The sequence below is a fragment of the Eschrichtius robustus genome, chromosome X, assembly GCF_028021215.1.
Source record: "Eschrichtius robustus isolate mEscRob2 chromosome X, mEscRob2.pri, whole genome shotgun sequence".
Taxonomy (NCBI): domain Eukaryota; kingdom Metazoa; phylum Chordata; class Mammalia; order Artiodactyla; family Eschrichtiidae; genus Eschrichtius; species Eschrichtius robustus.
Genome location: NC_090845.1, coordinates 66,021,859 through 66,304,469, shown reverse-complemented (window position 1 = coordinate 66,304,469; position 282,611 = coordinate 66,021,859). Strand labels below are relative to the sequence as shown.

The window sequence follows — 282,611 nt, the reverse complement described above, 5'->3', positions numbered from 1 at the left end:
ACTGAACATCAATGACAAGGAGACAATCTTGAAATCAGGAAGAGAAAAACCACATGTCACGTAGAAGGGTACCCCAGTAATATTAACAGCAGACTTCTCAGTAGAAGCAATGAAGGCCAGAAGGCAGTGGGATAACATATTCAAAGTGCTCCCCAAGAGGGGGGAGTGTCCAAGATGGCAGAGTAGGAAGACCCTTAGCTCACCTCCTCCCGTGGGCACAGCAAAATTATAACTACTTACAGAACAACTATTGATGAGAAAAACTGGAAGGCTAGCAGAAAATATCTTCTACAAGATATAAAGAAGAAACTACAACTAGAGAGGTAGGAGGGGTGGAGACGTGGTATAATCAGGACCCATACCCCCATGTGGGTGACCCATAAACAGGAGGATAATTACAACTGCAGAGGTTCTCCCTAAGAAGCAAGTGGTCTGGGCCCCAAAGCAGGCTCCCCAGCCTGGGGATCCTGCAACAGGAAGATGAGCCCCCAGAATGTTTGGCTTTGAAGGTGAGTGGGGCTTACTTTCAGGAGAGCCAGATGGCTGTGGGCTATTCTTAAAGGGGGCACACAAAATTTCACCCACTCTGGGGCCCAGGGCAGAAGCAGTAATTTGAAAGGGTCCTGGGTCAGAACACCTGCTGATCTTGGAAAGCCTCCTGGAGAAGCAGGAAGCAACTGTAGCTCACCCTGGGGACATAGACACCAGTGGCAGCCATTTTGGGGAGCTCATTCTGCCACGTGGACACTGGTGCTGGCAAGTGCCATTTTGGAATACTCTCCCTAGCTTATTAACACCAAGACCCAGCCCTTCCTACCAGCCTGTTATCACCAGTACTAGGATGCCTCAGACCAAGCAACTAAAGGCCTGCTGCCTTAAGAACCCCTGAATGCATAGTTGATCTGGAACCTGGTGCCACACACCAGTGTGCCAGCACTAGCCCCAGGACTACTAGGGACCTGCAGCCAGGGACCCTGGGACCTGGCTCCATCCACCAGTGGGTAGGCACCAGCCCTAGGACCACCTGACCTCTGACCCTGCCCACCAGCAGGCTGAAACACCAACTCCAGGACCCACAGGACCCTGAAGACAGAGACCCTGGGGAGCCAGCTCTACCCACCAGTGAGCTGGCATTAGCCCTGGGACACCCCTGGGCCTTGGCCCCACCCACCAGTGTGCCAACACCAGCTCCAAGAACCTCGGGCCCTACAGCAAGAGACCCCAGGACCTGGCTCAGCCCATTAATGGTCCAACACTAGCCCCAGGATCCGGCCTCACACACCAAGGGGTGGACATCAGCCCTACGATCCCCAGGACCCAGCATACCCACCAGCAGGCTGGCACCAGCTCTGAGACACCTTAGGCCCCTCAGCCAGCCAACCTTGAGTCTGGCCCCACCCACCAGCGGTTCGACACCATTTTCAGGGCACCCTGGACCCCACAGCCATATGTGTCAAGAAATGGCCCTGCCCACCAGAGGGACAACAACAGCTCCAGAACCCCCAGGGCCCTGCAACCAGCGACCTAGGAACCCAGCTTTGCCCACCAGTGGGCCAGCACTTGCCCTAGGACCCCCCAGGGCCCCACCACAAGCACCCTTATGACCTGGCCCCATCTACCAGGGCCAGCAACCTCCACACAAGGCAGGGTCTGGCAACAAACCTGAGTGGTTGCCAGCCACACCTACCAGACCACCCACAGTAGTCAGCCCACTACAACACAAGGACTCGTGCAGCCCAAATAAGGGGCACCCCTAGAACATGTAGCTCTGGTAACCAGAAGGGAGTGCACTACTGGGACACATAGGATGTCTCCTACAAAAGGCCAGTTCTCCAAGACTGGGAAACATAACCAACCTACCAGATACATAGAAATAAAAACAGCAAATTAGGCAAAATGAGGCAACAGAGGAATATGTTCAAAATGAAGGAACAAAATAAAACCTCAAAAGAACTAAGTGAAGTGGAGATAGGCAACCTTCTCAATAGAGTTCAAGGTAATGATCATAAAGTTGTTCAAAGAACACAGGAGAAGATTGGATGAACAGAGTGAGAGGTTAGAAGTTTTTTTAAAAAGAGAAAATATAAAGAAGAGCTAAACAGATGAAGAATACAATAAATGAAATGAAAAATATACTAGAAAGAATCAACAATAGAGTCAGTGATACAGAGGAAGGGATCAGAAAGCTGGAAGACAGAGTAGTGGAAATCACTGAAGTTGAACAGAAAAAAGAGAAAATAATAAAAAAAGGAATGAGGACATTTTAAGATACCTCTGGCACAACAAAGCATACTAACATTCACATTACAGGGTCCCAGAAGGAGAAGACAGACAGAAAGGGGCAGAGAACACATTTGAAGACATAATAGCTAAAAAAATTCCCTAACATGGGAAAGGAAACAGTCACCCAAGTCCAGGAAGCTCAGAGAGTCCCAGGCAGGATAAACCCAAGGAGGAATACACCAAGACACATTGTAATCAAAAGGACCCAAATTAAAGATAAAGAGAGAATATTAAAAGCAGCAAGGGAAAAAGCAACAAGTTGCATACAAGGGAACTCCCATAAGGCTATCAACAGAAAGGACTTTTCAGCAGAAATTCTACAGGCCAGAAGGAAGTGGCACAATATAATTAAAGGGATAAAAGGGGAAAACCTACAACCAATAATACTCTGCTTGACAAGGCTTTCATTCAGATTTTATGGAGAGATCAAAATTTTATAGACAAGCAAAAGCTAAAAGAGTTCAGCACCACCGAACCAGCTTTACAACAAATGTCAACAGGACTTCTCTAAACGAAAAAGAAAAGGCCACAACTAGAAACATGAAAATGATGAAAGGAAAAATCTCACTGGTAAAGGCAAATATATAGTAAAGGTAGTAAATCAGCAGTGTATAAAGCTAGTAGAAAAGTTAAAAGACAACAGTAGTAAAATCATCTGTATCCTCAATGAGTAATTAAGTGATACACAAAACAAAAAGATGTAAAATATGATGTCAAAAACAGTAATCGTCAGTGGGAGGAGTAAAAATGCAAGGTTGTTAAAATGCATTTGAACTTAAGAGATCAGCAACTTAAAATAATTTTATATATAATATATATATATATATGGCTACATACAGTGTGGGGAATATAGTCAATAACTATGTAATATCTTTGTAATGGTGACATAGCATAATAGACATCATGGTGATCAGTTTGAAATGTATAGAGATATCAAATCACTATGTTGTGTAACAGGAACTAACATAGTGTTGTAGGTCAATTACACTTCAAAAATAAACCAAATTCATTGAAAAAGTGATCATATTTGTGGTTACTAGAGGGGGTTGGGGGGAGGGGGAACTGGATAAAGGTGGTCAAAAGGTACAAACTTCCAGTTATAAGATTCCAGTACTAGGGATTTAATGTGCAACATGATAAATATAATTAACACTACTCTATTTTATATATGAAAGTTATTAAAAGAGTAAATCCTAAGAGTTCTCATAATAGGAAAATTTTTTCCTATTTTCTTATTTTGTATCTGCATGAGATGATGAATATTCACTAAACTTATTGTGATAATAATTTCATGAAGCATGTAAGTCAAATCATTATGCTGTACACCTTAAACTTATACAGTGCTGTAGGTCAATTATATCTCAATAAAACTGAAAGAAAAATTAAAATAAACAAAAGAGGATTCTTTAAAAACAAAGTGCTCAAAGAAATAAAACTGTTTAAACAATAATCCTATATCCAGCAAGACTATTGTTCAAAAATGAAGAGGAAATACTTACCCAGAAAAAGAAAAATTGAGAGAATTCATTGCTAGAAGACACACCATGCAAGAAATGATAAAGGAAGTTCTTATAGCTGAAAGCTAGCGATCCCCAGATGGTAATTCGCATCCACAAGTACAAACAAAAAGCACCAGTAAGGTAATTATGCAATTATAATATGTATTATTAATGCATTTTTTCCTTTCTTTTCTTAATGAACTTAATAAGCAATTGTATAAAATAATATGCACATTCCCACCAACAGAGCACAAGGGTTCCAATTTCTTCACATCCTCACCAACATTTGCTATCTTTTGTCTTTTTGATAATAGCCATCCTAACTAGTATATGGTGATATCTCATTGTGGTTTTGGTTTGCATTTCTCTGGTGATTAGTGATGTTGAGCACCTTTTTATATACCTGTTGGCCATTTGTATATTTCTTTGGAGAAATGTCTGTTCAAGTCCTTTGCCTATTTTTAAATCAGGTTTGTTTGTTTGTTTTGCTATTGAGTTGCAGGATCCAGGAATCTCACTCTTGGGTATATATCCAAAAGAATTGAAATCAGGATCTCAAAAAGGTATCTGCACTCCCATTGTTATTGCAGCACTATTCAAAATAACCAAGATTTGGAAACAACCCAAATGTCCATTGACAGACAAATGGATAAAGAAAATGTGATATATACATACAATGGTATATTATTCAGCCTTTAAAAAGAAGGAAATCCTACCATTTGTTGCAACATGGATGGACAAGGAAAACATTTTGCTAAGTGAAATAAGTCATTCACAGAAGCACAAATACTGCATGATTCAACTTACATGAGGTATTTTAAATAGTCAAACTAATAGAAGTGGAGATTAGAATGGTGATTTCCAGGGGATGAGAGGAGAAGGAAATGGGCAGCTGTTCAATAGGTATAAATTTACAGTTATACAAGATGAAAAAGTTCTAACTGGGGTTCCCCGGGCGAGTGCAGGTGCACTGGTGTGCAGTCCCGGGTCCTGGGCCCTCTGGTGTATGCTGAGTCTCAGGGTGGGCTGTGGGCTCAGGGGGTCTTAAGGCAACAGGCCTGCTGGTGAGTCGGGCTGTGTGTCTGCCTGGCTAGTTGCTTGGTTTAATACATCTCATTACTGGTGCTGAAAGTCTGATGGGCGGGGCCAGGTCCCAGCGCTAATAAGCTAGAGGGAGGATTCCAAAATGGCATTTGCCAGTACCAGCGTCCTCTTGGTGGAATGAGCTCCCCAAAATGGCTGCCTCCAGTGTCTATGTCCTCAGCATGAGCTCCAGTTTCTTCTTGCCTCTTTGGGAAGCTCTCCAAGATTAGCAGGTGGGTCTGACCCAGGCTCCTTTCAAATTACTGCTTATACCCTGGGTCCTGGAACATGTGAGATTTTCTGTGCACCCTTTAGGAGTGGAATCTCTAGTTCCCACAGCCCTCTGGCTCTCCCAAAATAAGCCCTGCTGGCCTTCAAAGCAAAACATCTGGGGACTCATCTTCCCAGTGCAGGACCCCCAGGCTGGGAAGCCCGATGTGGGGCTGGGGCCACTTGCTCCTTGGAGAGAACCTCTGCAATTGTAATTATTCTCTTGTTTGTGGGTTACCCACCTGGGGGTATGGGTCTTGACTATACCACCCCTCCTACCCATCTCATTGTGGTTCCTTCTTTATATCTTTATTTGTAGAAGGTCTTTTCTGCTAGTGGTCTTTCTCATCAGTAGTTTCTCGGTATGGATAAACAACAAGGTCCTACTGTATAGCACAGGGAATAATATTCAATACCCTGTCATAAACCATAATGGAAAAGAATATGGAAAAGAATATACATATATATATGTATAACTGAATCACTTTGCTGTACACCAGAAACTAACACAACATTGTAAATCAACTATACTTCAATAAAAAATAAATTTAAAAAAATAGTTGCTCTGTAAATAGTTGTAATTTTGGTGTGCCCATGGGAGGAGGTGAATTCAAGGTCTTCCTACTCCACCATCTTGGACACTCCCTGAGAATTGACCTTTTTATCATTATGTATGCCCCCTTTCGCTGATACTTTTCATTGCTCTGAGGTCTGCTCTGTCTGAAGTTAATATAGCGACTCCTGCTTTCTTTTGATTAGTGTTAACATGGTATATCTTTCTCCATCCATTTACTTTTAAGCTATGTGTGTCTTTATACTTAAACTGGGTTTCTTGTGAATAGTATATAGTTGGGTCTTGTTTTTTGTTCCACTCTGACAGTTTCTATCTTTTAATTGGTGTATTTACACCATTGATGTTTAAAGTGATTATTGATATAGTTGGATTAATATTTACCATATTTGTTATTGTTTTCTATTTTTTCCCTTGTTCTTTTTTTCCCATTTTTGTCTTTCAAACTTTTTCTGAATTTTTTGGTTTTAATTGAGCATTTTATATGAATCTACTTTCTCTCCTTTCTTAGCCTACCAGTTATACTAATTTTTAGATTTTTTTAACCTTTTTTAGTGCTTGCCCTACAAATTGCAATAAACATTTACAGCTAATCCAAGGTCACTTTCAAATGACACTGTATTGGCATATGGGATCTTCATTGCCACCCAGGATCTTTGTTGTGGCATGCAGGCTCTTAGTTACGGCATGTGGGATCTAGTTCCCTGACCAGGGATGGAACAGACCCCCTGCATTGGGAGCGTGGAGTCTTAACCACTGGACCACCAGGGAAGTCCCTATATATATATATTTTTTTTAATATTCATTTATTTCTTTTTGGCTGTGTCAGGTCTTAGTTGTGGCATGCAGGATCTTTCATTGCAGCACGTGAGCTCTTTGTTGCAGCGCACAGGCTTCTCTCTAGTTGTGGTGCAGCACAGGCTCAGTATAGTTGCAGTGCATGGGCTCTCTAGTTGTGATGTGCAGGCTCCAGAGCACATGGGCTCTGTAGTTGTGGCACACGGGCTCACTAGTTGTGGCTCGCAGGCTTAGTTACCTCACGGCATGTGGGATCTTAGTTCCCCGACCAGGGATTGAACCCACATCCCCTGCATTGTAAGGTGGATTCTCAACCACTGGACCACCAGGCAAGTCCCTATATATATATATATTTTAACATCTTTATTGGAGTATAATTGCTTTACAATGGTGTGTTAGTTTCTGCTTTATAACAAAGTGAATCAGCTATACATATACATATATCCCCATATCTCTTCCCTCTTGCATCTCCCTCCCTCCAACCCTCCCTATCCCACCCCTCTAGGTGGTCACAAAGCACGGAGCTGATCTCCCTGTGCTATGCGGCTGCTTCCCACTGGCTATCTATTTTACGTTTGGTAGTGTATATGTGTCCATTTTTAATTGAAGCATAGTTGATTTACAATGTTGTGTTAGTTTCAGGTGTACAGCACAGATTATAAAACTGAATCACTGTGCTGTACACCTGAAACTAACACAGTGTTGTTACTCATTAACATATATATATGTATATATATTCTTTTTCAGATTCTTTTCCCTTATAGGTTATTACAAAATATTGAGTATAGTTCCCTGTGCTATACAGTAGGTCCTTATTGGTTATCTGTTTTATATATAATAGTGTGTATATGTTAATCCCAACCTCCTAATTTATATCCCCCCTTTCCCCTTTGGTAACCATTAGTTTGTTTTCTATGTCTGTGGGTCTATTTCTGTTTTGTAAATAAGTTCATTTGTCTCTTTTTTTTAGATTTCACATATAAGTGATATTGTATGATATTTGTCTTTCTCTGCCTGGCTTCCTTCACTTAGTATGATCATCTCTAGGTCCATCCATGTCACTGCAAATGGCATTATTTCATTCTTTTTTACAGCTGAGTAATATTCCATTGTATATGTACACCACATCTTCTTTATCCATTCATCTGTTGATGGACATTTAGGTTGCTTCCATGTCTTTATTTCTCCTTCACTTTTGAAGAATAATTTCACTGGGTGAAGAATTCTCGATTGGTGGGGGGTTTTCTCAATACTTTATTTCACTCCACTCTCTTCTTGCTTGGTGGTTTCTGAGGAGAAGTTGAATGTAATTCTTATCTTTGCTTCTCTATAATTAAAGTGTTTTCCTCTGGCATCTTTCAAGATTTTTTCTTTATCTTTGATTTTCTGCAGTTTTAATAAGATATGTTTAGGAGTAATTCTTTTGGCATTTATCCTGCCTGGAATTCTCTGATTTTGCTGGATCTGTGGTTTGGTGTCTGATATTAATTTGGGGAAATTCTCAGTCATTATAGTTGTGAATATTCTATTCCTTTCTCTCTTTTTTCTCCTTCTGGTATTCCCATTATGTGGATGTTACACCTTTTGTAGTTGTCCCACAGTTCATAGATATTCTGTTCTACTTTTTTGTTTTTTTTTTTTTTCTCTTCACTTTTCAGTTTTGGAAGTTTCTGTTGACATAATCTCAAGCTCAGAGATTCTTTCCTCAGCCATACTCAGGCTACTAATGAGCCCATCAAAGGCACTCTTCATTTCTGTTACAGTGTTTTTGATTTCTAGCATTTTTCTAGTTCTTTTCTAGAATTTACATCTCTCTGCTTACATTGCCCATGTTCTTGCATGCTGTCGACTTCACTCATTAGAGCCCTTAGCATACTTATAGTTGTTTTAAATTCCTGGTTTGGTAATTTCAACATCCCTGCCGTATCTGAGTCTGGTTCGACACTTGCTCTGTCTCTTCAAACTGTGGGGGTTTTACCTTTTATTATGCCTTGTAATTTTTTCTTGATAGACAAACATGATGTAGTGGGTAAAAGAAACTGCTATAAATAAGCTGTTAGTAATGTGGTGTGAGGTGTAGGGGGAGAGGAAGCATCTATAGTCATATGATTAGGTCTCAGTCATTTAGTGAACCTGTGCCTGTGGACTGTTAACTTCACAAGTGCTTCTCAGTCCTCTTCCCCTTAGGTGGGACAGGATAGCTAAAGTAGACTGGAGTTGTGTATTTCCCTTCCCCCACATGGAAGGCTAGAGAGGGCTAAAGTTGGGTATTTTCTCTCCCTCAGGTCAGTTAGTGTCTGAAAAAGCCTTACTAGTTTAGGATATGGTTAAAAAAAAATGTTTCTCTTGAGGGCAGACTTTGTTAAGAAGAACAGAATGCTCTGGCATATTTTTAAATGTTTACCTTTTCCCTCCCCCTGCTGGAATTATGAGGGGATTTTTCTCCAATATTCATTTTGAGGACTTGGTTTGGCTTTTGGAGGTAAAACTCACAAAAGCATCCCCCCCCCACCCTATGGCTGTGTCTCCCTGGAGTTTTTAACTATCAGACTTATCCACATTGAGCCTCCAACAATTCATCAATTATAGTTCAGGTTTTCCTACCTCAGCACTGGTTCTTGTGTAGGTTTCTGCTCATGGGTTTCTGCTCTGGTTAAGTTGTGATTCTTTGGATTTGCTGCTCCATCTCTCCAATTTGGTGGGCAGTGGTTTGCCCTGTGACTTCACTTCTCTAAAGTATCTAAGAAGACTTGTTGAATTTTCAGTTTATTCAGCTTTTTACTTGTTTTTAGGATGGAGTGACTACTTCCAAGTTCCTTACATGCCGGACTGGAAATTGCTAGTTCTATCTCTTTGTATTTTAATCATTTCCCTAAGGATTATAATATCTAACTTTACATAGTCAAATTGAGTTAATATTTAACCACTTCTAGTAAAATGTAGAACACTTGCAGCCATATGTCCCTTCATCCACCTATTACTGACCTTTTAAAAAATATATAGTTGTCATATGTCTGACATCATTATACATCGAAAACCCCATAAAATAAGTATGGCTTTCAACATCATATGTATTTTTTAAATCTTAAAAGGAAAAGATAGTTTTAATATTTACTTAGATATTTATTACTTTGCTCTTCCTTGATGCCTTAGAACAAAATCCCTTTGGTATCATTCATATCCCTTTAACCCAAGTATCTTCATTAGCATTTTTGGTAACAGGTCTGTTATCAATGATTTCTCTTAGTTATTCTTCCCCTGAGAATTTCTTTATTTTACCTTCATTTCTGAGTATCTTCCCTGGATATGGAATTCTGTATTGACAGCTCTTTTCTTTCAGCACTTTAAAAATATTGTTCCACTCTCTTGTGGCCCCTATGAAAAGCCCAGTTATTCAAACCATGGTTCCACTGCATCTAATGTGTCCTTTTTAACTAGCTGCTTTCCATATCTTTTTATATGTGGTTTTCACTAGTTTGATTATGATGTGGACATGGTTTTCTTTGAGTTTATCCTGTTTAGAGTTTTTTGAGCTTCTTGAATCTATAGATATACTCACCAAATTCACGGAGTTTTCAGCCATAATCTCTTCGTACATTTTTTTCTCTGCTTCCTTACTCCTCACCTCACAGACCCAAAGGCATGGATATTAAACTTTTTATATGTCTTATAGATCCCTAAGCCTTCATTTTTTCCCAAAAATATCCTCTTTTCTTCACATTGGTTAATTTCTTTTGATCCAAATTCAAGACCATTGACTCTCTACTCTGTCATTTCCATTCTGCTAATGAGTCCACCTAGTGAGTTCTTTTTTCAGATACTATATTTTTCAGTTCTAAAATTTACATTTGGTTATTATTTTATAATTTCCATTTCTCTGCCAAGAATGTGTGTTTACCTTTATCTCACGGAGTATAGTTAAAATATCTGCTTTAAGGTCTTTGTCTGATTATTCCAGCATTTTGGTCATCTCAGGATTGGCATTATTGGATTATCGTTTATGTTGAAAGTTGGTTATGTTTTCCTGGTTTTTTATGTTGCATAATTTTGGATTATATCTTGAACTTTTTAATATTACGTTGTATAAACTCTGTATTATGTTTTAATCCTCTGGAGATTGTTGTTCTTCTTGCTGTTCTTTTATAGACAATCAACCCAGTTATGTTCAAACTCCAAGTTCTGTCTTGCATTCTATGAGCATGGATCTAATCTCAGTTCAATTGTCAAGGCCTTTCCTATGTTACTTTGGTTCTGTCTCGTGCATGTATCACTCAGGGGTTAGTATGAGACTTGGACCATGGTTTAAAACTATTCTATTTTCAAGGCTTTTGTTAAGCTGCTTTGGTTCTGTCCCAATTATGTGCAGTTTAACAGTAAGCCCAAGATTACACAGGTTTCTGTACAGAATTAAAGGATTCTCATCTTTTGTTTTTCCCTTCTCAGAATCTCAACTCTTCCAGGCCCACAAGGTCCCTTTTTTCAATTTCCTCTGACCCAAAATATGGGCTTTTAATTGAGATTTTAGCTGTGCATGCCACTGCTCTGTCATGCATCTCCTTGACTTTGGTTTACTTTTGTTTTCTTTTCAGAGTTCTTGGATAGTTGATTTATGCATTCATCCCGAAGTTTTAGTTGTAATCAGGTAAAGAATTATGCTGCCTATTATACCCTGCCATGCTAGATGAAGAATTCCTGAATGACCTTTTAAATCACTTAACCTCTCTGAGACTTCATTTCATTATCTGTAGAATGTGAATAATAATCCTTGTTCTATTATTTTCACAATTGTTGGAATGGTAAGGCGAGCTAATGTATATGAAGGGATGATTATATATTAAACTTTTTCCCACTGACATGCATGGTTCCCACTCAGTATCGCTGCTAAGTAATGGGAAAATTTTCTGAAAAAAATAATTTTTAACTTTTTATTTGAAAATAATTTTATACTTCTAGAAAAGTTGCAAGAATAGTACAAGGAGCTCACATATATCCTTCACCAGGTTCCTCCAACATTAATAATCTACATAACCAGATCACAATTATCAAAATCAGGAAATTAATAGTTAATTTGATGCTATTAACCGAATTACAGATGTTATAACAATTTCTTTGGTATAACATTTTTTTTCTTTGAATGTCCTTTTTCTGTTCTAGTATCTAAGTCAAGGTCCCACATTGCATTTAATTGTTGATACTCCTTAGTCTGCTACAATCTGCAGCAGTTCCTTTCATGACCTTGACACTTTTCATGAGTACTTGTCAATTGTTTCATAGAATGTCTCTCAATTTGAGCATATCTGATATTTTCTTTCGATTAGAACAAAGTTATAGATTTTTGGCAAGTATACCACAGAAGTGATGTTATGCATCGTATCACATCATATCCACATGAAGTTGGCACATTTTATTTGCTGGGGATGTTACCCTTGATCTCTTGGTAAAGATGATATCTACTGGGTTTCTCCACTGAAAATGTACTAATTTTCCCCATAGAAATAAATATAAGTGGTATGTATATTGTATAGATACCTTGAGACTATGCAAATATCCTATTTTTCTTCAGACTTTCACCTGCTAATTTTAGCATGCATCAATGTGTCTTGTCTACAACAATTATTACTGTGATGTTTGTCTAATCGTGATTTTCTATTTTTCTTATTTCTTCTACATTTATTAATTGGAATTCTTCTGTAAGGAGGAGCTCTCCCCGTCTCCCACTTATTTATTTGTTTGATTATTCAATTGTTTATTTATATCAGTATGGATACATTAATATCTATTTTATGGATTAATAATTCAATATTATCATTATTTATTTTGTTGCTCAAATGGTTCTACCTTTGGCCTTAAGAACTCCTTCATGTTGGCTTCTTGTCCCTTCAATAGGCCCCCATTCTATTTCAATATGTCCTTATTTTCCGGTACCCAAAGTGTGCTAGGCTTATCTTATACTTCTGCTGCTCCGATCCTGGAATCAACCACTTCCTTAAGAAGTCCAGTTCCTTCTTTGGGAGACTGTTATTTAGAAAGCAAGATTTGGGCTCTAGGTGTGCTTGCTGCTAATGGAATTTCATTACTGCTGGGCCCTCTCAGTGGACAGAGCTAGGAAATATATGTATGTATACTAATACACGCATCTATATTTATTTCTGCATTTAGCTATCTATCTATTATCTTTAAAAACTTGGGTTCATACTGACATCTCTGATTCCAATCCAACATATTTTGTTCATTCTAACCTCCCCTCTATCTATATTTGTAACTGCTTCTTCTGGCTGTAAGAAATCTAACTATAATTATCTCTCCCCTGTGAGAAACAAATTTACAAAGTAGGTTATAATATTTGTATATAATTCTTTTTGTCTTTAGCCTTACAGCATCTAGTCAAAATGCTGTTTTCCAAAGTTACTTGCTGTATTAGTTTCCTAGGGCTGCTGTAACGAAGTACAAAAAACTGTGTGGCTTAAAATAGAAATTTACTGTTTCACAGTTCTAGAGGCTAGAAGTCCAAAATCAAGGTGTCATCAGAGTTGGTTCCTTCTCAGGGGTGTGAAGTAGAATCTGTTCCATAGCTTTCTCCTAGCTTCTGATGGTTTGCTAGCAATCTTTGGCTTTTAGATGCATCACTCCAATCTCTACCTTTATCTTCACATGGTGTTCTTCCTTTGCATTTATCTCTTCATATTGTCTTCATCTGCGCATATGTCTCTATGTCCAAGTTGCCCCTTTTTATAAGGACATCAGTCATATTGGATTAGAACCCAACAGAATGACCTCATTTTAATCTGATTACCTGTTTAAAGGTCCTGTTTCCAAATAAAGTCACATTCTAAGATACTGGGTGTTAGTGCTTCAACATATCTTTTTGGAGAGACACAATTCAATCCATAATACTTAGTTATTTTCTTCCCCACCTGCTTCAGTTATATTGTGACTATATCATGCATTTTAATATAGTCATGTACACTTGTTATTGTTTTTATTCAATATTTATTTATTTATTTTTGAGCTATGTGAAACATTCCTATGGTACCAAGAGTCAAAGTTATATAAAAGGCATACTCAGATAAGGGTCACTCCTCCCTCATCCTTACTACCTTATTCCCATTTCCCCATTCTGTTCCCCCCTTTCACAACCACCCCATGTAAGTAACCCCATTTAGTTTCTGGATTATTCTTCCTGTATTTCTTTTGCACAGGTGAGCAAATACACATTGATTTTCTTATATTTCCTTTCACATAGGGTAATATACTATAGATACTCTTTTATACATTGCTTTATTCACTTAACAGTATGTCTTGGAAATCATGCCAAGTCAGTTCATAGCTTTCTCATACTTTTTTACAGCTACATAGTATTTGTAACAAGACAGACTCTGAAGGTACTCCATGATCTCTGCCTCCTAATGCTCATGTCCTTGTGTAATTCTCTTCTCTTGAATGTGGACATGATTTATGACTTGCCTCTAGCCAATAGAATATGGCAAAGGTGACAGGATGTTACTTCCATGATTATGTTGAATAAGATTGTAACATCTGTCTTTCTAGAAGACTGTATTGAGTCTCTCCCTTGTTGGCTTTAATGAGGGAAGCCACCATATGGAGAGGTCCACAAGGCAAGGAACTGTGGGAAGCCTCTAGTTGCTGAGGACAATTTCCAGTTGACAGCTAGCAAATAGGTGAATCTCTCAGTCTAACAATCTACAAGGAACTGAATTCTGCCGACAACCATATAAGCTTGGAAGTGAATCTTTCCCCAGTTTAGCCTCAAGTAAGTCCCAGCACTGGCCAACACTTTGATTGCATCTTGTAAGAGTCTCTGAAGCAGAAGACCTAGCTAAAACATGCCAGGATTGCTGACCCAGAGAAACTTTGAAATAATAAACATGTGGTTTTAAAGCCACTAAATTTGGTAATTTATTTCACTGAAATATATAACTAATGTGATTCTTCATTGTTTAGATATACCATAGTTTATTTGACCACTCTCCTATGTGTGAACATTTAGGTTGTTTCCCAGTATTTTGCAATTGCAAAAAAAGTGTTGCAATAAACAATCTTGCACATACGTATTTTCATGTTGTTGGAGGTGTATCTTCAGATTAGATTCCTAGAAATAGGGTTGCTCAGTCAAAATAAAAGTGCATGTATGGTTTTGTTAGATATTGTGTCAGATTTCATTCTAGAAGAGTTGTACAGTTAGAATTCCCACCAATGATATATCAGAATATCTGTTTTCCCACAACCTAACAAACAGAATGTGTTGTCATACGTTTTATTTTTTATACATGTATTTATTTTATTTATTTATTTTTGGTTGTTTTGGGTCTTCGTTGCTGCATGCGGGCTTTCTCTAGTTTCGTCGAGTGGGGCTGCTCTTCCTTCCGGTGTGGGGGCTTCTCACTGCAGTGGCTTCTCTTGCTGCAGAGCACGGGCTGTAGGCACGCAGGCTTCAGTAGTTGTGGCTCACGGGCTCTAGAGCGCAGGCTCAGTAGTCGTGGCGCACGGGCTTAGTTGCTCCGCGGCATGTGGGATCTTCCTGGACCAGGGCTCAAACCCGTGTCCCCTGCATTGCCAGGCAGATTCTTAACCACTGAACCACCAGGGAAGCCCCTGTCATACTTTTTAATTTTTGCCAATCTGAGAGTTGAAAAATGTATCTCAATGTGGTTTTAGTTTGATTTTATCCAATTATGAGTGATTTTATTTTCCCCTTAGGTTTGAAAGCCATTTTAATTTTTTTTTTTGGCCACGCTGCCTGGCTTGTGGGGTCTTAGTTCCCCCACCAGGGATGGAACCAGGGTCCCCTACAGTGGAAGCACTGAGTCCTAACCACTGGACAGCCAGGGAATTCCCCATTTTAATTTTTCTTTGGGGATGGATAGATAGTATTGGGGGAACTCAGAGAATGAATCTATTCTATATGTAAGGATCTTCAGAGCTCAAGATGAGGTTCAAGAATTATATTCAAGGTACCAAAGGTTTTGAATAAAGCTTATTGAATAAAAGATCCGTGTGAATGAGTTGGTTAGTTACTAAACTCTAAAATTTTATCTGAGGACGCTTGTTGTTATTCACATTGAAATGAAGTGAGAAGAATGTCTTCAGAAAGCATGCTAACTGGAAGTGGCATAGTAGTGGAAGGAACAACGGTTTTGGAGTTAATAAGATCTGATTTTTATTCCTGGATCTGTTTTCATACTAGGAAAATGAACTTGGGGAATTTACCAGACCTCTCTGTGGTTTGGTTTTTTTCATCTGTAAAAACAGAAATAATAATACCCACTTCTGGTGGTTGTTGTGAAGGTTAAATATGATAGTGTATGTATAGTTCCTAGCATATGGAAGCCTCTTCATAAATATAAGTTATATTTCCTCCATTCCCTTTCCCTTATCCCTCTCACCAAGCAAGGAGAAAGATACCAAGAATAAAAATCACAAAAATAAGTAATAAAATAATGACCCATATTTTGGGCCTTTAGAAACCATCTCATGAATTTATCCCAAAACTCAAAGTTGAACACAGAAGTGATATTCTTGGTATTCCAACCCTTTACTCTCTGCTACTCCAAACCTTCTCTCTGAACTTCTTCAGCACTTACAACCTATGCTACAAACTCAAGCGCTTAATGATTTTTACCCAATGTGTTCAATAAGAGTTTGTTGAGCACCTACTGCTTTGCTGGGTTCATTACCATTGTCACACCCTACACAATGTCAAAGCATGAAAGGACTTTAGACATGACCTGGGTGAACCTCATCCTTTTACAGACTTCGCATGCTGGCTCCTCTAACCCTGTGTGATGCACGTGCTTATTTTTCTCAGCTCTTATGCTTTTTAAAATTCATGCTTAACTACTGTGGGAGAAAATAAATGTAAAATATTTAATTAAATCATGCTTACAGATTTTTTTCTTACATTCCAATTTATGCTTTTGGTATTTTTGATCTTTAAAAATTAAATGGCCTTTCCCTGAAAGCCAAAGCAATCTTGAGAGAAAGGAACAAGGCTGGAGGCATCATGCTCCCTGATTTCAAACTATATTACAAAAAACAGACACACAGATCAATAGAATAGAATAGATAGCCCAGAAATAAACCCATGCATATATGGTCAATTAATTTACAACACAGGAGCCAGGAATATACAATGGAGGAAGGACAGTCTCTAAAATAAATGATGTTGTAAAAACTGGACAGCCACATGCAAAATAATGAAACTGGACCATTATTTTACCCAAACACAAAAGTTAACTCAAAATAGATTAAAGACTTGAATGTAAGATCTGAAACCATAAAACTCCTAGAAGAAAACATAGGTGGTAAGCTCCTTGACATAGGTCTTGGTGATGAATTTTTGGATTTGACACCAAAAGCATCAGTCTTAGCAATAGTATTTTGAATCTGTGTCCTCAGACAAAGCAACAAACGCAAAAATAAACAAGTGGGACTACATCAAACTAAAAAGCTTCTGCACAGCAAAGGAAACCACCAACAAAATGAAAAGGCAACTTACTGAATGGGAGAAAATATTGCAAATCATATATCTGATAAGGGGTTAATATCCAAAATATGTAAAGAACTCATACAACTTAATAGCAAAACCCCACAAACAATCCGATTAAACAATGGACAGAGGCTCTGAATAGATATTTTCTAAAGAAGACATACAAATGACCAAGGGGTAGATAAAAAGTTGCTCAATATCACTAATAATCAGGGAAATGCAAACCAAAACCACAATGAGATATCACCTCACACATTTGAGAATGACTATTATCAAAAAGACGAGAAATGGCAAGTGTTGGCAAGAATGTGGAGAATAGGGAACTCTTGTGCACTGTGGGTAGAACTATAAACTGGTTTAGCCACTATGGAAAACACTATGGAGATGCCTCAAAAAATTAAAAATAAAATTACCATATGATCCAGCAATTCCATTTCGGGGTATTTACCCAAAGAAAATGAAAACACAAACTCGAAAAGATATATGCACCCCTATGTTCACTACAGCATTATTTATAACAGCCAAAATGTAGAAAAAAAACTAAGTGTCCATCAACAGATGAATGGATAAAGAAAATGTGATATATATATGTATATATATGCATATATACACACACACACACACACACAATGGAATGTTATTCAGCCATTAAAAGAATGCATGCGTACAATGAAAGGTTATTCAGCCATAAAAAAGAATGAAATCTTGCCATTTATGACAACATGGATGGATCTTGAGAGCATTATGCTAAGTGTAATAAGTCAGACAGGGAAAGACAAATACTGTTACAATCTTACTTAAATGTAGAATCTTAAAAAAATCAAACAAGCTCATAGATACAGAGAACACATTGGTGGTTGCCAGAGGCAGTGGGTGGGGGGTGAGCAAAATGGGTGAAAGGAGTCAAAAGGTATAAACTTCCAGTTATAAAATAAATAAGTCATGGGATGTAATGTACATCATGGTAACAGTGGTTAATAATACTGTTGCGTATTTGAAAGTTGCTAAGAGAGTAAATCTTAAAAGTTCTCATGTCAAGCAAAGAATTCTGTAACTATGTATGGTGAAAGATGTTAACTAGACTTACTGGGGTGACTATTTCACAATACATACAAATATCGAATCATTATGTTGTACATATGAAGCCAATATAATGTATGTCAACCATATCTCAATTAAAAATTAAATGGTCTTTGATAATGGATCTATCTTTTTTTTTTTTCTAACTTCATTTCATCTTTAATCTTCAGAGGTGCTACCACATGACTAATGTTGTCTCCTTTTTCCTTAGAACTGTTTTGTAAATTTTTATTTAAGAAGACTTGTCCTGCTGTATAGCACAGGGAACTCCACTTCGCTATACAGTAGAAACTAACACATCATTGTGAAACAACTTTACCCCAATTTAAAAATATATATATCTTAAAAAAAAAAAGACTTGTTAGCTCCTCATTCACTAATGAATGCAGTCCTTTTTTTTTTTTAAACATCTTTATTGAAGTATAATTGCCTTACAATGGTGTGTTAGCTTCTGCTCTATAACAAAGTGAATCAGTTATACATATACAATATGTTCCCATTTCTCTTCCCTCTTGCATCTCCCTCCCTCCCACCCTCCCCATCCCACCCCTCTAGGTGGTCACAAAGCACCGAGCTGATCTCCCTGTGCTATGCGGCTGCTTCCCACTAGCTATCTATTTGACATTTGGTAGTGTATATATGTCAATGCCACTCTCTCACTTTGTCTCAGCTTACCCTTCCCCCTCTCCGTGTCCTCTAGTCCATTCTCTACATCTACGTCTTTATTCCTGTCCTGCCCCTAGGTTCTTCAGACCTTTTTTTTTTTTTTTTTACATTCCATATATATGTGTTAGCATGCGATATTTGTTTTTCTCTTTCTGACTTACTTCACTCTGTATGACAGATTCTAGGTCCATCCACCTCACTACAAATACCTCAGTTTTGTTTCTTTTTATGGCTGAGTAATATTCCACTGTATATATGTGCCACGTCTTCTTTCTCCATTCATCTATTGATGGACACTTAGGTTGCTTCCATGTCCTGGATATTGTAAATAGTGCTGCAGTGAACATTGTGGTACATGACTCTTTTTGAATTACGGTTTTTTCAGGGTATATGCCCAGTAGTGGGATTGCTGGATCATATGGTAGTTGTATTTTTAGTTTTTTCAGGAGCCTCCATACTGTTCTACGTAGCGGCTGTATCAATATACATTCCCACCAACAGTGCAAGAGGGTTCCCTTTTCTCCACACCCTCTCCAGCATTTATTGTTTGTAGATTTTTTGATGATGGCCATTCTGACCAGTGTGCGGTGATAACTCATTGTAGTTTTGATTTGCATTTCTCTAATGATAACTGATGTTGAGCATCATTTAATGTGTTTGTTGGCAATCTGTATATCTTCTTTGGTGAAATGTCTATGTAGGTCTTCTGCCCATTTGTGGATTGGGTTTGTTTTTTTGATATTGAGCTGCATGAGCTGCTTGTATGTTTTGGAGATAAATCCTTTGTCAGTTGCTTCATTTGCAAATATTTTCTCCCATTCTGAGGGTTGTCTTTTCATCTTATTTATGGTTTTCTTTGCTGTGCAAAACCATTTAAGTTTCATGAGGTCCCATTTGTTTATTTTTGTTTTTATTTCCCTTTCTCCAGGAGGTGGGTCAAAAAGGCTCTTGCTGTGATTTATGTCATAGAGTCTTCTGCCTATGTTCTCCTCTAAGAGTTTTTGGCCTTACAGTTAGGTCTTTAATCCATTCTGAGTTTATTTTTGTGTATGGTTTTAGGGAGTGTTCTAATTTCATTCCTTTACATGTAGCTGTGCAGTTTTCCCAGCACCACTTATTGAAGAGGCTGTCTTTTCTCCAGTGTATATTCTTGTTGCTTTATCAAAAATAAGGGGACCATGGGGCTTCCCTGGTGGCGCAGTGGTTGAGAATCTGCCTGCCAATGCAGGGGACACGGGTTCGAGCCCTGGTCTGGGAAGATCCCACATGCCACGGAGCAACTGGGCCCGTGAGCCACAATTACTGAGCCTGCGCATCTGGAGCCTGTGCTCCGCAACAAGAGAGGCCGCGATGGTGAGAGGCCCGCGCACCGCGATGAAGAGTGGTCCCCACTTGCCGCAACTAGAGAAAGCCCTCACACAGAAACGAAGACTCAACACAGTCATAAATAAATAAATAAATAAATAAAACAACGTGAATTTCTTAAAAAAAAATAAATAAATAAGGGGACCATATGTGCGTGGGTTTATCTCTGGAGTTTCTATTCTGCTCCATTGATCTATATTTCTGTTTTTGTGCCAGTACCATACTGCCTTGATTACTGTAGCTTTGTAGTATAGTCTGAAGTCCAGGAGCCTGATTCCTCCAGCTCCGTTTTTCTTTCTCAAGATTGCTTTGGCTATTTGGGGTCTTTTCTGTTTCCATACAAATTGTGAAATTTTTGTTGTAGTTCTGTGAAAACTGCCAGTGGTAGTTTGATAAGGATTGCATTGAATCTGTAGATTGCTTTGGGTAGTATAGTCATTTTCACAATGTTGATTCTTCCAGTCAAGAACATGGTATATCTCTCCATCTGTTTGTATCATTTTAATTTCTTTCATCAGTGTCTTATAGTTTTCTGCATACAGGTCTTTTGTCTCCTTAGGTAGGTTTATTGCTAGGTATTTTATTCTTTTTGTTGCAATGGTAAATGGGACTGTTTCCTTAATTTCACTTTCAGATTTTTCATCATTAGTGTATAGGAATGCAAGAGATTTCTGTGCATTAACTTTGTATCCTGCTACTTTACCAAATTCATTGATTAGCTCCAGTAGTTTTCTGGTACCATCTTTAGGATTCTCTATGTATGGTATCATGTCATCTGCAAACAGTGACAGCTTTACTTCTTTTCTGATTTGGATTCCTTTTTCATCTCTGATTGCTGTGGCTAAAACTTCCAAAACTATGTTGAATAATAGTGGTGAGAGTGGGCAACCTTGTCTTGTTCCTGATCTTAGTGAAAATGGTTTCTGTTTTGCACCATTGAGAACGATGTTGGCTGTCGGTTTGTCACATATGGCCTTTATTATGTTGAGGTAAGTTCCCTCTATGTCTACATTCTGCAGAGTTTTTATTATAAATGGGATTTGAATTTTGTTGAAAGCTTTTTCTGCATCTATTGAGATGATCATATGGTTTTTATCCTTCAGTGTGTTAATATGGTGTGTCCCATTGATTGATTTGTGTATATTGAAGAATCCTTGCATTCGTGGGATAAACCCCACTTGCTCATGGTGTATGATCCTTTTAATGTGCTGTTAGATTCTGTTTGCTAGTATTTTGTTGAGGATTTTTATCTATGTTCATCCATGATTTTGGCCTGTAGTTTCCTTTTTTTGTGACCTCTCTGTCTGGTTTTGATATCAGGGTGATGGTGGCCTCATAGAATGAGTTTGGGAGTGTTCCTCCCTCTGCCATATTTTGGAAGAGTTTGAGAAAGATAAATGTTAGCTGTTCTCTAAATGTTTGATAGAATTCACCTGTGAATCCATCTGGTCCTGGGCTTTTGTTTGTTGGAAGATTTTTAATCACAGTCTCAATTTCAGTGTTTGTGATTGGTCTGTTTATATTTTCTTTTTCTTCCTGGTTCAGTCTCAGAAGGTTGTGCTTTTCTAAGAATTTCTCCATTTCTTCCAGGTTGTCCATTTTATTTGCATACAGTTGCTTGTAGCAATCTCTCATTACCCTTTGTATTTCTGAAGTGTCAGTTGTTACCTCTACTTTTTCATTTCTAATTCTCTTGATTTGAGTCTTCTCCCTTTTTTTTCTTGATGAGTCTGGCTAATGGCTTATCAATTTTGTTTAACTTCTCAAAGAACCAGCTTTTAGTTTTATTGATCTTTGCTGTCATTTCCTTCATTTCTTTTTCATTTATTTCTGATATGACCTTTATGATTTCTTTCCTTCTGCTATCTTTGGGGTTTTTTTGTTCTTCTTTCTCTAATTGCTTTAGGTGTAAGGTTAGGTTGTTTATTTGAGATGTTTCTTGTTTCTTGAGGCAGGATTGTATTGCTATAAACTTTCCTCTTAGTACTGCTTTTGCTGCATCCCATAGGTTTTGGGTCATCATGTTTTCATTGTCATTTGTTCCTAGGTATATTTTTGATTTCCTGTTTGATTTCTTCAGTGATCTCTTGGTTATTTAGTAATGTATTGTTTAGCCTCCATGTGTTTTATGTATTATACGTTTTTTTCCCTGTAATTTATTTTGAATCTCATAGTGTTGTGGTCAGAAAAGATGCTCGGTATGATTTCAATTTTCTTAAATTTACCAAGGCTTGATTTGGAACCCACGATGTGATCTCTACTGGAGAATGTTCCATGTGCACTTGAGAAGAAAGTGTAACCTGCTGTTTTCGGATGGAATGTCCTATAAATATCAATGAAATCTCTCTGGTCTATTGTGTCATTTAAAGGTTGTGTTTCTTTATCAATTTTCTGTCTGGATGATCTGTCCATTGGTGTTAATGTCACCCACTATTATTGTGTTACTGTCGATTTCCTCTTTTATAGCTGTTAGCATTTGCCTTATGTATTGAGGTGCTCCTATGTTGGGTGCATATATATTTATAATTGTTATATCTTCTTCTGGGATTGATCCCTTGATCATTATGCAGTGTCCTTCCTTGTCTCTTGTAACATTCTTTGTTTTAAAGTCTATTTTATCTGGTAGGAGTATTGCTACTCCAGCTTTCTTTTGATTTCCAGTTTCATGGAATATCTTTTCCCATCCCCTCACTTTCAGTCTGTATGTGTCCCTAGGTCTGAAGTGGGTCTCTTGTAGACAGCATATATATGGGTCTTGTTTTTGTGTCCATTCAGCGAGCCTGTGTCTTTTGGTTGGAGCATTTAATCCATTCACATGTAAGGTAATTATCAATATGTATGTTCCTATTACCATTTTCTTAATTTTTATGGGTTTGTTTTTGTAGGTCCTTTTCTTCTCTTATGTTTCCCACTTAGAGAAGTTCCTTTAGCATTTGTTGTAGAGCTGGTTTGGTGGTGCTGAATTCTCTTCACTTTTGCTTGTCTGTAAAACTTTTGATTTCTCCATCGAATCTGAATGAGATCCTTGCCTGGTAGATTAATCTTGGTTGTAGGTTCTTCCCTTTCATCACTTTAAATATATTATGCTGCTCCCTTTTGGCTTGTAGAGTTTCTGCTGAGAAATCAGCTGTTTACCTTACAGGAGTTCCCTTGTGTGTTATTTGTCATTTTTCCCTTGTTGCTTTTAGTAATTTTTCTTTGTCTTTAATTTTTGTCAGTTTGATTATTATGTGTCTTGGCATGTTTCTCTTTGGGTTTATCCTGCCTGGGACTCTCTGCACTTTCTGGACTTGGGTGGCTATTTTCTTTCCCATGTTAGGGAAGTTTTCAACTATAATCTCTTCAAATATTTTCTCAGGTCCTTTCTCTCTCTCTTCTCCTTCTGTGACCCCTATAATGTGAATGTTGGTGCACTTAATGTTGTCCCAGAGGTTTCTTAGGCTGTCTTCATTTATTTTCATTCTTTTTTCTTTACTCTGTCCCGTAATAGTGAATTCCACCATTCTGTCTTCCAGGTCACTTATCCGTTCTTCTGCCTCAGTTATTCTGCTCTTGATTCCTTCTAGTGTATTTTTCATTTCAGTTATTGTATTGTTCATCTCTGTTTGTTTGTTCTTGAATTCTTCTAGGTGTTTGTTCTTTAAATCTTCTAGGTCTTTGTTAAACATTTCTTGCATCTTCTCAATCTTTCCTCCATTCTTTTTCTGGGGTCCTGGATCATCCCACTATCATTATTCTGAATTTTTTTTGGAAGGTTGCTTATCTCCACCTCATTTAATTGTTTTTGTGCGGTTTTATCTTGTTCATTTATCTGGGACAGAGTTCTCTGCCTTTTTATTTTGTCTGTCTTTCTGTGAATGTGGTTTTCGTTCCACAGGCTGCAGGATTGTACTTCTTCTTGCTTCTGCTGTCTGCCCTCTGGTGGATGAAGTTATCTAGGAGGCTTGTGCAAGCTTCCTGATGGGAGGGAATGGTGGTGGGTAGAGCTGGGTGTTGCTCTGGTGGGCAGAGCTCAGTAAAACTCTAATCTGCTTGTCTGCTGATGGGTGGGGCTGAGTCCCCTCCCTGTTGGTTGTTCCGCCTGATGTGAGCCAGCACTGGAGGCTACAGGATCTTTGGCAGGGCTAATGGTGGACTCTGGGAGGACTCATGCCAAAGAGTACTTCCCAGAACTTCTGCTACCGGTGCCATTGTCCCCACAGCAAGCCACAGCCACCCCCTGCCGCTGCAGGAGACCCTCCAACACTAGCAGGCAAGTCTGGTTCAGTCTCCTATGGGGTCACTGCTCCTTTCCCTGGGTCTTAATGTGCACACTACTTTGTGTGTGCCCTCCAACTGTGGAGTCTCTGTTTCCCCCAGTCCTGTCGAAGTCCATCTCACTGCAGTTTCTCGTTTGTCTTTGGATGTGGGATATCTTTCTTTGGTGAGTTCCAGTGTTTTCCTGTCCGTGGTTGTTCAGCAGTTAGCTGTGATTCTGGTGCTCTCTCAAGAGGGAGTGAGCACACGTCCTACTCCACCATCTTGGACCAATCTCTCCTATTTCTTCTTATAAGATATCAAATTTATATTATAAATATTACTTGACAGATTGTAAGACTACATTTAAGTATACCTAGGTATACTTGGACACATAACTCATAAATCCATATGATTTTCTGAGCTATGGTACCAGACTGAATCTTCCAAGGTGGCTTCAAACTGAGGAGAACCCTCTTCCTCAATTCTTCCAGTTCCAGACAGGCAGCCACAAAGCAATACTAGAACCTTTTAAGACTGTATTTATGGACTGGGGTTCCAGATGACCTGTTGGGCATGATTGCATTGACAAATATAAATACTTGTTGTGAACTATTTATATTGTGACACTGCCTTTTGCAATCCCTTGACCCATGAGCTGATAATCAGGTTTTTAGGGAACAGTGTAGAAGAAAGCCCTTATTTTAAGTTACTACAAAGCCAAAGTTTTAAGAAGAACAAACAAAGCAGCAGTGGTTCCTATTTTGATGCTACTGTTGTTTTTAAAGATATTGAAATTACTTATATATGTAATATACTCCAAGGCATTTTTTACATCTAATGTTTTGAAACTTAACAAGTAAATAAATGCCATTGAAATTCAGAATTTTCTAGTATCTAAAACAGAGGGATAAAGTGGTATTGCTTCACTGGCTCATTGTGATAAAGGGGAACCACTTTATTGTATGCAAATAATCCAGAAATCATTGAGAACGTATTGAATGGGGGTATTGCTACACTTTCTTTAGTCACTGTTGAGTATTATAACATTTCTGACAGTCAAATATAAAAGCAAATTGTTGAGCTTCATGATTGACTTACATATTTTTTAATTTTACATTGAATGACATTTTGTGAAAACCACAACCCCAAGCAACTATAAACTTCAGCAAGGTCTTTTTTTGTCTGAACCTGAAAAGGCAGCCACATCTTCTGCTCAATAAAGCAACATAGACCAAAGAAATAAATTTGCAACCCATCTTATATGGAGAAAAATAAAATGCTGTATGTCTCTTGACTGTCTGCCAGAGTCATAAATGTTGGAAGCATTTGAAGCCTTCAAAAGTGGCAACCAGCATCAAATTGTTTTTTACTGCATGCTTCCTCACTCTAAGGCAGAATGAAACAATAAGCTACCATTTGCCATTAAGTATAAGGCTGCAATCATGCACATTTTTCTATATAATGTCTCTGTAATAATCATTGCCCTGTAATTCTGAGTGTATTAAGACAGACACAAAGTTGGGAAGATGTGACAGGCAAAATTCACTCTGCAGGCGTGAGAGTTGTCGTGGGTTTCTGCATGTAAGGCTGAAAGCAGAAATTGGACCTCTGAGATGTTTACCTTCATTGGTGCCTAGATATGGACAGAATGAAAAGCATATGGTCTCACAATCAAAATGTATGAACCGACCACATAAATCAATCAGTTAAGTAATTATTAAACACCCTATATGTGTTTAGTCTTGTGCTAGGCTCTGTCTTTGGGAGATGCAGAAAAACAATGTACTTCCTGCCATAAAATATTTACATTATTGGACATAATGGTCACAGGAATGAAATAAGAGCAACTAGCATAAGATAAAGGATTAAAACTGTGTAATACGGATTATATTGAGCAATACTAGTCCAAAGAACAGAGAGATCAATGGAGTCTTGAACTGGACTGGATAAGCTCTTAAGACCAGGAAGAGAGTGGAGGAGAGAACATTCCAGGCAAAGAAAATAGAATGGATGGACATAAGAAGAAAATAATAAATTAATGGGACTGACAGAATGCAAAAAGACTGAAAACTAAGTAGAGAGATCATGTAAGGCAATGGTTCTCAAAGAGTGGTCCCCAAACCAGCAGCATCAGCATCTCCTGGGAACTTGTTAGAAATGCAAATATTGAGCCCTACTCAGACTTACTTAATCAGAAACTCTAGGGGTGGGGCCCCCCAAAATCTGCATATTAACAAGCCATCCCAGTGATTTTGACATGCTCAAGTTTGAGAACCATTGATGTAGAGGAATAAAGAATCATTGATGTTGAAAAATGGAGAGAAATAAGATTGTAAGGTAGAATAGGTGCCTTGAAAGCCAGGCAGATGGTTGTTTCACTTGATGTAGTAGGAAATGAGTTACTGGGTGTTCTGAAAAAAGGAAGTGAGAATGATTATTGTGGCAGTGATGGACCAAAGAGGTGAAAGTCAGAAGGAGGCTGTTGTAGTAATCCAAACATAAGATGATGAGGGTCTAGCCTTAGTTAGAGGCATCAGAAATGGAGAGAAATAACAGTAATAATGATAATAATAACCATTTACTAAGAACTTATATGCCAGGTATATGCTGAGCACTTTACACGTGTTAATTTATTTAAGCACCTTAAAAATCTTATGAGATTAGTACCATTCTTATTCCTACTTCAGAGATAAGGAGGCTAGAAAACGGAGAGATTCTGGGTCTGAGGGTAAAAATGTAGTGATTAGGCTTTAAGATAAGGCTTGGTATTTGAGCCTGGGAACTCTTCTGATCTATTTTTTGTCCTAAACTCTTTACCACATCCTCCTCCTGTTTTCGTGTACATAACTCTTCTCACCACCACCACCCCAATTTCTGAGCTCTGGGGAAATATAGATAGCTAATAAATGTAAGATTGTCAGCCTCTTTAGTAACCAGGGAAATGGGAATTTAAAACAAAATATTTTGTAAAGCTTTTAAAAAGGGAGAAATATGGCTGAACACTTCCTAATTCAGTTCACTTTTGTTTGATTCAAAATATTAATATAGCATATAATTATCTCTCTGGATACATCTCAATATGTAAATGATTCAAAACTCATATATTTTTAACATGCTAACAAAAACACCAGGGTTTCAGAATATAAAAATAGCATAATGGGTAGGGGGTATGCAAAACCACCCTCAGGTTTAAGTGATTAGCTAGAAGGACTCAAGACTCAAAATATAATCGTATTCATGGCTGAGATTTATCACAGTAAAATCATAAAAAACAAAATCAGCAAAGGGGGAAAGTGCATGGGGCAAAATCCAGAGGAAACCAGGCACAAACTTCCAAGAGTTCTGTCTAAGTGGAGTCACACAGGAGGTGCTTGATTCCCCTAGGATTGAATGTGACAACACATGTGAGGTATCTACCATGGAAACTCATTAAAGATTTAGTGCCACAGTTTTCTGTTGGGGCTGGTCATGTAGTCACCCACTGTCTAGCGTGTACGAAGATTTCCCACCTCCAGAAGGAAAGCACGATTCAGCCCATTGTACAGTTTGGGCACAATAAGCCACCCTTATCAGTTACCAATAAGCCACCCTTATCAGTTATCAGGAGTAGTGGGAACCCTGCCAAAATCCAAGTTCCCAGACACAAGCCAAGGTCCAATCTTGCAACTAGGCTTTTCTAAAGATAGCAGTCTCAGGCCTGCTATGTCAACTCTTTCCTCCACAGACGGTATACTGAAATCGCAAAAATAGCTTTTGGACAAAGTTATTTGTTTGCTTTTTCATTCGATAAAAGATTCCATGATTCAATTCTCTTTCCAAGGACCATTCTATATTTTTATAATACTATAGCTAACACTAATAAACAGGATTATTTCATTAGATTATTTCATTATCTGAAGCATAGAATGAAATGATTAAAAATCAATTTCAAGACTACTCAACAGGAAAATGCTTTCTCCATTTTCATGCTCTGATTGACCACAGTTTTGAGTACCCAGCTGATAATACACATAATATTCGTGACACTCTTGCTTTCATTGTAAAGCATAATGTTAACCTTCCAGATTGGTGCATTTTCATGATCTTGTTATTTTATATGTAAATCTCTGGATTTCAATTCACATATATTTCAAGTACTTCTCTGCCGTTGCACAAATCTCCTATGAGCACAGAGCTGATGAATTTTTACAGATATGATTATTCTACTTATGCTGCTAAGCCATTTCATGTATCTGTTAGCAAAACTGTCTAAAACATGAGCAGCTCAATAAGGGCCTTGTTGGTAACCTCAGGAAATACAGAGAACTTAGAGATTTAAGAAAAGAATGGGAGAGATTTTCTTTATCCTCCAGAAACACAGTTTTTATTTCTCTTTATTCTAGGATTGAAATACTTAAACGTCAACCTTAGATAGTGATGAAAAGGTATTTTTCTTTGGCCTTTCTTAGATGGAGTTGTAGAAAATGCACAAAAAGAAATAATAAAAAACATTCTGTGAAAATTTTTAATCCTCTTACATTCAAAGCAAAAAAGAAACTTTACCAGAAAAATTGTCAGCTGTGTTAACAAATTGGAACTTGGGTTTTAAAAATTGTTTTCATTAAATATTGAATAGTTACATGAGGGGTTTTAAAATAAAATATATGTAAGAAAGAAAGAATCACATACCCCTCAAATACCCTCATTTTCTCTACCCACTTTAAAACTCAGGAGTCTCTGACAGATTTCATTCCCTTCTTCCCTCAGAGGTAACCAATAGCCTGAACTTTGTGCTTATCATTTCCTTGCTTTCCTTTATGTTTTTCCCCACATATATAGTATACTTAAAGCATACATTGTTTGTTTTCACATGTTTACAAACTTTATATAAATGGAATCATGGTGTAGATATTTTGGGAGAGCTGCTTTTCTTGCTCAATATCATGCTCCTAAGATTTATTTGTATTGTTTCTTGTAACTGTAGTTCATTCATTTTCACTGCTGAAAAATATTCCAATCTATGAATACATTTTTATATTCAGTCCTTCAGTGAACAGTTGAGTTTTTTAAAAGTTTTAGCTTTTACAAATAGTGATGTTCCATTTCTCTTAGTACATATGTCCAAGAGTTTCTCTGGGGAATCGATTTCAAACTTTTCTGACTATGTGGTGGACAAACTCTAGGATAGCCCACCCATGGTCTCCACCTGCTGATTTTCAGACGTTTGTGTAGTCCCCTTCACTTGAGTGTGGACGGGATCTGTGATTTGCTTTTAATCAATAGAGTACAGCAAAGGTCATGGGATGAATGTCATTACCTATGTAAAATTGTAGCACTTATCTTGCTGGAGTCTCTACTGCTTTGAGGAAGCAAGTGGCCATGTTGCTGACTCCCACACAGCAAGGAACTGAGGGTGGCCTTTATGGGGTAAGAGTGATCTCTGGACTACAGTTAACAAGAAACAGAAGCCATCAGTCCTTCAGCTGTAAGAAAGTAATTCTGACAACAACCTGGGTGAACTTGAGAATGGATCCTACCCCAGTTCAGCCTCAGATGAAACTGCAGCCCTAGCCAATGCTTTGAGTGCAGCCTTTTGAGACCCTAAGAATAGGACCTAACTGAGCTATACCTGGACTTCTGATCCACAGAAACTATAAAATAATAAATGTGTGTTTTGTTTTAAGCCACTAAGTTTGTGGTACTTTTTAGATAGCAATAGAAAACTAATACAGACTGCAACCCACAACAGGAAATACATTTTAACCAAGTACAAACACACACACACACACACACACATGCACGTGCCCAAGTATCCGATGTATCCAATCATCTTAGGTTATCTTATCCCTACCCCAAGCTTTTTAAAAATTCTAATTGTCACACTTGTATACATTTTTCTGGTTCCTTTTCATTCGAGCTCTGATTTCTGTAGGGTGACCTTTGTCCCTTGGCGTCAAGGGTTTGAAAAACTACAGCCCAAATGGCAGTGCCTTTCCCTCTCAAACATCAGACCCACCCTGAGAGTCTTTCTCTCCAAAGTCCTTTTCTAAACACGACCTGAGCTACTGGCATGAAAGAAGCATTCCAAATTGGCTTCAGGACAAATCATGAATGAGGGATCCTTTTAGTTTCTTCTCACCTCCTCTTTCTACCCACCCTCCCCCCCAGTGCTAACTAACCAGGCGATTTTTCTAGGTCCAAATGCAGGAAGGGAGGGTCTTGCTGAAAGCCCTTCTCTGGAGAAGAGACCCCACCCACCCCCACCCCCGATCCAGGGACTCTGGACAGACGTACTGGATGCTAAGTAACCAAGTATAGGGTTGCTTTGTCTCCTTTTTTTTCCTTGCAAACTCTAAGCTCATTCCCAGGAATCTCCAAAACCTCTGGGGTCTCCAGTCACTGTCTACTCTGCTTTTTGGAAATCCTCTACACCAGCCTCCTCTGCCTCTTAAGCCCAGGGTTCCAGCAAACATCCCAGAGATGGCTGGCCCACCCGCCATGTCTGGAGTTGCCATAAACTTGGTTGACAACCTTGCCCAGGAGACGCCCATCTGTGAGAAAGATGCTTGGGAAGTTCACAAGGCAGCCTGTGATTGCTGAGAGGTGCTGGGGCTGAGTTTCCTAATGGATCTATGCCCAGCAGTGGACTTCCCAAGAGGTGAAAGTCTCTCTTGATATATCCATTCTTTGTAAATGGTGTCAAAACATGCCTCCCTTCTCCCTCACCACCCCTCCTGCAGTCTCTGTTTGTCTCTCCAGCTCTTCTTCCTCCCTTATCTCCCTTCACCATCTCTTTCCTCTCTTGGCGGTGGCAGGAGGGAGACCAGTCCTGTATCTCCAGGTTAAGACAAATGCCTGGGCCCTGGAGAGGGGTTGTGGTTCAGCACCATGGACAGTGACCACGGGCCCTCTCCCTCCTTGAGTCCTGTTGGCTGAGCTTTGGCTACTGGATAGGCAGTTGTTGGAGCCTGTCGCCCGGGCAACCTTGTGCATCTGGAAACCTCATACATCTGTGTCTGGAGGTTTGGTCCTGCTCGATCATAGTTTGTATTCACTTCATTCCCTGAGTTTGGGGGTCAATCCATTCTCTCTGGCCATTTGGGGATTTAATCATTTCAGGAACTGCTTCAGTTGCTTTTTCTTTCTTATTATTTAAAGATCCACTTCAGGGGCTTCCCTGGTGGTGCAGAGGTTAAGAATCTGCCTGCCAATGAAGGGGACACGGGTTCGAGCCCTGGTCTGGGAAGATCCCACATGCCACAGAGCAACTAAGCCCATGCACCACAACCAATGAGCCTGCGCTCTAGAGCCCATAAGCCACAAGCACTGAGCCCACATGCCACAACTACTGAAGCCCGTGTGCCTAGAGCCCGTGCTCCACAACAAGAGAAGCCACCGCAATGAGAAGCCCATGCACTGCAACGAAGAGTAGCCCCTGCTTGCCACAGCTAGAGAAAGCCCGTGCACAGCAATGAAGACTCAATGTAGCCAAAAATAAATAAATAAAAAAAATTTTATAAAATAAATAAATAAAGATCCAGTTCACATTTTATTTCAGTTTTGATGTAGTGGCTTTCCAGGTCAATAGGTCCCCATTTAAAAGAAGACCCTGACTTCTTTTCTTGGCTACTGTCTTTCTCAAGGTGGGAAGGGTCCCTTGGTACCATCTTAGGCAGTAGGAAGTGACCTGCTCTATTCAGTCAGTACATTGATACTCACCATGCAAAACTCTCAGTATTGAATTAGTCATGTTTCAGCCCAGGTATACCCAACAGGAAAGAAAACAACATGAAAACACACACACACACACACACACACACACACACACACACACACACACACACACACACATACACACATTACATAACTGAATCAAAAGTTTCACTAAACCATACTAATAGTTTCTACCTCTAATGCACTCTTTTTTCTATACTATTCACATTCATTTTTTGTAACATCTTTATTGGAGTATAATTGCTTTCCAATGGTGTGTTAGTTTCTGCTTTATAACAAAGTGAATCAGTTATACAGATACATATGTTCCCATATCTCTTCCCTCTTGCATCTCCCTCCCTCCCACCCTCCCTATCCCACCCCTCTAGGTGGTCTCAAAGCACCGAGCTGATCTGCCTGTGCTATGTGGCTGCTTCCCACTAGCTATCTATTTTACATGTGGTAGTGTATGTATGTCCATGCCACTCTCTCACTTTGTCCCAGCTTACCATTCCCGCTCCCCATATCCACAAGTCCATTCTCTAATAGGTCTGTGTCTTTATTACTGTTTTGCCCCTAGGTTCTTCATGACGTTATTTTTTTTCCTTAGATTCCATATATACGTGTTAGCATATGGTATTTGTTTTTCTCTTTATGACTTATTTCACGCTATATGACAGATTCTAGGTCCATCCAAATCACTACAAATAACTCAATTTTGTTACTTTTTATGGCTGAGTAATATTGCATTGTATATATGTGCCACATCTTCTTTATCCGTTCATCTGTCAATGGACACTTCCATGTCCTGGCTATTGTAAATAGAGCTGCAATGAACATTTTGGTGCATGACTCTTTTTGAATTATGGTTTTCTCAGGGTATATGCCCAGTAGTGGGATTGCTGGGTCATATGGTAGTTCTATTTTTAGTTTTTTAAGGAACCTCCATACTGTTCTCCATAGTGGCTGTATCAATTTACATTCCCACCAACAGTGCAAGGGGGTTCCCTTTTCTCCACACCCTCTCCAGCATTTATTCTTTGTAGATTTTTGGATGATGGCCATTCTGACCCGTGTGAGATGATATCTCATTGTAGTTTTGATTTGTATTTCTCTAATGATTAATGATGTTGAGCATCCTTTCATGTGTTTGTTGGCAATCTTATATCTTCTTTGGAGAAATATCTATTTAGGTCTTCTGCCCATTTTTGGATTGGGTTGTTTGCTTACTTGATATTGAGCTGCTTGTAAATTTTGGAGATTAATCCTTTGTCAGTTGCCTCATTTGCAAATATTTTCTCCGATTCTGAGGGTTGTCTTTTGGTCTTGTTTATGGTTTCCTTTGCTGTGCAAAAGCTTTTAAGTTTCATTAGGTCCCATTTGTTTATTTTTGTTTTTATTTCCATTTCTCTAGGAGGTGGGTGAAAAAGGATCTTGCTGTGATTTATGTCATAGAGTGTTCTGCCTATGTTTTCCTCTAAGAGTTTGATAGTGTCTGGCCTTACATTTAGGTCTTTAATCCATTTTGAATTTATTTTTGTGTGTGGTGTTAGGGAGTGTTCCAATTTCATTCTTTTACATGTAGCTGTCCAGTTTTCCCAGCACCACTTATTGAAGAGGCTGTCTTTTCTCCACTGTATATTCTTGCCTCCTTTATCAAATATAAGGTGAACATATGTGCGTGGGTTTATCTCTGGGCTTTCTATCCTTTTCCATTGATCCATATTTCTGGTTTTTTGCCAGTACCATACTGTCTTGATTACTGTAGCTTTGTAGTATAGTCTGAAGCCAGGGAGCCTGATTCCTCCAGCTCCATTTTTCTTTCTCAACATTGCTTTGGCTATTCGGGGTCTTTTGTGTTTCCATACAAATTGTGAAATTTTTTGTTCTAGTTCTGTGAAAAATTCCAGTGGTAGTTTGATAGGGATTGCATTGAATCTGTAAATTGCTTTGGGTAGTATAGTCATTTTCACAATGTTGATTCTTCCAATCCAAGAACATGGTATATCTCTCCATCTATTTGTATCATCTTTACTTTCTTTCATCAGTGTCTTATAATTTTCTGCATACAGGTCTTTTGTCTTCTTAGGTAGGTTTATTCCTGGATATTTTAGTATTTTTGTTGCAGTGGTAAATGAGAGTGTTTCCTTAATTTCACTTTCAGATTTTTCATCATTAGTATATAGGAATGCTAGAGATTTCTGTGCATTAATTTTCTATCCTGCTACTTTACCAAACTCATAGATTAGCTCTAGTAGTTTTCTGGTAGCATCTTTAGGATTCTCTATGTATAGTATCATTGTCATCTGCAAACAGTGACGGCTTTACTTCTTCTTTTCCAATTTGGATTCCTTTTATTTCTTTTTCTTCTCTGATGGCTGTGGCTAACACTTCCAAAAGTATGTTGAATAATAGTGGTGAGAGTGGGCAACCTTGTCTTGTTCCTGATCTTAGTGGAAATGGTTTCTGTTTTGCACCATTGAGAACGATGTTGGCTGTCGGTTTGTCACATATGGCCTTTATTATGTTGAGGTAAGTTCCCTCTATGTCTACATTCTGCAGAGTTTTTATTATAAATGGGATTTGAATTTTGTTGAAAGCTTTTTCTGCATCTATTGAGATGATCATATGGTTTTTTTCCTTCAGTGTGTTAATATGGTGTATCCCATTGATTGATTTGTGTATATTGAAGAATCCTTGCATTCGTGGGATAAACCCCACTTGCTCATGGTGTATGATCCTTTTACTGTGCTGTTAGATTCTGTTTGCTAGTATTTTGTTGAGGATTTTTATCTATGTTCATCCATGATTTTGGCCTGTAGTTTCCTTTTTTTGTGACCTCTCTGTCTGGTTTTGATATCAGGGTGATGGTGGCCTCATAGAATGAGTTTGGGAGTGTTCCTCCCTCTGCCATATTTTGGAAGAGTTTGAGAAAGATAAATGTTAGCTGTTATCTAAATGTTTGACAGAATTAGCCTGTGAAGCCATCTGGTCCTGGGCTTTTGTTTGTTTGAAGATTTTTAATCACAGTTTCAATTTCAGTGCTTGTGATTGGACTGTTCATATTTTCTATTTCTTCCTGGTTCAGTCTCATAAGGTTATGTATTTCTAAGAATTTGTCCTTTTCTTCCAGGTTGTCCATTTTATTGGCATAGAGTTGCTTGTAATAATCTCTCATGATCCTTTGTATCTGCAGTGTCAGTTGTTACTTCTCCTCTTTCATCTCTAATTCTATTGATTTGAGTCTTCTCCCTTACTTTCTTGATTTGTCTGGCTAATGCTTTATCAATTTTGTGTATCTTTTCAAAGAACCACCTTTTAGTTTTATTGATCTTTGCTATCGTTTCCTTCATTTCTTTTTCATTTATTTCTTATCTGATCTTTATGATTTCTTTCCTTCTGCTAACTGGGTTTTTTTTTTCACACACACACACTGTATTTTATTTTTACAAGAGATAAATAGACTGACACCAAGCATTGTACATGGATGACCACAACAAAAGCAACAATGATTGCAATTACCAAACATGAAACACACTCATACTATGCCATAATATTGACATTCAGTCCAGTAATCCTCCACTGTAACAGCTCCTTTACTTTGCAGTGAAAATTGATTTGTATATTCTTTGCCTCTGAGTCCTTGTGGGATTTTTTTTTAATTCAGTCAGAAAGTCACAAAAATTATACTCATCCTCATCAGTTCACTCAGTCCCATGTAATTAATATTTTTTTTCATCTTGATCTTTTGTTAGCACTTTTATGAGTTCATCAGTTTATCATTAGAGTTCTGAAAATGCTTATTCATTCAGTTCAGCAGTACAGTCAGTTACCAGAAACCTGTACTTCTCAGAGTCTTTTCCATGAATTTCTTGAAGATGAAACCCTTTTATAGGCACATATTTGCAAAATCATCAGAGTACACCCAGAACTGTCTGTAAATGTCAAAAAACTTAAAAATGTCCACGGTTAAAGATTTGATGAAAGTTCATAATAATGCAGTTGACAAGAAAATTAGTTATTTCTGAGATATACATTTTAAAGTAATAACTAGGATCATTACGTATAACATTATACCAGAACATATAAGATTTTTAGAAATTTCATGTAATGTCTGAAACATTTATATTAACATATTTCCATACAAATAACCCAATGAAAGTTTAGTATTAGTTGTTTTGTTTGTTTTTTTATACTGCAGGTTCTTATTAGGCATCAATTTTATACACATCAGTGTATACATGTCAATCCCAATCGCCCAATTCAGCACCCCACCATCCCCACCCCACCGTAGATTTCCCCCCTTGGTGTCCATATGTCCATTCTCTACATCTGTGTCTCAACTTCTGCCCTGCAAACTGGCTCATCTGTACCATTTTTCTAGGTTCCACATACATGCATTAATATATGATATTTGTTTTTCTCTTTCTGTCTTACTTCATTCTGTATGACAGTCTCTAGATCCATCCACGTCTCAAAAAATGACTCAATTTCATTCCTTTTTATGGCTGAGTAATATTCCATTGTATATATGTACAACTTCTTTATCCATTCGTCTGTTGATGGGCATTTAGGTTGCTTCCATGACCTGGCTATTGTCAATAGTGCTGCAGTGAACATTCGGTTGCATGTGTCTTTTTGAATTACGGTTTTCTCTGGGTATATGCCCAGTAGTGGGATTGCTGAGTCATATGGTAATTCTATTTTTAGTTTTTTAAGGAACCTCCGTATTGTTCTCCATAGTGGCTGTATCAATTTACATTCCCACCAACAGTGCAAGAGGGTTCCCTTTTCTCCACACCCTCTCCAGCATTTGTTGTTTGTAGATTTTCTGATGATGCCCATTCTAACAGGAGTGAGGTGATACCTCATTGTAGTTTTGATTTGCATTTCCCTAATAATTAGTGATGTTGAGCATCTTTTCATGTGCTTCGTGGCCGTCTGTATGTTTTCTTTGGAGAAATGTCTATTTAGGTCTTCTGCCCATTTTTGGATTGGGGTGTTTGTTTCTTTAATATTGAGCTGAATGAGCTGTTTATATATTTTGGAGATTAATCCTTTGTCCGTTGATTCATTTGCAAATATTTTCTCTCATTCTGAGGGTTGTCTTTTTGTCTTGTTTATGGTTTCCTTTGCTGTGCAAAAGCTTTGAAGTTTCATTAGGTCCCACTTGTTTATTTTTGTTTTTATTTCCATTACTCTAGGAGGTGGATCAAAAAAGATCTTGCTGTGATTTATGTCAAAGAGTGTTCTTCCTATGTTTTCCTCTAAGAGTTTTATAGTGTCCAGTCTTATATTTAGGTCTCTAATCCATTTTGAGTTTATTTTTGTGTATGGTGTTAGGGAGTATTCTAATTTCATTCTTTTACATGTAGCTGTCCAGTTTTCCCAGCACCACTTATTGAAGAGACTGTCTTTTCTCCATTGTATATCTTTGCCTCCTTTGTCATAGATTAGTTGACCATAGGTGCGTGGGTTTATCTCTGGGCTTTCTATCCTTTTCCATTGATCCATATTTCTGTTTTTGTGCCAGTACCATATTGTCTTGATTACTGTACTTTGTAGTATAGTCTGAAGTCAGGGAGTCTGATTCCTCCAGCTCCATTTTTTTCCCTCAAGACTGCTTTGGCTATTCGGGGTCTTTTGTGTCTCCATACAAATTTTAAGATGATTTGTTCTAGCTCCGTAAAAACTGCCATTGGTAATTTGATAGGGATTGCATTGAATCTGTAGATTGCTTTGGGTAGTATACTCATTTTCACAATGTTGATTCTTCCAATCCAAGAACATGGTATATCTCTCCATCTGTTGGTATCATCTTTAATTTCTTTCATCAGTGTCTTATAGTTTTCTGCATACAGGTCTTTTGTCTCCCTAGGTAGGTTTATTCCTAGGTATTTTATTCTTTTTGTTGCAATGGTAAATGGGAGTGTTTCCATAATTTCTCTTTCAGATTTTTCATCATTAGTGTATAGGAATGCAAGAGATTTCTGTGCATTCATTTTGTATCCTGCAACTTTACCATGTTCATTAATTAGCTCTAGCAGTTTTCTGGTGGCAGTTTTAGGATTCTCTATGTATAGTATCATGTCATCCGCAAACAGTGACAGTTTTACTTCTTCTTTTCCAATTTGTATTCCTTTTATTTCTTTTTCTTCTCTGATTGCCGTGGCTAGGACTTCCAGAACTATGTTGAATAATAGTGGTGAGAGTGGACATCCTTGTCTCGTTCCTGATCTTAGACGAAATGCTTTCAGTTTTTCACCATTGAGAATGATGTTTGCTGTGGGTTTGTCATATATGGCCTTTATTATGTTGATGTAGGTTCCCTCTATGCCCACTTTCTGGAGAGTTTTTATCAGAAATGGGTGTTGAATTTTGTCAAAAGCTTTTTCTGCATCTATTGAGATGATCATATGGTTTTTATTCTTCAATTTGTTAATATGGTGTATCACATTGATTGATTTGCGTATCTTGAAGAATCCTTGCATCCCTGGGATAAATCCCACTTGATCGTGGTGTATGATCCTTTTAATGTGTTGTTGGATTCTGTTTGCTAGTATTTTGTTGAGGATTTTTGCATCTATATTCATCTGTGATATTGGTCTGTAATTTTCTTTTTTTGTAGTGTCTTTGTCTGGTTTTGGTATCAGGGTGATGGTGGCCTCATAGAATGAGTTTGGGAGTGTTCCTACCTCTGCAATTTTTTGGAAGAGTTTGAAAAGGATGGGTGTTAGCTCTTCTCTAAATGTTTGATAGAATTCACCTGTGAAGCCATCTGGTCCAAGACTTTTGTTTGTTGGAAGATTTTTAATCACAGTTTCAATTTCATTACTTGTGATTGGTCTGTTCATATTTTCTGTTTCTTCCTGGTTCAGTCTTGGAAGGTTGTACCTTTCTAAGAATTTGTCCATTTCTTCCAGGTTGTCCATTTTATTGGCATAAAGTTGCTTGTAGTAGTCTCTTAGGATGCTTTGTATTTCTGCGGTGTCTGTTGTAACTTCTCCTTTTTCATTTCTGATTTTATTGATTTGAGTCCTCTCCCTCTTTTTCTTGATGAGTCTGGCTAATGGCTTATCAATTTTGTTTATCTTCTCAAAAAACCAACTTTTAGTTTTATTGATCTTTGCTATTGTTTTCTTTGTTTCTATTTCATTTATTTCTGCTCTGATCTTTATGATTTCTTTCCTTCTGCTAACTTTGGGTTTTGTTTGTTCTCCTTTCTCTAGTTTCTTTAGGTGTAAGTTTAGATTGTTTACTTGAGATTTTTCTTGTTTCTTTAGGTAGGCTTGTATAGCTATAAACTTCCCTCTTAGAACTGCTTTTGCTGCATCCCATAGGTTTTGGGTCGTCGTGTTTTCGTTGTCATTTGTCTCTCGGTATTTTTTTATTTCCTCTTTGATTTCTTCAGTGATCTCTTGGTTATTTAGTAACGTATTGTTTAGCCTCCATGTGTTTGTCTTTTTTACGTTTTTTTCCCTGTAATTCATTTCTAATCTCATAGCGTTGTGGTCAGAAAAGATGCTTGGTATGATTTCAATTTTCTTAAATTTACTGAGGCTTCATTTGTGACCCAAGATGTGATCTATCCTGGAGAATGTTCCGTGCGCACTTGAGAAGAACGTGTAATGTGCTGTTTTTGGATGGAATGTCCTATATATATCAATTAAATCTATCTGGTCTATTGTGTCATTTAAAGCTTCTGTTTCCTTATTTATTTTCATTTTGGATGATCTGTCCAGTGGTGTAAGTGAGGTGTTAAAGTCCCCCACTATGATTGTGTTACTGTCGATTTCCTCTTTTATAGCTGTTAGCAGTTGCCTTATGTATTGAGGTGCTGCTATGTTGGGTGCATATATATTTATAATTGTTATATCTTCTTCTTGGATTGATCCCTGGATCATTATGTAGTGTCCTTCCTTGTCTCTTGTAACATTCTTTATTTTAAAGTCTATTTTATCTGATATGAGTATAGCTACTCCAGCTTTCTTTTGATTTCCATTTGCATGGAATATCTTTTTCCATCCCCTCACTTTCAGTCTGTATGTGTCCCTAGGTCTAAAGTGGGTCTCTTGTAGACAGCATATATATGGGTCTTGTTTTTGTATCCATTCAGCCAGTCTATGTCTTTTGGTTGGGGCATTTAATCCATTCACGTTTAAGGTAATTATTGATATGTATGTTCCTATGACCATTTTCTTAATTGTTTTGGGTTTGTTTTTGTAGGTCCTTTTCTTCTCTTGTGTTTCCCACTTAGAGAAGTTCCTTTAGCATTTGTTGTAGAGCTGGTTTGGTGGTGCTGAATTCTCGTAGGTTTGCTTGTCTGTAAAGCTTTTGATTTCTCCATCAAATCTAAATGAGATCCTTGCCAGGTAGAGTAATCTTGGTTGTAGGTTCTTCCCTTTCATCACTTTAAGTATATCATGCCACTCCCTTCTGGCTTGCAGAGTTTCTGCTGAGAAATCAGCTGTTAACCTTATGGGAGTTCCCTTGTATGTTATTTGTCGTTTTTCCCTTGCTGCTTTCAATAATTTTTCTTTGTCTTTAATTTTTGCCACTTTGATTACTATGTGTCTCGGCGTGTTTCTCCTTGGGTCTATTCTGTATGGGACTCTCTGCGCTTCCTGGACCTGGGTGGCTATTTCGTTTCCCATGTTAGGGAAGTTTTCGACTATAATCTCTTCAAATATTTTCTCTGTTCCTTTCTCTCTCTCTTCTCCTTCTGGGACCCCTATAATGCGAATGTTGTTGCGTTTAATGTTGTCCCAGAGGTCTCTTAGGCTGTCTTCATTTCTTTTCATTCTTTTTTCTTTAGTCTGTTCCGCAGCAGTGAATTCCACCATTCTGTCTTCCAGGTCACTTATCCGTTCTTCTGCCTCAGTTATTCTGCTATTGATTCCTTCTAGTGTAGTTTTCATTTCAGTTATTGTATTGGTCATCTCTGTTTGTTTGTTCTTTAATTCTTCTAGGTCTTTGTTAATCATTTCTTGCATCTTCTTAATCTTTGCCTCCATTCTTATTCCGAGGTCCTGGATCATCTTCACTATCATTATTCTGAATTCTTTTTCTGGAAGGTTGCCTATCTCCACTTCATTTAGTTGTTTTTCTTGGGTTTTTTCTTGTTCCTTCATCTGGTACATAGCCCTCTGCCTTTTCATCTTGTCTATCTTTCTGTAACTGTGGTTTTTGGTCCACAGGCTGCAGGATTGTTGTTTTTCTTGCTTCTGCTGTCTGCCCTCTGGTGGTTGAGGCTATCTAAGAGGCTTGATGGGAGGTTCTGGTGGTGGGTAGAGCTGACTGTTGCTGTGGCAGTCAGAGCTCAGTAAAACCTTAATCCACTTGACTGTTGATGGGTGGGGCTGGGTTCTCTCCCTGTTGCTGTGGCGGTCAGAGCTCAGTAAAACCTTAATCCACTTGACTGTTGATGGGTGGGGCTGGATTCCCTCCCTGTTGGTTGTTTTGCCTGAGGCAACCCAACACTGGAGCCTACCCGTGCTCTTTGGTGGGGTTAATGGCAGACTCTGGGAGGGCTCACGCCAAGGAGAACTTCCCAGAACCTCTGCTGCCAGTGTCCTTATCCCCACGGTGAAACAGAGCCACCACCTGCCTCTGCAGGAGACCCCCCAACACCAGCAGGTAGGTCTGGTTCAGTCTCCCCCAGGGTCACTGCTCCTTCCCCTGGGTCCCGATGCACACATTACTTTGTGTGTGCCCTCCAAGAGTGGGGTCTCTGTTTCCCCCAGTCCTGTCAAAGTCCTGCAATGAATTCCCACTAGGCTTCAAAGTCTCATTCTCTAGGAATTCCTCCTCCCGTTGCCAGACCCCCAGGTTGGGAAGCCTGACGTGGGGCTCAGAACCTTCACTCCAGTGGGTGGACTTCTGTGGTTTAAATGTTCGCCAGTCTGTGAGTCACCCACCCAGCAGTTATGGGATTTGATTTTACTCTGATTGCGCCCCTCCTACCGTCTCACTGTGGCTTCTCCTCTGTCCTTGGACGTGGGGTATCCTCCTTGGTGAAGTCCAGGGTCTTCCTGTCAATGATTGTCCAGCAGCCAGTTGTGATTCTGGTGCTCTCGCAAGAGGGAGTGAGAGCACGTCCTTCTACTCCGCCATCTTGGTTAATCCTCCTAACTGGGTTTTTTTTTGTTCTTCTTTCTCTAATTGCTTTAGGTGTAAGGATAGGTTGTTTATTTGAGATGTTTCTTGCTTCTTAAGGTAGGATTGTATTGCTATAAATTTCCCTCTTAGAACTGCTTTTCCTGCATCCCAAAGTTTTGGGTCGTTGTGTTTTCATTGTCATTTGTTTCTCGGTAGTTTTTGATTTCCTCTTTGATTTATTCAGTGATCTCTTGGTTATTAAGTAGTGTATTGTTTAGCCTCCATGTGTTTGTATTTTTTACAGATTTTTTCCTGTTATTGATATCTAGTCTCATAGCGTTGTGGTCGGAAAAGATACTTGATAGAATTTCAATTTTCTTAAATTTACCAAGCCTTGATTTGTGACCCAAGATATGATCTATCCTGGAGAATGTTCCATGAGCACTTGAGAAGGAAGTGTATTCTGTTGTTTTTGGATAGAATGTCCTATAAATATTAATTAAGTCCATCTTGTTTAATGTATCATTTAAAGCTTATGTTTCCTTGTTTATTTTCATTTTGGATGATCTGTCCATTGGTGAAAGTGGGGTGTTAAAGGCCCCTACTATGATTGTGTTACTGTCAATTTCCCCTTTTATGGTTGTTAGCATTCACCTTATGTATTGAGGTGCTCCTATGTTGGGTGCATAAATATTTACAATTGTTATATCTTCTTCTTGGATCGATCCCTTGAACATTATGTAGTGTCCTTCTTTGTCTCTTGTAATAGTCTTTATTTTAAAGTCTATTTTGTCTAATATGAGAATTGCTACTCCAGCTTTCTTTTGATTTCCATTTGCATGGAATATCTTTTTCCATCCCCTCACTTTCAGTCTGTATGTGTCCCTAGGTCTGGAGCGGGTCTCTTGTAGACAGCATATGTACGGGTCTTGTTTTTGTATCCATTCAGCCAGTGTATGTCTTTTGGTTGGAGCATTTAATCCATTTACATTTAAGGTAATTATTGATATGTATGTTCCTATTATCATTTTCTTAATTTTTCTGGGTTTGTTATTGTAGGTCTTTTCCTTGTCTTGTGTTTCCTGCCTAGAGAAGTTCCTTTAGCATTTGTTGTGAAGCTGGTTTGGTGGTGTTGAATTCTCTTAGCTTTTGCTTGTCTGTAAATGTTTTAATTTCTCTGTCAAATCTGAATGAGATCCTTGCTGGGTAGAGCAATCTTGGTTGTAGGTTTTTCTCCTTCATCACTTTAAATATGTCCTGCCACTCCCTTCTGGCTTGCAGAGTTTCTGCTGAAAGATCAGCTGTTAACCTTATGGGGATTCCCTTGTGTGTTATTTGTTGTTTTTCCCTTGCTGCTTTAAAATTTTTTTCTTTTTATTAATTTATGATAGTTTGATTAATATGTGTCTTGGCATGTTTCTCCTTGGATTTATCCTGTTTGGGACTCTCTGTGCTTCCTGAACTTGATTAACGATTTCTTTTCCCATATTAGGGAAGTTTCAACTATAATCTCTTCAAATATTTTCTCAGTCCCTTTCTTTTTCTCTTCTTCTTCTGGGACCCCTATAATTCAAATGTTGGTGCGTTTAATGTTGTCCCAGAGGTCTCTGAGACTGTCCTCAATTCTTTTCTTTCTTTTTTCTTTATCCTGCTCTGCAGTAGTTATTTCCACTATTTTATCTTCCAGGTCACTTATCCGTTCTTCTGCCTCAGTTATTTTGCTATTGATCCATTCTAGAGAATTTTTAATTTCATTTATTGTGTTGTTCATCACTGTTTGTTTGCTCTTTAGTTCTTCTATGTCCTTGTTAAACCTTTCTTGTATTTTCTTTAGTCTATTTCCAAGATTTTGGGTCATCTTTACTATCATTATTCTGAATTCTTTTTCAGGTAGCCTGCCTATTTCCTCTTCATTTGTTAGGTCTGGTGGGTTTTTGCCTTGCTCCTTCATCTGCTGTGTGCTTTTCTGTCTTCTCATTTTGCTTAACTTACTGTGTTTGGGGTCTCCTTGTCGCAGGCTGCAGGTTCGTAGTTCCCGTTGTTTTTGGTGTCTGTCCCCAGTGGCTAAGGTTGGTTCAGTAGGTTGGGTTGGCTTCCTGGTGGAGGGGACTAGTGCCTGTGCTCTGGTGGATGAGGCTGGATCTTTTCTTTCTGGTGGGCAGGTCCACGTCTGGTGGTGTGTTTTGGGGTGTCTGTGTCCTTATTATGATTTTAGCCAGCCTCTCTGCTAATGGATGGGGTTGTGTTCCTGTCTTGCTAGTTGTTTGGCATAGGATTTCCAGCACTGTAGCTTGCTGGTCATTGAGTGAAGCCGGGTCTTGGCGTTGAGATGGAGATCTCTGGGAGATTTTTGCCGTTTGATATTACGTGGAGCTCGGAGGTCTCTTGTGGACCAGTGTCCTGAACTTGGCTCTCCCACCTCAGAGGCACAGCCCTGATGCCTGGCTGGAGCACCAAGAGCCTTTCTTCCACACGGCTCAGAATAAAAAGGAGAAAAAATAGAAAGAAAGAAAGCAAGAAGACAAAATAAAATAAAGTAAAATAAAATAAAATAAAATAACGTTATTAAAATAAAAAATAAATATTAAGAAAAAATTTTGAAAAATAATAAGCAACCAAAAATAAATGGACAGACAGAACCCTAGGACAAATGGTAAAAGTAAAGCTATAAAGACAAATCACACACAGAAGCATACACATACACACTCACAAAAAGAGAAAAAGGGGAAAAAAATATATGTATATATTTGCTCCCAAAGTCCACCTCTTCAATTTGGGATGATTCATTGTCTATTCAGGTATTCCACAGATGCAGGGTACATCAAGTTGATTGTGGAGATTTAATCCTCTGCTCCTGAGGCTGATGGGAGAAATTTCCCTTTCTCTTCTTTGTTCGTACAGCTCCCGGGGTTCATTTTTGGATTTGGACCCGCCTCTGCATGTAGGTCGCCTGAGGGCGTCTGTTCTTCGCTCAGACAGGACGGGGTTAAAGGAGCAGCTGATTCGGGGCTCTGGGTCACTCAGGCTGGGGGGAGAGAGGGGTACGGATGCAGGGCAAGCCTGCGGCAGCAGAGACCAGCATGACGTTGCAACAGCCCGAGGCGCACCGTGTGTTCTCCCTGGGGAAGTTGTCCCTGGATCACGGGACCCTGGCAGTGGTGGGCTGCACCGGCTCCCAGGAGGGGCGGTGTGGATAGTGACCTGTGCTTGCGCACAGGCTTCTTGGTGGTGGCAGCAGCAGCCTTAGCATCTCATGCCCGTCTCTGTGGTCCGCGCTGATAGCCATGGCTCGCGCCCGTCTCTGGAGTTCCTTTAAGGAGCGCTCTTAATCCCCTCTCCTCGCGCACCAGGAAACAAAGAGGGAAGAAAAAGTCTCTTGCCTCTTCGGCAGGTCCAGACTTTTTCCTGGGCTCCCTCCCGGCTAGCTGTGGTGCACTAACCCCTTCAGGCTGTGTTCACGCAGCGAACCCCAGTCCTCTCCCTGGGATCCGACCAAAGCCTGAGCCTCAGCTCCCAGCCCCCGCCTGCCCCAGAGGGTGAGCAGATAAGCCTCTCGGGCTGGTGAGTGCTGGTCGGCACCCATCCTCTGTGCAGGAATCTCTCCGCTTTGCCCTCCACACCCCTGTTGCTGCACTCTCCTCCGTGGCTCCGAAGCTGCCCCCCTTTGCCCCCCGCAGTCTCCACCCGTGAAGGGGCTTCCTAGTGTGTGGAAACCTTTCCTCCTCCACAGCTCCCTCCCACTGGTGCAGGTCCCGTCCCTATTCTTTTGTCTCTGTTTTTTCTTTTGCCCTACCCATGTACGTGGGGAGTTTCTTGCCTTTTGGGAGGTCTGAGGTCTTCTGCCAGTGTTCAGTAGGTGTTCTGTAGGAGTTGTTCCACATGTAGATGTACTTCTGATGTATTTGTGGAGAGGAAGGTGATCTCCGTGTCTTACTCTTCCACCATCTTGAAGCTCCTCTCCACATTCATTTTTAAATGCTGCTTGTGACCCATAAAATTAATTTTGTGAGTCACTAATGTTTGTGATCCATGAGTTGAAAACATTCCTGTAGAATTTTACCAAAAGATAAAATTGCTAGGTCATAGTGTTTGTACATTTTCAACTGTATTGGGTAATGCCCAATTCTCTTCTGAAATGATTGTGCCAATTTACACCCCCTTCAACAGTGTAAAAGTCTTCCTGTTAGTATACATCTTTATTCCCAACACTTGATATAAGATTTCCCCATCTTTGCCAATCTAGCAACTGTAACATGGTATCTTATTGTATTTTAACTTGAATTTCTGTCATTATTAATGAGGTTGAGCATCTTTTCATATGCTTGTTAGTAATTCTTGTTTCCTCTACTGTAAGAGACTATTCAGATTTTTTAAACCAATTTCTCTCATTGAGTTTTAAAAGTTCATTTATTTTGGACACCTTCCTTGTCAGTTATATGTGTTGCATATATGTTTCCACAGTTCATGGCTTCTGCTTTTTTTTTTCGTTATGTTTTTTCCCCTTTTAAATGAAGATCGCATCTTCATTTTAATGTTACCACATTTTTCATTCTTTTCAATTATGTCTTGTACTTTTGGTATTTGTTTGATGAATCCTTTTCTACCACAAGGTCACAAAAATTTTCTCCTATATCATATTTTAAAACATTTATAATTCTGCCTTTCCCTAGTAGGTTTCTAAATCATTTAAATATAATTTTGGTTTGTGGTATGAGGCCGGTGGTCTAATTTCATTTTATTCCATCTGGATAACCATTTATCCCAGAATTATATATTGAAAAGTCTATCTTTCACTGATCTACAATGGCAGTTCTATCATAAATTAAGTTTTCATATGTGTATAGGTCTGTTTATTGACCCACTATTTTGTTCCATGGGTAAATTTATGCCTATCCTGGACCAATACTACAACATATGGATTAGTATAGCTTTATAATTCTTAATATATGATAAAGAAAGACTCTCCACCTTGTTCTTGAAAAGTGTCTTAGCTACTCTTAGTCTTTTGCATCCATGTTCATCAGAGATATTGGCCTGTAATTATTTTATTCTCATGGTGTCCTTTTTTGGCTTTGCTTTCAGAGTAATGTTGGCCTCATAAAATGCGTTTGGAAGTGTTTCCTCCTGTTCAGTTTTATGGAAGAGTTTGAGAAGGATTGTCATTGATCCTTCTTTAAATGTTTGGTAATATTCACCAGTGAAGCCATCTGGCCCTTGACTTCTGGTTGTTAGAAGGTTTTCGATTACTGATTTAATCTCATCCTAGTAATCATTCTGTTCAGATTCTCTATTTCTTCATTATTCAGTCTTTGTAGGGTGGGTTTACAGGAATTTATCCATTCCTTCTAGATTTTCCAATTTGTTGGTGTCCAATTGTTGATCGTGGTTTCTTATGATCCTTTGTAGTCTGTAGTAACAGTTGTTATGTCTCCTCTGAGAGGGTGGCTCTGGTGCCCGAGACACAGACACGTGCAGAACAGCAGTGAAGCTGCTGTCTGGTGCATGGTCACACATGGAGAAGCCTTGGCTCTGGGGTTCAGGTTGTACATGGGGTTGGGTGGGGCTGGCAGCCCTGGTCCCGGGATAGTGTGACAACTCTTTCTCAGGGGAATGCAGCAGTGTCTTCCTCTCCAGGGGGTCCATGGCATCACTGGTTGAGCTTTTACCTCAGTGGCAAAAGCTGCTGGTGTCCTCCATGGAGCCAGCTGCTGGGGTCTGCACTGACACACAATATGGGGTCCTCTACTATGAAAGCCACAGGCTACCCGTGGCTGTCATGGGACTGTTGAGGCCCTTAGTGGCAAAGGCTGTCAGGGGCTTCTGCAGAGCAGGCCACTGGGGACCACATTGGCCCACGCTGTATGACTGATACTGATAGCCAAAGCCTTTTTTCTGTGTTCCTAGCCCTCTTCAGACATTTCAGCTAAGCTGATCTCCCCAACAATCTTTTCCATGCAGTTATTCTATTATTCCACTGTGTTGTTGTAGTAGGCTCTTTTTTCCATAGCCTTATTGAGATATTAATTGACATGTAACATTGTGTTAGTTTAAGCTGCACAATGTGATATGATACATGTATATATTGCAAAGATATACATTTACCACAATAAGTTTAGTTAACGCATCCTTCACCTCACATAATTACCATGTTGTTGTTGTTGTTATAGTGAGAACATTAAAGCTCTATTCTCATAGCAACTTACAAGTGTACAGTACAGCATTGTTAACTATACTCACCAAGTTGTACACTGGATCCTTGGAACTTACTCATCTTATAATTGAAGGTTTGTACACTTTTACCAATATCTACCTATTTTTCCCACCCCTCAGCCCCTGGCAAGCACCATTCTACTCTCTGTTTCCATGAGTTTGATGTTTTTAGAGTCCACGTATAAGTGAGATCATACAGTATTTGTCTTTCTCTGTCTGACTTATTTCAGTTAATATTATGCACTCAAGGTCCATCCATGTTGTTGCAAATGACAGGATTTTTTCTTTTTTAAGGCTGAATAATATTCCATAGTATATACATACCACATTTTCTTTATCCATTCATCCATTGACAGAGACTTAGGTTGTTTCCATGCCTTGGCTATTGTGAATAATGCTACAATGAACATGGGAGTTCAGATACCTCTCTGAGATAGCAATTTCATCTCCTTCAGATACATACCCAGAAGTAGGATTGCTCGATCATATGGCAGCTGTACTGTTATTTTTTGGAGGAAGCTCCATTCTGTTTTCCATAGTGGCTTTACCAAATGTTGTCTAATTATTGATCTTTGTGGAGGAACAGAGGCTGGAGTCTCCTACTCTGTCATCTTGGTGACATCACTATTCTTGCTTTTGGTTCTTAAATTGGATTCTTGAGCCTTCTCAAAACTATTTTTGTTCATGGATAGCTGTCTTTGTTTTTGGAGGGGGACAAAGGCTGGTAGCTCCTACTCTGTCATCTTACTGTTGTTAATCCCCCTCATTATTGTTTGAAATATTCTTCTGTTCCTCTCTTTTTCTTCTCATTCTGGTATTCCCATTATGCATGTATATAATCTTTTGTAGGTGTCCCACAGTTCTTGGATATTCTGTTCTGGGTTTTTTTTCAGCCTTTTTTTCTGTTTGCCTTTCAATTTTGGAGGTTTATACTGAGATATCCTCAACCTTAGAGATTCTTTCCCCAGCCATATCCAGTCTACTACTGAGTCAATTAAAGACATTCATTCCTGTTATGGTGTTCTGACCTATAGGATTTCTTTTCAGTTCTTTCTTAGAATTTCCATCTCTCTGTTTACGTTGCCCATCTGTTCTTGCATGCTGTCTCCTTTGTCCATTAGAGCCCTTAACATATTAATCATAGTTGTTTTAAGTTCCCAGTCTGATAATTCCACCATCCCTGCCATATCTGAATCTGGTTCAGATGCTTGGTTTTTCTCATCAAACTGTATTTTTACCTTTTAGAATGACTGGTAATATTTTTTAATAGTTGGACATGACATATTGAATAAGAGGAACTGCTGTAAATAGACCTTTAATAACATGGTAGTGATATGTGAGGGTGGGGGAAGCATTCTATAGTCCTATAATTAGATGCCAGTCTTTTAGTGAGCCTGTGCCTCTGGACTGTTAACTTCACACCTGCTTCTTGTACCCCTCCTTTAGGCGGGACAGTACGTCTACAGTGGGCTGGAATTGTGTATTTCCCTTGCCCCATGTGGAAGCGTTTGGGTTACTTCCCTTCCTCTAGATCAGTTAGGCTCTGATAAATCCCAACAGGTTGGGATCTCGTTAAACAGTACAGACCTTATTAAGAAGAACAGAATGCTCTTGCACGTTTCAAAATGGTTCCTTTTCCTCTTCCCCTGCTGGAAGCAAAAACGGATTTTTTCCTATATTCACTATGAGAACCTAATAGAATTCCAGGAAGTAAAACTGACAGATATGTGAAGGGCCCCCAGTGACTGAGTCCCCCTGGAGTTTTTATCTCTCAAACTTGCCACACCATTCCTCCAGCAATTCTTCAAGTTAAGTTCAATTTTCCCTACTCTGGCACAGATTCTCACAGAGATTTCTGCCCACGCGGTTTTGCTCTGGTAAGTTGTGATTTGCTGTATTTATCTGTTAGTCTCTCCAATTTTGGAGGCTGTAGTATGCCCTCTGACCTCACTTCTCTCATGGATCTAAGAAGAGTTATTGAATTTACAAATGGTATATCCAGTAATAGGTTCATATCCAAAACATACAAAGAACTCATACAACTCAACATCAAAAAAACAAATAACCTGATTAAAATATAGGCAGAGGACCTGAATAGGCATTTTTCTCAAGAAGACACAAAGATGACCAACAGGCACATAAAAGATGCTCAACATCAGTAATCATCAGGGAAATGCAAATCAAAGCCGCAATGAGATATCACCTCACACCTGTCAGATTTGCTATTACCAAAAAGACAACAAATAACAGGTGTTGGCAAGGATGTGGAAAAAGGGAAACCTCGTGCACTATTGGTGGGAAGGTAAACTGGTGCACCAGCTATGGAAAACATTATGGGGATTCCTCAAAAAATTAAAAATAAAACTGTCATATGACCCAGCAATTCCACTCCTGGGTATTTATCCAAAGAAAATGAAAACACTAATTAGAACGTACATATGCATCCCTATGTTTATTGCAGCATTATTTACAATAGCCAAGATATGGAAGTAACCTAAGTGCCCATCAATAGATGAATGGATAAAGAAGATGCATGTACATACACACACACACACACACACAATGTTATATTATTCAGCCATAAAAAAAATGAAATCTTTCCATTTGTGACAACATGGATGGACCTAGAGGGTTTTATGCTAAGTGAAATAAGTCAGACACAGAAAGAGAAATGCTGTATGATTTCACTTAGATGTGGATCTAAAAAACAAAACAAATGAACAAACATAACAAGACAGAAACAGAGTTATAGATACAGAAAATAGACTGGTGATTGCCTGTGGAGAGGGGAATGAAGGAAGAGAGAAATACGTGAAGGGGATTAAGAGGTACAAACTTTCAGTTTCAAAATAAATGTCACTGGTATGAAATGTACAGTGTGGGGAAAATAGTCAAAAAACTATGTAATATCTTTGTATGGTGACATAACTAGAATTATCGTGGTGATCATTTTGAAATATATAGAGATGCCAAATCACTCTGTTGTGTAACAGGAACTAACATAGTGGTGTAGGTCAATTGTACTTCAAAAACAAACTAACTCATAGAAAAAGAGATTAGCTTTGTGGTTACCAAAGGAGGGGGGTGGAGGGAGGGGGAATTGGCAGTCAAAAGGTACAAACTTCCAGTTATAAGGTAAATAAGTACTACAGATGTGATATACAACATGATAAATACAATTAACACTGCTGTGTGTTATATATGAAAGTTGTTAAGAAAGTAAATCCTGAGTACTCATCATAAGGAAAAAATTTTAAATTTCTTTAACTTTGCATCTATATCAGATGATGGATATTTACTAAAGTTATTGTGATAATCATTTAATGATATATATAAGTCAAATCATTATGCTGTACACCTTATACAGTGCTTTATGTCAATTATATCTCAATAAAACTGGAAGGAAAAAAATGTCCTTCACTTGTATATCTCCCTCAGCAACAGCAATTTGGCATCCATCTATGGACAAAAGTACCTTTGTGGGAGCTGTGGGATCCAGCACCTGGTGCCTAAGGGCCCAGGAGAAATATTGCCCACTCATATGTCACATAATAGCCATACAGTCCTTGGTCCCAGCTGTGGACCCTGAAATGCACCATGAACTAACTCCAGCCCCTCTAGGCCATTGTCTGGGAGCCCCTGGAGCACAAGCAATCAAAGAAAAGATAGATGAATTGAGCTTTATCAAAATTAAAAAGTTTTGTGCTTTAAATGACACTATAAAGCATGTGAAAAGACAGCCCACAGAATGGGATAAAAATCTTTGCAAATCATATATTTGAGAAGGGTCTACTATACAGAATATATAAAGAACTACAACTCAACAACAAAAAGACAAACAACCAATAAAAATGGCCAAAGATTCTCAACAGATGTTTCTTCAAAGAAGACATACAAATGGGCAATTAAGCACATGAATAGATTCTCAACGTTAGTATGAGGAAAATGCAAATCAAAACCACAATGAGATGTCAATTCATACACACTAGGCTGGCTATAAAGAAAAATAATAGACAATAACATATATTGTTTAGGATGTGGAGAAATTGGGGCCCTCCTCCATTATGGATGAGAATATAAAGTTGTTCAGCCACTGTGGAAAACAGTGTCTCAAAAAGTTAGCCATATTCTCACAGAACTAGAACAAATAATTTTAAGATTTGTATGGAAACACAAAAGACCCCAAATAGCCAAAGCAATCTTAAGAAGAACAGAGTTGGAGGAATCATGCTCCCTGACTTCAGACTATACTACAAAGCTACAGTAATCAAAACAGTATGGTACTGGCACAAAAATAGAAATACAGACCAATGGAACAGGATAGAAAGCCCAGAAATAAACCCACACACTTACGGTCAATTAATCTACGACAAAGGAGGCAAGAATATACAATGGAGAAAAGACAGTCTCTTCAATAAGTGGTACTGGGGAAACTGGAGAGCTACATTTGAAAGAATGAAATTAGAAATTCTCTAATACAATATACAAAAATAAACTCAAAATGAATTAAAGACCTAAACGTAAGACTGGATACTATAAAACTCCTAGAGGAAAACATAGGCAGGACACTCTTTGATATAAATCAAAGCAATATTTTTTTTGGATCCATCTCCGAAAGTAAAGGAAATAAAAGCAAAAATAAACAAATGGGGCTGGAGATTCAAGATGGCGGAGGAGTAGGTGGACATGAAGTTCATCTCTCTCCATGGATGCATCAGGAATACATCTATAAATGCAACAATTCTCACAGAACACTGGCTGAAAACTAGCGGAAGACCTTGGACACTGGAAAGGACTATAAAGATCCCTGCATAACTGGGTAGGATGGAAAAAAAAAGAAGGGAGAAGGAGGAGGAGAGAAAGCGGGATGGGACCTGCACCCTGGGGTGGGGGAACTGAAGCAGAGGAATGGTTCCTGAATTCAGGGGAACCCCCTCTCCGACAGGGAAACTCTCTCTCTGACGGGGAAATCGATTGGGACAGAAGGGAAGCATTTGAGGCTGTCAGAAGAGGGTGAAGTGGCTGATCTGTGGCAGATGGGACAGACTAAGAAATACACAGATGGTCCATACCACAGCCCTACATGCCCCAGACTGGGATGTGTGTTCACAGGTGTGCAAGGGGGCTGGGAGCTGGTGCGTGGGGATTGGAGAACAGGCTCAGAGTGAGAACTGCTGTTGGCTGTGGGGAGACGAACTGAGGAGATGAGAGGGAGGAATCTCCAGCAGGGAATGCCTATGGAGGAAGACTGGACTGCCATGGAAGCAGGGCACTATTGCTAGGTAACAAGCAGGGGGAAGAGCTGCTATTGTAACCTCTCTCTCCCCACATGCTGGCGCCTGCCGACAACAGTAAAAGAAGCCCCCTCAGGGCTGGCTCTTGCACGCTGGCTGCAGGGCAATAAAAAAAGAGCCCTCTCAGGGCTGGCCCTCATACGCCTGCTGCTGAGTGCCAGAAAAACCCCGGCCAGGGCTGGCCATCACATGCCTTACACCAGGCGCCAGAAAAGGCCCTCACTAGGGCCATATCTCTTGCACCTGTGGCCACCAGCATCCCTGTGCATTTGGCGCTGCCAGGGCTCCTGCAATCCAAGCAGTCATACCACCTCTGTGCCCTGTTCTCACAGGGGCAGACCCAAGAGCTCCAAGGCAGCCTCAGGACCAGATTCCTGTGGGTGGACCACATGCAGAGATGGGGATTAAACCAAAGCTGAACCCCAGGGATGAGGTGACTAAGGAAGAAGATAAAAAATCTTTCCATCAGCTATACAAGCTGCAGATGAAATCCCTGTGATCAGCTAGGTAGACCCTGCATCTATGGAATATCTGAGTAGACAATGAGTGTTCCCACAAATGAAAACGGTCTAGGTCTGGCAGCTGCGGACTTTGGGGTCAAGCACATGCAGGAATTAGGCCAGATCAGAGTCTGAGTGGTCCCCACAGGGCCGACAGCAGGTCTAAAGACCAGCCCAGAGGCAGAGGAGAGCCTCTTGGGGAGGCGGAGGTAGGCTGTGGCTCACGGCGTGTGCAAGGACACTTACAGCAGAGACCCCAGGGAAACATAATTATTACTATTAATTTTATTAAGTTTTGATTCATACTGTTGTTGGTTCTAGCTTTTTTTTAGTTTCTTTTTTCTTTCTTTTGTTTGTTTGTTCATTGTTTTAGTTTTTTTTTTTTTTAATTTAGTCTTTTGGGATCTCCATGTTTTATAACATATTTTTAGGGTTTTTTTATACATTTCTATTTTTACTTTGCTTTTCTGTTGTTCTGTATTCTTTTCCCGTATTTTTTCCTTCTCCTTTTTCTTTAATATATTTTTCTATTTTTAAATATATTTCCATTTCTACTTTGCTTTTCTGTTATCCTGTGTTTTTTCCCTTTTTATTTTATTTTATTTTATTATTATTATTATTGTACTCATTTTTATAGCTTGCTCTGTTTCCTTGCTTTATTCTTCAGTTGGCACACTGCTTTGGTTGTGTTTTTAGGTTATGTGTTTTTGTTAGTTTGAATGCTAATTGTTTGATTTCGTTTTTGAGCTATTCTATTGTCTGGTAGTTCTCTTGCTTTTTGTTTTATTTGGCTCTGTTTTTGTTTCTTTTATGTGTGTGTGTGTTTCCTTGTTTCTGTTTTTGTTTGTTTGATTTTGTTTTTACCATTTCTCTGGGGTTTTGTTTGTCTTTTTTTCCCCCTTTTCTTTTATTTTTCTTTAATATATTTTCTATTTTTTAACATATTTCTGTTTCTTCATTGCTTTTCTGTTGCTCTGTCTTCTTTCCCCTCTTTTTTTTTTGGATTCCTTTCTTTCCTTGCTTCATTCTTCAGTTGGCACTCTGCTTTGGTTTTGTTTTTGGGTTTTGGGTTTTTGTCAGCTTTCTTGTTAATTGTTTAATTTCGTTCTGGGGTTCTTTTGTTTGTCTGGTTGTTCTCTTGCTTTTTGATTTATTTGCTTCTGTTTTTGTTTCTTTTGTGTATGTGCGTGTTTCCTTGTTTCTGATTCTGTTTGTTTGATTTTACTTTTTACCATTTGCCTGGGGTTTTGTTAGTCTTTTTTTCCTTTCTTTGTTTTAAATCCCCTTTATTGCTGGGAAAAGCAACTTGCGGGGTCTTGGTCCCTCAACCAGAAGTCACGCCTGAGGCTCTGGGGTGGGAGCACCGAGTCCAGGATGCTGGAGCACTAGAGGATTCCCGTACCCAGGGAAGATTAATCGCCAAGAGCTCACACAACGGCCTCCATCTGAATCCAAGACCCAGCTCCACCCAACTGCCAACAGCTCCCAGTGCTGGATGCCTCACACCAAACAACAAACAAGACAGGAACACAAACCCACCCATCAGCACACAGACTACCTAAAGTCATACTAACCTCACAGACACCCCAAAACACACCATCTGACATGGCCCTGCTGATCAGAGGGAAAAGACTCAGCTCCACCCACCAGAACTCAGGCACCAGTCCCTCCCATTGAGAAGCCTACACAAGACACTGGACCAATACCACCACTGGGAGCAGAGAACAGAAGCAAGAAACTATGACCCTGCAGCCTAGGGAAAGGAGACCTCAAATACTGTAAACTGGAAAAAAGAAGAAGACAGAGAAATATCTTACAGGCAAAGGAGCAAGATAAAACCCCACAAGACCAAATATATAAAGAGGAAATAGGCAAACTACCTGAAAAAGAATTCAGAGAAATGATAGTAAAAATGATCCAATATCTTGGAAATAACATAGAGAAAAGACAAGAAATGTTTAACATGGACCTAGAAGAAGTAAAGAGCACACAAACAGTAATGAACAACACAATAACTGAAATTAAAAATACTCTAGAAGGAATCAATAACAGAATAATTGAGGCAGAATAATGGATAAGTGAGCTGGTAGAATGTTAGAAATAACTGCCATAGAGCAGAATAAAGAAAAGAGGTTGAAAAGAATGGAGGACAGTCTCAGAGACCTCTGCAACGTTAAGCGCGCCAACATTCGAAATATAGGCATCCCAGAAGAAGAATTAAAAAAGAAAGGGTCTGAGAAAATATTTGAAGAGATTATAGTAGAAAACTTCCCCAACATGGGAAAGGAAATAGTCAACCAAGTCCAGGAAACACAGAGAGTCCCATACAGGATAAACCCAAGGAGAAACACTCCGAGACACATATTAATCAAACTAACAAAAATTAAACACAAAGAAAAAACATTAAAAGGAGCATAGAAAAAGCAACAAATAATATATAAGGGAATCCCCATAAGGTTAACAGCTGATCTTTCAGCAGAAACTCTACAGGCCAGAAGGGAGTGGCAAGATATATTTAAAGTGATGAAAGGGAAAAACCTACAATGAAGATTACTCTACCCATCAAGGATCTCATTCAGATTTGATGGAGAAATTAAAACGTTTACAGACAAGCAAAAGCTAAGAGAATTCAGCACCACCAAACCAGCTTTACAACAAATGCTAAAGGAATTTCTCTAGGCGGGAAAAATAAGAGAAGGAAAAGACTTACAAAAACAAACCCAAAACAATTAAGAAAAGTGTAATAGGAACATACATATCAATAATTACCTTAAATGTAAATGGTTTAAATGCTCCAACCAAAGGACACAGACGGCTGAATGGATACAAAAAGAAGACCCATATATATGCTGTCGACAAGAGACCCACTTCAGACCTAGGGGCACATACAGACTGAAAGTGAGGAGATGGAAAAAGATATTCCATGCAAATGGAAATCAAAAGAAAGCAGGAGTAGCAATACTCATATAGACAAAATAGACTTTAAATTAAGACTATTACAAGAGACAAGGAAGGACACTACATAATGATCAAGGGATAGATCCAAGAAGAAGATATAACAATTGTAAATATCTATGCACCCAGTATAGGAGCACCTCAATACATAAAGCAAATGATAAGAGCCATAAAAAGGAAAATCAATAGTAACACAATAATAGTAGGCGACTTCAACACCCCACTTACACCAATGGACAGATCATCCGAACAGAAAATAAATAAGGAAACACAAGCTTTAAATGACACTTTAGACCGGATGACCTTAATTGATATTTATAGGACATTCCATCCAAAAACAACAGAATACACTTTCTTCTCAAGTGCACATGGAACATTCTCCAGGATAGATCACATCTTGGGTCACAAATCAAGCCTTGGTAAACTTAAGAAAATTGAAATCATATCAAGACTTGTTTCCAACCACAATACTATGTGAGTAGATATAAGTTACAGGAAAAAAAAACTGTAAAAAATGGAGATACATGGAGGCTAAACAATATGCTACTAAACACCTAAGAGATCACTGAAGAAATTAAAGAGGAAATCAAAAAATACCTAGAAACAAATGACAATGAATACATGACCCAAAACCTATGGGATGCAGCAAAAGCAGTTCTAAGAGGGAACTTTATAGCAATACAATCCTACCTCAAGAAACAAGAAACATCTCAAATAAACAACCTAACCTTACACCTAAAGCAACTAGAGAAAGAAGAACAACAACCAAAAAAAAAACACCCAAATTTAGCAGAAAGAAAGAAATCATAAAGATCAGATCAGAAATAAATGAAAAAGAAATGAAGGAAACAATAGCACAGCTCAATCAAACTAAAAGCTGGTTCTTTGAGAAGATACACAAAATTGATAAACCATTAGCAAGACTCATCAAGAAAAAAAGGGAGAAGACTCAAATCAAGAGAATTAGAAATGAAAAAGGAGAAGTAACAACTGACACTGCAGAAATACAAAGGATCATGAGAGACTACTGCAAGCAACTATATGCCAATAAAATGGACAACCTTGAAGAAATGGACAAATTTTTAGAAAAGTACAACCTTCCACGACGGAACCAGGAAGAATTAGAAAACATGGACAGACCAATCACAAGCAGTGAAATTGAAACTGTGATTAAAAATCTTGCAGCAAACAAAAGTCCAGGATCAGATGGCTTCACAGGCGAATTCTATCAAACATTTAGAGAAGAGCTAACACCCATCCTTCCCAAACTCTTCGAGAAAATTGCAGAGGAAGGAACACTCCCCAACTCATTCTACAAGGCCACCATCACTCTGATACCAAACCAGACAAAGATACTACAAGAAAAGAAAATTACAGACCAGTATCACTGGTGAATATATGCAAAAATCCTCAACAAAATACTAGCAAACAGAATCCAACAACATATTAAAAGGATCTTACACCATGATCAAGTGGGATTCATCCCAGGGATGCAAGGGTTCTTCAATAAACGCAAATCAATCAATGTGATACACCATATTAAAAAACTGAAGAATAAAAACCATATAATCATCTCAATAGATGCAGAAAAAGCTTTTGACAAAATTCAACACCCATTTATGATAAAAACTCTCCAGAAAGTGGGCATAGAGGTAACATACCTCAATATAATAAAGGCCATATATGACACACCCACAGGAAACATCATTCTCAATGGTGAAAAACTGAAAGCATTTCCTCTAAGATCAGGAAGGAGACAAGGATGTCCACTCTCGCCACTATCATTCAACATAGTTCTGGAAGTCCTAGCCACGGCAATCAGAGAAGAAAAAGAAATAAAAGGAATACAAATTGGAAAAGAAGAAGTAAAGCTGTTACTGTTTGCAGATGGCATGATACTATACATAGAGAATCCTAAAGATGCTACCAGAAAACTACTAGAGCTAATCAATGAGTTTGGTAAAGGAGCAGGATACAAAATGAATGCACAGAAATCTCTTGCATTCCTATACACTAACAGTGAAAGATCAGAAAAAGAAATTAAGGAAACAATCCCATTTACCATTGCAACAAAAAGAATAAAATACCTAGGAATAAACCTACCTAAGGAGGCAAAAGCCCTGTACTCAGAAAACTATAAGATATTGATGAGAGAAATGAAAGATGATGCAAACAAATGGAAAGAAATACTATGTTCTTGGATCGGGAGAGTCAATATTGGGAAAATGTCTATACTACCCAAAGCATTCTACAGATTCAATGCAATCCCTTTCAAATTACCAATGGCATTTTTCACAGAACTAGAACAAAATATTTCACAATTTGTATGGAAACACAAAAGACCCCGAATAGCCAAAGCAATCTTGAGAAAGAAAAACAGAGCGGGAGGAATCAGGCTCCCTGACTTCAGACTATACTACAAAGCTACAGTAATCAAGACAGTATGGTACTGGCACAAAAACAGAAAGATAGATCAATGGTACAGGATAGAAAGCCCAGAGATAAATCCATGCACTTACGGTCAATTAATCTACAACAAAGGAGGCAAGAATATACGATGGAGAAAAGACAGCCTCTTCAATAAGTGGAGCTGTGAAAACTGGACAGCTACATGTAAAAGAATGAAATGAGAACACTTCCTAACACCATACACAAAAATAAACTCAAAATGGACTAAAGACCTAAATGTAAGGTCAGACACTATAAAACTCTTAGAGGAAAACATAGACAGAACACTCTATGACATAAATCACAGCAAGATCCTTTTTGACCCACCTTCTAGAGTAATGGAAATGAAATAAAAAATAAACAAATGGGACCTAATGAAACTTAAAAGCCTTTGCACAGCAAACGAAACCATAAACAACATGAAAAGACAACCCTTAGAATGGGAGAAAATATTTGCAAATGAAGGAACTGACGTAGGATTAATCTCCAAAATATATAAGCAGCTCATGCAGCTTAATATCAATAAAACAAAGAACCCAATCCAAAAGTGGGTTGAAGACCTAAACAGACATTTCCCCAAAGAAGACATACAGATTGCCAACAAACACATGAAAGGATGCTCAACAACACTAATCATTAGAGAAATGCAAACCAAAACCACAGTGAGGTATTATCTCATAGTAGTCATAATGGTCATCATCAAAAAATCTACAAACAATAAGTGCTGGAGAGGGTGTGGAGAAAAGGGGACCCTCTTGCACTGTTGGTGGGAATGTAAATTGATACAGCCACTGTGGAGAACAGTATGGATGTTCCTTAAAAAACTAAAAATAGTACTACCATATGATCCAGCAATCCCACTGCTGGACATATATCTGGAGAGAACCATACTTTAAAAAAATATATGTTTCCCAATGTTCATAGCACTTTTTACAATAGCCAAAACATGGAGACAACCTAAATGTCCATCGACAGATGAATGGATAAAGAAGTACATATATACAATGGAATATTATTCAACCATAAAAAGGAATGAAATAATGCCATTTGCTGCAACGTGTATGGATTGGAGAGTGTTATACTAAGTGAAACAAGTCAGACAGAGAAAGGTAAATACTGTATAAAGTCGCTTATATGTGGAATCTAAAAAATACAACAAACTAGTGAATGTAACAAAAGAAGCAGACTCACAGATATAGAAAACGAACTAGTGGTTACCAGTGGGGAGTGGGGAGGGACAATATAGGGGTGGTGGATTGAGAGATACAAATTGTTGGGTGTAAGATAGGCTCAAGGATGTATTGTAGAACATGGGGAATTTGGCCAATATTTTGTAATAACTGTAAATGGAAAGTAACCTTTAAAATTTTATAAAAATAAAATAAATTTTAAATAAAATAAAAATAAATAAATGTGAAAAGGAAAAAAGTTAACCATAGAATTACCATATTATCCAGCAATTCCCCTCCTTGGTATAAATCCAAGATAAATGAAAACATATGGCCATACAAATACCCATACAGAAATTTTATATCACCATTATTCATAATATCCAAAAAGTGAAAACAACCCAAATGTCTATCAGCTGACGAAGGTATAAAGAAAATGTGGTATCTAAACAATGGAACATCTTTCAGCAATAAAATGGAATTAAGTACATGTTGCAACATGTATGAACCTTGAAAACATTATGCTAATGGAAATAAGCCAGATACATAAGGCTAAATATTGTATGATTCCATTCATATGAAATGTCTAGTTCAGGCAAGTCCACAGAGAGAGAAAGTAGATTAGTGGCTGCTAGAGGATGGGGAGAGGGAGGGTGCTTGGACTAACTGCTAATAGGTATGGGGTTTCTTTGAAGGGGGTGATGGAAAAGTTCTGGAATTAGATAGACATGATGGTTACAGTGAATATACTAAAAACCACCGAAGTGTATCCTTTAAAATGATGAATTGTGTCTTATGTGAAGTAGATCTCAATAAGAATAAACTGCTATAAGAAAAGAAAAACCTAGTATGTGTGAAACTCAGATTTCTTGCCTAGTATGAGGATTAATTTGTGGTGTGTAAAGACTCATTATTAGTTTACTTAGAAAATCTGTTTTACTATATCATGTCTACATTATTTCATTTCTTTCTTTTTTAATTATTTTTTTATTGGAGTATAGTTTATTTACAATGTTGTGTTAGTTTCTGCTGTACAACAAAGTGAGTCAGTTATACATATACGTATATCCACACTTTTTTATATTCTATTCCCATATAGGTCATTACAGAGTATTGAATAGAGTATTTTATTTATATATAAAATAATATATAGTAGTGTGTATATGTCAATCCCAATTTACCCCTGCCCCCTTTCCCCCTTGGTAACCATAAATTTGTTTTCTACATCTGTGTCTCTATTTCTGTTTTGTAAATAGGTTCATTTGTATCATTTTTTTAATATTCCACATATAAGCGATATCATGTGATGTTTGTCTTTGTCTGACGTACTTCACTCAGCATGACAATCTCTAGGTCCATCCTATTCCTGAAAATGGCCTTATTTTGTTCTTTTTTATGGCCCAGTAATATTCCATTGCATATATGTACCGCATCTTTTTTTTTATTGGAGTATAGTTGCTTTACAACATTGTGTTAGTTTACACTGTACAACAAAGTGAATGAGCTATACGTATACATATATCCCCTCCTTTTTGGATTTCCTTCTCATTTTGGTCACCACAGAGCACTGAGTAGAGTTCCCTGTGCTATACAGTAGGTTCTAATTACTTATCTATTTTATGCATAGCATCAATAGTGTATATACGTCAGGGCTTCCCTGGTGGCGCAGTGGTTGAGAATCTGCCCGCTAATGCAGGGGACATGGGTTCGAGCCCTGGTCTGGGAGGATCCCACATGCTGCGGAGCAACTAGGCCCGTGAGCCACAACTACTGAGCCTGCGCGTCTGGAGCCTGTGCTCCGCAACAAGAGAGGCCGCGATAGTGAAAGGCCCGTGCACTGCGATGAAGAGTGGCCCCCGCTTGCCACAACTAGAGAAAGCCTCTGCACAGAAACGAAGACCCAACACAGTCAAAAGTAAAAATAAATAAACAAATGTGGGGTTTAAAAAAAATAGTGTATATACGTCAATTCCAATCTCCCAATTCCTCCCACCCCCCCTTTCCCCTTGGTATCCATACGTTTGTTCTCTACATCTGTGTCTCTATTTCTGCTTTGTAAATAAGATCGTCTATACCAATTTTTTTCAGATTCCACATATATGCATTAATATACTATATTTGTTTTTCTCTTTCTGACTTACTTCACTCTGTATGGCAGTCTCTAGGTCCATACATGTCTCTACAAATGACCCAATTTCGTTCCCTTTTATGGCTGAGTAATATTCCATTGTATATATGTACCACAACTTCTTTATCCATTCGGCTGTTGATGGGCATTTAGGTTGCTTCCATGACCTGGCTATTGTAAATAGTGCTGCAATGAACATTCGGGTGCATGTGTCTTTTTGAATAACGGTTTTCTCTGGGTATATGCCCAGTAGTGGGATTGCTGGGTCATATGGTAGTTCTATTTTTAGTTTTTTAAGGAACCTCCATACTGTTCTCCATAGTGGCTGTATCAATATACATTCCCACCAACAGTGCAAGAGGGTTCCCTTTTCTCCACACCCTCTCCAGCACTTACTGTTTGTAGATTTTTTAAAATAAATTTATTTATTTATTTATTTTTGGCTATGTTGGGTCTTCATTGCTGCGTGTGGGCTTTCTCTAGTTGCGGTGAGTGGGAGCTACTCTTCGTTGCAGTGCGTGGGCTTCTCATTGCAGTGACTTGTCTTTGTTGCAGAGCACGGGCTCTAGGTGCGCGGGCTCAGTAGTTGTGGTACGCAGGCTTAGTTGCTTTGCGGCATGTGGGATCTTCCCGGACCAGGGCTCAAACCTGTGTCCCTTGCATTGGCAGGTGGATTCTTTACCACTGCACCAGCAGGGAAGTCCATGTTTGTAGGTTTTTTGATGATGGTCATTCCAACCAGTGTGAGGTGATACCTTATTGTAGTTTTGATTTGCATTTCTCTAATAATTAGTGATGTTGAACATCTTTTCATGTGCCTCTTGGCCAGTTGTATGTCTTTTTTTGGAGAAATGTCTATTTAGATCTTCTGTCCATTTTTTTTATTGGGTTGTTTGTTCTTTTGATATTGAGCTGTATGAGCTGTTTGGATCATTTCTTTCTTGATCATTAGAATTCTCCACAGACTTAATCCACCTGTCATGTCTAATCTCAGTAATGGTCACTTCATTTTCTCAAATTTGTTGTGTGTTATTTGAGTTAGGTGGTCTGTCTTTATGTTGTATTGAATAAAATCAGACATCTTCAATAGCTATGTATATGTTCCCTAGACAAGGCATTGTAGTAAGGATTTTGGGGGAACGTTTCTCAAGTGATATTTTGCTTTCATAATTACCAAATATTTTAAGAAGAAAAGCTTTTAAACAAGCCATGGAATTATTAAAATCCAAACTCGACATTATCAGTACCATCGCCAACATTTGAGGGGCTGTATCAGGCACTAAGGATTTTACTGTAGATTATATAACACTGAATTCAACCGCTTGGACACAACTTGCAACTAATGAATGTTGGGCCCTTTATATAGTGGCAGTTATGATATAGTAGCTCTTCATGATTTAAAATGCCAAGTAAAATGAATGAGTTGTTACCCTGACTTAAATGGAAAAGGTTATGATTGAAACTTTGCAATCTCATTTGTTTATGATTAAAGAGCTTTGAAATAGTCACTTTACTTCAGATGACAATTTCTATCTGTATTCTCTTCTAAGACCTCAAATTCAACATGTCCTAGACCACACTCGTTACCTTCTTCAATCCCACTCTTCATAATGCACCCCAAGACCTATAACTCTGTGTTCCTCCTTTTGTTTAAATGGACCGTCATCTTCCCAATCATCATGATTAGAAATCCTCTTGCTTTTTTAACAGTTCCTCTCTGAGCAGTCACCAAGGCTGTCCAATCTACTTCCACAATATTAAATCTGTCCCTTCTCACTTCCTCTGCCGCTACCTATTTCAGTCCCTCATCATCTTTCAACTAAACTATTGCCGTTGCCTACTAACTTGTTTCCTTGTCTAGTCTCTCTCCCTTCCAATCCATCCTTCTCACTGTTGCCAGTTGGCTTCCTAACACAAGTTGAATTATATTTAGTCCCCTCCTCAAATGGCCTCCAACTGCTCACAAAATAAATTCCAAAATCTTTAAGTTGTAGAGCCTAGTAGTTAAGAGCACAGGCCTGTGAATAAAGTAGATTTGGTTTTGAATCTTTTTGGACCATTTCCTTGTTGTTAAACCTGAAGATGTTTACTTAATGTCTCTGAACTTAAATTTTCTCACAAATGAAATGGGACTACGAGTTAGTACCTCTCCCATTAGAGTTGATGTGATGGCTGATGAAATCATACTATATGCTTAGTGTAACATAAGAGCTCAGTAAATGTTAGCTTTTATTAATATTGTTGTTAGACCTCTATGATCTTACCTGTCCTACTTCTATAACTTCATCTGCTACTACATTCCTCTGACTATATTGTAATACATAGTGTATACTCTCACCTGTGTTGGTTCATTAACCCGAAATACTCTCCCCTCCACCTTTGCTTCTACTGAAATTCTATCCTTCAAAACTCAGTTCAAATGTGTTTTATTGTGAGACATTTTCTCTTGTCCATGCCCCTTCTCAGTCAAAATTATTTTTTCCCTTTTTCACCAACATAATTTTCCTCGTGCTTCTATTTGGTAATTCTACTTTGCATTTGTTACTTGTTTACATTTCAATGTCCTTTGCTAGATTATGAGCTCCTTCAATTAAAGGACAAAGACCCATTTTTGTGGCATTTAATTTTTCATCTATTACAATGCTTTTATAATGCCACCGTGCTTTGTTATAGAAATGTTGAGTGAATTAAAGAACACATAATGTGCATTAAGGAAAAAAATGAGTATTTAGATTTCCCTGTTCTTTTCCTGTTGGAGCTGTATGCTATCTCATAATATCAGATGTTTAGAAAACCACTATGTGACACCATCAGCCAACCTCCAAGAGGAGTGTATTGCATAATTGCTAGGCATCAAGGTCACACATACAAAAAAAGAGTCTGGTATGGAAGGTCAAGGGGAAAAAATAAAGAATAACAAGGCAAACTTTGTTGCTGTAATAGTAAACAGAAGGAGGTAGGGAGAAAATGTGTGAAATATAGAGAAGGGAGTTGAAAGACAGAGTTTTAAAAAGTCATATTAATTTTAATTATAGCACATCATGAGGACAAAAGAGAAAAAAAAGATAAGAACCTCATTCTGGGCAAAATGGTTTTAAGGCTAAACTAGAGTGACTAACTATCCCACTTTGCCCAGGGCTGGCCTGGCTTTAGTATTGAAAGTCCCACAACCTAGGCAACTGTTGGTTTTGTTCAAACCAGGAGGTTGATCACCTTAGAACATCTATTGTTTTAATATCATAGTTAATATCAACATGAGCCCTTTATTGATTTGTTAGATTTATGTAGTTCTTGATGGAAATGACATTTTATTTCAGCTTTGGTTTACATATTGTTTATTCTTGTCCTTTCAGTTAAGGACCTAATCTTTACAGACCCAGAACCATTGTGCACCTGAAGACTTAGACAATTCCTCTTTCAATGCTAGTGGAAACAATCACTTGCATAGTAATATTTGAAAACTATCTTTGAAATTATAATATTAAATTTATATGCAAAGTTGAGCATAGCATTTAAAAACTATGCAGAAGTCAATTTACCATATTTTTTAACTATTTAACTAAAATATTACTTGAACCCCTATGATAGGTGAAATAGACATATATGGTCCAGGCCATGAATCTATTAAAGAGCAATTATAAAGTTGTATGCTAAAAGCTCTTCATATAATTTTAAGAGATTCAGTGTGGGAGAAGTTTTTGTAAAACATATAACCAATAAAGAACTTATAGCAGAATACCTAAACATGCTTACAAATAAAAAAATACATTAAAATGAGCAGGGGTCTTGAACAAACATTTCACAAAGGAGGGCATCCCAATTGCTGATAAAAATGAAAAAACACTCAACTTCATTGTCATAGGGAAAATGAAAATTACATAAAGAAAATATAAATCAAATTTATAATGATATCACTACACATCAACAGAATGTCTAAAATGAAAAATATGTACAATATTAAGTATTAGTGAAGATACATGACTCAGCAATTCTGCTTCTCAGTATATTCACAGCAGAAATACAAGCAAATATACACCAAAGGACATACATAAGAATGTTTATAGCAGCATTACTCATAACGACCCCAAACTGGAAACAATCCAAATACCCATCAACAAGAGAGTAGATGAACACATTGTGGCATATTCATAGAATGGAACACTATGCACTAATAAAAATAAATTATACAGCTACATGCAACATAAATGTATCTTGCAAACAAAATGTTGAGTAAAAATACCAATTGCAGAAAGTCACTATGTGATTCCATTAAATAAAATTGAAAACAAGGCAAAACTAACCAAAGTAAGGATTTATTAGTTTTCTTTTGAGGGGAAGGGAAGGTTTGTGATTGGGGGCTTCTAGGAATTTGGCAATGTTCTATTTCTTCACCTGAGTGGTAGCTACTTCCACTTTTAAAGGTATTCACCTTTAAAAGAATTCACAGAACTAGTCATTTACCTTTTGTACATTTTTATTTAAACTATTATTTTTCATAAAAAAAGAAAAAAAATAGGACTGGAAAGAAGGCTATTTGGTGAGTAGAGAATCTGAGCAGAGGAATTTGAATGGTCTTAAGGAATACAAACATCAGGATATCATAATCTCCCCAAATAGGGCTTCCGTGTTGGCACAGTGGTTAAGAATCTGCCTGCCAATGCAAGGGACACAGGTTCGAGCCCTGGTCCGGGAAGATCCCACATGCCGTGGAGCAACTAAGCCTGTGTGCCACAACTACTGAGCCTGCACTCTGGAGGCCACGTGCCACAACTACTGAGGCCCGCATGCCTAGAGCGCGTGCTCCGCAACAAGAGAAGCCACCACAATGAGAAGCCCGTGCACCACAATGAAGAGTAGTCCCCGCTCACCGCAACTAGAGAAAGCCCGCACTCAGCAACGAAGACCCAACACAGCCAAAAATAAATAAATAAAAAATTTAAAAACTTATTTAAAAAAATGATATCATAATCTCCCCAAATAAACAACCTAACTCTATGCCTTAAGGAATTGAAAAAAGAAGAACAAACGGAGCCCAAAGTTAGCAGAAGGAAGGAAATAATAAAGAAGATAGCAGAAATAATGAAATAGAGAACAGAAAAACAGTAGAAAAGCTTAACTTAAACTAAGAGTTTTTTCTTTGAAGAGATGAACAACATTGACAAACCCTTAGCTATACTAACCAAGGAAAAAAGAGAGAGGACCCAAATCAACGAAATTAAAAATGAAAAAGAAGACATTAGAACTGATACCACAGAAATCCAAGGGCTCATAAGAGGCTACTATGAACAATTATATGCCAACATACTGTACAATTTAGAAGAAATGGAAAATTCTTTACAACATACAATCTACCAAGACTGAAAAAGGAAGAAATAGAAAGTCAGAATAGACCAATTAATAGTAAGGAGATTGAATCAGTAATCAAAACTCTCTCAATGAAGTAAAGCCCATGACCAGATGGCTTCACTGGTGAATTTTACCAAATATTTAAACAATTAATACCAATACTTCTCAAACTATTCCAGAAAAATCAAAGAGGAGGGAACAATCCAGAACTCACTTTACAAGGCCAGCATTATCCTGATCCCAAAGCCAGAGAAGGACACTACTAGAAAAGAAAACTACAGACCAATATCCCTGATGAATATAGATGAAAAAGTTCTCAACAAAATTCAGCAGCACATTAAAAGGATCATTCATTATTATCAAGTGGGATTTATCTCTGGGATGCAAGGATGCAAAGATGCAAGGATGGTTCAACATACACAAATCAATCAATGTGATATATCACATTAATAAAATGAAAGTAAAGAATCATATGATCACCTCAGTAGGTTCAGCAAAACTCTGTGACAAAATTCAACATCTGTTCATGATAAAAACACTTAACAAGTTACTCATAAAAGGAACGGATCTCAATATAATAAAAGCCATATATAACAAGCCCACAGCTAACATCATACTCAATGGCAAAAGGTTGAAAGCTTTCCCTCTAAGATCAGGAACAATTCAAGGATGCCCACTCTCACCACTCCTATTCAACATAACACTGGAAGTCCTAGCTAGAGCAATCAGACAAGAAAAAGAAATAAAAGGCATAAGAATTGGAAAGGAAGAAGAAAAATTGTTTCTATTTGCAGATGACATGATTTTATATATAGAAAATCCTAAAGACTCAACCAAAAAGCTGTTAGAACTAATCAACAAATTCAATAAAGTTGCAGGATACAAAACTAACATACAAAAATCATTAGTGTTGAGCAGAAGCAAGAAGAACAACAATCCTGCAGCCTGTGGAACAACAATGACATTCACAGAAAGATAATCAAGATGAAAAGGTAGAGGGCTATGTACCAGATGAAGGAACAACATAAAACCCCAGAAAAACAACTAAATGAAGTGGAGACAGGCAACCTTCCAGAAAAAGAATTCAGAATAATGATAGTGAAGATGATCCAGGACCTCAGAAAAAGAATGGAGACAAAGATCGAGAAGACGCAAAAAATGTTTAACAAAGACCTAGAAGAATTAAAGAACAAACAAACAGAGGTGAACAATACAATAACTAAAATGAAAAATAAACCAGAAGGAATCAATAGCAGAATAACTGAGGCAGAAGAACGGATAAGTGACCTGGAAGACAGAATGGCAGCATTCACTGCTGCAGAAGAGAATAAAGAAAAAAGAATGAAAAGAAATGAAGACAACCTAAGAAACCTCTGGGACAACATTAAACGCAACAACATTCTCATCAGACGGGTCCCAGAAGGAGAAGAGAGAGAGAAAGGACCCGAGAAAATATTTGAAGAAATTATAGTCGAAAACTTCCCTAACATGGGAACGGAAATAGCCACCCAAGTCCAGGAAGTGCAGACAGTCCCATACAGTATAAACCCAAGGAGAAACACGCCAAGGCACATAGTAATCAATTGGCAAAAATTAAAGACAAAGAAAAATTATTGAAAGCAGCAAGGAAAAAACGACAAATAACATACAAGGGAACTCCCATAAGGTTAACAGCTGATTTCTCAGCAGAAACTCTACAAGCCAGAAGGGAGTGGCATGACATATTTAAAGTGATGAAAGGGAAGAACCTACAATGAAGATTACTCTACCCGGCAAGGATTTCATTCAGATTCTATGGAGAAATCAAAAGCTTTACAGACAAGCAAAAGATAACACAATTCAGCACCACCAAACCAGCTCTACAACAAATGCTATAGGAACTTCTCTAAGTGGGAAACACAAGAGAAGAAAAGGACCTACAAAACAAACCCAAAACAATGAAGAAAATTGTAATAGGAACATAATATCAATAATTACCTTAAACGTGAATGGATTAAACGCTCCAACCAAAAGACACAGGCTTGCTGAATGGACACAAAAACAAGACCCATATATATGCTGTCTACAAGAGACCCACTTCAGACCTAGGGACACATACAGACTGAAAGTGAGGGGATGGAAAAAGATGTTCCATGCAAATGGAAATCAAAAGAAAGCTGGAGTAGCAACACTCATATCAGATAAAATAGACTTTAAAATAAAGAATGTTACAAGAGCCAAGGAAGGATACTACATAATGATCAAGGGATCAATCCAAGAAGAAGATATAACAATTATAAATATCTAGGCACCCAACATAGGAGCACCTGAATACATAAGGCAACTGCTAACAGCTATAAAAGAGGAAATCAACAGTAACACAGTATTAGTGGGGGACTTTAACACCTCACTTACACCAATGGACAGATTATCCAAACAGAAAATTAATAAGGAAACACAAGCTTTAAATGACACAATAGACCAGATAGATTTAATTGATATTTGTAGAACATTCCATCCCAAAACAGCAGATTACATTTTCTTCTCAAGTGTGCATGGAACATTCTCCAGGATAGGTCACATCTTGGGTCCCAAATCAAGCCTCAGTAAATTTAAGAAAATTGAAATCATATCAAACATCTTTCCCGACCACAATGCTATGAGATTAGAAATCAGTTACAGGGAAAAAAATGTAAAAAACACAAACACATGGAGGCTAAACAATACGTTACTAAATAACCAAGAGATCACTGAAGAAATCAAAGGGAAATCAAAAAATATCTAGAGACAAATGGCAAAGAAAACACGACAATCCAAAACCTATAGGATGCATCAAAAGCAGTTCTAAGAGGGAAGTTTTTAGCAATACAATCCTACCTTAAGAAACAAGAAACATCTCAAATAAACAACCTAACCTTACACCTAAAGCAATTAGAGAAAAAGAACAAAAAAAAAAACCCAAAGTTAGCAGAAGGAAAGAAATCATAAAGATCAGAGCAGAAATAAATGAAATAGAAACAAAGAAAACAATAGCAAAGATCAATAAAACTAAAAGCTGGTTCTTTGAGAAGATAAATAAAATTTATAAACCATTAGCCAGACTCATCAAGAAAAAGAGGAAGAGGACTCAAATCAATAAAATTGGAAATGAAAAAGGAGAAGTTACAACAGACACCACAGAAATACAAAGCATCCTCAGAGACTACTACAAGCAATTCTCTGCCAATAAAATGGACAACTTGGAAGAACTGGACAAATTCTTAGACAGGTATAACCTTCCAAGACTGAACCAGGAAGAAATAGAAGACATGAACAGACCAATCACAAGCACTGAAATTGAAACTGTGATTAAAAATCTTCCAGCAAACAAAAGTCCAGGACCAGATGGCTTCACAGGTGAATTCTATCAAATATTTAGAGAAGAGCTAACACCCATCCTCCTCAAACTCTTCCAAAAATTTGCAGAGGAAGGAACACTCCCAAACTCATTCTATGAGGCCACCATCACCCTGATACCAAAACCAGACAAAGATACTACAAAAAAAGAAAATTACAGACTATTAAAGAAAAAAAATCATTAGTGTTTCAATACACTAACAATAAATTTTCTGAAAAAGAAATGAAAGAGATTCAATTTACAATAGCATGAAAAACAATAAAATACTTAGGAATAAATTTAACCAAAGAGGTGAAAGATGTCTACTCTCAAAACTACAAGACATTAATGAAAGAAATCCAAGAAGACATAAATAAATGGAAAAGTATACCAAGTTCAAGGATTAGAAGAATTAATATTGTTAAAATGTCAATACTACCAGAAGCCATCTGTAGATTCAATGCAATCCCTATCAAGTGTCCAGTGGCATTTTTCACAGAAATAGAAAAACTTTCCGAGAATTTATATGGAAACACAAAGGACCCCAGGTAGCCAAAGAAATGCTGAGAAAGAAGACCAAAGCAGGAGGTATCACACTTCTGATTTCAGGCTATCCTATGAAGCTACAGTAAATAAAATGGTATGGTAATGGCATAAAAACTAGACATATAGACCAATGGAACAGAACCGAGGACCCAAAACCTGAAGCCATGAAACTCCTAGAAGAAATCATAGGAAAAAATTATCCTTGACGTGAGTCCATCCATGTTGCTGCAAATGGCATTATTTCATTCATTTTTATGGTTGAGTAATATTCCATTGTACATATGTACCATATCTTCGTTATCCATTCCTCTGTCGATGGACATTTAGGTTGCTTCCATGTCTTGGCTATTGTAAATAGTGCTGCAATGAACGCTGGGGTGCATGTATCTTTTCAAATTATGATTTTCTCCAGATATATGCCTGGAGTGGGATTGCTGGATCATATGGCAGTTGTATTTTTTTAGTTTTTTAAGGAACCTCCATATTATTCTGCATAGTGGTTGTACCAGTTTACATTCTTACCAACAGTGTAAGAGGGAAGGAAACGACTTTAAAACTTTAGTTTTCCCCTTTAAATATGCAGGCTTCTTAGAATTTGCTTCTATAAATCACTGCATTTTGTGATCGCTTCACACGCACAAGATTTGACTGTGTATTGACTTAGAATTTGTCAATTGACAGCATTGACTTAGAATTTGAAAAAGGAAGAGCTATCTTTCATTTCTTAGCCAGTTGAATCTGTTTCTCTATGTATTGCTCAGAAACATTACATGATATATACTTGACAATGGAAGTATTGATAATTAGAACAATTTTTTCTTTTTAAGTCATTATAGCAAATGGAATCTGTGTTGAAAGTTCAACTGATTGGAACTGAGACCTTGGAAGGGGCGTAGGGAAACAGAAATAAGATTAAGGTAGGGCCAGTTAAAGAAATAGTATGAGTGTCATTTTGAATAATTTGAATTTAGTAGTGAGCAATATTGTGAGCTACTGATCAGGAAAATAAGGTTTAAAAAGTAAGATTCATCCATCAGTAACGTACAGGAACCATTAAATGGAGGGAAGTAATCATGGAAGGAATTTTTGAGACTAAGAAACTGTTTCTGAACCAAACTTGGATTTGCTTATCAGACATCAGCAAAGCCAATGTACTAACCCCAGGCTGTGGTGAAGGAAAGTACAGCATTTATTGCAAGGTGCCCAGTGTTGGGCCAAGCAAGGAAAATGGGCAGCTCATGCTCAGAAGACCCAAACTCCCCAATGGCTTTCAGGGAAGGGTTTTTAAAGACAGTGTGAGGGAGAGGGTTATGGGGTGCATGATCAGCTCATGTACATCCTTCTGATTGTTTAGTGGTGAGGTAACAGGGTGGTGTTTTGGGAGTTAACATCATCAACCTTCCAGTTCTATCCAGTCTGGGGTCTATGTACTTGTGGTCAGCATGCAGTTAAGTTCTTCCACCTGGTGGGGGTTTTAGTATCTGCAAAACAATTCAAGATTATGGCTCAGGATATTATCTACAGCCCTTGAGGAGGAACTAAAGGTCCTTGACTGTGTTTTATGGCTAAACTATTATTATTTTGTCTTGCTTGACTCTTCTCCCTTGTTTCTGCATTTTCTCACTTCTCTGATTAAATTTGCTCCTCGGAACTTGAGGAAAGCCTAGGAGGCTAAAGCTTTTCTACAAACAAGAGGCAGGGGACACAGGGTGGGGGCTGGTGTTGGGAGCGGGCTCTGTCCCTGGGAATGCCCTGAAGAGTCCTGTTCAGTTTCAAAACCACTGATATACCCTAACCCGAAATTAGAGGCATCATGCAGGAAGAACTGGTGTAATTTCATGATTTACTACACTGAGATGAGTAAGGTTGGGAATTGGGGAATGGGGGATAGTTTTTTCTCTTATTAAAATTTCCCCAGCCTCTAAATAGGACATCATGTTATCTTAAAACTTCTCATTAATATATACTTCATTATCTAGAGTTGCCATGCATATTAATAGGCATAAAAATTATTGGTATTAGGTTCTACTGGAAAGCAACAATGAATCTACTGGGTATAATTAATGTACCAGACTACAAATGACCTAAGGGACTGGTGAAATGCATTCAGTACCTTAGTTTGAATTCCACAAACTGCTGAAAGTCTGATTCCTCTTCCCAGTTCCCTTTGGCTTCATTGACCTTTACTATTATTTCCTTAATGAATTTCCTGAATTTGACTCACCATTTACCTCAAAATAGATTTGTAAATTAGAGCACTTGGGTGCAAGTTCTCCAGCAGCTGTGTTTGGACAAGTCAGCTCATCTATGAGCTCAAATTCTTCTTCGTTGTTGTGACGGTAAAATAAACTCAGGTGGACATATTCTGTAAATATGTCCATTTAGTATTTTTTATTTTTAATTGTAGCAGCAGAAGCTCAGAATTTTATTATTTTTAAATAATCATAGATATATTAGTTGTTTAATTTTTGTTATGGTAGCAGAAGATAATAATATTATTATTTTTAAATAATCATGGACAAGGCAAAAATTCAGATTCCTCAGATAAGTTAAGACTTGGTAAGTTCTCTGTAATGATTTATGATACTTTCTTAAACCATGTATTTGGTGTCACAAGTGATGAGACATTAGGATAATGATTTGAAAGTTCTCTTTTGATATGATCTTTCAAAATTTCTAAGAAAATCTCATTATGCTTGCCCTCCCTGCACCATTTTTATGAGTATGCCTCATGTCCACTGGGAATGCAGTTGAAGTTTAGATGACTTTACAGTGTGCTTTGTATCCTGTTTAAATGCTAAATTTAACATGTCTTTTATTGGTTATGGGCTCAGTTGATAATTTTTCACTTTGATCTTACTAATAATCTGTCTCCAGAATCACACTATAGAATGACTTATATTTTAGGAACTCTCCATAATATGAGAATACTTCCTTATTTTACATTATATTTCTTATTTTTAAAACAGAAAACAATATTAGAAAACTTAAAAAAATTTGACTAATCAAAAAATTGACCAACTAGCCGTTTCCACTTTTCAATTTTTCTCTACATGAATATACTACATCTACTATTTTTTATGTTTAGCCTTTCCCTTTAGCATTATATTGCAAGCATTTTAACATGTCATTGACATGCCTGTCAACTCTTTCCTCTGTGATTTCATCTGCTACTTCAAACCAGAGAATTGTAATCTCTGGATTCATCTTAGTTTCAACCAAATAAAATGTTGCCTCCAGTCCCTGTTCTCTTATCCTTTCCATGACCTTTGCTTTAAACATCATTTGTTGTAGATAGACCTCAAGGCAGATCTTACTTTTAAGCCTGCAGCCCTTATTTATCTCCTACCTATAAAAGGATCAGAAGAGGGGCAATGGTATTTTAATTTGTGAGGATTCATGAGTAAAGGTTAAAGAAATTGTGCCTATTTAGCTTTGAAACTGAATTAGCTTACTGGTATGGGTGAGAAGATTGAGGAATTTTAAATAAAAGACTTCAAGTAGATGAAAGGAGAGATAGTATTGAGCAACTGTTCTCCATTACTGTTAAGAGTAAAAGGAAATGTACATACGAGGGCAAGAAGGATTTAGCTCTGGAAATATAGAATTGAGACCCAGCTATAAGAATTATTATATTGAGTGCTATTATGAAGGCAGACAGAAAAAAGAATTAACTTGATTTGCCTTGATTGCAGAGTTACAGACTACATAATAATGATTTTTAAAAATTGTATAGCATTTTGCAATTTACAAAACAATTCCCCATAATTATATCATTTGATCCTCACAGCAACCTTGTAAAGTATGCGTTACATCCACTGAAGGATGAGAAAATTGGGTTTAAATTCCTGAATTTCAAAGAAGTTATCAAGTAGTACAACTTGATCTTTTATTAACAGCTTTATTGAGATATAATTCATATACCATCTAATTCCCCTTTATCAGGAATATAATTCAATAGCTTTTAGTTTATTCATAGAGTTGTGCAACCATCACCACAACCAATTTTAGAACATTTTATCATCCCAGAAAAAAAAACCCATACCCGTTAGAAGCCACTCCAGCACTTACCCCTAAACCCCATAGTCTTAGGCAACCACTAGTCTACATTCTGTCTCTGTAGATGTGCTTATTCTGGGAATGTCATATAAATAGAGCCATACAATATGTGGTGTTTTGAATTTTTTCACTTAGCATAATGTTTTCAAGGTCTATCCATGTTGTAACATATCAATACTTCATTCCTTTGTATGGTCAAATAATATTCCATTGTGTGATTATATCACACTTTGTTCATCCAGTCACTAGTTGATGAACAGTTGAGTTGTTTTCAGTTTTTGGCTATTATGAGTAATGCTGCTATGAACATTCATCTATATGTTTTTGTGCGGACATATGTATTCACTTACAACTTGATCTTGAACCTCAGTTTTTCATCATAGGCAAAGTTTAAAGATGGCCCCCAAGATTCTTGCCCCCTTGTGTACATGCCCTGTATAACCCCTTCCCGTTGAGTGTGGGAAGAATTGGTGAATATGATGGGCTATCACTCTCTTGATTTGGTTATGTTATATGGCAAAGGTGAAGGAATTTGCAGATGTAGTTAAGGTCCCTAATCAGTTGACTATAAGTTAATTAAAAGGGAGATTATTCAGACTGGGCCTCACATAATCAGGCAAGCCCTTTAAAAGGGGATTCAGGCCTTTCCTGAAAGAAAGAGTCAAAGTAAAATGGTGGTCAAATGGTACAAATTTCCAGTTATAAGATAAATAAGTCCTGGGGATGTAATATACACCATGGTGACTATATTTAACTATACTGTGTTGGATATTTATTTGGAAGTTACTAAGAGAGTAGATCTTTTTTTTTTTTTTCTGAAACATTTATATTAACATATTTCCATACATATTTCCATACAAATACAAAATAAGATTTTTAGAAATTTCATGTAATGTCTGAAACATTTATATTAACATATTTCCATACAAATAACCCAATGAAAGTTTAGTATTAGTTGTTTTGTTTGTTTTTTTATACTGCAGGTTCTTATTAGGCATCAATTTTATAAACATCAGTGTATACATGTCAATCCCAATTGCCCAATTCAGCACACCACCATCCCCACCCCACCGCAGTTTTCCCCCCTTGGTGTCCATATGTCCATTCTCTACATCTGTGTCTCAACTTCTGCCCTGCAAACTGGCTCATCTGTACCATTTTTCTAGGTTCCACATACATGCATTAATATACGATATTTTTCTCTTTCTGACTTACTTCACTCTGTATGACAGTCTCTAGATCCATCCACTTCTCAACAAATGACTCAATTTCGTTCCTTTTTATGGCTGAGTAATATTCCATTGTATATATGTACCACAACTTCTTTATCCATTCGGCTGTTGATGGGCATTTAGGTTGCTTCCATGACCTGGCTATTGTAAATAGTGCTGCAATGAACATTCGGGTGCATGTGTCTTTTTGAATTACGGTTTTCTCTGGGTATATGCCCAGTAGTGGGATTGCTGGGTCATATGCTAATTCTATTTTTAGTTTGTTAAGGAACCTCCATATTGTTCTCCATAGTGGCTGTATCAATTTACATTCCCACCAACAGTGCAAGAGGGTTCCCTTTTCTCCACACCCTCTCCAGCATTTGTTGTTTGTAGATTTTCTGATGATGCCCATTCTAACAGGAGTGAGGTGATACCTCATTGTAGTTTTGATTTGCATTTCTCTAATAATTAGTGATGCTGAGCATCTTTTCATGTGCTTCGTGGCCGTCTGTATGTCTTCTTTGGAGAAATGTCTATCTAGGTCTTCTGCCCATTTTTGGATTGGGGTGTTTGTTTCTTTAATATTGAGCTGAATGAGCTGTTTATATATTTTGGAGATTAATCCTTTGTCCGTTGATTCGTTTGCAAATATTTTCTCCCATTCTGAGGGTTGTCTTTTCGTCTTGTTTATGGTTTCCTTTGCTGTGCAAAAGCTTTGAAGTTTCATTAGGTCCCATTTGTTTATTTTTGTTTTTATTTCCATTACTCTAGGAGGTGGATCAAAAAAGATCTTGCTGTGATTTAGGTCAAAGAGTGTTCTTCCTATGTTTTCCTCTAAGAGTTTTATAGTGTCCAGTCTTATATTTAGGTCTCTAATCCATTTTGAGTTTATTTTTGTGTATGGTGTTAGGGAGTATTCTAATTTCATTCTTTTACATGTAGCTGTCCAGTTTTCCCAGCACCACTTATTGAAGAGACTGTCTTTTCTCCATTGTATATCTTTGCCTCCTTTGTCATAGATTAGTTGACCATAGGTGCGTGGGTTAATCTCTGGGCTTTCTATCTTGTTCCATTGATCAATGTTTCTGTTTTTGTGCCAGTACCATATTGTCTTGATTAATGTAGCTTTGTAGTATAGTCTGAAGTCAGGGAGTCTGATTCCTCCAGCTCCATTTTTTTGCCTCAAGACTGCTTTGGCTATTCGGGGTCTTTTGTGTCTCCATACAAATTGTGAAATTTTTTGTCCTAGTTCTGTGAAAAATGCCAGTGGTAGTTTGATAGGGATTGCATTGAATCTGTAGATTGCTTTGGGTAGTAGAGTCATTTTCACAATGTTGATTCTTCCAATCCAAGAACATGGTATATCTCTCCATCTGTTGGTATCATCTTTAATTTCTTTCATCAGTGTCTTATAGTTTTCTGCATACAGGTCTTTTGTCTCCCTAGGTAGGTTTATTCCTAGGTATTTTATTCTTTTTGTTGCAATGGTAAATGGGAGTGTTTCCATAATTTCTCTTTCAGATTTTTCATCATTAGTGTATAGGAATGCAAGAGATTTCTGTGCATTCATTTTGTATCCTGCAACTTTACCATATTCATTAATTAGCTCTAGCAGTTTTCTGGTGGCAGTTTTAGGATTCTCTATGTATAGTATCATGTCATCCGCAAACAGTGACAGTTTTACTTCTTCTTTTCCAATTTGTATTCCTTTTATTTCTTTTTCTTCTCTGATTGCCGTGGCTAGGACTTCCAGAACTATGTTGAATAATAGTGGTGAGAGTGGACATCCTTGTCTCGTTCCTGATCTTAGAGGAAATGCTTTCAGTTTTTCACCATTGAGAAAGATGTTTGCTGTGGGTTTGTCATATATGGCCTTTATTATGTTGAGGTAGGTTCACTCTATGCCCACTTTCTGGAGAGTTTTTATCAGAAATGGGTGTTGAATTTTGTCAAAAGCTTTTTCTGCATCTATTGAGATGATCATATGGTTTTTCTTCTTCAGTTTGTTAATATGGTGTATCACATTGATTGATTTGCGTATATTGAAGAATCCTTGCATCCCTGGGATAAATCCCACTTGATCGTGGTGTATGATCCTTTTAATGTGTTGTTGGATTCTGTTAGCTAGTATTTTGTTGAGAATTTTTGCATCTATATTCATCAGTGATATTGGTCTGTAATTTTCATTTTTTGTAGTGTCTTTGTCTGGTTTTGGTATCAGGGTGATGGTGGCCTCATAGAATGAGTTTGGGAGTGTTCCTTCCTCTGCAATTTTTTGGAAGAGTTTGAAAAGGATGGGTGTTAGCTCTTCTCTAAATGTTTGATAGAATTCACCTGTGAAGCCATCTGGTCCAAGACTTTTGTTTGTTGGAAGATTTTTAATCACAGTTTCAATTTCATTACTTGTGATTGGTCTGTTCATATTTTCTGTTTCTTCCTGGTTCAGTCTTGGAAGGTTGTACCTTTCTAAGAATTTGTCCATTTCTTCCAGGTTGTCCATTTTATTGGCATAAAGTTGCTTGTAGTAGTCTCTTAGGATGCTTTGTATTTCTGCGGTGTCTGTTGTAACTTCTCCTTTTTCATTTCTGATTTTATTGATTTGAGTCCTCTCCCTCTTTTTCTTGATGAGTCTGGCTAATGGCTTATCAATTTTGTTTATCTTCTCAAAGAACCAACTTTTAGTTTTATTGATCTTTGCTATTGTTTTCTTTGTTTCTATTTCATTTATTTCTGCTCTGATCTTTATGATTTCTTTCCTTCTGCTAACTTTGGGTTTTGTCTGTTCTCCTTTCTCTAGTTTCTTTAGGTGTAAGGTTAGATTGTTTACTTGAGATTTTTCTTGTTTCTTTAGGTAGGCTTGTATAGCTATAAACTTCCCTCTTAGAACTGCTTTCGCTGCATCCCATAGGTTTTGGGTCGTCGTGTTTTCATTGTCATTTGTCTCTAGGTATTTTTTTATTTCCTCTTTGATTTCTTCAGTGATCTCTTGGTTGTTTAGTAACGTATTGTTTAGCCTCCATGTGTTTGTCTTTTTTACGTTTTTTTCCCTGTAATTCATTTCTAATCTCATAGCGTTGTGGTCAGAAAAGATGCTTGATATGATTTCAATTTTCTTAAATTTACGGAGCCTTGATTTGTGACCCAAGATGTGATCTATACTGGAGAATGTTCCGTGCGCACTTGAGAAGAACGTGTAATGTGCTGTTTTTGGATGGAATGTCCTATATATATCAATTAAATCTATCTGGTCTATTGTGTCATTTAAAGCTTCTGTTTCCTTATTTATTTTCATTTTGGATGATCTGTCCATTGGTGTAAGTGAGGTGTTAAAGTCCCCCACTATGATTGTGTTACTGTCAATTTCCTCTTTTATAGCTGTTAGCAGTTGCCTTATGTATTGAGGTGCTCCTATGTTGGGTGCATATATATTTATAATTGTTATATCTTCTTCTTGGATTGATCCCTTGATCATTATGTAGTGTCCTTCCTTGGCTCTTGTAACATTCTTTATTTTAAAGTCTATTTTATCTGATATGAGTATAGCTACTCCAGCTTTCTTTTGATTTCCATGTGCATGGAATATCTTTTTCCATCCCCTCACTTTCAGTCTGTATGTGTCCCTAGGTCTAAAGTGGGTCTCTTGTAGACAGCATATATATGGGTCTTGTTTTTGTATCCATTCAGCCAGTCTATGTCTTTTGGTTGGGGCATTTAATCCATTCACGTTTAAGGTAATTATCGATATGTATGTTCCTATGACCATTTTCTTAATTGTTTTGGGTTTGTTTTTGTAGGTCCTTTTCTTCTCTTGTGTTTCCCACTTAGAGAAGTTCCTTTAGCATTTGTTGTAGAGCTGGTTTGGTGGTGCTGAATTCTCTTAGCTTTTGCTTGTCTGTAAAGCTTTTGATTTCTCCATCAAATCTAAATGAGATCCTTGCCGGGTAGAGTAATCTTGGTTGTAGGTTCCTCCCTTTCATCACTTTAAGTATATCATGCCACTCCCTTCTGGCTTGCAGAGTTTCTGCTGAGAAATCAGCTCTTAACCTTATGGGAGTCCCCTTTTATGTTATTTGTCATTTTTCCCTTGCTGCTTTCAATAATTTTTCTTTGTCTTTAATTTTTGCCACTTTGATTACTATGTGTCTCGGCGTGTTTCTCCTTGGGTTTATCCTGTATGGGACTCTCTGCACTTCCTGGACTTGGGTGGCTATTTCCTTTCCCATGTTAGGGAAGTTTTCGACTATAATCTCTTCAAATATTTTCTCTGGTCCTTTCTCTCTCTCTTCTCCTTCGGGGACCCCTATAATGCGAATGTTGTTGCGTTTAATGTTGTCCCAGAGGTCTCTTAGGCTGTCTTCATTTCTTTTCATTCTTTTTTCTTTAGTCTGTTCCACAGCAGTGAATTCCACCATTCTGTCTTCCAGGTCACTTATCCGTTCTTCTGCCTCAGTTATTCTGCTATTGATTCCTTCTAGTGTAGTTTTCATTTCAGTTATTGTATTGGTCATCTCTGTTTGTTTGTTCTTTAATTCTTCTAGGTCTTTGTTAATCATTTCTTGCATCTTCTCAATCTTTGCCTCCATTCTTATTCCGAGGTCCTGGATCATCTTCACTATCATTATTCTGAATTCTTTTTCTGGAAGGTTGCCTATCTCCACTTCATTTAGTTGTTTTTCTGGGGTTCTTTCTTGTTCCTTCATCTGGTACGTAGTCCTCTGCTTTTTCATCTTGTCTATCTTTCTGTAACTGTGGTTTTTGGTCCACAGGCTGCAGGATTGTAGTTTTTCTTGCTTCTGCTGTCTGCCCTCTGGTGGTTGAGGCTATCTAGGAGGCTTGATGGGAGGCCGTGCCTTTTTTTTTTTTATCATGTTTATTGGAGTACAATTGCTTTACAATGGTGTGTTAGTTTCTGCTTTATAACAAAGTGAATTAGTTATACATACACATATATCCCCATATCTCTTACCTCTTGCATCTCCCTCCCTCCCACCCTCCCTATCCCACCCCTGTAGGTGGTCACAAAGCACTGAACTGATCTCCCTGTGCTATGCGGCTGCTTCCCACTAGCTATCTATTTTACATTTGGTAGTGTATATATGTCCATGCCACTCTCTTGCTTTGTCCCAGCTTACCCTTCCCCCTCCCCATATCCTCAAGTCCATTCTCTAGTAGGTCTGCATCTTTATTCCCGTCCTGCCCCTAGGTTCTTCATGACCATTTCTTTTTCTTAGATTCCATATATATATGTGTTAGCATACGGTATTTGTTTTTCTCTTTCTGACTTACTTCACTCTGTATGACAGACTCTATGTCCATCCACCTCACTACAAATAACTCAATTTCGTTTCTTTTTATAGCTGAGTAACATTCCATTGTATATATGTGCCACATCTTCTTTATCCATTCATCTGTTGATGGACACTTAGGTTGCTTCCATGTCCTGAGTATTGTAAATAGAGCTGCAATGAACACTGTGGTACATGACTCTTTTTGAATTATGGTTTTCTCAGGGTATATGCCCAGTAGTGGGATTGCTGGGTCGTATGGTAGTTCTATTTTTAGTTTTTAAGGGAGCCTCCATACTGTTCGCCATAGTGGCTGTATCAATTTACATTCCCACCAACAGTGCAAGAGGGTTCCCTTTTCTCCACACCCTCTCCAGCATTTATTGTTTGTAGTTTTTTTGATAATGGCCATTCTGACCAGTGTGAGATGATGTCTCATTGTAGTTTTGATTTGCATTTCTCTAATGATTAATGATGTTGAGCATTCTTTCATGTGTTTGTTGGCAATCGCTGATGAACATAGATGCAAAAATCCTCAACAAAATACTGGCAAACAGAATCCAACAGCACATTAAAAGGATCATACACCATAATCAAGTGGGTTTTATCCCAGGAATGCAAGGATTCTTCAGTGTACACAAATCAATCAATGTGATACACCATATTAACAAATTGAAGTAGAAAAACCATATGATCATCTCAATAGATGCAGAGAAAGCTTTTGACAAAATTCAACACCCATTTATGATAAAAACCCTCCAGAAAGTACGCATAGAGGGAACTTACATCAACATAATAAAGGCCATATATGACAAACCCACAGCCAACACCATCCTCAACGGTGAAAAACTGAAACCATTTCCACTAAGATCAGGAACAAGACAAGGTTGACCACTCTCACCAGTATTATTCAACATAGTTTTGGAAGTGTTAGCCACAGTAATCAGAGAAGAAAAAGAAATAAAAGGAATCCAAATCGGAAAAGAAGAAATAAAGCTGTCACTGTTTGCAGATGACATGATACTATTCATAGAGAATCCTAAAGATGCTACCAGAAAACTACTAGAGCTAATCAATGAATTTGGTAAAGTAGAAGGATACAAAATTAATGCACAGAAATCTCTTGCATTCCTATACACTAATGATGAAAAATCTGAAAGTGAAATTAAGTAAACACTCCCGTTTACCATTGCAACGAAAAGAATAAAATATCTAGGAATAAACCTACCTAAGGAGACAAAAGACCTGTAGGCAGAAAATTATAAGACACTGATGAAAGAAATTAAAGATGATACAAATAGATGGAGAGATATACCATGTTCCTGGATTGGAAGAATCAACATTGTGAAAATGACTCTACTACCCAAAGCAATCTACAGATTCAATGCAATCCCTATCAAACTACCACTGGCATTTTTCACAGAACTAGAACAAAAAATCTCACAATTTGTATGGAAACACAAAAGACCCCGAATAGCCAAAGCAATGTTGAGAAAGAAAAACGGAGCTGGAGGAATCAGGCTCCCTGACTTCAGACTATACTACAAAGCTACAGTAATCAAGACAGTATGGTACTGGCACAAAAACAGAAATATAGATCAATGGAACAGGATAGAAAGCCCAGAGATAAACCCACGCACATATGGTCACCTTATCTTTGATAAAGGAGGCCAGAATATAGAGTGGAGAAAAGGGAGTAGATCTTAAAAGTTCTCATCAGAAGGAAAAAAATTAGTAACTATGTGGGGTGATGGATGCTAACTAAACTTAGTGTGGTAATCATTTCCAATATTTATATATATCAAATCATTTTGTTGTACACCTAAAACTAATACAATGTTATACACCAATTTAATCTCAATTAAAAATAAGCAAAAGAGATTCTCTTGCTGGCCCTGAAGAAGCAACCATGTTCATTTCCTATCAAGGGGGTCACCTGGAAAGTACCTGAGGATGCTTCTAGAAGCTGAGAGCAGCTCCCAGCCAACATCCAGCAAGAAAACAATGAATTCAGTCCGACAACTACGAGGAAGTGAGTTTTGCCGACAACCAGGGAGCTGGGAAGCGGTATCCCATACCTCAGGTGAGATTGCAGACCTGACTGACACCTTGATTTTATCTTGGTAACGCTCTGACCAGAAGATGCAGCTGATTTGTAGCAAGATTCCTGACCCACAGAAATTGTGAAATAGTAAATGTATGTTGTTTTAAGCTGCCAAGTTTGTGCTAATTTGTTGTGTAACAACAGGAAGTGAATACAATGTCATAGAGACCCTTTTTTTTATCATACCATCCAGTACTGCCTCCATGTACCTGTGTTCACTTCCTTCTCCATGATTATTAATACTGTGTCATAATTATTGCAGTTGCCTAGATAATAATAGATCTTTTAAAAATCCGATTTTGCTAGAAAGCCTCACTCAAAATAAGGAAAGTAATGATTTTCTGCTTAGCAAGAAATCACATAATCATGGGTTTTTATAGCCAGAGGAATCTTAAAGATGTTACATCAATAGTCTGAAAAGAATCTTCATCAGGCTCAGCCTAAAGATTGATGTCATACTCAAGCCTATTAACCCCTTTGTAACCTGCCTCATTAAAATAATTTCCCAGATAACCCTCTCTGATTTTTCTATTCTCATTTTCTCACTCCACTCTGCTGGCCTTTGGATCATCTTGTTGAAATCACCACTCTCTTTTAAGGGACAGTTTAAGGTGAAAACTGAAGTGAGCTCTGAAAGATTAAAAACATCATGCTGCATACAGCTTCATCATGGACCTACATGGCACACAGATAAGAAGACATGTTTTCACAGTTCACTGGCTCCTTCACATCAGAGTAAAACCATGGAGCTATGAAACAGCAAGTTAATTAGATTTTCAAGGAGCTTGAAATCATGGTATATCTAGCAACATTTCTAAGGGATCCACTTGATTACTTTCTGAGCAGTGGTATGCATAGTTCTCAGAAAGAGAATGATTCTTATTGTGCCATCTGCATGGAGTCCCACAGTCACAGGAAAATTTCCACAAGATCATTCTTTGCCAAGAAAAGCTTGGTTGCTGCTATACAACACACAGGATTGCCCACAGTATTAGGGAGTGAAAACAGCTTTGGTATGCTCCTTAAACTCTATGGGCCTTGTTGAGAAATACATGAGGAGGCATTACAGTTTAGGTTGACAGCACAGACTTTAGGGTCAGGGCTTAGGTTTAAGTTCTGGCTCTGCTGCTTAACAGGTAAGTACCCTTGGGCAAGTATAGATATAATTACTGCATAAACAAAGTGCTGTCATGTGATCTGTGTCTGCAACAGCTATTTATAGCGGCTTTTATGTGTGCTCCTCTGTCTCTCTAACTTACTTCCAACACTTATGTGTCAAGTTGCTGCAGGCCAATTTGGCCTGTTGCTTCAGTTCTCCCCCAGTACACAACTCTCATTATGCTTCATGTTCTATTTCTGGGTGCACTGGAAATTTTCTTTGGCTTATTTGGCTCATGTTTGACTCATTTTGGCTCATCATAGAGTAACTACTTTGTTATTCCAACGTTATTCACATTTCTTAATCAGAGGAGTTGACTTACAATGAGACTACTTTGGTAAAAATGCTTTGATTCCTGTCAAAGACCTCACAACTGTTGTTCCATGCCAATAATGCCTGTAGGTGATTCTAATGAAACTTCTCAAAACTCCTGAGAAATCATCTGTAGGGTCAGATGTTTCAGAATTCTGAGATGTTGCCTGATTTAAAATCTTATAATTCTATATGGCCGGTAGAGACTTTCAATTAAATCTTGTATTTGAGTGCGGGTAACACCTTTAGTGTAAAGAACAGTGGAATAGCAGCCAGAACACCATGGTTCTAGTTCTGACTCTGTCACCACATGGCCCTGGTCTTCTTTATCTTCTAGGAACAAGGAACACACCCAAAACGCTGTGATTAAGATCCAGCAAGATAATGTGTGTGAGTGTTTCCAAAAGTATAAAAATTTAAGATATTATTTTGTCACGTTATATCTGATAGTCTCTCACAAAATATATATTGTATAGGTTCCTACATTAAAAAAAATTTTTTTTGTCTGCACTGCGCAGCATTTGGGATCTTAATTCCCCGACCAGGAATTGAACCCGTGCCCCCTGAAGTGGAAGCATGGAGCCCTAACCACTGGACCGCCAGGGAACTCCCAGGTTCCTACATTAAAAAAAAATTAGAGCATTACTGGACAATAGTTTACCTGGGTAGAAAGATTCAGTGGCAATACTCAGCCCTAATAGAAATCATTGGTAGAGTCTAGGGTTTCTCTAGTGTAAAGTGTTGATAACACAGAATAGATGCTGAGTAAATATTTACTGATGATGATATAGGTAGGCATTAATGAAAGAGGCCATTATTGATTTGTCAACTAGACAATAATAAGCCAGAAGCATCCAATCAGTCACTAAAAGTTCTGTCAATCCTATCTCCATAATATCTCTGGAATTGATCTACTTCGATTGCTACTGCCAGGTTCAGGCCTTTATTTTATGACTATGGCATTAAATTCATGACTCCAATCTGAACTCCCTCCAGTCCAACCTTACTATTTAAGCCAGAGTGGTTTAATGAACATACAGATCTGATCATGTTACTTTCCTGATTAAAACCACTCACTAGGTACAGAATCAAGCATTAACTTCTTAAAATGAAATACAAGCTCCTTCACCATCAGGCCTCTGCTCACCCAGGCTCATCTCTTCTCTGCCATACACTCCCTAGACTCCTGAACCTGGAAGTGTTTTCTTTCGACTTCTTGCTGTTAAAAATGCCATTTCCTTCACATGGAATTCCCTTCAACTGGAAACTTTATTCTTCTGTAAATAATTCCTTTAAAGCATCCTCTTACCCTGGAAACCTGGGGTGTAATATGAATCCTGAAACAAAGTAAAGCTAACTGCATGGGCCATGCATATCCTTTGTCTTCATCAGACTTATCATTAGTCCATGGTGCATCTACATAAGGAGTTAATAATTATTTGCCTGTCTTGTGTTAAAGTTTGAGAACGCAGCAATGAATAGAAATTGCAAACGCATTACTGTCGCCAGGGCTTCAGGTTACATTTACACTTGGAAATGTAGTTTCCTAGATAACTGTAAACATATTTCAACATTATTTTGTTGGATGATAGTGGTGACAATTAAACATGGACTTCTCTGCATACATTTTCATTTTACCGTCCTTCAGCGAAATCTAGCTGTTTTGCAATAATTAGATGCTGCAGAAACCAAAGGGAAGAGGTAGAGAGGCAAATTAGTAGAGTAAAGGGTGTGTGTGTGTGTGTGTTTAAAACTCTTCCAAGAGCAAAAGACCAAAGGAAAACTCCAAAGTTTGTGCGAAAAAGAACAATCAGCCAAATGCAAGCACTTACAACACAGCAAGTGACTCTCACAGGCAGTGACTCTCACAGATGAAGCTTCCTTCCCGGGGAAATCAATATCTGTAGTTTAATCTGCCCTAAGCGTTAGTACACAGGAGAGTGATAAGAATATTCACAGGGAAAATGGAGAGAGTGGATTTTGGCACTGAGTTGGAGGCGGCAGGAGAAGAGTGAAATGACTGACAAGATAGGGTTGCCAGATTTAGCAAATGGAATATTTGGGACATAATTATACTAAGAAATGATTCATTGTTTATCTGAAATTCAAATTTAACTGCGCATCCTGTGTTTTACCTGACAAATCTAGGAAAAGAGAGAAAGACAATGTTACTCCGTTATTCCCTGCTGTGTAAAAAAGACACTCAAAGACCGGCCGTAGAAGAAAAAAAGCGGTTGCGCTAAAGCATCCGAATCTTCAGAGAGAAGCTGTTTCCGCTCTCCTCCAGGGAGGGAGGGGGGTGAGGAGGATTAAGGTAGCGAGTTCGGACCGCCAGCGTCCCACAATCCTCTGCTCTCGGTTCCTCTTCCCTCGCTCAAGATGGCGCTGCTCGCGATACCTTCCTGGCGCTGGGCAGCTGCGGCGGCTGCTTTCGAAAAGCGTTGTTGGCACGCCGTGATACCGATCCGGCCCCTAGTCTCTATCTGGAGCCCAGGTCCGCAATGGAGGTCACGTCAGCTCGGCGGCTCGGGAACTGCTGGAATCTCCCAGGTGAGATGCCGTTCAGTTGGAAGTGTAGCGTGAAGGACAAGGGGACCTATAGGGAAAAGGTTGCCCTTGTGTCTTCAGGGCAGAGCCAGTACAAAGAAGAAAGGTTGTCAGGGCTAACTTGGAGCAGCAGTAAGTGAAGGAAGTTAGGGTTGGAAATTTGAGGAAGGGGTGAAGAAAATCTTTGGGGTACAGTAAATGGGAACGGGACGGAAGGTTCCGGGCAGAGGGCACCTGGAGCGCTGGTGACTCTCGCAGGATTTACAGTTTTTTCTCTTAGTTTAAGAGGCAGAGTAGACACCATTCCCATACTGCTTACTTTTCTAAATGCAAGGAGAACTGGGCTACTTTCCAAAGTTAGTAATGGAATTTGGGACCAGTTTGCCAATGGTTAAGATTTTACTCAGTCAGAAGTAGCAATTTGGAGGGCATTGGAAGATAACAAGCTGCCTGTTAACAAGCGGCAAATTGAGTTAGCACCAGTTAGCTTCCTTGCTGACAGGGCTCCTTGATAGGCCCAAACCGTAATTATCTATGTCTCCAAAACATAGACCGCCCTAAATTCATATGTAAATACGATTATCCTTTGGTCTGAAAAACAGTATTCTTTTGTGTACACAGGTCACTTTGGAAGCCATAAGACTACTTATCTTTAATGAATGTAGCTATGGCTACAGTGCATCTTAATATTTGTGTTCATTATTATCTCTCACTTAAGAATAGTGTTTTATTGTTATTTGTATTCGTACTTCAGTATATCTTTTTATTGCCTATAATTGACAGAAAGCTTAATTGGCACCCCTTGTTCATCTGTATCGCTAAAGTGTTGTCAGCTTCGTATGAGAAACAGCCTTTTAAGTTTTGATTCTTTGTCAACAGATGTTTAATGTCTGCTATGTACATAGTGCTATGCTAGGTAATGGAGTACCAAGAGAAACACAGTAATATCTTCAAGCTGGACAATTTAGTTAATGAGATCGGATCTATGCATTACAAGAATAACTAAAAAACAACGTAGTAGATTAAATATCAAATGAATAGTATGAATAATAAGGGCTGTAGGCATCCAGAGGAAAGAGTGATAATTAAGAACTAGATTATAGAGAGGATCTCATGCTGGCAATAGAACTGGGGAGAACATTCCAAGCAGGGAGTATGACACTAGACATGTGGAATGCTGAAGGAATTATATCGATATGTTCATTCAGTAATTATTGAACATCTTTATATCAGTGAACAGTACAAAATATACACCCTGTCCTTAAAGGGTTTAAAATCTAGTAGGGGAAATAGATAAGTAAACAGGCAATTAATACAGTAGTGCAATGATGGGGAAGGTACAAAGTACTGGAAGAATATACATGAGAGGCATCAAGACTAATCTTAAGGTGGAGAAAATTGCCTTGAGTAACTGATATCTAAACCAAGACCTGAAAAATTAGAAGTTAGCTAAAGAGGGAATAGCATGTACAAAGGCCCACAGGTAAGAGAGAGCATGAAACTTCTGTAGAACTGCTTATAGTTTAGACTAGTGAGGATTTCATGATAGGAGATGGCAGATTAGGGTAGAGAAGCAAATCCAGATCCTTTTATTAAGGTTTTTTAAAAGCACTTTGTAGTTGAAATTTGTAACATGTGATCTCTTGGGAACCAGTCTTGTTCTCTAGTCCTCTAATAAGCCAGATGAAGTTAAAATAAAATTTGAAAGAAATCCAAAAAAGAGGGGATGTATGTATATGTATAGCTGATTCACTTTTCTACTGCTGTACAATAGAAACTAAAACAACACTGTAAAGCAACTATACTCCAGTAAAAATTAATTTAAAAAAAGATAAAATTTATAGGACTTTCAGGCTCGAAGAATGAGGGGGAAGGAGACGTCATGAGGAGATTCAGAGGAGGTGATGACAGTAACAAGTTAGCTTTCTCTCTTTACATGAACACTATCCCCACAATTTCCTTCACTCTCTCCTGTATATCCTGCCATTTCTTTGGTTACCATTTCTGAAGTATGAAAAACAAGGAAAAGATGTTACCTTTGTTTTCTACTTCTTAAAGACATGCAACTCTTGCCTCTGTTTTAAAAATGTTGATTTAACAGGGAGATGAAGGAATGATTATAAGGCTTTTAAAGTAGAACCTGGTACAACCTGAGGCAAATTTTCAGATTAATTAGTCACTTGTGGTTAAGATTACAAAATAAATATTGAATGCATACTTTTAGGACAATCATTAGTATTTATAGCATATTTTAGAGCTGAAAGGAGCCTTAGTGCAGTGTTATGAAATCACGTTAGTGGGTTGGATCAGCACTTTGTTTTAGATGAAATTTAGTAGAATAGGAAAGAAAATATCAAGGCTTTATATGTATTAAGGGAAGTATTGTTTTACGAATACATATATATACATTACCATGTGTATGTGGTTACTGGAATGCATTGTGAAATGTGTTTTTCACACAGGATTTTGCCCTAGAGCTATGCTGTACAATGTGGTAGTCACTAGCTTCCTGTGACTGTTTAAATTTACATTAAATTAAAAATTTAATTCCTCAGTTGCATTAGTCACATTTTAAGGGCTGAATAGCCATATAGATGTGGAACATTTCCATCATTGCAGAAATTTCTATTGAACACTACTACTTTAGAAAAGATCAGGGACTTCCCCGGTGGCACAGTGGTTAAGAATCCACCTGCCAATGCCGGGACACGGATTCCATCCCTGGTCCAGGAAGACCCCACATGCCATGGAGCAACTAAGCCCGTGCGCCACAACTACTGAGCCTGCACTCTAGAGCCCGCGAGCCACAACTACTGAAGCCTGCATGCCACAACTACTGAAGCCCGCCCGCCTAGAGCCCATGCTCCGCAACAAGAGAAGCCACCGCAGTGAGAAAGCCCACGCGCAGCAACAAAGACCCAAAGCAGCCAAAAATAAAAAAATAATAATAATAAATTAAAAAAAAATAAAGTACTCCACAAAGTATTTTTTTTAAAAAAAAGTAAAGATCGTATCCAGCCCTTCTAATTTTGTAGATGAGGAGACTAAGTTCTAGTATAGATAAATGACAGCCATTAAGGCCATTCATTTGTTTATTGCCTTCTGTGTGTTAGATATTTATATAAGGGTAATTAAGACTGTGACAGACCCTAATCACATAGTGAATGTTTGTTGAATTCTAAAGATACTTATCTAATAATTACTAGACCACTATTCATAGAGGGAAACACCTAAAACAGTTTTTTCTTAAAATGGGAAGATTTCATATAAGACATAAATTGTAATGATTATTATATAGTTGCCTCTCTACTACACTAATTAATATTGAAAGGACTTATGAATTTTGAATGATAGAATTTTGGATTTGTTTCATTAATATTGATATGGTAGAAACCGAGGCATCATATACTTAATCCATAGTGCCTTTTTTATCTATGTTTAACAAGTCCTTGACTCTTGATCCTGACACTGATCATATATTTTCTTCATTTTTTTAAATTAATTTTTATTGGAGTATAGTTGATTTACAATGTTGTGTTAGTTTCTGCTGTACAGCAAAGTGAGTCAGTTATACATATACTTATACATATATCCACTCTTTTTAGATTCTATTCCCATATAGGTCATTACAGAGTATTGAGTAGAGTTCCCTGTGCTATACAGTAGGTTCTTATTAGTTATCTATTTTATATATAGTAGTGTGTATTGTTAATCCCAACCTCCTAATTGATCCTTTCCCCCCCTTTCCTCTTTGGTAACCATAACTTTGTTTTCTATGTCTGTGGGTCTATTTCTGTTTTGTAAATAGGTTCATTTTTACCATTTTTTTAGATTCCACATATAAGCAATATCATATGATATTTGTCTTTCAACGTCTGACTTACTTCACTCAGTATGACAATCTCTAGGTCCATCCATGTTGCTGCAAATGGCATTATTTTGTTCTTTTCTTTGGCTGAGTAATATTCCATTGTGTATATGTACCACATCCTCTTTATCCATTCCTCCGTTGATGGACATTTAGGTTGCTTCCATGTCCTGGCTATTGTAAATAGTGCCACAATGAACATTGGGGTGCATGTATCCTTTTGAATTATGGTTTTCTCTGGATATATTCCCCGGAGTGGGATTGCTGGATCATATGGTAATTCTATTTTTAGTTTTTTAAGGAACCTCCATACTGTTCTCCATAGTGGCTATACCAACTTACATTCCCACCAACAGTGTAGGAGGGTTTCCATTTCTCTACACCCTCTCCAGCATTTATTGTTTGCAGATTTTTTGATGATGGCCATTCTGACTGGTGTGAGGTGATGCTGTGTAGTTTTGATTTACATTTCTCTAATAATTAGTGATGTCGAGCATCTTTTCATGTGCCTCTTGGCCATCTGTATGTCTTCTTTGGAGAAATGTCTATTTAGATCTTCTGCCCATTTTTTGATTGGGTTGTTAGGTTTTTTGATATTGAGCTGTATGAGCTGTTTGTATATTTTGGAGATTAATCCCTTGTCATTCACATTGTTGGCAAATATTTTCTCCCATTTTCTGGGTTGTCTTTTCGTCTTGTTTATGGTTTCCTTTGCTGTGCAAAAGCTTTTGTGTTTAATTAGGTCCCATTTGTTTATTTTTGTTTTTATTTTCATTACTCTCAGAGGTGGATCACAAAAGATCTTGCTGCGATTTATGTCAGAAAGTGTTCTGCCTATGTTTTCCTCTAAGAGTTTTATAGTATCTGGTCTTACATTTAGGTCTTTAATCCATTTTGAGTTTATTATTATTAATTTGAGTTTATTAAGAAAAATAGTTTTTCCTTAAAATGGGAGGATTTCATATGATAAGACCTAAATTGTAATGATTATTATACAATTGCCTCTCTACCACACTAATTAATATTAAAAGGACTTAATGAATTTTGAATGATAGAATTTTGGATTTATTTCATCAATATTTATATGGTAGAAACTGAGGCATCATATACTTGTTCCATAGTGCCTTTTTATCTATGTTTAATGAGTCCTCGACTCTTGATCGTGACACTGATCATATACTTTTTTCATTTGGTTTTTTTTTAAACATCTTTATTGAGATTAATTCACATATCATACAGTCACCCACTTAAAGTGTGGATTTAGTATATTCAGTGGATTTTAGTATATTCAGTGGTATATACCACCATCACCATAGTCAATTTTACATTTCCATTACCTCAAAAAGAAACCTGCTACCCTTTTGGCTATCACCCTCCTTCCCCCTCCCGCACCAGGCCTATGCAACCACTAATCTATGTTCAGTCTCTATAGATTTGTCCATTCTGGACATTTCACATAAATGGAATCATATAATATTTGGTCTTGAGACTGGCTTCTTTCACTTAGCATTGTTTTCAAGGTTCATGCATGTTATGGCATGCATTAAATACCTCATTCCTTTTTATGGCTGAATAATATTCGATGATATGGATGTAAAAGATTATGCGTTCATCAGTTGATAGACATTCAGGTTGTTTCCATCTTTTGGCTATTATGAATAATGCTGCTATAAACATTCATGTACAAGTTTTATATGGACATAAGTTTTCATTTCTCTTGGGTGTATACCTAAGAGTAGAATTGTTGTGTCATATGGTAATTCTGTTTAGTTCTTTAAGGAACTGCCAGACTGGTTTTCAAAGTGACTACAACATTTTACATTAGTATTAGAAGTGTACAGGGTTCCAGTTTCTCCATATCCTAGCTAATTGTTGTTATCTGACGTTTTTTAGTCTAGCCATCTTGGTGGGTGTGAAGTCATGTATCCTTGTGGTTTTGATTTGTATTTCCTTGATGACTAAAGATGTTGAGCATCTATCCATGTGCTTATTGCCCATTTGTATATATTCTTTGGAGAAATGTCAGTTCAGGTCCTTTGCCCAATTTTTAATTGGATTATTGGTCTTTTTATTATTGAGATATGAGTCTTTATTCTAGATTCAATTCCCTTATCAGATATATGATTTGCAAATATTTTCTCCCATTCTGTGGGTTGTCTTTTTCTTTCTTGATAGTGTCCTTTGAAGCACAAAAAATTTTCATTTTGTTGAAGTCAAATTTATTTTAATTTTTCTTTTGTTGGTCATACTTTTGGTGTTGTAGCTAAAAATCCATTGCCGTATCTAAGGTCATGAATATTTACCCTTATGTTTTCTTCTAAGAATTTTATAACTTAATTCTAGTGAGATATAGAAACATTACTTTTGCATAGTTCTAGTTCCTTACCCTGCTTTGTTGTTTTACTTTTATAGATATTACATCTATAAATGTTAAAATCCTAACAATACATTGTCATAATTATGACTTTATATAATTTTATGACTTTTAAAGAAGCTGAGAGAAGAAAGGAGGGTAAGTAAATATTTATGGCTTTTTTTATATTAACCTTCATATTTATCATTTCTGGTTCTCTTCATTTGTGCTCTTGTGTTTGAGTTACCATCTGGAGTCATTTCCTTATCCCAATATAGCTGTGCTCCCACCCATCTCCTTTGTGCTGTTATTGGCAAGTATAATGCATCTCTATATGTTATAGGCTTAATCATACATTATATAAATATTATTTTATACAATTGCTTTTGAAATTAGTACAAGGAAGAAAGTAGAAAAGTATGCATTTATACAGTCTTTTATAATAACACAATTACCTTTTCCTGTGCTCTTGTTTTTTTGTGTGTGTGGATTTGAATTACAGTCTGAGGTCACTTGCTTTCAGGCTAAAGAACTTACATTAGTATTTCTTGTAAGGTAGTTCGGCTAGTAACAGATTCTCTCAATTTTTGTTTGTCTGGGAATGTCTTTATTTTGCCTTTATTTTTGAACAACAGCTTTCCTGGATATAGGATTCTTCCTTGGCAGTTTTTTCTTTGAGCCCTTTGAATACAGTATCCTACTGCTTTACAGCCTATACTTGTTTCTGCTAAGGAGTTAGCTGTTAGTTTTATTGGGGTTCTCTTATTAGTGAGGAGTCTTTTTTCTCTTGTTACTTTCAAGATTTTCCCCTTGTTTTTGGCTTTCAGTATTTTTACTATAATGTGTCTGTGGATCTCTTTGCATGTTTCCTATTTGGAATTTGTTGAGCTTCCTGGATGTGTAAATTTTTGTTCTTTTTAATAAGCTTTGGAGGCTTTCAGCCATTATTTCATTGAGTAGTTTTTCTTCCCCTTTATCTCTCTCCTTTCTTTCTGGTACAGTCATTATACATATATTGGTGCACTTAATAATGTCCTACATTTCTCTGAGAATCTGTTTATTTTTTTTTCACTCTTTTTAAATCTCTGTTCTTCATATTGCATGATTTCTATTGCTCATCTTCAAGTTCATTAATTCTTTGTTCTCTCAGTTCACATCTACTGTTGAGCACCTCTACTTAATTTTTCATTTCAGTTATTGTAATTTTCAACTCTAGGATTTCCACTTGGTTCTTTTTTTATAATTCCTATACATATCAATACATTCCTACTGATACTATACCTGTGATGTGACATTGTCATCACACCTTCCTTTATTTATTATTTTTTTCTTGAATTTTTGAATTTTATTTTTTTATACAGCAGGTTATTATTAGTCATCCATTTTATACACATCAGTGTATACATGTCAATTCCAATTTCCCAGTTCATCACACCACCACCCCCACCAGCCGCTGCTTTCCCACCTTGGTGTCCATATGTTTGTTCTCTACGTCTGTGTCTCAATTTCTGCCCTGCAGACTGGTTCATCTGTACCATTTTTCTAGGTTCCACATATATGCGTTAATATGCGATATTTGTTTTTCTTTTTCTGACTTACTTCACTCTGTGTGAGAGTCTCTAGATTCATCCATGTCTCTACAAATGACCCAATTTCGTTCCTTTTTATGGCTGAGTAATATTCCATTGTATATATGTACCACATCTTCTTTATCCATTCCACTGTTGATGGGCATTTAGGTTGCTTCCATGACCTGGCCATTGTGAATAGTGCTGCAATGTACATTGGGGTGCATGTGTCTTTTTGAATTATGGTTTTCTCTGGGTATATGCCCAGTAGTGGGATTGCTGGGTCATATGGTAATTCTATTTTTAGATTTTTAAGGAACCTCCATACTGTTCATCATAGTGGCTGTATCAATTTACATTCCCAACAACAGTGCAAGAGGGTTCCCTTTTCTCCACATCCTCTCCAGCGTTTGTTGTTTGTAGGTTTTCTGATGATGCCCATTCTAACTGGTGTGAGGTGATACCTCATTGTAGTTTAGATTTGCATTTCTCTAATAATTAGTGATGTTGAGCAGCTTTTCATGTGCTTCTTGGCCATCTGTATGTTCTCTTTGGAGAAATGTCTATTTAGGTCTTCTGCCCATTTATTGATTGGGTTGGTTGTTTTTTTAACATTGAGCTGCATGAGCTGTTTATATATTTTGGAGATTGATCCTTTGTCCATTGATTTGTTTGCAAATATTTTTTTCCCATTCTGAGGGTTGTCTTTTCGTCTTGATTGCAGTTTCCTTTGCTTTGCAAAAACTTTTAAGTTTCATTAGGCCCCATTTGTTTATTTTTGTTTTTATGTCCATTACTCTAGGAGGTGGATCAAAAAAGATCTTGCTGTGATTTATGTCAAAGAGTGTTCTTCCTATGCTTTCCTCTGAGAGTTTTATAGTGTCCAGTCTTACATTTAGGTCTCTAATCCATTTTGAGTTTATTTTTCTGTGTGGTGTTAGGGAGTGTTCTAATTTCATTCTTTTACATGTAGCTGTCCAGTTTTCCCAGCACCACTTATTGAAGAGACTGTCTTTTCTCCATTGTATATCCTTGCCTCCTTTGTCATAGATTAGTTGACCATAGGTGCGTGGGTTTATCTCTGGGCTTTCTATCGTGTTCCATTGATCTATATTTCTGGTTTTGTGCCAGTACCATATTGTCTTGATTACTGTAGCTTTGTAGTATAGCCTGAAGTCAGGGAGTCTGATTCCTCCCGCTCCGTTTTTTTCCCTCAAGACTGCTTTGGCTATTCGGGGTCTTTTGTGTCTCCATACAAATTTTAAGATTGTTTTTTCTAGTTCTGTAAAAATGCCATTGGAAATTTGATAGGGATTGCATTGAATCTGTAGATTGCTTTGGGTAGTATAGTCATTTTCACGGTATTGATTCTTCCAATCCAAGAACATGGTATATCTCTCTATCTGTTGGTATCATCTTTAATTTCTTTCAACAGTGTCTTATAGTTTTCTGCATACAGGTCTTTTGTCTCCTTAGGTAGGTTTATTCCTAGGTACTTCATTCTTTTTGTTGCAGTGGTAAATGGGAATGTTTCCTTAATTTCTCTTTCAGATTTTTCATCATTAGTGTATAGGAATGCAAGAGATTTCTGTGCATTCATTTTGTATCCTGCAACTTTACCAAATTCATTGATTAGCTCTAGTAGTTTTCTGGTGGCGTCTTTAGGATTCTCTATGTATAGTATCATGTCATCTGCAGATAGTGACAGATTTACTTCTTCTTTTCAAATTTGTATTCCTTTTATTTCTTTTTCTTCTCTGATTGCCATGGCTAGGACTTTCAATCCTGTGTTGAGTAATAGTGGCGAGAGTGGACATCCTTGTCTCGTTCCTGATCTTAGAGGAAATGCTTTCAGATTTTCACCATTGAGAATGATGTTTGCTGTGGGTTTGTCATATATGGCCTTTATTATGTTGAGGTAGGTTCCCTTTATGCCCACTTTTTGGAGAGTTTTTATCATAAATGGGTGTTGAATTTTGTCAAAAGCTTTTTCTGCACCTATTGAGATGATCATATGGTTTTTATTCTTCAATTTGTTAATGTGGTGTATCACATTGATTGATTTGCGTATATTGAAGAATCCTTGCGTCCCTGGGATAAATCCCACTTGATCATGGTGTATGATCCTTTTAATGTGTTATTGGATTCTGTTTGCTACTATTTTGTTGAGGATTTTTGCATCTATATTCATCTGTGATATTGGTCTGTAATTTTCATTTTTTGTGGTATCTTTGGTTTTGGTATCAGGGTGATGGTGGCCTCATAGAATGAGTTTGGGAGTGTTCCTTCCTCTGCAATTTTTTGGAAGAGTTTGAGAAGGATGGGTGTTAGCTCTTGTCTAAATGTTTGATAGAATTCACCTGTGAAGCCATCTGGTCCTGGACTTTTGTTTGTTGGAAGAGTTTTAATAACAGTTTCAATTTCATTGTTTGTGATTGGTCTGTTCATATTTTCTGTTTCTTCCTGGTTCAGTCTTGGAAGGTTATACCTTCCTAAGAATTTGTCCATTTCTTCCAGGTTGTCCATTTTATTGGCATAGAGTTGCTTGTAGTAGTCTCTTAGGATGCTTTGTATTTCTGCGGTGTCTGTTGTAACTTCTCCTTTTTCATTTCTAATTTTATTGATTTGAGTCCTCTCCCTCTTTTTCTTGATGAGTCTGGCTAATGGTTTATCAATTTCGTTTATCTTCTCAAAGAACCAGCGTTTAGTTTTATTGATTTCTTCAGTAATCTCTTGGTTGTTTAGTAATGTTTAGCCTCCATGTGTTTGTGTTTTTTACTTTTTTTTCCCCTGTAATTGATTTCTAATCTCATAGTGTTGTGGTCAGAAAAGATGCTTGATATGATTTCAGTTTTCTTAAATTTACGGAGGCTTGATTTGTGACCCAAGATGTGATCTATCCTGGAGAATGTTCAGTGCACACTTGAGAAGAAAGTGTAATCTGTTTTTGGATGGAATGTCCTATAAATATCAATTAAATCTATCTGGTCTATTGTGTCATTTAAAGCTTCTGTTTCCTTATTTATTTTCATTTTGGATGATCTGTGCATTGGTGTAATTGAGGTGTTAAAGTTCCCCACTACTATTGTGTTACTGTCGATTTCCTCTTTTATAGCTGTTAGCAGTTTCCTTATGTATTGAGGTGCTGCTATGTTGGGTGCATATATATTTATAATTGTTATATCTTCTTCTTGGATTGATCCCCTGATCATTATGTAGTGTCCTTCCTTGTCTCTTGTAACATTCTTTATTTTAAAGTCTATTTTATCTGATATGAGTATAGCTACTCCAGCTTTCTTTTGATTTCCATGTGCATGGAATATCTTTTTCCATCCCCTCACTTTCAGTCTGTATGTGTCCCTAGGTCTGAAGTGGGTCTCTTGTAGACAGCATATATATGGGTCTTGTTTTTGTATCCATTCAGCAAGCCTGTGTGTTTTGGTTGGAGCATTTAATCCATTCACGTTTAAGGTAATTATCGATATGTATGTTCCTATGACCATTTTCTTAATTGTTTTGGGTTTGTTTTTGTAGGTCCTTTTCTTCTCTTGTGTTTCCCACTTAGAGAAGTTCCTTTAGCATTTGTTGTAGAGCTGGTTTGGTGGTGCTGAATTCTCTTAGCTTTTGCTTGTCCGTAAAGCTTTTGATTTCTCCATGGAATCTGAATGAGATCCTTTCCCGGTAGAGTAATCTTGGTTGTAGGTTCTTCCCTTTCATCGCTTTAAGTATATCATGCCACTCCCTTCTGGCTTGTAGAGTTTCTGCAGAGAAATCAGCTGTTAACCTTATGGGAGTTCCCTTGTACGTTATTTGTCATTTTTCTCTTGCTGCTTTCAATAATTTTTCTTTGTTTTTAATTTTTGCCAATTAATTACTATATGTCTCAGTGTGTTTCTCTTTGGGTTTATCCTCTATGGGACTCTCTGCACTTCCTGGGCTTGGGTGTCTATTTCCTTTCCCATGTTAGGGAAGTTTTCGACTATAATCTCTTCAAATATTTTCTCGGGTCTTTTCTCTGTCTCTTCTCCTTCTGGGACCCATATAATGCGAATGTTGTTGCATTTAATATTGTCCCAGAGGTCTCTTAGGCTGTCTTCATTTCTTTTCATTCTTTTTTCTTTATTCTGTTCTGCAGCAGTGAATTCCACCATTCTGTCTTCCAGGTCACTTATCTGTTCTTTTGCCTCAGTTATTCTGCTATTGATTCCTTGTAGTGCATTTTTCATTTCAGTTATTGTGTTGTTCAGTTCTGTTTGTTTGTTCTTTAATTCTTCTAGATCTTTGTTAAACATTTCTTGTATCTTCTCGATCTTTGCCTCCATTCTTTTCCGAGGTGCTGGATCATCTTCACTCTCATTATTCTGGATTCTTTTTCTGGAAGGTTGCGTATCTCCACTTCATTCAGTTGTTTTTCTGGGGTTTTATCTTGTTCCTTCATCTGGTACATAGCTGTCTGCCTTTTCATCTTGTCTGTCTTTCTGTGAATGTGGTTTTTGTTCCACAGGCTGCAGGATTGTAGTTCTTCTTGCTTCTACTGTCTGCCTTCTGGTGGATGAGGCTATCTATGAGGCTTGTGCAAGTTTCCTGATGGGAGGGACTGGTGGTGGGTAGACCTGGCTGTTGCTTTGGTGGGCAGAGCTCAGTAAAACTTTAATCCACTTGTCTGCTGATGGGTGGGGCTGGGTTCCCTCCCTGTTGGTTGTTTGGCCTGAGGCGACCCAACACTGGAGCCCGCCCTGGGCTCTTTGGTGGGGCCAATGGCAGACTCTGGGAGGGCTCACGCCAAGGAGGACTTCCCAGAACTTCTGCTGCCAGTGTCCTTGTCCTCACAGTGAGCCACAGCCACCCCCGCCTCTGCAGGAAACCCTCCAACACTAGCAGGTAGGTCGGGTTCAGTCTCCTGTGGGGTCACTGCTCCTCCCCCTGGGTCCCGATGCACACACTACTTTGTGTGTGCCCTGCAAGAGTGGAGTCCGTTTCCCCCAGTCCTGTCAAAGTCCTGCAATCAAATCCTGCTAGCCTTCGAAGTCTTATTCTCTAGGAATTCCTCCTCCCGTTGCTGGACCCCCAGGTTGGGAAGCCTGACGTGGGGCTCAGAACCTTCACTCCAGTGGAGGGACTTCTGTCGTATAAGTGTTTTCCAGTTTGTGAGTCACCCACCCAGCAGTTATGGGATTTGTTTTTATTGTGATTGCACCCCTTCTACTGTCTCATTGTGGCTTCTCCTTTGTCTTTGGATGTGGGGTGTCCTTTTTGGTGAGTTCCAGTGTCTTCCTGTTGATGATTGTTCAGCGGTTAGTTGTGATTCTGGTGTTCTTGCAAGAGGGAGTGAGAGCACGTCCTTCTTCTCTGCCATCTTGAACCAATCTTCCTTTATTTCTTTAACAGGGTTTGCTTTAGTCTTTGAACATATTTATAATGACAGGTTTGAAGGTATTTTCTCTTCAGTCTGACATCTGGTCAAAACCATAGGCAGTTTCTTTTGCCTGCTTTTTTCCTCAGTGTATAGGTTGTAGTTTCATGTTTCTTTGTGTGTCTTGCAATTTTTTTGAAACTGGACATTTTAGATAATGTAGTAACTCTTGGTACTGGTCCCCTCCCTCCCAGGGCTTATTAGTGTTATTTACTTGTTTGTTTGTTTATTTAGGAACTGGCTGGATTTTAGTGCTGTCTCTCTCCACCCTTCCCTTGCTCCCCACTTCACAGTGTTACTGCCTCTGATGTTGCCTCTTAAGCAGCATAGCCTTACCAGCATAGCTTTGCATATGCCCAGTCACCCTGAGAGGGCAGTGGTTTTGCTGAAGCTCTCTCTGTCTCTTTTCCAGTTATGCTCCAATTGTTGCTGGGAGATCAACACTGTTTTTTCCAACAGTGCCCTGGGGCAGAAATTGTTTCACCGACTAAAGCCATCAGATTGGGGTTCCTTTGAAGTGCAGGTTGTTGAGGTCAGTGTTTGAGGTTTTTTGCGACCCTAGGCAGTCTTCTCCTGTACATTTCCCTCCTTGGTTTTCTGGTTCTCTGGGGCAAACCAGCTGACCTACAGTTCAGCCTCTAGTTCAGCCTCTATGTCCAGTGATTCCACTAGTCTCCTCCTACTTGCCTTTCACCTCAACCTCTACTATATTTGAGAGTAGCCTTGGGCTTGAACTAATCCACGTCTAGTTGTATGAAGTCACTTCCTCTGGGAAGAGATTAGGAGCTATCTGCTTCAGGACCTTCTCTCTCCAGGCAAAATCTCCCAGCCACAGCTCTGGAGCTGGGCGTGGGGGACAGTGGTGGCTTCTCTCTGAGTGATAGCCCCACTTTAGGAGTTGAGCACTAGATGGAGTAGGGGGAGCAGTAGCCTCAGGTCTTTTTGCCTTACCTCTCTTGGTATGCAACTACCCTCTTATGAGTCAGGGCCAGGGTGACTGGAGCTTCAGTATTCTCAGTGGCATCACACCCAAGGTAGAGCCTCTGTCCCTCTAGTGGGGGTGTGTGGAAGAAGGGAGACCCTACCTGTTGGCCATGTTAGCCCAGAACTTAGCTTCAGCAACAGGTTGTTGGGGTGAAGGATGAGAAATGCTGATGTCCTGCCTTTCCCAGGAAGATAGTCTTTTGACTATAATCTCAGGGGGCAGAGGGAGCACTGTGCTCCTGGCTGCACCAATCTCAAGTGGAGTTTCCATATGGCTGAACTGGGAGTGGGGAGGCAGGGAGTGTGTCCTGGTTCAAACACCACAGACTCTTGCCGTTCTTACTGAGCTCTAATAGCTTTTCTTGAGTAAATGATATTTCATTTGCTATATGCCTCCAGGACCATTTCTAGGGACTTTAAATGGTAATACTTTATAAATTTCACCAGTTTTGTTGGGGAGTGAGTCTAAGGAGCTCCTTATGTTGTCATGTTAGAAGTGGAACTCTTTTCATTTGTTTTTGACAGGTTCATGTTCTTTGGCATATCGCATGCAGCAAAGCAGTCTGTCCTTTCTCTTTGGTTTGTAGGAGATATTACCAGTGAGGTACTTACCTTGTATGTTCCATTTAGTAGTTCTTTTGGATAGGTACTGTTTTGTTTTCATTTGTTGGCTCTGACATCATGGACAAAGGATGGGAACTTTAATTTCTTCCAGTAGTGTGTAAGTTCCCTCTTCCTGCCCTCCCACTGGTGACTAGCTGCTGATAATTAACAAAGTAGATAAAAGTTAAGAGACTTCTGGCCTTCATAATAACTGAAGTGGGAATATAATAACACTAGGGAAATAATCCTCCTACTCTGCTTTTTAGAGATCCTAAAGTTTTAAGATTTAAGTTTCATAACATAAGATGCATGTCAAGAAATTACAGTGAATACTGAGAAGACACAAAATGTAATAAGAAAGTGAAAAACAGAACTTAACAGGAAAAAATTAAGGATGTTTTCAAGTGGATTATTTTGCATGGAACTGAAGAGGGTGAGAGGTGATTCAGTTACATTTAAAGTATCTGAAGGATAATTAATTTTAAAAAAATTAAAAGCTGTCCTTCTAATAGTTCAGTGATACCTGAACGTACCTGGAATATTAGTTTATAATACAGAAATATAGACTTCAGTTGAAGGAAGAGGGATTTCATGTACATATTAGAAGAAATTTCTTAAATTAATAATCCTTTTATTGGGATAACAAAGCAACTTTTTAAATGACGTTCTAAGAGGCAGAAGAAATAACCATTAATCGTAACTTAAGTAGATATCTTCTTAAAGATAGAACTGACTTAAATTTATATTCTTCAGGATCACAGCTCACTTTATTTTTTTAACATTTTATTTATTTATGTATGTATTTATGTATTTATTTATTTTGGCTGTGCCAGGTCTTAGTTGCAGTGTGTGGGATCTTCATTGCGGTGTGTGAACTCTTAGTTGCGGCATGCGAACTCTTTAGTTGTGGCATGCATGCGGGATCTAGTTCCCCGACCAGGGATCGAACCCGGGCCCCCTTCATTGGGAGCGTGGAGTCTTACCCACTGGACCACCAGGCAAGTCCCCACAGCTCACTTTAAAGAGGATAATCTAGCAGAAAGAATATTGGTAAACCAACAATCAGAAGAGTTGGATTCTAGTTTTGGCTTTTGTGTTAGAAGACACTAGAACAAATCATTAGGCAATAATTTGCTATCGTTAGAAGAATATAAGCTATTAGGAAGCAGTCAGCTTGGTTTTGAGAAGAGTAAGACATACCAAACCAATTCAGTTCTTCATATAAGAGAGTGACAGTGTACTCAGAAGTACAGTTGATCTTGATTTCATTAAGGCTCAATTCCTGTCCCCTGTATCATTCTCTCTCAACAAGCCAGGAAGGAATGATATTGCATATATTAAGGAGTCTTGAGGTAGTAGTAAGTATAGCTTACTGGAGAAAATACAGACAATTTGAAGGATTTTGATTTCTAAATATTGAAGAGAATAAACAACTGGTGTACAAAGGACATAACATGGCGCAGTGGAATGAACGTTGGACCAGGACACCTGACCACTTGAGCTCTGTTTCTACTCTAATTATCTTGGACAGATCACTTGTTCCTTTGGACCTCAGTTTCTGTAAAATAAGATTCAGCTACTTGATCTTTAAGGTTTCTTCCACTTCTGTAGTTTCCTGACTTTGATCTGTTGGGACTAGCCCTTTGAATATATACTATTGGGTTGGCCAAAAAGTTCATTTGGGATTTTCCAGATGTTTCAAAAATGCTGAACGAACTTTTTGGCCAACCCAATACCTGTAGTTTGAGAGCCTAGTTTATTACTGGTAGTAGTTTGCCAGGAGCAACATAGGCTACATTTCAGTTCACATGAATTTTTTTAAAAATATTTATTTATTTATTTGGCTATACCAGGTCCCAGTTGCGACATGCGGGATCTTCAGTTGCAGCATGCAGGATCTTTAGTTGTAGCATGCAGGCTCCTAGCTGCAGCATGCAGGATCCAGTTTGCTGACCAGGGATCGAACCCGGGCCCCCTGCATTGGGAACGCAGAGTCTCAACCACTGGACCACCAGGGAAGTCCCCACATGACTTTTTAATGGAGCAAATTTGTATTGTCGTCTCTTCTCATACTACTTATTGATATTAGTGTAGGAGTAGAAGAACTGAGATTGATGGTGAGTTTAGTATTTGCTAGTGTTGGGGAGATGGAATTAGAGTGGAGGAAATGTAAGCTAGGTTCTAAAATCATCTAGGAAGGTAGAAAAGATTCTAAGGAGGTGGTGGAGAGTAGCGGCATTACTATAAACATTTTTATAAATTAAAGATGAAGCTTACATGGGCTATAAATGATAAGGAATGGAAATAAAAAGGTCTTAGAAACTTCTTACGTCTAAAGGTCTTCTGCCACTTGCAGAAGTGGCACTGGGGATTGAGAAGAGGAATTCAGAGGACCCTTCATTCAGAAATGGTTGAATAAATAACATTCTCTAAACCATTGACATATTGATTTGAATTGGTTATTAAGATTAATAGGAGGGGGAGAAAAGTTCATAATAGTGGTTCTAAACTTTCATTTAGAACAATAGGCCCTTTGAGAATCTGATAAAAGCTATGAACTTTCCCCCTAGAAAAATGCACATACACATATGCTTCATTTTGCATGCAATATCAGGGGTATCAGAGAATCCCCGATAAATATTGCAGGCTGGTGGGTTTCTAATGTAGTTTCTAAGTAGCCAGTGGCAGAGTAAAGGGCCCTTGTCACCGGGCAGTGGGGGTAGAAATGGAATGGAAACCTGTTTTGCTCTTACCAAACTTTTTATTAAATGCAAAATGCAGTAATACATCAATATTCAATGTTGTGATCTTAAAGTTGTTGGTTTTTCAAAGGAGTGTGTACTTTCCATGTTGTAAAATATACAATAGAGGCGAAATTGCCTGTTCTGTATGTGATTCTTATAGTTTTCCTTTTTAATTTTATTTATACATTTCTCTTTAATTGTATAAAATCACATCTAATAAACATGAGAAAAATACCCACAATCTCACCTCTTAAATAATTTTCCATTTTCCCCCTGAATTTCAGTTCTTATATGTACATAATTTTTACATTGCTGAGATAATTTTAAATCCTGTTTCTTTGCAGATGACATGATACTATACATAGAGAATCCTAAAGATGCTACCAGAAAACTTCTAGAGCTAATCAATGAATTTGGTAAAGTAGCAGGATACAAAATGAATGCACAGAAATGTCTTGCATTCCTATACACTAATGATGAAAAATCTGAAAGTGAAATTAAGAAAACACTCCCATTTACCATTGCAACAAAAAGAATAAAATATCTAGGAATAAACCTACCTAAGGAGACAAAAGACCTGTATGCAGAAAACTATAAGACACTGATGAAAGAAATTAAAGATGATACAAATAGATGGAGAGATATACCATGTTCTTGGATTGGAAGAATCAACATTGTGAAAATGACTCTACTACCCAAAGCAATTTACAGATTCAATGCAATCCCTATCAAACTACCACTGGCATTTTTCACAGAACTAGAACAAAAAATTTCACAATTTGCATGGAAACACAAAAGACCCCAAATAGCCAAAGCAATGTTGAGAAAGAAAAACGGAGCTGGAGGAATCAGGCTCCCTGACTTCAGACTATACTACAAAGCTACAGTAATCAAGACAGTATGTTACTGGCACAAAAACAGAAACATAGATCAATGGAACAGGATAGAAAGCCCAGAGATAAACCCACGCACATATGTTCACCTTATCTTTGATAAAGGAGGCAAGCATATACAGTGGAGAAAAGACAGCCTCTTCAATAAGTGGTGCTGGGAAAACTGGACAGGTACATGTAAAAGTATGAAATTAGAACACTCCCTAACATCATATACTTATAAGCATTCTTTTACTTAGTACTCAGTCTTTACCAAAATTAGGTCTTTTAATTATTTAATATTTTAGTAATTTTAATAGGTATATATTTAGCTGCCTGCAAAAGGACATTTTTGTTGTTTTGATATTTTCTTTCCGTTTTTAAAATCTCTCTCCCTAAAGTCCTCATTTGTGCTCTTGACACTCTTGTAAAGTTTGTCACTAGTGAGTAAATAAACTTTTCAGATCTTTTATTATGTCGTTTGATCTTTACAGTAGCCCTGTGAGGTAGGTGAACATTTCATTGTAGTAGCAATGGCCTATTCTGTCCTTTTCAGTCCCTCAACTTCTGCCCTTGTTTTAGGCCCTTGTAACTTTACGCATGACTTTTCTCACTGCCTCAGGCATTCACCCTTCCAACCCATCCCACACAAAACATCCAGATTATTCTTCCTAAAGCATAACTCTGATAAGTATGACTTTCCTGCTTGTGGACTTCAGTGGTCTCTACACCTTAGCCTGCTGTTCAAGGCCCTAAAGGATTTTCACTTAACTAGCTTGCTAGCCATATTATTAACTATTTCTCTATAAATACTCTGCCCCTTCAGCCACCCTGGATTGCTCCCTGTTCCTTGGACATTGTGCTTTTTTGTTTTTGTTTCTTCATTTATACCATACACTCTGTCTGAAATGTCCTCTCTCTAACTCCTTTCTGTTTTTCAAATCTTAGCTCAAGGGCCAATTTATGTCACAGAACTATTCCTTATAAGCTTATAAGACACTGATTTCTTCCTCCTCTGAATTCCTATAATACCTTTTTCTACAAGTACAGTTATCATGTGTCTTGTGGAGGAGGTAAGATTTTATGCACCTAAAAGGCAGATACATTCCAGTCATCTTTTTTATCTTGCACATAGCTGGGCATGGTATCTCACATGTAGCAGACACTCAGAAAATATTTATAAAATGAGTGATTAAACCCTATAATCAAATCAAAACAAAGTCTAACATAAGAATAAATAATGTTTGCTTTGGAACTATACATTTGCAATAGAAGGCTCACTTCTACGTAAAGTGTGTATTTCAGCAAAATCATAATCAGATTGTGGAATTATTAAACTTGAGGGTAACCTCTTAAGTTTGTCCATTGTATTTCTGTCACTAGGTGGTACTATGGTGGGTTAGTGTCACTGAATGTCAGGTTTTGCTCAGTAACCAAAGCATATATGCTTTTAAAATTTTTGAGTTACTTTATTAGTAGGCATCCTTTGCTTAAAATATGACTTATAAGATGGAGTTCTTTGAGGAATAAGATATATAAAATTTTAGTCCTTGTAGCAATTTTAACTGCAGGCTGTATTTTGGCTTATTTATTAGTTCTCTGATTAAGTTTTCTTTACCACATCCAGAGGTGAAAGAGATGTTAGAGTGGAGAAACTATATCCTAAGAGTGTAGTTTCTCAGATACTGATGTTTTAGGAGAGTAGGCTTTTAAACTGTTAACTTATCATGCTTTTCAAAGCATACTGGAAAAGAGAAGTTGAGGCTTCTATTTTGGTTTACTTATCAGATTATTTTTTACTGATCTTGAGTAACTTGTATTGACTTGTCATTGTAATATATTCGTGTTTTTAAGTGTGTGAATATTTGCCAAGTGTGAACTCTTTCTTCAACCATTCTTAACTATGGTGACTTAACAGCTGTTTGTATGTGTGTGTGTGTATTAGTTTGCTAGGGCTGCCATAACAAAGTACCATAGACTGGGTGGCTTAAACAACAGAAATTTATTTTCTCACAGTTCTGGAGGCTAGAAGTCTGAGATAAGGTGTTGGCAGGGTTGATTTCTTCTGAGACCTCTCTCCTTGGCTTGCAGATGGCTGTCTTCTCTGTCCTCACAAGGTCTTTTCTCTGTGCAAGTCTGTGTCATAATCTCTTCTTATAAGTATACCAGTCATATTAGATAGGTCCCACCCTAATGACCTCACTTAACCTTAATAAACATCTTTAAAGGCCCTATGTCCATATACAGTCACATTTGAGACACTGGGGGTTAGGACTTCAACATGAATTTGGAGGAGACACAATTCAGTCCATGACAGTGTGTGTGTATGTAAATACATAGAAAACTGGAAGCATATACTGCAAACACGCCTCTGGAGAGGGGATGGGTTGGGAGGCCAGAGGACAGTAAAAAGGAACTTTCACTTGTCATTCTAGTTTGGCATTGTTTGATATACTTGTTTTTATAATGAGAAAAATTTCATATTTAAGCTTTTCAGTTGGTGGTCTGATCTTTTTGAATAGGTTGTATTAATATGTTCATTTATTGAACTCTGGTTTGTTTTGTCTACTAGTAATGCATTTTAGCATTCTTGCATATGACTTAATGATTATTTTTTGTAACATAAAACAGTCTTTAACATGTTTAAGAAGCTTTCCTGGAAGTATTCTGCAGCTTTTAGGTTTAGCCAGTTTTGGTTATCATTTTACTGGGGAATTGGGGGATTTTTTGAAGATTGAGTCCCAGTATCTCCTCTTTATTTCAGTGGTTTCTTCAGTTTCTATGTAACATAGGTATTCTACATATTTGATGCTGCCTAATAAAGATCTATCCTCATGTTTCTTTTTTCAAAATCAAGTTCTTGTATTTACAAAAAATTTACCAAAACAGTACATACCAGCTACTGAAAGATTAGAAAACATTGAAAAGGAGAAAAGAACAAAAGGCAGTTATGCTCTAAAGCTTTTTGTCTTAATAAGTAAGTATAACCTATTTATTTATTCATTGGTTTTCACCAGGATCCGAATAAATAAATAAATAAAGGCTTCCTATTGCTTAGAGCTATACTTTCCAATACAGTAGACATTAGCCACATGTGGCTATTTAAATTTCAATTAAAATTAAATAAAATGTGAAACTTAGTAGCTTAGTCACACTAGACATATTTTAAGTGCTCAATAGCCACATGTGTCTAAGTGGCTATTGTATTTGACCACACAGATACAGAACATTTTCATAATCACAGAAAGTTCTACTGGACATGGCTGGCCTAGAATATAATTTTTAAGTAGGGATAATATTATCAAATTTGTTTTAGCAATATAATTCTGCCTGCAGTTTGAAGGATAGATTGGAAATAGACAGGGATTGGAGATAGGGACATCAGTTAGGAGGATATTGAAGTAATATAGAAGAGAAGTGATAAAGGCCTGCACTTCCTGTCATGAGGAAGTGTTGTCAGAATTTGTCACCAAGCAGTCTAATATCATGAAAAGATTTTGAAAGGTTTTGAAGCAGGAGAGTATTACTTTGTTTTAGCTACTTTATCTTAATCTCGGTGTTTTTAGGTTATAAAATGGACATTTGAATAAGACCAATCTTCCACTATTCTGGGGAGGATCAAGAGAATGACAGATATGAAAGCAGTTTGTGAATTGTAAAGTGCTTTAACTTTTGCCATTGCAATTTTGGTGTATGGTTCTGTAGTAAAACACCATTTTTGGTAATGGATTTTGTGGGGTTTGCCGACAGAGCTCATGTGGTTAGGCTACTATCGTTGTTTCTGTTTTGAATACTTCTCAAGCAGTCCAGTTACATCCTAGCTAATCAGTGACAGAACTGACGCTACAACCTAGGTCCTTTCACTCATCTCTTTCCCCTTCATCTTGCTAGCTCTACTTTTCCCAACTCTGATGAATTTTACTTCTTATTTAGGATCTTTTGTGCAACTACAATCTATTGCTTTGATGAATAGCTAGAGGAAATCTATTTGAATAAACCTATTGTAAAATTATCTTTTAAATGAATTCTTATATATTACTAGCTTAGAATATTATCATAGATACAAAAGTATCAAAATCATACTAGTCTTTCTAGAGTTTACCACTGCCTGTCACAGCTTTACATTTACAAAAAGAACATGCCACCATCTTCAGCCAGTCTTTTAACAAACATTTATTAGTTACCTGCCATTTGGCAGACACTGTACTAGGTACTGGGGCTACAACCATGAACAAGGCATAGCCTTTGCCCTCCAGGAAATCATGATTTAGAGGAGAAAACAGGTAACCAACTATTCAGAATAAGGTGTGGTAAGTGCTTTAGTAGATATGTGTACAGGGTTTTTGAGGAGAACCACCCTCAGTCTAGAGAGGTCATGGAAAACTTTACAAACAAAGAATTTATAGATGAGTATTGAAGGATGTGTAGGTAGATACTGGTCTGGTGGATGAATGAGAAAAGGGCATTTTAGGGCAGAATATATTAAATAACATGTGTTCTTTGGAAAAGCTGTAGTTTGGAGGGTGGATTGAAAGTGGACAAGACTGGAGGTAGGGAGACATTTGGTTTGGATGGAACATCAGAGAGTTTAATGGTAATATTGGTAAGAAGGGATGACAATCTCAACTAAGGCTATGACACTGATTATAGAGATATTTAGGAGGTAAAGTTGATAGGAGTTACTGAGTGGTTTGATAGAGGGTAAAGAAAAAATAAAGAGTGTAGTTCCTGGGTGTCTGGCTTAGGCAGCTGGGTGGATAGTGATGCTATTAACTAAGATGGGGAGGAACAAATTTGAGGAGTTGGAGAAGTTGGAGAAAATGGTGAGTTCAGCTTGGGATATGTGGAGTTTAAGCTATCTATGAGACATCATGATGAAAATGTCTAATGAACAGTTGTATGTATGGGGTAGGTACTCGAGAAAGAGATCTGGACTTGAGGTAAAGTTTGAGAATCATCGTGGAAGTAATTTTTTTTTTATAGTGGCCATGGATACCTTCTGGAGACTATTTAGAATGAGAAAAAAATAGAGGGCTAAGGAAGACACTCCTGAGACTGCCAAAATTTAAATGAAAGAATAGTCCAAGAAGGAGAATATGCAATGGCCAGAGAGGTTCAAGGAATAGGGATAGATAGATATCCTAGAAGCCAAGAGAGGAGAGGGTTTTAGAAAGGAAGGAATGGTTAATAGTATTATGCGACAGAGAGGGTATGTAAGATGAATACGCAAGATGTTATTGAATTTAGCAATTAGTTGCTCATTTAGTGTTCCTGATAAAAACAGAGTGGTGATATGGTGGTAGAAGCCATATTACAGTGTCTTAAGCAGTAAAACATTAAGCTGTGTCCTTTTCAGTGCATCATATCAGGGGGTACATAATGTTGATATGTCTTATTACTGGTGGTGTTAACCTCCATTGAATGGTTAAGGTGGTATCTACTGGGTTTCTCCAGTGAAAAATACTATTTTCTCCTTTGTAATTAAAAAACACCTCGAGGGAGATTCTTTGAGAATACGCAAATACCATGTTTCTCCTCAAATTTTCACCAGCTAATATTAGCATATCTACAACAGTTATTACTGTGGTGTTTGCCTAAATATGTTTTTTTGTTTCCCTCATTCTGCATTTGTTAATGGGACTTCTGTAAAGAAGAGCTGTTGCCTTCTCCCGCATTTATATTTTTACTTATTTATTTATATCAGGCTGAACTCATAGATGTTAATAAACTATATTCTATGGACTATCATCTAATACTCTCAATTTTTATTTTCTTGTTCTAGTTGTCCTAGCTCTGGGCCACTGGAAGCTCCTTTAGATTGGCTCTTGTGTCCTTTGGACATGCCCCCATCCTTTTTCAATACTTCCTTTCTTTTCTGGCACCACACAGTGTTCCAGGTTAGTCTTATATTTTCCCTGACCTGGCCTTGAAATCATCCCTTTCTACAAGGAACCCTGTGCCTTTTATTGGAAAATGGTATGTAGACATGAAGATCTAGATGCTAGATGACTGTACATTTTTTTAAAAAATTTATTTATTTATTTTTGGCTGTGTTGGGTCTTCGTTTCTGTGCGAGGGCTTTCTCTAGTTGCGGCAAGCGGGGGCCACTCTTCATTGCGGTGCGCGGGCCTTTCACTGTTGTGGCCTCTCTTGTTGCGGGGCACAGGCTCCAGACGCGCAGGCTCAGTAGTTGTGGCTCATGGGCCTAGTAGCTCCGCGGCATGTGGGATCTTCCCAGACCAGGGCTCGAACCCGTGTCCCCTGCATTGGCAGGCAGATTCTCAACCACTGCGCCACCAGGGAAGCCCCCTGTGCATTTTTAAAACATAATCAGTTCTAAGTTCTGGGGACTGCCAGTATCCACAAATAAATGTATTTACTGGCTTTGCTAAGAAAATTTAATAAGCTTTCATCTAGGAATGCTAATTTTACATAAGACCAGCGAGGCCATTTAATTGTGATTATTATTTTATTTGATAAACTGTATTTTCAGAAATGTGCATCCACCTTTTCATTTGTTACTTCTGATTAAATGCCCTTGATATAATTCTGTAATAGATTACTTATTAAAATTACTAGGTGAAATTTGTTTAATATGAAAATAATAGTTTTAAAGTCAACAATTCAGTGGCATTTAATATATTCACAGTGAAGTGCAGCCATCATTCCAAAGCATTTCCATTGCTCCAAAGTGAAACTCCTTATCTGTTAAGCAGTTTCTCCCCATTCCTACCTTCCCCCAGCCCCCATCAGTTTGCATCCTGTCTCTGTGGATTTATCTGTTCTAGATATTTCATATGAATGGGATAATACAACACATGACCTTTTGTGTCTGGCTTCTTTCACTTAGCATAATCTTTCCGAGGTTCATCTACACTGTAGAATGTATCAGTACTTCATCCCTTTAATGGTTGGATGTTATTTCTTTGTATATACATGTATATACCACAGTTTTTAATCCGTTCATCTGTTGAAGACCTTTGGGCTGTTTCTACCTATTGGCTATTGTGAATCTTGCTGTTAGAAACAAGCACGTACATGTAATATACTTGTTTGAGTACCTGTTTTCAATTTTTTTCTTTTTTTCCAGTTTTATTGAGATATGATTGACATATAACGTATTAATTTAAGGTGTACAACATAATTATTTGATATATGTGTATATTGTGAAATGATTACCACAATTAGTTAACATCCATCACCTCACATAGTTACAGTGTTTCTTTCTTGTGATGAGAACTTTCAAAATTACTCTCTAAGCAACTTTCAAATGTACACTTGACCCTTGAACAATGTGGGGGCTGGGGGTGCCAACTCTCTGCACAGTTCAAAATCTGCATATAACTTATAGTTGGACTTCTCTGTAGGCAGTTCCTCCATATCCACAGTTTGGCATCTGTGGATTCAACCAACTGCAGATTGTATGTATAGTACTGTAGTATTTACTGTTGAAAAAAATTCTCATATAAGTGGACCCTAACAATTCAAACCCTTGTTGTTCAAGTTAATACTGTAAAATACAGTATTATTATCTATAGTCACTATAGTGTAATTTTTGTTTCTTCCTGATCAGTCTTGGTAGATCTTATGTTTCTAGGAATTTATCCATTATTCTAGGTTGTCCAATTTGTTAGTCTCCTATGATCTTTTGTATTTCTGTGATATCAGTTGTAATGTCTCTTCTTTCATTTCTGATTTTATTTATTTGGGGTCTCTCTTTTTCTTGGCTAGTCTAGCTAAAGGTTTGTCACTTTTGTTTTGTCTTTTCAAAGAACCAACTTTTAGTTTTGTTAATCTTTCCTGTTCTCTTGCTCTCTATTTTTCCTCTCATCTGTATTATTTCCTTCCTTCTGCTAACTTTGGGCTTTGTTTTTATTTTTTTAGTTCCTTGAGGTGTAAAGTCAGGTTGTTTATTTCAAGTGTTTCTTTTTCCTCAATGTGTATTACTATAAATTTCCCTCTTAGAAGTACTTTTGCTGCAGCCCATAAGTTCTTAGAACTACTTTTGCTGCAGCCCATAAGTTCTAGTATGTTGTGTTTTCACTTTTGTCTCAAGGTATTTTTTAATTTCCCTTTTAATTTTTTTCTTTTGATCCATTGGTTGTTCAGGAATATTTTGTTTAATTTCCATGTATTTGTGAATTTTCCATTTGTCCTCTTGTTATTGATTTCTGGTTTCATACCATTGTGGTGTGAGAAGATACTTGGTATGATTTCAGTCTTCTTAAATCTCCTAAGACTAATTTTGTGGCCTAACATATGATCTATCCTAGAAAATGTTCTCTGTGCACTTGAGAAGAATGTCTATTCTGCTGCTGTTAGATGGAGTGTTCTAGTTATGTCTTTTAGGTCCATTGGGCCTATAGTGTTGTTCACATCTGCTATCGATTCTCTGTCTGGATGATGTACCTGTTATCAGGAGTAGGTATTAAAGTCCCCAACTATTGTTGTATTACTGTTTTATTTCTCCTTTTAGTTCTGCTAGTATTTGCTCTATATATTGAGGTGGTCCTGTTTTCAATTCTTTTGATTATATATCTAGGAGTGGAATTACAGGATCATATGGTAATTCTGTGTTTAACTTTTTTAGGATGTGCAAGACTGTTTTCCACAGCAGTGTTTAGTATTCCTACTAGCAGTGTATGAAGGTTCCAATTTCTTCATAGCCCTTCTAACATGTCTTATTTTCTGGTCTTTTTTTTCGGGGGGGGGGCATTTTTAATATAGCCATCCTAGTGAATGTGAAGTGGTACCATATTGTGGTTTTGATTTGCTTTTCCTTAATGACTAATGAGATTGAGAAACTCGTGTGTTTGTTGGCCACTAGTATATCTATTGCCAAGTCTGAGGTAATGAGGATTTCCCTCTATGTTTTCTTCTAAGAGTTTTACGGTTTTAGCTCTTCTTTTTGTATATGATTTGAGGTAGGGGTCCAGGATCATTCTTTTGAATGTGGATACCCAGTTGTTACTGTATCATTTGTTGAACAGACTTTTTTCCCCCATGGAATGGACTTGGCACCCTTGACAAAAATCAGTTGCCATCACTGTATGGGTTTATTTCTGGACTATGAATTCTATTCCACTAGTCTCTAAGTCTATCCTTATGTCAGTACTGCACTTTCAATTATTGTAGCTTTGCAGGTGGCATTGAAATCAGTAAGTATGTGTCCTCTAACTTCCCTCCTCCCCAAACCACCTTCTTTTTCTTTCCTAATTGCTCTGGTTAGAAGTTCCAGTACAGTATTGAGTAGCAGTAGTTAAAAGCTGTTGTCAATGTCTTAAGGGGAACACATTCAGTTTTTCACCACTGAGTATTATGTTAGCTGTGGTTTTTACGTGGTTTATCATGTTGAAGAAGTCTCCTTCTATTCCTAGTTCTCTGAGGGTTTTTATCACAAAAAGGTGTTGGGTTTGTCAAGTGCTTTTTCTGTATCAATTGAGATGATCAAGTGGTTTTTTTTCCTTTATTACTGTTGTGTATTATATTAATTGATTTTCTGATGTTGAACCACTGTGGCTTTCCTGGGGTAAATCCCACCTGATCATGGTATATAATCCTTTTAACATACTTCTTGATTCAGTTTGCTAGTATTTTGTCGAGAGTATTTACATCTATATTCATAAGGGATTTTGGTATTTAGTTTTCTTCTAATGTCTTTATCTTTGGTATCTGAGTAATGCTAGCCTTATAGAATGAGATAGGAAGTGTTCCTTCCCTTTCAATTTTTGGGGAAGAGTTTGAGAAAGATTTAAATTATTTCTTTTCAAAATGCTTGGTAGAAATCACCAGTGAAGCCATATGGTCTAGGACTTTGTTGGGAAGTTTTGTATTACTGATTCAATGTCTTTATTTGTTGTGGGTCTGTTCAGATTTTCTATGTCTTCGTGAAATAACTTACGTTTGGTAATTTTTATTATAATAAGAATTTGTCCTTATTATCTAGGTCATCTAATTTATTGCCATACAATTGTTTATCCTTGTTATTTCTGTAAGGCCTGTAGTAATGTTTCTCCTTTCATTTCTGATTTTAGTTATTTGTGTCTCTCTTTCTTTGTCATTCTAACTGAAAGTTTGTCAAGTTTGTTGGTGTTTTCAGAGAACCAACTTTTGGTTTTGTTGATTGCCGCTATTGTTCTTTTCTTCTCTATTTCATTTATCTCCACTCGAATTGTTATTATTTCCTTCTTTCTGGTATCTTTAGGTTTAGTTTACTCTTCTTTTTATAGTTACTTAAGATGTAAAGTTAGGTTATTTATTTGAGATCTTTGTTTATTTTTAATGTGGGTATTTAGTGCTGTAACTTTCTGAGCACTGTTTTCACTGCATCCTATACATTCTGTTTTTTTTTTTAATTTGGTTCTTTTTATTGTAGTTAAATATATGTAACATAAAATTTACCACTGTGACCATATTGAAGTGTACAGTTCTGTTGCATTAAGTATATTCACATTGTCATGCAGTGATTACCACCATGCATCTCCAGAACTTTTTCATCTTCCCCAACTGATACTCTGTACCCACTAACTACAAACTATCTCCCTATTCCCCCTCCTTTTCCTACCTCTGGCAACTACCATTCTACAGGCATACCTTGAAGATATTGCAGGTTTGGTTCCAGACCACCACAATAAAGCAAGTATCACAAAGCTAGTCACATGAATTTTTTGGCTTCTCAGTGCATATAAAAGTTATATTTACACTATACAGTAGTCTGTTAAATGTGCAATAGCATTATGTGTAAAAAACGTGTATGCCTTAATTAAAAAAATACTTTATTGCTCAAAAATCCTAACCATCATCTGAGCCTTCAGTGAGTCATAATCTTTTTGCTGGTGGAGAGTTTGAAATATTGTGAGAATTACCAAAATGTGACAGAGAGAAACGAAGTGAGCAAATGCTGTTGGAAAAATGGTGCTGATAGAGTTGCTCAATGCAGGATTGCCACAAACCTTCAGTTTGTTAAAAAAACAAAACAAAACAAAACAAAAACTCTTCTGTGAAGCTCAGTGAAACAACGTGTCTGTGCTTTCTGTCTCTGAATTTGACTACTCTAGGTACCTCATATAAGTAGAATCATACAGTATTTATATTGTCTTCTTGTGACTGGTATTTTTCACTTAGTATAATGTCTTTATGGTTTATCCATGTTGTAGCATGTGTCAGAATTTCCTTCCTGTTTAAGGCTGAATAACACTCCATTTTATGCATATACTACATTTTGTTAATCCATTCATCTGTTAGTGGACACTTGGGTTGCTTCCACCATTTGGCTATTGTGAATAATGCTGCCGTAAACATGGATGTACAAATGCCTGAGTCCCTGCTTTGAATTGTTTCAGTTATACACCCAGAAGTGGAACAGCTGGATTACATAGTAACCCTGTTCTTAGTTTTTTGAGGAACTGCCATAGCATTTTCTACAGTGACTGCACCATTTGGCACTCTCACCAACAATGCACAAGGATTCCAATTTCTCATTATCCTTCCAACTCTGGTTATTTTCTGTTTTGTTTGTTTGTTTTGTTTGTTTTTTGATGATAGCCACCCTAAGAGGTGTGAGGTGGTATCTCATTTTGATTTTCATTTACATTCCTCTCATATTTCATGATGTTGAGCATCTATTCATATGCTTATTGTCCATTATATATCTTCTTTGAAGAAATGTCTGTTGAAATCTTTTACTTAGTTTTTGATTGAGTTGTTTGGTTTTGTTGTTGTTGTTGCTAAGTTGTAGGAGTTCTTCATTCAGGATATTAATCCTTATCAGACATATGATTTACAAGTATTTTCTCAGTTTGTTGATTTTTTTTCTATTGTTTTTATTTATTTATTTGGCCACACTGCGTGGCTTGTGGTATCTTAGTTCCCCAACCAGGGATCAAACCCGGGTCCCTGGCAGTGAGAGCACCGAGTCCTAACCACTGGACCACCAGGGAATTCCCTCTATTGTTTTTATATTCTGTATTTGATTTATTTCTGCTCTAGTCTTTATTATTTCTTTCCTTGTGCTATTTTTGGGTTTAGTTTGTTCTTTGTCTACCCTTGAGGTGAAAAGTAAGGTTGTTTATTTGAGATTGTCTAAGTTCAGGCTGCTCCAATAAAATACCATAGATTGGTGGCTTATAAACAACAGAAACTTATTTTTCACACTTCGGAAGGCTGGGAAGTCTAAGATCAAGGTGCCAGCAAATTCAGGATCTGTTGAGGACCCACTTCCTGATTCATGGACAGCTGTCTTCTCACTGTATCCTTATATGGTGGATAGGCTGAGGGATTCCTCTGGGGTCTTTTTCATAAGGATACTAGTTCTATTAATGAGCACCTGTATCTGAGCAATCACCATATCAGTGTTTATTAATCCCGTCATATTAACTTTCATACTTTAATATTTTAAGTTGACACATATGATAGAAAAACTGAAGAGCAAGTGATTTTTTTTTTAGAGCTGGCGTGGTTTTTAAATGATTATTCAGAGCACATACTATCTTAATATACTTAATTTCATTACGTGGTCTAAAAACATGCATAATTATGTAATGTAGTTGTCTTTTAATAAGTTTACTTTCAATTTTGATTTATTACTGTTTGAAATTGCGTAAGAACTTCATTGTGAGATTTTTCACTTTATAAAATTTCTGTGAATCAAAGATTTCACTCATAGTCATATGGGAAGGCCAGATATTGTATTCTATCCAAATTTCATTTAAGTAAACTTTATTTACTTTTGGATGACATTTCAAATGGCTGTTAGCTAATGTTTTAATTGCCAGCAAAGGCAGTTGCTTTTTTAAGTACATGAAGTGATTACACATGAATCATAGATTCATCGGATGTTAGCATTCAAATAGCCTTTAGGGGTAATCTTCTCCATTTTGCGAATCTTACAAATGAGAAACTGAAGAATCATATGCCTGGTAGCATAAAGAGATAATGAATGAATCAGACTTAAAACCAGAATCTCTTAATTTCTAGAAGAATGTTTGTCTTACTACATCATTTTAGGATTTTTTGTTCAGTCAGCATACTTTTATTATGTGTTTAACACTTGCTCACCTCTTTTGGAGATTCTGATGTAAGGACTCCTGAGAGAGGAAAATCAAGAGAGAGAAACACAGGGATAGATAAAGCTATCATTTTCTCTTTTTTCCTGGGCTTCTCTGTCATCAGGACATTCAAAACCAGCTGAAGTATTTTTTTTTAATTGAAGTATAATTGGCATACAATATTATGCCAGTTTTTTTAAAAATTGAAGTATAATTGGCATACAATATTATATTAGTTTCAGATCTACATCATAGTGATTTGATTTATATACATTTTGAAATGGTCACCATGATAAATCTAGTTATCATCTCTCACCATACAGTTATTACACTATTATGGACTGTATTCCCTATGCTGTGTATTACATCCCCATAACTTATTTATTTTATAACTGGAAGTTTATACCTCTTAATAATCCTGTTCAAATATTTTACCCACCACCCAACCCCACTTTCCCCTGGCAAACACCAGTTTGTTTTCATGAATCTATGAGTATGTTTTTATTTTGTTCATTCACTTGTTTGTTTTTTAGATTTCACATATAAGTGAAATCATATGGTAGTTGTCTTTCTCTGACTTATTTCGCTTAGCATAATTCTGTCTAAGTCCAATCCATGTTGTCACAAATGGCAAGATTTCATTCTTCTTTTGTGGCTGAATAATATTTCGTTGTGTATATATATATAACACATTTTCTTTATTCGTTCTTCTATTGATGGATATTTAGGTTGTTTCCATATCTTGGCTATTGTAAATAATACTGCAATTAACATAGGGGTACTTATATCTTTTCTAAGTAGTGTTTTCTTTGGATAAATACCCAGGAGTGGAATTGCTGGATCATATGGTAGTTCTATTTTTAATTTTTTGAGGAACCCCCATACTGTTTTCTATAGTGGCTGTACCAATTTACATTCCCACCAATATTGCATGAGGGTTCCCTTTTCTCCCCATCCTTGCCAAAACTTGTTATTTTTTTGTCTTTTTGATAATAGCCATTCTGACGGGTATGAGACGATATTTCATTGTGGTTTTGATTTGCATTTCCCTGATAATTAGTGACGTCGAGAATCCTTTTTGTGCCTGTTGGCCATGTATATATCTTTGGAAAAATGTCTATTCATGTGTTCTGCTGATTTTTAAATTAAGTTGTTTGCTTTTTTGATATTAAGTTGTATAAGTTTTTCATGGATTTTGGATATTAACCCCTTATCAGATAAATGATTTGGAAATATCTTCTCCCATTCAGTAGGTTGCCTTTTTTTTTTTTATGGTTTCCTTTACTGTGCAAAAACTCTTTAGTTTGATGTAGTTCCATTTATTTAATTTTGCTTTTGTTGCCTTTGCCTGAGGAGATAAGACCAAAAAAATATTGCTAAGACCGATGTCAGAGAGCTTACTGCCTATGTTTTCTTCTAGGAGTTTTATGGTTTCAGTTCTTACATTCAAGTCTTTAATCCATTTCAAGTCAATTTTTTTGGACGTTGTAAAAAAGGCGTCCAGTTTCATTCTTTTGCATGTATCTGTCCAGTTTTCCCAACACTTTTTATTGGAGAGACTGTCTTTTCTCCATTATATGCTTTTTCCTCCTTTGTCATAGATTAATTGACCATATATGCATGGATTTGTTTCTGGGTTCTTTATTTTGTTCCAGTGATCTATGTGTCTGTTCTTATGCCATAAGAACCATTAAAAGTACCATACACTTTTAATTACTGTGGCTTTATAGTATAGTTTCAAGTCTGGGAGCATGATGCCTCAGGTTTGTTCTTCTTTCTCAAGATAGCTTTGGCTATTCTGGGTCTTTTGTCATTCCTTACAGATTTTAGGATTATTTGTTTTAGTTCTGTGAAAAATACCATTGGTATTTTAATAGGGATTGCATTGAATCTATAGATCAGTTTGGGTAATATGGACATTTTAGCAATATTAATTTTTCCAATTCATGAGAATGATATATCTTTTCATTTATTTGTTCCTTCTTCAGTTTTGTTTCATCAGTGTCTTATAGTTTTCAGAGTACAAGTCTTTCACCTCCTTGGTTAAATTTATTCCTAGGTATTTTATTCTTTTTGATGCAGTTGTAAATGGGATTGTTTTCTCTTTCTGATAACTCATTATTAGTGTATAGAAACACAACTGATTTCTATCTATTATTTTTGTATCCTGCAACTTTACTGAATTCATTTAATCTAACAGTTTTTTGGAGGAGTCTTTAGGGTTTTCTATGCAGTAAGTCCCCTACGTATGAACAAGTTCCATTCCAAGAGTGCGTTCGTAAGTCCAATTTGTTTGTAAGTCCAACAAAGTTAGCTTGGGTACCCAGCTAACACAATCGGCTATATAGTACTGTACTGTAATAGGTTTATAATACTTCTCACACAAATAATACATAAAAAACAAACGAACACAGAAGAGAAAGAAAACATTTTTAATCTTACAGTACAGTACCTTGAAAAGTACAGTAGTACAGTACAACAGCTGGCATACAAGGGCTGGCATCAAGTGAACAGGCAAGAAGCGTTACTGACTGGAGGAGGGGGAGGAGGTGGAAGATGGTAGAGCTGAAGGATCATCAGCAATAGGAGACGGAGGGCAAGCTGCAATTTCACTCACACCTGACGTTGATGGCACAGGTTCTGCTTCCTTGCTGGAACGTTAGTATCTTTGAAAGTTCGCAACTTGAAGGTTCATATGTAGGGCACTTACTATATATAATGGCTTGTCATCTGCAGATGGTAGCAGTTTTACTTCTTCCTTTCCAAATTGGAATCATTTTGTTTCTTTTTGTTGCCTAATTGCTGTAGCTAGGACTTCCAATACTGTGTTCAATAAAAGTGACGATAGTGTGCATCCTTATCTTGTTCTGATCTGAGAGAAAAAGCTTTCAGCTTTTCTCCACTGAGTATGATGTTAGCTGTGGGTATGTTATAGATGACTTTTATTATGTTGAGGTATATTCTGCTATACCTACTGTGTTGAGAATTTTTATCATAAATGCATGTTGCATTTTGTCAAATGCTTTTTCTGTGTCTATTGAGATGATCATATGATTTTTATCCCTCGTCTAGTTAATGTGTATTATGTTGCTTGATTTGCCCAGAAATAAACCCAGGCATGTATGGTCAACTACTATTCAACAAAGGCGCCAGAAATACAAAATGGGGAAAGGATAATGTCTTCAGTAAATGATGTTGGGAAAACTGTATATTCACATGCAGAAGAATGAATTTAGGACCCTTATCTTACACCATACACAAAATTCAACTCAAAATGGATTAAACATAATAACTAACATCATAAAATTCCTAGATGAACACAGGAAAAAGCTCGTTGACATTGCTCTTGACAAAAAGTTTTTGAATGTGACACCAAAAGCACAGGCAACAAAAGCAAAAATTAAAAATTGTCCTATATATGTTTTTTCTAAGAATTTTATAGTTCATGTTCTTATAATTTGGTAATCAGTCCATTTTGAGGTGTGTGTGTGTGTGTGTGTGTGTGTGTGTGTGTGTGTGTGTGTATGTCATTTGTGTACAGCTAGGGAAGTGGTCCAATTCATTCTTTTGCATGTGGATATCCAGTTGCTCCAAGACCATTTGTTGAAGAGTATTTTTTCTCCCATTTGTTTTTCTTGACACCCTTGTCAAAAATCAACTGACAGTAAACTTATTGGTTTATTTCTGACTTTCAGTTCTGTTCTGTTGAACTATATTTCTGTCTCTATGCCAGTACCACCTATTTGTTTTTACCTTGTCTTAATTACTATAGTTTTGTAATAAATTTTGAAATCGAGAAATACATTTTAATTTTCTTTTCAGGGACATCTGTTATTCATATGCTGGATCTTCTTTTCCTATATTCAGTTGTGTCACTTTTTCTTGAATCCTTTTTTGTCTCATTTATTTTGGGTTATTAATATTTTCTTCCTTTTCACCTTCTGCTTTTCTTAAGAGATTATTTGTTGAGTTTGTCCTTATGTGTTTGCTCTTGTGTTCCTTTTAATTTGGGCTTTATTTCTGAAATTTTAAAAAATTTCTAATTCTTTCTTTAGTTCTTATTAAATTCTCATCTTATTCCTGAGTTTATCCAATTTTGATTTATGTTCTTTCATATTTTGTGTCTGTTTCTTAAAAATTTTAGCATATTTTGAGATAATTTCTGGTTTTGATCTGTTTTACAAGCATGTTTTTCTGTTGTGCTTTCCTTTTCTATAGCTCTGTCATTCTGCTCATTATTTTGTATTTTTTATGCTAATTTTGTATGGGGTTTGATCTTCACAGCTTTCTGTTGTTTGTTTTTATGTGAAGTTACTTTGCCTGAGCTTTTAGAAGGAAGTTTGGTTCAGCTAGGTTTTCTAACTACACAGAGGTCCATTTTGTGTTTTTTTACCTTTTTTTCCTGTGGTATCCTGTCTCTCTTCCCTACCCTTACTTTTGTCTGGGTCTTCTTTTTCTTTCTTTCTATTGTCCTTGTCCTGCCCAATTTTAATTACACTTAAAGCAGTTTGTCCTCATGGTGTCTTAAAAAGGAGCTTTTGTTAGTCAATTTTGAGAGTTCATGGGATTAGACTGCAGACTGCTTGCATTCATCCACTATTGGAATTGACAAAAGCCCTTCCAATTTCACCTACTGTTCCTAATTTGGCCACTGTGTTTTCCAGTGAGTACTATATGTTTATTCTCCTGGTCTCAGGTCTGCATATGGTATCTGCTTATTACCATAGAATTGCTATTACCATGCAGATCATGTTGCTGTTGGTGGTTTATCTCCTTGTGGTTGTATTGTGAGGTTCAAGTGGGGCTTCTTATGTCTTAGTTTTGTTGTATATTTTGTTCCTAAGTTCTGTTCTTTGTTTTGTATAGTTATCCTATCTGTTTGTAATGTGAGAATTCAAGATGAAAATATTATGCTTCTACTGCCCTGTTATCTCCTCCATCATATGTTTTTTAACTATTTTCCCCTATTGTGGTTGTAAAAACACATAGCCTGAGATCCACCCTCTTAACAAATTTTTAAGTGTGCAGTACAATACTGTTAATTTAAAGCACAAAGTTTTATGAGAAATCTCCAAGACTTTTTCCTTTTGCATAACTGAAACTTTATGCATGTTATCAGCTTTCCATTTCTTCCTTCTCCCTGTCCATGGCAACCACCACTTTACTTTCTGCTTCTGTGAGTTTGACTACTTTAGATACCTCATATAAGTGGCATTATGCAGTGTTAGTCCTTCTGTGACTGGCTTATTTCACTTAGCATGATATCTTCCAGGTTTATTCATATCACCACATATGATAAGATTTCTTTTTTCTTTTTTTGCCATGCTATGTGGCTTGTGGGATCTTAGTTCCTCGACCAGGGATTGAACCTGGGCACTCAGCGGTGAAAGCATGGAGTCCTAACCACTGGACTGCCAGGGAATTTCCAAGATTTCTTTTTTAAGGATGAAAAATATTCCATTGTTCGGATGTATCATCCCTTCTTTATCTAGTTATCCATTGATGAACAGTTAGGTTGCTTCCTGAATTTTGGCTATCCCGAATAATGCTGCAGTGAATATGGGCATGCAAATATTTCAAGTGCCTGATTTCAATTCTTTTGGATAAATACTCAGATCTGGGATTGGTGGATCATATGGTAGTTTTATTTTGAATTTTATGAGGAACCTTCATATAGTTTTCTGTAGCAGCTGCACCATTTTACATTCCTACCAACAGTGTACAGGGTTCCAGTTCCTCCATATCTTCACCAACACTTGTTTTTTTTGTTTGTTTGGTTGGTTTTTTCATAATGGCCATCCTAAGAGGTGTGAAGTGATATTTTACCGTGGTTCCAATTTGTATTTTTTTCCTTCTCCTATTAATTTCTAATTTCAGTCTGTTTAGGTCAGAGAAGATACTTTGTATGATTTTAATCTTCTTAAATTTGTTAAGGTCTGTTTTGTGAGCTAATCGGTGATTTAGCTTGGAGAATGTTCTTTGTGCTGTTGAGAAGAATGTGTATTCTGGTGCTGTTACATGGAACATTTTCATTTGTCTGTCAGGTCCATTTGGTCTGTAGTGTTATTCAGGTTCTCTCATTTCTTGTTGAATGTATATATGTTTTATCAATTATTGAAAGTGAGGTATTGAAGTCTCCTGCTATTAATGTGTTACTATGTATTTCTCCCTTCATTTCTGTCAAAGGTTGCTTTATATATATTAGGTGCTCTGATGTTGGGTGCATATATAACTGTTACATCCTCCTGGTGAATTGAAACTTTTATCATTATATTATGTTCTATTTTGTCTCTTGTGACCGTTTTTGAGTTAAAGTCTATTTGGTCTGATATGGTTACCGTTTTCATGGAATATATTTTTCTATCCTTTCACTTTTAGCCTATGTGTGTCTTTAAGTCTAAAGTGAGTTTCTTGTAAGAGAGCATGTAGTTAGATACTGGTTTTTTGACCCATTTAGCTATTCTGTGTCTTTTGGTTGGAGAATGTGTCCATTAAAATATAAAGTAATTATTGATAGATAAGGATTTAACTATTGCCATTTTTGTTAATTGTGTTCTGTCTTATAGCTCTTTTGTCCCACTTTTTTGCTTCCTTCGTGTTTGGTTGTTGTTGGGTTTTTTTGTAGTGGTATTCTTTGATTCTTTTCGTTTTCTTTTGTGTATCTTTTATAGGCATTTTCTTTGTAGTTATCAAGGGGCTTTCATAAAACATAACAGTACATTTTATGCTAATAACAACTTCACTTTGGTCACTTATAAAAACTCTAGTTTTACTCTCCCCCACACACCTTATATTATTGATATCACAATTACATCTTTTTATAGTGTTTATCTATTAAATATTTCTAGTTATAGTTATTGTTTATGGTTTTATTTTTTAACTCAAGTACTAGAAAAAGTGATCTTTGTACGACTTTTACGTTCTTATGGTACTCTTTATTTGTCTGTATATTTACTTTTACCATCTAGCTTCATACTTTCATATGCTTTTGTGTTGCTGTTTAGTGTCCTTTTGTTTCAACTTGAAGGACTCCCTTTATCATACCTTGTAAGTCAGATCTAACATTGGCAAACTCCCTCAGCTTTTGTTTATCTGAAAGTCTTTATCTCTCTTTCATTTTTTGAAGTGCATCTTTGTTGGATGTAGTATTCTTGGTAGGCATTTTTTTTTCTTTCATCAGTTTGAATATATCATTAAACTCCCTTCTGATCTGTGAAGTTTCTGATGAGAAGTCCACTGTTAGTCTTGTTGGGGATCCCTTTTATGTGATGAGTCACTTTAATCTTTCTGCTTTTAAAATTTTCCCTTTGAAAAAAAATTCCCTCCTTGTCCTTGACTTTTGACAATTTGATTAGAATGTGTCTTGGTGTGGATTTCTTTGGATTCATCTTTTTTCGTCCTTTTTAGGCTTCTTGAATCTGGTTGTCCATTTCCCTCTCCAGATTTGGGAAGTTTTCAGCTATTATCTTTAAATACCTTTCTCTCTCTCTTCTCGTTCTGAGAAGGGAACCTTTATGAACCTTTCTCTCTCACTTCTTGTTCTGAGACTCCCATAATATGAAGGGTGATTCGTTTTATGGTGTCACTTAAGTCCTTTAGGCTTTCTTCATTCTTTTTCCTTTTTACTCCTCTGACTGGGTAATTTTAAATGACCTTTCTTCATGTTGGCTAATTCTTTCTTCTAAATGATTAAATCTGTTGTTGAACCCAGGCATTGAATTTCTTTAGTTCAGTTTTTGTATTATTCATCTTCAGAATTTGTTTCTTTTTCATATTTTCTCTCAATATTTTCATTTTATTCATGCACAATTTTCCCAAACTCATTGAGCATTTTTATGACAGTTATTTTGAACTTTTTGTTCAAAATATTCATATACCTTCATTTCATTAGTATCAGTTTCTGGAGCTTTATTTTGTCCCTTTGATTGGACCTTATTATCCTCTTTTCATGTTCCTTTTAGCTTTGCATTGATATCTGCACATTTGAAGACACGGACATATCTCCTAGTCTTTATGTACTGGCTCTGACAGGGAAAGACCTTCGTCAGTCATCCCAGCTCAAAATTCTGGGGGCCTGTGGATGTATCTTCTCTGGACTTGTGTTTGTAGATTTCTAATTAGAGGGATTTGTTGGTTTCTTTTTTTCAGAACCTCATAATCTCTTGCTTTCTCTGGTGTCTTTCTGCTGTATTGCTGGTTCTCTGAAACAGTAGCACATCATCAAGCTAGTTTTTTGTTTTCAGCTGTCCCGGGTATTTATAATATGCCAGGTCTAATCAGCACGCTGAGTCAGGCAAGACAGAAACCAGTCTCTTGTACAGCCCCCTGAAAGATCAGAATATTGGATGCATGCTCCACTCCTTTCTCTCCCTTCAAAGGTAGAAGCCTCGAGTTGTGCACCTTCTAATCACACTGAGTGTGCCACCCACAGTAGGCTGCTTACCACTTAACATTATTCTCAGTAGTCCTCAGGTAGCCAAACTGTGCTGGTTCTGTCAGAGCTCCAAGTGAAGAGAGACAGAAACTAGTCCCTTGGGCAGCACTCTGAACGGCTGGGACATCGAACACATGTTCCTTCCACTCCTCTCCCTCACTGTCAGGAGGGAAGCCTCAAGTTGTGCGCCTGCTTCCAATCACACAAAGCCACGCCAACTGTAGTAACATTCCAGCCACTTTCCTTTGTTCATAGTTGCCACCAGGCATCCAAACTGTTCTGGTCCATCAGCACTCCAAGTAAGCTGAGAGAGAATCCAATACCTTGGGCAGCACTCTGTAATTCTGGGATGTGGAACTAATATTCCACTCCCTCTTTTCCCCCAAGGGAGAAGCTGCACGCCTGGGTAATCTGTCTTGACACTGAGATCTGCTGGGTTGGGGGAGGGGCTCATGTGGATCAAGTGAATTTGGTCATCTTGCTTCATTGCAGCTGTTCTCGACTTTGTCCTTGTCTGGGGTACTGCAGCTTCTTAATTCTAATGTGGAATTCTCATAAACGTGTTTCAGTCCATATATTGTTGTTAAATTAGTTTTTCTGTGGGAGAACGAGTGCTGGGATTTCCTTTTCTGACATCTTGTGACTTCTTTAACTCTTTATTTAAGTATAATATGTTTACAGAAAAATGCAATTTCATAAGTATACAGCTAGATGATTCTTACAAATTCAACAGACCGATGTGAATCTGTGCCCATGATGCCATCATATTTGAAAGACAATTTAGTTGTATATAAAACTATAGGTTCAACATTCTATTCCTTCAGTGCTCTGTAATCTTACTCCATTGTCTTTTTGCATCCAGTCTAAATTGTTTCAAAGTCTGATGCCTTTTTACTTTTATTTTTTTTAACATCTTTATTGGAGTGTAATTGCTTTACAATGGTGTGTTAGTTTCTGCTTTATAACAAAGTGAATCAGTTATACATATAAATATGTCCCCATATCTCTTCCCTCTTGCATCTCCCTCCCTCCCACCCTCCCTAGGTGGTCACAAAGCACCGAGCTAATCTCCCTGTGCTATGCGGCTGCTTCCCACTAGCTATCTATTTTACGTTTGGTAGTGTACATATGTCCATGCCACTCTCTCACTTTGTCCCAGCTTACCCTTCCCCCTCCCCGTGTCCTCAAGTCCATTCTCTACGAGGTCTGCATCTTTATTCCCGTCTTGCCCCTAGGTTCTTCATGACCTTTTTTTTTTTTTTTTTAGATTCCATATATATGTGTTAGCATACGGTATTTGTTTTCCTCTTTCTTACTTACTTCACTCTATAGGACAGTCTCTAGGTCCATCCACCTCACTACAAGTAACTCAGTTTCGTTCCTTTCTATGGCTGAGTAATATTCCATTGTATATATGTGCCACATCTTCTTTATCCATTCATCTGTCAGTGGACATTTAGGTTGCTTCCATGTCCTGGCTATGGTAAATAGTGCTGCAATGAACATTTTGGTACATGACACTTTTTGAATTATGGTTTTCTCAGGGTTTAGGCCCAGTAGTTGGATTACTGGGTGGTATGGTAGTTCTGTTTTTAGTTTTTTAAGGAACGTCCATACTGTTCTTCATAGTGGCTGTATCAATTGACATTCCCACCAACAGTGCAGGAGGGTTCCCTTTTCTTCACACCCTCTCCAGCATTTATTTTTTGTAGATTTTTTTTTGAATTTTATTTATTTTTTTATACAGCAGGTTCTTATTAGTCTCAATTTTATACACATCAGTGTATACATCTCAATCCAAATCGCCCAATTCATCACACCACCAACCCCAACCCACCGCGGCTTTCCCCCCTTGATGTCCATACGTTTGTTCTCTACATCTGTGTCTCAAATTCTGCCCTGCAAACCAGTTCATCTGTACCGTTTTTCTAGGTGCCACATACATGCGTTAATATACGATATTTGTTTTTCTCTTTCTGACTTACTTCACTCTGTATGACAGTCTCTAGATCCATCCACGTCTCAACAAATGACCCAATTTCGTTCCTTTTTATGGCTGAGTAATATTCCATTGTATATATGTACCACATCTTCTTTTATTTTGTTTTTTTAACATCTTTATTGAAGTATAATTGCTTTACAATGGTGTGTTAGTTTCTGCTTTAAAACAAAGTGAATCAGTTATACATATACATATGTTCCCATATCTCTTCCCTCTTGCATCTCCCTCCCTCCCACCCTCCCTATCCCACCCCTCTAGGTGGTCACAAAGCACTGAGCTGATCTCCCTGTGCTATGCGGCTGCTTCCCACTAGCTATCTATTTTACATTTGGTAGTGTATATATGTCCATGACACTCTCTCACTCTGTCACATCTCACCCCTCCCCCTCCCCATATCCTCAAGTCCATTCTTTAGTAGGTCTGTGTCTTTATTCCCATCTTGCCACTAGGTTCTTCATGTCCTTTTTTTTTTTCTTAGATTCCATATATATGTGTTAGCATACTGTATTTGTTTTTCTCTTTCTGACTTACTTCACTCTGTATGACAGACTCTAACTCCATCCACCTCATTACAAATACCTCCATTTCATTTCTTTTTATGGCTGAGTAATATTCCATTGTATATATGTGCCACATCTTCTTTATCCATTCATCCAATGATGGACACTTTGGTTGCTTCCATGTCCTGGCTATTGTAAATAGAGCTGCAATGAACGTTTTGGTACATGACTCTTTTTGAATTATGGTTTTCTCAGGGTATATGCCCAGTAGTAGGATTGCTGGGTCGTATGGTAGTTCTATTTTTAGTTTTTTAAGGAACCTCCATACTGTTCTCCATAGTGGCTGTATCAATTTACATTCCCACCAACAGTGCAAGAGTGTTCCCTTTTCTCCACACCGTCTCCAGCATTTATTGTTTCTAGATTTTTTGAGGATGGCCATTCTGACCGGTGTGAGATGATACCTCATTGTAGTTTTGATTTGCATTTCTCTAATGATTAAGGATGTTGAGCATTCTTTCATGTGTCTGTTGGCCATCTGTATATCTTCTTTGGAGAAATGTCTGTTTAGGTCTTCTGCCCATTTTTGGATTGGGTTGTTTGTTTTTTTTTGTTATTGAGCTGCATGAGCTGCTTGTAAATCTTGGAGATTAATCCTTTGTCAGTTGCTTCATTTGCAAATATTTTCTCCCATTCTGAGGGTTGTCTTTTGGTCTTGTTTATGGTTTCCTTTGCTGTGCAAAAGCTTTTAAGTTTCATTAGGTCCCATGTGTTTATTTGTGTTCTTATTTCCATTTCTCTAGGAGCTGGGTCAAAAAGGATCTTGCTGCGATTTATGTCATAGAGTGTTCTGCCTATGTTTTCCTCTAAGCGTTTGATAGTGTCTGGCTTAACATTTAGGTCTTTAATCCATTTTGAGTTTATTTTTGTGTATGGTGTCAGGGAGTGTTCTAGTTTCATACTTTTACATGTACCTGTCCAATTTTCCCAGCACCACTTACTGAAGAGACTGTCTTTTCTCCACTGTATATGCTTGCCTCCTTTATCAAAGATAAGGTGACCATATGTGCGTGGGTTTATCTCTGGGCTTTCTATCCTGTTCCATTGATCTATATTTCTGTTTTTGTGCAGGTACCATACTGTCTTGATTACTGTAGCTTTGTAGTATAATCTGAAGTCAGGGAGCCTGATTCCTCCAGCTCCATTTCTCGTTCTCAAGATTGCTTTGGCTATTCGGGGTCTTTTGTGTTTCCATACAAATTGGGAAATTTTTTTGTTCTAGTTCTGTGAAAAATGCCAGTGGTAGTTTGATAGGGATTGCATTGAATCTGTAGATTGCTTTGGGTAGTAGAGTCATTTTCACAGTGTTGATTCTTCCAGTCCAAGGCATGGCATGGTATATCTCTCCATCTATTTGTATCATCTTTAATTTCTTTCATCAGCGTCTTATAATTTTCTGCATACAGGTCTTTTGTCGCCTTAGGTAGGTTTATCCCTAGATATTTTATTCTTTTTGTTGCAATGGTGAACGGGAGTGTTTTCTTAATTTCACTTTCAGGTTTTTCATCATTAGTGTATAGGAATGCAAGAGATTTCTGTGCATTAATTTTGTATCCTGCCACTTGACCAAAATCATTGATTAGATCTAGTAGTTTTCTGGTAGCATCTTTAGGATTCTGTATGTATAGTATCATGTCATGTGAAAACAGTGAGAGCTTTACTTCTTCTTTTCCGATTTGGATTTTTTTCTTCTCTGATTGCTGTGGCTAAAACTTCCAAAACTATGTTGAATAATAGTGGTGAGAGTGGGCAACCTTGTCTTGTTCCTGATCTTAGTGGAAATGGTTTCAGTTTTTCACCATTGAGGACGATGTTGGCTGTGGGTTTGTCATATATGGCCTTTATTATGTTGGGGAAAGTTCCCTCTATGCCTCCTTTCTGCAGGGCTTTTATCTTAAATGGGTGTTGAATTTTGTCGAAAGCTTTCTCTGCATCTATTGAGATGATCATATCGTTTTTATTCTTCAGTTTGTTAATATGGTGTATCACATTGATTGATTTGTGTATATTGAAGAATCCTTGCATTCCTTGCATTCAGTTGATCATGCTGTATGATCCTTTTAATGTGCTGCTGGATTCTGTTTGCTAGTATTTTGTTGAGGATTTTTGCATCTCTGTTCATCAGTGATATTGGCCTGTAGTTTTCTTTCTTTGTGACATCTTTTTCTGGTTTTGGTATCAGGGTGATGGTGGCCTCGTAGAATGACTTTGGGAGTGTTCCTCCCTCTGCTATATTTTGGAAGAGTTTGAGAAGGATAGGTGTTAGCTCTTCTCTAAATGTTTGATAGAATTCGCCTGTGAAGTCATCTGGTCCTGGGCTTTTCTTTGTTGGAAAAAATTTTTTTAACATCTTTATTGGAGCATAATTGCTTTAAAATGGTGTGTTAGTTTCTACTTTATAACAAAGTGAATCAGTTATACATATACATATGTTCCCATATCTCTTCTCTCTTGCATCTCCCTCCCTCCCACCCTCCCTATCCCACCCCTCTAGGTGGTCACAAAGCACCGAGCTGATCTTCCTGTGCTATGTGGTTACTTTCCACTAGCTATCTATTTTACTTTTGGTAGTGTATATATGTCAGTGCCACTCTCTCACTTTGTCACAGCTTACCCTTCCCCCTACCCATATCCTCAAGTCCATTCTCTAGTAGGTCTGTGTCTTTATTCCTATCTTGCCACTAGGTTCTTCATGACCTTTTTTTTTTCCCTTAGATTCCATATATATGTGTTAGCACACTGTAATTGTTTTTCTCTTTGTGACTTACTTCACTCTGTATGACAGACTCTAACTCCATCCAACTCACTATAAATAACTCAATTTCGTTTCTTTTTATGGCTGAGTAATATTCCATTATATATCTGTGCCACATCTTCTTTATCCATTCATCCAATGATGGACACTTAGGTTGCTTCCATGTCCTGGCTATTGTAAATAGAGCTGCAATGAACATTTTGGTACATGACTCTTTTTGAATTATGGTTTTCTAAGGGTATATGCCCAGTAGTGGGATTGCTGGGTCGTATGGTAGTTCTATTTTTAGTTTTTTAAGGAACCTCCATACAGTTCTCCATAGTGGCTGTATCAATTTACATTCCCACCAACAGTGCAAGAGTGTTCCCTTTTCTCCACACCCTCTCCAGCATTTATTTTTTCTAGACTTTTTGATGATGGCCATTCTGACTGGTGTGAGATGATACCTCATTGTAGTTTTGATTTGCATTTCTCTAATGATTAATGATGTTGAGCATCCTTTCATGTGTTTGTTGGCAATCTGTATATCTTCTTTGGAGAAATGTCTATTTAGGTCTTCTGCCCATTTTTGGATTGGGCTGTTTGATTTTTTGTTATTGAGCTGCATGAGCTGCTTGTAAATCTTGGAGATTAATCCTTTGTCAGTTGCTTCATTTGCAAATATTTTCTCCCATTCTGAGGGTTGTCTTTTGGTCTTGTTTATGGATTCCTTTGCTGTGCAAAAGCTTTTAAGTTTCATTAGGTCCCATTTGTTTATTTGTGTTTTTATTTCCATTTCTCTAGGAGGTGGGAGAAAAAGGATCTTGCTGTGATTTATGTCATAGAGTGTACTGCCTTTGTTTTCCTCTAGGAGTTTGGTAGTGTCTGGCTTTACATTTAGGTCTTTAATCCATTTTGAGTTTATTTTTGAGTATGGTGTTAGGGAGTGTTCTAATTTCATACTTTTACATGTACCTGTCCAGTTTTCCCAGCACCACGTATTGAAGAGGCTGTCTTTTCTCCACTGTATGTGCTTGCCTCCTTTATCAAAGATAAGGTGACCATATGTGCATGGGTTTATCTCTGGGCTTTCTATCCTGTTCCATTGATCTGTGTTTCTATTTCTGTGCCAGTACCATACTGTCTTGATTACTGTAGGTTTGTAGTATAGTCTGAAATCAGGGAGTCTGATTCCTCCAGCTCCATTTTTTTCCCTCAAGACTGCTTTGGCTATTCGGGGTCTTTTGTGTTTCCATACAAATTTTAAGATGATTTGTTCTAGCTCCGTAAAAAATGCCATTGGTAATTTGATAGGGATTGCATTGAAACTGTAGGTTGCTTTGGGTAGTATAGTCATTTTCACAATGTTGATTCTTCCAATCTAAGAACATGGTATATCTCTCCATCTGTTGGTATCATCTTTAATTTCTTTCATCAGTGTCTTATAGTTTTCTCCATACAGGTCTTTTGTCTCCCTAGGTAGGTTTATTCCTAGGTATTTTATTTTTTTTTGTTGCAGTGGTAAATGGGAGTGTTTCCTTAATTTCTCTTTCAGATTTTTCATCATTAGTGTATAGGAATGCAAGAGATTTCTGTGCATTAATTTTGTATCCTGCTACTTTACCAAATTCATTGATTAGCTCTAGAAGTTTTCTGGTGGCATTTTAGGATTCTCTATGTATAGTATCATGTCATCTGCAAACAGTGACAGTTTTACTTTTTCTTTTCCAATTTGTATTCATTTTATTTCTTTTTCTTCTCTGATTGCTGTGGCTAGGACTTCCAGAACTATGTTGAATAATAGTGGTGAGAGTGGACATCCTTGTCTCGTTCCTGATCTTAGAGGAAATGCTTTCAGTTTTTCACCGTTGAGAATGATGTTTGCTGTGGGTTTGTCATATATGGCCTTTATTATGTTGAGGTAGGTTCCCTCTATGCCCACTTTCTGGAGAGTTTTTATCATAAATTGGTGTTGAACTTTGTCAAAAGCTTTTTCTGCATCTACTGAGATGATCATATGGTTTTTATTCTCAATTTGTTATTATGGTGTATCACATTGTTTGATTTGCGTATATTGAAGAATCCTTGCATTCCTGGGATAAATCCCACTTGATCGTGGTGTATGATCCTTTTAATGTGCTGTTGTATTCTGTTTGCTAGTATTTTGTTGAGGATTTTTGCATCTATATTCATCAGTGATATTGGTCTGTAATTTTCTTTTTTTGTAGTATCTTTGTCTGGTTTTGGTATCAGGGTGATGGTGGCCTCATAGAATGAGTGTGGGAGTGTTCCTTCCTCTGCAGTTTTTGGAAGAATTGTAGAAGGATGGGTGTTAGCTCTTCCCTAATGTTTGATAGAATTCACCTGTGAAGCCATCTGGTCCTGCACTTTTGTTTGTTGGAAGATTTTTAATCACAGTTTCAACTTTATTACTTGTGATTGGTCTGTTCGTATTTTCTATTTCTTCCTGGTTCAGTCTCGTAAGGTTGTGCATTTCTAAGAATTTGTCTGTTTCTTCCAGGTTGTCCATTGTATTGGCATAGGGTTGCTTGTAGTAATCTCTCACGATCCTTTGTATTTCTTCAGTGTCAGTTGTTACTTCTCCTTTTTCGTTTCTAATTCTACTGGTTTGAGTCTTCTCCTTTTTTTTCTTGATGAGTCTGGCTAATGGTTTATCAATTTTGTTTATCTTCTCAAAGAACCAGCTTTTAGTTTTATTGATCTTTGGTACTGTTTCCTTCATTTCTTTTTCATTTATTTCTGATCTTATCTTTATGATTTCTTTCCTTCTGCTACCTTTGGGATTTTTTTTCTTCTTTCTCTAATTGCTTTAGGTGTAAAGTTATGTTGTTTATTTGAGATGTTTCTTGTTTCTTAAGGTAGGATTGTATTGCTATAAACTTCCCTATTAGAACTGCTTTTACTGCATCCCATAGTTTTTGGGTCGTCGTGTTTTCATTGTCATTTGTTTCTAGGTATTTTTTGATTTCCTCTTTGATTTCTTCAGTGATATTTTGGTTATTAAGTAGTGTGTTGTTTAGCCTCCATGTGTTTGTATTTCTTATAGATTTTTTCCTGTAATTGATATCTAGTCTCATAGTGTTGTGGTCGGAAAAGATACTAGATATGATTTCAATTTTCTTAAATTTACCAAGACTTGATTTGTGACCCAAGATATGATCTATCCTGGAGAATGTTCCATGAGCACTTGAGAAGAAAGTGTATTCTGTTGTTTTTGGATGGAATGTCCTGTAAATATCAATTAAGCCCATGTTGTTTAATGTATCATTTAAAGCTTGTTTCCTTATTGATTTTCATTTTGGTTGATCTGTCCATTGGTGAAAGTGGGTTGTTAAAGTCCCCTACTATGATTGTGTTACTGTCGATTTCCCCTTTTATGGCTGTTAGTATTTGCCTTTTGTATTGAGGTGCTCCTATGTTGGGTGCATAAATATTTACAATTGTTATATCTTCTTCTTGGATCGATCCCTTGATCATTATGATGTGTCCTTCTTTGTCTCTTGTAGTAGTCTTTCTTTTAAAGTCTGTTTTGTCTGATATGAGAATTGCTACTCCAGCTTTCTTTTGATTTCCATTTGCATGGGATATCTTTTTCCATCCCCTCACTTTCAGTCTGTATGTGTTCCTAGGTCTGAAGTGGGTCTCTTGTAGACAGCATATATACGGGTTTTGTTTTTGTATCCATTCAGCCAGTTTATGTCTTTTGGTTGGAGCATTTAACCATTTACATTTAAGGTAATTATCGATATGTATGTTCTTATTACCATTTTCTTCATTGTTTTGGGTTTGTTATTGTAGGTCTTTTCCTTCTCTTGTGTTTCCTGCCTAGAGAAGTTCCTTTAGCATTTGTTGTAAAGCTGGTTTGGTGGTGCTGAATTCTTCTAGCTTTTGCTTGTCTGTAAAGGTTTTAATTTCTCTGTCAAATCTGTATGAGATCCTTGCTGGGTAGAGTAATCTTGCTTGTAGATTTTTCTCCTTCATCACTTTAAATATGTCCTGCCACTCCCTTCTGGCTTGCAGAGTTTCTGCTGAAAGATCAGCTGTTAACCTTATGGGGATTCCCTTGTGTGTTATTTGTTGTTTTTCCCTTGTTGCGTTTAATATTTGTTCTTTGTATTTAATTTTTGATAATTTCATTAGTATGTGTCTTTGCGTGTTTCTCCTTGGATTTATCCTTTATTGGACTCTCTTTGCTTCCTGGACTTGATTAATGATTTCTTTTCCCATATTAGGGAATTTTCAACTATAATCTCTTCAAATATTATCTCAGTCCCTTTCTTTTTCTCTTCTTCTTCTGGGACCCCTATAATTCGAATGTTGGTGCGTTTAATATTGTCCCAGAGGTCTCTGAGACTGTCCTCAATTCTTTTCATTCTTTTTTCTTTATTCTGCTCTGCAATAGTTATTTCCAGTATTTTTTCTTCCAGGTCACTTATCTGTTCTTCTGCCTCAGTTATTCGGCTATCGATCCCTTCTAGAGAATTTTTAACTTCATTTATTGTGTTGTTCATCATTGTTTGCTCTTTAGTTCTTCTAGGTCCCTGTTAAACGTTTCTTGTATTTTCTCCATTCTATTTCCATAATTTTGGATCATCTTTACTATCATTATCCTGAATTGTTTTTCAGGTAGCCTGCCTATTTCCTCTTCATTTGTTAGGTCTGGTGGGTTTTTGCCTTGCTCCTTCATCTGCTGTGTGTTTTTTTTGTCTTCTCATTTTGCTTAACTTACTGTGTTTGGGGTCTCGTTTTCGCAGGCTGCACGTTCGTAGTTCCTGTTGTTTTTGGTGTCTGTCCCCAGTGGCTAAGGTTGGTTCAGTGGGTTATGTAGGCTTCCTGGTGGAGGGGAGTAGTGCCTGTGTTCTGGTGGATGAGGCTGGATCTTGTCTTTCTGGTGGGCAGGTCCATGTTTGGTGGTGTTTTTGGGGTGTCTGTGCCCTTATTATGATTTTAGCCAGCCTCTCTGCTAATGGATGGGGTTGTGTTCCTGTCTTGCTAGTTGTTTGGCATAGGGTGTCCAGCACTGTAGCTTGCTGGTCGTTGAGTGGAGCTGGGTCTTGGCATTGCGATGGAGATCTCTGGGAGTTTTTTGCCGTTTGATATTACATGGAGGTGGGTGGTCTCTTGTTGACCAGTGTCCTGATATTGGCTTTCCCACCTCAGAGGCACAGCCCTGACGCCTGGCTGGAGCACCAAGAACCTGTCCTCCACACGGCTCAGAATAAAAGGGAGGAAAAAAAGAAAGAAGAAAATAAGATAAAGTAAAATAAAATAACGTTATTAAAGTAAAAAATAATTATTAAGAAAAAAATTTTTTAAGTAAAAAAAAAAGGACAGAGAGAACACTAGGACAAATTGTAAAAGCAAAGCTATGCAGACAAAATCACACACAGAACCATACACATACATACTCACAAAAAAAGGAAAAGGGAAAAATATATATATATCGTTGCTTCCAAACTCCACCTCCTCAATTTGGTGATTCGTTGTCTATTCAGGTATTTGACAGATGCAGGGTACATCACGTTGATTGTGGAGATTTAATACGCTGCTCCTGATGCTGCTGGGAGAAATTTCCCTTTCTCTTCTTTGTTCGCACAGCTCCTGGGGTTCAGCTTTGGATTCGGATCCGCCTCTGCGTGTAGGTCACCTGAGGGCGTCTGTTCTTTGCTCAGACAGGACGGGGTTAAAGAAGCAGCTGATTCGGGGGCTCTGGCTCACTCAGGCCGGGGGGAGGGAGGGGTACGGATGCCGGGCGATCCTGCGGCGGCAGAGGTCGGCATGACGTTGCACCAGCCTGAGGTGTGCCGTGCGTTCTCCCAGGGAAGTTGTCCCTGGATCCCGGGACCCTGGCAGTGGCGGGCTGCACAGGCTCCCAGGAGGGGAGGTGTGGATAGTGACCTGTGCTCGCACACAGGCTTCTTGGTGGCGGCAGCAGCAGCCTTAGCGTCTCATGCCTGTCTCTGGGGTTCCTGCTGATAGCCCCGGCTCCCACCTGTCTCTGGAGTTCCTTTAAGCAGTGCTCTTAATCCCCTCTCCTTGCCCACCAGGAAAAAAAGAGGCATGAAAAAGTCTTGTGTATCTTAGGCAGCTCCAGATTTTTTCCCGGACTCCCTCTCGGCTAGCTGTGGTGCACTAGCCCCCTTCAGGCTGTGTTCACACAGCCAACCCCTGTCCTCTCCCTGGGATCCGACCTCCAAAGCCCGAGCCTCAGCTCCCAGCCCCCGCCCGCCCTGGCAGGTGAGCAGACAAGCCTCTCGGGCTGGTGAGTGCTGGTCGGCACTGCTCCTCTGTGCGAGAATCTCTCCGCTTTGCCCTCCGCACCCCTGTGGCTGTGCTCTCCTCCATGGCTCTGAAGCTTCCCCCCTCCACCACCCGCAGTCTCCGCCCGCGAAGGGGCTTCCTAGTGTGTGGAAATCTTTCCTCCTTCACAGCTCCCTCCCACTGGCGCAGGTTCCGTCCCTATTCTTTTGTCTCTGTGTTTTCTTTTTTCTTTTGCCCTACCCAGGTACGTGGGGAGTTTCTTGCCTTTTGGGAGGTCTGAGGTCTTCTGCCAGCGTTCAGTAGGTGTTGTAGTTGTAGGAGTTGTAGGTGTAGGAGTTGTTCCATGTGTAGATGTATTTCTGATGTATTTGTGGGGAGGAAGGTGATCTCAACATCTTACTCTTCTGCCATCTTGAAGCTCCTCCCTGATTCTTTTTGCTTTATGTTATTTGGGTTTATTCGGATTCTTTTAGAATATGTCCTTTTACTTTGATATTCCTAAGTTTGACAGTGAATGTGCCTATATGATAATTTTTTATTTTTCCTTTTGGCACTCTGTGTACTCTTGTAATATGAGATCTTCCGTCTTTAATATTGGTGTATTTAACCTCTTATTTTTGTAAATATTTTTTTCTGAACATTTTATTTTTTTCTTAGCATCATGTTAAATAGATGTTAATATACTTTTGTGTTTATTTTTCTTTTGTTACTTTAAAAATATAATATTGCTACTCTTTTTAAAATCCTTATTCTACCATGTACCTCCTGCCCCAGACTCTTCCTTCCTAGACTTTTATTCTTTTTTTTTTAACATCTTTATAGGAGTATAATTGCTTTACAATGGTGTGTTAGTTTCTGCTGTATAACACAGTAACTCAGCTATGCATATACATTTAACCCCATTTCTCCTCCCTCTTGCATCTCCCTCCCACCCTCCCTATCCCACCCCTCTAGGTGGACACAAAGAACCGAGTTGATCTCCCTGTGCCACTCGGCTTTTTCCCACTAGCTATCTATTTTACATTTGGTAGTGTATATATGTCCATGCCACTGTCTCACTTCGTCCCAGCTTACCCTTCCCCCTCCCCGTGTCCTCAAGTCCATTCTCTACATCTGCGTCTTTATTCCTGCCCTGCCCCTAGGTTCTTCAGAACCTTTTTTTTTTTAGATTCCATATACGTGTGTTAGCATACAATATTTGTTTTTCTCTTTCTGACTTACTTCACTCTGTATGACAGTCTCTAGGTCCATCCACCTTACTGCAAATAACTCAATTTCATTTCTTCTTATGGCTGAGTAATATTCCATGGTATATATGTGCCACATCTTTTTATCCATTCATCTGTCGATGGACACTTAGGTTGCTACCATATCCTGGCTATTATAAATAGTGCTGCGATGAGCATTGTGGTACATGACTCTTTTTGAATTATGGTTTTCTCAGGGTATATGCCCAGTAGTTGGATTGCTGGGTCATATGGTAGTTCTATTTTTAGTTTTTTAAGGAACCTCCATACTGTTAGACTTTTATTCTGTCTCCTGCTTGCCCCATTATCTGTTGCTCCAGGCATGTGCAGGTAGCGTATGTACTTTATATACTTTATGTACTTTATATACTTCCAACAAACAACACCGAACACAGCTCCAGCCTGAAGAGAGTTCTGAAAGGTGCAAAAGAAGGTTAGCCCCTCAGCCAGGTGTTCAGCAAGCTGCCAGACAAGTCAGAAGACACAATCACAGTTCTTTGAGAACAAGGCTTACATTTCCCCCTCTGGTAGCAGCCAGCCATACCAGGAATGAGAGATACCATCCATCCCCTTAGCTACCTCTGATCTGGGGAATGGGATATGATAGATGAGTATGCACAAATGTGGTAATGCTCTCTGCTGAAATTTAGCAATTTCTTTCCTCTTTATGTACTCCCTGGTTGTTATATGTTTTTTTTATTAAATTCCAGAGTTCTAAAAATTGTTTCTGTCAGTTTTTGACAGCTTAATCATTGTTTTAGTGGCGATACACTTTTTTGAAGTTTCATACTCTGCTGCTTTTGGTGATGTCACTCTTTGTATTTAACATCACAATTGCATTGATATTTTTACCAAAAAAAACCAAACAACACCACGTCTTCCTTGTTAATAACAGAAAAATTAACCTAGGCATTTCAAGGTTATCAATCAAGAAGAGTAAAATCACTAGGTCCAGTGACATTGTTGGTATTGTTAGTATTGATAATGTTAGAAATGTCCATCTCCATTCCGCCACTTACTAGCTGTATGAACTTGAGCAAGGCAGCCTCTCTGAGCCTCAGTATCTAGTTTGTAAAATGGGAATAATAATAATAGTAGATACCTTGTAGGATTGTAGTGAGAATGAAATAAGATAATGTAGTGTTGGGCAGAAGGCCAGCCAAATAATGATTGCTTAGTGAACGGTAACTGTTGTGGTTCTTACTAAAAATGATTATAGTATAGCTGCTTCTAATCCATGTTGCATCATAATGCAAAAATACCTTAGCAAACTAAGATCCAAATTAAAATATGAAAAGTGGATAAAATATTGATACTAACTACCCTGGCCTTCAGTGAATCTGCTGTTCTGTTCTGGGCTAAGCATCTCCAGGGATGAACTAAAATTGAATGGTATTTTTGGGTGGATGATGGTAGGAAGGCCGTCAAGATATATCTTACCATTGCGTTTGCCTTGCTGTCATATTTATGCCTGCATCTGTTAGCTTTAGACTATAAACTCCTAAAACGTGAGGAACACTTATTTAAATTTTTTGTTGTGTGCACTATGTAAGTTAAAAACCTTTTTATATTGCAACAGTGTATCCAATCTAAGAAGGTTGATATGGCAATTTAGAGCAAGGTTTGTTTACTCTTGAAACATTCTTAGAGTGACTTTAAGGCTCTAGGTGCTTCTCTTGAAGGCATTTAGAAAAATATACTGCTCATAAAATGCTTCTAAGAGAGTTGTCAAGTTTCTTCCCAGCATTATTTGAAAACAACTGTTCTAGTCATTGTATGAATTATGGTCACCTTATGAATTTTCAAAGTGCAATTGAAAAGAAGAGTGGATATTTTTAGAAAAAACTCTTGACATGTTTTCAGGGCTCAAATAGATAAATGAGAGGCAGCAAAATTAAGACATTTTTGTGTATATACTTTTGAAGGGGTGCAATATCTTTTGAAAAGTTTCCTTTTGTTTTCATTTGAGAAACTAAATCAATTGTTTTGGACAATAATTGTGTTACCAGAAATACACATTTGTGTTCTATATCTTGTCTCTGTTCAATAAGACCATGAGGAGATAATGAGTAGAGGTTAGCAGCCTTCTCAGGTTTGAGTGCCATTAGCAGTACTAAACTAACAAAAAAAAAAGGCAGAAGAGAAAGAGAAATCTACGAACACATAAGAAGAGAGCAAAAGGAGGTAGCAAAGAGATAAAGAGGAGTTACCCATGTTGAGGGGAGTGGCACATTGCTATCAGCCTGAAATGTGCGTGTTTACCTACCTCTGCAGCAGAAATTAACTTTTAGCATGCTAGAAAGAGACTATGGATAAGCCAAAAGGAATTTAAAATGCACAAAACCAAATACCTTCTTCAAAATACCTTTTCCATCTAGTGCTCAGCAGGAACTCATTAGGTATCATTTGTAAGCCCTGGAGTTGAGTTTATGTTTATATCAGTACTTTTAGTATGTACTTGTGTTAATAAGCAAAGATTATGTCACATATTTCCTACCAAAGGACTGCCTGTTATTAGATTTTGTTGGAGTGCATATAAAGAAAGCTAAAGTATTTTGGATATGACCTGCATAGGTGAGCCTTGCAGAATGACCCAAGTAAATGAAAATCCTATCTTGTATGAGTTGAGGGTAATTTTCCAGGTAGTTTGCTCATCAGTGGCAATCTGATACATCTGTAAAGGCAACAAACATAAATGAGAGCATTTACAGAAAAGTATAACTAAACAAAGTGGCAGGTTTGCTACTGATTCAAATGGTCCAGCTATGGAACTTAAAGTTAAGAAATGTGCTTGAGAGTTTTCTTCCACATCCATATTAGTAAACATAAAGACTGAAAGTTGAAACTGTAAAGTAGCAAAAAAATAGGTCCAATTCCACTTTCTCAACTTCTTTTGCATTATCTGAGCATTCCAGCTGCAGTGTGAAATGTATGGTAATGTCTCCATTCTGTGCACAAACACAATAGGGCTAGGAATCTTAGAAGCACTGAGAGATTCATACCAATTTCCTAAAGTTCTAATGAACGAGCCCAGTGAAATAATTCACTATTAAATGTGTCTAAAATACGCCCTTGGTGAATTACTCTTAGTGTGATAAGGTTCTCTTTATGCGTTTTCCCCCTAATTTCATGATTTAAAATGAATTGGTTCTGAAGGTTTTTGTTGTTGTTGTTGTTTTTCTTTCTTTTTTTTTTTAATACTTTTTAACATTCAGTCATTAGTTTTTATTGCTCTGAATTTGGCAAATGCCTTGTAATTCTTTGTTACTTTATTAGCAAACAGCATGGAATTTCACACCACTTAGATGAAACATATGAAGCAGAGAACAGGTTTCATGATGACAAAAATGTGATAATAAATGAGTTTCTTATATGAATGGGGAACAAGGTCTAAACTTTCTTCACAGAAGTTGCCTAAACAAACATAAAAACTATGAAGAGTTTTTGCACAAACTGCTAAATAGGCCTTGCTGCTGGTGTTATGCCCTCAGAGATGTAAAAATTTGGTAGATAAAAGTAAAACTGGTTGAGGAAGAGGGGAATTCTGTGGATAATTTTTGTTCATGAGTTGATTTTCTGTGATGGTGGTGGTGGTGATTTTTTTGTGGAGGTGTTTTCTTTTGTTTTGCTATGGCGTCTCAGAATCCTTAGAGGCTGCAGGGATTTTAGAAGTCATCCAGAGCAGTGGTGGTGGTGATTTTTTTGTGGAGGTGTTTTCTTTTGTTTTGCTATGGCGTCTCAGAATCCTTAGAGGCTGCAGGGATTTTAGAAGTCATCCAGAGCAGGAGGTGCCTGTAGGGAATTTCAGAAATCATCTAGAAGAGGAATCAGCAATCTATGGCCATTGAGCCAAATTCAGGATGCCACCTATGTTTGCGAGGCCTCTGTGCTAAGAATTTTTTTTACATTTGTTAATGGTTGGGAAAACAATCAAAAGAAGAATATTTTTTTGTGACAGATGACAATATGAAATTCAAATTTCAGTGTCTGTAAATAAAGTTTTATTTGAGCACAGCCACACTCATTCATTTGTGTGGCACAAAAACAGCCACAGCTGTTTTTGTGCCACAGTGACAGAGTTGAGTAGTTGTGACACAGGTTATATGCCTGCAAACTCTAAAATATTTGCTTTCTGGCCCTTTAGAGAAAAAAATTGCTAATCCCTGTTCTAGAGTCATCAAATTTTGTAGCAATGTAGTTCAACCTGATGGTTTTGTGGGGTTTTTTTTAAGCATCTTTATTGAAGTATAATTGCCTTACAATGGTGTGTTAGCTTCTGCTTTATAACAAAGTGAATCAGTTATACATATACAATATGTTCCCATATCTCTTCCCTCTTGCATCTCCCTCCCTCCCACCCTCCCCATCCCACCCCTCTAGGTGGTCACAAAGCACCGAGCTGATCTCCCTGTGCTGTGCGGCCGCTTCCCACTAGCTATCTGTTTTACATTTGGTAGTGTATATAAATCCATGCCACTCTCTCACTTCGTGCCAGCTTACCCTTCCCCCTCCCTGTGTCCTCAAGTCCATTCTCTACGTCTGCGTCTTTATTCTTATCCTGCCCCTAGGCTCTTCAGAACAATTTTGGTTTTTTTTAGATTCCATATATATGTGTTAGCATATGGTATTTGTTTTTCTCTTTCTGACTTACTTCACTCTGTAGGACAGACTCTAACTCCATCCTCCTCACTACAAATAACTCCATTTCATTTCTTTTTATGGCTGAGTAATATTCCATTGTATATATGTGCCACATCTTCTTTATCCATTCATCTGATGATGGACATTTAGGTTGCTTCCATGTCCTGGCTATTGTAAATAGAGCTGCAATGAACATTTTCGTACATGACTCTTTTTGAATTATGGTTTTCTCAGGGTATATGCCCAGTAATGGGATTGCTGGGTCATATGGTAGTTCTATTTTTAGTTTTTTAAGGAATCTCCATACTGTTCTCCATAGTGGCTGTATCAATTTACATTCCCACCAACAGTGCAAGAGGGTTCCCTTTTCTCCACACCCTCTCCAGCATTTATTGTTTCTAGATTTTTTGATGATGGCCATTCTGACCGGTGTGAGATGATAACTCAATGTAGTTTTGATTTGCATTTCTCTAATGATTAATGATGTTGAGCATTCTTTCATGTGTTTGTTGGCAATCTGTATATCTTCTTTGGAGAAATGTCTATTTAGGTCTTCTGCCCATTTTGGGAATAGGTTGTTTGTTTTTTTGTTATTGAGCTGCATGAGCTGCTTGTAAATCTTGGAGATTAATCCTTTGTCAGTTGCCGCATTTGCAAATGTTTTCTCCCATTCTGAGGGTTGTCTTTTGGTCTTGTTTATGGTTTCCTTTGCTGTGCAAAAGCTTTTAAGTTTCATTAGGTCCCATTTGTTTATTTGTGTCCTTATTTCCATTTCTCTGGGAGCTGGGTCAAAAAGAATCTTGCTGTGATGTATGTCATAGAGTGTTCTGCCTGTGTTTTCCTCTAAGAGTTTGATAGTGTCTGGCCTTACACTTAGGTCTTTAATCCATTTTGAGTTTATTTTCGTGCATGGTCTCAGGGAGTGTTCTAATTTCATACTTTTACATATATCTGTCCAATTTTCCCAGCACCACTTATTGAAGAGGTTGTCTTTTCTCCACTGTATATTCTTGCCTCCTTTATCAAAGATAAGGTGACCATATGTGCCTGGGTTTATCTCTGGGCTTTCTATCCTGTTCCATTGATCTATATTTCTGTTTTTGTGCCAGTACCAAACTGTCTTGATTACTGTAGCTTTGTAATATAGTCTGAAGTCAGGGAGCCTGATTCCCCCAGCTCCAATTTTCGTTCTCAAGATTGCTTTGGCTATTTGGGGTCTTTTGTGTTTCCATACAAATTGTGAAATTTTTTGTTCTAGTTCTGTGAAAAATGCCAGTGGTAGTTTGATAGGGATTGCATTGAATCTGTAGATTGCTTTGGGTAGTAGAGTCATTTTCACAATGTTGATTCTTCCAATCCAGGAACATGGTATATCTCTCCATCTATTTGTATCATCTTTAATTTCTTTCATCAGTGTCTTATAATTTTCTGCCTACAGGTCTTTTGTCTCCTTAGGTAGGTTTATTCCTAGATATTTTATTCTTTTTGTTGCAGTGGTAAACGGGAGTGTTTTCTTAATTTCACTTTCAGATTTTTCGTCATTATTGTATAGAAATGCAAGAGATTTCTGTGCATTAATTTTGTATCCTGCTACTTTACCAAATTCATTGATTAGCTCTAGGAGTTTTCTGGTAGCATCTTTAGGATTCTCTATGTATAGTATCATGTCATCTGCAAACAGTGACAGCTGTACTTCTTCTTTCCCGATTTGGATTCCTTTTATTTCTTTGTCTTCTCTGATTGCTGTGGCTAACACTTCCAAAACTATGTTGAATAATACTGGTGAGAGTGCACAACCTTGTCTCGTTCCTGATCTTAGTGGAAATGGTTTCAGTTTTTCACCATTGAGGACAATGTTGGCTGTGGGTTTGTCATATATGGCCTTTATTATGTTGAGGAAAGTTCCCTCTATGCCTACTTTCTGCACGGCTTTTATGATAAATGGGTGTTGAATTTTGTTGAAAGCTTTCTCTGCATCTATTGAGATGATCATATGGTTTTTCTCCTTCAATTTGTTAATATGGTGTATCACATTGATTGATTTGCGTATATTGAAGAATCCTTGCATTCCTGGGATAAACCCCACTTGATCATAGTGTATGATCCTTTTAATGTGCTCTTGGATTCTGTTTGCTAGTATTTTGTTGAGGATTTTTGCATCTATGTTCATCAGTGATATTGGCCTGTAGTTTTCTTTCTTTGTGACATCTTTGTCTGGTTTTGGTATCAGGGGGATGGTGGCCTCGTAGAATGAGTTTGGGAGTGTTCCTCCCTCTGCAGTATTTTGGAAGAGTTTGAGAAGGATAGGTGTTAGCTCTTCTCTAAATTTTTGATAGAATTCACCTGTGAAGCCATCTGGTCCTGGGCTTTTGTTTGTTGGAAGGTTTTTAATCACAGTTTCAATTTCAGTGCTTGTGATTGGTCTGTTCATATTTTCTATTTCTTCCTGGTTCAGTCTCGGCAGTTTGTGCATTTCTAAGAGTTTGTCTATTTCTTCCAGGTTGTCCATTTTATTGGCACATAGTTGCTTGTAGTAATCTCTCATGATCCTTTGTATTTCTGCAGTGTCAGTGGTTACTTCTCCTTTTTCATTTCTAATTCTATTGATTTGAGTCTCCTCCCTTTTTCTCTTGATGAGTCTGGCTAATGGTTTATCAATTTTGTTTATCTTCTCAAAGAACCAGCTTTTAGTTTCATTGATTTTTGCTATTGTTTCCTTCATTTCTTTTTCATTTATTTCTGACCTGATCTTTATGATTTCTTTCCTTCTGCTAGCTTTGGGGTTTTTTTGTTCTTCTTTCTCTAATTGCTTTAGGTGCAAGGTTAGGTTGTTTATTCGAGATGTTTCCTGTTTCTTGAGGTAGGCTTGTATTGCTATAAACTTCCCTCTTAGCACTGCTTTTGCTGCGTCCCATAGGTTTTGGGTCGTCGTATCTCCATTGTCATTTGTTTCTAGGTATTTTTTGATTTCCCCTTTGATTTCTTCAGTGATCACTTCGTTATTAAGTAGTGTATTGTGTAGCCTCCATGTGTTTGTATTTTTTACAGATCTTTTCCTGTAATTGATATCTAGTGTCATAGCGTTGTGGTCGGAAAAGATACTTGATATGATTTCAATTTTCTTAAATTTACCAAGGCTTGATTTGTGACCCAAGATATGATCTATCCTGGAGAATGTTCCATGAGCACTTGAGAAAAATGTGTATTCTGTTGTTTTTGGGTGGAATGTCCTATAAATATCAATTAAGTCCATCTTGTTTAATGTATCCTTTAAAGCTTGTGTTTCCTTATTTATTTTCATTTTGGATGATCTGTCCATTGGTGAAAGTGGGGTGTTAAAGTCCCCTAGTATGATTGTGTTGCTGTCGATTTCCCCTTTTATGGCTGTTAGTATTTGCCTTATGTATTGAGGTGCTCCTATGTTGGGTGCATAAATATTTACAATTGTTATACCTTCCTCTTGGATTGATCCCTTGATCATTATATAGTGTCCTTCTTTGTCTCTTGTAATATTCTTTATTTTAAAGTCTATTTTGTCTGATATGAGAATTGCTACTCCAGCTTTCTTTTCATTTCCATTTGCATGGGATATCTTTTTCCATCCCCTCACTTTCAGTCTTTATGTGTCTCTAGGTCTGAAGTGGGTCTCTTGTAGACAGCATATATATGGGTCTTGTTTTTGTATCCATTCAGCCAGTCTGTGTCTTTTGGTGGGAGCATTTAATCCATTTACATTCAAGGTAATTATCGATATGTATGTTCCTATTCCCATTTTCTTAAATGTTTTGGGTTTGTTATTGTAGGTGTTTTCCTTCTGTTGTGTTTCTTGCCTAGAGAAGTTCCTTTAGCATTTGTTGTAAAGCTGGTTTGGTGGTGCTGAACTCTCTCAGCTTTTGCTTGTCTGTAAAGGTTTTAATTTCTCCATCACATCTGAATGAGATCCTTGCTGGGTAGAGTAATCTTGGTTGTAGGTTTTTCTCCTTCATCACTTTAAGTATATCCTGCCACTCCCTTCTGGCTTGCAGAGTTTCTGCTGAAAGATCAGATGTTAACCTTATGGGGATTCCCTTGTGTGTTATTTGTTGTTTTTCCCTTGCTGCTTTTAATATGTTTTCCTTATATTTAATTTTTGACAGTTTGATTAATATGTGTCTTGGCGTGTTTCTCCTTGGGTTTATCCTGTATGGGACTCTCTGTGCTTCCAGGACTTGATTAACTATTTCCTTTCCCATATTAGGTAAGTTTTCAACTATAATCTCTTCAAATATTTTCTCAGTCCCTTTCTTTTTCTCTTCTTCTTCTGGGACCCCTATAATTCGAATGTTGGTGCGTTTAATGTTGTCCCAGAGGTCTCTGAGTCTGTCCTCAGTTCTTTTCATTCTTTTTTCTTTATCCTGCTCTGCAGTAGTTATTTCCACCATTTTAGCTTCCAGGTCACTTATCCTTTCTTCTGCCTCAGTTATTCTGCTATTGATCCCATCTAGAGTATTTTTAATTTCATTTATTGTGTTTTTCATTGTTGCTTGGTTCCTCTTTAGTTCTTCTACGTCCTTGTTAAATGTTTCTTGCATTTTGTCTATTCTGTTTCCAAGATTTTGGATCATCCTTACTATCATTATTCTGAATTCTTTTTCAGGTAGACTACCTATTTCCTCTTCATTTGTTAGGTCTGGTGTGTTTTGACCCTGCTCCTTCATCTGCTGTGTGTTTTTCTGTCATCTCATTTTGGTTATCTTACTGTGTTTGGGGTCTCATTTTCACAGGCTGCAGGTTCGTAGTTCCCGTTGTTTTTGGTATCTGTCCCCAGTGGCTAAGGTTGGTTCAGTGGGTTGTGTAGGCTTCCTGGTGGAGGGAACTAGTGCCTGAGTTCTGGTGGATGAGGCTGGATCTTGTCTTTCTGGTGGGCACGTCCACATCTGGTTTTGTATTTTGGGGTGTCTGTGGCCTTATTATGATTTTAGGCAGCCTCTCTGCTAATGGATGGGGCTGTGTTCCTGTCTTGCTAGTTGTTTGGCATAGGGTGTCCAGCATTGTAGCTTGCTGGTCGTTGAGTGAAGCTGGGTCTTGATGTTGAGATGGAGATCTCTGAGAGATTTTTGCCGTTTGGTATTCTGTGGAGCTGGGAGGTCTCTTGTGGACCAGTGTCCTGAAGTTGGCTCTCCCACCTCAGAGGCACGGCCCTGATGCCTGGCTGGAGCGCCAAGAGCCTTTCATCCACACGGCTCAGAGTAAAAGGGAGAAAAAATAGAAAGAAAGAAAGAAAGAAAGAGCCTATAATATAGTGAAGTAAAATAAAGCTATTATAAAGCAAAGCTATACAGACAAAATCTCACCCAGAAGCATATACATATACACTCACAAAAAAAGGAAAAGGGGAAAAATTAATATATCCTGCTCCCAAAGTCCACCTCCTGAATTTGGGATGATTCGTTGTCTATTCAGGTATTCAACAGATGCAGGCACATCAAGTTGTTTGTGGAGTTTTAATCCGCTGCTTCTGAGGCTGCTGGGAGAGATTTCCCTTTCTCTTCTTTGTTTGCACAGCTCCCGGGGTTCAGCTTTGGATTTGGACCCGCCTCTGCGTGTAGGTCGCCTGAGGGCGTCTTTTCCCCGCCCAGACAGAACTGGGTTAAAGGAGCAGCTGCTTCGGGGGCTCTGGCTCCCTCAGGCCAGGGGGAGGGAGGGGTACAGAGGAGGCGGGGCGAGCCTGCGGCGGCAGAGGCGTGGTGACATTGCAGCAGCCTGAGACGCACCGTGCGTTCTCCCGGGGAAGTTGTCCCCGGATCACGGGACCCTGGCAGTGGCGGTCTGCACCAGCTCCAGGGAGGGGCGGTGTGGAGAGTGACCTGTGCTCGCACACAGGCTTTTTGGTGGCGGCAGCAGCAGCCTTAGCGTCTCATGCCCGTCTCTGGGGTCCGCGCTGATCGCCGCGGCTCGCGCCCGTCTCAGGAGTTCGTTTAGGCGGCACTCTGAATCCTCTCTCCTTGTGCGCTGTGAAACAAAGAGGCAAGAAAAAGTCTCTTGCCTCTTTGGCAGTTCCAGACTTTTTCCCGGACTCCCTCCCAGCCAGCTGTGGTGCGCTAACCCCTTCAGGCTGTGTTCACGCCGCCAACCCCAGTCCTCTCCCTGCGATCCAACCGAAGCCCGAGCCTCAGCTCCCAGCCCCGCCCGCCCCGGCGGGTGAGCAGACAAGCCTCTCGGGCTGCTGAGTGCTGCTCAGCGCCGAGCCTCTGTGCAGGAATCTCTCCGTTTTTTCCTCTGCTCCCCTGTTGCTGTGGTATCCGCGCTGATAGCCGCAGCTCACGCCCATCTCTGGAGTTCGTTTAGGCGGCGGTCTGAATCCCCTCTGCTCGCGCACCAGGAAACAAAGAGGGAAGAAAAAGTCTCTTGCCTCTTCTTCGGCAGCTGCAGACTTTTTCCTGGACTCCCTCCCGGCTAGCTGTGGTGCACTAACCCCTTCAGGCTGTGTTCACACCGCCAACCCCAGTCCTCTCCCTGCGATCCAACCGAAGCCCAAGCCTCAGCTCCCAGCCCCGCCCACCCCGGCGGGTGAGCAGACAAGCCTCTCGGGCTGGTGAGTGCTGCTCAGCGCCGAGCCTCTGTGCGGGAGTTTCTCCGCTTTGCCCTCCGCACCCCTGTGGCTGCGCTCTCCTCCGTGGCTCCGAAGCTTCCCCCCTCTGCCACCCACAGTCTCTGCCCGCGAAGGGGCTTCCTAGTGCGTGGAAATCTTTCCTCCTTCACGGCTCCCTCCCACTGGTGCAGGTCCCATCCCTATTCTTTTGTCTCTGTTATTTCTTTTTTCTTTTGCCCTACCCAAGTACGTGGGGAGTTTCTTGCCTTTTGGGAGGTCTGACGTTTTCTGCCAGCGTTCAGTGGGTGTTCTGTAGGAGCAGTTCCACGTGTAGATGTATTTCTACTGTATCTGTGGGAAGGAAGGTGATCTCCTCGTCTTACTCTTCCGCCATCTTCTCTGTGAACCCCGGTTTTGTGGTTTAATGAATGAATACTTAGGTGATGCGAGCTGCCCAAGATCCTTGAGCTATTTATTCCTTTATTCATTCATTCAACACACATTTATTGAATATCTAACACAATGAAGGAAATCCTTTTATCCTTCAACTTACAGTTGAGAAATATAATTACAAAATCTAAGAAGTCAGTCTAACATTTTCTCTCCTCTCCCTCTCCTCCTCTTACCCCTCAGGTCCCCCACCCACCTCCCCCCTTACTTCCTCTCCTTTTCTCCATACCCCTCCCCCCACAGCTAGTTTCTAAGAAGTTGGGAAGAAAACCAAGTTTAAATAACATTTATTTCAGACTTTTAAACTTTTAAAGTAAGTTAAATGTAATTTTAAATTATGTTTCTCTTTAAAAATGTATCAAGAGCTTAATTTTAAATGTTTTAGGCTTATAATGATCAGATGATAACAATATTCATGCATGACTGTTTGATACTGTTAAGCATTACATGCATCATGGATGGGTAATTGTAAACTTAGTTCTGTTTCCAAAGCCTCAGGAATGCAGAATATATAATTGACTCCAAAATTCCTGATGGGCTGACAATTTATAAATTGCGCTTTAATCTCTGTTTATTATTAGGTAATTCTTCAAGTGTCATAAACACTGAACATAACTTGTATTATGAAAGCTAACTATTCTAAAAAAGGATGCAATCATATTTAGTAATCACTAAAGAGTTATTTAATAGGATTATTTTTAGTAAAATTGAATTTTTACCTTAAAGGAAAAATGCAATTGTAATGGAATAGGTTTTGATTTTATTAGCCTCCGATGCTTGAATCTTAGTCTCATTTATGTGGAGGTAGTTCTGTCTGCTAGATTGATGGTTTTAGTGCTGATAAAATTTTTGTAAATAATAATTGAATGTCTACACAGAGCAAGATATTGTGCCTATGCAATTGTCTATCGAGGATTAATATTTTTATTAATTAGTGGACAGATAGTTCTGTTCTAGATGAGAGCGTACATTATTATGCTTGGATGCCACAGAATCCTTGACTTTTAGGTTCTTCCAGAATTTCTTCTTTTTTTAGGTAAAATAAACATGACTTTCCAGTGTTTTAACTTACATGCCTCTTCAAATGGACTGGCAGATTGTCATTTTCAGAATACTGCATTTGTATGGTATCTGTGAACAGTAGTCATGTCTGTTATTTTCAGTAATATATGATTTATTTCTGTGTGTGTCTTTGGAGGGATGGTGTTATAAATAAATTCAGAGGCTAGATTTATTGAAGAAATAAACACAAGCTTCTCAATTAAGATTTTTAAAATCCAAGTAATAACTGAAGCATTTTCACTTTATTCCATAAAAATCACATAATTTTAGAGTTGAAAGGGACCTTAGAGAGCATCTAGGCCAACCCTCTAATTTTCAAATCAAGTTTCAAAGAATTAATCATCTTGTTTTCCCTTGTTGCCCTCCTCCATTTAAGTTTTTTGTTGTTGTTGTTGTTTGTTTTGCTATAAACCCCTTCCTTCAGAGTTGTAAAAGTAGAGTTAATCCCTAACTTACAAATATATTGTGTTTCAGAAGTGTTTGTAAGTCTGTTGTTTAGAAGTCAGAACATTTTTTTCCATAGAAACAATATTTTAATTAGTGGTGGGACTAGCCCTCAAAAGGAGTTAACACATTATGTGACTGTTGTTTTTGTTTTTGCTTTTGCAATGAAAGATGTTTTAAATAATCAATGCTGATTTTCTCTGGGGAACAGGAAGGAGATGGCATTGTAGAGGAGCATGTCAGGGGCTTTCTTTTTATCTGTTATTTCTTAGGTGGGGTAGCGAATACATGTTGTGTTCATTATATTGTTTTCTGAGCTTTTTATATGCCTGATATAGTTCATAATTTTACAATGCTATCTTAGTAATAAAAGTTCAGTTTGAATGTGAACACTTAAAAATTATTTACCTTGAATCCTGATGCATAAGGGAAACATGGTTTGATTAGAGAAGGATAGAGATAGCTAGAAATTTTGAAGGGGTTTTATGGGTACTTTCAAGGGCTTAGATTTTTTGATAAATTATCTTTATTTTGACCAATATCATTTTAGAAAGTATGTTTTTGCTGTTAATTTAAATGTGTCATCAACATTTATCTTTTACCTATTGGCCATATATAGGCAACGTTTCGAGAGAGAATAAAGCAGGTGGATAGTCATTGTGAGATAGCTGGGTAAATTTTGAAAGGCAAAGAAGATTAAATTGCATATGCATGTGCAGACATATGCGAGATCTTGCTTGAAATATAGTTACTTGAACTGGGGGCTTATGAAAAATAGGAAAATGAGGGAGTAAAGCTTGTATGAGGTCTGAGTAGGGTGAAAGACAGTGAGGAAAACAATTGAGTTAAGCACCAGAAAGGTATCATTGACAGTAGAAGGCTTATAGAGGTTTGAGGGTACATGGCATGTTGTAGGAGCTTGGGTTTGGCAAGACAGTGTGCAAATAGCTATTAGTATTTTTGAAATTTTTATAATTCAGGGAATGCCTTATGTATTTACAAGTATACATAAACAGAAACTGCTACCATTCATTACATTCTAGAAAACAACTGAGTTAATTTTCTCAATAATTTGGTTAGCTTTTTTGTGTGTATGGAGGTTGTTTTTTGGTTGATTTAATTTTTGCTCTTTTGCAGTATACAACATTGACTTTTATATAATGACATTAATCCATTTGTACAACTCATGTATAGCTTAGGGAAAACCTAAGTACTACCTGCCTTTTGAGAGATTCTTGACCTAAGAAGCAAATTTTTCTTCACTAAATTGATGGTGCATTTTAGAAGGATGTGTGTCCATTCTACAGATGTCTATTTTTTATTCTGCTTTCTTTCAACTCCACTTCTGGAATATTATCAAGACAAAAAATTGGCCCAAGAATCCATCACCTGGTTACAAACCTTGGCAAAAGTGATCTTGTGACCAGTATCTAAATTTAGCGTTCACATTAAGACTAAAGAGGGAGCACACACAAGGTAGAACATAATAAAATACAGTAAAGAGAGGAGTGTTTGAAAAGATCATAGAAGCCATTTAAGAAAGAAATGGGGTTGAAGACTTCATCGGAGGCTTTCAGAAACAAAGAGAAACCTAGAGAGAAAGAGGGTAAAAAGAAAGTACAATTTGACACTTTTAATGGGTAATATAATTTACTTTATATCTGGACCACACATTTTATTTTTTACCTTTTTAGGTATGTATTAGAAACATAACCATCTTTCTAATATTGGCTATGGTTTTAGTAGTTTTATGTATGTTTATGGACAATAAAAGAAATCTGTGAACATTAACTGTCCACTCTGAAACTTCTTCCCTCTTTTTTTTTCTCTTCTGCAGATCTCAGAGTCATTAAGACATACCACATGGCAGAGACTAGGAAAAGGCAATTCAAGACAGTTATTAGACGCTACAAGGGTAAGATGAAGCAGACACTTCTACATATAGCTAGGAAAAAGGTGTAAGCCCTTGGAGCATTTTCCAATTTATACTACATATTTTATATTTTCCAAATAATTTCCCTTTTTATTTTTTTTCTAAGTACTGGCAAGATGAATAAGAAGATATGTTTTTGCTACTGGAAATGGAGAAAGAAATCTTGATATTTTTCTACTCCTGAAGAAATCTGTCTGAATCTCTTGAGATCAATGCCAACTAGAGTAATGTTTTTAGAAAGCTTTTATAAATGTAATGGCAGCTTGTTGACGCTTAAATTTATCCTGGTAATTTGTATGTGATATATGGAATGCTGTACATTTTTCAAGTGATTAAAGTTTCTTTACCTTAGAAGATGTTCAAATATCAGAATATCAAGGTACTGTAAGCTTATTAGAGCCTGTGGGGTAAAGTCATGTGAGCTTACATGTTGATGAGGGGTATTTTTCATTGCTAATGTAATTGAAAGACGCCTTTAAAAATTCTCAGTGCTTTAAAGTGAGGCAAATAAATCTCCAAGATAGAAAGACTAGAAAATTAGAAGACAGTCTAAGTCCTGAGTACTTCCTTTATTTTTTCTTTTTGATTAACAATTATTTGCCATTAAGGTACAAAGCATTGTTCTAATTTATGCAGAAGCTGTAGAAATGAATTAGATTTTCCATTATTTAATTAAAGTTTTAAGTTAAGGTGCTCCATCTTCTCATTGTTTATAACACCACTGTATATTTATATTTTAATCTTTTGCTGTGTTGAAGACCTCATTATCTTCCGTGTTATTTACTAGACCCCTTGATGTAACATTGCTCAGTCTTTTCGAGGGAAAAAAAATGTCACAAAGTGACATTGTCACACTAAATATTACCTTTTGATGTTTTCCCTTTCAACATGCTTCAAGATTGTTGATCCAAAAATCAGTAACCCATTTATGGCAATTACTTTTTGGGTCTCAACTGGTGAGAACAAGAAGGCACTTTTGCTTTCTGTAATTCCATTTTCATAGCTTGGTCCAGAGCTGATAACTCTTAGGATTCAGTATTGATACACGTTTGTGTTTGTAAAAAACTATGCCTTTGTTCATTAATTATTGATTATTATGGCTACTGAAGAAGCATTATTATATCCATGTAGTTAAGTAATTTTTTGAGGAAACACTTTAAAATTAGCAAGCCTAAATTTTAAGCCTAATCTTTACTATCTTTTCAACTACTATATTTTCTCAAATGATTTACTTTTTATATTTTTCTAACCTGAGCAGTAATCTAGGGCCTTTTAAAAAATTATAATAGGCAAGATATTTGCATATTTTCAAGACTAGTTGGGAAATTTATAGATAGCTTTGTTTTATAAGCTAATTCAACAAGCCCATGTACAAAGACACTGTGGTATGGGCCATGGGAGATACAAGGATAAAAGAGACTGTCTCTAATCTTAAGAAATTTACCATATAGTAGTAAAGACAAAACATGTATGCAGGTTACTCTAGCATAAGATAGACTGTGAAGAAGTAAATTGTACTTTGTTTCTAAATATATATATTTGTAAGCCAGAATAATAAGAAAAAGAATCAGTTATGTAAGATCAACTATATTAAATTGTAAAGCAAAAATGTTATACGCATGGAAAGCAAGTGGGATAGAATTAATTAACTGTATTATATACTTGCCAATGAGAGAGTTACAGGCTACACAGTACCTTAGTAGCAAATGACGGTAAGAAAGCTGGTATAAGTCGAATAGAAGTATATTACAAGTTAAATCTTTTAAACATTAATTTCAAAAACTATTTAGAGAAAGTAACTTCTGTATGAGTAATTTGTTATATCTCAATATTCTTTGTATAAATGTGTCTGTAAGTTTATTATGAAGGTGTTTTACTTAGCTATGCTAGGCTCAAAGGCATGCCTCTGAATTTGTTGGGGGGGGCATTCATTAGATCAGATTTTTAAAGATCTGAAATTCCTTAATAGCTAATGGATGGCTTGGTATCATCTTCAACTAGGTTCTTCAGGTATGGCCACTCATAGAAAAGAGGACATGTTGGCATGGTCATGCAGGAGGAGGACTCCACACAGACCCGAAAGAAGGGGTAAGAGACAATAACAAGTACCTGGAAATTCTTATAGCTGATTGGAAGATAGATATATTAAAGATTGTTATATTACAGAATATTTTGATTGACTCATGTAACTGCAGGTTTTCTAATACAAAACCATATGAATTGACCATGGTTATATAGATCAGATTTTCTCAAGCTTAAGACAAAAAATATCGTGATTGACTAAAAAAGAAAAAAAGTTAGTTGCCAACCTAAGTATTTTAGTTCTTTATTTTAAATAGCATTGGTTGTGGTTATTTGTTATATAATCTAGCATTATATATAGATAAATTACATTTAGCTCTTATAAGTAATGTGTATGTGTGTGTGTATGTGTGTTAAGGTTAATGTTTTCCCTTCTATACTCTTGGTTTAAAAAGATTCTAGAATGTCCCCTAGCTTCATGGTAAATCCTCCATTTACCTGATCCATTTATTTAATTATCCATATTCTTTATCATTATCATTATACAGACAAGCTAAACAGTAGGGCCACTGAAATCAAAAGATTTAATTGCACTACACTTTTTCTAAGTGAGTGAAACTGTCATTGGAATACTGTTATACAATTCTCCATCTGGCCCTCTTTCTCTAAGCTTGCCTTTATTTTCTTCCTCTAACTTCACCCAACCAGTATATGCATGGTATCTCTAAGTAGAAGTGATATTTTCAGGTTTATTGGCAAGTGAACAAATTTTATGTTAAAGTGCTCTCTAACTTGTAGAGAGATAAATAAATTTTATTTTATTGGTGCGAGGTGATTGGTAAGAAAACCTTCCCAGTGCTTTTCTCCCTGTTTCTTTAATCCCCCATGTAGCTTCTTTCACAGAACTCAAAACACATCACATTCATGTTTCTATCCCATTTTTACATATTAACATTTGTCCTGGTTGTCTTTAGAAACAACAAAGTATTATAAAATAGAATTTTAAAAAATTAATACAAATACTGAAATTTGTTTATCCATATATTATGGATATACGGGTATGGCATGATATCATATCATTAGCATGATATTTGCCAGCTTTCAGGATTGTCACCAAGGCGTCTTAAGGATAGTTTGTAAGTAATGCTCTAAACACACCAAAAATATGTTGACTAATACAGGAAAAGCAGTCTTAGACTCAAGCAATATAAACTTCAAGATAGATTCTTTATTCTCCAGTAAAATAAAAACAAAGCAAAAATCATTGTAAATCTTTATATTTGGTCTCTTCTTTATCATTTGTTCCCTGCCATCTTTGTGTTACTTTAGCCTCATTAGCTAAAAGGAATCATAGAATAATAGAGCATGAAGGCTACACCAGAAAAGAGGCAATACGGAGTTGCAGTTAAAAGCCTGAGCTCTGGAGCCAGACTGCCTAGATTTGAATCTTGGCTCCATCATTTCCTACTGGAATGACCATGAGCAAGATACTTAATTTCTGTATGTATCAGTTTCTTCATCTTTAAAATGGGGCTGATAATCATAGCAAAGGGGATTTGAATGAGTTAACTCCTCACACCATGCAAAGCTCTTGAATAGTGCCTGTCACATAGTAAGTATTCAGTCAATATTGGCTGCTGTTACTGTAATGTGAGATTGTTGTTAAGTCCTATACTCTGCTGTTGTCCATTCATTTTACAAGTATGTATTATTGAATACCTGCGTTGTGCATAACTCTGTGTTAAGTAACTGGAGATACAGTAATGAGCAAGACACAGTCCCTGCTGTTCAGAAACTTAACAGTTTAGATGGCAGAATATCTAAACTACCATGTAGAAATTTTATCACTCTGACAAGTTATAGATTTTACCTTATAATCAACTGAAACTTTTATCACTTTACTTTCTATGCATTTCTACTTGTATGTTCTTAAGCATTAGTAATGCTACTCAGAAGGTATTTAAATCATTTGTTTATCCAGTGTGGCTATAGTAAAGGGGTTGTGAAAAAAGAGTGGCAGTTTCAATATTTGGAAGCTCCTGTTGTTAAAATAGATGAATTAAAGTCTTACTTGTTTTATAATAGAATCTTCAGATTTTTAAAGGATTTTGGAACTTTGCTCCTGCATTTAAACTTTATTATGTGCCTCTTTGGGAAAAGCATCTGTTAGTAAATTTAGATAATCCTGTGCTCATAATAAAAACACGAATAATGCAGAGCTTAATATAAGGACTGCTTCCTGGACTTTGCTTGACATACTCTTTTTTTAATGTTAGAAACATATCCTCATTGATTGGATATTGTCAGAAGCTAGTAGTATTGAAAGAGAGATTAGCATTTACTAGAGCAATCAGAGGCTTTGATATAAATATTGATATAATCAAAGAAGTGAAACAGCAACTTAGAGTATTAAAAAATGGAGGATTGGAGAGAGAATGGAATAATAAGCCTCCAGGCTTGTTAAAATGAGTGGACACACAGACCAGTGGACAAGAGTACCTGTATGACATGGAGAGGCCATTTTTCAGCTCTGATTACATCCATCATCAAGCAGCCTTATGATCTTTATTTAATTTCTCAAATTGACTTCCCTTTGAGATAGAGAATTCACTGACTGGCCAATGCGAATATCAGTCAACTTGGTAGTTTTTTTTAATTATAAATTATTAAATTGTTGGGTTCAAATCAATCTCATAGGTAGAATAAGCCATTTTTTCCTAGGGCCTTTTCACTGCCAGATAAGCTCTTCATTGCAGTTTCAGACCAACAGAGCTTAGAAAACAAACTTCGAGGTATAGAGAAAGCAACAATAATTGCAAAGCTTTTCCTGACAATTAATATATCTTTCCTCTCCCACCCATAAACTCATTATGCTTATATCCCCAATAATGTGGGAAAAGTTTTTCACTTACTTTCTAGATTTTTCCATTAGATATCTACTCAAATTTCTTATCTTTTGACCTAGCTTTTATCAAGCCACTGTTATCCCTAACAGTATTGAAGTAGTGGTTAAAATTATTCCTTTAATTGCAGTTAGTTATCTTTAGCTTGGATTGAAGAGACAGTTCTTTGGATGGTTTGCTTATCCTTGAAATTGTGGGCATTTCCAAAGTCTCTGCTAAATTAGTTCTTTAGAGAGAAAACATTCAGCCTATAGCCCACATTTATACAATACAAATAGCATCCAAAATTTTTTGGTATATTTTTTTTCTTCCTCTCCATAAGTTTTGCCCCCAAGTAGTTTCCTTCTAAACCAATCCCTTGATTCTGTGAGTTAGAACATTTCTTGCTAGTGAAATTTAGGAATGTCTCTAAAACCAGAATTCTTATATAAATTCACCTTGCAAGAAAAGGTGATTCTGCTACCTTTATCAAAAATCATTTTTTTTTCTTACTCTTTCATTTTCCTATCGAAGCCCAGTGGGCTTCACTCCCTTGAAATGAGTGGACTTTTTTTTTTTTTTTAATTTTATTTATTTATTTATTTTTGGCTGTGTTGGGTCTTCGTTTCTGTGCGAGGGCTTTCTCTAGTTGCGGCAAGCGGGGGCCACTCTTCATCGCGGTGCGCGGGCCTCTCACTGTTGCGGCATCTCTTGTTGTGGAGCACAGGCTCCAGACGCGCAGGCTCAGTAGTTGTGGCTCACGGGCCCAGTTGCTCTGCGGCATGTGGGATCCTCCCAGACCAGGGCTCGAACCCGTGTCCCCTGCATTGGCAGGCAGATTCTCAACCACTGCGCCACCAGGGAAGCCCAAATGAGTGGACTTTTGGTAGAAAAAATTGCTCTTGCTTCAGTGCTAAACAGCCTTTTCTGGTGAGAAATATGAAATCACTGACTTGAGAAGCAAAATGTATTCAGTTTATCAATATACAGTTATCTTTAATATCTGAAAATTCTACCAGGTGAGCTGCTCCAGGTGTGTTTTAATTTTTTATTTGTCCTTTTTGTGCCCTGTCCACATGGTTATTAGCTATAGGTATTCACTTACAGTACTTATGACTATGAGCAACTGCATCTTTCCCTCAGGTCATGCTGTTGAATTGAGCAGTGCTGCATATAAGCAGTACAGTTTGTGGCTTTCCAGTTATACACTATTGGGTCAGGAACTTCCAGTGTTACTTTCGTGTTTGTTTTTGGCCTACTGTGCTGTTTCAGTGCCCTGTGTACAAGTAGATATTCCTTTCATTATTTTTTCTTACCTGCCCAGCCTCATAAAGCTTATTAAGCTATATATTAATACCAAATAAATAAATATTTAAAAATCCGTGAAAAGTTGTGATGACTTAATAAATCAAGCATTTAGGTGTTCCTCCTGGAACTTGTCCTCATGTGTTTAAGAATAGTTAATTCATTAATTGAATAAATATTTATTGGGCATTGTTTCTAGTATCAATCAAGTTTCTTCTCTGGTACCTGCTGTTTTCTTTTTGTCCAGCTTGTTTTCACTTACTTTCATCTCTTCTTTGACAGCTCTCTGATGTCTCCAAACCTTTTCTTCCAAACTCATTTCTAGGGGAAAAAAAATTCAGTACAATTTTGTTATCATTCAAAGATCTTAGTGAGCCAATTTGAATTCCTTCTTTTGTTACTCTTGTGTTTTTATTCTGAATCTAATTGCTTTCCTTTATTATGGCTATCTAATTCCAGTATATAGTTGAGACCTTTCTAAAAACTTTTATTCCTCATACTAACGTAGTAGTAGTTTTACAGTGTAATGGGGCTTAAAATATCAGTTTCATGTTTTGAACTTGAGGCTATCTAGCTACAGCAAGAACGCCACATTGTATATGATAGCAGAGGAGGAAAGTAGATTGACTCCTACTTTTACAGGCTTTTTAATATTTCTATAGTGTTCATTTTAGAGAACTTTTGTTATCATGATGTAGTGATCACTGTTATGTTTTTAAAACAACTTCTAAATTCTATGTACTGTGAAAATTATAAACAGAAAAGTTAAAGAATTTCATAAAATTTCATATTTTCTGTTTATGTGTAAGCAAGCCTTAAAGAAAAACTATGATATCAACCGTTGATTACTTCAGGAACTTTGACCCTTGAGAAAGAACTTTCTTTTCTTAAATCATTGGGGTTTTTTCCCCCTATACTATAATTACTCCTTACATAGTGTATTTTCAAATAATTCAATTTCTTGTCATCCTCCTTGATCATTTCCTACATTTCTCACCTTTTCTTTAAGAATGTGATCTTAAAATGGTGTATATGCTATTTGTATTGCTCAGCCTGAAATGGAAAGTTGAGTTGATGTGAAGATGATATCTGATTCAGTCTCAAGCTGCGACTGGTCTCTTTTCAGCTTTAGATAGGTCTTTTGTCTTTCAGGATTACCATTGGGTGTCCAGTATGAATTAACTGTGGTGATTTTGAAAGGGGGTATATTATCATTCAGGATCTGGCCTTTCAGGAGGCCTTCAATTTTATTTTACTCTTGTACAGCAGGAATAAGTTGGTTTAAAATACTTTAAAAATGTGCCTCAGCCTCTGAAATGCCTCTTGATTTGGCCTGCTCTTTAAAAAAGATGTTATTTTTCAAACTTTGTAGTTTATCTAAACTATAACTGAAAGACATGTACTTTACAGCCTAATGGACTCATAATGCATGATTACACAACTTTAGAACCCATTTTGTTAAATGAGGTGGTGACATTTTATGCACTATTAAGCCAACTAGAATAATTTTCTTGCTCTTAGCCATAACTTCTCTGTGTCCTTACTGAAGAAATTTTGGGGTGTGTTGTAGAAGGTTTTTGACAAGAGAGAGTGTTTCTAAAGATATGTGGAAACAGGGCCTTTTTGCTATTATTCCATCAAGAAAAATAAGACAGACGAAACTTGTGAAATGGGGAAGTAGTTGAAATGTCGCAGTTTGTGTTATAACACATCAAATTATATTTGTTTAGTATTAGTTCAATTGGAAAAGTGAATTTTAAAATTACAGCTTTATTCCCTTTTTAAAAATACCCTACCAGTTATGAGAGCTCATATGTGTGAGTGTATGTGTGTATAAAATAAAGCATTAAGAGCTATACTTTCAGCATTTCATGTTTTTGCAATCCAGTGTATTTAAAGCAGCTCAAGAAGGTAGTCCTGTTTTCAGTACAATATGAACAGTTTTATTTCTGTTACTGTTTACTCAATAAACTGAATAAAAGAGACTAGAAAATAGTTTGCTGAGCCTTGGATGGAATAACTATAATATAAAAGCTACCCTGTATAATATAATGTGTTGTCCTGGGTTTCTTATATGTTGACAGTTTCCCCCCATTCTTTGCTGTGCAAATCTACTTGAAATTGTCTAACTTTTCCCCCCAAAATTAATTAAATTTTCTTCTTATTATATGTGAACTACAGAAAACAAGAAAGCAAAAAGAATATAAAAAATCATCAATGATTCCATCTATTCACAGCTACTGATGTTAACACTTTGGGGGTATTGCTTTCCAGATCCATTTGTATGCATGTGTAAACTCATACACACATAACAATTTTTTCCACAAAAAATGTTTTATACTCTGTTTTTTTCACTTGATATGTTTCTGTGTCACTGCATATATTTCTGAATGGCTATATTTTGCTGTATGCATTCACTGTAACTTGTTTACATGATTCTCCACTGTTGATCATTTAGTCTAAACCCAGTTTTTCCCCTATTAAAACAGCATGGGAATAAACATCCTTATGGCTAAATTTTTCATCCCTTTATTCAATAAATATTCGTTATTCGTTGAGTACCTTTACTGTGTGTCAGCCATTGTGTTTGGTATTGGGTTACAACAGTGAGCACAAAACACAAAGTTACTACTCATGTGGAATTTAAATTCTAGCAGGAGAGCAGTTGTTAATCAGATAATCACATTGTTGAATATGTAGTTTATAACTGAAATGGATTCTCTGAAAGAAAAGGAATACTGTTCTGTGAGAGAATATAGCCAAGGATCCTGACTGGGGTTAGGGAAGACCTCATTGAGGAAGTGCTGCTTGAGCTGGCAGTTAACTAATTGGAAGAAGTTGAGGGCATGTTGGTGTTTCAGAGAGAGAGATTATTCCAAAGTGAAAGGTATTGTGCAAAGGCCTTGTGGCAGGAGAGATTATAGTCTATTTGAGGAGCTGAAAGAAAGGTAGTGTGGCATGAACACTGAAAGCAGTAGTATAAGACATGACTAGAGAGGAAGCTAGGGGCCAGGGCAAGCAGAGCCTCATAAGCTATGGTATGGACTTTGATCTTTATCCTAAGAGTGATAGGATGCCATTGAAGGGTTTTTTTGTTTGTTTGTTTACTTCAATTTATATTTTTTATTAATTAAAATTGTATTAATTTTTTAAAAAGGTAACACATTCACATGGTTCAAAATTCAAAAAGAACAGAAGGATACAGAATTAAAAAAAAAATCTTCCCCCTACCCTGTTCCCCTTCCCAGAGGCAAACATTATTACCAATTTCTTTGGTATCTTTCCAGAGATGATCTTTGAATATAAAAACAAATATTTGGGAGTGCCCATCTCTTAACAATTTCACCATAACAACGCATTATCTTTGCTAATCTGATCAGATAAAAAATATATCAGAGTTGTTTTAATTTGCACTTTTTATTTTTGAGTCAAGTTGAGCATCTTTTTATATTTAGGGCCATGTGTGTATATACACATATATATATATATATATATATATATATATATTTTTTTTTTTTAGCAATGCTTTATTTTTATTTTTACTTTTTTTTTAATTTTTGAATTTAATTTATTTTTTATACGACAGGTTCTTATTAGTTATCTATTTTATGCATATTATATACATTGAAGGGTTTTAAACTGAGTAATATCTGATTGCAGGCTGAACTAATTGGACCAGGAGCAGAGCCGATGCAAGGAGATCAGTTAAGAGATTGTTGCAGTGGTTTATGTGAGAAAGATGATAGCTTGGATTACGTTTGTGGTGGAAACAGAAAGAAGTAGACAAATTCAAGAGATTTTTAGGAAGTAAAATTGATTCAACTTGGAGAATATTCATTTATTTTTTTAAAGCATTAAGTTCCCAGAAGTGGAATTCTCAACACAAAGGGCAGAATTATTTTAAAAGCTTATGGCAGATATCAAATTGCTTTCCAGAAAGATTATTTCAGTGCACTCTCCCATTAGCAGTGTATTAGAGTACCTATTTCCATATATCTTCACCAACAATGAGCATTAACTTTCTTCTTATTTTTTAATACCTTTTACAGAAATTGATTAGATACTTCCATTTTTTAAATACGTTTATTTATTTAATTTATTTTTGGCTGCACTGGGTCTTCGTTGCTGCACGCGGGCTTTTCTCTAGTTGCGGTGAGCGGGGACTACTCTTCGTTGTGATGTGCAGGCTTATTGCTGTGGCTTCTCTTGTTGCGGAGCATGGGCTCTAGGCACGTGGCTTCAGCAGTTGTGGCTTGCGGGCTCTAGAGTGCAGGCTCAGTAGTTGTGGCACACGGGCTTAGTTGCTCTGTGGCATCTGGGATCTTCCCGGACCAGGGCTCGAACCCGTGTCTCCTGCATTGGCAGGTGGACTCTCAACCACTGCGCCACCAGGGAAGCCCAGATACTTCAATTTTTAAAATGGGGATTATTTCACCAACTAAAATAATATAGTAGTTTGGGAATGTGTGTGTATATATATATATATATATTCTTATTTTGGCTTTGGAAAGTGTATATTTCATTCTTAATATTCTGTTTCTAAAAGCTGAAACTAAAACAAAAAGATTTAATGGGAATGTTGCCTCGGGAACTTGGGGGAAAAAAAAAAGTATGGTAGATTTAAGTCAGATTAAGTATGACTGGAAAGTTATGTTTTTGTTGAAATTTTTAATAACCCAGCTTCTGTTCTATATAGTCAATGCCAAGACTCATACTTTCCTAAACACTGTATTGTAACTGTGCTCTGTCATGAGGTTGGACGTAGGGTTCCAAAATATCTTACATAAACATACTAATAAAGAGGCCAAACGTATGTGAAGATTTTGACCTCAAAGCTGGAAATATGGAAATGTTTCTTAAATTTTATGTAATATTTTGATAGCTTAATAGATAAGAAATAAATGTGTAGATAACTTTAAATAAATGTATGGATAACTTTTTGACAATATGAGGATGGCTATAGCTGAAAGTAAGAAATTTAGAGAAATAAGTAGCTTTTGGAAAACTATTGAAATAGTTTGAGTTTAAAAGATATTGACCTTAGATTCAGAATAAAAGTTATGTTTGTAATGTTTTCGTATTTTCCTCAAATATTTACATAATTCTACACTATTGAACTATGTTTATTTTTGAAATGACGTGTTACTCACTGCTTTTGTTCTCTCTTTCAACAGTTAAAAGATGTTGATACTCAGAAAATCATAAAAGCAATGCTCTCTTATGTGTGGCCCAGAGACAGGCCAGATCTACGAGCTAGGGTTGCCATTTCCTTGGGATTTTTGGGTGGAGCAAAGGTAAGAATAAGAGAAATTATGTATTGTTTGTTGCTATAACTAGGAAATACTATGACATTTTCTAGTAAAGAAACTTAGACTGATATAAGTCACTTTGGGGAGTATTGTCAACATTTAGGGCCCTCGTTTATGTAACTCTTCTATGCAGTCAGCAGAAATTATATGATAATGCCTGATTTATCTATGTATCAGACTTATAACAGCCTCAACCTAATGGAATTCTTCCTGAAACCAGTGTAAGATACAGGATCGTGGGTTGTAACAAAGCATAAGGAACTTGTAAAAGAAGCTCCTCAGAGTCCTGTTGGCTTTTATTTAATACATATTTCTGGTAAGCTTAGTTTTCAGTTCCTAGTAAATTGGAAAGAGGATGAAGACATTTTAGGTACATTAATAGTCATAAGTGGTAAACAGCAGTGTGACATGAAGGGAAAAATAAAACAGGAAAACTTAAAAAAAAACAAAAGCCAAAAAGCTGGGCATTTTGGTACATTCAGTATAGGGACCCTCTACATCTTAGCAGCCTCCTCAGTTCATCACTATACTGTAACACATTTTAATAAGGCAAAGTTATGATAATGACTCTGGGCTTTCAAGAAGAACTCCTTTCAATTTATTCAGATTTTAAAGTCAGTGAATTCTATTATCTTTAGGTACAATATATAGTCATAGTACATATTATAGTCTCAAGTCAGGCTTCCTGGGCTCTGCCTCTTACTAACCTTGTAACCTTGGGTAAATTGCTTACTCTCCGTTCCTTGGTTTCCCAATTTGTAAAATAAGGTAAAATAGGGTTGTCATAAGAATTAAATAGATTAACATATAAAAGACTTAGAACAGTACTGGCACATAGTAAAACATTATATACGTGTTAAAATAAAAATAGATTTGGATTTCCATCAGAAATATGGTAAAAAAAATGTCTGCTCAAAAGTATAAATGAGATTTGGCTATAATTTGGTTATCATTCTATGTATAAGGGTTAATACATTGTTTTAGAACCCAGGTCTTATCACTTATTTCTTCTCTGTCTCCTGTGTGTTCCCTTTTATTTACTCATTCTTTACCCTATCCTAAAAATATTTACTGAGAACTTGTCATACAAGTATTGTTCTTGGCCCTGCAGGGTATTCAAATATGAATAAAGCACATTTTTTTCCCTCAAATTATAAGGATAAGACAAGTTTTACTTATTGTCATAATACAACATAGGTCATAAATGATTGAAAAGAAGTACCATTCAAGTATTGGAGGGCTTCAAAGGAAAGAACCACCAATATGGGGAGTCAGGAAAGGTTTCACAGAGGAGGTGATGTTTGAGATAGGTCTGGATTGATGAGTAGGATAATTACAGGTATAGGAATAACATGGACAAGATGAGAGAGAATATATAGTATGAGTGGAGAAATGAGTAGTCCATTTTTGCTCTAATGAGGAGAAAATGTTTCAGAGGAATTAGAAGTAATCTTGGAAAGATAAATAGAATTCCTACTGTGAAATACCTTAACTGTAAAACAAAAATTTATTTAATCATGTTGGAAGTAGGAACCTCTATTTTGAGTAGAAGAGTAATAAGGTTAGAGCTGTACTTTAGGGAATTAATTTGACTGTTGTATAAGATGAATTAGGGTGGTGAGAGACCTAAAGTAGGGATACCATTCATTCATTTTCATTTCATGCATTCATTCAGCAAACACTTACCAGCCAGTTAGGAGGCTAATGTAATAGCCTAGATGAGAAGTAATAGTAGTTTGTACTGGAGCGGATGATAGAAATGGTAATATGGAGAGAAGAGATGCCAGAGATATTGTGAATTAAGGGAGGTAGAATCAACAAGACTTAGCAATGGATGAGATATTAAAAGTAAAAAAAAGAATAGGATTCAAAGATGATGCCAAGGATGAGAGAATGATAATGCCTTTAACAGAAGTAGGTAGTAAGTCAGGAAGTCTTGTTTGGGAAGATGAAAATTTTGGTTTCGGGCGTGTTAAGTTTGAGGTGCCAGTGGAACATCAAGTGGCTCATAATACAAAATGCAAGACAAGCTCAGGAAGGAGCCCAGGGCTGGAGAGATTGAGGTGATAGTTGAAACAATGCAAATTAGTGAGTTAATCTAAGAAAAGAACAGAAATAGACGACAACTACAGACGTCACTTGTGATAAATGTGTTCCTGTAGGGAAGTAAATAATAGTGGAAACAGGGACGGCATGATTAAAGAGTAAAACCAAAATAATTCAGTCAGACTCCATCTATTTTCTTGTCTCCTTTCTCATCTATGGGCTCTGGTGAGTACTCTCCCAGTGAACTTCCCTGGGAAAGAATTTAAATGAAGATTCTGAGCAACAAACCAAGAATCCATACTTTATTCTCTTTGTCAAGCCGAAAAGAGAGAACTGCATTACAAATCTAATTTTGTTAGCTAATGTTGAAAATTTTAAACTCATATTCATTTTTAGAACAGTGTTGGTTGCTGAATTGTCTTTCACCTACAAATTACTGAAGGATAAAGATTTTTCTGAGCTCCTGTGCAAGGCAGAATTAGCAAATTGCCCTTTATTCCTTCATGTGATTGTAAGTACCTTGCTGACAAGTTAAAGGCAGATTGTTTTCTGGACTTTCTTTTGAATTGAAGAGAGCAGATTAGAAGATGACCAAGCTAGTCAAAGGGAGGAGTCCTAAGTAATGACATTTGTGTTAGACTTTGTTTTTAGAGTGAATTTCAATCCTTCAAAATGTAAATTTTTGTTGCTTGGTGACAGGTCAATATCAGGTATAAAATGCAACCCAAGTTAACATCCGTAAGGACTGAAATATTTTCAGAAGGCTAATATTTGATTCTTCTGTGAACAAATACTGAGCACCCATAGAATGGAAAGTGCTGTACTAATCTCATATAAACTGATTACAAGTAAACAGAAATTAATATAGAGAAATAAGTTTTTCAAATGTATGTTTGATTTCTTTTGGATCAGGAAAAGGAGGAAATTGCCAGGAGTTATGATGCATGCTGGTACTTTCAGAGCATATATATTAAAAGTTTTCTTTCACTAGGTAGGAGCTACACCATAGAGCAACTTTAGGAATGTAGAGCATAGTAGTAGCATTTAACCATTCCTAACACCATTTGTTCAGCTTCTATACTGTCTTCAGTTTAAAAATAATCACTCTCCCAAATCTTTAAAACCTAGTCATTATTTATTTATTTTTTTAACACCTTTATTGGAGTATAATGGCTTTACAGTGTTGTGTTAGTTACCACTGTATAACAAAGTGCATCAGCTATATGTATACATATATCCCCATATCCCCTCCCTCTTGTGTCTCCCTCCCACCCTCCCAATCCCACCCCTCTAGATGGATAAAAAGCACCTAGCTGATCTCCCTGTGCTATGTGGCTGCTTCCTACTAGCTAGCTGTTTTACATTTGGTAGTGTATATATGTCCATGCCATTCTCTCACTTCGTCCCAGCTTACCCTTCCACCTCCCCGTGTCCTCAAGTCCATTCTCTACGTCTGCGTCTTTATTCCTGTCCTGCCCCTAGGTTCTTCACAACCTTCTTTTTTTTTTTTTTAGATTCCATATATATGTGTTAGCATACGGTATTTGTTTTTCTCTTTCTGACTTACTTCACTCTGTATGACAGATTCTAACTCCATCCACCTCACTACAAATAACTCAGTTTCGTTTCTTTTTATGGCTGAGTAATATTCCATTGTATATATGTGCCACTTCTTCTTTATCCATTCATCTGTCGATGGACACTTAAGTTGGTTCCATGTCCTGGCTATTGTAAATAGAGGTGCAATGAACATTGTGGTACAGGACTCTTTTTGAATTATGGTTTTCTCAGGGTATATGCCCAGCAGTGGGATTGCTGGGTCATATGCTAGTTCTATTTTTAGTTTCTTAAGGAACCTCCGTACTGTTCTCCATAGTGGCTGTATCAATTTACATTCCCACCAACAGTGCAGAAGGGTTCCCTTTTCTCCACATCCTCTCCAGCATTAATTGTTTGTAGATTTTTTGATGATGGCCGTTCTGACTGGTGTGATGTGATACCTCATTGTAGTTTTGATTTGCATTTCTCTAATGATTAATGATGTTGAGCATCCTTTCATGTGTTTGTTGGCCATTTGTATATCTCCTTTGGAGAAATGTCTATTTAGGTCTTCTGCCCATTTTTGGATTGGGTTGTTTGTTTTTTTGATATTGAGCTGCATGAGCTCCTTGTATATTTTGGAGATTAATCCTCTGTCAGTTGCTTTGTTTGCAAATATTTTCCGCCTTTCTGTGGGTTCTCTTTTCCTCTTGCTTATGGTTTCCATTGCTGTGCAAAAGCTTTTAGATTTCATTAGGTTTATTTTTGTTTTTATTTCCCTTTCTCTAGGACATGGGTGAAAAAGGATCTTGCTGTGATTTATGTCATAGAGTGTTCTGCCTGTGTTTTCCTCCAAGAGTTTGATAGTGTCTGGCCTTATATTTAGGTCTTTAATCCATTTTGAGTTTATTTTTGTGTATGTTGTTAGGGAGTGTTCTAATCTCATTCCTTTACATGTAGCTGTGCAGTTTTCCCGGCACCACTTATCGAAGAGGCTGTCTTTTCTCCATTGTATATTCTTGCCTCCTTTCTCAAAGATAAGGGGACCATATGTGCGTGGGTTTATCTCTGGCCTTTCTATCCTGTTCCATTGATCTATATTTCTGTTTTTGTGCCAGTACCATACTGTCTTGATTACTGTAGCTTTGTAGTATAGTCTGAAGTCAGGGAATCTGATTCCTCCAGCTCCATTTTTCGTTCTCAAGATTGCTTTGGCTATTCAGGGTCTTTTGTGTTTCCATACAAATTGTGAAATTTTTTGTTTTAAGTCTGTAAAAAATGCCATTGGTAGTTCGATAGGGATTGTGTTGAATCTGTAGATTGCTTTGGGTAGTATATTCATTTCCACAGTGTTGCTTCTTCCAATCCAAGAACATGGTATATCTCTCCATCTGTTTGTATCATCTTTAATTTCTTTCTCAGTGTCTTATAGTTTTCTGCATACAGGTCTTTTGTCTCCTTGGGTAGGTTTATTCCTAGGTATTTTATTCTTTTTGTTGCAGTGGTAAATGGGAGTGTTTCCTTAATTTCTCTTTCAGATTTTTCATCATTAGTGTATAGGAATACAAGAGGTTTCTGTGCATTAACTTTATATCCTGCTACTTTACCAGATTCATTGATTAGCTCTAGTAGTTTTCTGGTAGCATCTTTAGGATTCTCTGTGTACAGTATCATGTCATCTACAAACAGTGACAGTTTTACTTCTTCTTTTCCGATTTGGATTCCTTTTATTTCTTTTTCTTCTCTGATTGCTGTGGCTAAGACTTCAAAAACTATGTTGAATAATGGTGGTGAGAGTGGGCAACCTTGTCTCATTCCTGATCTTACTGGAAATGGTTTCACTTTTTCACCATTGAGAACAATGCTAGCTGTGGGTTTGTCATATATGGCCCTTATTATGTTAAGATAAGTTCCCTCTATGCCTACTTTCTGGAGTGTTTTTTATCATAAATAGGTGTTGGATTTTGTCAAAAGCTTTTTCTGCATCTATTGAGATGATCGTATGGTTTTTATCCATCAGTTTGTTAATATGGTTTATCACATTGACTAATTTGCATATATTGAAGAATCCTTGCATTCCTGGGAACAACCCCCTTGATCATTGTGTATGATCCTTTTAATGTGCTGTTGGATTCCGTTTCCTAGTATTTTGTTGAGGATTTTTGCATCTATGTTCATCAGTGATATTGACCTGTAGTTTTCTTTTTTTTGTGGCATCTTTGTCGGTTTTAGTATCAGGGTAATGGTGGCCTCATAGCATGAGTTTGGGAGTGTTCCTCCCTCTGCTATATTTTGGAAGCATTTCAGAAGGATAGATGTTAGCTCTTCTCTAAATGTTTGATAGAATTCGCCTGTAAAGCCATCTGGTCCTGGGCTTTTGTTTGTTGGAAGATTTTTAATCACAGTTTCAATTTCAGTGCTTGTGATTAGTCTGTTTATATTTTCTATTTCTTCATGGTTCAGTCTCGGAAGGTTATGCTTTTCTAAGAATTTGTCCATTTCTTCCAGGTTGTCCATTTTATTGGTGTAGAGTTGCTTGTAGTAATCTCTCACGATCCTTTGTATTTCTGCAGTGTCAATTGTTAATTCTCCTTTTTCATTTCTATTTCTATTGTTTTGAGTCTTCTCCCTTTTTTTCTTGATGGGTTTGGCTAATGGTTTATCAATTTTGCTTATCTTCTCAAAGAACCAGCTTTTAGTTTTATTGATCTTTGCTATCATTTCCTTCATTTCTTTTTGATTTATTTCTGATCTGATCTTTATGATTTCTTTCCTTCTGCCAACTTTGGGATTTTTTTGTTTCTTCTTTCTCTAATTGCTTTAGGTGTAAGACTGTAATTCGAATATTGGTGCTTTTGATCTTGTTCCAGAGGTCTCTGAGAGTGTCTTCAATTCTTTTCATTCTTTTTTCTTTATTCTGCTCTGCAGTAGTGATTTCCACTATTTTATCGTCCAGGTCACTTATCCGTTCTTCTGCCTCAGTTTTTCTGCTATTGATTCCTTCTAGATAATTTTTTATTTCATTTATTGTGTTGTTCATCGTTGTTTGTTTGCTCTTTAGTTCTTCTATGTCCTTGTTAAACGTTTCTTGTATTTTCTCCATTGTATTTCCAGGATTTTGGATCATCCTTACTATCATTGCTCTGAAATCTTTTTCAGGTAGACTGCCTATTTCCTCTTCATTTGTTTGGTCTGGTGGGTTTTTACTTTGCTCCTTCATCTTCTGTGTGTTTGTTTGTCTTCTCATTTTGCTTAACTTACTGTGTTTGGGGTCTCCTTTTCGCAGGCTGTAGATTTGTAGTTCCCGTTGTTTTTGGTGTCTGCCCCCAGTGGGTAAGGTTGGTTCAGTGGGTTGTGTAGGCTTCCTGCTGGAGGGGACTGGTGCCTGTGTTCTGGCGGATGCAGCTGGATCTTGTCTTCCTGGTGGGCAGGACCGCATCTGGTGGTGTGGTTTGGGGTGTCTGTGAACTTATTTTGATTTTACGCAGCCTCTCTCCTGATGGGTGGGTTTGTGCTCCTGTCTTGCTAGTTGTTTGGCATAGTGTGTCCACCACTGGACCTTGCTGATCTTTGAGTGAGCTGGGTCTTAGCGTTGAGATGGAGATCTCTGGGAGATCTTTCGCCATTTGATATTTCGTGTGGCCGGGAAGTCTCTCATGGACCGGTGTCCTGAACTCGACTCTCCCACCTCAGAGGGTCAAGCCTGACACCCGGCTGGAGCACCAAGACCCTGTCAGCCATACGGCAGAGAAGAAAAGGGAGAAGGAAGGAAGGGAGGGAGGGAGGGAGGAAGGAAGGAGGGAAACAATAAAGTTATTAAAATTTTAAAAAATTATTAAAAATAAAAAAGTGCTAAAAAAACAGAAAGAAAGAAGAGAGCAACCAAACCAAAAAACAAATCCACCAATGATAACAAGTGCTAAAAACTATACAAAAAAAATGGGCAGACAGAACCCTAGGACAAATTGTAAAAGCAAAGCTATTCAGACAAAATCACATAAAGAAGCATACACGTACACACACACAAAAAGAGAAAAAGGAAAAATATATATATACGTTAAACAAAAAAGGGAAGAGAGCAACCAAATCAATAAACAAATCTACCAATAATAATAAGCTCTAAATACTAAACTAAAATAAACATAAAACCAGAAACAAATTAGATGCAGAAAGCAAACCGCAAGTCTACAGTTGCTCCCGAAGTCCACCGCCTCAATTTTGGGATGATTCATTGTCTATTCAGGTGTTCCACAGATGCAGGGTACATCAAGTTGATTGTGGAGATTTAATCTGCTGCTACTGAGGCTTCTTGGAGAAATTTCCATTTCTCTTCTTTGTTAGCACAGCTCCTGGGGCTCCGCTTTGGAATTGGCCCCACCTCTGCATGTAGGTCACCTGAGGGCATCTGTTCCCTGCCCAGACAGGACGGGGTTAAAGTAGCAGCATATTTGGGGGCTGTGGCTCACTCATGGTGGGGGGAGGCAGGGGTGTGCAATGCAGGGTGAGTCTGCGGCAGCAGAGGCTGGTGTGACATTGCAACAGCCTGAGGTGCACCGTGTGTTCTCCTGGGGAAGTTGTCCCTGGATCACGGGACCCTGGCGGTGGCGGGCTGCACAGGCTCCCGGGAGGGGAGGTGTGGATAGTGACCTGTGCTTGCACACAGGCTCCTTGGTGGCTGCAGCAGCAGCCTTAGCGTTTCATGCTTGTCTCTGGTGTCCGCGCTGATATCCGCAGCTCGCACCCATCTCTGGAGCTCGTTTAGGCGTTGCCCTGAACCCCCCCTCCTCACGCGCCCTGAAACAATGGTCTCTTGCCTCTTAGGCAGGTCCAGACTTTTTCCCGGACTCCCTACTGGCTAGCTGTGGCATACCAGCCCCCTTCAGGCTGTGTTCACGCAGCCAACCCCAGTCCTCTCCCTGGGATCTGACCTCGAAAGCTGAAGCCTTAGCTCCCAGCCCCCGCCCGCCCCCGGCGGGTGAGCAGACAGGCCTCTCAGGCTGATGAATGCTGGTCGGCACCCATCCTCTGTGCGGGAATCTCTCTGCTTTGCCCCCTGCACCCCTGTTGCTGCGCTCTCCTTCATGGCTCTGAAGCTTCCACCCCGCCACCTCCTTCTCTGCTAGTGAAGGGGCTTCCTAGTGTGTGGAAACCTTTCCTCCTCCACAGCTCCCTCCCAGAAGTGCAGGTCCCTTCCCTATTCTTTTGTCTCTGTTTTTTCTCTTTTCTTTTGCCCTACCCAGGTACCTGGGGGGAGTTTCTTGCCTTTTGGGAAGTCTGAGGTCTTCTGCCAGCGTTCAGTAGGTGTTCTGTAGGAGTTGTTCCACATGTAGATGTATTTTTGATGTATCTGTTGGGAGGAGGGTGATCTCCACGTCTTACTACTTAGCCACCTTGAAGTGCGAGTCCCTTATTTATTTTTGAGTAGTACTGCAGGTGTGATTTATAATTTGTGTGCATTAGATGCATTGTTAGCCCTTTCATTCCTCGGCTTCCTATTTTTTTCCTCAACCTGATTACATGCTTTGGCATATAAGCACTTTGGACCAATCTGTGCCCCTTTATACTCAGATCTTCCCTATCTCCTCCACATACTTCTTGGAACTTTAGGGCAGGGTTCAGGAACCTTTTCAGCTCCAATTGAATGCCACCCAGCCATCTGAGCAGTGTGTGGTGGTTTCATAACAAGGCCTAAGGCATCCATGAAGGATAAGGAAGACAGAAAGAGAGAAATGTTTAGTGAGTAGAAGGAAAAGGGAGGATTTCATGGTTAACATATGGGACCACAGTATACCATCTGCTTGCTTATTTGCTTTTTAATGCTCTTTTGATTCTGAGATTCTTAATGCTGTCATTGCCTCCAACAAAGATTTTTAAGATAAACTGTATTATATAGAGATGTCTTGCAGCCCAGAGGAGGCCAAGAGGATGGATTGGTATTTCTTCTATCCAAGTTACAGCAATTCTCTTTTAGTACTGTAGAGTTCTGTATGAGGTATAGTTTAGGGGTTCTATTGCCACAAGAGACACAGAGATAGAGACAGAGAGAATACTCTTTGCCTTCATTCCTTAAATCCCTACAAATTTTATGCAGTACCTTTTCTTATCATCCACATGTACATCATAGGAGTATCACATCATCATTAATCTCTTCTAAGGATTTTAAAAATTTCAGTCTTTCTATTAGTATATTACACTTAATATGTAATATAAGGATTTATGGAAAATATAAAACACATTTACTGAAATCATCTGATTTTATAAAATAAGTGTTTTAATATTGTAAAATAGTTTACTCATATTCTCTAACCACTACCGTCTTGGAAACCACTTAGTTGACAGAGAAATTGGGGGCACAGAAAATTAAATATCAAGTACAAAAAGATATTCTCACTAATCTGTTAGAAATGAAAATAAGCTACTTTAAAATTATAAAATAATTTCAGGGGAGAGTGTGATTTATAAAAATATTATCAATACCTCATTTCTTCAAGAATGCATCTATTATATAAAGTAATGGATAATATATGTGTCAGTCCATCTGGGCTGCTATAACAAAATGCCATAAACTGGGTGGTTCATAGATCGCTGTCTTGTTTTGTAACCTCACATGATGTAAAGGGCAAGAAGGGTCTCTGGGCACTCTTATAAGGGCACTAATCTCATTCATGAGGGTTCTGTCCTCATGACCTTGTCACCTCCTAAAGGCCCTGCCTCCAAATACCATCATCCTGGGGGTTAGAATTCAACATATGAATTTGGTAGGGGGAAACAAACATTCAGACCATAGTAATATGTACTAAACAAACATTTGTTGATTGACTATTAGGTATAAGGTACTGTGCTTAGGCAGCTGGGAATACAAAAATAAATAAAATGTGGGCCTTGCCCTCCTGGAGTTGCTGTGTACTGAAGGAGAAGAATATACAAATAATGATAAAATATATCTATATATAACATAAACATCCAAAGGGAGTCACAAATGAAGCTATAGGGGAGTTCCAAGAATTAGGCATTTAGGGAAGGCTTCATGGAGGAGCTAGAGTTTTCCAGTAACTACTGTCTTCAAAAGATTAATGCACTTTTTGCTTAACTTTGATACTTTAAAATTTTCTGAAAAACATTTTTAAAAGTAAAACAATGCTAACAATGCTACCTGAAGCCTTAAGTTGAGAAGTGTGATTTATACCCTGGAGTATTTCTTTAATTAAAAGACTTTATATTTTAGAGAATTTTTAGGCTTACAGAAAAATTGAGCTGTAAGTACAGAGAGTTCCTATATATCCCTCCTCCCAAAAGCCCCCCCCCACTAAATTTCTTCTATTACTAACATCTTGCATTAGTGTAGTACATTTGTTACAATTGATGAACCAATTATAAAAAAATACATTATTCTTATTAACTAAGTTCATAGTGTACATTAGGATTCCATTCTTTGTGTTGTAGTTATATGGTTTTGGGGAAATGCATAATGTCAGATACCACCACTAAAGTATCATACAGAATAGTTTTACTGCCCTGAAAATCCGAGGCATTCCACCTATTCATCTCTCTCTCCATCCTCCTGAATCCCTGATAACCACTGACCATTTTGCTGTCTCTGTAGTTTTACCTTCTCCAGAATGTTATACAGTTGGAATCATACAGTATGTAGCCCTTTCAGACTGGTTTCTCTCACTTAGGAATATGCATTTCTGGGCCATTTGTGGCTTTCTTTTTATTTGATAGTTCATTTCTTTTTATTGCTGAAAAATATTTCACTGTATGGAGGTACCATAGTGTGTTTATCCACTCGCTCTTTGAAAGATATCTTGGTTGCTTCTAAATTTTGGCAATTATAAATAAAGCTGCAGTAAACATTTGTGTACAGGATTTTATGTGACATAAGTTTTCAGTTCATTTGGGTAATTACCAAGGATTGCAATTGCTAGATTATATAGTAAGACTATGTTTAATTTTGTGAGAAACTGCCATACTGTCTTCCAAAGTGGCTGTACCGTTCTTCATTCCCACTAGCAATGAAGTTTCTGTTCTTGCATATCCTTGTCAACCATTTTAATAGGTGCATAATGGTATCTCATTTTTGTTCTGATTTGAAATTGCCTAATGACACATGGCATTGAGCACCTTTTCATATGCTTATTGGCATCTGTATATCCTTCTTGGTGAGATGTCTATCAGGTCTTTTGCCGATTTTTCATTTGGGTTGTTCATTTTCTTATTGTTGAATTTTAAGAGTTCTTTGCATATTTTGAATACCAGTTCTTTATCAGATAGATGTTTTGCAGATATTTTTACTCTATCTGTGGCTTGTATTTTCCTTCTCTTTACAGTGTCTTTCACAAAACAGAAGTTTTAAATTTTAATGAAGTCCAACTTATCAGTGTTCATGGATTGTGCCTTTAATGTTGTTATCTCATGTCACTGGCAAACCAAAGGTCACCTAGATTTTCCTTTATGTTATCTTCTAGAAGTTTTATAGTTTTTTGCTTTACATTTAGGTCTGTAATCAATTTGGAGTTAATTTTTGCAGAAGGTGTAAGCAAGGTCACTGTCTAGATTCTTTCTTCTTTTCTTTTCTCTTTTTTCTTTTCTTCCCTTCCTTCCTTCCTCCCTCCCTCTCCTCTCCTCTTCTCTCTCTGTCTCTCTCACTCTCTCTCTCTCTCTCTCAGCACCATTTTTTGAAAACACTACCTTTTCCCCACAGGGCTGCCTTTGCTCCTTTGTCAAAGATCAGTTAACTATATTTGTGTGTATTTGTCTATTTCTGGACTCTCTGTTCTATTCCATGGATCTATTTGTCCATTCTTTTCCCAATACTACAGTGTTTTGTTTTTTATAAATTTATTTATTTTATTTATTTATTTTTGGCTGTGTTGGGTCTTTGTTTCTGTGCGAGGGCTTTCTCTAGTTGCGGCGAGTGGGGGCCACTCTTCATCGTGGTGCACGGGCCTCTCACTGTCGTGGCCTCTCTTGTTGCGGAGCACAGGCTCCAGACGCGCAGGCTCGGTAGTTGTGGCTCACGGGCCCAGTTGCCCCGCGGCATGTGGGATCTTCCCAGACCAGGGCTCGAACCCGCGTCCCCTGCATTGGCAGGCAGATTCTCAACCACTGCACCACCAGGGAAGCCCACCACAGTGTTTTGATTACTGTAACTTTATGGTAAGTCTTGATGTCAAATAGTATCAGCCCGTCAACATTGTTTTTGTCTTCAATATTGTGTTGGATATTCTGGGTCTTTTGTTTTTCTATATAAAATTTAGAATCACTTTGCCCCTATCTACCAAATTACTAGCTAGGATTTTGATTGGGACTGAATTGAATATATAGATCAAGTTTGACATCTTGACAATATTGAATCATCCTATCCATGAACATGGATTATCTCTCTGTTCATTTAGTTCTTTAATTTCTTTTATCAAAGTTTTATAGTTTTCCTCATGTAGATCTTGTACATGTTTTGTTAGATGTATACATAATTTTTTTGGTACTAATTTCAATGGTGTTATATGTTTAATTTCAAATTGCATATTGTTCATTGGAGGTATATAGGAAAGTGATTGACTTTTGTATATTAGCTATGTACCTTGCAACCATGTAACATGCAGTGTTGCTAGAGTTGCTTATTAGTTTCAGGAGGTTTTTTATTATTGATTCTTTTGGATTTCCTACATGGATAATCATATCATCTGCAAAGATGGTTTTATTTCTTCCTTCCCAACATGTATACCTTTTATTTCCTTTTCTTGTCTTATTGCATTAGCTAAGGACTTCCAGCACCATGTTGAACAGGAGCAGTAAGATAGGACGTCCTTGCCTTGTTCCCAGTCTTAGGGGTAAAAGCATCTAATTTCTCATCATTAAGTATGTTGTTAGCTATAGGTTTTCTTGTAGATGTTTTAATCAAGTTGAGGGAGTTCCCCTCTATTCCTAGTTTGCTTAGAGTTTTTTTTATCATGAATAGGTGTTGGATTTTTCAAGTGCTTTTTTTTCATCTGTTGATAAAATATGCTATTTTTTCTTTAGCCTGTTGATGTGATCAATTACATTAATTGGGTTTTCAATGTTGGACCAGCCATGCATACCTGGAATAAATCCCACTTGGTCATATTGTATAATTATTTTTATACATTATTGGATTTGATTTGCTAATATTTTGGTGAGAATTTTTGGTCTATGTTCATGAAAGATAGTGGTCTATAGTTTTCCTTTCTTGTGGTGTCTTTGTCTGGTTTTGGTACTAAGGTAATGCTGGGCTCATAGAATGAGTTAGGAAATGTTCCTTCTATCTCTGTTTTCTGTAAGAGATGGTCTTTACCAATTGTCTAAGTACTTTATCCAGTTTTCTATTCTCCTTGTTTTGCCTTGCTAATCAGATCTCCCTTTAGTGCTCTTGTTCTTTCTTTCTCTCCTTCTGATCTTTTAGGGACCAGAGAGGTAATTAAACAAAGAAACAAAATTCCCTTTTACCTCTTCACGTATATTGGACCCTTCTGAGCAACACTAGTTACAGAGCCCTTAATTATCAGAGGCTGCTGTAAAAGAGATTAATTATTGAGAAATTTATATATTAAAAGTTCTGAAAGAATTGGCTTCCTCAGATGAGATAGACAATACTTTTATGACCAAGAAGGGAAAAGTCATTTTAAAATCTGGAATTTGAGACCCTCAGCAAACTGACCATGTTTTGGCATCATATAGATACAGCATACTTTTGACTGTTCTTTTTGGTGATTTTACTTTTTCCTTAACTCTGTTCTTCAATCAGTGTCCCAAATTGTACATTTGCATGTTAAAATTAAATGTATTCAATTCCCTAATGATATACCAGTTTCTGTGAAAATTAAAGAGTTTAGCAGATTATTTATATATGTGATTTAAACTTTTTCATCTGTGAAAGAAAAAGGTTTTGTGAGAATAAGTCCCTTTATTTCTTTTGTACTTAAATTAATGGGTACATTGCAGTTATAGATGAAACATACCGTTTGTCACATGGTTATAATCTAGTAAAAATAACCAGTTTCTCAATTTAGAAAGGAAAGGGGGTATGAAACTTCATATTGAGTCACTTTTTATTGAAATACACTATCATCTAGCTTTATTTTTAGACATTTCCAGCCACTAGGGGAGGTAGATGGGATGTGACCTGTGGTACTGGCTTTATTTTTAATATGCATGCAACAAAATGTACTTTTTTGATATACAGTTCTGTAATTTTTAACACGTGTATATTTGTAAAATTACTGTCACAGTCAGGATGGCACAGAAAAGTGCTATTGCCCCAAAAATCTCCTTTGTGTAACCCATTTGTAGATATACCCTCTCCAGGCCCCTAACTGCTAGGTATCATTCATTTGTCCTCTATCACTATAGCTTTGTCATTTTGAGAATACCATATAAATGGAGTCATATAATATATAAACTTTTGAGCTGACTTCTCTAATTCAACATAATGCCTTTGTCATTCATCCAAGTCATTGACTCTATCAGTAGTTATTCTTTTTTATTAATGAGCAGTATTCCATAGTATGGATGTACTAGAGTTTGTTTATCCATTTACCCACTTATGGACATTTGGTTTCTTTCCACCCTTTGGCAGTTATAACTAGAGTTGCTATAAACACACGAGTACAGGTTTTTGTGTGAATCTGAGTTTTCATTTCTCTAGGATAAATACCTAAGAGTGGAATTGCTGGGTCACGGTAAGTGTATTTTTAACTCTATAAGAAACTGCCAAATTATTTTGCAAAGTGGCTGTTTTTGTCTGCCACCACCAATATATGAGAGTTTCAGTTGCTTCATTTCTTTTACTACACTTGGTATCATCAGGCATATAGTGGTATCTTGTGGTTTTAATATACTTTGCATGTGCTTTGTTGCCATCCATACATCCACTTTGGTGAAGTTTCTGTTCAAGTGTTTTGTCCATTTTTTATTTGGGCTGTTGTTTCTACTGTTGAGTTTAGTGAGTTATTTATATATTCTCTATGAGACCTTTCTCAGATATATAATTTGCAAATATTTTCTCCCAGTCTGTAGCTTGTGTTTCTTTCTCTAATTTTTTTTTGGGGGGTGGGGGTGCTGCGTCGGGTCTTAGTGGCAGCACGCAGGCTCTTCGTTGCAGCACGTGGGCTTCTTTCTAGTTGTGGCACACGGGTTCCAGAACACGTGGGCTCTGTAGTTTGTGGCACGCAGGCTCAGTAGTTGTGGCACGCAAGCTCAATAGTTGTGGCATGTGGGCTTAGTTGCTCTGCGACATGTGGGATATTAGTTCCCTGACCAGGGATCAAACCTGCTTCCCCTGAATTGGAAGGCGGATTCTTAACCACTGGACCACCAGGGAAGTCCTTGTAGCTTGTTTTTTAATTCCCTTAATAGTGTCTTATATAGAATAAAAGTTTTAAATTTTGATATGTTTCAGTTCATCGTTTTTTTTCTTTATGGATTATGCTTTATTATGTCTAAGAACTATTTGCCTAACTCAAGGTCATCAAGATTTTCTCCTATGTTTTCTTCTAAAAGTTATATTTTTACCTTTTACATTTAGATCCATGCTCCATTTTGCATTAATTCTTGTATCCAGTTTAAATGAAGGCTCATTGTTTTGTCCAGTTGTTCCTACATGAAGGCTCTCCTCTCCTCATTGAATTTTCTTTGTTTCCTATTGCTGCTATAACAACTTATAAATTTAATAGCTTAGACAACACCAATTTATTATCTTATATTTCTGAAGGTCAGACGTCCAAAATTAGGTTTCACTGGATCAAAATAAAGGCATTTAGCAGGACTGTGCTGCCTCCAGAGGCTCTTGGGAGGGGATCAATTTCCTTGCCTTTTCCAGCTTTTTCTAGAAGTCACCTGCATTTTTGGCTCAAGGCTCCTTCCTCCATCTTAAAGCCAGCAGCATGTTCAATCTTCTTGATTTTGACTCTTGGCTTCTGTAGTCATATCTTTTTTCTTTACTTTGACCCTCCTACTTCCCTCTTATAAGGACTCTTTTGGTTATATTCAGCCCACCCAGATAATCCAGGATACTCTCCCCAGCTCACATTCTTCAGTTTAATCACATCTGCAGAGTCCATTTTGCCATGTAAGGTATCATCTTCACAGGTTCTGGATATTAGTACATGGAGATGTTTAGGGAGGCATGATTCTCAGATAGATAGATAGATAGTGGAATGTCATCCTTTTCTGGACTCTGCTCTGTTTCATTGATCTATGTGTCTCTCCATTCATCGCCACCACACTGTCTTCATTATTGTAGCTTTATAGTAAGTCTTAAAGACAGGTAGTATGATTCTTCCAATTTTTTTTTCCAAAATTGTTTTGGCTATTCTAGTTTCTTTGCTTTTCCATAGAGTTTTAGAATAATCTTGTCTGTAGCTACAAAGAAGCCAGATGGGATTTTTAAATGGATTTTTATTAAATCTCTAGACCAATTTGGGGAGAATTGGTGTCCCTATTATGTTGATTCTTGTAGTTGATGAACACAGTATATCTCTCCATTTATTTAGATCTTCTATGATTTATTTCATATGCATTTGTAGCTTTCAGCATTCAGACACTGTACATCTTTGATTAGATCAGTGGTTCCCAATCAGGGGTGATTTTGCCCTTAAGGGGACATTTGGCAGTAACTAGAGGCATTTTTATTGGTCACAATTGTGTGGGGCTGGGGAGTGCTACTAGCTTGTGGTCGGTAGAGGTTAAGGACACTACTAAACATCCTAAAGTACACAGAACAGTCCCTCCCATAAGAAAGAATTATCTAAACCAAAATGTCAGTAGTGCTGAAGGTTGAGAAACCCTGGGTTAGATTTAACTTAAGGATTTATTTTTGTGGGGAGGGGTGTTGTACATTTTTTAAAATTTTGGTTTCCAGTTGTTCATTGCTTATATATTGATACACTGATAATTGTTCATTTGTATTGCTCATTATAATATATTGATAATTGTATTGATAATTATTGATATATTTGGAGTTTGGTATACCATTTTATTATCTGCTAGTTGCCTCTTTATTTTGTTACATTGTTTCACTTTTCCTGCTATCTTTTGCAGTATTTGAACAGGTTTTACTATCCCATTTTAATTTATCGTGCCTTTTGGTCGATCTCTTTGTATAATTTTTTAGTAGTTGCTCTAGGAATTACAATATTCATACTTAACTTTTCACAGTCTACTTAGAATCGATACTTTATCACTTCAAGTAGAATGTAAAAACCTTCCTACCCTTTAAGTCCCTTTACCTTCCCTCTTTATGTTTACAAGTCATCTTATGTATTACATCTACATACATTGAAAACCCCATCAGTCAGTGTTTTAAATTTTGCTTTTAACCATCAAACATATTTTAATGAACTTAAGAGAAGAATATGCTACTATATTTGCATAGATATTTACTATTTCTGTTGCTTTTCCTTCATTGCTAATGTTCCAGGATTCATTCTGCTTCTATTTCCTAAGTGTATGAAGAATTTCCTTTAGCAGTTCTTTTAGAGCAGGTCTGCTGGTGATTAATTCTTATTAGTTTTCTTTAATCTGAGAATGTCTTGATATTCTTTTCATTTCTGAAGGCTAATTTTGCTGGTTATAGGATTCTAGGTTAACAGTTCTTTTCTTTTACCACTTGAAAAATGTTGTGCCACTTCCTGCTAGCTTCCCTGGAGATCTACTGTCTTCAAATTGTTTTTCCCTTATACTTAATGTATTATTTGTATCTAGCTCTTTTCAGATTTTTTTCTTTGTCTTTAGCTTTCAGAAATTTAATCATGATGTGTCTTGGTGTGGATTTCTTTGAGTTTATCCCTATTTGGGGTTGCTCAGCTTCTTGAATTCTTGGGTTTGTCTTTGCCAAAGTAGAGGATTTTTTTATTTCTTTGAATACTTTTTCCAGTTTCACACTTCTCTTCTTCTGGTACTCTGAAGAGGAATACTGGATCTTTTGTTATGGTCCCATAGGTTCCTGAGTCTTGTTTACTGTTTATTTTTTTAAGTCTGTTTTCTCTCTGTTGTTCATATTGAGTACTTTCTATTGTTCTATCTTCAAGTTTACTGATTCTTTCCTTTGTCCTCCCCATTCTGCCATGGATCCCATCCATTCAAGTTTTTTTTTTTAACTTCAGCTATATTTTTCAGTTTCAGATTTTTTTTTGTTTCTTCTTTTATGTCCTCTATTTATTTGCTGAGACATTCTATTTTTGTTGATTTAAGCATGTTCATAAATGCTCCTTGAAGCACTTTTATGATAGCTACTCTGAAATTCTTGTCAGATAGTTCTAACATTTGTGTCTATTTATTGTATTTTCTTATTCAAGTTGATATCTTAGTCATTCTTGGGATGATGAGTGATTTTTGATTGAAACCTGGACATTTGGGATATTATGTTATGAGACTCTGGATCTTATTTAAATCTTCTGTTTAGCAGGCCTCCTGTGGCACTGCTCCAGTGGGGATGCCTCATTACTGCAAGTGCGGGTGAAAGTCCAGGTTCTTACCTTGGCCTCCATTTATTCCTAGGGAAAGGGACTCCCTACAACTGCTAGGTGGGGTAGGAGTTCAGGTACCTCAGGAAGATGAAAGACAAACGATGGACTAGGAGAAAATATTTGCAAATCATATAACCAAGAAAGGCCTATATCTAGAATATCTCTAAAGAATTCCTAAAACTCAACAACAAAAAACCAATCCAAATGTAAAATGTACAAAAGACACAAACAGATATTTCATCAGCGAGGATATATGGATGGCAAATAAGCACATGAAAAGATGTTCAACATCATTGCTGTTATGGAAACACAAATTAAAACCACAATGAAATATCACTATATACCTATTAAAATAGTTTCACAATTTTAAAAAATAGTGATGATACCAAATGTTGGTGAGGATGCAGAGGAACTGGATCACTCATACTTTACTGGTGGGACTATACAGTGGTACAGCCACTCTGAAAGAGTATGGCAGTTTATTAAAAAGTTCAGTGTAGACTTACCATATGACTTAGCAATTACACTCTTGGGCATTTATCCCAGAGAAATGAAAACTTATGACCACCTGTATGAAAATGTTCATAAAGTCTTCATTTATAATAGCCCCAAACTAGAAACAACCAAAATATCCTTCAGGGATGAGTGGTTGAATAAATTATGTTACATCTATGGAATACTACTCAGCAATAAAAAGAGATGAGCTATTGATATATGCATCATCCTTGATGAAGGAATATAAAGAGGTAGCACAGGGAAGTTCTTTTGTGGTGAGGGGGTAGTTCTGTATCTTGATTGTGGTGATGGTTACATGGATCTGAACATGGGATAAAATTGCATGGAACCACAGAGATGACACATAAAACCACACACATACACTAATACACATTTAAAAATGATGAAAACTGCATGAGTTCTGTAGCCTAGTTAACAGTAATGTGCCAATGTACATTTTTGGTTTTGATATGGAACTACAGCTATATAAGATGTCATCATTAGGAGATGCTGGGTTAAGAGTTATGAGTCTGTGTACTACTTCTGCAACTTCCTGTCAGCTTATAATTATTTCAAAATAAAAAGTTTTTAAAAATTCACAGTTGTCTGAGGTGATTTAAGTCTAGTTCTGCTGAAAGCAGAATATTAGGGAAAACCAATATTTGCCACCCCCCCATCCCCAAAATATCACAAGGTCAATGGAACCCACATGTATATACTAATAAAAACATCTACATATAATCCTTTCCAGTTCTTTAGTGTTTTTCCTTTTCTTTTAAAAATTACTTTTATGGGAAAACTGACAGTAATCAACAATTATCATTACAGGTAGTGCTGTGTTCTTAGCGCTATGCTAACTGCTCTTTTCCTGCCAGTGAAAACACAGGCAGATGACTTTCACATTCTTTACATACTTATAAGGATGCTCCCAAATTTGACCAAATGCAAACACATTTTCAAAAAAAATAAAATTGCACAATTTTCCTGGTGATACATGAGTTTCAGTCAGACTCACTTTGTGGCAAAGATATAATGGGCTGTGTGTTGTGAGAATTGCGTGCTAGCTATAACTATCACTTTTTCTCCCACTCAAGAAAGTGTATTGGAATGCAAGTGAGGGGATTTGGCCTTAAATGGAAAACCTGGAATCTCTTCAAATTTATTTAAATTACTTATGCCATACTTTTCAACTGTAACTGGTTTAAGCATTGCATTTGAGAGTATCCATTTTAGGCTGCAAAAGTAATAAAATAATGTTGTCCCTGCCTTATTAAACTGCTGATATGGCTATGGTATACAGGAAAAAATTCTGAATTTCAGGACAGACCTGGATTTTAATCCTAGCTCTGCTGCTTACTGAACAAGTCATTAAACCTCACAGAACCTGAGTTTTCTCAATTATAGGGATAATACCCATTTCATAGACTTATTTCGTTCAGCTCTTACCTTTGTGAAAGGTACCTAGCACCATATCTGACTCATATAGCTGTTGTTCACAAAATGTTTGTTTGCTGCAAAAAGTTTCTACTGAGTTATCCATACACATGCACCTGAAGACAAAGTGAATGATAAATATATAATAAAAATTATAAATACTGTGGTTTAAACTATAAAAACGAGGGTTGGAAAATGGAAAGTGCCAAAAGTGCTGCAGGTTTTAGAGAAGGCATCATGATGGGAATGAGATTCAGAGTGGGTTTTGAAGAACAGAGAAGTGGAGGGGTAAACTGGGCAGGGAGACCATTTCAAGTAGAAGCAGAAGCCTGAGGATATATGATTATATGGGAATCAAAATTGAGAAATTTATACTACTTGAAACCTGCTATTCTATTAGATTATATTTGGGAACTTATAAATCTTAAAGTTTTAAGCAATTTTTTCCATAGTGTTACATTTTAAAAGTATTCCAACATTTGCTGTCTATTTTAATGATATTGAATATTAGAGTACCTGCTTGGTTGCTAAGACACTTGTATACCTTACTTTGAAATCTTGATTGGTAAGGTTTACATAGCTCCTGTCAGTTGTAGCTAAACTTAGGCTTGTTGATGATAAATTCTTTCTGTTTAATAAAGATGAGTGATATAATAATGGAACATTAACGAGAGCTGGGATTTCAGTATTTTTGTTAAGTCTTATAGAATTGTTTTCACATGTTATTAATGTATATGAATTTAATTTCTTCAAAGAAAGCTTTGCCAGTCTTACCAACTTCCTATTCCTAAATGATGGTTGGTGTTTTTAATAGTATAACTTTGTGGAAAATGTGAAATGTGAGTGATTGACTAACTTGTCTTGAATATATGAAAGCATTATACCCTTTATTTATTTATTTATTTATTTTTTCGGTGTATTCTCATGGAGAACCTAGGTTGGTTTTTGAAAGCTTAGTTTGGTATTCATTGGGTTTTCTTTTATATGGTGTTGGAGCAAAGGGATTTTTTTCTGGGGCAAATAGATCTATCAATGTTGGGTTTTTTTCCCCCTGAGTGGTGAATCAGCTACAGATACTTGTAATTTATCTGCTTTTGAGATCCTTTTTTGCTGTATAATTTCAGTTTTACCATTATCTTGGTGAATAAATAATTTTACTTATATTTATTGAATACCTGCTATATACAAAGCATTGTACTTATATACAGAAATAACTACAGTATAAGGCAGTTTGCTGTAAGTGTCATGAGCTCTGTAGGATTTTAGATAATGGAGAAAGCATTTTTGAGTGGATGATCAGGGGTGATTTCATGGAGGCAGGAGCATTTGACTAATGCACACTGCTTGTAAATGAATATTAACATGGCAGTCAGTGTGAGGTAGGAATCCTGAAATGACAGCTCTCCCACTGCCAAAGATTTTATCTTTATAAACTGGGAAAATCATTGCAATACCAGTAAATGGTTAATATCTAAACATTCCCATAAATACAAATTTAAGGTAAATATTTGTACTTTTATAAATACATAATTTGCATATGATTGATAATTGCTGCTTTTATGTTTTTAGGCTATGAATATCGTGGTTCCCTTCATGTTTAAATATGCTGTAGACAGCCTCAACCAGATGTCGGGAAACATGCTGAACCTGAGTGATGCACCAAATACAGTTGCAACCATGGCAACGACAGTTCTCATTGGCTGTATGTTTGGTTCTTTAATCTGTCTACAGGTGTTGACTTTCTTCAAGAGGGTTTCATCATATTTGAGCATATGACCTTTTCACCACAAACACAACTTAGGATTTTGGATGTTTGTTTTATATGAGATTTTTTTTTTGATATGTGGTTTTTAAAAAATTCTTTGTATGATATACTTTCCAAAAATTCTGTAATAAAAGTCCCATTTTCTAAGTTCCAGAAAACAATAACATGAAGTAAGACATTAAATTCATAACAACCACTTCTAATAGGCTCCTTATAAGATATTTTTTTAGTAAGACTAGTTATTTTCTTGCTGTTGTTGTTAGCCATTGAATAGGAAATGGCTACCTAATGATATGCCTGTATTAATGTGTTTTTAAATTATATTCAATAGCCATGACACAAATCTACAATTTGTAAAGAATAGAATATGATGCTTTGTGTCCCCATGCAGTAGAAAGGATACTTTGTGAGACTCAGACCTGAGTTGGGGCATGCTTAGTCAAAGCACTTGGATTTTTCAGGATCTCAATTTTATCATTTGTTATTTGGGGGAATTGAATTAGATCACAAAACCTCAACAGATACTGTACATTTATCCACAATAAGGCCTTATGGGCTGCTGTTTAGTAAAAGTATTTACTTGGAAAAATCTTTCAACATTTGGAATCTTATGGGGGAAAATAACAATGAAAGGTTTTCATGGTGGTGGAAAGATTGATACTCAGTAGGCTAGATGTTTTCTAGGTTTCTTTTAGTGTAAGTATTCTGTGATATATTCATTCATTGTACAAACATTTTCTGAGCCCTTGACGTTTTTACACTCCAATGATTCTAATGTTTTTACACCCCACTTTTTCTTGATTGTATTGCTAGATGGTATATCAAGAGCCGGAGCTGCCTTTTTTAATGAAGTTCGAAATGCAGTATTTGGCAAGGTAGCCCAAAATTCAATCCGAAGAATAGCCAAAAACGTCTTTCTCCATCTTCACAACCTGGATTTGGCTTTCCACCTGAACAGACAGACAGGAGCTTTATCAAAGGCTATTGACAGAGGGACAAGGGGTATCAGTTTTGTCCTGAGTGCTTTAGTATTTAATCTTCTTCCCATCATGTTTGAGGTGACCCTTGTCAGTGGTGTTTTGGTAAGTAAAACATTTTTCATGACAAGCTTTTATCTTACATTCTTGTTAGTAGCTATTTAGTACTTGAAGCTTTTGTACTATTGCATGCTTATGATTTGAAAGCAAAATCCCATGGTGCCAGAGGGTTATACAGTTTGTTTAATTATTTTGCCACAAGCTTCAAGGAACTGTGTCCAAAGTCTTTATCATGTTGTTATTGTAAAGAGCTGTTCAGTTCTACACATAGGTCAGTCATTTAGCTAGTGGTTGCAGTTTTTTTGTTAACAGACATTATGGTATATGACTTTGGACTGGTATGGTCAGATTATCTAGGTTTCTTTCTATTCACCATTTGTAGCATTTTAGGCAATTTCATATTTTATAATTAAAAGTATGCATATAACTTAAAGTTGATTTTCTAAGGTATTTGTTTTCTCACTCAGTTTTTCATATATACAACTTTATACCAACATATTTTTTAATTAAAATCTTTGAGATTTGCTAATGTATATTGTAAACTATTTGGCAAGAGCAATGACTGTTTCTCATTTCTTCTTTTGCTTTCTCCAGTATTATAGATGTGGTGCCCAGTTTGCACTGGTGACCCTTGGGACACTTGGTGCATACACAGCATTCACAGTTGCTGTCACACGGTGGAGGTAAGGTATTCCCCAGAGGTCAGTCAAGGTTCAGAAATTAGTTATGCTTCTGTGGCAAACATTCCATGCCTATGCAAATCTTTGTCTTACAGAACTAGATTTAGAATAGAGATGAACAAAGCGGATAATGATGCAGGTAACGCTGCCATAGACTCACTGCTGAATTATGAAACTGTGAAGGTAATATGTTTAATTTTACTTTCCTCTTCCTTTCACACCACACTAAAGTTTGTTCTGCCATTTAATTGAATAGGTGCTGTAAGTTAGAGCTGCAGATTAGTATAGGATCTCTAGGTATGATGAAATAATAGTACTTTATTGTTTTTCTTCTGTTTAGAAATTGCCCTTTCTACCTCATTTTTTGTGTGGCACCATCAGAATTTTACCTTCTGAATTAATTTATAAGTAGTGACAGTATGGTTAGCATCTTGATTCAGAATACACACTAAGTTCTTGACTCTCTATCCCTCATAGTGCCTAGCATAGTGCTTTTCACTAATTCTTTGATTTATCTGTTCATTTTTCCATTTAACAAATATTACTGAATGCCTCTTGTGTGCAAAGCACTATGCTAAGTCCTGTAATGGGGGAGGGTGGTAAAAACAATGATTGCTGTTTGATCCTTGCCTTCCCAGAATTTGCTAAGCACTGGGAGAGTTAAAGTGTGCAAGTGGCTACATGAGAAAGGCGTAATGTGGTGGGGGCAATGAGAATTGTCAATTCAGAGTCTCAGAGGATCAAGGCAAGGCTTTGTGAAGGAAGTGCCATTGACAGCTTTTTTAGATCTGGGTTTAAATTAGCTAGGCATTCAGTAAATGTTTGGGGGATGAATTTTATGGACTTTTCAAATACTGTCCATTGTGGAAAACTGCAGGAGTACCATAGTCCAATATATGGAAAGTCAGTTTTTAAAATGGTGTATGCAGTACAAAATCGTATCCATGAAAAGGATACTAATCACTTAAGAGATTAAATTCCAATTATAGTTGTATATAGTTACTATTTTTATGTATTTTGTAGTATTTTAATAATGAAAATTATGAAGCACAAAGATATGATGGATTTTTGAAGACATATGAGACTGCTTCATTGAAAAGTACCTCTACTCTGGCTATGCTGAACTTTGGTCAAAGTGCTATTTTCAGTGTTGGTTTAACAGCCATAATGGTGCTCGCCAGTCAGGGAATTGTGACAGGTAATGGATATGTGGTTTTCACGTTAGTCTATGTTTTACTTAACCTTTATAAAGATTAATGAAAGAAATGTGTATATTAGTCTTAATTATAAAGCATATTCAATGAGGTGCTATAACATCCTTGGAGTACTTTCGTTTTTGTATCAGAATATGTTTTCTTGATTACATGATGGTGTTTTTTTTACTTCCCTTTGTTTAACACTACAAGTTTAGCACTGGTTCTCTCATTGATTGGGATTACTGTTTGTGGGGCTACAACCTGATTCTTTTTGGAGTAACTTTCTTTTTAGCATCTGATATTTCTAATTTCTCTTGTAGACCTGGAAAGAAATGTAATTAATTTAGTATTTAGTGTAAAGCACTAAAATGCAAGCAGTCATGTAAAAATTACTAGTGACCTTTTAATTTTTCTATTAGTTGTTCATTTGCAGAACATTTCAAAAGTAAATAATATCTGTTCCTCTTTTCTGTAACCTGCTTGCTTAGTTAGGATTCATTCATTCACTGAGACCTTAATACATGGTTTATCATTCCCAATCATGATATCCATTTGCTCCAATTTTTTAATTTATACTTTAAAAAACTTCTGTTTTACATTACAAGGAACTTTCTTAGGAAGAAAGGAGAGATTTTCAGCCTTCCATTTCTTTCCTCACTTAAACCATTCTCTTTTTCTTATATATTATGTGTAGTGTATGGGTGGGCTTTTGCCATTCCAGTTAGCATATATCTAGTTCCCTATTTTCCTAAATCATGGATTAAAATGCTTTGGAATTTGAGTAGGCCTAAGAATTGCTGATTATGTACATTTTGAACTGTATTCCACAGTAGTAAACTGTAAACTTCTCTATCTTAAACTGGAAAGTTCATGACATCTAAAAATTTTTTTTTTCTACCAACTGCATATTAAGGTACCCTTACTGTTGGAGATTTAGTAATGGTGAATGGACTGCTTTTTCAGCTTTCATTGCCCCTTAACTTTCTGGGAACTGTATACAGAGAAACTAGACAAGCACTTATAGATATGAACACCTTGTTTACTCTACTCAAGGTAGACACCCGAATTAAAGTAAGTAATCTATTTAGTACCTTTTTAAAAGCATATAAGCATCATCTCATTAATGGTATTATTCCGGGGGAATATTTTTACATTACCATATTTAGCAAACTAATTTCTCTTTTGCAGGAATTGGGACTATCATGTGTATTAAAAGGCTGTTACAGCTTTTACTTCTTTGTTTAGAAACCTTACAGTATCAGCAAAGAATATTATACCTAGAAGCTAAATTTTGTTAACTTCAATATTTGTACTTGCACCTGATTTACTTTTGCTAATAATGATATAAAATGTGATTGCCTCTCCTCACATTCTCAACCTCCTTTCTCCCCTGCCCACCATCCCTCTTTACCCCAAAAACAAATTGATCAGAAATCAAAGCATTCAGGATTTTTACCCTTAACAGTGAGGAGTGAAAAAACATTTTTAAAAGCATGCTTAGAAGTGGTCTAACTCCACTTATAAACCTCCTCCTTTCCCTTTATTTTCCTTTTTCTCTCTGTGAATTAAAAAATTGCATAGCTGTACTCTAGGAGGTGTGTAAAGTGGCTTTTCTTTTCTCTTCCCTGCTAGGACAAAGCGATGGCATCTCCCCTTCAGATCACACCACAGACAGCTACGGTGGCCTTTGATAATGTGCATTTTGAATACATTGAGGGGCAGAAAGTCCTTAGTGGAATATCTTTTGAAGTTCCTGCAGGAAAGAAAGTGGCCATTGTAGGAGGTAGTGGGTCAGGGTGGGTAATTTAGTTCTTTATAAAATTCTGCATTGTTGATTGCTGACTCCCATTGTAATATTTTTTATTTGTCATAATAAAATGATTACTGTGGTTTAAAATAGGGGTTCCCTAATGCCAGTTGGAGCTACATAACCTTTCCTTGTCTCCTATTTCAGGAAAAGCACAATAGTGAGGCTGTTGTTTCGCTTCTATGAGCCTCAAAAGGGTAACATTTACCTTGCTGGCCAAAATATACAAGATGTGAGCCTGGAAAGCCTTCGGAGGGCAGTGGGAGTGGTACCTCAGGTATTCAAAAAAAGAAAAAAACTTATTTGGGGGAAGATATTTTGGGTTGGTGGATCTTCTACTAGAATCATTTGAATCCAGAGAGTCAGTATAGCTAATTAAGTTGGAAGTGTTAGGCCCTACAGGCCATATTCCATTACCAAAAAGACAAAAAAACATGAATTCAAAAATCTTCATGATGGGAAGATTTTTTTAAGCCTTAGGAAGATAGCATAATATAGAGGAAAGAGCCCAGACTGGAGTCAAATAGAACAGGATTCTAAGCCCAGCTCTAACCCATATACGTTGTATGGCCTTGGGCCTCAGTTTCCTCATCTGTAAAATAAGGATACCATTTTCTTATAGGACAGAATTATTATGAAGTAGAGATAATATGTGTAAAGTACCAAGTACAATGTCCATCACATAATTGTTCAGTAAATGAAAACTATTATTTTAATTTTGAGCAGTTTTTGGCAGAGTAAATTTATAAAAATTACAAAGCAGTCTGGCTGCCAACTTCAAGTTGGTATGCCTTGTTCCCGCAGTACCAAGCACAGTGCCCAACCCATAGTGAGCATTTAACAAGTATATGCTGAGTGACTTTAGGGGGAAACATAAGTTCAGAGTAAGATCTGAGAAGATAAGAAGGAGGTAGCCTTACAGGATGTGAGTTTTTCTTATACTGAAAGCCAATAGACAGACCTGGGAATTAGTTGCAGCCTAGAATCAGAACCAACTCCCTGGGAGAACTGTAAGAAAGGGATCAGACAGTTCCTTTTATGTAGCTTGTAAAAGGTCATCAAGTGATCTAACACATGCCACTCTGCCCTGTCCTCTCTTTCACTGAGAATCCCAAATTTAGTGTGCATGAGTCACTTAGGGAGATTATCGAAATTCCAACTCTCTTTCACACACCTTGGTTCTGGTTTAGGAGGGCAGTGGGGGCCCCAGAAACCTGCATTTTTGAATATGCCTCCTAGATGATTTAGGTGATTTGTAGACTATATGTTGAAAAACACTGACCTAAACCATGTATCAAGTGAACTGAACTCTGGGCTGTGCCTGCTTAGGGCTCAGTGTCCTCATCCATTCTCTTGGGCTGTATAATAATTACCCTCATTGTTTTGAAAAATAAAATGTTTTATTCACTAAGAAAAAATATACATGGTCAATAAATGAAAGAAAAGATACTCATCCTCATTAGAAGTCTTAATAATTAAATCAACAATGGGATACCATTTATCACCTATTAAACTGCTGAAGATTTTAAAACTCATAGTATTTAGTTTGGGCAAGGCTGTGTGAAATGGCTAATCTGTTTTGCTGGAGGAAGCATACAACTTTCCTGATGAACAAATTGGCAGTATGTAGCAAGAGTCTGAAAAATATGTATACCCTTTATTACAGTAATTCTGCCTCTAGGAAGTTTTAGTAAGGAAATAAACAGGGAAGTGAACAGATTTTTCTATGCTAAACGGTTCATTATAGTGTTATTTATACCAGCAGAAGTTGGAAACACTATAAAGTCCAGTATTAAGTAGACGGTTAAATTATCATCATAGGATCAAATGTCATACAGTCATTTCTAAATATCATGTTTGTAAAGAGTATTGAGTGTCATGGATAAATGCTCAGATACAAAGTTTGTTGAAAAAGAAGTTCCAAACAAAATGTAATATCTCAGTTTTATAATATTAAATGAATACATTGTAACAGAAAAAATATTGGAGAAAATACACCAACATGTTAATAGTAGTTATTGCTGGATGGTGGGATTATGGATTATTTACTTAATTTTTGTTTTACCTTACATTTTTTATTTCCCTTTTTTTTTAATACCCGTATTGGAGTATAATTGCTTTACAATGGTGTGTTAGTTTCTGCTGTATCAAAAAGTGAATCAGCTACACATATACATATATCACCATATTTCCTTCCTCTTGCGTCTCTCTCGCACCCTCCCTATCCCACCTCTCTAGGTGGACACAAACCACCGAGCATATCTCCCTGTGCTATGAGGCTGCTTCCCACTAGCTATCTGTTTTACATTTGGTAGTGTATATATGTCCATGCCACTCTCTCACTTCGTCCCAGCTTACCCTTCCCCCTCCCTGTGTCCTCAAGTCCATTCTCTATGTCTGCGTCTTTATTCCTGTCCTGCACCTAGGTTCTTCACAACCATTTTTTTCTTTTAGATTCCATATATATGTGTTAGCATACGGTATTCGGTTTTCTCTTTCTGACTTACTTCACTCTGTATGACACACTCTAGGTCCATCCACCTCACTACAAATAACTCAATTTCGTTTCCTTTTATGGCTGAGTAATATTCCATTGTATATATGTGCCACATCTTCTTTATCCATTCATCTGTCGATGGACACTTACGTTGCTTCCATCTCCAGGCTATTGTAAATAGAGCTGCAATGAATACTGTGTTCCATGACTCTTTTTGAATTATGGTTTTCTCAGGGTATATGCCCAGTAGTGGGATTGCTGGGTCGTATGGTAGTTCTATTTTTAAGGAACCTCCATGCTGTTCTCCATAGTGGATGTATCAATTTACATTCCCACCAACAGTGCAAGAAGGTTCCCTTTTCTCCACACCCTCTCCAGCATTAATTGTTTGTAGATTTTTTGATGATGGCCATTCTGACTGGTGTGAGGTGATACCTCATTGTAGTTTTGATTTGCATTTCTCTATTGATTAGTGATATTGAGCATCCTTTCATGTATTTGTTAGCGATCTGTATATCTTCTTTGGAGAAATGTCTATTTAGGTATTCTGCCCATTTTTGGGTTGGGTTGTTTATTTTTTTTGATATTGAGCTGCATGAGCTGCTTGTATATTCTGGAGATTAATTATTTGTCCCTTGATTCATTTGCTAATATTTCTCCCATTCTGAGGGTTTTCTTTTCATCTTGTTTATGGTTTCCTTTACTGTGCAAAAGCTTTTAAGTTTCATTAGGTCCCATTTGTTTATTTTTGTTTTTAATTCCCTTTCTCTAGGAGGGGGGTCAAAAAGGATCGTGCTGTGATTTATGTCAAGAGTGTTCTGCCTATGTTTTCCTCTAAGAGTTTTATAGTATCTGGTCTTACATTTAGGTCTTTCTCCATTTTGAGTTTATCTTTGTGTGCGGTGTTAGGGAGTGTTCTAATTTCATTCTTTTACATGTAGCTGTCCACTTTTCACAGCTCCACGTATTGACGAGGCTGTCTTTTCTGCATTGTATATTCTTGCCTCCTTTATCAAAGATAAGGTGACCATATGTGTGTGGGTTTATCTCTGGGCTTCCTATCCTGTTCCGTTGATCTATATTTCTGGTTTTGTGCCAGTACCATTCTGTCTTGATTATTGTAGCTTTGTAGTATAGTCTGAAGCCAGGGAGCCTGATTCCTCCAGCTCCGTTTTTCTTTCTCAAGATTGCTTTGGCTATTCAGGGTCTTTTGTGTTTCCATGCAAATTGTGAAATTTTTTGATCTAGTTCTGTGAAAAATGCCATGGGTAGTTTGATACAGATTGCACTGAATCTGTAGATTCCTTTTGGTAGTATAGTCATTTTCACAATATTGATTCTTCCAATCCAAGAACATGGTATATCTCTCCATCTGTTTGTATTATCTTTAATTTCTTTCATCAGTGTTTTACAGTTTTCTGCATACAGATCTTTTGTCTCCTTAGTTGGGTTTATTCCTAGCAATTTTATTCTTTTTGTTGCATTGGTAAATGGGAGTGCTTCCTTAATTTCTCTTTCAGATTTTTCATCATTAGTGTATAGGAATACAAGATATTTCTGTGCATTAATTTTGTATCCTGCTACTTTACAGAATTCGTTGATTAGCTCTAGTAGTTTTCTGCTAGCATCTTTAGGATTCTCTATGTATAGTATCGTATCATCTGCAGGCAGTGACAGTTTTACTTCTTCTTTTCCGATTTGGATTCCTTGTATTTATTTTTCTTGTCTGATTGCTGTGGCTAAGACTTCCAAACCTATGTTGAATAATAGTGGTGAGAGTGGGCAACCTTGTCTTGCTCCTGATCTTAGTGGAAATGGTTTCAGTTTTTCACCATTGAGAACAATGTTAGCTGTGGGTTTGTCATATATGGCCTTTATTATGTTTAGGTACGTTCCTTCTCTGCCTACTTTCTGGAGGGTTTTTATCATAAATGGGTATTGAATTTTGTCAAAAGCTTTTTCTGCATCTATTGAGGTGATCATATGGTTTTTCTCCTTCAGTTTGTTAATATGGTATATCACGTTGATTGATATGCGTATATTGAAGAATCCTTGCATTCCTGGGATAAATCCCACTTGATCATGGTGTATGATCCTTTCAATGTGCTGTTGGATTCTGTTTGCTAGTATTTTGTTGAGGATTTTTGCATCTATGTTCATCAGTGATATTGGTCTGTAGTTTTCCTTTCTCGTGACATCTTTTTCTGGTTTTGGTATCAGGGTGCTCGCGGCCTCGTAGAATGAGTTTGGGCATGTTCCTCCCTCTGCTGTATTTCAGAAGACTCTGAGAAGGATACGTGTTAGCTCTTCTCTAAATGTTTGGTAGAATTCACCTGTGAAGCCATCTGGTCCTGGGCTTTTGTTTGTTGGAAGATTTTAAATCACAGTTTCAACTTCAGTGCTTGTGATCAGTCTGTTCATATTTTCTATTCCTTCCTGGTTCAGTATCGGAAGGCTGTGCTTTTCTAGGAATTTGTCCATTTCTTCCAGGTTGTCCATTTTATTGGCATATAGTTGCTTGTATTAGTCTCTCATGATCCTTTGTATTTCTGCAGTGTCAGTGGTTACTTCTCCTTTTTCATTTCCAATTCTATTGATTTGAGTCTTCTCCCTTTTTTTCTTCATAAGTCTGGCTAATGGTTTATCAATTTTGTTTATCTTCTGAAAGAACCAGCTTTTACTTTTATTTATCTTTGTTATCGTTTCCTTCATTTCTTTTTCATTTATTTCTGATCTCATCTTTATGATTTCTTTCCTTCTGCTGACTTTGGGGTTTATTTGTTCTTCTTTCTCTAATTGCTTTAGGTGTAAGGTTATGTTGTTTATTTGAGATGTTTCTTGAGCTAGGATTGTGTTGCTATAAACTTCCCTCTTAGAACTGCTTTTGCTGCATCCCATAGGTTTTGGGTCACAATGTTTTCATTGCCATTTGTTTCTAGGTATCTTTTGATTTCCTGTTTGACTTCTTCAGTGATCTCTTGGTTATTTAGTAGTGTATTGTTTAGGCTCCATGTGTTTGTATTTTTTACAGATTTTTCCTGTAGTTGATATCTAGTTCCATAGCGTTCTGGTCGTAAAAGATACTTGATACCTTTTCAGTTGTCTTTCATTTACCAAGGCTTGATTTGTGACCCAAGATATGATCTATCCTGGAGAATGTTCCATGAGCACTTGAGAAGAAAGTGTATTCTGTTGTTCTTGAATGGAATATCCTATAAATGTCAATTAAGTCCATTTGTTTAATGTATCATTTAAACTTGTGTTTCCTTATTTATTTTCATTTTGGTTGATCTGTCCATTAGTGGAAGTGTGGTGTTGAAGTCCACTACTATTATTGTGTTACTATTGATTTCCCCTTTTATGGCTGTTAGCATTTGCCTTATGTATTGAGGTGCTCCTATATTGGGTGCATATATATTTACAATTCTTATATCGTCTTCTTGGATTGATCCCTTGATCATTATGTAGTGTTCGTCTTTGTCTCTTGTAATAGTCTTTATTTTAAAGTCTATTTTGAGAAGACCTTCAGGATGGTGAAAGAGTAAGACGTGGAGATCACCTTACTCCCCACAGATACATCAGAAATACAGCTACATGTGGAACAACTACTACAGAACACCTACTGAATGCTGGCAGAAGATCTCAGACCTCCCAAAAGGCAAGAAACTCCCCAAGCACCTGAGTAGGAGGGAGTTGTGAAGGAGGAAAAGTTTCCACACACTAGAAAGCCCCTTCACTGGCGGAAACGGGGGTAGGCTGGGGGTAGCTTCGGAGCCACGGAGGAGAGCACAGCAACAGGGGTGCAGAGGGCAAGGCAGAGAGATTCCCGCACGGAGGCTCGGTGCTGACCAGCCCTCACCAGCCCGAGAGGTTTGTCTGCTCACCCACCGGGGCTGGTGGGGACTGATATCTGAGGCTTGGGCTTCGGAGGTCAGATCTCAGGGAGAGGACTGGGGTTGGCTGCGTGAACACAGTCTGAAGAAGACTAGTTCACCACAGCTAGCTTGGAGGGAGTTGGGCAATAGTCTGGAACTGCTGAAGAGGCAACAGACTTTTTCGTGACTCTTTGTTTTGCGGTGCGCGAGGAGAGGGGGTTAAGAGCACCACCTAAACGAGCTCCAGAGATGGGCGCGAGCTGTGGCTCTCAGCATGGACCCCAGAGACGGGGATGGGATGCTAAGGCTGCTGCTGCAGTCACCAAGTAACCTGTGTGCATGCACAGGTCACTATCCACACCTCCCTTCCAGGGAGCCTGTGCAGTCCGCCACTGCCAGGGTCCTGTGATCCAGGCACAACTTCCCCGGGAGAACACACGGCATGCCTCAGCCTGTTGCAACGTCATGCTGGCCTCTGCCGCCGCAGGCTTGCCCCGCCTTCCGTACCCCTCTCTCCCCCCGGCCTGAGTGAGCCAGAGCCCCATAATCAGCTGCTACTTAGACCCCGTCTTGTCTGAGCGAAGAACAGATGCCCTCAGGTGACCTACACGTAAAGGCAGGGGCAAATCCAAAGCTGAACCCCAGTAGCTGTGCGAACAAAGAAGAGAAAGGGGAATTTCTCCCAGCAGCCTCAGGAGCAGTGGATTAAATCTCCACAGTCAACTTGATATACCCTGCATCTGTGGAATACCTGAATAGACAACGAATCATCCTAAATTGAGGTGGTGGACATTGCAAGCAACGATATATATATTTTTTCCCTTTTTCTCTTTTTGTGAGTGTGTATGTGTATGCTTCTGTCTGTAATTTTGTCTGTATAACTTTGCTTTTACCATTTGTCCTAGGGTTCTGTCTGCCCGTTTTCTTTTTTTTCAAATATGGTTTTTAATTTTTTCTTATCATTGGTGGATTTGTTTTTTGTTTTGGTTGCTATCTTGTGTCTTTGTTTCCTTTTTCAATTACCTTTTAATTTTTAATAATTATTTTTTATTTTAATAACTTTATTTTATTTTATTTTATTATTTTTTTCTTTCTTTCTTTCTTTCTTTCATTTTTTTCTCCCTTTTATTCTGAACCTTGCAGATGACAGGATCTTGGTGCTCCAGCCAGGTGTCAGGCCTGTGCCTCTGAGGTGGGAGAGCCGAGTTCAGGACATTGGTCCACCAGAGACCTCCCAGCTCCACATAATATCAAACAGCGAAAGCTCTCTCAGAGATCTCCATCTCAACGCCAAGACCCACCTCCACTCAATGACCAGCAAGCTACATGCTGGATACACTATGCCAAACAACTAGCAAGACAGGAACACAAGCCCACCCATTAGCAGAGGTGCTGCCTAAAAACATAATAAGGTCACAGACACCCCAAAACACACCACCAGACGCAGACCTCCGCACGAGAAAGACAAGATCCAGCTTCATCCATCAGAACACAGGCACTAGTCCCCTCCACCAGGAAGCCTACACAACCCACTGAACCAACCTTAGCCACTAGGGGCAGATACCAAAAACAACGGGCACTACAGACTTGTAGGCTGCAAAAAGGAGACCCCAAATACAGTAAGTTAAGCAAAATGAGAAGACAAACAAACGCACAGCAGATGAAGGAGTGAGGTAAAAACACACCAGACCAAACAAATGAAGAGGAAATAGGCAGTCTACCTGGAAAAGAATTCAGAGTAATGATAGTAAAGATCCAAAATCTTGGAAATAGAATGGAGAAAATACAAGAACGTTTAACAAGGACCTAGAAGAACTAAAGAGCAAACAACAATGATGAACAACACAATAAATACAAAATTCTCTAGAAGGAATCAATAGCAGGATAACTGAGGCAGAAGAACGGATAAGTGACCTGGAAGATAAAATAGTGGAACTAACTACCGCAGAGCAGAATAAAGATAAAAGAATGAAAAGAATTCAGGACAGTCTCAGAGACCTCTTGGACAACATTAAACGCACCAACATTCGAATTATAGGGGTCCTAGAAGAAGAAGAGAAATAGAAAGGGACTGAGAAAATATTTGAAGAGATTATAGTTGAAAACTATCCTAATATGGGAAAGGAAATAGTTAATCAAGTCAAGGAAGCACAGAGACTCCCATACAGGATAAATCCAAGGAGAAACACACCAAGACATATATTAATCAAACTAGCAAAAATTAAATACAAAGAAAAAATATTAAAAGCAGCAAGGGAAAAGCAATATATAACATAGAAGGGTATCCCCATAAGGTTAACAGCTGATATTTCCGCAAAAAGTCTGCAAGCCAGAAGGGAGTGGCGGGACGTATTTAAAGTGATGAAAGGGAAAAACCTACACCCAAGATTACTCTATCGAGCAAGGATCTCATTCAGATTCGACGGAGAAATTAAAACCTTTACAAACAAGCAAAAACTAAGAGAATTCACCACCACCAAACCAGCTTTACAACAAATGCTAAAGGAACTTCTCTAGGCAGGAAACACAAGAGAAGGAAAAGATCTACAATAACAAACCCAAATCAATTAAGAAAATGGCAATAGGAACATACATATCGATAATTACCTTAAATGTAAATGGATTAAATCCTCCAACCAAAAGACATAGACTGGCTGAATGGATACAAAAACAAGACCTGTACATATGCTGTCTACAAGAGGCCCACTTCAGACATAGGGACACATAACAGACTGAAAGTGAGGATATGGAAAAAGATATTCCATGCAAATGGAAATCAAAAGAAAGCTGGAGTAGCAATTCTCATATCAGACAAAAGAGGCTTTAAAATAAAGACTATTACAAGAGACAAAGAAGGACACTACATAATGATCAAGGAATCGATCCAAGAAGAAGATATAACAATTGTAAATCTTTATGCACCCAACATAGGAGCACCTCAATACATAAGGGAAGAGCTAACAGCCATAAAAGGGGAAATCAACAGTAACACAATCATAGTAGGGGACTTTAACACCCTACTGTCACCAATGGAGAGATCATCCAAAATGAAAATATATAAGGAATCACAAGCTTTAAATGACACATTAAACAGAATGGACTTAATTGATATTTATAGGATATTCCATCCAAAAACAACAGAATACACTTTCTTCTCAAGTGCTCATGGAACATTCTCCAGGATAGATCATATACTGGGTCACAAATCAAGCCTTGGTAAACTTCAGATATTTGAAATCGTATCAAGTGTCTTTTCCAAACACAATTCTATGAGACTAGGTATCAGTTGCGGGAAAAAATCTATAAAACATACAAACACATGGAGGCTAAACAATACACCACTTAATAACCAAGAGATCACTGAAGAAATCAAAGAGGAAATCAAAAAATACCTAGAATCAAATGACAGTGAAAACAGAGTGACCCAAAACCTGTGGGATACAGTAAAAGCAGTTCTAAGAGAGAAGTTTATAGCAATGCAATCCTACCTTAAGAAACAAGAAACATCTCAAATAAGCAACCTAAGCTTACACCTGAAGCAATTAGAGAAAGAAAAACAAAGAAAAAAAACCCAAAGTTAGCAGAAGGAAGGAAATCATAAAGATCAGATCAGAAATAAATGAAAAAAATAAAGAAAACAGTATCAAAGATCAATAAAGCTAAAAGCTGGTTCTTTGGGAAGATAAATTGATAAACCATTAACCAGACTCATCAAGAAAAAAGGGGGAAGACTCAAATCAATAGAATTAGAAATGAAAAAGGAGAAGTAACCACTGACACTGCAGAAACACAAAGGATCATGAGAGATTACTACAAGCCACTATATGCCAATAAAATGGACAACCTGGAAGAAATGGACAAATTTTTAGAAAAGCACAACCTTCCGATACTGAACCAGGAAGGAATAGAAAATATTCACAGACCAATCACAAGCACTGAAATTGAAACTGTGATTTAAAATCTTCCAACAGGCAAAAGTCCAGGACCGGATGGCTTCACAGGCGAATTCTATCAAATATTTAGAGAAGAGCTAACAGCTATCCTTCTCTAACTGTTCCAAAGTATAGCAGAGGGAGGAACACTCCGAAACTCATTCTACGAGGCCGCCATTACCCTGATACCAAAACCAGACAAACATGTCACAAAGAAAGAAAACTACAGGCCAATATCACTGATGAACATAGATGCAAAAATCCTGAACAAAATACTAGCAAACAGAATCCAACAGTACATTAAAAGGATCATACACCATGATCAAGTGGGATTTATCTCAGGAATGCAAGGATTCTTCAATATACGCAAATCAGTCAGTGTGATACATCATATTAACAAATTGAAGAATAAAAACCATGTGATCATGTCAATAGATGCAGAAAATACTTTTGACAAAATTCAGCACCCATTTATGATAAAAACCCTCCAGAAAGTAGGCATAGAGGGAACTTTTCTCAACCTAATAAAGGCCATATATGACAAACCCACAGCCAACATCATCCACAATGGTGAAAAAGTGAAACCATTTCCACTAAGATCAGGAACAAGACAAGGTTGCCCGACCTCACCACTATTATTGAGCATTGTTTTGGAAGGTTTATCCACAGAAATCAGAGAAGAAAGAGAAATACAAGGAATCCAAATCGGAAAAGAAGAAGTAAAGCTGTCACTGTTTGCAGAGAGTTCTAAAGTTCTCTTAGAACTTTAGGCTTCATCTTTAGAGAAGCCTAAAGATGCTACCAGAAAACTACTAGAGCTAATCAATGAGTTTGGTAAAGTAGCAGGATACAAAATTAATGCATTCCTATACACTAATGATGAAAAATCTGAAAGAGAAATTAAGGAAGCACTGCCATTTACCACTGCAACAAAAAGAGTAAAATACCTAGGAATAAACCTACCTAAGGAGACAAAAGACCTGTATGCAGAAAATTATAAGACACTGATGAAAGAAATTAAAGATGGTACAAACAGATGGAGAGATATACCATGTTCTTGGATTGGAAGAATCAACATTGTGAACATGACTGTACTCCCCAGTGCAATCTACAGATTCGAATGCAATCCCTATCAAACTGCCACTGGCATTTTTCACAGAACTAGAACGAAAAATTTCACAATTTGTTTGGAAACACAAAAGACCCCGAATAGCCAAAGCAATCTTCAGAAAGAACAACAGAGCTGGAGGAATCAGGCTCCCTGACTTAAGAATATACTACAAAGCTACAGTAATCAAGACAGTATGGTACTCGCACAGAAACAAAACTATAGATCAGTGGAACAGGATAGAAATCTCAGAGATAAACCCATACACATGTGGTCACCTTATCTTTGATAAAGGAGGCAAGAATATACAATGTAGAAAAGACAGCCTCTTCAGTAAGTGGTGCTGGGAAAACTGGAGAGCTACATGTAAAAGAATGAAATTAGAACACTCCCTAACACCATACACGAAAATAAACTCAAAATGGATTAAAGACCTAGATGTAAGGCCAGACACTATAAAACTCTTGGAGGAAAACATAGGCAGAACACTCTGTGACATACATAACAGCAAGATACTTTTTCACCCACCTCCTAGAGAAATGGACATAAAAACAAAAATAAACAAATGGGACCTAATGAAACTTAAAAGCTTTTGCACAGCAAAGGAAAGCATAAGAAGAAAAGACAACCCTCAAAATGGGAGAAAATATTTGCAAATGAAGCAACTGACAAAGAATTAATCTCCGAAATATACAAGTAGCTCATGCAGCTCAGTATCAATAAAACAAACAACCCAATCCAAAAATGGGCAGAAGACCTAAGTAGACATTGTGCCAAAGAAGATATACAGATTGCCAACAAATACATGAAAGGATGCTCAACATCACTAATCATTAGAGAAATGTAAATGAAAACTACAATGAGGCATCACCTCACACCAGTCAGAATGGCCATCATGAAAAATTCTATAAACAATAAATGCTGGAGAGGGTGTGGAGAAAAGGGAACCTTCTTGCACTGTTGGGGGGAATGTAAATTGATATAGCCAGTATGGAGAACATTATGTAGTTTCCTTCAAAAACTAAAAATAGAACTACCATACGACCCAGCAATCCCATTACTGGGCATATACCCTGAGAAAACCATAACTCCAAAAGAGTCATGTACCACAATGTTTATTGCATCTCTGTTTACAATAGGCAGGACCTGGAAGCAACCCAAGTGTCCATCGACAGATGAATGGATAAAGAAGATGTGGCACATATATACAATGGCATATTACTCAGCCATAAAAAGAAATGAAATGGAATTATTTGTAGTGAGGTGGATGGACCTAGAGTCTGTGATACAGAGTGAAGTAAGTCAGAAAGAGAAAAACGAATAACATATGCTACCACACATATATGGAATCTAAAAGAGAAAAAATGGGTGTGAAGAACCTGGGGACAGGATGGGAATAAATATGCAGACCTACTAGAGAATGGACCTGAGGACATGGGGAGGGCGAAGGGTAAGCTGGGAGAAAGTGAGAGAGTGGCATGGATATATATACACTACCAAATGTAAAATTGACAGCTAGTGGGAAGCAGCCGCACAGCACAGGGAGATGGGCTCGGTGCTCTGTGACCACCTAGAGGGGTTGGATGGGGAGGGTGGGAGGGAGGGAGATGGAAGAGGGAAGAGATATGGGGATATATATATATATATATATATGTATAGCTGGTTTACTTCGTTATAAAGAAGAAACTAACACCATTGTAAAGCAATTATACTCCAATAAAGATATTTTTAAAAAATTAAAAAATAAAGTCCATTTTGTCTGATATGACAGTTGCTACTCCAGCTTTCTTTTGATTTCCATTTGCATGGAATATCTTTTTCCATCCCCTCACTTTCAGTCTATGTGTCCGTATGTCTGAAGTGGGTCCCTTGTAGACAGCATATATACTGGTCTTGTTTTTGTATCCATTCAATCAGTCTGTCTTTTGATTGGTGCATCTAATCCATTTACATTTATGGTAGTTATCGATATATATGTTCCTATTACCATTTTCTTAATTGTTTCGGGTTTGTTTTTGTAGGTCTTTTCCTTCTCTTGTGTTTCCTGCCTGGAGAAGTTCCTTTAGCATTTGTTGTAAAGCTGGTTTGGTGGTTCTGCATTCTCTTAGCTTTTGCTTCTGTGAATGTTTTAATTTCTCCTTCGAATCTGAATGAGATCCTTGCTGGGTAGAGTAATCTTGGTTGTAGGTTTTTCCCTTTCATGACTTTAAATATGTCCTCCCATTCCTTTCTGATTTGCAGAGTTTCTGCTGAAAGATCAGCTGTTAACCTTATGGGGATTCCCTTGTATGTTATTTGTTGCTTTTCCGGTGTTGCTTTTAATAGTTTTTCTTTATATTTAATTTTTTACAGTGTGATTAATATGTGTCTAGTCGTGTTTCTCCTTGGATTTATGCTGTGTGGGACTCTGCAGTTCCTGGACTTGATTGACTACTTCCTTTCCCATATTTCAGAAGTTTTCAACTGTAATCTCTTCAAATATTTTCTCAGTCCCTATTTTTTTCTTTTCTTCTTCTGGGATCCCTATAATTCGAATGTTCATGCATTCAGTGTTGTCCCAGAGGTCTCTGAGACTGTCCTCAATTCTTTTCGTTCTTTTTTCTTTATTCTGCTCTGCAGTAGTTATTTCCACTATTTTATCTTCCAGGTCACTTATCTGTTCTTCTGCCTCAGTTATTCTGCTATTGATTCCTTCTAGAGAATTTTTTGTTTCATTTATTTTGTTGTTCATCATTGTTGTTTGCTCTTTAGTTCTTCTAGGTCCTTGTTAAACGTTTCTTGTATTTTCTCCATTCTATTTCCAAGTTTTTTGATTATCTTTACCATCATTACTCTGAATTCTTTTTCAGATAGAGTGCCTATTTCCTATTCATTTGTTTGGCCTCTTGGGTTTTTACCTTGCTCCTTCATCTGCTGTGTATTTCTCTGTCTTCTCATTTCCTTAACTTACTGTTTTTGGGGTCTCCTTTTTGCAGGCTGCAGGTTTGTAGTTCCCGTTGTTTTTGTTGTCTGCCCGCATTGGGTAAGGTTGGTTCAGTGGGTTGTGTAGGCTTCCTGTTGGAAGGGACTGTTGCCTGTGTTCTGGTGGATGAGTCTGGATCTTTCTGGTGGGAAGGACCACGTCCAGTCGTGTGTTTTGGGGGTCTTTGAACTTATTTTGATTTTAGGCAGCCTCTGTGCTAATGGATGGGGTTGTGTTCCTGTCTTGCTTGTTGATTGGCCTAGGGTGTCCAGCACTGTAGCTTGCTGGTCGTTGAATGGAGTTGGGTCTTAGAGTTGAGATGGAGATCTCTAGGAGAGCTTTCACGGTTTGATAGTACGTGGAGCTGGGAGGTCTCTGGTGGACCAATGTCCTGAACTTGGCTCTCCCATCTCAGAGGGTCAGGCCTGACAACCAGCTGGAGCACCAAGACCCTGTCAGCCACACAGCTCATAAGAAAAGGGAGGGGAAAAAAGAAACAAAAATAAAATAAAATAAACTTATTAAAATAAAAAATTTTATAAAGTATTAAAAATAAAGAAATAAAAAAGTAATATAAAGAAAAAGAAAGAAAGAAGGAAGAGAGCAACCAAGCCAAAAAACAAATCCACCAGTGATAACAAGTGCTAAAAACTATACTAAAAACAAAACAAAACAAGAAAAACCGACAGGCAGAACCCTAGAACAAATTGTAAAAGCAAAGCTGTCCAGACCAAATCACACAAAGAAGCATACACATACACAGTCATAAAAAGAGAAAAAGGAAAAAAATATATATATATATTAAAAAAAAGAAAGAGAGCAACCAGATCAATAAACAACTCTACCAATGATAGTAAGCTCTAGAAACTAAACTCAGATAAACATAAAACCAGATACAAATTAGACGCAGAAAGCAAACCCCAGTCTACAGTTGCTCTCAAAGTCCACCGCCTCAGTTTTGGGATGATTCATTGTTTATTTAGGTATTCCACAGATGCAGCATACATCAAGTTGATTGTGGAGATTTAATCCACTGCTTCTGAGGCTGCTGGGAGAAATTTCCCTTTCTCTTCTTTGTTCAAACAGCTCCTGGCATTCAGCTTTGGATTTGGCCCCTCCTCTGTGTGTAGGTCGCCTGAGGGCATCTGTTCCCCACCCAGACAGGATGAGGTTAAAGTAGTAGCATGATAGGGGGTTCTGGCTCACTCAGGCTGGGGCGAGGGAGGGGTACGCAGTGCGTGGTGAGTCTGCAGCGGCAGAGGCCAGCGTGACGTTGCAACAGCCTGAGGCTTGCCGTGTGTTTTCCTGGGTAAGTTGTCCCTGGATCTCGGGACCCTGGCAGTGGTGGGCTGCACGGGCTCCTGGGAAGTGTGGATAGTGACCTGTGCTTGCACACTGGCTTCTTGGTGGCTGCAGCAGCAACCTTAGCATGTCATGCCCCTCTCTGGGGTCCGCGCTGATAGCCACGGCTCGTGCCCATCTCTGGAGCTTGTTTAGGTGGTGCTTTGAATCCCCTCTCCTCACGCACCCTGAAACAATGGTCTCTTGCCTCTTAGGCAGTTCCAGACTTTTTCCCGGACTCCCTCCTGGCTAGCTATGGTGCACTAGCCCCCTTCAAGCTGTGTTCACACAGCCAACCCCAGTCATGTCCCTGGGATCTGACCTCCGAAGCCTGAGCCTCAGCTCCCAGCCCCCACCGCCCCGGTGGGTGAGCAGACAAGCCTCTCAGGCTGGTGAGTGCTGGTTGGCACCGATCCTCTGTGCCGGAATCTCTCCACTTTGCCCTCTGCATCCCAGTTGATGCGCTCTCCTCCATGGCTCCGAAGCTTCCCTCTCCCTCCCACCCCCCGTCTCTGCCAGTGAAGGGGTTTCCTAGTGTGTGGAAACCTTTCCTCCTTCAACTTTCCCTCCCAGAGGTGCAGGTCCCATCCCTATTCTTTTGTCTCTGTTTTATCTTTTTTCTTTTTCCCTATCCAGGTACGTGGGGAGTTTCTTGCCTTTTGGGAAGTCTGAGATCTTCTGCCTGCGTTCAGTGTGTGTTCTGTAGGAGTTGTTCCACATGTAGATGTATTTTTGATGTATTTGTGGGGCGAAGGTGATCTCCACATCTCACTCCTCCGCTGTCTTCTCAATGCCCCATATTTTGTATTTTCAACATTTCCAGTTAGCATTTGTTTGTTAACTTCTTTTCTAAATGTAAAATATTTTAAAATAAGTATTTTCTGAAGTTCTACTTAAAGTTTAAGTAGAACTTTAAACTCATTAGTTTTAACTACCATCTCAATACAAGAAATTTTTATATTAGTAATAGGTATAAAAATTATTAAAGTGATTTGAAATAATATCTGTAACTCTGGGGCTGATTATGATATTAAAGAAGATCTTAATTAATTGAGGGTACTGGTTAATGTTAATGAATGGAATCATTTTATTTCCTCTTACTGTTACCTTCCAACTGTTGGATACTGAAAGAGAAGTGGGAGGTGGATGCTCATTTTAAGTAATTTAGCTTTAGTATTCCATGTCAGAATAAGTTGAAATATCAAATGAATGATTGCAGTGAACTTTCTCAAAAATCTATAGCACATAAATTCTTTGTTTTCTGTGTTTTAAGTCCAATTTAAAAGCTTCTGAGAAACATATAAAAACATATTTGGCTTCATTAGTAATTAGGGAAATACTAATTTAAACAAAAAGCACATTTTACCCTTAAAAGTAGCAACAACTAAAACTTATTAATATCCAGCATTGTTGAGGATATGGAGACCTGGCACCCTCGTACACTGTTGGTTGGCATATATGCTGTTGGAGCGTTTTTGGAAGATAGTTGGGCAATTTCTATCAAAGGATAAACATATGCTTACCTTTTAACTCATCAGTGTGCTTCTAGGAATCCTTCTTACAGAAATGCATGGGTGTACATAAGTCATATACAATGATATTTTATTTCAACATTGTTTATAGTAGCAGAAGTTTTAATTAATATCCATCAGTAGAGGAATGGGTAAGATAAATATGATATATTCTTAGTATCACACAACTGTTGAAAAGAATGAGGTAGGTTTCTGTTACTGACATGAACAATCTCCAGGTTGTGTTAAGTGAAAAAAGCAACTTACAAACGAATATATATAGTATGGTCCCACTTCTGTTGGAAAGAAAAAGTGTTTGTTTAGGCACATAAATGCATCAGAAAAAGTCTAGGAAAATACACAACAAATTGTTCACGGTGATTAGCTCTGGGAAAGGAAATGGAGCAGGCATGTGGGGGTGATAAAAGGAGTTATAATGTTTTACTTTTTATGCCTTTATGTCTTTACTATTCTTTGAATTGTTAAATATGAACATGCATGTCTATGTGTGTATATATAAATCTGCTCCAGGATGCTGTCCTCTTCCATAATACCATTTACTACAACCTCTTATATGGAAACATCAATGCTTCACCAGAGGAAGTGTATGCAGTGGCAAAATTAGCTGGACTCCATGATGCAATTCTTCGAATGCCACATGGATATGACACCCAAGTAGGGGAACGAGGACTCAAGCTTTCAGGTAATCAAAGATTTTAGATCTGGCCCCCACTTACATACTCCCTCCACACTTTAATTTGTCAGGGCCATTTACTAGAAAATGTAAAGACAGAGTACAAACATAGTGCTCATCCAGTCTCTTTTGACAAATTCCCCAGTTTCCTGCCTGTCACTGTAAACAATTCAGCTTGCTAGAAGTAACTGTTCTCAAATCATGCAAGTCTCTTTTTTTTTCACTTGCAGCTGCAAACACTGTAAGTGCTTAATAGTAAGTTACTGATACATGTTGAGATCAGTGCTAACTTATTATCCGTAATCTTAATATTAAAGGTAAGCCAAGGTCATTATTCACATGGGAAAGAAGTAAGAGTAGGGACAAGAAATTTGATAGTAAATAGTGTATCTCCTCATAATTTCCTAGATCATTATGGGATGTTTTCAATACTTTAGACCTCCTTATACTTATACTTCCTTACAGCCAACTTCATTTTCATGTCTTTGTTGGTTCAGTGGCCAAGTAAATTTTAGGGCTTGCACATTTTAAGTGTTTAATTATGAGATCATCCTAAAATGACTGAATTTTTTTGAGGATCCATAAAAATGTTTCTTTGCCCTAAATTATTTGAATTCTAAAAGTATAATGATATCTAATGCCTGAAAGTATTAATGTAACTCATATAAACATACTGCATCCTTTACATTTACTCTTCATTCTAGTTTAGTTTGGGGAGGAAATGTATAGATTAGGGATGAGGGTAAGGAAAAAGAATGAAGAATACTCCACATGAATTTTAATGAATCCCTGTTCCTCTTCATTGTAAGCTGGCTTCAGTTATTCACAACATTGATTAGGTACATGCAATGTGCAAGCAGCTGTGCTAAATGATTTGAGAGTTAAAAAGATGAAGCATCAAGGGACCTACTCTCAAGGAATTTGCAGTCTATTAGAAAGTTTTGATCTAGGTTTAGAAAATAAGCAAAGATTATTTTCAAGTTTAGTTGGTTTGTAGTAGCTATTTAGTCATTACCTGATAGTATAAGATGCCTGCTTCATTCCAGTCCACCTTTATACTTTACCATTGCTCTTCATAGGACTTTCCAATAAACTAGCCCACACCCCAGATTATTTATCCATTGGGCTAATTCTAGAGATCCCCAATTTGTCACTTAATACAGACTAGCCCTCTCAAACATGACTTTGCTTCAGTTAGCTATGCTGCATCCCATTTTTCAATCATTTTGTTCCTCTCTGCATGCCTTTGGGGGTAGGAATGTTTAACGAAATTTTATTCTTACCTAATACCCATTGCCTTACAACCAGGCCTCTCAAAATGAGCAATATATTATTTAGCACCTATGCAAATAATTTCGGTAGAGAACAAACAAATGTTTCTTTTCCAAATTCTATTGAGTAGAATTGAAACTGGGTTGGTTTCCACTTGAAATTTGGGAAACATGTGAAAACTAGTTCTTCCTCTGAGTATCTAGTTCTTTTTGGAGCTTTCTGCTGCTGAGTTGCTAGGTGGGTAAGCAGATTGTTCTGGCATACTGCCTGTCTTGATAGGAGAATTTTGAACTTACAAAATGAGGAAGAGTGTGGATAGTATGAATATAAACGTATTCACTAATATTAGACATAAGGAGCCCCTCTTACCAGTTGAAGATAATAATTGAAGAACAGATAAAAGTGAAATAATACTTGTGTACCAGATAATCAACAGGTAGAGCTTGTTTTCTGAACAGGTTACTGATGCTAAAAAGTACAAGTTTTTTCAGACATTGATGAATTAATGGATAATGAACAAGAAAAGAAGCCAAAAGGGACATATTCAGCAAAGCACTATCTTTTGTACTTTCAACCATAGTTTTATGTAAGATTGATGGCCTTAGACCTGCAGGAGTCCCAGTGGAGAAAGAAAGATTGCTTTATTTTCTCTAGAATAAATTTAAAAATAATTATGGGTTTGTACATTGTGAAAGGAAGAGCATTGGACTGGGAATTAGTTGGGGGTAATTAGTCAGTTCTAGCAGATTTTGCTAGAACTTGCCTGTGACCTTGAGCAAATTACTTCACCTTTCTGGGCTTCTGTTTCCTTTCTGTTTTAAAATTCTGCTATGCTAGAGTCCTATAGCAAATAACTAAGGTGAAATAAGAGGTCCTAGTTTGTAGCCTTAACTTTGAAGAGTGCTGTGAAAATAATAGCTTTCTGTCAAAAAAAAAAGTCTTTAAGAATACTGGCTGAATGGTACTTTTTTATGTTAAGAAATAAATTTAGATATTTATAGTTTCATGTCTTCAAGTTTTCAGGCTTCAGATATTGAATTTGGTTTTGGCTTTGTTGATTCTCTAATATTGAAATTTTTCTATCTGAGGTTGCTGTTCATTGGGAAGTAATATAAAGTACATATAAAGTAACATATGTCATGAGCGTATTTCTGGTGAGGGAGGTAATTCTGGAATCAAAGTTGTCACCTCCCCTCCTTGTTCTTTTCGCCTGCCATGAAGTCAGAATTCAGAATCACATTTATGTTCCAGGGAATATAGTTTGTCAAAGGATATTATATATGAACATAAACTCTTATAACTGAGTAAAATGATCAGTAATCAGTAAAGATAAATGTTGAAGGTATTATTTGGTGGTTGTAATTAATGGAAATACTAGAAATATAAAACATGTATGTTATGCTCTCTTAAACTAAAAATTTTCTTTACTAGGAGGAGAAAAGCAAAGAGTAGCAATTGCAAGAGCCATTTTGAAGGACCCCCCGGTCATTCTCTATGATGAAGCTACTTCATCATTAGATTCAATTACTGAAGAGGTAAATGATGGTGAAAACATAAAACTCTTTAATTCAAATTGCTTAACTTTTTTCCTTGGAAGTTTCAGTAAAATAGCTACATTCTTTCATATTTTGAATGAACTTCAATAGAAGGTTCTGTAGAGCCAAAATACCTAGCCCTTTTCCCCAATTTAGGAAGTGTTGATAGTAAGAATGCAGGTCGCATTATATTATCACACTGTTAAGTCCATTTGCAAATATATCTCTTTTTGAAACTGTGTGTGACACGTTATGCTCTTGCTGTATTACCTTTTCATCTTGCAAAGCTGTGGGAATCAACTAACCTGCTGACAAAGGAAGGTTTTAGTCTTTCTGCTTTTTGCCACTTAACATTCATTAAAATAGGTCTTATAAATGATTGTGACACGGTACACACCAGAAAGCCTTTCACTTATCATGGAGCAACTCACTAAGGTTCAAATTAGGCACACACAGCCTGTGGTCCTGGTATCAGTTTATATTCATTTCATAACAAGTATTGTGAAGCACCAAGATGTTATGACACTGACGTCATGGTACTACCCAGCAACTACATTAGACATCATAACATCTTTGTATTAAATACCAAAGTCTTAACAGCAATCATAATTTCATGCATGAATCCCCTTAATCTAAAACTGAAGATAGGCTGATGTAATTTGTCAGTTGCCTCCATTCACCTACGTTTTACCTGAATATATAGTAAATCCCTATTGTTGAAGGATAGGCCTAATTTCAGCTTTAGAGCATATATGACATATATTTGCATATGGAGTTAAGTTTCAGGGCACATTATTTGATCTGCCATATGTTTAAAACAGCTTAATTTCTAAGTCAGTTGTTTAGCATGAGGATTTGTTATATTTATTTAGAAAATTTTTATTTTATTTATTTTTCATGAAAAAGCATTTTATTTTAAATATAGCACTGTGTACATGTCAATCCCAAACTCCCATCTATCCCTCCCCCCACCCTGCCCCCATGATAACCATAAGTTCATTCTCTAAGTCTGTGAGTCTATTTCTGTCTTGTAAATAAGTTCATTTGTATCATTTTTTTTAGATTCCACATATAAGCAATATCATATGATATTTGTCTTTCCCTGTCTGACTTAACTTCACTTAGTATGAAGTATAATCTCCAGGTCCATCCATGCTGCTGCAAATGGCATTATTTCAATCTTTTTAATGGCTGAGTAATATTGCATTGGATATATATACCACATCTTCTTTATCCATTCATCTGTTGATGGACACTTAGGTTGCTTTCATGTCTTGGCTATTGTAAACAGTGCAGCAGTGAACAGTGGGGTGCATGTATCCTTTCAAATGATGGTTTTCTCCAGATATATGCCCAAGAGTGGGATTGCTGAATCATAGGGTAGCTTTATTTTTAGATTTTAAGGAACCTCCATACTGTTCTCCATAGTGGCCATACTATTTTACATTCCCACCAACAGTGTAAGAGGGTTCCCTTTTCTCCACACCCTCTCCAGCATTTATTCTTTGTAGATTTTTTGATGATGGCCATTCTGACTGGTATGAGGTGATATCTCATTGTAGTTTTGATTTGCACTTCTCTTATAATTAGCAATGTTGAGCATCTTTTCATGGGCCTCCTGGCCATCTGTATGTCTTTGGAGAAATGTCTCTTTAGGTCCTCTGCCCATTTTTTGATTAGGTTGTTTGTTTTTTCGATATTGAGCTGCATGAGCTGTTTGTAAATTTTGGAGACTAATACCTTGTTTGCAAATATTTTCTCCCAGTCTGTGGGTTGTCTTTTCAGTTTGTTTATGGTTTCCTTTGCTGTGCAAAAGCTTTTGAGTTTTATTAGGTCCCACTTGTTTATTTTTGTTTTTATTTCCATTACCCTGTGAGACAGATTGAAAAAGATATTGCTGTGATTTATGTCAAAGGGTGTTCTGCCTATGTTTTCCTCTAAGAGTTTTATAGTATCCGATCTTACATTTAGGTCTTTAATCCATTTTGAGTTTATTTTTGTGTATGGTATTAAAGAATGTTCTAATTTCATTTTTTTTACATGCAGCTGTCCAGTTTTCCTAGCACCATTTATTGAAGAGACTGTCTTTCCTCCATTTTATAGTCTTGCCTCCTTTGTGGTAGATTAATTGGCCATAGGTGCATGGGTTTATTTCTGGGCTTTCTATCCTTTTGATATATATTTCTGTTTTTGTGCCAGTACCATACTGTTTTGATGAGTGTAGCTTTGTAGTATAGTCTGAAGTCAGGGAGCCTTGATTCCTCCAGCTCCATTTTTCTTTCTTAAGTTTGCTGTAGCTATTTAGGGTCTTTTGTGGCACTGTACAAATTTTAAGATTTTTTTGTTCTAGTTCTGTGAAAATGCCATTGATAATTAGATAGGCATTGCATCAAAGCTCTAGATTACCCTGGGTAGTATAGTCATTTTGACAATATTGATTCTTCCAATCCAAGAACATGGTAGATCTTTTTTTAAAAAAATATTTATTTATTTATTTATTTATTTATTTATTTAGGCTGCACCAGGACTTAGTTGCAGCAAGTGGGACCTTCGTTACAGCATGTGGGATCTTTAGTTGTGGCATGCAGACTTCTTAGGTGCAGCATGCAGACACTTAGTTATGGCATGCAGGATCTAGTTCCCGACCACAGATCGAACCTAGGCCCCCTGCATTGGGAGCATGGAGTGTTACCCACTGGACCACCAGAGAAGTCCCAACACGGTAGATCTTTCCATCTGTGTCATCTTTGATTTCTTTCACTAGCATCTTATAGTTTTCAGAGTACAGGTCTTTTGCCTCCTTAGGTAGGTATATCCCTAAGTATTTTATTCTTGTTGATGTGATGGTAAATGGGATTGTTTCTTTAATTTCTCTTTCTGATCTTTCATTGTTGGTGTACAGAAATGCAACAGATTTCTGTGTATTAATTTTGTATCCTGCAACTTTACCAAATTCATTGATGAGCTCTAGTAGTTTTCTGGTAGCATCTTTAGGATTTTCTATGTATAGTATCATGTCATCTGCAAACAGTGACAGTTTTACTTCTTCTTTTCCAATTTGGATTCCTTTTATTTCTTTTTCTTCTCTGATTGCTGTAGCTAGGACTTCCGAAACTATGTTGAATAAAAGTGGCGAGAGTGGACATCCTTATCTTGTTCCAGATCTTAAAGGAAATGCTTTCAGCTTTTCGCCATTGAGTATGATGTTAGCTGTAGTTTTATCATATATGGCCTTTATTATGTTGAGGTAGGTTCCCTCTGTGCCCACTTTCTGGAGGGTTTTTACCATAAATGGGTGTTAAGTTTTGTCAAAAACTTTTTCTGCGTCTATTGAGATCATATGGTTTTTATTCTTCAATTTGTTGATGTGGTGTATCACACTGATTGATTTGCAGATACTGAAAAATCATTGCATCCCTGGGATAAATCCCACTTGATCATGGTGTATGATACTTTTAATGTATTGTTGGATTCGGTTTGATAGTATTTTGTTGAGGATTTTTGTGTCTCTGTTCATTAGTGATATTGGCCTATAATTTTCTTTTTTCATGGTATGTCTGTCTGGTTTTGGTATAACGGTGATGGTGGCCTCATAGAATGCATTTGGGAGTGTTCCTTCCTCTGCTGTTTTTTGGAATAGTTTCAGAAGAATAGTTGTTAACTCTTTTCTAAATGTTTGATAGCATTTGCCTGTGAAGACATCAGGTCCTGGACTTTTGTTTGTTGGTGAGTTTTTTAATCACATTTTCAATTTCAGTACTGGTGATTGGTCTGTTTATAGTTTCTATTTCTTCCTGGTTCAGTCTTGGGAGATTGTACCTTTCTAAGAATTGTCCATTTCTTCCAGGTTGTACATTTTATTGGCATATAGTTGATTGTAGTCGTCTCTTATGGTCCTTTGGATTTCTGTGGTGTCCATTGTAACTTCTCCTTTTTCATTTCTAATTTTATTGATTTCAGCCCTCTCCCTTTTTTTCAGGATGAGTCTGGCTAAAGGTTTGTCAATTTTGTTTATCTTTTCAAAGAACCAGCTTTTAGTTTCATTGATGTTTTCTGTTGTTTCCTTCATTTCTATTTCATTTATTTTTGCTCTTATCTTTATGATTTCTTTCTTTTGCTAACTTTGGGTTTTGTTTGTTCTCCTTTCTCTAGTTGCTTTAGGTGTAAGTTTAGGTTGTTTATTTGTGATTTTTCTTGTTTCCTGAGGTAAGATTGTATTGTTATAAACTTCCCTCTTCGAACTGCTTTTACTGTGTCTCATAGGTTTGGGATCTTTGGGCTTTTGTTTTCATTTGTTTCTAGGTATTTTTTGATTTCCTCTTTGATTTCTTCAGTGATCCATTGGTTGTTTAGTAACATATTGTTTAGCCTCCACATGTTTGTATTTTTTACTTTTTTTTCTTGTAGTTGATTTCTAATCTCATAGTGTGTAGTCAGAAAAGATGCTTGATACGATTTCAGTTTTCTTAAATTTACTGAGGCTCACTTTGTGGCCCAGCATGTGATCAATCCTGGAAAATGTTCCATGTGCACATGAGAAAAACGTGTATTCTGCTGCTTTTGGATGGAATTCTCTATAAGTATCAATAAAGTCCATCTGGTCTAATGTGTCATTTAAGGCCTGTGTCTCCTTGTTGATTTTCTGTCTGGATGATCTGTGCACTGACGAAAATGGTATGTTAAAGTCCCCCATTCCCATTATTGTGTTACTGTCGATTTCTCCCTTCATGGCTGTTAGTATTTGCCTTATATATTGAGGTGCTCCTATGTTGGGTGCATATATATTTACAATTGTTATATCTTCTTGGATTAATCCCTTGATCATTATGTAGTGTCCTTCCCTGTCTCTTGTAACAGTCTTCATTTTAAAGTCTACTTTGTCTGATATGAGTACTGCTACTACAACTTTCTTTTGATTTCCATTTGTATGGAATACCTTTTTCCATCCCCTCACTTTCAGTCTGTATGTGTCCCTAGATCTGAAGTGGGTCTCTTATAGACAGCATATATAGGGGTCTTGTTTTTGTATCCATTCAGCCAGTCTGTCTTTTGGTTGGAGCACTTAATCCATTTACGTTTAAGGTAATTATCGATATGTATGTTCTTATTACCCTTTTGTTAATTGTTTTGGATTTGTTTCTTTAGGTTTTTTTTCTTCCCTTCCTCTTTTGTTCTCTTGTTAATTGATGACTAACTTTAGTGTTGTGTTTGGATTCCTTTTTTCTTTTTTGTGTGTGTATCTATTTTAGATTTGTGGTTTGCGGTTACCATTAGGTTTTGATATGGTAGTCTGTATGTAAGCAAGGTTGTTTTAAGTTGCTGGTCTTTTAATTTCAAATGCATTTTCAATACCCTGCATTTGTTCTCTCCTCACTAATTGCTGGTTTTGATATCATATTTGTGTACAGATGATTTCCTTCCTTTACTGTATGTTTGCCTTTACCGGTGAGCTTTTCCATTCATAATTTTCCTGTTTCTAGTTGTGGCCTTTTCTTTTCCGCTTAGAGAAGAATCTTTAGCATTTGTTATAAGGCTGGTCTGGTGGTGCTGAATTCTCTTAGCCTTTACTTGTCTGTAAAGCTTTAAATTCTCCGTCAAATCTGAATGTGAGCCTTGCTGGGTAGAGTATTCTTGTTTGTAGATTTTTCTCTTTCATTGCTTTAAATATATTGTGCCACTCCCTTCTGGCCTACAGAGTTTCTGTTGAGAAATCAGCTGATCACCTTATGGGAGTTCCCGTGTATGTTTTTGTTGCTTTTCCCTTGTTGCTTTAATATTTTTTCTTTTATCTTTAATTTTGTCAAGTTGAGTACTATTTTGTCTTGGTGTGTTCCTCCTTGGGTTTATCCTACCTGGGGGGTCTCTGCACTTCCTGGGCTTGAGTGACTGTTTCCTTTCCCATGTTAGGGAAGTTTTCAGCTATTATCTTTTCAAATACTTTCTCAGGTCCTTTCTCTCTTCTCCTTCTGGGACCCTTATAATATGAATGTTGGTGCTTTTAATGTTGTCCCAGAGGTCTCTAAGACTGTCTTCATTTCTTGTCATTCTTTTTTCTTTATTCTTTTCCATGGCAGTGATTTCCAACATTCTGTCTTCCAGGTCACTTATCCATGGCCTCAGTTATTATGCTATTGATTCCTTCTAGTGTATTTTTCATTTTCAGTTATTGTATTGTTCATCTCTGTTTGTTCTTTAGTTCTTCTAGGTCTTTGTTATACATTTCTTGCATCTTCTCAATCCTTGCCTCCATTCTTGTTCCAAGGTCTTGAATCATCTTCACTATCATTATTCCTAATTCTTTTTCCGGTAGATTGCCTATCTCTACTTCATTTAGTTGTTCTTCTGGGATTTTATCTTTTTCCTTCATCTGGGACATATTCCTCTGCCATCTCATTTTGTCTAATTTTCTGTGATTGCAGTTTCCATTCCGTAGGCTGCTGGATTGTAGTTCTTGCTTCTGCTGTCTGCCCTCTAGTGGATGAGGCTGTCTAAGGAGCTTGTGCATGCTTCCTGATGGGAGGGGCTGGTCCCTGCCTACTGGGTGGAGCTGGGTCTTGTCCCTCTGGTAGGCAGGGCTGTGCTCAGGAAGATTTTTAGCAGCTTGTCTGCTGATGGGTGGAGCTGTGTTCCCACCCTGTTGGTTGCATGGCCTGAGGTGTTCCAGCACTGGTGCCTACAGGCTGTAGGGTGGGGCTAATGGCAGCCTCCGGGAGGGCTCACACCAATGAGTACTCCACAGATCTGCTGCCAGTGTCCTTATCCCCACAGTGAGCCACTGCCACCCCACACCTCTGCAGGAGACCCTCTATTACTAACAGGTAGTTCGGGCCCAGTCTCTTATGAGGTCACTGCTTTTTTCCCCTGGGTTCTGGTGCGCACACGATCTTGTGTCAGCCCTCCAAGAGTGGAGTTTCTGCTTTTCCCAGCCCTGTGGAATTCCTGTGATCAAACCCTGCTGGCCTTCAAAGCCAGATTCTCTGCGGCTCCTCCTCCTGTTGCTGGACCTCCAGGCTGGGAAGCCTGATGTGGGGCTCAGGACTTTCACTCCTGTAGGAGAACTTCTGTGGTGTAACTGTTCTCCAGTTTGTGGGTCAAGCACCCGGCGGGTATGGAATTTGATTTTGTTGTGATTGTGCCCCTCCTACTGTCTTGTTGTTATTTCTTCTTTGCCTTTGGATGTAGGGTATCTTTTTTGGTAGGTTTGAGTGTTTTTTTGTCAATGGTTGTTTACCCATTGATTGTGATTTTGATGTTTACATAAGAAGGGGTGAGCTCATGTCCTTCTACTCCACCATCATGAGCTAATCTGAGGATTTGTTATTGATATATTTAAAAGGAACCTTAAGCTACACCAGACTCCATTCATATGCATAGTAGGAATCTGCTTACAAGAACTTTGTACCTAAAAATGTGTCATCCACATTTATCACAATTTCAGAGTCCTAACAACAGTCATTATTTGAGTCACGTATCTTTATTAGCTCACAGAGCATAACCCATTAATTGCTAGCAGAGAACACTCCCCCTTGAGGGAATGAGTTACCGGAAGATTTGGTAAATTTTAATCAACCTTTTAAAAAGGTCCAGAGCATCAGTAGGATGTCAGAGTGTAAGTTCTGGAGGGTAGGAAAGAGGAGTCCTCCCCAGACATCACAATTTTTCTTAGAATTGACCCTGTGCTTGATTTTCAGTCTGCCATAGTAAAATATAAGGTCTTCTTTTCCTGGGTAACCATCTATTCATGATAATTTTATTTCTTTAATAAATACAGTGATTAGAGATACCTGTAGGAAGCCATTGAGAATATCCCCATCCCCCACACGGCTATTTCCATCTAGCTAACTGTACTTAGACCCAGGTTTCCAAGTATAGGTGAATATATATACAGCTGCCTTACATTTTACAGGCAGTAAACAAAAATGTATTTTCCAGAATGCCTTAAGAAGTCAGACTGCTTCTGAAAAAGAAGTTTTCTCAAGTTAAACATGCATCGTTGTCCTTGTCACCCTTTCCATCCTCTGTGTTTGAACTGAGGAAAAGCAAGTGCTCCTGTACCCTTTGAGTTTCCTATCTTTCTTGATTTTTTTTGTACTTCTCCACATCCTATCACTTGAGTCCCTCCTCATTTTGTTTTTGCTCTCATTGTCCAGATAAACATATCTGTCTATGCTCCTGATATCAGTGGATTCATCATTGTTATTGTTTGTTTTTATGTATAGAAAATATCTACCTTCTCCCAGACTTTATAATTTAAAGAAATATTGCCTATCTTAAAGCTAATTTTTTCCATAATAATATGGTCATATTCACCTTCCCTCTTTGATTGATTTTATTCTCTTAGTAATTATTAGATTAGGTAAAATATTTGGTAGTGGTATAAAGTTTATATAATACCAAATTAACTAGCATTTTATATATTCTTTTCAGAAATACATGAGTATTTTAATATACATTTACCTAATATATAGATCTTCTTTTTCCCCTCCTACTGTTCTTGTTGTCAAACTTGCAGACTATTCTTGGTGCCATGAGGGATGCAGTCAAACACAGAACTTCTATTTTCATTGCACACAGATTGTCAACAGTTGTTGATGCAGATGAGATCATTGTCTTGGACCAGGTAAGAGGTTGAACTTTAAAGTTTAGTGTTTGAAGAACATTAGAAATTGTTACAAACACAAGCAACTTAAATATTGTTTCTAAAGAAAGTTCTAGAATTTTGTGTTCTTTGAGTAAGATTGAATCCTGATAGGATTCCGTTTTTACCTCCTTTTGATAGGAAATAATGCATGCCACTTCCAAAAATGAATAAACTGTATTAACTCACTCTATTAAAGTTTTAAAAGCAAAGTTAGATGAGGAAAGCATTAAATCCTAATATGGTAGAAGCAGTTTTAAAGGGTATGTATTTAAAATAATTTTTCTTTATTCATTTTTGCTCTGTACAGAATCTTTGCTCATTGTCTTCACTGTATCTTATATTTTCATTTTTCTAATACCTGCACATACCCTTGATGTCTAAAAGAAAATTACCATAAAATAAAGTCGTTTTCATGCATGGCCATTTTTATCTTTTTCCTCATGAGGAAAGTAAGAAAAAGGAAAGCCTGCTTTATTTCTCTGAGGGAATTACTATAAGAGTATACTGTCTAAATGTTCTGAACAAATCAGAGTGCCACTATTGCGATTGGTAGATTTGAAAATTGTAATAGTTTTTCTTTTCTCCTCTCTGTAGGGATATCTTATTCCCACCCCCTTTGTACTTGATTATTTCTAACAGTGTTCTCTATGCTTATTTCTCCCTTCTAATATATAAATCTTCAATTTTTTATCATTTTGAAAGCCTGAGTACTGGGAGTAAGAGAGAAGAAGCATTCTCTTGTACTGTCTATATTGAGAGAGAATTTTTCATGCCACTAAAATTTCTTATGGGATATTCAGTTCTGTGATATATATATATTATTTCTTTTATGTGTTACCTGTGCACTTGCTACCCTAGGTCTTTTTGTTCGTTTGTTCAAAAATGCTAACATTCACTAAAATATAAACTGATTTTCTTCAGTATGCTTGTTCCAGAGTGTCTTAAATGGGAAACTTTGTAAATATACTTTATTATCTCATTGATGTTCAGGTATCTGAAATAAAATCTGCTCTTTTGTGCTTTTTACTAAACTTTCCAATTGTATGCAGTCATGTACATAGAGCCTTTTCTTGTAAATATAAAATGTTAAAAGTACTTTAACAAGCATGTGCTTACCTACCTCATGCCAGGAGGTTCACAGTATCTATACAGTTATATCATAACGTTGCCACTTGGGGTTTGGATTATAATTGGAACTAACTATTGATCATACCATTTGTATCTAAAATCTCTTTATGTTGAATTTGATGGTTCTATAATTGCTTGATTATGAAGATCAGAGATTTTCATTTTCTAGTGAAACTAATGTGACCTCATGCGTTCCGTCAACAGTCTCTGGTAGTATTAAGTCTGCATAACAGAGTTCCCAAGGCCCTTCCTCACCCTCTTGCAGCCTGGTGATTACCCGTTCCCAGCCTTGGCAAGAGACTGGAGGTTTACTTGTCAGGAAATTGAGTCAGAGAGGCTCTGGATACAAGAAACTTACCAAGTACATTAACAAAGACGGGCGAGATTAACTGGAAATCAAAACATACCGAAGAATAAGACCACAGACCCTCCTGTGCCACTGGCTCCAAGAACCTTGCCAACCAATTATTTATTTCTACTGTCACCACTCCTTCCCTCACCAGCAGATAATTAGAGGATTCTTCTCTAGAGAAACAAAAGTAGCCCCATAAAAAACATGTTCATATTTGGGGACCGCCACAAAATGACCAGATACCCATGTGATCATCCTACAATGAAACCCAACAGCTGAGGAGCCCACTCCCATGCACATAGAGCTTCCAGTCAGTTTTTTTTAATACTGTATTTTTAAGTGTCAGTGGATAGTAAAGGAAGGCCTCTAAAGCAAGCAGAAAAAAATTCAGTAGAAAATGTAGACAATGCAGAGAGCATAAGAAAACTTAAAAATATAATTAATATCATCAGAGGTCATGGAAAATATAACATTTTAAAATAAGGACAAATGCTGTTAAGAAAAAAGGTAAAGAAGACTTAATATTGCATGAGTTCCAGGATACAGTATTAAGTGAAAGTAAGAAAGCTGCAAAAGAGTATATAGTATGCCACCTTTTGCAAGGAGGATGTGGGGGAAACATATGTATATTTACTTGTTTCTGCAAAAAGAAACCCTGGGAGGATAAACTAGAAACTAAAGACATTGTTTACCTGCAGGATGGAGACAAAAAGGGGTAGAAGACAGAGGGGAGGGAGTAAGACTTCGCTGATTATACTTTTTTGTATTATTTTTACTTTTGAGCCATGCTAATGTTTTTTATATGTTTAAAAATCAACAAGGATGGGCAGAAACAGGAAAGAAGTAAAACTAGGTACATAACGAATTAATAACATAACTATGTAGAAGAAAAATAGCATGCAGAATTAACCCAAATAACTTTTGAACACATTCCTCTGATTATTTAGCCTTAGTGGAATATATTATAAGGATAAAAATAACTCAGACTTGAACTTAGTAAGTTTGTTTTTGGTAGTAGCATGAGAGTAGCTGTTTTGAAACTATTTTGTGTATACTGTAAGACTGAGCATGTGAGTAAATACATTGATGTTGGGAAATAGAGGTCTTACTTGGGAGAAGAAAGATACAGATATGGAATGGAAAAAGAAGAGGAGCCTTGTGATGTTATATTGGAACAGAATTGTCAATATCAGTTCATGATGAAAAAAAAAATGTTCCTAACTCTGTTCAGTGAAAAGGCCTAGAAGCAATGAAATTCCAGTAGTAATGAGTGTAACCAGCACCTACATCTTGGACACTAAATACTGTTCCTCACTAAAAGGAACCAGGACTCCTTGGAGAAATGCCTGATTCCATATTTGGAGCAGGGAAATTAATGAAGGCATTTCACAAGGACACAGGAACCATTTTGAATGGGTTCCCACTGGCCAAGTGTGGGATGATTTGAATGTCAAAAAATAATAATAATAATGATACTAATGAATTACAACACATTGAATAAAAAACTAATCTATAATTCCATAATTGTACTTAGAGAAAGCTCTTTTTTAAAAATGAAATCTTGCCATTTACAGCAGTGTTAATGGACCTGGAGGGTATTATGCTAAGTGAAGTAAGTCAGAGAAAAACAAATACCGTATGATTTTACTTATATGTGAAATCTACAAAACAGAGCAAATGAATAAACAAAACAGAAACAGACTCATAAATACAGAGAACACACTGGTGGTTGCCAGAGGCAGCAGGGGGGATGGATGAAATAGGTGATGGGTACTAAGAAGTACAAACTAAGTCATGGGGATGTAATGTACACATAGGGAATATAGTGAATAATATTTTCATAACTTTGTATGGTGACAGATGGTAACTGGACTTAACTGAGGTAATCATTTCATAATGTATAAAAATACTGAATCACTGTTGTACACCTGAAACTAATGTAATGTTGTATGTTAATTATAACTCGGAAAAAAAAATGCTAACGCATACAAGGAATGATAAGTTTACAGAATCATATTTTGCAACCACCATTGTAATAAATGACTCACATAAGGATCATCATTGTTTGCTAAAACCATATGGTGAAAAACTATTGGGGAATAGAATATTCACACAGTTTGAAAGCATAACCCATAGATTAATTATTGATTACAAAGAGAAAAAGTACCTTTAAAATAGAGAAATCTGGTAGACACTACCTTAACCAAGTGATCAAACTGAAATCATTAATTGTGGAGCAAAATGACATCATGTACCTCCTAATATGATACACTGAGGACATATCACCTATATTGTATTGCAACAAAAATGTTTAGCCTGGATCTAAGAATCAGGAACAACTAGACAAATACAACGTGAAGGGCATTCTTTAAAAAACAAGCCTGGACATTTTAGAAATGTCATTGTCACACTCACACAGAGTAGGAAACTTATAAATTCAATGTGTTGATCCTGATTGGATCCTGGATGGAAAAAATAAAGGATATTATTGGGATAATTGGTAAAATCTAAATATGAGCTATATATTAGATAAATTTCTTGGGTGTGATATTGTTGTATTCTAGTCATGTAGGAGAATGTCCTTGTTTTCAAGAGATACATGCTAATGAAATATTTAGGGGAGAAGTGTAATGATGTCCACAACTCATTCTTAAATGACTTAGCAAAAAGTAGTCTAAATTTAGAGATAGGATGAAGTGAGAGAAAGCAAATATGGAAAAATGAACAGTTGCTAACCTAGGAGAAGCATATATAGGCATTCATTTTTACCATTCTTGCAACATTTCAAATTTAAAATGGAGATAGTAAATAAATAAATGAACAACTAGAGAACGAGAGATTTTGAAAATGAAAAAAGTCATTGCTGAAATAAAGTCAAGAAAATCTCTATAAAGAGTAGAGCAAAAAAAGAGAAAATAGAGGAAAGATAAGAAAACAAGAGAACTAGTCTAAGAGGTCCAACATTTGACTAATGGTTGTTCTAGAAAGAGGGGATAGGAAAAAGGGAAGGAAATAACTAAAGAATAATACCCCCAAAATGTCCAGAACTTCAGAGCATGAGTTTCCAGATTGAAAGGGCCTACCAAGAACCCACCACAATAAATGGAGGAAAGAAAAATAAAAGTCAAATTATCATAAAATTTCAGAATTGAGCATAAGGAAAAGAACTTAAAAGCTGTGAGAGAAATATCTCCGGGCAGGGTGGGGACTGAATAATAGATTACCTAATATAGTTGATTATGAGAAAAATACTGTTCAGACAGGCTTAAAGTTTAGAGAGAATTACCAATAGTGACATAGAAAACTAAGCAAATGAAAAAATAAGGCAGTTACTATGTCCAGGAAGAATAAAAAATTATGAGAAAATATATATAAAATCCTAGTACTTCACTTGGCTCAACAGATAATACTTACATAGTCATAATAAAGTACACATTGTGTATTAACTTAAATAACATTTATGATATAACCAATGTTATTAGGAGAATGAAGAGTGAGGCATTGGGAATGTGGAATAGTTAAAAGTGCTGAATCTCATTAATATGTATATGTGTGTGTAAATGCCAGAAGAAATAGCTACAGATTTGGAGATAAGGAGATATTCAAGGGTGGAGAAGGAGGAGACAAAAGACTGTACTTTCTGTTATAAACTTTGTAATTATTAGTTGACTTTTTAAGCTGTGTACATTTATGCTTTAATACAAATAAAAATAATTTAAAATATAATATACATTTTTATAGCAGGATACATTTTTTGTGATTTATTTCATTGGTTTTCTGCAAAAATAATTCCATTCTTTCTAATACTTTTTGATGCAGTTTCCATTGAGGATTTTTTTAATTGAAGTGTAGTTAATGTACAATATTGTGTCCGTGACTCAGTTTTTGTTTTTCAGATTATATTCCATTATAGGTTATTACAGAAGATTGAATACAGTTCCCTGTGCTATATAGTAAATCCTTTTTGTTTATCTATTTTATATATAGTAGTTTGTATCTGTTAATCCCATACTCCTAATTTGTTCTTCCCTCCTCCCCATCCCCTTTGGTAACCATAAATGTGTTTTTTATGTCTGTGCAGTGAGATTTTTATTTTGTTTGTTTTTTACAGCGGTAAATAAAAAAATATAAAATACGTAACCATGGGGACTTCTGTGCCAGTGAAGTGGTCCACAGATACCAAAGTTGAGGACTACATTCAGGATCCAGAGTTCAAATAGCTGAGCAAAATAGTTCCTAGACTGTCCAGCCAGCAATCAAGGAGAAACCTTAAATTAACCACTCAGAAGTGGGCACACAACAAATTTCAGTTATTTTGCTTAAGGGTATATTTGTAAAGGTCCTCTCACCAGGAGTACCAGTAAAAGTGACAAAATTACTTTTGTCTCCCAACATGTTTAGCAGTAGCTGTCCAGAGACAAATTAATTGTAGATAAGAGTTAGGAATCAATACCAATTCTATGCAATGTTAAGTTTAATAGCCAGTGTTAAGAAAAATAGTTACTGGAAGAAATAAACTTTTCATGGAGAAATATTTTTTTGTTTCAAAGTACACATAGGATTTTGGTATATTTTTAAAAAATCCTTTAAATCTCTGTATAAATAACTGCTTTTGATGTAAATTTGATTTAAATTTGATTTACTGATTACAGAAAATACCACCTTTAGAAAATCTTCACTTTCCTTTTCTGCTCTTCAAAATGAAAAATGAAACATTCAAATTTTATTTCCTTTAAGTGAAATGGTATATGGTATATGGAATTTCATAGCTTTTTGTTTGTTCACTGGACTGATAGCTCAACAGTAAAGAAGGCATTCCTGTGTCAGTTTTTCCCATTTGTACTATAATGAAGAATTGGGAAAGGTATTTTAATGAATGCAAATCTTTCAAAATTCTTGCTTAGTAAGTATTATGTATTTTCAATTATTATGCTAGTTATATGACTTTCTCTACGTTTCTCTTGTTTTTGCTTATTAGGGTAAGGTAGCTGAACGTGGTACCCACCATGGTTTGCTTGCTAACCCTGGCAGTATCTATTCAGAAATGTGGCATACACAGAGCAGCCATGTGCAGAACCATGATAACCCCAGATGGGATGCAAAGAAAGAAAATGTGTCCAAAGAGGAGGAAAGGATGAAACTACAAGAAGAAATTGTCAACAGTGTGAAAGGCTGTGGAAACTGTTCCTGCTAAGTCACATGAAACCTTTTCATTTCTTTTCTCTTCTTTTCTTTTCTTCTGTTTTCTTTTCTTTTTTCTCCCTCCCTCCCTTCCTTCCTTTCTCTCCTCTCTTCCTTCCTCCCTTCTTCCTTTCTTTCTTTTTTTTCCTTGACTACACATTTGCACTGAAGCAGAATTGTTTTATTAAAAAAAATCATACATTCCCATTTTCTATAATCCTTCTTTTAGATAAGATTTATTTGGAAAGGGAATTGAGTTTTACATCTTTCACAATCTATTTAATGTGATATTTATATTATCCCCAAATTATTTTCTTGTTACTGCCTTATTTGTGGTCAAAGCATAATTTTTCTTACTATTTGACTTTACCCCATTTCCATTTTTGAGGCCTGATAGCCATTTGCTATCCATAACCAGATGAATCAGATTGGTTTCCAAATTTTTTGTAGTTTTTCAAACCTCCTTTATGCTGACAATTTAGATGGAAAGTGTCTGTTTCTTAAAATTTTTTTAAAAAATAAGAGAGTATAGGTTCATTTTTTCTCCTCCCCTTCCCCCATTGAAATACTTCAATGATAGATAACTATACTTACATTTTAAAAATTATTTGCCACTATATACCTTTAAGAGGAAAAACCTTGATTCTCATGTTGGTATGTAGAATGTTCTTCATCATTAACCAGCATTGTAACTGTCATCTAGCGGTGGGAATTTTATTTTTCCACCAAATGAGCTGTTGCTTTTGTTTTGGACCAAAATGTATACATTTCTTTTTAAAGACTCATAAACCCTGATGTAATTTGAGAGTTACCATACTGGGAGTGATCTAAAAAGCTTAGGAAGTTAATTGCCTTTTCTATTTCCATCTTAAATGCACTGCTTTTGCTATCTGAAGTTATACAAAGAAACAACCAAATGGGATGTGTGCACGCATGCATGTGTGTACATGCGTATAAAGCAACATCTACTTAAAAATTATTAATGACCTTTAGGCAAATAGGAGAGGATTACACATATATTTAGATGATCAGGACTCTAATCTGTGTTGACACTTCAGAATTACTTTATTACCAGGTCTTCCCTTCCTTTTTCAGTAGTTTAATGAGTTCCTTTAAGCTTGAAATAACAAGGAGGAGCCCAAACAAGATAATCAAGAAATAATTAATAAAATGTTGGTATATATTCACTTAGAAAGCTCTTCTCCCTTTCCAACTTGAATTTGCTTTAATTTGTTTGGTAGTAATCGTTCAGCTTGAAAAACTTGTGTATCATGAACAGCCACATAACTATATAGTGAGGCTTTATTTCTCAGAAAAAGTCTTAAAGCATTTATTTGTCTATGGTTTTATTGTCTTTTAAGTGATAATTTGGTATGGGTGAGCTTAATTTTTTTTCTGATTTGTATTGTCATTAGTAGGTAGATACCTAAACTTATCTAAACTTATTGGGTCTGCAGTTTTGTTATATAAAGGTGATTTGATAAGTAGCTTGAAGCCAGTATTTTATGGTTAGTCTTTGAAAGCACAGTAAGTGGTGCAGGATCTTGCTTTTGGAGTTGGAGTTAACACTGAGATGCGTAATCAGCTGCAAAATGGGAGGTTTTGGACATTTCTTACACTGAAGCCATAGACGTGATTGCTTTTCTGAGGAACAACAACAGCAAAAAAAAGTCCTTTGAATAACCCAGCTGCATTATTAGAAATGTGATTAGATAGAAATTTTGCTTCTGTTAATTCCTTCTATACATTTCCAATGTTGCTGATGGAAAATATTTAGCTTAGTTGCATAATCAAACAGGTAAGATTGAAGTAATCATTAGTAATATTCATTTTGAATGTGAATAGTGGTATTCAAAGTAAGTGATTTTATGATATGGGAAACATATAGTCAAAGGATAGGACCTGGTGTAGGCAAAGGGTTGGGGGCTGGGGCGCAGCTGCTGCAGCTCTCGCTGGAGCCAAGAGGAGCTCCCGCCACTGCCCACCGCCCACTGCATGCGCCTCCGTGCCATGGCTGGCCTCAACTCCCTGGAGGCAGTGAAACGCAAGAACCAGGCCCTGCAGCAGCAGGAGGATGAGGCGGAGGACCACGCGCAGGGCCTACAGTGTGGGAGCTGGATGGCGAGCGCGAGTGGTGAGAGAAAGCTGAAGGTGATGTGGCAGCTTTCAGTTGACACATCCAGCTCATTGAGAAGGAGTTGGACAGGGCTCAGGAACGACTGGCCACAGCCCTGCACAAGCTGGAGGAGGCAGAAAAGGCTGCAAATGAGAGCAAAAGAGGAATGAAGGTGATAGAAAACTGGGCAACGAAGATGAGGAGAAGATGGAGATTCAGGAGATGAAGCTCAAACAGACCAAGGACATTGCTGAGGAGGCTGACCACAAATACGAGGAGGTAGCTCGTAAGTTGGTCATCCTGGAGGGTGAGCTGGAGCGGGTGGAGGAGCGTGCCAAGGTGTCTGAACTAAAATATGGTGACCTGAAGCTGTGGAGAAGAAAAGGAGCGGGGCCAGAAGCCAGTGGACGCTGCTCTCTCTGGAAAGACGGGCGCCTTTCACTCCGCCCCGCTTCATAGCAGCCAAAGGGGTGAGGGGTCAGGCCTGCGAGCTGCGGATCATGGCGCTAGCCTTGGGACTCTGGCGCTCCCTTCCTTTGGGACGTAGCGCTGCCCTGGGACCTCGGCTCCCGACGGGTGCTGCTGGCAGCTGCGAGCAGTGCGTTCTTTGGCGACTCCGCGGTGCTGAGGTGATGGGAAACCCAGGAGCTTTCAAAAGAAGTCTTTTATTCTCTGTCTTGTCTTATTTGGGTTTTGAAACTTATCAAGTCATTTCCCAGGCTGCTGTGGTTCATGCCGCAGCCAAAGTCTTCAGAGTTGAAGAAATCCTTGAACAAGCAGACTACCTATATGAAAGTGGAGAAACAGAAAAACTTTACCAGTTGCTATCCCAGTACAAGGAAAGTGAAGATGCAGAGTTACTGTGGCGTTTGGCACGGGCATCACGTGTTATAGGTCGACTCAGTGGAACCTCAGAAGAGGAGAAAAAGCTCTTGGTGTATGAAGCCCTAGAGTATGCAAAAAGGGCACTAGAAAAAAATGAATCAAGTTTTGCAGCTCATAAGTGGTATGCAATCTGTATTAGCGATGTTGGAGATTATGAAGGAATCAAGGCTAAAATTGCAAATGCCTACATGATCAAGGAGCCTTTTGAGAAAGCAGTTGAACTCAACCCCAAAGATGCTACCTCAATTCACCTTATAGGTATTTGGTGTTACACATTTGCTGAAATGCCTTGGTATCAAAGAAGAATTGCTAAAATGCTGTTTGCAGCTCCTAGTTCCACCTATGAGGAGGCCTTAGGCTACTTTCACAGGGCAGAGCAAGTGGATCCAAACTTCTACAGCAAAAACTTGCTTCTTCTAGGAAAGACATATTTGAAGCTACACAACAAAAAGCTTGCTGCTCTCTGGCTAACAAAAGCCAAGGACTATCCAGCGCACACAGAGGAGCATAAACAGATACAGACAGAAGCTGCTCAGCTGCTTACAGGTTTCAGTGACAAGAACTGAGAATTTTTCAATGAAATATCTAAGAAGCAGTGCCTTTTCATCAAATTATAAAGATAATAAATACATTAACCATTTAAATAAATAAAATAAAATGTGGTGACCTGGAAGAAGAACTCAATGTCACTAACAACCTGAAGTTGCCAGAGGCTGCATCTGAAAAGGAGGATGAACATGAAGAAGAAATTAAACTTCTGTCTGACAAACTGAAAGAGGCTGAGACCTGTGCCGAATTTGCAGAGACAACAGTTGCAAAACTGGAAAAGACAATTGATGAGCTGGAAGAAAAACTTGCCCAGGCCAAAGAAGAGAACGTGGGCTTACATCAAACACTGGATCAGACACTAAACGAACTAAACTGTATAGAACCAAAACAGAAGAGTTTTGTTCCAACAAAAACTCCAGAGCTCTGTGTCTTTCTCTTCTCTTGTAAGAAGTTTCTTTTGTTATTGTCTCTTTGCTTTGCTGGAAATGTCAAGCAAATTATGAATACATGACCAAATATTTTGTATCAGAGAAGCTTTGAGCACCAGTTAAATCTGTTCCTTCCTTTTTTCAAATAACATCAGGTTTTTCAGCTCTGTTTTTATCCTTAAATTGCATTTATTCCTGAGGTAGGCAGGGTATTTCATATTGAGCATACTCTCAAGACTGATGGCATTTGGTTCCTGGGAGAATAGACAACCCCACACTTTTAAAACACAGATTCCGATGTCTAGTCATGGGTCAGTTTAAAAGGTTGAAGAATATCCACCGTTGGTCACACTATAGGAAGCCAGGGACCATCACATTAAAATGGGTGGGGATTTTCCATCCAGAGCAAAAAAGGGGGTTGGGGTGGGGTTACTATGGGAAGTCATAAACCACACAGAGGTTAACCTAATCATCCTGGCTCTTTTCCACACTCCACCGTGCAGAACAAACATCCTCTGAGCAGTCAGCATGAGAATGCTTGGAAAAGAGTCATAATAATTACCCAAATGTTTTCTGGATAGATCCTTGATATGCTCTTCTCTATGCTTCTTTCACTCTGAAGTTGTTCTCTGAGGAGCTGATGTCTTATTCCAATAATGACCCATGCTTATCTGCTCTGATATGAGGCCATCCACTCAGCAGGAATGAATGTTGTAGAATTCAGTCCTATTCAGAGAAGCCATATCAAAAAGACTGCTAGCCATCAACAGTTGAGTAAGACTTTCCGTAAACAAATATTGGGCAGAATAGCCCTCTCTGACAGCAAAGTAAGGATGAAAAAGTAATTGGCCTAACTTCATCTCCTCTATACTCCAGGGACTGGCAAATTGGAGATTTACTTATCTGGAATTTTAATTCCTTCTTCAAGACCAAGTTAATAAAAGACCAGGAAACTCCTGCTTAAACTGGATATGGAGTATTTTGTAGACAGGGCTGCACAGTTTGGCTTTGTTAGATTTCTGCTTTCTCAGTTAACATCTTAGAGCTGAAATATTCCACATTCCCCAGCAGTGTGGGGGCCAACTCAAGTTTATAATTCTGACTAAAAATCACCCTGCTTCTAGTTTATCCAGATCCTCTGCCCCTCACTCCTATTTATTAAGCATCACACTACCCAGGAGATACACTAGCAAATTGTGCAATTGAATAAAACCCACACTTTTCATTTAGATTCTTGCAACTGTGTCATATGTAATAGTATCACTTTTTCTACATTTTGGTCAAATAAATTTTTATATAAACTAAAAAAAAAAAAGGAATGTTTTTAGGGTAGGGAAATTTCCCCACTAAGAAATTTGAAGCTGTTTTCATATGATTGGAGGTGGTCTCTGGTGGTCTCTAGACCACTGGGTCATTGTGGTCATTAACCACTATTTTCAGCTAATAAAAAATTACCTGAAAAACTCAGTTATTGTAGGGGCCACAACTAAGTCAAATATTTTTCTGTTAACTCCATCTTAGAAAGGTGGTTCTATACAGTGGCATAATAGACAAAAGCTTCCTAAAATGATTCATTCAGAGGAAATGCCAAGAAAAGGGACATTTATTATAATGTACTAATTTTACATTACAGTATTACATACACAAAAGTACAAATTTCTAAATCAGTGTTGCAACATAATGTTAATGTCTTGGGATAGATAAGCTACAGTTTTGGAATATGGGCTCTGAAAATGGAGCAAGGGATAGGGTTTTGTTTCTTAATATCCCTTTATTTTTAAGATTGAAAATTTTACTTTCTTCCTAAGGGAATCCCAGTTTACAAAAATTAAATTGAAACCAAGGTAATTTGGGATCATGAAAACTGGGCCACATGCCTTCCTGCAGGTTTTTAACATAGAAATATCTTGGTGAGCAGATGGGCTCGTTTGGAAATTTTTGAACAGCTCAAATCTGAGGGTCACTTGTGAGAATCAGAAAGAGGCCTTAACATTTGGATAAACTCAAAATACGCATTTACTTCTCCTGTGCAGGGATTTGCACCTTTTCTATACCTTTAGTTAAATATTTTGCCTTTTCCCTTAGATGCTGACAGAGCTCAGTTTGTGAAGATGGCTAGTTTAAAAATATGTTTTGCTTTTAAAGGCAAGATATTTAAAGATTATGTTTCCTTATTTCTGGATCACTTTGTGCACACTGCCATCTTGCTCCTATCCTTCCTTATTGCTGGATGTCTCAGGGAGTAGCAACTTTTACCAATGTATATTCATAATTCTCTTACCTTGTAGGTTTATCATAGGATATTCTGTTGTGGATTAGTAGTTGAAAGCATTTAAATATGTTTGCAATGGCAGCTTTCTTAAATTATAGAAAGGTCCCTTCTCTCCCTGCACTGAGTATATAGATTTTGAATGTAAACTGTATAGTAAATGACAATATGAAGTCAAATAAGCTGGTTAAAACTGATTAGTTAAGAAAAAATGACTCTGTGAGGGAGGTTCTTTACCAGATTTATTGTTACAACAATCTGTGCAGATAATCAGTACTAAATAAACAATATGTCTTTGTGACTAGAAATGGGTGTCCCATTGAAGCAACTCTTCTGCAATGCACCGGAAGAATTAGTATTTTGCCGTTCACACACTCCAAATAAGTACAGATAATTTAATAGACACTCTGGGAGTATGGCCTTACAGCCTTATGCAACAGGTGAAAGCTTGAAATTGTCTCAGAGAGGAAGTAATTGTTTGCAGTGCTCATAATATGGGTAAAATGGTAGCAAATTGTAGTGCTTTCACTTAGCATTAAGATGTCATACTTTTAATGACCAATCAGTGAAAGGCAACTTTCTGTTGCCCCCAGTTTCTCAGTTCTCATGATGAGGAAGGAAACCTTTGGAGTGGAAAAATGTCTTGACTGCAAACCACACATTAAACTAGTATTTTGATTAGCTAGGTAGAGTTGGAAATGAAGTACATGCTCTAATTAGAAATAGGTTGGAACATTTTTGGTTAAAAAAAAGCAGTGGATTGTTTACATACTTCCTGTTCTCACACAGCTACAGTAGAATATTTTTCACTGGTGACTTCCTATTCCATTTCTGTTTCATAAAGTCATTGGATTTTAGAGTTGGAAGGAATGTAGAGGTCCTTTAATACAATTTTCTCAATTCTACAAATGAGGAAACTGTACTTCAGGAGAAGTCACTGAGCTTACTGTTAGCCAAGTTGGGATGAAAATTCTGGGTCCTGACACCCAGTCCATTTCTATTTTTGCTGAACGACATTTCCACTCAGAAGTTATGTTCAAAAATATATTGATGCATCAAAAAAAATCTACAAACAATAAATGCTGGAGAGGGTGTGGAGAAAAGGGAACCCTCTTGCACTGTTGGTGGGAATGTAAATTGATACAGCCACTATGGAGGACAGTATGGAGGTTCCTTAAAAAACTGAAAAGAGAACTACCATACGACCCAGCAATCCCACTACTGGGCATATACCTGGAGAAAACCAGAATTCAAAAAGAGTCATGTACCACAATGTTCATTGCAGCTGTATTTACAATAGCCAGGACATGGAAGCAACATAAGTGTCCATCGACAGACGAATGGATAAAGAAGATGTGGCACATATACACAATGGAATATTACTCAGCCATAAAAAGAAATGAAATTGAGTTATTTGTAGTGAGGTGGATGGACCTAGAGTCTGTCATACAGAGTGAAGTAAGTCAGAAGGAGAAAAATACCGTATGCTAACACATATATACGGAATCTAAAAAAAAAATGGTTGTGAAGAACCTAGGGGCAGGACGCAGGCGTAGAGAATGGACTTGAGGACACAGGGAGGGAGAAGGGCAAGCTGGGACGAAGTGAGAGAGTGGCATGGACTTACATATACTACCAAATGTAAAATAGATAGCTAGTGGGAAGCAGACGCATAGCACGGAGGTCAGCTCAGTGCTTTGTGACCACCTAGAGGGGTGGGATAGGGAGGGTAGGAGGGAGACGCCAGAGGGAGGAGATATGGAGATATATGTATATGTATAGCTGATTCACTTTGTTATAAAGCAGAAACTAACACACCACTATAAAGCAATTATACTCCAATAAAGATGTTAAATATATAGAGAGAGACGGGTGAGACATCCAGAATGGTAAAGTAAGGGGTTCAGTAGACCCTCTCTAACAGAACAACAACTTAACTGGTAAAAATTATTTTTAAAAAATCATTTAAAGTATCTAGAAATTGTCCAAATGGCATAAAGCAAATGGACAAATATTCATTTGAGAGACTTAAGTCTCAGTAAGGACAGCAGGAGTCTGTGGCATTTGATGAATTACCTGCATACTCTCCACCTCACCAGGTCTTTGTTACAGAAGCTCAACCCTTAGTGCTCTATTCTCTTCAGGTGTGGTGAAGATGTTAGGGGAAGGTAGGGCTCCCTCTCTCCCCAACTCCTACTCTGGGGCTACAGTTTCACCCTGGCAAGGTAGCTGCCTACATTTCCCATCTCCCCAACACTGTGTTGTAAAAACCATTCCAAGTAGGCACAACCAAGAGTACTGGAGATCCCTTCCACCACCGAGCCCCCACTCTTAGGGTGGAAGCACTACTCCATGCACAAGCTGAGTATACTGGGGCACTGATTTTTTCCACCTCAGCTAACTCAAAGGTTAGAGGTTTCACTCAGAGAAAAACCGAGAGTACTAGGGACTGCCACCATGCCCTGGTGCCCACTCAGAGTGGTGGTTTCACTCTGGGCCCCCTGCCCCTAGCTTTGGTTCAGTGATGCAGAGGTTTCTTCCAAAGGGAAAGGCACTCAATGAGGACAAAAAGTTCCACAGGTCTGCCTCAGAACACTGACTTCATTGAAACAGAGCATGGAGAACTCCATCCCTAAGGGCATTGTTAAAAACAATGGAGATCTTGGTGGAGAGCAATTAGGAGGAGCTGGTGCAAGCAAAGCAGCAGAGGAGCCAGAAGTTTAATAGAAACCAGAGGGAGCCCAGAGGAGTCCTCCTGCAAGTACAGTCAACTCGGGATTGAAAAGACTGTGCATGTGCTGGGCTGCACCCACTCAGGACAATCAGAGAAGAACGTGGGACAGATTTAAAAGTATTTCCCAATACATGCAGACCCATCAACACATGGCAAAAGCTTGATTGGCACAAGGAACTTGACCAAATACTGACTGAACAGAATGTTGTTCTGACCCTAGGAGCACAGGCTTAAAAATAAAATCACCTTCATTCCTGGCAATCGAAGACTGTATGTCCAAGGCTGTGCCCTCTCAGAACAGAGAAGGTGCCTCCAAGCTACTAGTCCCTGGCTGAACATGGGTCAAAAGTCAACTTTCTGAACTATGATAGCAGCCTCCAAGCACACACATATCCAGTGGTAAAGGGTAAAAATCTTACTGACCAGTAATTGCTTTATGCCAAGCCAGGGGCAACCCTTAGGTAGCTAGACTAAAAGATAGAGAAAGATGATATCAGGCTGCATACTGCAGGAGAAATAAACAACCAAGCAAGTAAGAATCCCCCAGAGGAAGAGGATCATTATCCAGAGATGATATAAGATACTACATAAAATGTCCAGTTTATAACATTTATAAAACATGCAAAGAAACAAAGTTACCCAGATGCACGGGGGTTGGGGGGAGCAGGCAATTACCATTGCCTTAGAAAGGGCCCAGATGATGGATGTAGCAGACAAAGATTTGTCAATAAAGAAATAGAATTAAAAAAATAAAAAGAACCAAATGGAAATTCTGAAGTTGAGAAATACAATGAATGAAATGAGAAATTTACTAGAGGAGCTCAATAGTATAGTTGAGCTGACTGAAGAAAGAATCAGTGAACTTGAAGATAAATCAATAGAGATTATGCAATCTGAAGACCAAAGAGAAAAAGTAATGAAGAAAAATAACTTCAGAGAAATGTGGAACACCATTAAGCATAGCAATGGGAATATGCATAATGGGAGTACCAGAGGAGAGGAAAGGAGCAGAAAAGCAATATTAAAGAGATGGATGAAAATGTCTAAATTTGATGAAAAACATTAGTCTACACATCAAAGAAGCCCAACAAACGCCAAGTAGCATGAACGCAGAGATCCCACACTCAGACACATGATAGTCAAATGTTGAAAGCTAAAGATGAGAAAGCTCATGAAAGCAGTAAGAGAAAAATGATATCACATACAAGGAAACTCCAACATGATTAACAGGTTAAGTTTCATTAGAAACAGTGAAAGCCAGAAGACAGAAGGATGACATGTTCAAATTGCTGAAAGTAAAAAACTATCAACCAAGAATATTATATTCAAAACTATCATTCAAAAATAAAGGTGGAATAAAGATGTTACCAGATAAATAAAAAGAAAGTCCATTGCTAGTAGACCTATATTACAAGAAACATAAAAGGAAGTATTCAGGCAAAAAGCAAGTGACACCAGGCAGTAATTCAAATCCACATGAAAAAACAAAGAGCACCAATAAAGGCACTCATATAGGTACTTGCAAAAGAGTATAGTTTCATGTTTTTCCTTTCTTCTCTTAAGAGACTTAAAAACTTCTTTTGACTTAGAAAGCAACCACATGAAATAATATGTGTATCATTCTTCTGTTGGGGGTGGAAACAGAGCTGTCTTGGAGTAAGGAAATGATAGCAGATGATACCTAGAATCTACAAGAACAAATGAAGAGAGCTGGAAATGATATATAATATGGTCAATATGACAAACTATGAATATATACCTGCACTCCTCTTAGCTGTCTTAAAAGATATAAGATCATATAAAGTAATAATTATAGCTATATATTTAGTTTGTAACATATATAGATGTAATATATATAATAATAATAGTACAAAAAGGTTGGTATGGAAAGGAGAGCTATATAGGAGTAAAGTTTCTATATTTCACTGGAATTAATCAGTGTAAATGAAGTAAATTCTGGTAAGTTAGAATGTATATTGTAAGCCCTAAAACTACCACCAGGAAAATAACTCTTAAAAATACACTTAAAATATTAAAGGGATCAAAATATTACACTGAAACATATCCACTTCATACAAAAGAAGACAATAATTGAGGAACAGAAAAAAAGACATGAGGCATATAGAAGAAAGTTAAAATGGAAGACGTATACCCAGCCATATCAATAACAACATTAAATATGAATTAATTAAATCAAAAGGCAGAGATTGCAGATTGAATTTAAAAAATCAAGATCCAACTTGATTCAACAGATATGCTGTCTATGGGAGAAGCACTCCATAGTCAAAGATACAAATAAGTTGAAAGTAAAAGGATAGAAAAAATATATATATATACCATGCAAGCACCAACCATAAAATTGTTGGAGTAACTATATTAATATCAGATGAAATTCACCTTAAAACAAATAAGTGTTACTAAAGATAAAAAGGGACATTTCACAATGATTAAAGATTCAATCTGTCAGGAAGATACGACAATTTAAAACATATATGCACCTAAGAACCTATCAAAATAGATGAAACAAAAACTTGACAGAATTAAAGGGATAAATAGACAATTCAACAATGATAGTGTGAGATTTCAAGGCCCCACTTAATAATGGATAGAACAATTGGGCAGAAGATCAACAAGGGAATAGAATGGAAATACACAATTTGCTCAAGTGTGCATGGAACATTCTTCATAGACCATATGCTGGGCCATAAAACAAGCTTCAATAAGTTTAAAAAGATTGAAATCATACAAAGAGTGTTCTCTGACCACAATATATTAGAAATCAGTAATAAAGGAGAAAAACTTGGGGACTTCAGAAGGAAATTATACACTTTAAATATGGGTCAAAAATTACAAGGGAAATTAGAAAATACTTTGAGATGAATGAAAATGAAAACACAACAAAAACATATGGGATGAAGGTAAAATTGTCATTGGAGAGCAGTTTATAGCTGTAAATATCTATATTTAAAAAGAAGGAACATCTCAAAACAATAACCTAAACTTCTGCCTTAAACTAGAAAAAGAAGACCAAACTGAACCCAAAGCAGGCAGAAGAAAAGAAATAACAAAGATTAGGGCATAAATTAGTGAAATAGAGAATATAAAGTTAATAGGGAAAATTAACAAAATCACAAGTTGGTTCTTTGGAAAGATCAACATTTTTAACTCTTAACTAGCCTCACCAGTAACAAAATAGTGAAAACTCAAATTAGTAAAAGAATGAAAGAGGATATCACTACTGATCTTACAGAAATAAAAAAGACTGAAAAAGACTATGAACAATTGTGTGGCAACAAAGCAGATAACTTGGAGGAAATGGACAAATTCTTAGAACGATACAACCTACCGAAACTGACTTAAGAAGAAATAGCCAAGCCGAATAGGTCTATAAGAAGTAAAGAAATTAAATTTCTAATCCAAAACTACCCAAAAAGAAAAGCCCAGGCCTAGATTGCTTCATCACTGAATTCTACCAGAGATTTAAAGAAGGATTAATACCAATACCTCACAAACTTTTCCAAAAAAAAAAAAAAAATAGAAGAGGAGGGAATTCTTCTGAAGTCATTCTGTGAGATCTGTATCATCCTGATACCAAAATAAAAGACATCACATGAAAACTGCAGAACAATATCCCTTATGTGTATAGATAACAGATGTCTTCAACAAAATACTAGTAAACAATCCAGCAACTTTTTTTTTTAATTTATTTATTTATTTATTTTTGGCTGTGCTGGGTCTCCGCCTCTGCGCGAGGGCTCTCTCCAGTTGCGGCGAGCGGGGGCCTATCACTGTCGCGGCCTCTCCCGTTGCGGAGCACAGGCTCCAGACGCGCAGGCTCAGCAGTTGTGGCTCACGGGCCCAAGTTGCTCTGCGGCACGTGGGATCCTCCCAGACCAGGGCTCAAACCCGTGTCCCCTGCATCGGCAGGCGGACTCCCAACCACTGCGCCACCAGGGAAGCCCCATGCAACTTTTTTAAAGTATTGTACAGCATAGCCAAGTGGGAGTTATCCCAGGAATACAAGATTAATAAAACATCCAAAACTCAATGTAATACACTATTGTAATAGAATAAAGGACAAAAACCATATGATCATTTCATTAGATGTAGAAAAAGCATTTGACAAAATCCAACACCCTTTCATGATAAAAATGCTTAATAAACTAGGCATACAAGGGAACTTCCTCAACCTGATAAAGGCCATCTATGAAAAACTCACAGTTAACATCATACTTAATAGTGAAAGACTGAATGCTGTCCTCCTAACATCAGGAATGAGACAAGAATGTTTGGTCTTACCACTTCTATTTGTTATTGTACTGGAGGTTCTAGCCAGGGCAAATAGGCAATAAAAAGAAAGTTGGAGGACTCTCAACTTCCAAACTGTAAAACTTACCCCAAAGCTACAGTAATCAAGATGTGTACAGTACTGATATAAGGATAGAAATATAAATCAGTGGAGTAGAATTGAGAGTCCAGAAATAAACCATTACATTTATGGCCAATTGATTTCCGACAAAGGGTGCCAAGATGATTCAATGGGGAATGAACATTCTCTTCAACAAATGGTGTTTTGACAACTGGATATCCACATGCAAAACAATGAAGGTAAACTCCTTTACACCATATATAAAAATTAAGTCAAAGTAGATCATAAACCTAAATGTAAGAGCTAAAACTATAAAACTCTTAGAAGAAAACATAGTAAGTCTTCATGACCTTTGGTTAGGCAATGGTTTCTTAGATGAGACATCAACAGCACAAGCAACATAAGAGAAAATAGATAAATTGAACATCATCAAATCAACAGTGCAACAACTTTTGTGCTTCAAATGATGCCATCAAGAAAGATAAAAGACACTTAGAATGGGACAAAATATTTACAAATCATATATCTGATAAGAGACTGTATCCAGAATATAGAAAGAATATATAAATATAATTACAACTCGATAATTAAAAAATCTAATAACCCAATTAAAAAATGGGCTGAAGATCTGAATAGAAATTTTCCAAAGAAAATATACAAATGTCCAATAAGCACATGAAAAGGTAGCCATTAGGGAAATTCATATCAAAACCACAGAGATAGATACAACTTCACACTGACTATAATCAAAAACACAGAAAATAATAATGTTGGCAAGGATGTGGAGAAGTTGGAACCCTCATACATTGCTGGTAGGAATGTAAAATGGTGCAGCTACTATGGAAGACAGTCTGACAGTTCCTCAAAAACTTAGAAATACTATATGACCCAGAAGTTCCACTCCTAGATATAATGCCCAAGAAGTGAAAACATACGTCCACACAAAAACTCATACATGAGCATTCATAGTAATGTCTTTCCTAATAACCAAAAAATGTAAACAACTCAAATGTACATCAACTGATGAATGGTAAATAAAATCTTTTCTATCCGTGCCATGGAATATTTGACAATAAAAAAGAACAAAGAACGAATCCATGTTACATATGGATGCTTCCATTCTAGAACATGCAAATCTATAGAGATAGAAGGTAGATTAGTAGTTGCCTAGAGATAGGAGTGTGTTGTGGGGGGATGGGAAGTTACTGCTAATGGATACAGGATAAGTGTATTGACTATAGCCTGTGTTTTGTGATTCATGATACAAGATGTGTTTTGTACATATGCTGACACTGTAGTATGTTGTTGCTAGTATTTTACTTCTGTATTCCAAGTGATGCCATTGAAGTAAGAAATTGGTATCCTCAAACAGTTTTTCTTCTGGTTTCAATTATAGGAGTCTTCAACTGCTATTTCCAAAGGTTCATTTACCTCACTTGAAACATTTTTAATGATGATATAAAAAGAAAGAACAACAACAAAAACCTCTATAGATGCTGCCTTTAACTGTAGTCATGAAACATGAAGAACAAACCCTTCTTCCACTAGTAATATTAGATGCCAGGCTGTCTATAAAGAAAAGCCACTGCATAAATTAGATGCTGCAAGTTTATAAATAGGATGCAATTATAAGTTAATAATTTCATTGTTAACTTAATAATTTCATAGTTGTATAGATTATCAGAATTGGAAGAAATCTCAGATGGTTTAGTCCGGGATTCAGCAAACTTCCTGTAAAGGGAGTATCTAAATACTCCACAGTCCTGAAAGTTTCTGATTTTTCCCATGTTTGGCTCCCTTAATTTAGTTTGTAGGTTTTCTGGCCATTCATGTTCCCTCCTTCTGCTTATTTTTCTTTTAATGCAACACCTATCACTCATTTATACCACAATAAATAACTGGCACTAAAACAATGAACTATTAGCTAACTTCATGGTGGTCAGGAATTCTCAGAAATACATGAAATTCATAAAAAATTGTTAAGTCCCATTTCAATTTCCTATCCACCAACCAGATTCATTAACATATGAAAATCGGTTACTTACCCTTTCTTTTATCTCACTTTAGCCCACTGATAATGGGGGAATGGCAAGATGACCAGAGGTCTAAAATACAAATGAAGAGGAAAGTTTAGGCCTTGATAATCTGAGAATCAAATTTTCAGTTATGGAATAATTAGGAATTAATTAAGTGAACCCTTGGTTGAGCCAGTTGTTCTCCCAGCTGACTTCCCCTCCTGATTAAAACTCTGGTGTTAAGGCTTTCTTAAGCAGAGCACACAAAATAGAATGAAGAAAACAAAAACAGCTTTCTAGACTTGTTGCTGAGTGTCCTTTTCAAAAATAATAGTTCAGGATTTTGCTTTCCCTGAGGTCCTGCCATTTCTATCTGTGTTTAGGAAAAAGGAAAAATGAAGAGTAATATAATCAAGTGAAGCCTTCATAGTAATTTCAAACGGTTGTACCCTCAGTAAGGTCTCAGAGGTATTAACACTCTTCATATTTTAAGATCACGTGAAATCTATTAATGTATCATTTAACCTCTAGCTCAATACAACTTGTTTGTGTGGTCTCTGCATCCATTTGTGTAGCCATTCTAATTTAATATTTGAAATTATAGTTAATGTTCTAAGATGGATGATTAACACGACCAGCTCTAACACAAGTATGGTAGAGAATTTCAATGAACTCTTCCTGGTTAACAATAAAAAGTTTTCAGGCCCTGGTAAATAGGGTTCATGTGAAAGATTTCATAGTAATATCACTCACTGAATAAATACCATGGCAGAAAAATGTGAAAATGCAAGGACAGACACAAGGAGAACACAGCCATGTGATGACAGAGTCAAAGATTGGGGTGATGGCATCCTCAAGCCAAGGAATGCCTGGGCCTACCAGAAACTGGAAGAGGCAAGAAGGTTTTGGAAGGACCTTGACCCTGATAACACCTTGGTTTTGGATGTCAAGCCTCCAGAACTATGAGGAATTGGAGGTCTCAAGTCACTGAGCAACAAGCCTAGTGTCAGCCAACTGACAACAAGCAGAGCTAGGGTCTGCTCCACATCTCAGCTAACCAATGGATCTTCAGTTATGTTGGAGTCAGGAGTGGTTCTCTACTCCTTCAACCCTGTATACAGGTTGAAGAACCTAGGCCTAATGGGTGATAATTTCCAAGGATGGGGTCAAGGTATGAGCAGAAACCACTGGGGGATTCTATTTTCAGTCCATTCAGAGAGCATCATACTACAAAGCTAATTAGGGTGCATAATGACTACAGTAAGAGACCATCAATTAAAATGGGCAATTTAATGTCTTGTGTTTTATTACATTTAATTCTTTAATCCAGTCACTAGTCTATACAGTTTTGCTGTCCTAAGACAGTAAAGCTAAAAACAAAACAAAACAAATACCCAGGCTTTCCAGATGTTAGTTTAAATCTAAGATTTACTCTTAGTTAGTTAAATCTAAGAATTACAAGGATTCATCATACTACATATTTGTGGAAGATTCAAAATTTATAATAAGATTTATATTTGTCAATTAGCCTAATTAATCCTAATTGGCCACTTCTGTGTTCAGGTTTGAATATGGGTTTGCTAACCAAGCCCATGGGTTTTGTTTCTAAGAGTCAGGGTGAGACTTCTGAGCAGTCATTTGCTAATCAGGAGCTAAAGGAGCAAAATTAAATTATGAAAAAATTTAATAGAAAATTACACTATATTTGCTTTCATTAACTTCCTGAGTCAGGAATAACTGATATACATATATAATCAATTATTTCATTCAATAAATATTTTTGAACACTACACAAATTACATCCTGAAGTACAAAAACTGATGTGGAATAGATCCTCAAAGATTACATTCCCATTATTTTCCTTTCTATCTATGCCTTACTTATAGATTGGCAGCAATGTATTTACTTTCAAGAGAATTTTATCCTTTGGAAAAACTGGCGGCACAGATCACCACTGATTAGAAACAATTAACTTATTTCTATTTAAAAGCCATTAGGGACTTCCCTCGTGGCACAATTATTAAGAATCTGCCTGCCAGTGTAGGGGACACGGGTTCGATCCCTAGTCCAGGAAGATCCCACATGCCACGGAGCAACTAAGCCTGTGCACCACAAATACTGAGCCTGCACTCTAGAGCACGTGAGCCACAACTACTGAGCCCATGCACCGCAACTACTGAAGCTTGTGCACATAGAGCCCGTGCTCCGCAACAAGAAAAGCCACCACAATGAGAAGCCCACACACTGCAACGAAGAGTAGCCCCTGCTCACCACAACTAGAGAAAGCCCACGTGCAGCAACGAAGACCCAATGCAGCCAAAAAAGACAAATAAAAAGCCATTAGATAGAAGCAACCTAAATGCCCATCAACAGACGAATGGATAAAGAAGATGTGGTACATATATACAATGGAATATTACTCAGCCATAAAAAGGAACGAAATTGGGTCATTTGTAGAGACGTGGATGGACCTGGAGACTGTCATACAGAGTGAAGTAAGTCAGAAAGAGAAAAAAAATATATCATATATTAACACATATTTGTGGAAGCTAGAAAAATGGTACAGATGAACTGGTTTGCAAGGCAGAAATAGAGACACAGATTTAGAGAACAAATGTATGGACACCAAGTGGGGAAAGGGTGGGTAGGATGAATTGGGAGATTGGGATTGACATATATACACTAATATGTATAAAATAGATAACTAATAAGAACCTGCTGTATAGCACAGGGAACTCCACGTCGCTGTACAGTAGAAAATAACACAACATTGTAAAACAACTATACCCCAATTAAAAAAAGAGAGAGAAAAGCCATTACACTAACACAAGAAACCTGAAGAAGAGCAATGCAGATCCCAATATATCAACAAAGTATAGTAAGACCTATTAATCAAAGGAAGTGACAATAATGCTTACCCATAAAGCAGTAATGTACTTGTAAAAAAAAAGAAAAGAAAAAAAAAAGCTTACTGACCATATACTTCCTTATTCAAAGAAAAGGAACCAGGCTCATAAAGGTCAACGTGTGGCAGTGTGATTGTGTCCAAATATCAGTGAATGGTAAATGTGAAAGCATAAGGATGAGTTCCATTAAAAATAAGAAAAGAGCAGGAAATAAAATCAGTACTCAAAATTACAGTTTCTTGCAACAGTGTCATTCAATTAATCACACTTTGAGACTTTGTTATTTTTTGTATGTAATGGGAGTTTTTACTCATATAAACTAGTAATAAGATTAAACTCTAGAATGATGTTTCGAAGGAGGTAGTAGAATCTCTGTCCCTAGAGATTTTAAAGAATTGGACTGACATCTGTCTTATCTAATTAAGTACTTTAGGAAATTTAACTCTACAGCAGAGAATTTTATGAGTTGACTTCTTGAATTTACTTTCAATATTAAAAATTTAATTTTGAAAATATATGATAAAGTCCATTAAAGCTTAACAAATAAGTTTTGTTGTTGTTTTTGTTTTTGAGTGAAGGAAGATCCATTCCTGGGAGAGGAAATATCATTGCTTCTTCTGAAAGCAAACCTCTCCTTAGCATATTAGAAGTATACTATCATTCATCGGAAAGAACTTTGTTCATTTTTTATAAATGGCACAAAAAAACAGCTTGTGACAAAAGACATCCTGCTGACTCACTTATATGAATGTCTGTGTGTAGGAATGCTTGAACTCCAAGTTTTCTTTTTTCTTCCGGCCAGAAGAAAGGTTCTTTGACTTTAAAGAAAGACTGCTTTTGCTAGTGTTTACACACTAGATATTGTCTTTGTTAGTTATAATGCACTGCTATTAGTAATAGAAAATTTTATAATGATGATGTTAATAAAAATTTTATACATTTAAGGTGTACAACATGATGTTTTGATATATATATACATCGTGAAACGATGACTATAGTCAAGCTAATTAACATATCCATCTCCTCACATAGTCACTTTTGTGTGTGTATGTGTGGTGAGAGCACCTGAAATCTACTCCCAAGGCAAATTTCCAGTATACAATATGGTACTATTAACTATGGTACTATAGTCACCATCCTGTACATTAGATATCTACAGTATATTTATCCTGTAGGATAAATGTATGTATAACTGCAACTTTGTACCCTGTAAGCAACATCTCCACATTTCCCCTACCGCCCCACCCCTGGTAACTACTGTTCTACTTTCTTCTTTTATGAATTTGACTTTTTTACGCTCTACATATAAGTGAGATCATACAGTATTTTTCTTTCTGTGTCTGGCTTATTTCACTTATAATGTCTTCCAGATCCATCCATCATGTTGCAAATGGCAGGATCTTTTTTTTTTAAGACTGCATAATACTCTGTGTTTGTGTGTGTGTGTGTGTACACATATATATATACTTCACAATTTCTTTATCCATTCATCAATTGACATACATTTATGTTTCCATAACTTGGCTATTAGGAATAATGCTGCAGTGAACACCGGGAGTACAGATATCTCTTTGAGGTACTGATTTCATTTCCTTTGGATGTGTGTTCAGAAGAGGAATTGCTGGATCCTGTGGTAGTTCTATTTTTAATTTTATGAGGAACCTCCACACTGTTTTCCACAGTGTCTGCACCAATTTACATTCCCACCAACAGTGTACAAGGGTTCCCTTTTCTCCACATCCTCTATAACAATTATTATCATTTGTCTTTTTCATAATAGCCATCCTAAAAGGTATGAGGTGATATCTCATTGTGGTTTTGATTCACATTTTCCTGATCATTAGTGATGTTGAGCACCTTTTCATATATCTGTTGGCCATTTGTATGTCTTTGGAAAAGTGACTTTTTAGGTCCTTTTCCCTTTTTAAAATCAGGTTCTTTGGATTTGTTTGTTTTGTGTGTGTGTGTGTGTGTGTTTTAACTGTTGAGTTATATGAGTTCCTTGTATATTTTGGATATTAACCTCTTATCAAATATATGGGCTTGCAAACACTTTCTCCCAATCTGTAGGTTGCTTTTTCATTTTGTTGATTGTTTCCTTTGCTGTGCAGAAGCTTATTAGTTTGATGTAATCCCACTTGCTTATTTTTGCTTTTGTTGCCTAAGCTTTTGGTGTCATATCCAAAAATGATTGCCAAGACCAATGTGAAAAAGATTTTTCCTTATGTTATCTTTTAAGAGTTTTATGATTTCAGGTCTTACATTTAAGTATTTAATCCATTTTGGATTTATTATTGTGTATAGTGTAAGATATGGGTTCAATTTCATTCTTTTGCATGTGGCTATCCAGTTTTCCCAGCACCATTTATAAAAGGGACTGTTTTTCCCCATGGTGTACTCTTAACATCCTTGTTGAAAATTAGTTGATCATATATGCTTGTGTTTATTTCTGGGCTCTCTATTCTGTTCCGTTGGTCTATGTGTCTGTTTTTATTCCAGTAACATACTATTTTGATTATTATAGATTTGTAATATAATTTGAAATCAGGAAAAGCCTCCAGCTTTATTCTTCTTTCTCAATTGCTTTAGCTATTTGAGGTCTTCTGCGGACCCATACAAATTTTAGGATTGTTCTATTTCTGTGAAAAATGCTATTAGAATATTGTTAGGGATTACATTGAATCTGTAGATTTCTTTGGGTGGTGTGGACATTTTAACAATATTAATTCTTCCAGTGCCTGAAAATGGGATACCTTTACATTTATTTGTGCCTTCTTCAGTTTTGTCACAAGTGTTTTGGTTTTCAGTGTACAGATCTTTCACCTTCTTGGTTAAATTTATTCCTAAGTATTTTATTCTTTTTGATGCTATTGTAGATGGGATTTTCTTCATTTCCTTTTCAGAAAGATCACTGTTGGGGTAAAGAAACCCAACTGATTTTTATATGTTGACTTTGTATCCTGCAACTTTACTGAATTGGTTTCTTAGTTTTAAGAGTTTTTAATGGAGTCTTTAGGGTTTTTCTACATATAGGATTATGTCATCTGCAAACAGGTAATTTTCCTTCTTCTTTTCCAATTTTGATGCCTTTTATTTCTTTTTCTTGTCTGCTTGCTCTTGCTAGTACTTCCAGTACTATGTTGAATAGAAATGGAGAGAGTGGGGATCTTCGCTTTCTGTTTTTCCCCATTGATTATGATGTTAGCTGTGGGGTTTTCATAAATGGCCTTTATTGTATTGAGGTTAGTTCCTTCCGTACATATTTTGTTGTGAGCTTTTATCATGAATGAATGTTGAACTTTGTCAAATGCTTTTCCTGTATCTATTGAGATGATCATGTAGTTTTTAGCTTTGATTCTGTTAATGTGATGTATCACATCGATTGATTTGCATATGTTAAACCAACCTTACATCTCAGGGTTAAATCCCACTTGGTCATGATGTATAATCTTTTTCTTAAAAAATATTCATGTATGTATGTATGTATGTATGTATGTATGTATTTGGCTGAGCCAGTTCTTAGTTGACCAGGGATCGAACCTGGGCCCTCTGCATTGGGAGCATGAATCTTAGCAACTGGACCACCAGGGAAGTCCCCATGATGTACAATCTTTTTGGTGCATTCTTGAATTTAGTTTGTTGGTATTTTATTGAGAATTTTGCATCTATGTTCATCAGAAATATTGGCTTGTAGTTTTCTCGTGGTGTATTTTTCTGGCTTTGGTATCAGGGTGATGCTGGCCTCATATAATGAGTTTGGAAGTATTCCCTTTACTATTTTTTGGAATAGTCTAAGAAGAATTGGTATTAATTCTTCTTTGAATGTTTGTTAGAATTCAGCTGTGAAGCCATCTGGTCCTGGACTTCTCTTTGTTCAGAGGTTTTTGATTACTGCTTCAATCTCCTTATTTATTATTGCTTTATTATTGCTTATTTATTTATGCTTTCTATTTCTTCTTGATTCAGTCTTGGTAATTTGTATATTTCTAGAATTTTGTCCATTTCTTCTAGGTTATCCAATTTGTTGTTCATAATAGTACCTTATGATCCTTTTTATTCTTGAGATATCTATGGTAATGCCTCCTCTTTCATCTCTTTCATGTCTGATTTTGTTTATTTGAGCCTTCTCTGTTTTTTCTTAGTCTAGCTAAGGGTTTGTTGATTTTGTTTATTCTTTCAAAAAACTCAACTCTTGGGACTTTCCTGGTGGTCCAGTGGTAAAGAATCTGCCTTACAATGCAGGGGACGTGGGTTCGATCCCTGGTCAGGGAACTAAGATCCCACATGCTGTGGGGCAACTAAGCCCAAGTGCCACAACTACTGAGCCCATGTGCCTCAACTACAGAGCCTGCGTGCCACAAACTACAGAGCCCATGCACTCTGGAGCCTGCATGCCACAACTAGGGAAGAGAAAACCCGCACACCACAACTAGAGAGAAGACTGCGCACCACAACGAAGAGCCCGTGCGCCACAACAAAAAGATCCCACATGCCTCAGTGAAGATCCTGCATGCCACAACTAAGACCCAATGCAGCCAAAAATAATAAATAAAATAAATAAATCTTTTAAAAAATCAGCTCAACTTATTGATTTTTTTCTATTGTTTTCCATTCTCTATTTGATTTATTCTGCTCTGATCTTTATTTCCTTCCATCTCAACTTTGATTTATTTCTGCTTTTTCTGGTTCCTTGAGGTGTAAAGTTAGGTTGCTTATTTGATATCTTTCTTCTTTTTTAATGTAGGCATTTATCACCACAAATTTCCCTCTTTGTACTGCTTTTGCTGCATCCCATACATTTTGGTATGCTGTATTTTCGTTTTTGTTTGTCTCAAGATCTTTTTTAACCTTTTGATTTCCTACTTGACCCAGTGGTTGTTCAAGAGTATGTTATTTAGTTTCCAAATATTCATGAATTTTTCCATTTCTTGCTATTATTAATTTCTAGTTTCATTCCATTGTGGTTGGAAAAGATACTAGGTATGACTACAATATTCTTAAATTTATTAAGACTTGGGGAGGAGAGAAGATGGCGGAAGAGTAAGACGTGGAGATCACCTTCCTTCCCACAGATACAGTAGAAATACATCTACACGTGGAACTGCTCCTACAGAACACCCACTGAGCGCTGACAGAAAACGTCCGACCTCTAAACAGGCAAGAAACTGCCCCCGTACTTGGGTAGGGCAAAAGAAAAAAGAAATAACAGAGACAAAAGAATAGGGACGGCACCTGCACCAGTGGGAGGGAGCCGTGAAGGAGGAAAGATTTCCACGCACTAGGAAGCCCCTTCGCGGGCAGAGACTGCGGGTGGCAGAGGGGGGAAGCTTCGGAGCCACGGAAGAAAGCGCAGCCACAGGGGTGCGGAGGGCAAAGCGGAGAGATTCCTGCACAGAGGCTCGGCAACGAGCAGCACTCACCAGCCCGAGAGGCTTGTCTGCTCCCCCGCCGGGGCGGGCGGGGCTGGGAACTGAGGCTTGGGCTTCGGTCGGATCGCAGGGAGAGGACTGGGGTTGGCGGGGTAAACAAAGCCTGAAGGGGTTAGTGCACCACAGCTAGCCGGGAGGGAGTCCGGGAAAAAGTCTGCAGCTGCCGAAGAGGCGAGAGACTTTTTCTTCCCTCTTTGTTTCCTGGTGCGCGAGGAGAGGGGATTCAGAGCGCCGCCTAAACGAACTCCAGAGACGGGCGCGAGCCGCGGCTAACAGCGCGGATCCCACAGCAACAGGGGCGCAGAGGGAAAAACGGAGAGACTCCCGCACAGAGGCTCGGCGCCGAGCAGCGCTCACCAGCCCGAGAGGCTTGTCTGCTCACCCGCCGGGGCGGGCGGGGCTGGGAGCTGAGGCTTAGCTTCGGTCTGATCGCAGGGAGAGGACTGGGGCTGGCGGCGTGAACACAGCCTTAAGGGGTTAGCGCACCACAGCTGGCTGGTAGGGAGTCCGGGAAAAAGTCTGCAGCTGCCGAAGAGGTAAGAGATTTTTCTTGCCTCTTTGTTTCACGGCGCGCAGGGAGAGGGGATTCAGAGCGCCGCCTAAACAAGCTCCACAGACGGGCGTGAGCCGCAGCGATCAGCACGGACCCCAGAGACGGGCGTGAGACGCTGGGGCTGCTGCTGCCGCCTCCAAAAAGCCTGTGTGTGAGCACAGGTCACTCTCCACACCGCCCCTCCCGGGAGCCTGTGCAGCCCGCCACCGCCAGGCTCCCGTGATCCGGGGACAAGTTCCCCGGGAGAACACACGGCGCACCTCAGGCTGCTGCAACGTCACGCCGGCCTCTGACGCCGCAGGCTCGCCCCGCCTCCTTTGTACCCCTCCCTCCCCGCGGCCTGGGTGAGCCAGAGCCCCCGAAGCAGCTGCTCCTTTAACCCTGTCCTGTCTGGGTGGGGAACAGACGCCCTCAGGTGACCTACACGCAGAGGCGGGTCCAAATCCAAAGCTGATCCCCAGGAGCTGTGCGAACAGAGAAGAGAAGGGGAAATCTCTCCCAGCAGCCTCAGAAGCAGCGGATTAAAACTCCACAAACAACTTGATGTGCCTGCATCTGTTGAATACCTGAATAGACAACGAATCATCCCAAATTCAGGAGGTGGACTTTCGGAGCAGGATATATTAATTTTTCCCCTTTTCCTTTTTTTTGTGAGTGTATATGTATATGCTACTGGGTGAGATTTTGTCTGTATAGCTCTGCTTTATAATAGCTTTATTTTACTTCACTATATTATAGCCTCTTTCTTTCTTTATTTCTATTTTTTCTCCCTTTTACTCTGAGCCGTGTGGACGAAAGGCTCTTGGTGCTCCAGCCAGGCATCAGGGCCGTGCCTCTGAGGTGGGAGAGCCAACTTCAGGACACTGGTCCACAAGAGACCTCCCAGCTCCACGTAATACCAAACGGCGAAAATCTCTCAGAGATCTCCATCTCAACATCAAGACCCAGCTTCACTCAACGACCAGCAAGCTACAGTGCTGGACACCCTATGCCAAACAACTAGCAAGACAGGAACACAGCCCCATCCATGAGCAGAGAGGCTGCCTAAAATCATAATAAGGCCACAGACGCCCCAAAATACACCACCAGACGTGGACGTGCCCACCAGAAAGACAAGATCCAGCCTCATCCACCAGAACTCAGGCACTAGTTCCCTCCACCAGGAAGCCTACACAACCCACTGAACCAACCTTAGCCACTGGGGACAGATACCAAAAACAACGGGAACCACGAACCTGCAGCCTGTGAAAAGGAGACCCCAAACACAGTAAGATAAGCAAAATGAGAAGACAAAAAAACACACAGCAGATGAAGGAGCAGGGTCAAAACACTCCAGATTTAACAAATGAAGAGGAAATAGGTAGTCTACCTGAAAAAGAATTCAGAATAATGATAGTAAGGATGATCCAAAATCTTGGAAACAGAATAGACAAAATGCAAGAAACATTTAACAAGGACGTAGAAGAACTAAAGAGGAACCAAGCAACGATGAAAAACACAATAAATGAAATTAAAAATACTCTAGATGGGATCAATAGCAGAATAACTGAGGCAGAAGAAAGGATAAGTGACCTGGAAGATAAAATGGTGGAAATAACTACTACAGAGCAGGATAAAGAAAAAAGAATGAAAAGAACTGAGGACAGTCTCAGAGACCTCTGGGACAACATTAAACGCACCAACATTCGAATTATAGGGGTCCCAGAAGAAGAAGAGAAAAAGAAAGGGACTGAGAAAATATTTGAAGAGATTATAGTTGAAAACTTCCCTAATATGGGAAAGGAAATAGTTAATCAAGTCCTGGAAGCACAGAGAGTCCCATACAGGATAAACCCAAGGAGAAACACGCCAAGACACATATTAATCAAACTGTCAAAAATTAAATATAAGGAAAACATATTAAAGGCAGCAAGGGAAAAACAGCAAATAACACACAAGGGAATCCCCATAAGGTTAACATCTGATCTTTCAGCAGAAACTCTGCAAGCCAGAAGGGAGTGGCAGGATATACTTAAAGTGATGAAGGAGAAAAACCTACAACCAAGATTACTCTACCCAGCAAGGATCTCATTCAGATGTGATGGAGAAATTAAAACCTTTACAGACAAGCAAAAGCTGAGAGAGTTCAGCACCACCAAACCAGCTTTACAACAAATGCTAAGGGAACTTCTCTAGGCAAGAAACACAAGAGAAGGAAAACACCTACAATAACAAACCCAAAACATTTAAGAAAATGGGAATAGGAACATACATATCGATAATTACCTTGAATGTAAATGGATTAAATGGTCCCACCAAAAGACACAGGCTGGCTGAATGGATACAAAAACAAGACCCATATATATGCTGTCTACAAGAGACCCACTTCAGACCTAGAGACACATATAGACTGAAAGTGAGGGGATGGAAAAAGATATTCCATGCAAATGGAAATCAAAAGAAAGCTGGAGTAGCAATTCTCATATCAGACAAAATAGACTTTAAAATAAAGACTATTACAAGAGACAAAGAAGGACACTATATAATGATCAAGGGATCGATCCAAGAGGAAGGTATAACAATTGTAAATATTTATGCACCCAACATAGGAGCACCTCAATACATAAGGCAAATACTAACAGCCATAAAAGGGGAAAGCGACAGCAACACAATCATACTAGGGGACTTTAACACCCCACTTTCACCAATGGACAGATCATCCAAAATGAAAATAAATAAGGAAACACAAGCTTTAAAGGATACATTAAACAAGATGGACTTAATTGATATTTATAGGACATTCCACCCAAAAACAACAGAATACACATTTTTCTCAAGTGCTCATGGAACATTCTCCAGGATAGATCATATCTTGGGTCACAAATCAAGCCTTGGTAAATTTAAGAAAATTGAAATCGTATCAAGTATCTTTTCCAACCACAATGCTATGAGACTAGATATCAATTACAGGAAAAGATCTGTAAAAAATACAAACACATGGAGGCTACACAATACACTGCTTAATAACGAAGTGATCACTGAAGAAATCAAAGGGGAAATCAAAAAATACCTAGAAACAAATGACAATGGAGATACGACGACCCAAAACCTATGGGACGCAGCAAAAGCAGTGCTAAGAGGGAAGTTTATAGCAATACAAGCCTACCTCAAGAAACAGGAAACATCTCGAATAAACAACCTAACCTTGCACCTAAAGCAATTAGAGAAAGAAGAACAAAAAAACCCCAAAGCCGGCAGAAGGAAAGAAATTATAAAGATCAGGTCAGAAATAAATGAAAAAGAAATGAAGGAAACAATAGCAAAAATCAATGAAACTAAAAGCTGGTTCTTTGAGAAGATAAACAAAATTGATAAACCATTAGCCAGACTCATCAAGAGAAAAAGGGAGAAGACTCAAATCAATAGAATTAGAAATGAAAAAGGAGAAGTAACCACTGACACTGCAGAAATACAAAAGATCATGAGAGATTACTACAAGCAACTCTATGCCAACAAAATGGACAACCTGGAAGAAATGGACAGATTCTTAGAAATGCACAAACTGCCAAGACTGAACCAGGAAGAAATAGAAAATATGAACAGACCAATCACAAGCACTGAAATTGAAACTGTGATTAAAAACCTTGCAACAAACAAAAGCCCAGGACCAGATGGCTTCACAGGTGAATTCTATCAAACATTTAGAGACGAGCTAACACCTATCCTTCTCAAACTCTTCCAAAATATTGCAGAGGGAGGAACACTCCCAAACTCATTCTACGAGGCCACCATCACCCTGATACCAAAACCAGACAAAGATGTCACAAAGAAAGAAAACTACAGGCCAATATCACTGATGAACATAGATGCAAAAATCCTCAACAAAATACTAGCAAACAGAATCCAAGAGCACATTAAAAGGATCATACACTATGATCAAGTGGGGTTTATCCCAGGAATGCAAGGATTCTTCAATATACGCAAATCAATCAATGTGATACACCATATTAACAAATTGAAGGAGAAAAACTATATGATCATCTCAATAGATGCAGAGAAAGCTTTCGACAAAATTCAACACCCATTTATGATAAAAGCCGTGCAGAAAGTAGGCATAGAGGGAACTTTCCTCAACATAATAAAGGCCATATATGACAAACCCACAGCTAACATTGTCCTCAATGGTGAAAAACTGAAACCATTTCCACTAAGATCAGGAACAAGACAAGGTTGCCCACTCTCACCACTATTATTCAACATAGTTTTGGAAGTGTTAGCCACAGCAATCAGAGAAGACAAAGAAATAAAAGGAATCCAAATCGGGAAAGAAGAAGTAAAGCTGTGACTATTTGCAGATGACATGATACTATACATAGAGAATCCTAAAGATGCTACCAGAAAACTCCTAGAGCTAATCAATGAATTTGGTAAAGTAGCAGGATACAAAATGAATGCACAGAAATCTCTTGCATTTCTATACACTAATGACGAAAAATCTGAAAGTGAAATTAAGAAAACACTGCCGTTTACCACTGCAACAAAAAGAATAAAATATCTAGGAATAAACCTACCTAAGGAGACAAAAGACCTGTATGCAGAAAATTATAAGACACTGTTGAGAGAAATTAAAGATGATACAAATAGATGGAGAGATATACCATGTTCCTGGATTGGAAGAATCAACATTGTGAAAATGACTCTACTACCCAAAGCAATCTACAGATTCAATGCAATCCCTATCAAACTACCACTGGCATTTTTCACAGAACTAGAACAAAAAATTTCACAATTTGTATGGAAACACAAAAGACCCCGAATAGCCAAAGCAATCTTGAGAACAAAAAATGGAGCTGGGGGAATCAGGCTCCCTGACTTCAGACTATATTACAAAGCTACAGTAATCAAGACAGTTTGGTACTGGCACAAAAACAGAAATATCGATCAATGGAACAGGATAGAAAGCCCAGAGATAAACCCACACACATATGGTCACCTTATCTTTGATAAAGGAGGCAAGCATATACAGTGGAGAAAAGACAGCCTCTTCAATAAGTGGTGCTGGGAAAATTGGACAGCTACATGTAAAAGTATGAAATTAGAACACTCCCTGACACCATGCCCAAAAATAAACTCAAAATGGATTAAAGACCTAAATGTAAGGCCAGACACTATCAAACTCTTAGAGGAAAACATAGGCAGAACACTCTATGACATACATCACAGCAAGATTCTTTTTGACCCAGCTCCCAGAGAAATGGAAATAAGAACACAAATAAACAAATGGGACCTAATGAAACTCAAAAGCTTTTGCACAGCAAAGGAAACCATAAACAAGACCAAAAGACAACCCTCAGAATGGGAGAAAATATTTGCAAATGAAGCAACTGACAAAGGATTAATCTCCAAGATTTACAAGCAGCTCATGCAGCTCAATAACAAGAAAACGAACAACCCAATCCAAAAATGGGCAGAAGACCTAAATAGACATTTCTCCAAAGAAGATATACAGATTGCCAACAGACACATGAAAGAATGCTCAACATCATTAATCATTAGAGAAATGCAAATCAAAACTACAATGAGATATCATCTCACACCGATCAGAATGGCCATCATCAAAAAATCTAGAAACAATAAATGCTGGAGAGGGTGTGGAGGAAAGGGAACACTCTTGCACTGTTGGTGGGAATGTAGATTGATACAGCCACTATGGAGAACAGTATGGAGGTTCCTTAAAAAACTACAAATAGTACTACCATACGACCCAGCAATCCTACTACTGGGCATATACCCTGAGAAAACCATAATTCAAAAAGAGTCATGTACCAAAATGTTCATTGCAGCTCTATTTACAATAGCCAGGACATGGAAGCAACCAAAGTGTCCATCATTGGATGAATGGATAAAGAAGATGTGGCACATATATACAATGGAATATTACTCAGCCATAAAAAGAAATGAAATGGAGGTGTTTGTAATGAGGTGGATGGAGTTAGAGTCTGTCATACAGAGTGAAGTAAGTCAGAAAGAGAAAAACAAATACAGTATGCTAACACATATATACGGAATCTAAGGGAAAAAAAAAGCCATGAAGAACCTAGCGGCAAGACGGGAATAAAGACACAGACCTACTAGAGAATGGACTTGAGGATATGGGGAGGGGGTGGGGTGAGATGTGACAGGGTAAGAGAGTGTCATGGACATATATACACTACCAAATGTAAAATAGATAGCTAGTGGGAAGCAGCCACATAGCACAGGGAGATCATCTCGGTGCTTTGTGACCACCTAGAGGGGTGGGATGGCGAGGGTGGGAGGGAGGGAGATGCAAGAGGGAAGAGATATGGGAACATATTGTATGTGTATAACTGATTCACTTTGTTGTAAAGCAGAAGCTAACACACCATTGTAAGGCAATTATACTTCAATAAAGATGTTTAAAAAAATTTATTAAGACTTGTTTTGTGACATAACATGTGATCTATCCTGGAGATGTTCCATATGCACTTGAAAAGAATGTGTATTCTTCTGCTGTTGGGTGGAAAGTTCTGTATATGTCTGTTAGGTCCATTTGGTCTCTAGTGTTGTTCAGGTCAACTGTTTAATTTCTGTCTGGCTATTTTATTCATTATTGAAAGTGGGTTATTGAAATCTCCAATTATAATTGCATTGCTGTCAATTTCTCCTTTCAGGTCTGTCAATGTTTGCCTTATATACTTAGGTGCTCTGATGTTGGGTGCATATATATGTACCTTTGTAATTTTTTCCTTTTGAATTGACCCTTTTATCATTATGTATTGATCCTTGTTTCTAGAGACAGTTTTTGACTTAAAATCTACTTTGTCTGATGCAATTATAGATGCTCCTGCTCTTTTTTGGTTACCATTTGCTAAGAATATTGTTTTCCTTCTCTTTACTTTCAGCCTATGTGTGTTCTTCAATCTAAAGTGAGTTCCTTGTAGATAACATACAGTGGGATCTTGGTTTTCTATCCATTCCGCCACTTTGTATCTTTTTCTTGGGGATTTTAGTCAATTTACATTTAAAGTCATTATTGATAGGAAAGGATTTACTATTGTCATTTTGTTAACAGTTTTCTGTTTGTCTTGTAGGTCTTTTACCCCTCTTTTTCTCTTTGCTGCCTTCCTTTGGGTTTTGTTGGTTTTGTTGTTGTTGTTTTTGTATTGATAGGTTTTGATTCTTTTCTCTTTTTCTTTGTGTATCTTCTATAGTTATTTTATTTGTGATTACCAAGGGGCAGTAGTAGAAATTTTAATTGTTCATGACACTTAAGGACATTTTTCTATAATTATTTTCCTGTTCCAGAAACTGATTTGTCAGGGGAAAAGGAGGGAAGGATTGGAAACTCTGTTGCTTGGGGGGAAGATGTACAGGCTAGCTTTTCTCTGACTGCTCTGTTCTCAATACTTTACTTTTAACTGGGGAAGTCATATCACCAAATTTCAAGTGAGTCATAAACATGATCTAATGGGAAATAAGTGTAAACCTGGGGAGGCTGAAGAATAATTATTCTGTTAATCATTCATCTTCCTATCTGAGGATTGTAAGCAATTTCAGAAGGTCGCCCAGTCTAATTTTCCTTCGTCTTGCCAGTAAGAAAACATGTAGAAATTGATTAGTTGAGTGGCTCCATGTCATATTGGGAAGTGGAAAATCTAGATCAGAGGTCCTCAGAATGTGGTCTGGGGGTTCCTAAGATTCTTCAGAGTCTCATTATTTGCCTTTTTCATTTTCATTCTCTCATAAGTATAGTGTTTTCCAGAGGCTACATGATATACAATGACATCGTTGTTCTGACAGTTAATGTGTATGTTCTTGTGTTTTCTAGAATTTTCTAAGGTAGTAGTTTTAGGGTACAAACATGGCTATGTTCATTTACATACAAATAACTCAGTTTGTTCTCAATACTTATACTGTTTTCTTACTGGCTATCTATGGCTATACCTTCAGTAATCTCTGTAATCTCCTTATTATCCACCAGATAGTGATTTTAAAATTCTAGAATTTCCCTAATGCCTATGTGGAAAGACAAGAAGTAAGCACACTTTATTTTTCTTGTTTTGCAGTTAAAATTTTTTTTTAATTTTCAAAAACTTCTAAATTTTTACATTTTACCTAATCCTTATTATAGAATTTAATAATATTTATACTACTATAAAGTCATATTTATATTTTTCTCATTCTTAGAGTTAGATCATTGGCTTATAAAAGGGAGACTAGGAAAATCACTTTCTCAACACATAACTGCTCCAACCATTTCTAGAGATGCTGAAAATCATTTTTAGCTTGAAAGTGACATCACAATAGAGTTACAGAATTTTTTGACTCGAAGAAGGGAGGACTATACTCCAAAGAAACTAGGCAAAACTGTAAATTAAATATGATGAAAACTATTTCTCTCGGCTTTATAGATGTTAATAATTTACCCTATTGTGTCTCGTGTGGCAGAACATTTTCAGGTAGTATTATGGTACCAGTTAAATTGCAACAACATTTTGAGTTCAATTACTCAGTGATTATGGAAAACAGAATTCAATATTTTAAACATAGATGGATAAGCTCTTTAAATCCAAAAATTGTTTGTTACAGCTTTAAAACAAAATAAAGCCACCAAAGCAATTTATGGGTAAATTATCATAAATTGGCTAGAAAAGCACACACAGTAACTAAGAGACTGAGCCTTGTACAGTTGACATTGCTTAATGAATGCCTACCAAATGAAAAGTCAGTAAAAGAAATAGTGGTACAGACACTTTACAATGATACAGTAACTCATCTAATTAAATATTTAGCTGCAAATATGAAGAGTGACTTATTATTTCATCCTCAGAATTATACTTTTGCCTTACAAATGGCTGAATCTAAATGCAGCTGAAATTGACGAGAATGCATGGAACCACATACAAGTATTGATAATATGCAAAGTGCTGAATAACTTTTTTGAATCTCATGGTTTATCCTGAAACAACCATGTTGACATTTGCACTGATGGTGCAACAGCATTAGTAGGTAAAACTGCCAGTCCCTTAGCATGAATCAAGACAGTAGCACCAAACTATACCTAGTCATTGTATTCTTCACCATCATGTACTTAAATAAATGTGCTAGTTTCATTTAAGAATATCCTTAATAAAGTCGTAAAAGTTAGTTTATTAACTCGACCCTTGAGCACAATTTTTAAAAATATTCTATAGGATGAAATGGAAAGTATACACAAAGCACTTTCACTGTATATTGAAGCATGATGGTTGTCTCAAAGAAAAGCACTTGTACATTTGTTTGAGTTGAGAGCCGAATTAGCCACTTTTTTTCATGGAACACCACTTTCACTTGAAAGAGGGACTGATAGAACTATGGCTCTTCAGATTTGAGTATTTGACAGATGTTTTCTCAAAAATTAATGAAGTGAGCAAGGAAAGAAATGAACCATATTTATTACCAATGATAAAATTTGAGTTTTTAGGAAAAAATTAGAATTTAAAAAACCTTGTATCCACCACTGTAAGCCTGACAGCTTCCCAATACTTAGTGACTTTTCTGAAGAGATATGTGGTGATATTAACAAATGTGATATTCTGGATGTTTTTGAATGGAATGCATCAACATTTGGAATACCTGCATAATTCAGTGCACTGGTATTTTCCATATGAGTGATGTTACAAAATCATGCACATGTAAAAGATACAGTATTCAAAGGGCAAGATAGACCAATGAATATCAGTGTAGCTGAGTCTAAAAAATTCATCGATATGGTTTCAGATTCTACACTGTGCCAACTTTAAGAAACCAACACTTGTCAAGTTTTGTTGTAGAATCAAAAAAGAATATCCACAGTTATCTGAAAAAGCTGTTAAAATACTCCTCGCTTTCCAACTATATATCTGAGTAAGGCCGAATTTTCTTTAAAACTACATATCACAGTAGGTTGAATACAGAGCAGATATGAGAATACAGTTATCTTTTGTTAAGCCAGACATTAAAGAAATTTGCAAAACTGTAAAACAGTGCCACCTTTCTCACTAATTTGTTGTAAAATATATTATTCACTAAAATGTTATATTATTTCTGTCATATAATAGGTGTATCATTTTAAAATAATAAACAGATATATTACATGTTTTATCAGATTTAATTTCCAATGCAGTAAATATTGATAGATATAGCCCATATGGACAAAGCTATTTGGGGTCCTCAATACTTTTTAAGAGTTCTAAAGCAGTACCGAGACCAAAGCATTTGAGAAGTAGTCTACATATAGGATTTGGATTTATGACTTGAAGCTCCAAGCATTATTAGAAATGTGGCCTCTTGGGACCTCCCTAGTGGTCCAGTGGTTAAGAATCCGCCTTCCAATGTAGGGGACGCAGGTTCAATCCCTGATCAGGGAACTAAGATCCCACATGCTTACGAGGCAACTAAGCCCATGGGCCACAACTACTGAGCCTGTGAGCCTCAACTACAGAGCCCTGCACTCTGGATCCTGCGCACCACAACTAGAGAGAAGCCCGCGTGCCACAACAAAGAGCCCACACGCCGCAATGAAAGATCCTGCATGCTGCAACCAAGATCCCACAACTAAGACCCGACACGGCCAAAAATAAAATTAAATTAAAAAAAAAGAAATGTGGCCTCTTGTCAAACAAGGAAATTGGTTTCTAGACAGAGAGACAGTCATGGTCTCAACTGTGACTTGGAGTGAGCTATATGAATTCCATGCAAATTAAGTAAGTTAACCCTTGAAAATAAGTGTGGGAAAAAAACAAATTGTGGTATGTGCTATCTTTGGACAAAGCATATACTCTTAACATTTTTTACAGTGTTTTGCCATTAGCAAAGCATTTTCACACTCATTATCTCTTTTCTTCAAGATTAAAAGTGTTTTTAAAGATCAAGTCCCAGACTTTCATTTTTATAGATAGAAAAATTCAGGCCCAAGAAGAGAGGTGATTTACCTCAAGTCACAATATTGTTCACCATTGTATCCCCAATAACTAGCACAATGTAGACACTCAATATGTATTTGCTGTATGCATATCTAAATGAGTGAATAAATGAATGAATGACAGAGCTTGTAGAGGCCAGGACTCCTCATTATGAGTCCTGTCTTTTCTTACTTTTGCATGGGCTTCTCATATTATTTTGCAAAACAAGAGTAAATGTGTTTCTGTTACAGAAGGAAAGACTTAGATTATTCACAGTAAAGAACTTTTTGGCAATTTAAGACTCTTCCTGGCACATAAATAAAATGGATTACTAGTCAGCCATAAAAAGCAACGAAATTGAGTTATTTGTATTGAGGTGGATGGACCTAGAGTATGTCATACAGAGTGAAGTAAGTCAGAAAGAGAAAAACAATTACCGCATGCTAACACATATATATGGAATCTTTAAAAAAAAAAAAGGTTCTGATGAACCTAGGGGCAGGACAGGGATAAAGACACAGACGTAGAGAATGGACTTGAGGACCCAAGGAGGGGGAAGGGTATGCTGGGACGAAGTGAGAGAGTAGCATTGACATATATACTCTACAAAATGTAAAATAGATAGCTGGTGGGAAGCAGCTGCATAGCACAGGGAGATCAGCTCGGTGCTTTGTGTTTGCCTAGAGGGGTGGGATAGGGAGGGTGGGAAGGAGACACAAGAGGGAGGAGATATGGATATATATATATATACGTATAGCTGATTCACTTTGTTATAAAGCAGAAACTAACACACCATTGTAAAGCAATTTTACTCCAATAAGGATGTTAAAAAAAAAGACTCTTCCTAGTCTTTTATCTCAATCAAGATATGGCGTATACCGCCACGACTTTTAATAACAGGAGAATTTGTACTTTATCCTCTTCAAAACCCTATTGGCCTTTCTTACTTGGAATTACAGATTTTCAAGTAGAGCTAACTTGTTGAGTTCAGTTTTATTCCCACCTGCGTTACAGATCCCTTTTCATCAGAAATAACATTTCAAGTATACTTATATATGTATGTATGTACCTATATATACATGTATTTGTGTATATACATATACATGTATAGCGTGTGTATACATTTATGTATACATGCACACACAAACACAAATTGTAACCATCCACACACCACATTCAAGAACTTACAACCTAAAGAAAGAAGGAATGTTTGGTAATCCAAATCTAGGTTTCCAATTTCTCTTTGCTTTCAGGCATCCTGGCTCAGCTATTACAAGAAGGTGAAATTCTAATTTATGTCATGCGTAGCACATAATAGGAGCTCAATGTGTTGTTTGACTGACTAATCTTATAGGAACATGACTTAAAAAGGCATCTGGGTAGTGGTAATTCCCCATATCAAAATAGGCTCCGGTTTTTAAGGGAAAGTAGCTGCTAAGCTCAGTTTTTGCTCTGCCTTTTGGTGAATTCACAGGGAATATCACACACCTCAGAGTTTTAAAAGTCCCTGTTAATGGTGGGATTTATTAGGAATTCAGTCTACAGACCCTGCCAAGTCTGCCTAGATTTAAGACTCCATCTCCAATAAATTCCAGTGAAATGTCTTTAAAATATTTCCAGGGACTAAGATTTAGAATGAGCAAAAATGTCATAAACAAATTATAGTTGACAGTACCTAATGGAGAGGATTTTACTTAACTATTTTTTAAAGTATCATCTTGGGAAGGAGTGGAGTTTAAACGAGGGGAGATTAGAGTGAGAATTAGGAAACCTACATTCCAGTCCTTGCTCTGCTATTTATTGTTGAGGAATCTTGGAGAGATGACTCCACTGCATACTCTGGATAATGTCTGTTTCCCTGTACCACACAGGAATGGTATAGGAGAGTGAGAATGTATGTGAAAACACATGGAACTCCTTAATATAAAAAGTTGAATGCCACAGCTAGACTTAAGAATAAAGTTGTCTTTTATTTTCCAATCCAAAATGCCCATTTCCACTCCACATATTTTGAGAGCTGTTAAAGTGTAATGTTTAAGGCATGTTACAAGCCATGGACGCTGACAAAAAAAAAAATCAGGTGGGCTAATATAAAAACAAATATGGGCTTTTTTCTCACCTCTACTAAGCACTAGCCACCCTTCCAGTTAGTTACTCAGGCATGTGCACACTGTGATTTTTTTTTCTTATCTATGCCACACTAGACTGTACCTCCTGGAGAGCACAGACCATTTTGTCTACCTTTGTAACTCCCACAGCGTCTAGTAAGGCCCTCACTTATTGCTCTGTAAGTGTGTGTTAAACATAATAGATTCTGTTTAACTGGTTATAGAGCTTCTCACCTTTTAATTCTTGTTAAGAGCCTTTTAAGTGGCCTCCTTACCTCCACTGAACAAATTAAGGCCCTGAATTATTTTTCCATTCCTCTAATTCTTTCCAGCCTATTCTCCCCATTACTTTGTGAAGTTAAGAGGTCATCAGACTTTTATTATCAAAAATTTAACTAAGAAATTATTCTAAAATTATATTTAGACTTTTAGGAAAATATCTCTGAGCAAATGAAAGATAAAAAGTTCAAGGGAAACCTAAGAAATGCCTAACTTACACTAGTGTGAAGCTTGAGTTATTTTAAGTTCTAGCATCTACTGTTCCTCCATCGATTGCCCAAAGACCTGCTTGGAACATATCCAGAACTCCCCAAGCAACATTTCATATCAGATGCATGAATGATTCACAAAGCAACTTCTTCCTTTATTCTTTATTTTGTCTAAAGTCAGACACCGCATCCTAGTCTCCTAGTGATGTCTTCAGAATCCCTCAAAAAACAGTAATTTGCCAAATAACATTGATTTACCATTGCTTATTTATTCAAACAACAGAATTTGCTCCTAGAGTAGCTCCAGTTTGTCTTTCTTTGTTCTCATTGCACTTCCCTAGATTAGGCTTATTACCTCAAACATCCAACACATTTGTCACTTTCAATGGAGGTTGTAGCACCCTAAGTGGTCTGTACCTCTACTTTTATCTCCCCTCCAGTTCATTCCTTCCCATCCCCAAGCTATCAGAATTATCTTTCTAAAACACATGTCTATACTTGGGCTCACTTCTTAATAAAATCCTAATTCCTCAGACTGGCATTCAAGACCCTCCACATGTTTTACTTTTACCTTTTGGCCCTTGTTTACTACTTCTTCACTAAGCACTCTTGTAACTTGCCTCCCAAAGGTTTATTCATTCCTCAAAGAAGGCCCAGCTAAAATTATGCATCCTTCAAAAAACTTATGTTTCTATCCATAATTGAAATTCATCTTTCCTGATTCCATACTTCCTTCACACTTTGGACTTGTGGACATAAGTAAGTATTTGTGTCCTTCTTTACTGTAAGCTTCTTTTGAAATTTCCTCATTTACGATTGCTCCACAGCACCACCCAGCACAATACTTTGCACCTAATACAGATAGTATCATTCAGCTTCTGGATTCTTACACTTAGTGTAATGTTTTTGAAGGTCATCTGTGGGCTAGTATGTACCAATTGTTTGTTCCTTTATGTTACTGAATAGTATTCTATTATATGGGTATACCCATATTTTCTTCATCCATGTACAAGTTGATAAAATATTTTGATTATTTGCAGTTTTTTGGCTATTATGACTGCTATTTCTCTGAAGATTTACTGGGATAAATCCTACTTGATTTTTTTTTCTTGGAAGTTAAAACGTTTTATTTTTATTTATTTTAGATTTTTTTTATTGAGGTAACATTGGTTTATAACATTATATGAGTTTCATGTGTACAGTTGATATATAACCCTCTGAATATGCTGCTGGATTAAGTTTTCAGTATTTTGTTGGGGATTTTTGCATTCACAAGGGAATTGGTGCACACAGTTTTCTCTTCTTGTGATGTCTTTATCTGGCTTTGGTACCAGAGTAATTCTGGCCTCATAGGATGAGTTAGGAAGTATTCTGTCCTGCTCTATTTTTCGGAAGAGATTGAGAATACGTGATGTTAATCCTTCTTTAAATGTTTGGTAGAATTCACCAGTGAAACTATCTCTCCCTGGGTTTTCCTTTGTTAGGAAATTTTTGATTATCAATCCAGTCTGTTCACTCATATATAAGTCTGTTCTGATAGTCTATTTCTTCTTGAGTCTATTTTGGTCTAGTTTATGTATTACTAGGAATCTGTCCATTTCATCTAGGTTATTGTAATTTGTTGTCATACAATTGTGCATAGTATTCTCATAATCTTTTCTTTTAATTTCAGTAAGATAGACAGCAATGTTCCCCTTTCATTCCTGATTATAGTAATTTGAGTCTCCTCTCTTTTTTCCTTAGTCTATCTAAAGTTTTGTCAGTATTTTGGATCTTTTTTAAATAACCGATTTTTGGTTTTGTTTATTTTCTCTATTGTTTTTCTATTCTCTGTTTCATTTATCTCTAATCTTTATTATTGCCTTCCTTCTGCTAGCTTTGGGTTTAATTTCCTCTTCTTTTTCTAGTTCTTTAAGGTGTAAATTTAACTTATTACTTTGGGATCTTCTCTTTTTTTTTTTTTTTTAATACATGGGCTGTTTTGTTTTGTTTTGTTTTGGTTGTGCCTCGCAGCTTGCACGATCTCAGTTCCCTGACCAGGGATTCAACCCTGGCCCTCGGCAGTGAAAGCCCAGAATCCCAACGACTAGGCCACCAGTACTCCCTAGGATCTTCCTTTTTAAAGTAGGGATTTGCAGCAATAGATTTCCCTCTGAGCACTGCTTTTTCAGCATCCCATAAGTTTGGCTATGTTGTGCTTTTGTTTTCTTTTTCTTTTCTTTCTTTTTTTTTTTTTACAGATTGTAAACGATATAATACTCTTTATGTGCTTTTGTTTTCATTCATTGAAATATATTTTCCAGTTTCCCTTGTAATTTACTCTTTAACCCATTGACTAAGAATGTGTTGTTTAATATTCACATATCTGTGAATTTTCCAGTTTTATTTCTGTTATTGATTTCTAGTTTAATTCCATTGTTGTTGGAGCACATACCTTGTATGATTTCAGTCTTTTGAAATTTATTCAGACTTATTTTGTAAGTCTGGTCTATCCAGGGGAATCTTCATGTGCACTTGAGAATAATGTGTATTCTGCTGTTGCGTGGAATATTCTGTATGTTTCTGTGTCTGTTAGGTCTAGTTGGTTTATAGTGTTGCTTAAGTCCTCTATTTACTTATTATCTTATGTCTAGTTGTTCTATCCATTATTGAAAGTGGATTATTGAAGTCTTCAAATACTACTGTATAAATGTCTATTTCTCCCTTCAATTTTGTCAATTTTTGCTTCATATATTTGAGGTCTCTCTTGGTAGATACATGTATGTTTATAATTGTTGTACCTTCTTTATTGACTTATCCTTTCATCAACATATAATGTCCTTCCTTGTCTCTTGTAACAATTTTTCATTTAAAGTCTATTTTTTCTGACATTGGTATGGCCACCCCAACCCTCTTTTGGTTACTGTTTACATAAGATATCTTTTTCCATTTTTCACTTTCAACCTATTTGTGTCTTTGGAGTTAAGTGAGTTTCTTGTATAGTTAGTTGGCTCACGTTTCTTCCTTTTAACTGCACAGTTTAATTTATTTACATTTAAAGTAGCTACTGAAAAGGAAGGACTTACTTCAGCCATTTTTCTCTTTGTTTTCTGTGTCTTACGCCTTTTATTATTCCTCAATTTCAACATTGTCTTCTTTTGTATTTAATTGATTTTTTGTATTGTAACACTTAGATTCCCTTCTCTTTTCCTTTTATGTATTTTTAAAGTTATTTTCTTAATTATTACCCTGAAGATTACAATTTATATCTTAAATTTATAGCAATCTAGTTTTAATTAATACCAGCTTTGCTTCAGTCCTATACAAAATTCTCCTCCTATACAGCTTCTTCCCTCCCCATTTATGTTATTGTCACAAATTACATTTTTACACGTTGTGTGTGCCCATTAACATAGATTTATAATTATTGCTTTATACATTTTCCCTTTTAATCATATAAAGGGAAAAATTCAGTTTAATTTTAATGTTCATAACACACAAATCTTGGGTAGCATGTCTGTATTCTAAATAGCACCTTGCACATTCAAGTCGCTGCTAAGTATCACAGTGTCCTTGTCTAGAATAGAGAGCTGTCAGATCTAAGTTCTTAGCACATTTCATATTGGTCTGAATAGCTTGTTTAGATCTTCCAAAAGCACTGCAGTTGTTTCTGACCCCTTTCATGTTAAGCACACATAGAAAAATTCTAATATTTGCACAGCTTCCTGAGATATGTGACCAAGGCAGCTCATAGCTTGAGTCCACTAAGCTTAGGGGCTCATTCACCTCAGGTTCTGACTCATCTTCCCAAAGACTGAAGGAATCAATATTTGGTTTTACATATTACCTGTTCATGGCATATCAATTGAGAAGTTATGCTATACGTCATTCAGCCTTCATTCTGGATGGAGAATTAGCCATTCAAGGGAAATTAAAAAGAAAAAGCAGCGTGTCCTGTTGTAGGTGGGATTATAAAACATCCCTCAAGATTTCCCTCTCCCTGGTGTGCATGTCCTGCATAATCCCCAGGACTGTGAAAATGATGCATTTTATGCCTATGATTAGGTTATGTATGTCCTATGGCACACTTGATCTTAAATAGGGAGATTATGTAGTGGACCTGTCCTAATCCCATGAGCACTTTTAAAAGTAGAGAGTTTTCTCCAAAGAAGAAGTCAGAGAGTGAGCTCCAGCTGGCCTGGAATAAAGCAAACATCCATGTTGTGAACTGCCAATGGAGAGGGGCAGCTTCTAGTAGCTAAGAGCATTCCCCAGTCAACAGCTAGCAGTAAAATAGGGACTTCTGTCCTGCAGCTGCAAGGAAATGAATTCTCCAACAACCTGAATGAGCTCGGAAGCAAATTCTGTGCTAGTCTCCAGCCAACAGAATAATTTCAGCCTTGTGAGACTCTGAGCAGAGAACACTGCTACACCATGTGTGGACTTCTATAGAACTGTGAGGTAATAAATGAATTTTTTTTTTAAGCAGCTAAGTTTGTGGTAATTTGTTACACAGCCATAGAAAACTCATATAGTCCTTTTCCCTGATGGTTTATAGAGAAGACCCTCTTAGAGACAAATGTGTGAGAACATACCCTATAACTCTGAGTGATGCTATGGTTACTTTCTGGGATTCTGTAGCAAGAGATCTTAAGGCTTTATGCTACTACTACAAGCATACCTCGGAGATATTGTAGGTTCCATTCCAGACCATAGCAATAAAGTGATTATCACAGTAAAGCGAGTCACACGAATTTTTTTGTTTCCCAGGGCATATAAAAGTTATGTTTACACTGTACTGTAGCCTATTAAGCATGCAAAGCATTATGTCTAAGAAACAATGTACATACCTTAATTTAAAAAATACTTAATTGCTAAAAGAATGCTAACCATCATCTGACCACGCAGGGTTGGCAAAACCTTCAATTTGTAAAAACCGCAATATCTGCAAAGCAGTAAAGCAAAGTGCAATAACATGAGGTATGCTTGTATATTACTGTTTCAGGGTCTCACCTGAAGGATGAGAATATTAGTTGTATTAGTCACCAATCAGTTGTGGATAAAATGTTAGATGGGAAACTATGAGTGGATGGTGATAAAGGCTTAGGGATATGGGTACTTGGTGGAAGAAAGGAGAATAAGGAATAGGTAACAGGAAATACATTGACTCCTGCCATATGGAGATTTGGAGAGTGAGTAAACAGTCAAGGTATCTGGGAAGTTGTAGTAGCCACTGCCTAGGGGCTGAAGCACAAGTAGCTAAGGAGACAGAATAAAGCATGGGATATGGCTTAAGAGCCTTGTAAGCAAGTTAACTAGTATGGAATTAGAAACAAGTTTTTTTGAAACTTGATTTTGTGTGTGTGTGTGTCTTGTACTTCTTTATTTTCCTTGTGTTCTTCCTTCATTTTTTTTGTCTTTTAAAACTTTCAGCCTTTTACAGCTGTGCTAAGAGAAGCCAAGCAAAGAGGAAATTGTTCACACTTGTGCCAGAGATTTAATGAGAAAATAGTGTTCCTCTGGAGGCCAGGCATGGCAGTTTGATCTGGAAGAGAGGTTTCAGGAGAGTATTTCCTGACAGAGGCTGCTTCAGAGCGGTTAAAATTTAGTTAAAACTGAACACTCCTGCTGTGACTGACTATAAAAGGGTGGCACAAGGGAACTTTTTTCTGGTGATGGAACAGTTTTGTATCCTGATGGTAGTGGTAGTTTACATGTGATAAGATTTCATTTAAAAATACCCAAAGAAATGAATGCATCTAAAACTTGATGAAATCTGAATAAGGTATGTATGTAATTTATAGTATTGTGCCAATGTCACTTTTCCTGGTTTTGATAATGTACTATGGTTATATAAGATGTTATCACTGGGGAAAGCTGGGTGAAGAGTACACGGGAACTCTCTACTATTTTTGCAATTTCTTATGAGTCAACTTATTTCAAAATTAAAAATGTTGAATTGAAAAAAAAAAAAAAGAACACCCTTAGATTTCTGGCACCAGCCAGAAACTGCTTCCTGAAATTGCTAGCCTGATCCAGACAATGAATCAAGTGAACAGTGTTTTTACAAAGTTGTAACAACCATGAGACACCCACTAAAACCCAGCCCTATGACAGAATCACAAAGCACCTGGACATAAGAGGCTCTGCCTCAGGCTGCTCTGTCAATATCAGGGCTGCGAACACATTCTAAAGAAATACTAACCATGTCTTTCAATCCTCTAACTCTCTCTTCACCTTCCATCCCTAAACCAGCCAACTCTCCTATGGGAATTAATACCGAGAAGTGAGGAGCAGAGTGTGTTAAGCAAAGACCAACAACACCGTTACTGAGCTGATTGCAAGAAAGCCCTCAGGCCTCTGACTTACTGTCCTGCTGGTACATGTTATACACCACATGGCTTTACTTATTGTCATCTCTCTTGTATCTCTATGTGACTTGATAATATGATGCACTATCTCAAAAGCTAGTGCTTGGCATAGAAACATTGAGAGACCCAAGTAGCAGAAGGCTTTGTATGCACTAAGCAGCTGTTCATTAGGGCTACCTCCCTCCACTGAGAGAATGCAGGCACCTGACACGTTAGCTTCCTGTTTTACCATCCAAGCACACCAGTTTTTGCAGACGTCTATATTTTCTTCCTCCTTATCTCCCTTTGTGTCTTTAAAAAAAAATATGCTTTCTCTTCTTTAAAATCCAGGCTTGAAGAGCCCCCCAAACTACGCCATGCACCCCTGGTTTAAAGCAAAGGGAAAAGAAAATGCATTTTAAAGGAAGACAAGGGTGATATAATATATAAGAACCCTTTGCCTAGGCTAGTATTGGTTTAAGGTAGTTTAAAAAAAAAAAAAACAGCTTGAGTTCTAAACTTAACCAGATGGAAATGTGTGCCTGCTGAGAGTTGGACCTAATTCAAAAAAGATTGTTAGCCAATAGACAATCCAATTTAGACCAGCATGTGCCAAAAATGGTCAATCAAGTTGTCGAAGTGTGACTCCCCCATAGCAGATGTCACTGTCTCTCTGAAGGCTTTTGAGTGTCATCCTTTAGCATAGAGGTGGGTTTTATACGTGCACACATAGACATAAATAAAACCTTGGTCTGTAGCCACGCTTTATTTTATTGCACTGTGGCCCCATCACTCTATCAGCAAATAGCATAAGCCCTCTCCCTCTCTTAGGGCTTTTAAATGAATACAGATTTTGCAAATCAAACAAAAGCTATGAACATGCACAATTAATTCCAAGCAACTATCTTTACTTTTCTCATTTTTATGTTCTTCTATTGTATAAGCAACAGAAATCTGAGACCATAATTGTCCACATTCTCATCACCTAATAAAAGTCAATATTTTTATTTGTCCATGTTACTTTCTATTCCTTGTCCTTCTGCTTATTCAATTTTGACATTTTCAATTTTCTTTAATATGGATCAGAAATGAAAATTTGCCCTCCTAAAAACAGGTACACACTAGAAGGGCTCTGCTTTCCCAAACCTGGACAATAAATGGATATCCAAAATACAATTATGACCTTTACTGTACTTAATGGTTCAAAAGCCCCATTCATATCCGTTGCTTCATTACATCCTTATGACAAGCTTGAAGGGCAGACAGGACTCTAGGAAACTGAAAAAAAGTAGAGGTTCTCTTGTCATCCCTTCTCCCTGGTTAAACCAGAATACAAGCCCTTCCTAGGCAGAAGGCCAGTGTGAAGAGCTTCAGAAGCATAGAGGGGGCTGAGGTCATTTCTAAGTGACCTGAATGACATTTGAATGGGGTATTGAAGGATGGGTAACATTTAGACCTGTAGAGATGCCAAGGGAGGGAATAGAAGTTAACAGCCATAGCAACAAGTTAGGAAAGCATGTGACATATTCAGCAAACTGTTTGCTGGAGTGCAAGATACATGAAGATGAATCATAGGAAACAAGGCTGGATAGATAGGCTGCAGCCAAATCATAGAAGGTCTTGAATGCCATATTTAAAAGTTTAAATTGTTTTCAGTAGGTAGTATGGTTTTTTGAAGGAAAAATATGCCAAAGATTTCTTGCATTATTGGGGTTCTGTTATTTTCTAATCAGATGATCTTGGGCATATTAACCTATTTGTGCTTCAGTTTCCCCATCTGTAAAATGGGTATAATAACAATTCCTGCTTCAGAGGATTATTGTAAAGATTAAGTGAGATAATGCATGTAAAGCACATGTAAAGCATGTAAAGCACTTAGGACAGTGTCTGGCACATAGTAAGCAGTCTGTAAATGCTAGTTATTATTATTATCATGTAACAGTTCCATCATCAGGCTCTGTTTCCTCAACTGTAAAATGAGGAAGTTGGACTATTTAATTTCTAAAGCCCCTTCACATCTTCAACACTACTTATAATCCTCATCTTCTTGCTCCCTCTTGTACTATGCTATCCAAAAGCCCCACCTCTGAGATGGTGGGAATTTTGGCTTTTTATAAAGAGAAAGATTAGAAAAAGTGATCACCAAGCCCTAAAATATTTCATCCAGATGCGTAAACTGCAAGTGTTTAACTGAGAACCTGCAAGCTTTCTTTAGGATAATCACACCCAACTGTGATAAAAAAAAAAAATCAGTTTGGATGAGCAGTCCCAATAATTGTTAGATGCTCTGGACTGGAGAAGACCAGCTTGCTCTCAAAAACAAAACGACTCCCCAACCCACATGCACACAATTGTGTGGATTATGAAGGACTTTCACATTTCAGCCTCACACCAACTCTGTGAGATTATTATTACTATCATTTTTACAGATGAGGAAATTAAGGCACAGAGAGGGAAATGACTCTTTCAAGTCATACAGCTGGTTAGTGATAGAACCAGTACTCAAACCCAGGTTTCTAATATTGTTACCACCACAGATCACCACGTCCGCTACATCAATGAGAGATCTAGAAACCTGGTAACTTGCTCAACTTAATTCAAAAAGGCAGACTGAGCCTACCAGAGAAATGGCACCCCATTTGGCTCTCTGTAGAAATACCAATAACAATATTAACAACATAACTTTGTGACAAAGCAGTTGGAACCATTACAAAAAAGTGCGATCTCTTGCTTATGTGAGAACTTTCTCCCCTTCTCCATTTGCTTGGAAAACTGAAGTTGGACCTAAGCTCTGTTTTTGTTGAGAACAAGTAGATGGAAGCAGATTCTGGATCTTCAGTTAAGAAACATGGATTAATGTTTTAAATGAATAAAGAATACTGCTATGGAGAACAGTATGGAGGTTCCTTAAAAAACTACAAATAGAACTACCATACGACCCAGCAATCCCACTACTGGGCATATACCCAGAGAAAACCATAGTTCAAAAAGAGTCATGTACCACAATGTTCATTGCAGCTCTATTTACAATAGCCAGGACATGGAAGCAACCTAAGTGTCCAGCAACAGATGAATGGATAAAGAAGATGTGGCACATATATACAATGGAATATTACTCAGCCATTAAAAGAAACAAAATTGAGTTTTTTGTAGTGAGGTGGATGGAGTTACAGTCTGTCATACAGAATGAAGTAAGTCAGAAAGAGAAAAAAAAATACTGTATGCTAACACATATATATGGAATCTAAAAAACAACAAAAAAATGGTCATGAAGAACCTAGGGGCAAGATGGGAATAAAGACACAGACCTACTAGAGAATGGACTTGAGGATAGGGGGAGGGGGAAGGGTAAGATGGGGCAAAGTGAGAGAGTGGCATGGACATATATACACTACCAAATGTAAAATAGATGGCTAGTGGGAAGCAGCCGCATAGCACAGGGAGATCAGCTCGGTGCTTTGTGACCACCTAGAGGGGTGGGATAGGGAGGGTGGGAGGGAGACACAAGAGGGAGGGGATATATGTATATGTATAGCTCATTCGCTTTGTAATACAGCAGAAACTAACACAAAAATGTAAAGCAATTATACTCCAATAAAGATGTGAAAAAAAAAATACTGCTGTGTCAAGAGATAATGTTTCAACGTATTGGTAGAAATTGACCACACTTTGTGCTAATCTATTTGCACTCAGCACATTGGTCCTTGCTTTAAAATTATGTTTTCTAATTACAGGCCAATATCTTTGATGAATATAGATGCAAAAATTCTCAAGAAAATATTAGCAAACCAAATCAAACAACACATAAAAAAGATCATACTCCATGACCAAGTGGGATTCATCCCAAGTTCACAAGAATGGTTCAACATACACAAATCAATCAATGTGATACACCACATCAACAAAAGAAAACACAAAAACCACATGATTATCTCAATAGATGCAGAAAAAGCATTTGACAAAATTCGACATCCATTCATGATAAAAACTCTTACTAAAGTGGGTATAAAGGGAACATATCTCAACATAGTAAAAGCTATTTATGACAAACCCACAGCCAAAATAATGCTCAACGGTGAAAAGCTGAAAGACTTCCACTAAAATCTGGGACAAGACAAGGATGCCCATTCTCACCATTTCTCTTCAACTTAGTCTTGGGAGTGCTAGCCACAGCAATCAGACAGGAAAAAGAAATCAAAGGTATACAACTTGGAAGGGAAGAGGTAAAATTGTCATTATATGCATATGACATGATACTATATATAGAAAACCCTAAAGATTCCACACAAAAACTATTAGAACTGATAAATGAATTCAGCAAGGTAGCAGGATACAAGATTAACATACAGAAATCGGTTGCATTTCTTTACACTAATAATGACATATCAGAAAGGGAATGTAAAAAAAGCAATACCTTTTAAAATCGCACCAACACCTAAAATAGTTAGGAATAAACCTGACCAAGGAGGTGAAAGACTTATATGCTGAGAACTATAAAACATTAATAAAGGAAATTAAAGATGATTCAAAGAAATAGAAAGATATCCCATGCTCTTGGATTGGAAGAATTAATATTATTAAAATGGCCATATTACCCAAAGCAATAAACAGATTTAAACTGATCCCTATCAAATTACCCATAACATTTTTCAGAGAACTAGAAAAAATAATCCTAAAATTCATATGGAGCTATAAAAGACTGAAAATTGCAACAGCAATCCTGAGGGGGCAAAAAACAAAGCAGGAGGCATAACCCTCCCAGACTTCAGACAATACTACAAAGTTACAGTAGTCAAAACAGTGCGGTATTGGCACAAAAACAGACATATGGATCAATGGAACAGAATAGAGAGCCCAGAAATAAACCCACGCACCTATGGTCAATTAATCTTTGACAGAGGAAGCAAGAATATAAAATGGGAAAAAGTCTCTTCAGCAAGTGATGCTGGGAAAGTTGGACAGCTACATGTAAATCAATGAAGTTAGAACACACCCTCACACGATGCACAAAAATAAACTCAAAATGGCTTAAAGACTTAAATATCAGACAAGTCACCATAAAACTCCTAGAAGAGAACATGGCAAAACATTCTCTGACATAAATCGTACCAATGTTTTCTTAGGTCAGTCTCCCAAGGGAATAGAAATAAAAACAAAAATAAACAAATGGGGCCTAATCAAACTTACAAGCTTTTGCAAAGCAAAGGAAACCATAAACATAATGAAAGGGCAACCTATGGAATGGGAAAAAATATTTGCAAATAATGTGACCAACAAGGGCTTAATTTCCAAAATATACAAACAGCTCATACAACTCAACAACGAAAAAAAAACCTAATCGAAAAATGGGCAGAAGACCTAAATAAACATTTTTACAAAGAAGACATACAGATGGCCAATGAAAAGATGTTCAGCATCACTAATTATTAGAGAAATGTAAATCAAAAGTACAATGAGGTGTCACCTCACACCAGTCAGAATGGCCATCATTAAAAAGTCTACAAATAATAAATTCTGGAAAAGGTGTGGAGAAAAGGGAACCCTCCTACACTGTTGGTGGGCATGTAAGTTGGTGCAGCCACTCTGGAAAACAATATGGAGGTTCCTCAGAAAACTAAAAATAGAATTACCATATGATCGAGCAATCCCACTCCTGGGCATATATCTGAACAAAACTATAATTCAAAAGATACATGCACCCCTATGTTCATAGCAGTACTATTCACAGTAGCCAAGACATGGAAACCTAAATGTCCATCATCAGATGAATGGATAAAGAACACATAGTACATATATAAACAATGGAATACTACTCAGCCATAAGAAAGAAAGAAATAATGCCATTTGCAGCAACATGGATGCAACCAGAGATTATCATATTAAGTGAAGTAAGTCAGAAAGAGAAAAACAAATACCATATGATATCATTTATGTGTGGAATCTGAAATATGACACAAATGAACCTATCTACGAAGCAGAAACAGACTCACAGACATAGAGAACAGACTTGTGGTTGCCAAGGGGGGCGGTGGGGAGGGATGGATTGGGAGTTTGGAGTTAGTAGATGCAAACTATTACATACAGAATGGATGGACAACAAGGTCCTACTGTATAGCACAGGGAACTATATTCAACATCCTGGGATAAACCATAATGGAAAAGAATATAAAAAAGAATATATATATTCATATATATATATATATATATATATATATTCTTATATATGTATATAACTGAGTCACTTTGCTGTACAGGAGAAGTTAACACAACATTGTAAATCAACTATACTTCAATTTAAAACAAAGTTATTTTTTCTTACCGTACCCACTGAACTGTAAGCTCCTCAAGAGCAAAGAGGGCATCTTCCTCAGCATCTTCCTCATCTGGGTCCCCTATAGTAGGAATTTTCCTTGAACTTTGCACATTAGAGACACTAGATAATAACTACTTGTTCAGCGAATCTATCAGCTCTTTTATTGGCTACAACTTAAGCCAATGATTCTCATCCTGTTTCCTATTTTGTGAAGTGAAATGAAAGGCCATCTTGTCCCCTCCCATAGTGAAAAATCATTAAGTGAAATTAAGTTTGTAAATCGAAGTGAAGAGCTAAAATCTCTAGCAACCCTCACTGGCTCACATTTGTGATCTTTAAAAGTTCCTGCCCTTTTTGTTTCTCTCTTTATGTAAGAACAATAAACAAAGTTTTATGGAACGGCAAAAAATAAAACAAACAATGAAGATGTTTTTAATTAAGAAAGCCCTACATAGTGGGCAGCTCTAGCAGCTCTAGATGCCAATGATCATTTGTGGGCTGCACCCTAATAATAACAGCCATTATTGATCAGTTATTATCGGAAGAAAGTTATCTCACCTAATCCTTATTACAA

At 37.3% G+C, this 282,611-nt stretch overlaps 1 protein-coding gene and 2 pseudogenes across 1 annotated transcript; all 3 read left to right on the top strand.

Moving 5' to 3' along the window:
• Positions 1-88,604: 88,604 nt before the first annotated feature.
• Positions 88,605-231,828, top strand: ABCB7 (ATP binding cassette subfamily B member 7). The gene is made up of 16 exons (XM_068533725.1): positions 88,605-88,785; positions 156,498-156,575; positions 158,595-158,681; positions 167,977-168,096; positions 190,680-190,812; positions 191,689-191,957; positions 192,507-192,595; positions 192,688-192,775; positions 193,616-193,790; positions 194,702-194,859; positions 195,421-195,584; positions 195,743-195,872; positions 213,353-213,524; positions 216,219-216,322; positions 224,835-224,942; positions 231,422-231,828. The coding sequence occupies exons 1-16, from the start codon at positions 88,615-88,617 to the stop codon at positions 231,635-231,637; spliced, it is 2,262 nt and encodes a 753-aa protein (XP_068389826.1). The 5' UTR covers positions 88,605-88,614; the 3' UTR covers positions 231,638-231,828.
• Positions 231,829-231,965: 137 nt separating this feature from the next.
• LOC137756622 (tropomyosin alpha-4 chain-like) lies at positions 231,966-238,068 on the top strand (annotated as a pseudogene).
• Positions 234,109-235,326, top strand: LOC137756621 (regulator of microtubule dynamics protein 1 pseudogene; annotated as a pseudogene).
• Positions 238,069-282,611: the final 44,543 nt, after the last annotated feature.

Coding starts and splice junctions, on each gene's coding strand:
- ABCB7 (XM_068533725.1), top strand. CDS start 88,615: ATGGCGCTGCTCGCGATACCTTCCTGGCGCTGGGCAGCTGCGGCGGCT. Junction 190,813..191,688: donor AACGACAGTTCTCATTGGCT/GTATGTTTGGTT, acceptor TTGTATTGCTAG/ATGGTATATCAAGAGCCGGA. Junction 191,958..192,506: donor CCCTTGTCAGTGGTGTTTTG/GTAAGTAAAACA, acceptor TGCTTTCTCCAG/TATTATAGATGTGGTGCCCA.